The sequence below is a fragment of the Schistocerca piceifrons genome, chromosome 4, assembly GCF_021461385.2.
Source record: "Schistocerca piceifrons isolate TAMUIC-IGC-003096 chromosome 4, iqSchPice1.1, whole genome shotgun sequence".
Lineage (NCBI taxonomy): Eukaryota > Metazoa > Arthropoda > Insecta > Orthoptera > Acrididae > Schistocerca > Schistocerca piceifrons.
In genome coordinates this window covers 21,729,916-22,018,273 of record NC_060141.1, presented here as the reverse complement: position 1 = coordinate 22,018,273, position 288,358 = coordinate 21,729,916, and the positions used below count along the sequence as shown (strand labels likewise).

General features: G+C 42.2%; 1 protein-coding gene and 2 non-coding genes across 3 annotated transcripts; all 3 read right to left on the bottom strand.

The window, feature by feature from the left end:
• Nucleotides 1-57,760: 57,760 nt before the first annotated feature.
• Nucleotides 57,761-185,853, bottom strand: LOC124795397. Its single transcript, XM_047259412.1, has 13 exons — nucleotides 185,810-185,853; nucleotides 185,619-185,721; nucleotides 181,654-181,737; nucleotides 181,451-181,558; nucleotides 168,978-169,111; nucleotides 155,989-156,209; nucleotides 155,290-155,504; nucleotides 130,343-130,511; nucleotides 125,731-125,993; nucleotides 96,926-97,677; nucleotides 83,380-83,561; nucleotides 64,257-64,398; nucleotides 57,761-58,322 (listed from the first exon to the last, which is right to left on the bottom strand). The coding sequence occupies exons 4-13, from the start codon at nucleotides 181,497-181,499 to the stop codon at nucleotides 57,948-57,950; spliced, it is 2,502 nt and encodes an 833-aa protein (XP_047115368.1). The 5' UTR covers nucleotides 181,500-181,558; nucleotides 181,654-181,737; nucleotides 185,619-185,721; nucleotides 185,810-185,853; the 3' UTR covers nucleotides 57,761-57,947.
• A 613-nt stretch (nucleotides 185,854-186,466) lies between these two features.
• On the bottom strand, nucleotides 186,467-186,539 carry Trnar-acg. The gene has a single exon. It is a non-coding gene; the product is annotated as a tRNA-Arg (tRNA).
• A 169-nt stretch (nucleotides 186,540-186,708) lies between these two features.
• Nucleotides 186,709-186,781, bottom strand: Trnak-uuu. Its single transcript has one exon. It is a non-coding gene; the product is annotated as a tRNA-Lys (tRNA).
• Between the last annotated feature and the right edge of the window lie 101,577 nt (nucleotides 186,782-288,358).

Below are 288,358 nucleotides of genomic sequence, written 5' to 3'. Positions count from 1 at the left end.
TCTTCGCCACCACCTCCACAATCCATAGTGCGGATCACTGGAGAAAAGTGGTCAGGCTTTCGATGTGTTGTGGTACAGAATATTAATGGGTTGAAAATTAGAAAATTTCATCAAAACTCATTCACCTTGCTACAAGCAAAGTACAGTGATGGCAGAGGCAGAGACAGAACCCAGAAATAAGCAGTACATCGCAAGTGAGTCAGGCCTTGGCACGTTACAACAGTGAGCCGTCGAGAGAGAGAGAGAGAGAGAAAGAGAGATTACGAGCTCAGTAGAAAATAGCATGGGACAGAAAAAGAATGGAAATGTGACATGCATATTCCTTAGCTCATAAGAGATGAGGAAAGAAACTGTACCTATTTCACAAGAACCTGTGTCAGAGGACGTACACAGCAGTTAAGTACCTATTAAGCGAATATAGTAGAATAAGAAGGCACGCTAGCTCCCTTTATATGCCCGAGCACGCCAACTCTCAAGGAGTTGATCATTCGGATAAATGGCACTCTTAGTAATACCACTCGATTCCATGATTATTTTATCAACTCTCAAGGAGTTGATCATTCGGATAAATGGCACTCTTAGTAATACCACTCGATTCCATGATTATTTTATTTCGTAGATACTCGAGAACAATCTACGAACCAGCCAAAGATGCACCTGAGATGACGGTCTTCGGCTAATGAACTTCATACAGTTCACCACCTACTGTTGCTGATGGAGAAGCTGACTGTCTTCTGACAACACCACACTGCAGAGTGCTGACAGCAACAAACTTTAGCACAGAAACCAGCAGCAGGGCCTCGTCTCCAGGTGCTGAAACCTAGCTGGCCAGTAGGAAGAAGAGTCACCGACCACACAGCTTCTGACAACTCCACATCGCAGATGGGTCATCGAGGATCAACGTAGAATTCAGAGTGGGATTGAGCACACTCTGCCAGCTAGTACAAGAGCATTCTTGCTGGACCGTACCTGGGCCTGCGGACGAGCAGCTGACTTGGAAGCCGTTAGCGGGAATCAAACACATAGCTGAATGAGGCATCAGCTACAAGACCAGACTGGAACAAGACGACTGTAAACATGGTTAACAAATAATTGAACTTTGACAATGTTTTAGCAGCGTCAGAGTGGAACAAGACGACTGTAAACATGGTTAACAAATAGTTGACTTTGACAATGTTTTAGTAGCGTCAGAGACGCTTCACAGGTACCCATCTACTACCCTGGCTCCTTGCAGAAGTAAATTGATCTCAGAAGTGTGAACTCTGATGCTGTCATCAGAGGATCTGACATCGGAGGGGTTCGACTCCAGTGCCTAGAATTCGGACACAGAGGTTTGTCTCTCCAGCGTCCGTACTTCGCAGCAGTAACCACAGTGCAGTGAGCACAAAAAACGTTTTTATTTCTTTGTGATATGGCAGAATTTAGGCCTGCTGATGGGTGTGCTATGTCAAAAGTACCTTTTGTAAAACCAAGGGATCCTCTTGATTATCAGTCTTCAGAGAGAATTGTACTGACAGGTATCTGGTACCAGTGAGATGTGCTATTTGTAATTTAATCGGTCATAGTGGACCATCCACTAAGTTTGTACCGGTAACTTGTTCTGATTGTAGACGTTATGGTCGTGTAGCAGAGGAGCGTACATGGTGTCTCTGGGTGATGATCGGTCAAAAGAAGTAACTGAGTCTCGTTTTGTACAGTTTTAAGTCTAATTTTTCCTGTCCGGTGTATGTGGAAACAGATATTTTTGGTGTATATATAAGATAGTGATAAATTCCACAAATATGCTAGGTACAAGGTCAGTTACTACTAGTGGCAGTATAATAGACAAACAGGCCAGACATAATCGATGACGCCAGTATAGAGGCAGGAATTACTGCTCATGATGTCATCACAACGACTATGGTTATATAAGTGAATATATCAGTCAAGAAAGCTAGGAGAGTGTTTCTGCTAGAAAGAGCAGATGAGCAGTTGTTAGGATCTCACTTAGACAAAGAAGTGCAACCATCGAGTTCAAGTATGATGGGCATAGAGGAATTAAGGGCAAAGTTTAAACAAATTGTTAAACAGCTTTTGATGTTGCTGAGCAACAGTCATACGATAATTATTAAATGAACACACCGCCATTTGACTGTAGTGTTGTTTATTTAATTACGACCTAGGTTTCCGCCTTTTATGCTATTTTCATAAACTCATTCACTTGAAAATGGCATAAAAGGCCGAAATCTAGGTCGTAATTAAATAAACAACAATGCAGTCAAATGGCGGTGTGTTCATTTAAAAAGACTGTCAATTGTGCTGTGGAAAAGTATGACCCCAGCAAATGGATTTAGCAATGAAAAGACCCACTGTGGTTTAGCAACGAAATTTGGAAAATGCAGGGGAAGCAAAGCTGTTGCACTGTCGGTTCAAAGGAGAACGCGCAAATGACGACAATCAAAGGTTAGTAGAAATTTGTGTGTCTGTGGAAAGCTTCATGCGCGGAGCATACAGGGACTGCCACTGTCACATCATAGCAAAAGATCTACCTGAGAACCTGGTCCTATTTAAAATCGATAAGCGGGTCTGAGGCTTACATATAGTCACTCGTTGAATAATCTCTTGTGGCAGTTGACGATAGTAAACCGAAAGCCGAAGTATAAATTCCGCATTTAAGAAATCATTCATGCAGGGGAAACGTACAAAGGTACCGTCGCTTGACCATCGTCCACAGTCCCATATGTAAAACGTAGTAATAAGCAACCATGCCACAGAGTAAGTACTGAAAGAGTTGAAAACAAATAAATCGTCAAGTCCGGCTGGAATCTCAATTCGGTTTTACAATGAGTACTCTATGGCAATGGCCCCTTACCTAGCTCGCATTTATCGCGGATCTCTCGCCCAGCACAAAGTCCCAAGGGACTGGAAAAAAGCACAGGTGATTCCTGAATATAAGATGGGTAAAAGAAAGGAAAAGCAAAATTATAGACCAATATTCTTAACATCGGTTTGCTGCAGAATTCTTGAACATATTCGCAGCTCGAATAGAATATATTTTCTAAAGACTGAAAAGCTCACGTCCACGAATTAGTGCGGTTTTAGGAAGCTAAGAACCTTCAACATCGCAGCGCATCAGCAATCGTTGGTTAATATATTAAAAAACTAGAAACCCGCCTCGATTGCGAAAAAAGCATCTAGTGTTAACCTAGGTTTCGGCGTAGATAACTACACCTTCTTCAGAACAATAAAACCCACAAGTGCCTAAAAAGACCTTTGTCAATGATTGAAAGAACACCATAGCTATACTTTTATAAACGAAAAAAAGGAAAACACAATAAGTACATATGTACAAGGTCAAAACCACTACTTAACTTAATGGTTAACTAATGGTTATGGCGGGTCATGGCCCATCGAACATAGGCCGATGTGAGGTGGAGCGTACACCATTAAGTTAAGTAGTGGTTTTAACTTTGTACATATGTACTGTTTGTGTTTTCCTTCTTTTTGTTTATAAAAGTATAGCTATGGTGTTCTTTTAATCATTGACAAAGGTCTGCTTAGGCACTTGTGGGTTTTATTGTTCTGAAGAAGGTGTCGTTATCTACGCCGAAACCTAGGTTAACACTAGATGCTTTTTTCTTAATCGAAGCGGATTTCTAGTTTTTTAATATGTTTTAGGAAGCACCTCTCATGTGCAACTCTGCTTGTTCTTTTATCACATGATACACTGTGAACTATACATAAAGCGCAACAGTCAGGTTCCATACTTCTAGATTTCCGAAAAACATTTGACACAGTACCCCACCGCAGACTGTTAATAAGGGTACGAGTATACAGAATAGCATCACAGACATGTGAGTGGCTCGAGGGCTTCTTAAGTAATAGAACGCAGTATGTTGTCCTCGATGGCGAGTGTTCATCAGAGACAAGAGTACCATCAGGAGTGCCCCGGGGAAGTGTGACAGGACCGCTGTTATTTTCCATATACATAAATGATCTGGCCGACATGATTGGCACCAGTCTGTGGTTGTTTGCTGATGATACTGTTGGAGTGGCAACTTCTACCGCCGAATGTAACAGCAACACCAAATGTAGGAGGAAGAGGTAGAAGGCACCGTATTAAGACTCGTCCGAGCTTTCCAAGTGATATATTGTTTCCAACTACAGTGAACCCCATTCCTCTCGATCTGCGTCACTGGGTCCCGCAATGCTGAGGACACTACTTTACTGTCTGCGAAATGGCTTTCACAGAATGGCTGCCTCAGCGACCCATGCAGGCACTGCTGTGTGTCGGTCAACTGCACCCCGCTCAGTGTGAGCCGCAGGCGGCCAGCTGCGTGCTTCTCACCGATGTGGCTAAGATCGTGGTGACAACATGCGCCCGTGACCCGGAGTCGAATCTGCGGTCCTCGCCTCGAGATGCCTCCAGCGTGTGTTGGAAGCCAAGACGACTGCCTGCAGTAGCGAGCCATGGAGTGGCCCGCTGAGCTGGCTGGCTACGGATCCCACGTCGGCCTCGGAGGTTCGAACCAGCGACCCGCTGTGGTCTGGAACGCTGGTGCCCCATCTGCTGCTGTGTGTAGCTGGTGGTGTGACATGCCCGACCATCCAGGAGAGCTGCCACACTTGAATGAATCCCATTAGAAACCTGCACCTATTTATATGTGGTTGTGTACCTCTGTTTTGCAAAACGTGCCACTTCGCGTCACGTACTCATAACACGCTAGGTTGGCCAGTGGGCCCCTTCTGCCTGTGATTTGTGACATGCAAAACCGCTATGTATACTCTTTCAGCAATTTGACGGCCCTGTGGCCTCTAGTCTACTTGGCAGCTGTTGATATGTATAACTCACTGCAATCTGGCCTGCACCTGGCTGTAACTTGTATTCAGGATATTGCACAAAACTAACTTTCCCTATCCTAAACGGTGGTGCCGCTACATTATTCCCCTCTTCGGAAAGACCCAGTCCCTGGGTCGACCCTTAACTAGCTCTTAACTTGCTTGGATCGGCATGTATGGCATATTTCCTTACTATTAGGAAACGTAAATGTGGTCTAGTGCCCCTTAAAATCAAGACATGAAACAAAATGTAAAAATTCCTTACTGAACGACCACTGCTCGATCTCACACCCTCAGTATCCAATCCACTGGGACTTTGACTACCCTTGGCTCCCTCTTGGAATTAGCTCTTCGCCTGATCAGAAAGAAAACAACGTATAACAAAGTTAAGGCTGTGAATGACACTTGGCACAGAGGTGCTCAAAATGATTGTTATTTGCCGTTGCCTTTCCCTATCCTGACTGATATGTTGCATAAGCTGTTCGGCTGATATGCGCCCCTTTTGCTCTAAAATGAACTGGTTTATGGATCTCAACAGACCTGGCTCCAGAGTTTGATTTAACAAGGTCAGATTCTTCCTCGGCAAAAACTCTAAAGTGACATCTGGCCAGTACAGATGGGGCTGCGTAACATTCAATTGCGTGACTCCTGAAATTGACCCTGGCAGGTGGAAGGTTGCCCCTATTATGTTACACTTAGTTCCATTGATTAAAATTCCGCTCCCCTCGAGCTCTATACGTTTCGCTTCTGCAAATACTCCCCGCTCAAAACAACTTGCTACTACTGCCAAATTCTCGTAGGTGGAGAAGATCCAGTGCATCCCGACCAATTGCAAGCTCAATTTTGGTTCCACTATGTCCCTTGGACAGTCTAGTCCTTTCCTCCTGGTTAAAAATAACTGCACCGTGCATGTGTCCAGATTAGTACTTACCACCCTGGCTGGACATACCGTTACCTTCCCTCTATGGGAGCTTCGTAATTCCTCCCTTGCCATCTCGGCGTACCGGTTTCTAGTTGCCGAGATCAGCAATATCTCTTTAGTTTTCACTTCCACAAACTTGCTCAACGCTCCCCACTTCACTGGATATGGGTGGACCGTGTAACACTGAAACCTCGCGTTATTCCGCATAACTGGGAATTGGACCAAAATATACACTCGTGCGCGGTCGGTTGTTACCCTTACTGTTGCAACATGGTAGAAAAACGGCAAATTTTGCTCGCTGTGCTCCATTATTAAATATAACCCTGACGGTAGTTCCTTCTGCACGTTGCGCAACGCGCGAAAATATTGGTCCGGCTGTAACAAATCGGTACTTATCTGGCCTTGCAGTATGTGATGCAGCGCTTCTTACAGATTCGTTATTACTCCCTGCTCATCCCACACACTGTCAGCTACTCCTTGCAAAAGTCTGGTTAACACCACCCTGCTATCTAGTACTTCTAGATGTTCCTGTAGGGTTCCAAGGTTACGATTTATTACATCTTCCGAGGCCTTAGCGTATTCCACTACCTGCCTTGCTAATGCGCGGAGCAACCGTGTATTATTCAGGACTTCCCCTTCCAATGTCCCTATCAAAATTGTACGTCAAGCTTCCGTTGCCCTACTCTCCTCTGCGAGTTGCCTCACCGCTTCCACCGTGTTGTTCAGTTCTATTATATCGCTTTCGTCTGCGTTTCCAAGAACTGCCTTTAAAATTTTCCCCCCTGCGTTCAGCCATCCTCGTTTCCGTCTTACCCATAGAACCGCTTCCTCCATCCATCCCACCTGCTTCTGTAGCGTCTTATAAGCCTCATCCATTTTCTTATACTCCCCTGCAACCTCCTTCAGCATTCCCTTGCCCTCTGCACATTGCCTAAGCTCTTCGAATACTTCCTGAAGCCTTCTTACTTCAATCCGCATTTCCCATACATTCCATACCAACCTTAATGCCCGCTGGTGATTCACTGCCAACACTCCCCCTTTCAGGGACCTGGGGACAGGGATCACCATCACCCTTCCCCCGCTTCAAAAAGACTGCTGTCCACAGCAGGTTATATTCGAAAATACATAAAACATATGAAATTACAGTGTCTAATTACTCACGCAAACCCAATGATACATGACACGAAAACAAAAAAAACTACAAATGCTCTACTACTTTCTGGATCGCAAAGCATACGGTACTTCATGCTGTACTCTATCTTCCTAGTTTTCTCCATGCTTAGCCCCTGTCCTCACTCTCTCTTTCTTCCTCTTCCTTTCCTGTGACACGCCTGGAATCACATCCTGGCAACCCTTAAATGGCCGTAACCGCCCAATGTGTACTGTCGTTGTTCTAGTTGGCAGTTGAAGCTTAACATTAACGGAAGACGTGGTTTGAACAACTTGGTATGGCCCTTGACACCGCGTGAGGAACTTCTTCGTTTTCCCTTTTTGCGTATAGGGGCTGGACAGCATTACCCATTGCTCCACTCTATACTGCGGTAAACTTCCTTTCCACTTTACTGCGTCTTCCTGCCTTTCCAAAGCCTTTGTATTCGTCTTTTGTACCCGTTTCCAAACATCCAGAATTGCACTTGCGAACTGACGTACAGATTCACCGGTCTTCCTTTCTGTAGTTCACTAAATCAAAGGGTGACGGCATTTTTCGCCCGTACACTACCACATATGGAGACAAACCGGTATTTGTATGGACTTCCGCATTGTATGCACGTACAATATGCTTCAAATACTCTTTCCATTAATGGTGATGCGAATCCACATAAAAACTCAGCATCGTCCCGATTGTTCTGTGTACCCGTTCTGTCCTTCCGTTGGCGTGTGGATGCAACACACTCGTCCTCAACTTCTTTACGTTCAACAATTTACACAGTTCCTTCATTAAATCTGACATGAAGTTGGTCCCTTGGTCAGTAATTATTGTTTCTGGTAGACCAAACTCCAAAATCCAGTTGTTTACTAACGCTTGCGTGACCATTGCTGCCTGTTGATTTGGCATAGCCACCATCTCCACATACGTCGAAAAACGGTCTATTATTGTCAGAACAAATCTGTTCCCTGATGGTGTTCGCCTGAAAGGTACTAAGACATCGATCCCCAGCATAGAGAATGGACATGCCGCTTCCGGCAATCTTTGTAGTTGTATCTGTTTCCAGCTCAAATCTGCTCTCTGTGCACATAGTATACAATTCTTGACATACTGATCCACATTTACTTTCCTACCTCTCCGCCACTCTCCTATTTGTCGCTCTAATCCCTCCATGACCAGATAACACGTGATAATGTGCTTCCTTTAGAACCTCATCCCTCATCTTCGCTGGCACTACTACCCTTGGGCCTAACTTCATTTTCCTGCACAGAAGACCGCCGTACATATTAAATTGTGGTCGTGTCTGATACAATTTACAATCATTGTCCGCGTCCTGTAATTCTTGCCATACTGCTATGTCATAACCTATTACTTCTACTTTTGCCACCTTCCTACTTAGTGCATCCGCATTACTGTGCTTCTTCCCAGGCCTGTGCACCACCTCGTAGTCGTATTGACAGAGCCTCACAGCCCATCTAGCGAGTCTAGTGGACGGATCCTTCAACCCCAACAACCACTTGAACGCAGCATGATCTGTTACTACCCAAAATCTTCTCCCACATAAATAACATTTAAAACATGTGATTCCATAGATTGCGCTAAGCTTCTCCCTCTCTGTTGTTGAGTGATTCCTCTCTGCTGCATTCAACGGTTTTGACGCATAGACGACAGGATGTCCTTACCCATCAGTTTCCTGACTAGGAACACACCCTAATGCTTGATTCGATGCATCGCATACTAGTATAAATTCCTTTTCAAAATCTGGAAACACAAGAACCAGACTTGATGTTAACACTTCTTTCAGTTTGTCAAACGCTTTCTGACACTCTTCTGTCCACTCAAATTTCACACCTTTCCGTAACAATCGTGTCAATGGAAGTTCTAAAACTGCAAAATCCTTCAAGAACTTTCGATAGAAATTAACTGCACTTCCTTAACTGTTTTCGGTTCCCGAAAATCCCTTACAGCCTGTACCAACCTCGGATCTGTTCGCATTCCGGCCTTACTGATAATATGACCCAAATATTTTACTTCTTCTAATGCAAAAAGACACTTCTCCAGGCTCAACGTCAAACGAACTGCTCTTAACCTCATAAAGACTTCCCTTAACCGCTGTCTATGTTGCTCCATACCACCTGCAAACACTATAATGTCATCCAAATAGACAAGACACTACTGTGGTTTTAAATCCCTCAAGACACTGTCTAGCAACATCTGAAACGTTGCCAGAGCGTTTTTCAAACCGAATGGCATTCTAATGTACTGGTAATGGCCTCCAGGTGTAGAGAAAGCAGTTTTTGGACTATCCTCTGGAGCCACCTCTAACTGATGATAACCACTTGTCAAATCAATCGTAGAAAAGTACTGTCACTGTCCTAAGTGATCCAAAGTCTCTGATATGTTTCGAATGGGGTATGCGTCCGTTATTCTCTTATTATAACACAACCTGTATTTCTTAGTACCATCCATAGATTTTTTAAGCACAACGACAATGCCCGCTCCCCAGCAACTATTACTATGCTCTATAGTACCGTCCGCGAGCTGCTGATCAATGAAATCCTCCACAATCGGCTGCAAATACCTCGGTATTCTGTATGGTTTATGGTAAACAGGTGCTTCATTCCCTGTTGGTATTCTATGTTGAACTAATGGAGTTACTGGTAACAACCCTTGTGGAAAACACAAATCCTTAAATTCCCACAATAATTCTTCCATATGCTCTCTTTCTCCTCCTTTCAAATGCTTAATTTTGTCACGCAATGCAGTTCTGTCGGCAGTTAGTGGTTGATCGCTCCGTCTACCTCTTGAACACCAGTCTTCGTCATCTGGCACATCCAAATTTGCTATTGAAACTCCTTTCCTCAAATTCGCGTCTACAGGTCTGTAATTATCCAAGTTCACGGGGACTACTCGCCCGTCGTTCCCCTCCTGTACGCGTACAACACTACATTTCACAAAACAACCCAGTGGACTCAAAACTTCGTTATCCTCCAATGGTTCAATAACACATATACTGTACCCACAGGTAGATTTGACTCCACACTTACCCAAAGCGACTTCCCGGTGCCACTAGACACACACTCATGCGAATTAAGCCTTAATGCTAATGTACGCAGTTCAATTGGTTTGTTCATTATGTTGAACGCCCCTCAGAACAGCTGTGCATTGACAACAGTTTCCCCTAGCTGAAATAACATTCCACTAAGTTCCACAGTTCGTTGTCCAAGGTCAATTTTGGCATGATGTTGATGCAAGGAATCTACTCCTAGGATCATGTCATAGCCCTCGCTTACCCATGGTACTACCTCCATGCATCCATTAAATCGAAATTTCTCTATTCGAAAGTCAACTGTCACCGACCCCAAAGGTGTGACCTCTTTATCCTCCACTCCACGCAACCTATAACGTGGTGGATCTAGCTTCCTTCGTCCCATTATATTCTTAGTAGCCACTGATACTTGTGCCCGTGTCCAACAAAATCTTAATCTTTTTAATTCCCATGGATTCTACCACTGAACATTCCACCTCTGCATGTGTATTCGTAGCACTGAAATTAAACGGGAGCTCCCTTAGGTGGGTCTTGGGCCCCCTCTGCCATGTAACGCTTGTCCACCTCTCCTATCTCCACTTCTCCATCCTCCCCGAGGTCGATTTCCACCCCTCCCTTTATTCCTTGGTGACTGGGTACAGTGCCTCAGCACATGTCCCGTATGACCACACTTAAAACATTTCACACCTGCTGTAAACACTATTTGCCTCTCGCATACCCCTGTTGCCACATCTGTTTCTTCACACTGAATTGCCAGCTGAATGGACGAATACAAATCTTTCGGAGTCCCTTCATGCACTTTCCATGACATACGCGCCGGTAACTCTCAAAAATACATCAAGTGCCCTTTGCTTGTTTCCTGCAACAGAACACTATTCACTTCATCACTCTCACCAAACTCGTAATTACACTCATTAATTTCCCTTATCCTGTCCGCAAATTTCTCCATCTTCCCCTGTCTATTTGACATTGTACTTATACTCTCTCTAAAGTACCAAGCGCTATTATGTTTTTTCTATCTTTGTAAAAGCCCTTCCTTTAACTGCTTAAACAGTCCTGCCTTCCTTAAGGCCTCAGAACACCTTACACATGTTTTCGTTTTACCTGTTAATCTAATCTTGACTATACGTAACAACTGTTCATCAGACCAACCATTCATCACCGCTGAAGTCTCCAAGTCCTCCACAAACGAACGCACATCCTCAGATGCCTTGCCAGAAAACGTAATAATCAAACTCATGGCAGCTGGATCAATCTCCTGCACCCTAGTCAACAATGAGTGATCAGATGTGGTTTCCCACTCACTTCTAGATGTTAATTCATTTCTCAACTGTGTATTGTCTGCTGTTAATTGTGCTACTTTTTCCAACAAAATCCATACCGCTTCTGGTCCGACACACCTCACGTCCCTGACTCTGCCATTGTGTTGCTTTCGTTCCCAGTTAGTCCCAAAACAAAACATTTAAGTACGAGAATAACCCGACTTCCTGCACCTCAGTATCTTCATACTCAGTAACATCATACTCAAACCAATACAAAAGTAATTAAATGCCACGAAAAAAAATAATAAATCTTACTGCCCCAAATACACTAATACTTATTCTGAAAAAAAAATGCTATGTCCACGCAAAACGTCTACAATGGCTGCCATGAACCATACTCAAAAATACAAAAAGGCAAGAAAACGTCCAATACACAAAAGAAAACTGGTCAAAACTCACCATATCTTGTGAATGTAATGCGGGTGGCGGGCTCGAACTTCGTACTGCACAGACAACGTCCGCTATTCTAACACCAAATGTAGTGGCAACTTCTATCCCCAAATGTAACAACAACATCAAATATAGCGGGACGAGGTAGAAGGCACTGTATTTAGACTCACCCGAGCTTTCCAAGTGATTTATTGTTTCCAACTACAGTGGCCCCATTCCTCTCGATCTGTGTCACTGGGTCCCACAATGCTGAGGACACCACTTTGCTGTCTGCCGAACCGGCTTTGGCACAGAATGGCTGCCTCAGTGACCTGTGCACGTACTGCTGTGAGTTGGCCTTGTACGGTAGTGGAGTTGTGGCGTCATCAGGATGCCAGCAGTTCACTCTGCGGTCTGTGTCCCTGCCAACTCAGCACTGCTCGGTGTGAGCCGCAGGTGGCCAGCTGCGTGCTTCTCGCCGGTGTGGCTAAGATCGCGGTGACAACATGTGCCCGCAATCTGGAGTCTGAATCTGTGGCCCCGCGCCTCGAGATGCCTCCAGCATGTGTTGGAAGCCAGGACAATTTCCCACGGTCGCGAGCCGTGGAGTGGCCCACCACCGGCTGGTTACGGACCCCATGTCAGTCTCGGAGGGTCGAACCAGTGACCCGCTGTGGACTGGAACGCTGGCGCTCCATCTGCTGCTGCGTGTAGCTGGTGGTGTGACATGCCCGACCATCCAGGAGAGCTGCCACACTTGAATGAATCTCATTAGAAACCTGCACCTATTTATATGTGGTTGTGTACCTCTGTTTTGCGAAGTGTGCCACTTTGCGTCACGTAGTCATAACACGCTAGGTTGGCCAGTGGGCCCCTTCTGCCTGTGATTTGCGACATGCAAAACTGCTATGTATGCTCTTTCAACAATCTGATGGCCTTGTGGCCTCTAGTCTACTTCGCAGCTGTTGGTACGTATAACTCACTGCAATCTGGCCGGCACTTGGCTGTAACTTGTGCTCAGAATATTGCACAAAACTAACTTTCCCTATCGTAAACGGTGGTGCCGTTACACTGTGGTGTATGGCGAGGATTCGAAGTTGAGTGACTGTAGGAGGATACAAGACATCTTATACAAAATTCCTATTTGGTGTTATGAGTTGCAGCTAGGTCTAAATGCAGAAAAATGTAACTTGACGCAGATGAGTAGGGAAAAAAAATCGATAATGTTCGGATACATCATTAGTAGTGTCCTGTTCTGTTTGGCACAGTAACGTAGTTTAAACACTTGGGCGTAACCTGTAAGAACGATATGAAATGAAACGAGCGTATGAGGCTTGTGGTGGGGAAGGCGAATGGTCGACTTCAGTTTATTGGCAGAATTTTAGGAAAGTGTGGTTCATCTGCAAAGGAGACTGCATGTAGGACGCTAGTGCATTCTGTTCTTGAGTACTGCTCGACTGATTGGTTGAATTAAAGAAAGATATCAAAGAATTTGGAGGCAGGCTGCTCAGTTTGTTACCGGTAGGTTCGAACAACAGGTGTTACTGAGATGCTTCAGGAACTCAAATGGGAAATCCTGGAAGGGAGGCAATGTTCTTTCCGAGGAACACTATTGAGAAATGTTAGAGAATCGCCATTTGAAGCTAACTGCAGAACGATCCCACTGCTGCCAACATACGTTTTGCGTAAAGACCACGAAGATTAGATACAAGAAATTAGGCTCATACTGAGGCATATGCACAGTCGTTTTTCACTCGCCCTGTTTACGAGTGGAGCAGGAAAGGAAACGACTGGTAGTGGTTGAGGGTACCCTCTGCCATGCACCGTACGGTAGCTTGCGGAGCATGTATGTAGACGTAGATGTAGATTCTTACTGCGTCAACTGGTCCATCTGGTTGGACAATCTTGGACATTCCCATTCGAACTACAACTGACAGCATCTGGAAAGTGAGACCTCGTCATACATCAGTGCATATCTGTACACTTTAGTTCACACTTTAAGTTATCTCCATTCCATCCAGACCAAACAGTGATGTGGTTTGCAAGCACTAACAGAGGAATGGTCCAATAATACATGTCGAAACCTACCATGAAATTTTTATATACAGGAAGAAGACAACGAAAGAAGTGCACTGACAAAATTTTAGCTGCTAAGAGGGGAAAAAAAAAGAAAAACAAGAGCTGAAAATGCCAAATACGTAGCGCGCCAGGCAGTGGTAGAAATGTATACCCCTACTGGCGTTGTAGAAACTGCACATGCGCAACTAGACACACACACACACACACACACACACACACACACAGCCGTGGTCACCGATACATCCGTACACAGTAAACATGACAAAACCCGATCGTAATTTTTGAAAGACGTTTTAGGTCACCTTTCGTTGACAGTTTCTCTGACACCACACTGCGCAGTTACTATTCTCTCTTAGCCACTCAGGTGACATCTATTACAAATTATCAGTTGCTTTTTCCAGTATTCAAAATGGTTGAAATGGCTCTGAGCACTATGGGACTTAACTTCTGAGGTCATCAGTCCCCTAGAACTTAGAACTACTTAAACCTAACTAACCTAAGGACATCACACACATCCATGCCCGAGGCAGGATTCGAACCTGCGACCGTAGTGGTCGCGCGGTTCCAGACTGTAGCGCCTAGAACCGTTCGGCCACCCCGGCTGGCTTTCCAGTATTGCTGAATTATATTTATTGTGCTTTTGTAAGGCATGCCTGCTAATAGTAACTTTTTTTCCTTCCATTTTCATTCTCCTGAGGACGTACATATATGACATTTGTTAGTTGATTTTCTTGACAATCATTTGAATGATGACATTTCGTTTGAAATTGTAGCTAGATTAGAAGAAATAGGAAATAACTGTGACGATTACATTAACTGTGGTTTGGACAACGCTTTCATGAAGTAAGAAATATGCGTCAAACGGAAACTCGAAACCATGTGAATGAAATACTGTTCGAAAGATTTAGAACTGCTCTTGAGAGGCTATGCACCGTTCCTGATGGAGATCTACGAGACTGGACCCTCCGAATTGCATCTGACATGAACATTGCTAATTTCCAGGCTTCGTTGATCTAGATACACCGGTTCAAGAAATCCTATGGAATAGAAAGTCGCAAAATTGCCAAGTTTACATCACGTAAACGTATAGAGTACCTGCCCGTGACAGACAATCTTAACAAATATAATAAATGAATCCTTCACACCAGGGACATTTCCAGAGCAGTTAAAACAGGCAAGAGTTGTACCTTTGCTTAAGAAAGGTAATGCAGAAGACATAGAAAATTACCGGCCCATTTCCCTGCTGTCGCGAGTCTCAAAAATAATAGAAGCAATTATGAAAGACAGATTAATGAATTACCTGAATAAATACTATCTTTTAAGCGTATCACAGATTGGTTTCCGAAGTGGCAAAAATACGGAGTCAGCGATAGAAGAATTCACAAAAGTTGTACTTGATACTGTTGACAAAGATCAGTGTCACAGGCATATTTTTGGATCTTTCTAAGGCCTTTGATATAGTCGAACACAATATTCTATTAAATAAATTAGAAGCATTAGGAATAAGAGGGGTAACTAATGACTGGTTTCGATCACATCTACCAGATAGGGTACAAAGAGTAGTGGTAACACATACTTCAAACAGATCTAAACATTTAGAAAAACACTTATCAGAACAAAACTACATTAACATAGGGATTCTGCAAGGCAGCATATTAGGACCAATACTATTCCTGATGTACATCAAAGACTTTCGCAGTGAAAAAATTCTCTTTGCTAATGACAGCAATTTATAGTCACTGAGAAAACAAGAGAACTCCTTGCAGAGAAAGCAAACTAATGCCATGAATTTCAGTTTGAAGAGGGAAAATTACAACGTTAAATTAAATGTGGATGGAACCTCTATAGACTGTGCAACAAATGCAAAATTTCTAGGAATGAATAATGATTCTCAGTTGAAGTGGTAAGAACACACAAAGGTACTTGCAAACAGAATGTCATCAGGATGTTCTGCCCTTAGAATTGTATCATCAGTGTGTAACATGCAGTGTCTTTTAGTTACATACTATTCATATGCACACTCAATTCTTAGCTATGGCATTCCTTTTTGGGGAACAAATGCACAATATATGAACACAATTTTCAAACTCCAGAAAAGAGCCACAAGAATAATAATCAAAAACAGTAGTTGACCTCTGCTCAAGACACTGGGGATTTTAACTGCTCTGTGTGAATACATTTACCAGTCACTTGTACACATCAAAAATAACATTGGTAATTACTCCACAGATTTATCCATGACCATGGAACAAGAGCTAGACTCAACTTACATTTACCAAGAAAACTCAAAACAGCATTTTCTACCAAGGAATAAAATTGTACAACAAATTACCAAAAGAGATTAAAGAAATTGTAAAAATACACTTATTTAAAAAGGCAGCTAAAAAGTACCTGTTATGCAACACATTTTATACATTGAAGGGTTAATTAGATAAAACAGAGTTGGAGTTCGGTAAAAAAATGTTGTACAAATAAATAATAAAAATGATAATAAAACGTCCAACATTCCTTTTCTAGAAAAACTTACTCCCTAGCTATGCATATCGCAATACTAACACCTCTTCCTCTTTCTGAGCTCAACATCTCACTCATTATAGAGGGATGCTGACTCAGTTTTTCAGAATAGCAAATGGGATGTTGCGATACAGAAAATGGCCCAGAAATCACCAGTGTGTGTGTGTTTGTGTGTGTAGTTTATGCAGTGACAGATAGTGAGATATGAGTGAACAATGTGGCATTACATTATTTAATAAGTTATTTGCAAAAGAAGTATTGTACACCAGGCGTAAATCTAACGATTGTCTCTAACTAGAAGCCTGTAAATGTATGTGTTTACGAATTAGCTTATTTTAAATTGGTCTAAACTTGTAAATACTTTGACATGTCCTATATCCTCGTAAAAAGAGATCTATGGATGAATAAAGCTGCTACACTATGTGATCAAAAGTATCCGGATGCCTGGCTGCAAATGACTTACAAGTTCGTGGCGCCCTGCATCGGTAATGCTGGAATTCAGTATGGTGTTGGTCCACCCTTAGCCTTGATGACAGCTTTCACTCTCGCAGGCATACATTCAGTCAGGTGCTGGAAGGTTTCTTGAGAAATGGCAGCCCATACTTCATGCAGTGCTGCAATGAGGAGAGGTATGGATATCAGTCGGTGAGTCCTGGCACGAAGTTGACGTTCCAAAACATCCCAAAGGAGCATTTGTTGATATATGGATACCACACCTCGGCTGCCCGATCACTATCGCCACTGACCAGGTCGTCGGTTTGCACTGGCACTGGCACTATTTCATAAATCTGAGACAAAACTGACCGGCTGCAAACACCCTACCATGACACACTACTGTGTCAAATATTAAGGTCCATATAAAACTTTCGCCAAGATTCTTTTCAAAAGGCTGATGTTAAAGTTCCTGCATGAAGCACACATTATGCAAAGTATTTAAATTGTAGGAACAAAGTCCCCCCCCACACACACAAAATTTCATTATTCAGACCATTCAGTTTGTTGTTCTGATTGTAATGAGTTAATTAATTTTGCCAGGAATGATGGCAATCAAAATTGAATGCAATTACAAAATTTTATACATCGAGCCCTAGGCAAAATCTTACACGCTAATAGGTAAATTTAGAAGGAAAGAACACTTTCTATTTAAAGAGCTATTTCTCTGCTTTGCAGTAACATATTTACAATAGCCCAAACTTTCAAAAGACATTGGTAGTTAAATATTTCACGTGGCTCAAACTTCCAGCGCCAGTTACAACCAAATCATTGTAAATTTCTGGGATCTGTTGACATACTTTCGATGACCTGATTTTTCTGAATTCATTGACACCCATGTTAACGAGCAAAAGTCACTCCCATGGTCATAATCCCAGAATTCCCAATGCATAAACATAAATCACTGCTGCATAATTCAAGAGCAGTTACTTGTACCAAATAACATACAAATAAAATATAACGACAGACTTAATAGCCAATAAAAAATTAACTTCTTAATCTGTGGAATTTATAAACTATTAAAAATTTAAAAATTTCATCAATATCATGGAGTAGATTTCTATGAGGCCAACACTGCCATCCATTTCAGTCACTCTATACTTTGTTGGCTCTTAGTCGTAGTGCATTTTGCTCTCTGTCTCGCTTCAGTCTGCGCTCAGTATTCGTTTAGTTCCGCCTTCATCTTCGCCAGTCAGTTACGTTGGGAACTGTTTGCGTTGCCTCTCCGTTCATCCAGGCTGAGAGACCATATTTTATAGTTATGAGCAGTAGACATCAAAATGTGTGTGTTCCGGTTCAGTTGAGTAATATTTGTGACTATAGTAACAGTTGTGTGACTTTTTTTTAGTAATTGCGTGTGAAGCACGCAAGTACATCTGTAGTGTGTGTACTTTTACTTTCTGAAGAGATAAGAACTATTGAGATCCACAATGCCTGTAGAAGGGATCGGTTGGTAGGACATGTTCTGAGGCATCAAGGGATCACCAATTTAGTACTGGAGGGTAGTGTGGAGGGTAAAAATCGTAGGGGGAGACCAAGAGATGAATACACTAAGCAGATTCAGAAGGATGTAGGTTGCAGTAGGTACTGGGAGATGAAGAAGCTTGCACAGGATAGAGTAGCATGGAGAGCTGCATCAAACCAGTCTCAGGACTGAAGACCGCAACAACAATATGCCTGTAATAAATACCTGATTGTAAATATTACTAGAGACTGAAAGAGACCTGGTCATCAGCAGTAGGATCTGAAGGATGTAGTTAAAGATTAGTGAACTTCCACTTTTGAACTTAAAAACAACCTTATGGCTATTCATTTTAAGAACAGATCCTACAATAGCATATTCAGTTGGTGATTCAGTGAAACTGCCCAGCTTGTAAGATACCTACTTCGTTATTTGCATTTATCATGGCCAAGTTTCTTTTTAAAACAAGCTGTGTTGATATAAATGCGACGATCGGACTAATGTTTATGCTGCACAGTGTAGTGTTGGCATCTTATTTCAAGAAACATGTGCCTGTAGCCTAAAAATGGGACCGTGCGACTACCGAAACATGCCCTATCAAAATCATTACACTTGACATTTAAATCTTCACCCTCAGTTCTAACCGATATGAAAAGTATTCGAAAGGAGACACGGACTTCATAGAACTGATCGGTTTATTGTCTCTGGTACAAGCCACTGTACATGTTCCTAGCGTTTCTGTGCACACGTACTGACGTTCACTCTTCTTTTGGGTAATTATTAGTTTTTTGAGATAAACATTGCTTCTACCGGTCTTTGCTAACGACTCGCCCCTAATATTGATGAGTTCTCAATCTTGTCCACGAACACTGCAACAATTAATGGATTTTTAGTACTTCTCATGGCATGCAGTCATGTATCGTCCAACCCTTTCCGAAATTCAGCCACAGCTCCTAACTACTGATTGCCTTCCACGATAGCCATAACAGCTGGCGCCAAACCGAGCTTCTCAATCTCTGTGGATTCCCCTGGCGGCAGTGCTGCTGTGCTAGGCTGCTACGAGTAAAGTACAGATATCAATTCGATACTCAAGAAGTAACTCCATCTGTAACCTTGCATCCCTCAGTATAAATCTTTTCGTAATTTATTTTGAAAAAAAAAGAGAAACAATCTCCCTGAGAGAGGGGGGGGGACGAAATGGAAGAAAGCCCTCCTCCCCAAATTATAAGAATTTATTGCAATGGTATCCTCAGGATGAATAGCCTTTCAAACATTAACAAGAAAACATCATTACTCATATCTTGTAACTTTTGACGAAGGTTTTACAGTTATACATGATACATATCTGAAGGAACACACAAAAATATTTGATTGTCAATTCCAAGAAATTTGAAAATATAGCCCTTCCACATAAATCAAAACCTGAAAAAAGACACATCACAATCAACCAAAAGAACACACTGTAAAATACACACATAAAAAAAAGCTTGCATCACCTCGGTTCCGAGAGTTCCAGAACTTGTACAGAAAATGGGAATAGAGATCAACATAAAAATCATTGCTGCCCTTTTTATTGCTCATGAAATCCACACATTGCATTTGAACAGTTCTCGGGTATCAGACGTAACGCTGCCATCATCAGGTGGTTCCTCATGAATGCTGTGCTGTTCCTCTCGGTGCCGCACCAAAGACACCAGGAGAGGAACGGTGGAGGTGGGAACGGCTAGTATATATAGGGCGCCGAGAGGAACAGCATAGCATTCGTCAGGAACCACCTGAAGATGGCAGCGTGTATGTCTGCCGAAATATTGTGGAGAAATTACGACGCTACCCGGTCGGATAACCGAGAACTGTTCAAATTGGAAATACACCGGGAAAACTTCAGATACCACACATTGCATGTTGTAACACCATACAGCGACATCTTCAGAGGTGGTGGTCGAGATTGCTAACACCCAGTAGCACATGCTCTTGCATTGATGCATGCCTATATTCGTTATGGCATATTATCCACAAGTTCATAAAGGCACTGTTGGTCCAGATTGTCCCCCATCCTCAACGATGATTTGGCGTAGATCCCTCAGAGTGGTCAGTGGGTCACATCATCCATAAACAGCCCTTTTCAATCTATCCTAGGCATGTTCGATAGGGTTCATATCTGAAGAACATTCTGGCCACTCTAGTCGAACGATGTCGTTATCCTGAACGTAGTCATTCACAAGGTGTGCACGATGGGGGCGCAAATTGTCGTTCATTAAGACGAATGCCTCGCCAATATGCTGCTGATATGGTTGCACTACGGGTCGGAAGATGGAATTCACGTATTGTACAGCCATTATGGCGCCTTCTGCGACCACCAGCGGCGTATGTCGGCCCCATGTAATGCCACCCCAAAACAGCAGGGAACCTATACCTTGCTGCACTCGCTGGACAGTGTGTCTAAGGCGTGCAGCCTGACCGGGTTGCCTCCAAACACAACGAGTGTCTGGTTGAAGGCATATGCGACACTCATCAGTGAAGAGAGCATGATGCCAATCCTGAGTGGCCCATTCAGCACGCTGTTGGGCCCATCTGTACCGCGCTGCATGGTGTCGTGGTTGCAAAGATGGACCTCGCCATGGACGTCGGGAGTGAAGTTGCACATCATGCAGCTATTGTGCATAGTTTGAGTTGTACCACGATGTCCTGTGGCTACACGAAAAGCATTTTTCAACATGGTGGCGTTGCTGTCAGGGTTCCTCCGAGCCATAATCCGTAGATAGAGTCATCCACTGCAGCATTAGCCCTTGGGCAGTCTGAGCGAGTCATGTCATCGACAGTTCCTGTCTCTCTGTATCTTCTCCATGTCCGCAAAGCACCACTTTGGTTCACTCCTAGACACCTGGACACTTCCCTTGCTGAGAGCCGTTCCTGGCACAAAGTAACAATGCGGACGCGCTCAAACCGCGGTATTGACAGTCTAGGCATATTTGAACTACAGACAACACGAGCCGTGTACCTCCTTTCTGGTGGGATGACTGGAACTGATCGGCTGTCGGACCACCTCCGTCCACTAGGCGCTACTCATGCATCGTTGTTTGCATCTTTGGACGGGTTTAGTGACAACTCTGAACAGTCAAAGGGACTGTGTCTGTGATACAATATCTACAGTCAACGTCTATCTTCAGGAGTTCTGAGAGCCAGGGTGATGCAAAACTTTTTTTGATGTGTGTACATTCTGAAATACCCAAACAATATATGTGATAATTAAAATAGCAAATAAGGTAAAATTATTCAAGTATATAAATATTATTTATAAATTCAAGTGAAAGGGATGTTAGAATTATATGCATCAAAATATTTTTTTTTCTTTCAGAATTTTAAAATAATTGCCTTACTTTATTGTCATTGCTGCTAATTATTTGAAAGTTAACTAGACTTTCAAACCATACATCAATAAAAACCAGAAACAGATTATTCATAGAAATTAGAAAGAGTTTATGTCTCTAGAATTTAAATTTTTCGAAAATTTTATTTAATTTAGTATGGCAGGTACCTTTTATCTTTTATTTTATTTATTTATTTTCAATAAATTGAAGATTATTACTTTTTACTGTAGACAATTGCATTAAACAATCAAGCTAATAACTGTGTACATTTATTTGTTGCTTCCCACATTACCATATATTTTTCCTCTGTTACCATGCACTAGGGTTTAATTAACTCATGGCTCCCACACAAGCTGCATAACACGGTATCACCTGATCTGACATCATGCTCATACACATGTTTAGTGGTAGTGGCTGGGCAGTTAACATCTGCACTCCACTCAGTGGTTTTGGGTGCTGGCCATAGTCTCCCCTCCAGTCTCCAACGAACCTCGACCCTGATCTCTACCAAAGCTCATCAAACAATGGCTGCTGGGTAGTCGGGGGCCAGTTCCGCCCACTACCATTAAGTTTGTTGCATGCTGTTTGCCCTGGCAACGACTCTGCATCTAGCTGCTCTTGAGCCCTTCCGAGCACTGCCGAAGAGTTCTGAGTTCGCCGCTGCTGAGCTGATGCCATCTTGCTGTTTGTGACTGTGGGTCTCCCTAGTGGCAACTCGTGGTACTACAGCCTTGGACCTCTCCGAACATCTCTGAGTCATGCTGCATCGCTTGCTTCGCTGCCTCTCATAATTGGTTGTAATGCATCGCCGCCATCAGAGTTTTTGTGAGGTGCTGCCACCTGTGGCGACTAGGTGGACTGCTGGCTGTCCCTGGCGGCGAGTGTCTAGTAACAAGTGAGCAAGTCAAGATTTTAAACATGGCTGGAACAGCAACTGTTGAAATTCTTCACGATAAAGGATGACAGCCAAAACAGTTGCAGGATAAAAATTTATTAAAATTCTTGACCGAGGTTTTTATAATTTTAATAATTTTGATGTGCTTATGTATGTATGCACGGATTTTAATGTGCACGAGTGTCTGGCACATACCATAAGTGCCCTCTCTCGTTGAAACCATCTGGCCTAGTGCTTTCACACTCTTGTCTTGATAGTTCATAGGCGAAGTACTGGTGCTAAACTGTTCGCGTTGACCCTGTGCCTACAGTCATGTTTTACAAATGGAGATGATGTCTTAATTATTGACGACCCCTTTGGCACAATTGTTTTATTAATCTCCATTGCATGATGTAATTTTAGTAAGTAACTAAAAGATTTCGTGCCTGTATTACTTTGGTAATTTCACTGTTGCTTTAGCCCTAGTGCTTCTCATTTCCGATGCTAAGGTTTTGCTAATGAAAGTGTCTTCCTGTTCAGGATTTTTTTACTTCTGATGAAGATATATTTATACAGGGTGTTACAAAAAGGTACGGCCAAACTTTCAGGAAACATTCCTCACACACAAATAAAGAAAAGATGTTATGTGGACATGTGTCCGGAAACGCTTAATTTCCATGTTAGAGCTCATTTTAGTTTCGTCAGTATGTTCTTCCACCTAAGCTCAATGGAGCACGTTATCATGATTTCATACGGGATACTCTACCTGTGGTGCTAGAACATGTGCCTTTACAAGTACGACACAACATGTGGTTCATGCACGATGGAGCTCCTGCACATCTCAGTTGAAGTGTTCGTACGCTTCTCAACAACAGATTCGGTGACCGATGGATTGGTAGAGGCGGACCAATTCCATGGCCTCCACGCTCTCCTGACCTCAACCCTCTTGACTTTCATTTATGGGGGCATTTGAAAGCTCTTGTCTACGCAACCCCGGTACCAAATGTAAAGACTCTCCGTGCTCGTATTGTGGGCGGCTGTGATACAATACGCCATTTTCCGGGGCTGTATTAGCGCATCAGGGATTCCATGCAACGGAGGGTGGATGCATGTATCCTCGCTAATGGAGGACATTTTGAACATTTCCTGTAACAAAGTGTTTGAAGTCACGCTGATACGTTCTGTTGCTGTGTGTTTCCATTCCATGATTAATGTGATTTGAAGAGAAGTAATAAAATGAGCTCTAACATGGAAAGTAAGCGTTTCCGGACACATGTCCACATAACATATTTTCTTTCTTTGTGTGCGAGGAATGTTTCCTGAAAGTTTGGCCGTACCTTTTTGTAACACCCCGTATATACCGAAACCTCGGTCAAGAATTTTAATAAATTTTTATCCTGCAACTGTTTTGGCTGTCATCCTTTATCGTGAAGAAATGAGCAAGTCCTATGCGCCACCTCAACATTCACTTGTTTCTAAGCTGTTAGAAGTTAAATGGAGTGGCACACCATAATACGTGTCCACGAAACACTAGGCCACAACTTTAACTAATCTATCACAGTGCTATTACACACATTTAATTTTCCTAATTGCGCTGGCTATGGACGTCCAACGTAAACTATTAAAATTTTATGTGGTCAATAGTTCTTCGTGGAGTGTACCAAGAATTTCGAACAAATGTACAAATTACATCATTCCTCACAGTATCACAGTTTTTTTAATACCATCCCGCATCTTTTGTTGTGACACATAGTTTCACATGATAAGTAGAACATTTTGCCAAGGTCTGGATGAGCCAACATCAGAGCACTGGATAGCCACTGTTTGATATTCTGGAATTCTTCGGTACACACATCAGACCATGACCAGTCATTACTCTTCCTCAGCAGGTCATGCAGTACTGCACTGTTCAGTATTTGGTTACCTAGAAACCTTCTACAATATCAACATAGTCCAAGGAAACTCTTCTCTTGTTTTCTGTTCCTTGGTAATGGAAATTCCTTAATTGCTTTTATTTTGTCTGGATTAGGCTTGATCTCATTAGGTTCAATAACATGTCCTAAAAATTGCATTTCTTGTCTTCTAAACCTGATTTCTGAAAATTTAATCGAGCTCCTGCTGATGCACACCTCTCAGCTACTTCCCTTAACATTTCTAAATGTCTCTTCTAGTGCTGGCTATTAGCAAAACTTCAACATACACAGTTACTTCATCAATTAATAGTTCAACCAATACTGCGTCCAGCGTCTGTATAAGTGCCAAATCAGATATATTCAACCTGAAAGATAGCACTCAGTACTGGTAAGAACCGCCTTCGTATAAAAGTCTGTGAACAGGCTTGATTCAGGATGCAGCAATAGTTGATGATAGCCTGACGCCAAATCTAGACTTGTAATAATTCTTCTCCCTTTAAATCTTTCAAGTATCTCTACGATATTTTCGGGTAGGTCTCTTTCAGGGTTAAAGACGTTATTCGCTTGTATCACATCTAAAACCATCAAAGGGCCGTTAAATTGACTCCTGGTTCGTTTGATTACTCCAGATGACAACATCCTTTCGAGCTCCTTATCGACAGCCTCCTTCCTTGCTTGAGGTATTTTATATGTAGGCACAAAATATGGTTTGTGCGGTTTTATTTTGATCCGATAAGGTGATCCTTTCATGGCCCTTGGTTTTTGACTGAATACCTCTTTATATTTTCCAGTCAACATGAACAGTTCGTCTACTTCTCTGGGTATCAATGTCGCATTGCCACTAATTTTCGAACACATTTAATCTCAATTAAGTTTATCTTGTTCTTCTGATTCCTCTAAATTTTTAGTTGTTTTGGGCTCATAAGTCTCCGAAGCAGTATTGTAACATCCTTCAATTTCAACTATTTGGTAGATTCACGAAAATTTCCTATCGCCTGCCATTCGTTTCTTAAACTTAAATGTACATAAAATATCTTCTGCACCATTTATAATTTTTCGTCGTTTAATATCTGGTGACAAATTGTAATATACCGCTAATTCTGAATCTATATGTTTATTACAGAAACTATACTTCATATGTAATGGATGTAATTGTGTGTTTATTTATGAATGCAAATAATTGATTGTAATTATAATGTAAATATTGTAAATTGCTGGGTAATCGCCAAGGGAACTGTTTTCAAATATATCGATAGCAATGGTGAAATGGCAGTAGCTGTGCCATTGTTTATCTTTACATATGGAGAGTCTCTATCGTGATGTGAGCAGAGAGGGGACACAGCAGCTTGAGTCTTGAAAGAGTGCAGAAGCTCTCGTTGCAGTTTCCCGCAGATGCAGTGTGCAGCTATGATCATGCCAGTGTAAGTGCACCTACATTATTAATCCATGAGTATTAAGAGCACAAGCGGAGTGGACAGGTGGAGGAAGCTGCAAATGCCACTGTTGCCTGTCCCATAATTATCCATGGCTCTGGAGATGGCTCGTGGTTCTCAACCAGCAGCAGCAGCTCAGCATTGTCATCGGCTGCATTCATCATTGTCCGCACAGCTACAACATTATAAAACCGTTAACCAACAAAGTATGACTAATATTGTACAGGCGTTACCCAGTGGCATTTCATACAGAAACTTTAATAATTTTCTTGAATAATAACATGCAATAGTTAAAACTTGTATGGCACCTGTGTTGTCATTGTCCTCAGATTATTATTACCACGCAGGGTCCGTTTCCTTTCCATACAGTCACTGAGTGTCGTAAAAATATGAAAATTGATTAACTATTTACTGTCAGTTTTGTTTGTTTGCTAATGACCAGCTTCAGTCTAAATTTTGCTGCCTCAGTAACTGTTCATTCTTGTATAACAGACGCTTAACTAATTTTCAATTTTGAGTATTAACTTCACTCACTTAACGTAAAGTAAAATTTTACTGGCAAAACTAATAACTGAAGACATAGCCTGATTACCTGCAAAATGTTCTACTCCGCACGCTCTATCCCAAGTATCACATTAGTACCTACGTGCGTTACGCCACGGCCGCCTGTATTAGAGGCCGGAGGACTGAAATGTGGCAACGTTACGTTAAGGCCTACCGCATGGCTGTGGCTATAAGGCAGCGAACGGAAGCAGTTGTTTACGTACTTTCGCGGTGTCTGTTTTATCCGACATTACAGTGTAATTATGCTATACAGGACTCTGCAAAAATTATAGCAGGTAGTCGTGACTACAGTAGAAGATATAACACAATGTAAGTATACAATTCTGTGAAGTTTGTAGTGTTTTTACATGTATATGTGCAAGTGTGCTACGTGAACGACTTTCGTCTACACAATTGAAACAAAAGTTCTGCTATATTCTAGATACAATTCGAAAATAAAGTTTTGAATCCATAAGGTTAGTATCAGAATCTTCTCCTAAGTGATTTGTGTTAATATTATGAATATTTCTACACATTTGATGCTATTGTATACTTGTGTCTCGTGATGTCCAAGCAGTAGAAAAAACCAGTCCACTTAAATTCTCATTTGCTATTTTTACATAATAGTATTTTGATTTAAGATGTTAGCAATTAATGCATCATTCTATTTGCAGATGCCAGAAAAATGTTGTGTTCCTGGTTGCAACAGCAACTACAAATCCAGCAATGAAGAGGGTTACATCTCAGTGTTCAGATTCCCTACTGAAGAGGAAAACAGAAAACAATGGACAAGAAATATCCCCAGAAAGGACTCGACTCCATCAAATATAAGTGTTGTTTGCATTAAACATTTTGAAGAAAGTGACGTACCAAGAGTGGAGATTTACAAGGATTCTGATGGGAACTGTCACGAGTTTCCTCGTCAAAGACCAGCTTTTACCAGAAGCTGTGCCAAAAATATTCCCTGGGTTACCATCGTATTTAAGTAAGGTGCAGCCTCCAAGAAGGTGTTTGTCATGTTTGTCATTTATATAGGAAGGAATATGATAATACATTCCAAATAACAGACTGAAATAATTGCAAGTCTGCAAATAATGTTAGTAGGCAACTCACAAAATTGTTTGCTGAACTTGTATATCCAAATCCCGGGTAAGAAACGTCATAATATGAAGAACATGTGAGTTATTGAAAAGTTCATCGTTGCAAGGAAACGAGAATAAAATGCGTAATTCCGACATAAAGTCGGCGTAATACTGCGAGAAATTAGCTTTTCTAGGTTACTGTCTTATTTATAGGGACCAAATCTACAAAAAAAAAGTGATTGCGTATTTATATCTGACACGTCTTCTCCATTCGACGAAATCTAAGCTTTAGTCTCGGCCTAGCTGGTCACGCTAGCCGGCCTACTGACGTCACAGGCTACGTCGTTGTCAGCTTGACGACTCCGGCCTCTTATACAGGCGGCCGTGGTTACGCCCATCATCCTCCTGTCTGCGGTACCTCTGCTCCCCACGCCCCTGTATTCATAGTCACCTCGTCCTCTGCTGCGCAGTGTGCAAACTCCATTTTTCTGTTCCGTTTCGCGCCATCCTTCTGGCTGTCGCGCGATGTTGTCGAAATTTTCTCTAAACGCTTCCCCTTGTCTTTCTTCGCTCTTCAATTTGGCAAATATCGTCTTTGCTTGATCGAAGGACTCAATGATGGTTCCTAGTAAGTGGCTGTGGGCATTTCTCGGTAATCTTTGCACCATCCACATTACAACTGTTCTTTCATTGTACGGAGTACTTAAGTACTGGTTCCTTTAAAGTTCCTCTTCTAAAAAATCGGCATGTTAGCAACATCAGTGATGTCTGAAAGAATTGCATAAATTTATTATCAGAACTACAACAGCTCAACCAACGTTACCTCAACGTGAGATTAGAGATGTCATGCCTATGCAATGAAAACAGTTATGCCTATGCAATGGAAACAATATCATACGATAAATGTGGACAAACTCGGTTTACACACATCCAATTGGATAACATTACGACAGAATAACCTCAGCTTTCAGACTCGGCCTACTTCAACGAGGTAATTCATGCAGAGCTTCATCCAAAGATACCTGTGATGGCAGTACACATGTGGACACCCACAACACGTGCAACCCAGGTTAATATTTTGCATGCTGTTCATGTTCCTTCGAGACTGATGGAGTGTGTTGGTCATCTGATCGTGCATCTCTGAATGCAATTTACTCAGAGTACTACATGAAATGGTACTGTCCACAAAACTACTAGCATCCCAGCCCCTCCAGTTTAACACAAGGTGCAAAGACTAGCACCAGAAAAAACAATGCATTGCTGAAGCAACCGTTGATAAACTATTTCAAACTGAAATTACGAGACTTTCCAAGAGCCCATGTGCTTCACCTACCAAACTCGTGCCCAAGAAAGACGGTATGGTGAGACTAGGCAGAGACCAATTACATAATCTGTGTCTTCCCAGAATATGCCTGTGTCACGATTTGTAACAGACCAGTTTGTATGGCCTATGCCAAAAAATACTGCAGAGTGTGCATCCAAGTGTGTACGGCTTTGAACTCCCATACAATCCTGGATAGTTATTTGACTTCAAACACAGAAGGTTTAGCAAGCAACACAGAAGATTTAGCAAGCAACTCAGTGCTGCAGCATCTTAGATTGCAAAAAGACATATCTGTAGATCCCAATGAGTAAGGAGAACATTCAAAAGACAGCCATTATCACACCCTTGGACTACATGAATTACTGTACATGCTTTCAGTCTCATAATTTGGCCCAGACATGGCAACGTTTCATGGACCACATTCTGTTCAAATTTCTCCTCTAGTATGCATATTTAGATGGCATTCTATTTTACTCTGTTCCACGGGAAGAGCACAAAGTATACCTAAAACGAGTTCTTGACACTCTTAAGGACTCCACAGTCTTCATCTGTCGGGGGTTCGACTCCTCCCTCGGGCATGGCTGTGTGTGCTGTCCTTAGTGTATATTAGTTTAAGTTAGATAAAGTAGTGTGTAAGCCTAGGGACCGATGACCCCAGCAGTTTGGTCCCATAGTAACTTACCACCAATACTGTCTTCATCAGTGATGATAAGTGCCAGCTGTTCCAATCTGAAGTAGTCTCCCTCGGCTATTAGTTAATACTGCCAGCATTACATCTATGGCCCAACGAACCAAATTCCTTATACAACTACCTCAGCCTGAGGTCGTCCATTTTTCTCGGTACGATTAATTTCTACTGTTGACGTCTCCCTAATGCAGCTGTAATTCTGCCACCACTGACTGAAGTACTAGCAGGGACGAACGCAACTGGAAAACGCTACATCGAGTGGACTTCACGAATGCAACACGCTTTCAACAAAATCGAGGACTAAACTGCACATGCTGTGGCATCAGGACACACACCCACAGCCCAATGCACAACAGTCAGTCACATCAGTCGTCAGCAGCTATGCTATGGGAGTGGTGCTGCAGCAGGAAGTGGCCAGCATACAACAATTACTATGTTTCTTTTCTCACAAACTGATAGACTGTCTATAACGTGGGAAATGCATATCCTCCTATTTCCATCTATTGTACTATAAATTTTCTCCTTGTTTTGTTTCCTGAAGATATGACATTTCTGTGTCTTTATATATTGTAATTGTTTTACTATATATATATATATATATATATATATATATATATATATATATATATATATATATATACACACTCCTGGAAATGGAAAAAAGAACACATTGACACCGGTGTGTCAGACCCACCATACTTGCTCCGGACACTGCGAGAGGGCTGTACAAGCAATGATCACACGCACGGCACAGCGGACACACCAGGAACCGCGGTGTTGGCCGTCGAATGGCGCTAGCTGCGCAGCATTTGTGCACCGTCGCCGTCAGTGTCAGCCAGTTTGCCGTGGCATACGGAGCTCCATCGCAGTCTTTAACACTGGTAGCATGCCGCGACAGCGTGGACGTGAACCGTATGTGCAGTTGATGGACTTTGAGCGAGGGCGTATAGTGGGCATGCGGGAGGCCGGGTGGACGTACTGCCGAATTGCTCAACACATGGGGCGTGAGGTCTCCACAGTACATCGATGTTGTCGCCAGTGGTTGGTGGAAGGTGCACGTGCCCGTCGACCTGGGACCGGACCGCAGCGACGCACGGATGCACGCCAAGACCGTAGGATCCTATGCAGTGCCGTAGGGGACCGCACCGCCACTTCCCAGCAAATTAGGGACACTGTTGCTCCTGGGGTATCGGCGAGGACCATTCGCAACCGTCTCCATGAAGCTGGGCTACGGTCCCGCACACCGTTAGGCCGTCTTCCGCTCACGCCCCAACATCGTGCAGCCCGCCTGCAGTGGTGTCGCGACAGGCGTGAATGGAGGGACGAATGGAGACGTGTCGTCTTCAGCGATGAGAGTCGCTTCTGCCTTGGTGCCAATGATGGTCGTATGCGTGTTTGGCGCCGTGCAGGTGAGCGCCACAATCAGGACTGCATACGACCGAGGCACACAGGGCCAACACCCGGCATCATGATGTGGGGAGCGATCTCCTACACTGGCCGTACACCACTGGTGATCGTCGAGGGGACACTGAATAGTGCACGGTACATCCAAACCGTCATCGAACCCATCGTTCTACCATTCCTAGACCGGCAAGGGAACTTGCTGTTCCAACAGGACAATGCACGTCCGCATGTATCCTGTGCCACCCAACGTGCTCTAGAAGGTGTAAGTCAACTACCCTGGCCAGCAAGATCTCCGGATCTGTCCCCCATTGAGCATGTTTGGGACTGGATGAAGCGTCGTCTCACGCGGTCTGCACGTCCAGCACGAACGCTGGTCCAACTGAGGCGCCAGGTGGAAATGGCATGGCAAGCCGTTCCACAGGACTACATCCAGCATCTCTACGATCGTCTCCATGGGAGAATAGCAGCCTGCATTGCTGCGAAAGGTGGATATACACTGTACTAGTGCCGACATTGTGCATGCTCTGTTGCCTGTGTCTATGTGCCTGTGGTTCTGTCAGTGTGATCATGTGATGTATCTGACCCTAGGAATGTGTCAATAAAGTTTCCCCTTCCTGGGACAATGAATTCACGGTGTTCTTATTTCAATTTCCATGAGTATATATATATATATATATATATATATATATATATATATATATATATATGTGTGTGTGTGTGTGTGTGTGTGTGTGTGTGTGTGTGTGTGTGTGTGTGTGTGTATATATATATATATATATATATATATATATATATATATATATATATACATATGCATTTATGTCGATGTATAATTCGTTTGTTTTGTAAATATTATTTGTATTTTTACGCAGGGTCTGGCCTAGGGAAAACTATGCCATCGAACGATTACATCGATAGGTCATGTAGAGAACCAAAGTGTTTAGGATCTTTTGTAGTGTTAACTCTGTGGCATGGAGCGCGGGCAGAGGGAGTCTGGCTGGAGTAGGGCGGTGGAGCAGGTGTGTTGTGTGACGCTCCCACGAGTTGCCGCGCTTTCGGGGTTTGGAAGCATGTAATTGCGCTCAACTTGCTATGATAGTTTCTGACATGGTGTTGCGGACGGGAAGCATTAGCTGGCGCACATCAAGAGCCCGTTTTGCCTGGTGACCGTGTCGAGAAGAAGGCGTGCCAACATCCAGCTTCTGCAACAGCGACGGCTGACAATGAGTGACTGTTGCCACCTCCTCGATCGATGGCTTCAAACCTTCAATCAGCCAACAAGGAAGACTGGAAGCACGTAAAGTTTTAGAACTGTATGGCAGACCTCAGCTTTTCAAACTTTTGCATCACAAAAATACAGCAACCTAGCATGAACCTTTGTTGCTCATTGTCCCAAGTGCGTTACCAAACAGGGTCGCTTCCTTTTCTGGAATGAACCCGAGTGTCGTTGAAATTTGTACGCCAGCATTAAAGTAATATCATTCCATTTCACTGCTTTAATTTCAAAGTTCAGTTAAAGTATTCATAGCTGGCTACAATATTTAGATTACACAAGCAGATATTAAAGAGTGCGAGTTTTGTTACCATATTTTAGCTTACCTGTGACTGCAGCTCAGCTTGGTACATACTAAATTTGACTATTGTTAATTGTTCAGAATCATTTAATTCAAGTTCAAAGTTAAATCTCTTATTTCTAAATTGCGTAGATTCAAGTAGCTATTGAAATGATTGTTGAGGTAGCCCAAGACTAACCTTATTTTATTGAATTTCATAGTGCTTCAGAAACGAAGTTCACTATTAATTTCAGTCACTAAATTAACTTTCAATTTTCCGGTTTTATTAATTCTTTTGCTAAATTAAGTCAGAGTGTAGCGAAATTTATTACTTCTGACAAACATTCAGTTTTCACACAACACGTGTCAACCTTCAGTTGCCACGCTTTTAGTGCTAATTGTGTGTGCATTAATCTTTCATTTTCAGTTATTATTGTAGTTGTCCATAGGACTGGCGGCCGGAATTTTCCCCAAATCTCAAATACCTACTTAACGCCAATTAATTGTTAATGTAACGACCGCACATTTACTTTCTTTATTAATTTTACCTTTTTCTCAAAATTAATTTCCACCAGTTTCATTGGCATTTTTCCTTTCATTTAGATGTAGTCCTTTGCTCCCTCTTTACCGACAAATTAACTTCGGTGACAATTGCTTTTCCCAAATTTCCATTAGGTGCACACGGTTTAATTTTTCACTGTCATTAAGGTCGACAAGTGAGGGGGAGGTTACATGTCAACGAAAGGGGTCATCCTATGATAGAGTACTGTTGGCGGTATGTAAAGCAGACTTTCAGTTTAAAGATGACTGTGTGGCCAGACCTCACATCACTTACACAGACCAATGGCCTTTGGCAGACAATTCTGTCATCTGATCTATATAGCACAATTCACAGTGGTTGTCCGACACCTCCATGGAGCGTACAATGTCGCAACATACCATAAGTTGAGAATAAATAACCTACGCATGCATATCGACTATGGCAAATTAGCTGATGCCTAACTGGACGATAAGCAAATTATGGGCCTCCTCCACGATGCTACTACTTTCTTATGTACAGAACAATATTCAATCCCTGGAACTACTATGTAAGTATTGCGCTATGTTTCGCAAAACTGGATCCAACCTCTTGTGCCTACATCTATGAGAAAGACCATGTTATACCAATTACAGAATCCGTCTCATCCTTGGATGTGCCCACTGATGCAGCTTGTGACAGACCAGTTAGTACGGCCTAATATCAAAACAGACTGTCCAGTGTGAACACAGATGTGTGCACCTCTTCAGCGCCGCAAAGTTAATCAACATGCACAGCCACCACTCGGTTGCTACGAGATTCTGAAAGATCAATTTCTGCACATTCATCTCGATGGGGTGTTGCCCCTCCCTGAGGGCTTGTTGCACATACTGTCATTCAATGATAGCGCCCCTGAACTACAATGCGGCGGAAACAACCGCAAGACAGTTTGTTGATATGTGGATATCACGCTTCGACTGGCCAATCTCTATCACCACTGACAAAGAATGTCAGTTCGAATTGGCACTATTTAATGAACTGAGTAACCAGCGTGATGTATGGCGTTGTTATTCAATGGCTTCTCACCCACAAAGCAACGGATTAGTGAAGTGTTGGCACCATGGTCTTAAGGCTGTTCTCATGTGCCACGGTGGCTACTCGACTGAGCCATTACCTTATGTGCTGCTACGTGTATGCTCCACTTACAAAGAAGATCTCCGCACCTCCCTGGAAGTGGTCCGCCGCTTTGGCCGAGTGGTTCTAGGCGCATCCGTCTGGAACTGCGCTGCTGCTACGATCGCAGGTTCCAATCCTCCCTCGGGCATGGATGTGTGTGTTGTCCTTAGGTTAGTTAGCTTTAAGTAGTTCCAAGTTCTAGGGGACTGATGACCTCAGATGTTAAGTCCCATAGTGCTCAGAGCCATTTGAGCCTCCCTGGCAGTGGTTCTATACTGTGATCCACTCACTCTACCCACAGACTTTCTGATTCCTGTACAACCACAAGAGACCACAGAGATCTCCACTCTCGTGAAACGAGATAAACAACACATCGCATGGCTTAGAATGCCACCACCACAGATGCACGTCCCACTGAAAGTGCCAGCCGGAGTGGCCGTGCGGTTCTAGGCACTACAGTCTGCAGCCGAGCGACCGCTACTGTCGCAGGTTCGAATCCTACCTCGGGCATGGATATGTTTGATGTCCTTAGGTTAGTTAGGTTTAATTAGTTCTAAGTTCTAGGCGACTGATGAACTCAGAAGTTAAGTCACATAGTGCTCAGAGCCATTTGAACCATTTTTGAACCACTGAAAGTGTTTTGTTTTTTCCTAAAGCACTGGCAGCTGTGACTACATCATGTTATGGGATAACACCGTCTGACCCACACTGCAACCACCGTAGTCTGGCCCAAACAAAGTCATCAAAGGGGGTACCAGTGCTTTCGATATATTTCTACACGAAAAGCACACAACTGTGGCTCATAACTACCTTGAACCTGCATCAAACTTGACCAATGCGACCATGCACGCCATTTCAGAATCTGATGGAGATCGCCCACTCTGATACTGACAACACATTTGCCATAAAAATCGATGTACAGCAATCCATGCTGTATGATATCTAGGCCAAGCTCATAGATTACTTCCTCTAGGTTGAAGGGAAGCATGAAGAATGCGAGGTCAACAACGGATATATCACCAGAGATTTCACTCACAGCTACAAATTCCCAGTTGATGAAGATTCACTTGAGATTACATCCAGTTTTTCGACTGAGGGTTTCCTCATCATTTCGGCCGCCACAACACCATGATGGTCCTCTATCATTCCTATAGATGCTGACATCGCCACTTCCCTGGCCTTGCTGCACACACAAAACAGATTCACAACCAGTGGCACCAACTGTTGCACTTCATTTCCGCTACAGCCGACCCCTCACTGACCTCTGCCTCACCTTAGCCAGTACCAACTACATTCAATGAAGCTCTGTCTTCTTGCTCACCATAAATGGCCCAGCTGTGCCCTGCATTGCAGTCAGCCACAATGCAGTTGCTCGCACACACAGGTGCAAAGAGGTTAACAACACACATGGCTCTTGACTACTTCCTTCCCCAATGCTCCGTTCTCTGTGCTCCTGGTGGTGGTGGTGGTGGGAGGAGGGGGGGGGGCGCAGGAAGAGCTCTTTTGGGACTTCATTAGTAATATTGGCACTCGAGGAGATAAAGACTCTCCGGCCTGTGCAGCAGCAGCTGTGAGTGGTAGATCTGGTAAGAAGGACAGTGTGTCTGAGCTTTACATCTTCTGGATTCATATCAGGTTACGCTAAAGTACATAATAAACTGCATTTCATCTGCAACTGAGCCATTATTAGTCATTGATTTTATCCTTTTTTTGGAGTAAAATCTACATATTTAACAAATTTTCTTGTAAGGCACTTTCATGGTCTGCTCTGAGAACGTGATCATCAGCAAATAAAAAAGTGTTAGTAAATTTGTTTATTTTCAGGTCCAATTTCTTGCGATTTTTACACTTCCATTCTTTTAAAACTTACACAGGGTGGTCGACTGATCGTGACCGGGCCAAATATCTCACGAAATAAGCGTCAAACGAAAAAACTACAAAGAACGAAACTTGTCTAGCTTGAAGGGGGAAACTATTAACGGTAAGTCTGTTGTACTAGGCAAACCAGTTAAACCATGTCCAACTACATTAAGGAGTAATTGGAATGGAACAGCGCTACCAGACACCAGGAAGTTTTTTGGGCGAACAGGAGTATCAGAACAAGCGAGCACTTGCGGGAGAATTCAGTCTGCACCGGGAGCTACAGTGGGATAAGTGGAACTACCTGTTGAAGTGTTGCGAATGGTAGTGCCATATGTGGTTTTCTAATGAGGATAGTCTTTGGAGTAGGTTGTCTTGCGAAGCATAAGGAGAACTGCTGCTGTAGGGACAAAGTTACGAAAGTTGCTTCAAAACAACAGGTAAAAAAGGCATTGGATGGACAGTCGGAATGCCAAATGTAAGAGTTTAACGAAGTCAGTACCATGATTTGTTAAAGATTATATGTTAAGAATGATTTATTAAGAAAGAAAGACTGTTATTTTTAGTTTGTAATTGTGGAAGGAAGAGTTAAAAGTTGGGTGCGCATAAGGATAGCTAGAGGCCTAGTAGTGAAATATGTTCCATAGTATAAAGACAAGGGCAGATGTTGTAAAGATCATGTAATATAAGGAGAGTCCAAGATGACAATAACCAGAGTAAGTGTATGAGTCATATTGTAGTATATGAGAGAAAAATGAATTTGTAGAACTTAAGATAGGTGGGAAAGAGGCACAAAGTGTAATGCAGGAAGTGTACAGTGTTTGAGAATTGCCAGTCTAGTAGCATATAATTATTTTATAAATCAGTGGAGTAAGTGGTCACAGTGGTGAACCAGCCTAAGCAAGACCTGAGGGAGTAATGTAGTGTCGCTTCCCAGTTTTGGTGAGTATGAAGTGATAAGAAAGCTGTGCAAAGTATTGTAGCAGCAACCACAGGCTAGTACGTGCAACATGAGGACATGGGGGCTACAATTACACATATGCAAAAGGATTGCGTTTTAGGCTAGCCACGCTCACAGAAAACTGCACCACAGTGTGGTAATAGCCAGAGTGGGCAATACTCTTGTTAGCTAAGTGACTGGCTGCAAGGTTTTAGTGTTTTGTGAGCATCACAGGCATACAAATAGTAGCGGATTTTGAGGCAGATTCATTGCAGTCCAGCAGCCATCACGACGCCGGACGACATGATGACTGGGAAGCGCCAGCTGCAGCCATATGTTCAAGACCAGGTTGGGCTAACCACCTCCAGCACTGAGCTCCTTGCGTGACTTGGGGCCGCAACGCAGCTGATCTGCCATTCCCGCCTACCGCCGTCCAATTCCTGCCAGAAGGCAGCGGGCCGTATGCTGCACACAGCAGTGTCTGTATGTCGCCACGGCGAATGTGTGTGGGACTGAATCACTAGGAGCCACTGTCGCAGCAGAGGAATGTGCTGCTGACGTCAGAGGGCGACAGCCTACTAGCGGGCCATTGGCCATCGTTCAGCCTGTCTTCAGCATCGCAAGGCGCCATGGGGGCATCTCCTTGCCCAGACAGAAGCAGCCAGCCACGAGGCAGCACTGGCCAGTTCCACCGGAGTGAGGTGCACTTGCCTAACAGTCTAATAATGCAATGTATACTTAAAGTTAAATAAAGTATTTCTTTCGGTCAGCATTGCATCCACTTGGCTTCCAGCCTGTCAACACCACCACTCACCCTACTGGGTGCTACTGCACTTGACAGAACATATGAAGTATGCTTATATTCTCAGCCAGCTCGCTAAGGTTGCCAACATCATCACTGTGCCACCAACCACTGAGCCATACTAGTACCTCAAAAGAGAGCTCATTTGCCGCCTTCCCAGGTGAGTGCACATGTTGGCTGATGTCTGGTCTTGATATTGGCGACAGAACACTGTCACAGATATTGCCCCACCTCCACAGCATGGTTAATATCAGCATAGTTCCAGACCAGCTGCTCTGTGTGCTATGGACGAACCACTGATTAGCCAGGCATGTACCATGTTCGCAACTAAACAGTCTCTTTTATAGTAACACCTAGCAGCCCTTGCTGACACTGTAGTCGATGCTCTCACTGTAAACCTGTGTTCTGGCCCAGCTCATCTTGCTGTTACCAGACAACTATACTGCCAGCCAGTACAGTGGACCACAATGTCTCGCCACCTACCACAGCCAGCCAGGAATGCCAGCTCATATCAGTCCAGATCAAAGTCTTCATGGCGCAAATATCCGCACTTTGTGCTTGGCCAGCTGTTGTTTGCTCGCCACCATGCCTTTGCCAGCACATCCAGGACTACTGACGTGCTAGAGACCAACCAACTATTTATTGGTACCATCATACATTTGGCATGCTACGTTCCCAGTGCTACACACCCAGCAATCACCCACACACCAGCAGCATCCATGGGTGAATCCTCGTGGATACCATGCTGCCTCAAAGGGGTTGCTCATCTCAGGCAAAAGTTCTGAGCAGCTTTTCCTTATAGACATTGGTTTCGACCTGGGTGTCTGTTCAAGCATGCTGCTCCCTGGGAGCTGACCGACAACACCATTTTGGCTGTCAGCTGGCAACAACTCGTCCTTCGGCACGTATGGTGTCTACCCAATACAACTGGACTTAAGACAGCACTGCACTTTCAGCTGGCAGTTCACCATCACAGAGCCAATCATTGGTGCTGATTTCACAGCACATCTTCTCTGACATTGCCAGCTCTTGTCTCATCGCCAAAGAGTCCCGTTGCTCAGTTGTCAGATACTGCAGTGGTATGAAGCTCATCCATGTTGTTGATGCAGGGCAGTACCAGGACCTTCTTGACAGTTTCCCCGCCATCACATGCCCGCCTGGAGCACTACAAGAGGTACAGCACAGTTTACAGCAGATCATGAGGCCTCACACCAGAGCGACTTGCTGCTGCTAAAGTCTAATTCGAGGTTATGCTTTGGAATGACATCATTCGCCGTTTGGACAGCCCCTGGTCCTCTCCTTTCTACCTCATACCAAAGAAAGATGCAGCCTGGCGACCCTGAGACGACTATTGTGATCTTAATAAATGTACCATCCTGGATAGATATTCACTCCCGAACCTTCACGACTTCAATAATGGCGTCAGAGGCGCTTCAGTGTTCGGTGTCCTTGACTGCATGAAGGCATTCACGCAGAAATCAGTCGCCACAGTAGACATTCTGAAGACAGTTATCACTAAACATCTTGGCCTCTTTGAATCACTTTATATGACATTTGGTCTCAGATACGCTGCACAGACATGGCAGCAATTCATTGACAGTGTGCTATGTGACCTACCCACTTGTTTCGCCTCTCTTGACGACATATGGGTGTTTTCTTCTTCAACGATTTCTGAGTTATTAATCTGTCCAAATGCGTCTTTGGTGCCTCCCAGGTGACATTACTGGGCTATCAGATCTGTGCAGATGGTATTACTCCTCTCGCAGGAAAAGTTCAATCTGTTTAGAGTGTGGACTTCTTGAGATCTCTGCAGGTTCCTCAGGCTGCTGTCATCTTTCCAACACAGCATCCACTTTTGAGCTGCTGGTATTCTTGCTGGTCCTACTAAGGGCTAAAACACCATTCCCTGGCTGGACCGATTAAATGCCACCTTCTCCACTGCCAGGAACAACCTTGCTGATGCTGCACATCTGCATCATCCAGCACATGACGCCCAGCTGGCACTGGTGGTTGACGCCAGCCAGCATGCCTTAGGTGCAGCTTTGCAACAACATTTCAGTGGTTCCTGACAACTGCTGGCCTCATTTTCAAAGAGTGTCACACCAACAGAGCTTCACTGTAGTGCCTATGACAGGGAGCTGCTTGATACCTACGAGGTGATCGCTACTTTCCCCCATTACTGAAGGCTAGGAACTTCATGATATTTAGCAACCTCAAACCCATCATGTACACCTTTCAGCGGAACAACAATCACTGCTCATCACACCAGTTCTGCCGATTGGAAGAAAACTCTCTGTTCATCAGAGACATCTGGCATATCCCAGGAATGGACAATGTTGTTGCTGATTGTCTGTCACAAGCCATCAGGATCGCTGGTTGCATCGATATTGCCGTACTTGCTGCAGCACAAGAAGTCAGTTTGGACTCTTACTGCTGTAACCCAAACATTGGCCTCAGACTGGAGAGTGTCTCTATTCTTGACACAGACAAAAAACTGTTCTGTGCCACCTACTGGCAAGCCACAATCTTTTATACCAATTTCAAAATTGATACACATCGCTACAGATGGCCTAGTATCCACTCGCAGAGGGGGAGGTTACACACTGACTGGTCATCTCCTCATTTCTGGTGGCCAGTGGTATGTTTTAACAATCATCAATCGTTTCACACGCTGGCCAGAGGCGACACCAATTCCTGACGACTCAGCTGAAACTGTGACACAAGCATCTGTGAGTATGTGGATAGCTCGTTTTGGTTCTCTATTCCTCACCATAACAGATCACAGAAGGCAATTTGAGCTTCTGCTGTTCAGCGAGTTTTTCTAACTCTGTGGTCCTCATCATCACTGCACCACAGCATACCACCCAGCCACCAATGGCGTGGTAGAGCGATAGCTTTACACTCTTAAGGCTACTATACTTTTCCATGACACAGCATGTACTACTGCATTCCTCATCGTCCTCCGCACCAGTTTTGTGATAGATCTCAATGCGTCAGTGGCAGAGCTGTCTATGGAGAGCCTCTTCAGATGCCTAGGTAATTCGTCAAGCTGTCTGCAATCATTTCTGCCTCCAACATACTGTGCTTTCTGGATGGTCTGCCCTTCCACACTGCATGCATCCTTCCTCAAGCTGGCTCTTGGAATGGCACCCCACCTTCATTCTTTCATACAGGCTTATTTGGTCACTGCCACTCACATAAAGTCCAGATTGAAGGGGTCAGGCCTGGTGCCCAAACTTCACACTACGATCCTCACAAGATTGTTGGTAGGTGTCAACACGTGCTGCAAGTAAAGGGAATACACAGACAGTGTCATTGGACCACATTAAGTCAGCCTGTGCCTTCCCATCTGAACCTGCCTTTACACACACCTCTTAGAACACCCCACAACCACCACCAATCCCACCAGCACAGCTCCAGTCATAACAGCCACCTAGTGAAGACTGTCAGTCCCGCTCCAGGTGACAAGTGTGTTTCCCAGCTTGATTTGCCTCCACACACTGCTGCTTCCAGAGGGGTGCGTGACAACTACTATCCACGGTTGCCAAGCACAAGCAACATCAGTACCGCCATCTGCCAGCCAAGGTGCAAATTTAAAGCGCAGATCACTGACAGCAGCCTTAGCCAATCTGTGACCTTATAGTGTCGACCATAGTGTGGCGCTGCTAGTACGTGGACGGGCCAGTGGTTGTAAGCACAGAAATACAGGATGCTCATGATGTGAGTGTGGCATCCAGCTCCTTGTAAGCTTTAAGGATTATATGTTCTCTCTGCTGCCAGCCGCGGTGGCCAAGCGGTTCTACGCACGTCAGTCCGGAACCGCGTGACTGCTACGTTCGAATCCTGGCTCGGGCATGGATGTGTGCGATGTCCTTAGGTTAGTTAGGTTTCAGTAGTTCTAGGTTCTCGGGGACTGATGATCTCAGATGTTAAGTCCCATACTGCTCAGAGCCATTTTGTTCCCTCTTCCGCAATTCACTGATTCTGTATATACACGTCAGCATGTGCTGTGATTTTATTGTATGTACTGTCGGGGTGCTGCAGTTTCTGTGGTCACCTGAGTGACAGATTGGGTAGTTTTATCAGTGGTCACTTGTGCAACTGAATATGTTGTGGTTTCACTGGTTGCCTGATTGTGTAGTGCCTTCAGCGGTCGCTTGTGTAACGGAATACATCAGTGATTGCAGTGATCGCCTGAATGACGAATTGTGAACACTGTTTTCAGTGGCCACTCCAGCAACGGGCCTTCCTCAATGACTGAGTGGTCGGCCCTGTGATGGGGATATTTTGTGACTGTTTGTCACCCAATCTCAGTTATTGGCACATAAAATAGGCAGTTCTCACAAGAAAAAAGTAAATAATGTATGTATCATCTCAGCAACAGAGACTGGGAGCTGTAAATTGGTGATGTGTACGTGGATGCAAATTTGTGGTAGCCAGACTACATTAATTTTGTATTTAAAACAGTTAACAGAGTCTTATATTTACTTAGCCAGCTCTCAAAAATAGTTCCTAGCCAAACATTGAAAATACACACATCAAGAAAAATTTTGCATCACCCCGGTTCCCAGAACTCCTGAAGATAGATGTTGTATCACAGACACAGTCCCTTTGACTGTTCAGAGATGTCACTAAACCCACCCAAAATGGCTCTCAGCACTATGGGACTTAACTTCTGAGGTCATCAGTCCCCTAGAACTACTTAAACCTAACTAACCTAAGGACATCACAAACATCCATGCCCGAGGCAGGATTCGAACCTGTGGCTGTAGCGGCCGTGTGGTTCCAGACTGAAGCACCTAGAACTGCTCGGCCACACCGGCCGGCAAACTGGCCCAAAAATGTAAGGAACCATGCATGTATGAGCAGTGACTGTTAGACGGATGGGGTCCAACAGCCGATCAGTTCGTCATTCCACCAGGAAGGAGATACATGGCTAATGTTCTCTGTAGTTCAACCATGGCTAGACGGTCAATACCGCAGTTCGATTGCGTCCACTTATACTTTTATGCATTTCCAATTAATTAAAAATTCCTTACAAAAATTAAAAAAAGAAGTTGTGTGTGTACACCAAAACTACGAATAATAAGCTTTTCATGACCTTTTCAAACTGTATAAAAATTTAATAAGGTTACTTGTGAAACCAAGAAATTGTATAATTGACTGTTCATACTCTACTCCACGAATAAATATAAAGCCTTGTGTGGAGTTACAATGATCAAACACAGTGTGCTGTCAGTCTATAATTTACCGAAGAATGGCGTTTTTTAAAATTTAAGACATAAACAATACAAATTAAGATGTAACATCAAGCCTAGAGGAGGTACCAGACAAGTGTTGAAATGTGTTTTGTGATCAAAAAAAACATTGTTTCACAGAAGGCAGAGATGTAAAATTCCATTAAAGCTTTTCAGGATGGCTTTCACAAAGCCAATTTTCTTGGAGTACGACTATTGTACTATTTCATGTTTGGTTTGTTACATGGCATAATGCCGTATTTACCAGAAGATGAAAACTTGCACTTGAAATTCAGTGAACAGTTCAAACTAGCTAATAGTTTGGAATGAGACTTTTGTTTCAAATAAACTGACTGCCTCTGCAGAAAAGATTAATAAAGGACAAATTTCTTTAGCAAACTGACAAAACTAAACTCATTGTTCTTTAAAGTGATTAATGTCCAATAGCAAATAATGAGGAAATAACATCAGAAAACTGTAACTAATACCATATTAAAAGTTTTCCCTAATTATATGAATGTACTTTAATTCTTGTGATAGTTCCCAGTCACAGAAATCCATTTTCATTTGATGTGAGAGCTGTAAACAAAGAGAGAACAGCAAAATCATGAAATGTAAATGTGGGTCACGTCTAGATTACTTCCCACAACTATAACTGCTCTGCAAATATGCGAATCTGGCAGCTTGGGCGCACCAGAAAATTTTTTCTGGGTAGCATCTGCCTGCTTGCAGCTACTACTTATACACCTAACAGCAACACTTCAAGTAGTTAGAAGTGGGAGAAGGCACTGTTCATACGTGACATCAGCTCTACGCATGCTCACGAGCCCAGTGGCAACTGCTCAAACGTATCTAATTTGAACTCTGCATGCAGGAACAGGGTAGGTTTGCTGTGTGGAGTCAGGAGGGCTGAGGGGAACACAAAAGGAGAGAAATACAGGAGGGGAAAAAGACGGGTGTCTGTGATGGCGTAATAGAAAGCTGTGTAGTGCTGGAGTGGGAGCAGGGATGGGGATAGGTAGGTGAAGGACAGGGGATAGCGAAGGTTGAGGCCACTGGTTTACAGCAACATAGGATATGTTATGGGGAGAGTTCCCATCTGCACAATTCAGAAAAGCTGTTAGCAGAAAAGATCCAAATGGTGTAGGCTGTTAAGTTGTCACTGAAGTGAAGCGTATTGTGTTGGGCTGCATGTTGAGCAACTGGGTTGTCTCTTGGCCACAGTTTGTCAGTTGCATTTAATATGGACAGACAGCCTGCTGGTGGAGAATGTGATTGAATTGGTCCAGTTCTGTGTGGTACTGAGTCACAAGGGGAGTGCTCCTTTTTGACTGGATGTTGGGCATACGGAAGGAGGAATGTAACTGGAAAGACAACACATGCCAATATCTGTTTCTGCACAATTATCCCTCTTCCAGGTAATACCTGCAGTTCAAAACCACTGGTTGAGCCTTTGTCAACAGGTGGGGTTATAAGTTTGCAATCAGTTTCTAGGTGGTGGATTGTGGTTCTTTCCACCAATGTAAGGTTGGTTTCCATGTTGAGGGAATTGGGGAATGATGAAAAGGTAAGATCTGAGTTTAAGAAATTCTGGAAAGTTAATAGGGTGTAATCTGTGCGCGGTGGGGGGGGGGATCAAAACTGGATAGAGAAGTGTACCAAGTCAGGCAGCATTGAACATTTAATTGGCTTTGTATTGGGTGTGATTGGTAGAGTTGGTGGCGAAGAAGTGTTTCCACTATAGGGATTGTTCAGAGCATCAAAATTATTTTCGCACCCTGTATTTATAAAAAAAATCTGTAGATATCCTACATGGTTCAATGGCTCACTATAAAATGACTAGTTCCTTTTCTATTTGGTAATCACTTACCTTTACATACACAATTTTGGCATGACAGAGAACTGAGGTGTAATCTCCTTCATTAAAACATTCAACAGACACGTCAAAAGTACGGTTGAAAGTTTATTACACATAATATGAAAATAAATAAGCAGATTTACAATAATGTGACAATATCTTCGTCTTGCAACACTGAACTTATATTTTCTTTTTTCCAATTTTGTATGACACTTGGACTACATTGATGAAACAGATATCTATTTTACAACTAATTTATTATACTGGTAACACAAAAAGCAAACTGCACAAGTCTGTTTGACTTCAGATACTATTAAGATTTAGCCTTTTGCAATGTTATATGCAATTGTTACAAAAACAGCTGCCTGTTAAATATCATAAAATATAAGTACATGCATCGTCTGTAAATATGCTGTTTTACAATTTTGTATGGGCAGATATACTGCTGATTCCACTGGAAGATCAAGACCGAGGCTTCACGTTACATTACAAAGAAAATACCACAGCAGTTTCAGACGACACAAGTTGTAAATTGAAAAATGACATACGATAACACCAGTTTTGTATTTTAACTGCAAATTGCTAAAGAAATAAGCATACAGTCAGTTTTCAAGTTCAAATGGTGAGAAAAAATACAATAAGTGAATATGAAAAATACATTTTTGTGATATAGAATATAATCTGTTACCTTAACATTCTGTAACTGCAGGCACTGTAAATATACTATTAAAAAGTATGTCACACATGATGTACTATATACAAAAGGTACATTTCAGTCTCAATTAATGCATATAATACTTTTCTAAAATAGTGGATGTTGCAGAACATAACATTTTACAATTCAATCCCATGAAATACTGAGAGCAAACCAAAGCTATACTACTGGAGCAATGTTTACATGTTGTACAATTAAGGTACAAGGTTTACAAGTAAGCGAAACTGCAAGGAAAATTTCTGATTTCATTATGACTGCTTCCAAGTACATATACTGTAAAAAGTGTATCATAAAAATTGTAGACTTAAGAAAGTAATATACGAACAGCATCTTGTTATACAGTTTTTGCACCTGCAATCTCCGTGTAAGATTTAATTTTTATCCCTTATCACATTGTACCACCTCAACTACAAGTTGTTTAGTGGCCAAAACAGGATAAATTGCAGATAATGAGAAAGCAAAGGCCATTAAACAGTGAAAAACATCCTTTAACATACATAAACAAAACCGAGTTAAAGAATTATAAAATCTAATGAGGAAGATCTGTAAGTATGGCAAGGAATTTGTTTATTATCACACATATGCTATACAGTTTTTTTAATATTATTTCAACTAAAACTACTAAATCTGATCAAGGGTGGAGATGTTGGCTGTGATACCAACACACATACTGTAGGTGTCACTCACTTGATACAACAATGAAGCATATTATGCACTTTGATCAAGGATATACAGATTTACAAATCACTTCACCTTTGAGTCTTGTATCCAGATATGTACTCAAATCACATAATCTGAACAATGACGTTTTAGCTTGATGGAACCTTCTTGAACTTCAGCTGGTCTCACACTGAAGCAAATTTTCGTAACTTTGAAGGAACAGAACTCAGTTTTCTAATGGCCTTAATATACTGCATAAATTTATATCAAGAATGAGAACATGAAGAAATCAAAACAGCAAACTGCAGAAAGCATATGAATTCTTACTACAGAAACAAACAAATTTTGCACATGATTCACGAAAAGGTAGAGGCTTCAAATGCAAATGGTACAGACCAAGTGAAATTTGGAAACTATGAATAGGAAAATTCCATAAAGCAATGTGATGAACATCACAAAATGGGTAAAGAGTAACAAAATAGAAAATCAGGATGTAACAGCACATTAGGATGTAACAGCACATTAAAGGCTGATCTTAAATGAGTTTCTTATTTCCATCCTTGCCTTTCCAACCCTTCACAAATCTAAAAATAGTGTGTCAGTTCTGGCAGCTTTAAAAATCATGCAGTTTTCTTCAGTCAGAAACACTGGTAACATTCATTTTACACATTTATATTGATTAAATTAGAATTATAGTTCACTGGTTGGATCTGTAAAACTAGGGTACAATTTAACCAAGTGTTTGTAATAACTGACAACTGATTTCTTGAGTCCAAGGATCTTTTAAAATGACTTTTGTTAGAAATAGAAGCTTAGCCATCACTTGCCAATATAAAATATCTGCTAGACTCTGTGTGTATAAAAGAAAATGCATTCTTCAGCTCAAAGCATATATACTTACACACACAACAAAAAAATTGTAATACAGGAAATTATTTATGGCATAACTGTAACAACTCAAGTTTATAATCAAACACCACGGGTTTCAGCTATTTAACTATAAAAAGAATTACAAAGTTGAGTAGCTGCACCTATTTAATTGCAGTGTGGTATTCAGAAAAAGTCCATGGTACAGTAGTGTAAACAAAACATTTGTCTTGCTAATGTCAATGGAACGTCCTTGTTGGGTGAAGAAAAGTGAAAGTATAACACTTAAATATAAATATGTCTATATATTGCCTGCCAGTCTAACATTCAGTAGTGTGAACAATTAGCTGTATTCATAACCAAACACTACATTCACAATTTTTTAAAGGAAACACCTCATTTTTAGCTGCCAACTGAAAAAAAACTGTAGCATAAAAATACTTCAGGCTATATATATATAAACTACAGCACTGACACATACACAGACTTAAAACAAGATAACATGAGAGCTTTTGGTAAAATACATTATTAGGAACATTTGCTTCTGATGATATTATTTTGGAAAACTGATCCAACAGTGTGTATAAATCTGTTCAAGATAGTAGCATCCTACTACAAAAACTAGAACTGTCCTCTCATTCACTGCCATAGTGCTGTTAATTTACCTTATTTTAAACTGTAATAAAAATTAGACTCAACGGACATCGAATGACTTAATTTTGGACAATATGTCATATAAATTAACAGAACTATTACTTAATGCAATGAAACAACGCAAATAATACCGTCAGTGTGTGAGAACACACAAACACACATGCCCACACGTGTACGTGTCCCATGAATATGTCTTTGTATAAACTGACTCATGAGTCTTTACAGCCAAGCAATGAGTGTGCTAGTATCGGGTGATAATTATTGTCACTGGCTAAAACATCAGTGTACATATTACAATGGGGGGTTCAAATATAAATGGGATTTTTGTTCCTGAACATCAACAGTTGGTAGGACTGGCCCTGCACTTCTGCTATGCTTAGGCGGACCATTAGAAGTGAGGAGAGCGTGCTGTTAGATATTTCCCATCGTTTCGTCAGTAATGCTCACAATGTCTGAGCAACAGGTGCACCCCTCCATTGCACAACGCATAATTATCAAATTTCTTGCCTGTGAAGGAGTTACAGCACCAGAAACTTGCCAAAGATTGACTGCACAGTTGGGTGATAAAACATTATCAAGGACACGTGTGTTTGCTGGCATAAAAAGTTCAAGGAAGGACAAGAACGTATGGAAAATCAGCAACATGATCACTGTCCTCAGACCAGCATTACAAATGAAAACATTCGTGTGGTTAAAGATATTGTTGGTGACGATCGACAGGCGAGAGTATCAGAAATTGCACAAAAAGTCAGAATCAGTTATCGGAGCTGTCGAGCAACCATCACAAATGACTTACAGTTCCGTAAAGTGTGTTCCAGATGGGTCCCTAAACTTTTCACTGAAAATCTGAAGTTGAGAAATTTGTAAGGCCTGTCAGAGGCTTACAGCAAGGTTTGCAGAAGAAGGTGATGTATTTTTGAGTTGGATCGTCACCTGCGATGAAACATGGGTTCACCACTACACTACAGAATAACAAACCAGTAAGGAAACGGGAGGCAGCACCAGTGAAAGCCAAGACTCGACTGTCAGCTAGCAAGGTTCATTCAACCATTTTTTTTCCCAACCATTTTTTTTTTTATCAGCAAGGCATTTTGCCAACTGATTTTTTGCATGAGCGATACACAATCAATGCTGATTACTACTGTAAACTATTGAACAAGGTGAGAGTTGCATATCGCCACAAAAGACAAGAGCAATCGATTCGACAGGTCATCCTCCTCCACGACAATGCGCGACCCCATACTGCACCTCTAACTGTTTCCAAGCTACAGGAAATGCATTGAACTACACTTAATCATCCTCCTCACAGCCCAGACTTATCGCCCTGATTTCCATTTATTTGGATCGCTTAAAGAAGACCTAGGAGGGCAATGATTTGAAGATGACGAGAGTGTGGAAGATTTCGTGCACAACTGGCTGGTGACACAACCAAGTTCTTTTTATGATGAGGGCATCAAAAAGCTGCCAATACACTGGGACAAATGCATTTCCAAAGCGAGACTATGTGGAAATATAAATTATAATTGCCTTCAGTTTTTCAATACATGAATTTAAATTTAAAAAAAAAAAAAAAAAATCCCATTTATATTTGATCTGCCCTCGTAGTTGTTTCTTTTTAAAAAAAGCAGTTTTAAATTTTTGATAATATTATTTAATTGGATATGTAAAAAATCTAGTCGCCAAGCAGTGGTAGAAGGAAATGCCTATATGAAGATTTTCTTAATCTTTGTATATTATTTGTTTGGTAATAGTTATCCATTATCTTTCTAACTGGACCCTATACATACATTTTATTCTACAGTAAACAGTGTTTAATGAGTGTAGCATTCTAAGGACTGCACTGCACTATGTAAAGATTTTAACTCCCCCCAACTCCTGTTCGTAGCTTCTGTGGTTATCTCGCATTGCTACCATTGGCAAAGATCCATCACACGAGTTACAATATTAATGCAGAATTGAATAAGCAATACAAACAAATACATCCACCAAATAATACATGTCATTTCAAGAGCCATTGTGCAGTATATCACACTAGACTGCAACAACTGCCAAAACATATGAAGACATTTGAGAGCAGATACTACTGTCTACTACTTATTTTCAATCATATTAGCTATGGTCCATTAAATAGTGAAACAAAATTCTATTTTGTTAATATGACATATCTTCTGAATACTATGGATCATAAACACATAAGATGTGCATTTTAATTTTAAAAAAGTATGTTTCTTGAACTAAAACACATGAGTATCAATGAAAACTGTTACTTTTTTGTTGCCCTGCACTCTACAACACAAAATTGGTCCCAAATTTTTTAAAAGTATTATTGATGTTTACTATCTTTCTTCTGAATACTAGGATCACACAGATTGCCTGTGATGTGTGTAAGCTTATGACAATAAAACTAAATGCCATTGCTACATGATTTATGTATGAGACGGTGAAAGCAATGTACAGAACACACAATTTGTGAGACCTCATATTTGCCAGGTTTTATTTTCTTTTTTTTTTAAAAAAGGGCAATGGCTCCAAATGAGGAAAAAATGTGTAATACCCTCTCAAGATGACTGACCACCATCCTATGTGTGTCAAAAACCACATACTTCTAATGTTGAACTGCATCTGTATTTTGTATATTATTATATAGTTAATTCAGACAATACTATTTTTAAAAAAATATTGATAAATTTGAAGTAAGGCACTATATAAGTTCTATTTACTCAGAATGAACCTGTGATCTTAGGGTAGCATCTTTGATTAGTAATCAAAACATTCTAATTCCAGGTTCAAACCTAGCTACTGGTAAATTCTGAACAAAAATCATCAGCAATGGTGGCCAAAGACATCCAGCATATAAAGTCACGCTTGTTCTGTCACAGGCCATGTCACAAGGGGCAGAGTAGTGGACAGTGGTCAGGGCACTTTCCCACTCTTGGAGTGGGAAACTGTCCCTAAAAGGTGGAAGAATCAGCAATGATCAACGGCATGACGATACAGAAGGCAATGGAAACTACTGCACTGTAGACACATTTGGTGTACCTGACTACAGGACATATGGCCTGTAATTGAAAAAGTGTCATGTTGACCTCTCCATTGGCAAAAGATTCCAGATCAGTCCCCCCATTTGGATCTCTGGGATACGACTGCCACAAGGGGGAGATGACCATGAAAGAAAGATGTAATGACCAATGAAAGGGTAACACTCTAAGAGTCAAGCATGGAATGTCAGAAGTTTGAATGTAGTAGAAAAAGCTAGAGAACCTGGAAGTGGCAATACAAAGGCTCATTCTAGATATAATGGGGTTCAGTTAAGCGAAATGGACAGAAGACATGGATTGTTGGGAGAAGATTAGAGGGTAATACCAACAGCAATAGAAAATGGTGCAATGGGATTAGGATTCGTTACGAATTGGTAGGTATGATAGCGATGAGCTACTGTGAACAGTTCAGTGATAGTGTTGCTCTCACCAGATTCTACAGGAAACCAACAGTTCCAATATACATACCAATGCTGCAAGCAGAAGATGAAGAAAGAGAGAGAAAGAGAGAGAGAGAGAGAGAGAGAGAGAGAGAGAGAGAGAGAGAGAGAGTATATGAAGATATAGAATGGGTAATTCAGTGCGTGAAGGGAGATGATAATCCAATAGCCATGGGGCACAGGAATGCAATTGCAGGGGAAACAGTTATAGGAATGAGAGGGGAGGAAGACTAATTGAGTTCTGTAATAAATTTTAACTCATAATAGCGAATACCATGTACACGAATGATGAGAAGGGGTGGTATACTTGGAAATGGCCTGATACATGGGAAGATTCCACCTGGATTACATCATGGCCAGACAGAGATTCTGAAATGGGATATTGGTTTGCAACATGATCCCAATAACAGATATAGAATCGAATAACAATTTAGTAATGATGAAGAATAAACTGAAGTTTATGACAATTATATGGAAAAATCTATGTGGAAGGAATGATGTGTTTGAAGTTTCCTAAGGATGTGGATATTGTGATAAGGAAGCTCAGCTAAAAAGAGCAATCACAGATTCTGGACAGAGAAACAAAGGTATAAGGGGCGTTCCAAAAGAAATGAGCCAGAGGCATAATTACAGAGGCCAGTACCTGTATGTTAGAAGTATAGACCCTGGATGTTGAGACACTTGTCCCACTGTGACAAGTCAGTGAATGGCTGTCTCAAAAAATTCCCGGGACTGCGATGTTAACCAGTTCCGCACAAACAGCTGGATGTCGTCGTCCAAGGTGAATTGTTTGCCCCTATCCTGACGTTCTTCCTTGACCAAGATGGCCCCCTTATGATTCACTTCCTGCAGCACGAGACAACAGTGAATGCCCAGCGTTACTCACAAACTTTGTCCACCTTTCGCCAAGTGATCAAATCAAAATGACCAGGAAATCTCACCCGTGGGGTCACACTGCTCCATGATACTACAAAGCCTCATACAGCCAACACAGTCACGGCACTCCTTCAGAAATTCAAATGGGAGGTTCTAAGCCACCCTCCATACAGTACGGACCTCTCTCCATGTGATTATGCCATTTTTGGTCCCCTTAAAAAGCCTCTGAGGGACAAACGATTCACCTCGGATGATGACTTCCAGCTAAACATGCAGAACTGGTTAACATCGCAGCCCCATGAATTTTATGAGACGGCCATTCATCACCTTGTGTCACAGTGGGACAACTGTCTTAACAGCCAGGGTCAATAGTTCTAACATACAGATACTGGTTTCTGTAGTTATGGCTCTGGTCATTTCTTTTCGAACACCCCTTATACAAGGAGGGTAACTGCAGAGAAATCTTGGGTAAAACAGGGTAAAAACTTCAACTGACTGACAAAAGAAGGACATACAAAAATGTTCATGGAAAAACAGGAACACAGAAATAAAAAATCACTTAGGAGTGAAATAACTAGGAAGTGCAGGGAATGTCAGGTGAAATAGCTGCAGGAAAACTGTGAAGAAATTGAAAAAGAAATGACTGTCAGAAGGACTGATTCAGCACATATAAAAGTCACAACAACCTTTAGTGAAATGAAAAGCAAGTGTGGCAACATTAAGAGTGCAATGGGAATCCCAATGTTAAAAGCAAAAGAGTGTAGCTAGGTGGAAAGAGTATACTGATAGATGGGGAGGGACTACCTGACGGCGTGGCAGAAGAAGAACTTGGAGTCGATATGGAAGAGATTGGGGGTCAAGTATTAGAGTCAGAATCGAAAAGAGCTACATAAAACTTGAGATCAGATAAGACAAATGGGAAAGGCAATAATTCATCAGAATTTCCAAAATCACTGAGGGAGTTATCATCCAAATGATTATTCCAGTTGGCAGAGTAGAACTATTGCACAATCAATGCATCCACATTTCTGACACGAACATTATACAGAAGAATGGAAAAGAAAATTGAGGCTATGTTGGATGACAATCAGTTTGGCATTACAAAAGGTAAAGACACCAAAGAGGCAATTCTGATGAAGTGCTTGATAATGTAAGCAAGACTGGAGAAATATCCAGGCACATTCATAGGATTTGTAGACCTGGAAAAAGCATTCAACAATGTAAAATGACGCAAGATGTTCGAAATTCTGAGAAAAATAGGAGTAAGCTACAGGAAACAATGGGTAATCTGTTATATACCATAAAGCAGAGCATATGTTTGTATATCCAGGTTTTCCTTCCAAATCCCTGGATCAATTTCAAGCAAATTTGGCACACAAACAGCAAGAATCACAAGTATAAGTACGTAGGGTTTGTAATCTCCTAGCTGCAAGAGGAGTGCAGATAAGGGCAAAACAGTGTTTTTGCAAGCCCTGGGGTGTAGCTGCCCTGCACAACAGCCTGCCAAATCAACCTGCTTTTTTGGGCAGCCTACATGTCAGGGGCGCAAAACCTTTTTCAAGCTCTGACATGCAGGCTGCCCTGCATGGCAGGCAGGTTTGTGTTGGTGTAGTATCGGCCTGCTTTGCATGTCAGCCTTTATGTCATGGGCAAATAAATGACAGGCATGCTGTGACAGCAGTGCTTTACAGGGTCTAAAAGTACCGACGAGTGTAGCTGGAGATGGGCTGAGATGGGTAGAGGGGGGGGGGGGGGGGGGGGGAGGGAGGGATAGGGGAGTGAGGAGAAGGAGGAAATGGGTAGAGGGGGGAGGGGGGGGATAGGGGATTGAGGAGGAGGAGGAAAATGACAGAGACGGGAGGAGGGGGAGGTGCATGAGGTAGGTGGAAGGTGTAGAGGAATAGTGTACAGGTGGAATAGGAAGAGGCAGAGGCAGAGATGGAAAGAGAGCGGGGGTCAAGGATATGGTCAGAGAGGGGGGGAGGGGGAAGGATTATGGTCAGGAGGGGGGGAGGAAGATAAGGTCGGAGAGAATGGGTGGAGGAAATGGACAAAGCGAATGGGGATGAGATGTACACACACACTGGGGAGGAGGAATATACAGACAGAGGAGGAAGGGTGAGGTAGGCAGCCAGAGGGAAGAAGAGGTCGACGCAGAGAGTGGGAGGATGAGCTGTGTTCATAAATGTATGTACCGTATTTACTCGAATCTAAGCCACACTTTTTTTTCCGGTTTTTGTAATTCAAAAAACCGCCTGCGGCTTAGAATCGAGTGCAAAGTAAGTGGAAATTCTGAAAAATGTTGGTAGGTGCCGCCACAACTAACTTCTGTGGTCGAATATATGTAGTGTTACACAGGCATGCTTTGCAAGCACAAAGATAAATACTGGCGCCAAAACCTTTGCTTCAGTAAATAAATTAAAAAAAAAAAAAAGGTGGAAGACGAGCTTTTTTTTCTCCGCCCCGAGTTTCAACCACACTGCATTTTCATACATTATCCAACGAAGTAAATACAAATTCCGTATTGTTCACCTTCGAATGTAGCAGCATTTCAATGTACGACTGGCAAGACTATTTGGGATGTTTGTACATATGGCCAACTCTACGTTCTAAATTTTTTCCTATCTGTGAGAAGAGATGGTTGCTAATAGGAACTTTTATAAATTGTGAATCACATGCAGTATTCTATTCACCATAAGAATAATACGGATATAAACATTTTGCCATGTATTCTTTCGGGTTTGCTGCTATCTCATTTAAATCCTGTCTGCCTAATAAACTACGAAACTAGAGTGAGGCAACAGCAAACGCGGAAGAATATACATATCATGTCATGTTTATATTCGTATTATTCTTATGCCGAATAGTGATACAGTCAGAAATGAAGCATGGCAATTGACAAGATTTTTAAATCTAAGATGACTCTAGTTTCTGTGCAGAATGTAATGTACCAAAGAGGCGTCTGCAAAGATCTTCAAACGCAGAAAAATTTTCGCTAAACTCTCGTTCAGAACTTCTATCAGATGCAGTTTATTATTGGTTCTTGTTGATCATTACCAAAGAAAGCTGCAGTGTAAGTAACAACAAAATGCAGTCTCTTGCCATTGTTTCGCATATAAGACAATTCCTCTCTTTTTTTTAATAGTAAGTGGCGGTAGCGTGCACAAAAGCAAGCCATGCCGCGAGCGGCGACAGGCCGTGAACACTCATTATCAGAATGCGACAAACAATGCATGACACAGTACAGTAATGCATTTTCAGCTTAGAGTGACGTAAACACCTATAACAAAGAGAACGTCACTCATCAGATTTTTTTTTAAAAAAAAAGCAATCAATTCAAACCAAACGAAGCACGTGAAAAAGGAAGGCTACATGGACGGAGCGCCTGATGCATAGCAATTGCTACCTGGAAAAGCTTAACTGCTAGGCTTACGACTGGAACCAAACTACTGTAGCTGTATCGTCATTCATTCGACCTAAATTGTGCCTCATATTACAATGGACCAACTTTCTTTCGATTTGGAGGTGCAGCCTAAAACTTTTCTCTCCCCTTGAATTTCGAGTCTCAAATTTCAGGTGCGGCTTAGATTCGGGAATTATTTTTTTTTTTTCTTGATTTCGAGTCTCATTTTTCAGGTGCGGCTTAGATTCGAGTGCGGCTTAGATTCGAGTGCGGCTTAGATTCGAGTAAATACGGTATGTATGTATGTCCTGGATCTCCTTCTGGATCAATTTCAACCAAATATGGCACATGAATAGCAAACCTCACAAGCATCAGTACTGTGGGGTTTATAGCCTCCAAGCTACAACAGAGACAGTGTCGTGGGTGAGAACATGTTTTTCTCAGCAACTGCTGTACAGGATGTCCTGCGCAACAGTTGTGTTGTGTAGGAACAATATTGGGCTGCCTTACTGATCAGGACATCACGGCAAGAAACAGTTTTCCAGTCACTGATATGTGGGCTGCATTGCATGATGGGACTACATGGGCCAATGAGTACAGCTGGCGGAAGATCAAGATGGATATAGAAAGGGATGGACATAGACAGCACGTAGGAGGAGGCAGAAAGACAGATGGGGCAGGAGGAGATGAGCAGAGAAAGAGAGAGAGAGGGGGGGGGTGACGGGGGGGGGGGGGGGATGGGCACTGAGAAAAGGAGGATATGGGATGAGAAGATGGGGGAGAAGGGTAGGGGCAAGAAGACAGGAGAAGATGGTCAGAAAGAGGGGGAGAAAGAAATGGGCAGAGGGGAGAGGAGCAAATGGGCAGAGGAGGGAGAAGGGGATGGACTAAGAGGGAGTGGAGAATGAGATTCGTGAATTGTCTGTATCCGTACCCAATGTGTACAAGAAATCCTCCAACCCGGGCAATAAGATTCGAAGACTGAGAACGAAGGGCTCAAGTTAAAAAGGGTGTAATACAGGGATGCAGTCTTTGGCCACTATTGTTCAGTCTGTACACAGAAGAAACAATGATGGGAATAAAGAAAAGTTCAAGAGTGGGATTAAAATTCAGGGTGAAAGGTTATCAATGATAAGATTTGCTGATGACATTGGTATCTTCAGTGAATATGAAGAAGAATTACAGGATCCGTTCAATGGAATGAACAGTATAATGAACACACAATATGGACACAGAGTAAACAAAGGACAGACAAAAGTAATTAGAAGCAGCAGAAATATGAGTAGTGAGAAGCGTAACATCAAAATTTGTGATCATGAAGTAGGCGAGTTAAGGAATTCTGCAACACTGGAAGTAAAGTAACCAAAGACAGAATAAGCAATGAGGACATAAAAAGCAGACTGGCACACACAATGAGGACATTACTGGCCAAAAGATATCTATTAGTATCAAACATAGGCCTTAACTTGAAGGAGAAATTTCTGAGCATGTACATTTGGAGCAGAGCATTGTATGGCAATGAACCACAGGCTGTGGGAAAACCAGAAACAAGAGAATCAAAGCATTTGAAATGTGGTCCTACAGAAGAATGTTGAAAATTAGTGGACTGATAAAAGGAAGGAATGAGAAGGTTCTCCACAGTATCAGCAAAGAAAGGAACATACGGAAAACACTGACAAGAAGGGACAGGATGATAGGACATGTATTAAGACATCAAAGAATAACTTCCACAGTACTAGAGGCAGCTGCAGAGACAGTAAAAACTGTACAGGAAAGACAGAGATTAGAATAAAGCCAACAAATAATTGAGGATGTTGAGTGCAAGAGCTACTCAAAGATGAAGACGTTGGCACAGTAGAGGAATTCATGGTGGGCCGCATCAAACCAGTCAGAAGACTGATGTCTCAAAAAATTAAGTTACGAAGAAAAAACAAATTTACTTCCTCAGCTCTAAAGTGCATTGTTAACCTGTTATTCTTACCATTGTAATTTTAGTGCACACATACAAGGAAGCTATTACTCACTAATCACTTCAAATTAATTTGGTATAGCTGGAAGGGGAAAACAAGACGACGAGTTTAAAAATACTGTATCACAGTTGTTATGATTTTCTAATATATTATATTAATGATTTAAATTCAGTTGTCGCAAATACTTATCTCTTAATACCAGTAAGCAGCAGCATAATTTGTAAGTGTTATGATATTTTCATAACAAATGTAAGCTAAAGTCTATTATAGCAATTACGTATCACAGTATGCTTATTCTGAAGGCACCAGACACCTCACTGGAAGACAAAACTTTTAAAAAATGATATTTACTCTATAATATATATCTATGATAAAATGAAGAATAGGAATGTAAAATAAGTCTAAATGAATGATGTACTGGGTAGATATCTTGGATGGCATGGACCCAAGCTATCTGTGGAAAGGTGTGTGAAGAAAAGGCAGGGCAAAGAGAACTACTGTCAGTAAATATGGATGTGAAGAAAGGTAGAGGGCTGTGGACAGGACATGTGATGTTTAAGGAAAATAAATCACTTCCACTATTGCACAATATAATCCTTATAACCTCTGATGGCTTTCAGCTGCTTCTTAAGCTGCCTCACAAAGTCAGAAGGCTGTACTAAGACAGAAACCTCTTTGCCGACAGCATTCAGACGGTCACGAACTTCTCCGTCCTTGAAGAATAGGTTTAAGGGTCGACCATTTATCTCCGTGAGAGTCCACGTGGTGAGTGACAGTCCATCACACGTTGGTGCTCGAGGAGCCAAACCGGCCCGAGCTGCTGGAGAGTTAGCTACAACATCACGTACTTCAGCTGTATTGCCTTCCTGCACCACACCTAAGCTCTGTCCATCTGCCTCTCGATGAATGGCAAACACACGTCCAAATGGTACACGACGAATAACGAGCTCCACCTATGGTTAAAAAACAAAATTACATCAAATGTAAAGGAGATACCAATTTTCTTTAATGACATGACTAAAAAAGAGCATCTGAAGCTCAAATCTTTACAGAGGCTACTTTTTAGAATGCAACACTTCATACGTACAATTTATTTTATGCTCAACCTCTTCTGCTGGATCAAAACTGGGTCACCAATACAAAATTGAACAATAGTGCAATAATGACGTTACCTTTTTGATACACCTTTCTTACATCGTAGAAAAATGACAGATGTAGCAATGCGAGAAAGTCAATAGATTTTATCAAAAGTAAGATTGATTTCTCCTACTGACAAGGCAGAATCAACAACACTTTAATTCCTAAAGTAAAGATATAATGAGTTTAGCTCAAGTTGACAACAAATTATTATAGAATGAAATACGAACTCAAGTTAAGGATGGGTGGGGACAGAAATTAATATTTTCTTTTCAAAGGAAAAATCCTGGCATTTGCCTTATGTGATTTAGGGAAATCATGAAAAACTAGATCTGAATGGCCGGAAGGAGATTTAAACCCTCTTTCTACTGAATGCTAGTTCCGTATTCTGTGGTCAACATACCGAGTAAGGGATGGCAACAGAAAATATGCCTGTATTTTGAACTATAGGAGCAAACTGGACATTAAATTAAACATGATAAAAATGAGGTAAAGTTGTCTCCTGAGACTTCTATTTAGTTAAACTAAAACGGAGAGCTACATGAACTTCACCAATTCTGTAGGAATAACCCACTATGCAAAATATCACAGAATGAGTGGGTATGACATTAAATGTATTTTCTGTCAGTGCTTGACAGCACAAGGCAAATCTATTAAATGGGGAACACTTTCCTGCTGTACTGCAAATAACATTTATTTGATCTCGAATTGGCTTTCGGCTTATTGGTTCGTTGTCAGATAACAACTGAATGTAACAACCACAGACAAAATGATGTGTGACTTATTTAGACAGGTGTCAATCCACAAGGTCTTAACATGTGCTATAATACTGTTCCTTCTTCTAGTTAGCGGTTTTCAACATATTCCTTTTCTCAATGATTTTGCAGAGAAGCACCAAATTTCCTATCTAATTCTCAGCGTTCATCTATAATATCATATTTGGAGCACGTTCTTTAGTTTTCCTTAACCCACCATTCACTTCTTCCCAAGAACATTCTCCAAGTGGTACAGTCTCAGAACACCCTGTATCAAATTAAAACCTATGTTTGATACTTATCAGATTCTTTTGGGAAGGAATGCTCTAGTTAACTGAACTAGTTTGCTTTCTATTTCTTTCTTGCTTTGCCAGTCATAGATTATTTTGCTTTTGAGGTAGTAGAAGCCCTTAATTTCATTTAATTCACAGTCCCCAGTTTTGATGTTTCGTTTGTCATTAATCTCATTTCTGCAACACCTCATTACTTTCATCATTGTTTGGATTACTCTCAATCAAAATTCTGTGTTCAGAAGAGAGTTCATTCCCTTCAATAGGTCCTCCAGTTCTTATCAGTCACTGATAGCCTCTCAGCTTGAATTTTATTCCCACTTCTGAATGCCTCACCACCTCTCTCTGACATTTAGGTTAAAATAATAGAGAACAAAAAATGCATCCCTGTCTCATGCTCTTTTTAATCCCAGTGCTTCTATCTTAGTCTTTCATTCTTCTATAAGAATGAAAGACTGAGATAGAAAATTTGGTGTAGGTATTAAAATCCATGGAGAAGAAATAAAAACTTTGAGGTTCGCCGATGACATTGTAATTCTGTCAGAGACAGCAAAGGACTTGGAAGAGCAGTTGAACGGAATGGACAGTGTCTTGAAAGGAGGATATAAGATTAACATCAACAAAAGCAAAACGAAGATAATGGAATGTAGTCGAATTTAGTTGGGTGATGCTGAGGAAATTAGATTAGGAAATAAGACACTTAAAGTAGTAAAGGAGTTTTGCTATTAGTGGAGCAAAATAACTGATGATGGTCGAAGGAGTATGGAGTGTAGCCATGTATGGAAATGAAACATGAACGATAACTAGTTTGGACAAGAAGAGAATAGAAGCTTTCGAAATGTGCTACAGAAGAATGCTGAAGATTAGATGGGTAGATCACATAACTAATGAGGAGGTACTGAATAGGATTGGGAAGGAGTTTGTGGCACAACTTGACTAGAAGAAGGGATCGGTTAGTAGGACATGTTCTGAGGCATCAAGGGATCACCAATTTAGTATTGGAGGGCAGCGTGGAGGGTAAAAATCGTAGAGGGAGGCCAAGAGATGAATACACTAAGCAGATTCAGAGGGATGGAGGCTGCAGTACGTACTGGGAGATGAAGAAGCTTGCACAGGATAGAATAGCGTGGAGAGCTGCATCAAACCAGTCTCAGGACTGAAGACCACAACAACAACATACCTATATACGTCTTCAATTTTATTATTACTGTTTTTCAAGATGCCAATTTCTTCAGAACTGAACTACCACAATATCTAAAGCATCAGAAAACTGTAAACACACATCAAGATTCTTCAACATTTCAGTATTACACTTTCTTGTGTACTGATTCTTCCACGTGATTTTCTTCGACTTCCCAAATCTTTATCATCATTAAACTTTGATCTGAGTCAATATCTGCTCTTGGGTATGTCTTACAATCAAATCCATGATTTCAAAATTTCATCTTGCTATTACGTAATTCAGTTGATAACATCCAGTGTCTCCTGGCCTTTTCCAAGTAAACATTATTCTCTTGTGATTCTTGAACAAGGTACTTGCTATTACTGGTTAAAATTCATGCAGAACTCATGAAGTCTTCTCTCTCTCCCTCTCTCTCTTTCGTCACGAATAGAGACGTACAAAAGTTGTCTGTTCATGAAGCAATTCCAACAAACGTTTCTAGTTTCTTCAGTTACACTGCACATCACTACCACTGCTTTACGGGACTGCAGAACAGTAATTGGTCTTGAACAGTGTGCAGGAAACACAAAAACTTAAAATCTCTTCATGTGAGTTCAGATTTATTTTATTACAATTACCATTTCTCCCTAACTAGGTGAGAGTCAACAAAATACTTTTGTATTCAGAGAAGAAAGTTGGTGCTTCAAATTTCGTGAAAAGATCCCACCACAACAAAAAACACCTTTGATTTAATGACTGCTACCCCAGCTCATGTATCACATCCGTGACACTCTCTCCCATTTCACGATAGTACGAGAGTGGTTTGAAAAGTTGCTGGAATGGAATAGAAAAAAAGTACTTACATCACTGAAACTTTTTTTATTTTTCAATGTAGTCTCCTTGCAGATTAATGCACTTTGCCCAACGACTGACGCAGGCCACGCATCACATACTGCCCCAGTTGGCTGACTGATGGAGCTGATTCGGCCATGATAAATACTGCTTCTCCTGATGTTTATATTGGTTAGTTTGTCGTGCCGAATTATCTGGAATGTGTTGGTGACCCCCTGGTTGTCGTATTTGGGCTACAATACTCCTGTGGGCTGTGAGACCTGTTTGCAGGAAGTATGGTCTGTCATCACAGAGGGGTTGTGAAACTGCTGTCAATGCAGTCCCCTTGCCAGCTGTGGCTGACTGGGTGGTGGCCCGGTTTTGTCACAGTACTCCTCTGATGGCTTCAAATCCCATTCATAGCTTTATCCTTTACAAATCCTACTGCAAATCACAGTCAATGATAGGAGTCTGTATTCGAGCAGATTAATTCCGCTTCTTTTCTTGTGCATTGGTGTGACTTGTAACTTTCGAATTCTTATGTACAGATAGAGTGAGCAGTTGTACATGATTGCTAAATATGGAATTACTGCATCAGCGTACTCCCAAATGAACCTAACTGTATCCAATCTGGACCAGAATTTCACACTCTTTATGTACAGATTTGTAGTGTAGCAAGTGGTTACATATGATTGCTAAAAATGGAGCTATTTCAGCAGCATACTCCCAAAAGACCCTAACTGGTATAGAACCTGGACCAGAAGACTTGTCTTTGGCTTCAAGCTCCTCTGGCACATAGAGGATATCTACTTCCAAATTAGTCAGTTTGACAACTGTTATTAAATCGAATTCTGGAATATTTACAGCATCATTTTGTGTGAAAGAGTTTTAGAAAACCATATTTAGTAACCCTGTTTTAATGACACTTTCGTCAGTAACATGTCACTGCAATCACACAGTGACAGAAAGATTGTCTTGCTGCTGGTATACTTCACACATGGATTTTCGAGGCAGAGTTCCATTGTAGAAAGTATTAAAAGCATCCACATTGAAGCATGCACTAGGTTTTGAGCATCTAAAATCCACTGCCAATCTTGGAGGTCTTGCATTCTTTTACATCTAGCGTGGTTTTTTGTTGCTTCGGCAACTATATTCTGACCTGTTTTGTGTACTGTTGTGACTCTGTCCCGTCTCTTATTAATTTGACATTCTTGGGTTGTCAGGTGTACAGCTGAACATAGGCACGACAAATAAACTCTCACAATTAAAGCTTTTAGCCATTCATTCAAGCCTTCACACTCAAACACAACTGCAGTCTCAGGCAACTGAAACGAAGGCCTTGATGGCCAAAATCTTTAATTGAGGGTGTCTTTTTGTTGTGCCTATCTGTGACTCAGCATCTCCGCTATATGATGAGTAGCAACTTTCCTTTTCATAATATTGTTACATTCCATCCCACATTTTCCATTGTTTGAAAGTATATATGTACTTAGATGTATGTGGTGGTGGTGGTGGTTAGTGTTTAACGTCCCGTCAAGAACGAGGTCATTAGAGACGGAGCGCAAGCTCGGGTTAGGGAAGGATTGGGAAGGAAATCGGCCGTGCCCTTTCAAAGGAACCATCCCGGCATTTGCCTGAAACGATTTAGGGAAATCACGGAAAATCTAAATCAGGATGGCCGGAGACGGGATTGAACCGTCGTCCTCCCAAATGCGAGTCCAGTGTGCTAACCACTGCGCCACCTCGCTCGGTTTAGATGTATGTCTCAACCTGCTTAATGAAGAAATATATATCAGCATAAGAAACTGAGTAGCTGCTATTATGCTGGCCTTTTGACACTTGTGCTCATAACATATGTGACACTTAAATTTGCAACTGCAATTCTGTAGGACATGGAAGACAGCTACAATTAGCTATAACCAAGTAGTCAATATGCAACATATCTACTAACATTCATTTCCAGAGTATCTGAATTTGGGTGACCAAAAATATTTCTGCTTTCAATGAAAAAGAAAAACACTCATTAATCTTGAACATTTTCTGTCATCAGTTTATGGAATCTCTATGGATTCTTCTTTTGGAAAACAAAAACTGAATCTTGATTTTTGTTTCCAGATAATGTTACAAAATTTGTTGTTTTGTCATTTACAATATCACTTAAAAATTCACGTTTGTGTATCTGAAACATTCCACTGGTTCTACTAGCATTTGAACATCACCACTTGAAAAGAAATAAAGTGGAAGAGTGTCTCTGTGGTCTTCATGTGAACAAGGGGAGAAAGTAATGCACCCAATCTATCTTGACCCTTATTCCAAGCATAAGGCAGTGAACTGGTGAAGCTGAGTAGAATAAGTAGTGCTTACTGTTTTCACCACAAAAACACGCAGATAATGACGGACACAACATTTTATTATGCCTAGAAATAATTGTACAAGAATCAATGCGGGTCACTACACTTACTCAGTTTGTCAGTCAAGAAAGGGAATAACTTATCGATCCTCACCATGCAACAGGGAAAACTCACAAGAACTGCATACAATGCTCAAATATTCCTTATCTTGCGACTGCCAGAACTTGTTCCTGTCTTTCAAAATTTGTTTAAAAAAAAAATTATGTCCTACTCTTTGTTTTCTGGTAACTGTGCAATTAATAAAGGCTGACAACAACACATATTTTATTTCTTCAATTATGGTTATAAAAGATTGACTTACATAGAGTCCCATGGCTCCTCTAATAAGCCTGTTGGCATCTGTTGCACTCTGAACAGGAACTCCTACAACTGTTAAAAGCTGATCACCAATATGCAGGGCATTGTACAACATTGGATGTTCACGCTGCTTCCAGCCAGCTATCCTGAAATATCAAGAAAATGGTATTACTTTTTTATTTACAAGAAGTAACTCCACGTCAGTTGCACTGCAACAAAGGTAATATTTAGCCTTCACAATCAAAACTGAGCTACAAGAAACAAATCTTATATGTCAACGGCAGAACTACTAAGAATTTCAATAAACATGAAATGGCTCAAGAGAAGTTACATCACCTGCATATACACATTTCATAATGAAATTTCGCTAGTGCAAATTATTGACTATGTCTGTCTGTATTCAACCAGCTCTCGTAATCCCTCCTCCCCTGCCAATTCAAAAAAAAAGGGTGAGACTGAGGAAGTAAAACAAAAAAGTGAAATTTCCAAAGCAATCCGAATCTCTTGTAAATAAAATGTCCTATTCCCGACTGGCTGAAGTAGATTTCTAACAGTGTGGCTGGTAAGACGCATTTAGAGTTGTTGTTGTGATTTGTTGCATTTCATGAAGTTTAAGAATTTTTTATCAAAAAGTAACAGCAATATTTATGCGTGTTGCAGACTTTTTGCACATTTACTGATAATTTGTGTGGTGTTATTGAATTACTGTCACCCAACAAAGAAACCTGCATTAATGAGTAGGGCGTGTTGTTTTGTTCCTGGGTGTCAATCAGGGTACGACATATTATCTGCAACAGGTGGGCACTTTTTTTGACACCCAAAAAACACCAGTGATTTTGCTAAATGGGCTAAATCTATTCTGAGGATGGATATTCAACTAACAAGTAAATCATGTGTACGTGAGAAACATTTCACTGATGATTTGCTTTTTAAAATGGACTCATTCATTATAGAAGGAAACAGTGTGGAAATACCGAGAACCAGACGCAATTTAAACCAATGGTCACTGCCTCACGTTTCCAAACTTCTCAAGCTAATTAACAACTCACTTGAAAACATGGAAATCTGTTCCAAAGAAAATAATGAAAAAAGCAGTCCCATTATGTATCAAAATTATTCAGCAATTTGCACTCCACTTGTAGTACCTAGCGTTTCCAATGTAGCAGACAGTGAAGCTGATGGCAGAAAAATTATCAACAGTCTGAGACATACAGTCAAAAATCTTAAAATAATGCTAGTGAGAACACTAATCAGCTGCTGAAAGAGAGAGAGAGAGAGAGAGAGAGAGAGAGAGAGAGAGAGAGAGTAATTTTGTTAGAAAAGAAAGTTTCTACTGTAACACAGTCCATGTCCTGTGAATGTATTACTTTGAATTTCCTGAGTAGGAAACAGAAATTAGTCATAGACAGTATACTTAAGAAGTGCCAAACAAGCCCAACAGGTATTTGATACAGTGATGGGTTTATTCTGGAAAGCTTGCTTCAGAAAATTAAATCTCCTAAGGACTATAGGCATTGTTGAAGGCATGACTTACTTCCTCTGCCTTCCGAACATCATTTAAGAAATCTCTGCAAGGGATTTCGATGCTCATATGGTTTCAACATAAATACCATGCTATCAGAGAAGTGTTTAAAAATGAAAAGGGCGAAAATAAACATTTACACATTGTAAATTTCAATGGCGTTTAACTAAGGGAAGACATTTGGTCTAATTCCTCTTCACTCAAAGACGGTGGTTTTGTAGACTTAGGTGATTTAACTCCAGAGAGGGGGGGGCGGGGGGGGGGAGGGGGGGGGGGGGGAAACTTTGGCAAACCACAAACCACACTTTGGTATTCATGTTTATTATTCCTCCCCTTTATAGCTTGATTCAAATAGCTGCAGTTTATGTGAGCAAAAATGCAATGTGTTGTGATATCCTAGCTAAAACACTGATACTGATAATCGTACAGTTGGAACAAGAGAGATGTGTTCCATAAAATTTCGAGTGTGCAGCCACCTAAATTCGACTTCTTCTTCTAATATTTCGGCTGAATACCGTCCAGTCATCTTCAGAGTGAGCCGAGGTGACTTGACGCTCCAGTACTTGCTCCATCCTTTTAAACCTGCGGACCAGATCACTGCGCCTGCGGCCACAGATATACAAGGCGCCAGAGACTTTGATCCGTGGCAAAGAGGTATAACATATGCATGGAATTAGATCTATGGCTGCACGGTCAATCCGCACGGTGATATCGATGTGTCACTGCGAACTGCACTGTCGCTACATCTACATGAGTTTATTACACAGATTGCTGGATTCCAAGATTTGTCCAAGCTGAAATCACTATCTCTATTAATTAAATTTGTCGCCAACTGAATTTCAATTGCTTCTTTCACTACTGAGTCCCAGAAAGATGAAGTCAAGGCTAAAATTTTGATGTTATCGTACACTATAGAGTGCCCAGTGTCAATACAGTACTCTGCCACCGCAGATTTTGTTCTAACAGGAGGGTGTGCCTGCGGTGCTCTGTGCATCTCTCCTGGACCGTACGTGTCATCTGTTCGATATATGAATGCCCACACTCACAAGGGATCTTGTAAACCCCAGGCTTACAAAGCATCTGATCATCTTTAACGGAATCCTAGAGTGTTGCTGTCTTTGGTGGAGGGCAAAAAGTACCTATAACTTTGCGTTTACTGAGGATCCGTCCCATATTTGATGATAGGCTTCCCATATATGGCAGAAAAGCCATGGATTTAAAATTTTCCATGTCTTCTGCTGCATTTCTTATACCCACTATTGGCTTCATTTGTAGTGCCTTCCATATCTGCTGTGGAGAGTACCCATTGGCTTCAAAAACTCTACTCAGTTGTAAAAGCTCGTCCTCCAGACTACCCTCGTCAGCAATGACGTGTGCTCTATGTAGCAGGGTTCTGAGGCACTGGAAGCCGCTACCTTGAAGCCCACAGTGTTTTGGAGGTATGTTGATGAAACGTTTGAAGTGTGGCTCCAAGGTGAAGACAAATTAAAAGAATTTTTCAACCATCTGAATTCCATCCACAGACAAATTCAGTTCACGATGGAAATCGAAAAAGATGGATGCCTTCCATTTTTGGATGTGTTGGTAGAGCGCAAAGATGATGGCAGTTTGGGACATTCAATATATCAAAAACCGACCCATACGGATTTCTATTTACTCGCAAATAGCTGCCACCAACCCTCGCGGACGATGAGTGTACTCAGAACCCTGGTACATAGAGCACACGTCATTGCTGATGAGGGCAGTCTGGAGGACGTGCTTTTACACATGAGTAAGAGTTTTTGAAGCCAATGGGTACTCTCCACAGCAGATACGTACGGCACTACAAATGAAGCCAACAGTGGGTATAGGAAATGCAGAAGAAGACACGGGAAGTTTTAAATCCATGGCTTTTCTGCCATACATGGGAAGCCTATCATCAAAAATAGGATGGATTCTCAGTAAACCACAAAGTGAAAGTGATTTTCCGCCCGCCACCAAAGACAGCAGCAATCCTTGGTTCCATTAAAGATGATCAGATGCTTCATAAAGCTCGGGTTTACAAGATCCCTTGTGAGTGTGGGCATTCATACATCAGTCACATGACATGTACAGTCCAGGAGCGATGCACAGAGCAATGCAGGTACACCCGGCTGTTACAACAAATAAATATGCAGTGGCAGAGCACTGTAATGACACTGGGCACTCTATAGTGTACGATAACATCAAAATTTTAGCCCTGACTTAAACTTTCTGGGACTCAATAGTGAAAGAAGCAATTTCAATCTGGTTGGTGACGAATTTAATTAACAGAGATAGTGGCTTCCGCTTGGACAAATCTTGGAATCCAGCAATCTGTGTAATAAACTCGCGAAGACGTCGCAACAGTGCAGCTCGCAGCGACAAATTGATATCACCGTGTGGATTGACCGTGCAGCCATAGATCTAATTCCATGCATATGTTATACCTCTTTGCCGTCAATCAACGTCTCTGGTGCCTTGTGTATCACATGCACAGTGGTCTGGACCACAGGTTTAAAAGGACGGAGCAGTGCTGGAGCTTCAGTTACCTCGGCTCTCTCTGAAGATTGCTTGATGGTATTCTGCCAAAATATTAGAAGAAGAAGAAGTCGAATTTATGCGGCTGCACGCCCGAAATTTTATGGAACAACCTTTGCACTGTGATAATATGAAGCTACACAACAAGAGTGATATGTTTCACAAGTGATGGAAGTCAACCAAATAAGACGCCTTGGATTAATCTAAGAATAACCGGCAAACCAGGAAATGTTTGATGTAGCACACAAAATCCAGTTAATTAGGACAGAAAATTTCGGGCATTTTCAGACTATGTACACCCATTAAAATGTATAAGGAACTATTTTCACACTAGAAGTAGGTTGCTATATAAAAATCAAGAAATATGTTTTAATTTCTATTGACAAGTTTATCTTTGGACTCATCCGATGATTTTGCAGACCTTAGAGCTTGCCCAAAATGACTTCTCCCCATATAGGCCCTGTGTCTTTCCAAAGATTGAATGAACAGCTGGCTTTTTAGTTATTCACCAATTCAACTGCACATGCAATTGAAATTTCCCGCAAAACTAATGCTGAAAATTTTAGTGGCAGTGAAAACACAAAACTATTCATGAGAGATACGAATAACGTATCAGATGTGCTGAACTCTAAAATACCAAATAACTCACTCTACAAAGATTCCCCTTCACAGAAAATATTAGTTGACTTTTACAAAACCATGTGCTTAGAAAATAATATATTTTCCTCCAACAGAGCAATAGAATCTCTCAGAGTCACAGTAAAGAGTACATTGGAAGTTTCACAGTATTTATGGCCCAGAGGTTTTAAGTACATAATGACAGGAAAATTCATGCAAGATCCTCTGGAAAGTCATTTTGGGATTTTGAGGTCTATAAGTAGCGATGACCACCCATCAACTGCAGATTTTCTGGAATTCAACAGGTTGTAGAGCACGTATGTCCCTGTTAAGATGGCTGTATCTGCATATGGGAACTGTGAACTGAATTCAGAGCTATCTGCTATGTCACTTGTTAATTAGATGTGCATACGTCCTAAAGAAATGGAAAAAAAAGGAGAAAGACTTTTTCACGGATAGTGGCCAATTCTGCTTGTACTGAGATCCATAGATTTCAAGCTAGTCTCTTCATTCACCCTCATCATCAGAGTAGGTTTTGCAAATTTGCTTAGCTGGCACCTTCGGCCCATTTATTCGTGTATCTTGGTCAAACAATGTTTCACTGCCCATACTAAACAATCATCACATATTATGTGTCAGTGGCATTAAGAAACAACAGAAATCATTAAAAACTGAATGAAGCTCCAGGGCCTGAAGGAATCCCTATCAGATTCTATATTGAGTTTGCAACTGAGTTAGCCCCTCTTCTAACTATGATCTATCTTGGATCTCTCAAACAAAGAACCAAGCCCAGTAGTTAGAAGAAAGCACAAGTCACACCCGTCAACAAGAAGGGTAGAGGTGATCCAATATCCTTGACACTGATTTGTTGTAGAATCTTAGAACATATTCTGAGCTCAAACATAATGAAGTACCTTAAACCGAATGACCTCCTCTATGCCAACCAGCATGGATTCTGAAAACATTGATTACGTGAAGCTCAAGTTACACTTTTCTTATATGATATACTGAAAGCTTTGGATCAAGGCTGTCAGGTAGATCCAGTATTCCTTGATTTCTGAAAAGCATTTGACTCAGTACCACACTTATGCCTATTGTCAAAACTTTGTTCATAGGGTGTATCAAATGAAATTTATGACTAGATTAAGGACTTTTTGATAGGGAAGACACAGCATGTTATCTTGGATGAGGTCATCATCAGATGTAGAAATAACTTGAGTGTGCACCAGGGAAGTCTGTTGGGGCACTTGATGTTCATGTTGTATATTAATGTCCTTGTGGACAATATCAATAGAAACCTCAGACTTTTTGCTGATGATGTAATTAACAATAACAAAGTACTGTCTGAAAGAAGATGCACATATATTCAGTCCAATATTGATAAGATTTCAAAGTGGTGCACAGATTAGCAACTTGCTTTAAATAGTGCTCAGAAATGTAAAATTGTGCATTTCACACAGCAAAAAAAACATAGTATCCTACGATAAATGGGTCGCAGTTATAATCGACCAACCAATACAATACTTGGGACTAACACTGTTAAGGGATATGAAATGGAATGATCATAAAGGTTCAGTTGTGGGTAAAGCAAGAGGTAGATTTCATTGTATTGGTAGACTACTGCAGCAATGTCATCAGTCTACAAAGGAGGTTGCTTACAAATCATCCATGCAACCCATTGTTGAATATTGTTCAAGTGTGTGAGACCTGTACCAAATAGGACTAACAGGGGATATTTAATGGAAGCAGAGAAAGGCAGCACCAATGGTCACAGGTTTGTCTGATCTGACGGAGTGTTACCTAGATGCTGAAGAGACTGAATTGGCAAAGTCTTGAAGACAGACGTAAACTATCCCGAGAAAGTCTACTAGCAAAGTTTCAAGAACCAGCTTTAAATGACGACTCTACGAATATACTACCACCCCCTATGTATCACTCCCATAGGTATCGTGAGAGCAAGATTAGATTAATTACAGCATGCACAGAGGCATTCAAGCAATCATTCTTCCTGTGCTCCATATGTGAATGGAATGGGAATAAGCCCTAACCAGTGGGACAATAGAAAGTACCTTCTGCCACGCACTTCACATTGGTTACCAGAGTATTGTATATGCAGGTATCACCATAAGAGTTACAAATAATGTGATGGGGTCTATAGATACTGCAATCAATTACACTCTGTTTCTACATTTTTATTACAGGTTATGCACATTGAGAGTATACAGGGTGATTCAAAAAGAATACCACAACTTTAAAAATGTGTATTTAATGAAAAAAACATAATATAACCTTCTGTTATACATCATTACAAAGAGTATTTAAAAAGGTTTTTTTTCACTCAAAAACAAGTTCAGAGATGTTCAATATGGCCCCCTCCAGACACGAGCAATATCAACCCGATACTCCAACTCGTTCCACACTCTCTGTAGCATATCAGGCGTAACAGTTTGGATAGCTGCTGTTATTTCTCGTTTCAAATCATCAATGGTGGCTGGGAGAGGTGGCCGAAACACCATATCCTTAACATACCCCCATAAGAAAAAATCGCAGGGGGTAAGATCAGGGCTTCTTGGAGGCCAGTGATGAAGTGCTCTGTCACGGGCTGCCTGGCGGCCGATCCATCGCCTCGGGTAGTTGACGTTCAGGTAGTTATGGACAGATAAGTGCCAATGTGGTGGCGCTCCATCCTGCTGAAATATGAATTGTTGTGCTTCTTGCTCGAGCTGAGGGAACAGCCAATTCTCTAACATCTCCATATACTGTAGTCCAGTTACAGTAGCACCTTCGAAGAAAAAGGGACCAAAAACTTTATTGGCTGAAATGGCACAGAAAACGTTCACCTTAGGCGAGTCACGTTCATACTGAGTTGTTTCCCGCGGATTCTCAGTGCCCCATATACAGACATTGTGACGGTTGACTTTCCCATTAGTGTGGAAAGTTGCTTCATCACTAAACACAATCTTTGAAACGAAAGATTCATCTGTTTCCATTTGAGCAAGGATAAAATCACAGAAATCGATTCTTTTAATCTTATCAGCTGCAGACAGTGCTTGAACCAATTTCAGACGATAAGGTTTCATAACTAACCTTTTTCGTAGGACTCTCCATACAGTTGATTGTGGAATTTGCAGCTCTCTGCTAGCTCTGCGAGTCAATTTTCCTGGGCTGCGAACAAATGCTTGCTGGATGCGTGCTACATTTTCATCACTCGTTCTCGGCCGTCCACAGCTTTTCCCTTTGCACAAACACCCATTCTCTGTAAACTGTTTATACCAACGTTTAATACACCACCTATCAGGAGGTTTAACACCATACTTCGTTCGAAATGCACGCTGAACAACTGTCGTCGATTCACTTCTGCCGTACTCAATAACACAAAAAGCTTTCTGTTGAGCGGTCGCCATCTTAGCATCAACTGACGCTGACGCCTAGTCAACAGCGCCTCAAGCGAACAAATGTACAACTAAATGAAACTTTATAGCTCCCTTAATTCGCCGACAGATAGTGCTTAGCTCTGCCTTTTGTCATTGCAGAGTTTTAAATTCCTAAAGTTGTGGTATTCTTTTTGAATCACCCTGTATAATAAAAAGGCTGTCACAAACTTGAAACCTCCCGACAGATTTAAATTGCGTGTGAGTCTGGGATGAGTTATCCAGGAAACCATCCTCACAGTTTCAGGCCTGCCGGTACACTCCTCATCTACTTTCCAAACTCAACAACAGATGCCCCACATACCACATTGAACTAACACTAGTGGAAGAAGGGATAACACACAGCAATGGAACAGCTAAAGACTACTTCCACAATTAAGCTTTCACCTCCCAGCAGAGTGTTTAATCTGCCAGGAGGTTTCACACAGCATACTGGTGCTCCTCACTGTATAATGAAACATTCATTCTGGTTTACTGTCCAAGTCATTCTACATTTTTTCACAATCAACCTGTATACTGAGAACACTAGCCATCCCATTATGTTTCCTTGGGGCACAACTGATATTACTTTCACTTCTGCTGTACATTTACCATCTGGTATATTGTACTGGGTTTTATCAGTATTAGAACATTTTTGAGTGAATCATGTATCTTCTTGGAGTCTTTCGTGGTGGCATGCTTCAATCAAATCTTCTCAGTTTACAAGCCGTGTCTTTTGAATGAAACACTTGTGCTTTCGAAAGCTGTCTCTGCCATCATCAGGAGCTGCAATCACTGACAGCCACAGCTGGTGCTGTTTTCTGCTTATACATATGTACTAGCAGCGTCTGGAACCTCCAGTGAGAGCCGGAGTGGAGCATATTCGCGGGACACGGATTGGGCAGCTCCTAGCGGCCCCATACTGCCATGGGACCAAGTGATGACACGTGGTGCGAGCAACCGACAACACATTTGAAACTGCTGCTTCCACCTTCCTACAAGTGTCAAGCCTACGTCTTTGCTTTCACTCAGTGTCCAAAGCCTGTCCACATGACTTACTAATGTGTACCCCTGTTTTCTGTTAAAATTGTACCACTTATTCTAATTTTGGCCATTTCTTTGATAACAGAATCCCAGTATGATTATGTTTGTGCCAGAACTCTCATTTTTTCATATCGTATTATGTACTTGTTTTCTAGGTAATGTTCAGCCGTAGTGAACTTCTCAAGTTCCCTTTGTTTGATATGTCATGCATGCACTGCACAATGATTGGCAATGGTGCAAATGATCTTACCTGTGTAAATATGACCACATTCACAGAGGAAACTATACATGCCAGGAACTCAAAGACCTATGTTGTCTTTAACAGGGCATAATGTATTTCTTATCTTGCAGGCAGGCTGGAACACTGGGCACAGTCCGTGTTCTCTTCAGTGCATGTCCTATTTTGCTAGCAGCTCCACGGTATGGAAGGAATGCATCTGGCTTGGCCTCTTCCACTAATTCATGAGGTGTCTTTAATTGGTGGCACTTGAAGGCTTTAGCAATTTCTCCCTTGCTGGAACCATTTTCTCTGAACACATGCTTCAAATGCTGAAATTCAGACTCTAAATCACTGTCATCATCAGAAATAGTCTTTGCCCTGTGCACTAACGTGATTAGTACCGCTTTCTTGGGTACAGGATGGTGAAAACTATTGGCATTTAAGTACCAGTCAATGTGCATATATTCAAAATGATGCGGTTTGTAAATCAAGACTTTGCAGCATGCCACCGTCTAAGACTCTGAGCACCAGGCGCGGCTCATAATTAAAGGCTCTGAGGCCCAGCCGCCCCAAAATATATGTTAAAGTAAATTTCGCAAGAATATATTACATAATTTAAATTATCAGGACGAATTTTGCATATTTCAACGGTCAACGTTTTTGGAATTGTTTTAATCGATAGATGTTTTCCGAACGGTTAGTAGTGTTTAGGCTGCGCCTTGGAACGTCCGTAAGCTGCATGTAGTAGTGGTTTGGGGGCGTGGCTTCTACATAGTATTGCTCTTTATGGGTGACCCGAAGGCTCAGAGCTTGCAGCCTAAGGGTGTCATACCAACCACCACACTTTTTCACGTTCCACTATCTATGTAATAAAGGAATGTAGAGTGGGCGAAACTTCGCTATTCAATCTCTGTCTTTGCACGTCTCTGCTACACTTCGATGCGTCATTAATCAACGATTAGTATTATTGTTTTGATGATGTTTTACATAGTTGTTTTGTTTCTGCCATTGGCTATTTTATCCACACTTAGAATAAGTTTGCAAACATCCCGCCAGAGTGCACTAGACTACAGTAACATAACAGTACTGCCATCTAGTGAGAGTTTCATACATGATTAGAGGACAAAGCACGCAAAATTTGTCCCATTGTTTTACTTTCCTTGCTTGCTGATGCTGACTGCTTTTGTTGATACCGTGTGATATTAGCAAGTTTCTTTTTCGGAGTGTATTTTGCAAGATTTTAGTGAGTTTTACTTGCTTGTGAATATCTGCGACGTACCACGAGTGTGAAACCAGCGCAATATGAATTCAGTGTGCAATTTAATATGTAAAAACTTGGAACACGGCCATAGGATGAAAGTGAAAGAACTTGGTGCACCCAGACCTGATCTAACGATCAATCAAGAACAGAAACAGTGCAAATCTAGGCAAGGATACGAACTCAGTTTTAATAGAGCAATGTACGGTGATGCTGAGTGGTTGTGAAGTGAAAAATGCATTTTTCTGTTTCACCTGTCTTCTTACAAATAGTACTGATAGTGCCTGGACTGAAACTGGTATCACTGACTTAAAGAATTTTCACGCAAAGGTGAAAAAACATAATTCCAGCGAAAAACATTTAAATGGTTTCATTGAGTTTTCAATGCTAGGGAAAGTGGACATTATGTGCCAATTAGACAGGGCTTACCGCCGTAATATAAAGATATATAATGAAAATGTATCAAAAAATCAGTATATTCTGGGTAAACTGATTGCCGTAAGGGCCCACAACGAAACAGAAGATTCCAAAAACCCAGGAATTTTTCGAGGATTAGTCAGTCTTATGGCAGAACTGGACTGCGTCTTGAAGCAGCACACTGAGAAATCAGAAAACTGTGTCTTCTTAGGCCTATCAAAGACAATTCAAAATGAACTCCTGGAATCAATTTATGAGGTATGCCTCAATCTCATCAGGAGTGAACTGTCGAAGGCAAACTTTCTTGCAACAGAAGTTGATGAAACTACTCACTGTGCAAATTTGTCACAATTGGTCCTAATAATTCGCTATGAGGTACTGGGACAAATAAATGAAAGATTTATTTCTTTTGTACGCCCAAAAAGCCACATTGCAGATGATGTAACTGCAGCTGTTCTCTGCGAGCTAGAGAAAATGAATGTACATGAAACACCTGAAAAACTGATAGTTCAGTGTTACGACGGTGCTCCTGTTATGAGTGGCCATAAAAGTGGAGTTCAAACTAGAATTTGAGAAATGTACAGGATTGCTCACTTTATTCACTGTTACGCCCATCAGTTAAATATAATTGTTGAATGTTGTGTGACGGGCAATAAACAAGTGCGGATCTTCTTTAGCAACTTGGAAGGAATTTCCACCTTTTTTTCCCAGTCTTCTAGCCGTACGCTATGTACAAATACCAAAAGGAAATTGTTGAGTGAGGCCACGGGACTGAAGGGTTTCCCACGAGACGAAGATTTCCTATTCTGGTTAAATTTTTTTAATACAGTCATGCCTCATTGTGACATTCTCTTTAATCAACTGCAGCAGAGGAATATTGATGCAGTGAAAACTGTTGAACATGTATCGCACTTTGCATATTCTGTCCAGCAAATTAGGGTCTCACTTGAAACTGACGTCACTGGGAACAGGTAGAACCAACTGCAAAATGGGGACGTTTCACAGAATCAAGAATAGTGTGTGCACGAAACGCTTGCGACCTCATCATAACTCAGATCAGAGAACGATTCAGTTTCAATGATCACTTATCGATCGCACAGCTGTTTGATCCTTCGTTGTTTGCAAAACATCAAACTATTTTTCCAGAAAAAGAGCTTAAAATAGCTGTTAATTCGTTCAATTTACAGTCTTCAGATCTACGTCATGAGCTGAACGTGTTGTACAGCTGAAAAGATTTTATGAAGGCATCAGGTGCTTTGACTTTGTTGAACTTTCTTTACGATAACAATCTGGCTAAAGCTTTTCCTGAAAGTGTAAAACTTCTGCAAATGATAGTAACCTTCCCTATGACGACTGGAGAGGCAGAACGCTGCTTCTCTATGTTAAAGCAAGTGAAAACATTTATGCGGAACACTATGAGTGAGGACAGACTTCATGCCTTTGCAATTTGTTCCCTAGAAAAAGAATTACTGAATCGGCCAAATTTCATTTTGCTGCGCAGAAGGGGAGATGAGCTGACTGCGTCTATAAACAAATGAATTGAGGTAAGCAAAAGTGCATTCATAATTGATAAGAGTAATTTCTTTATATTAAGTCCTACTTAGTCTATTAAGTGAAGTGAGTAAAAAAAGGGTAGTGTCATGTTTAGCCAGTCATAAACGTGATGACATTTTCCGAAACGAATCACTTTTGGTATCGGTACAGTGTGTTGAGCTCCAGTGTCACATTTTGTGTACTTTAGCACAACAAACCGTACTACAAATGACGTATTTTGGAGAGATCTTTAGTGCGCTATTTCACATAAATGCATATTTTCATAATACACAATAAATACGAACTGTTTGCTTCTCAAACATGTGAATTAATATGGCAGTTGCACGGATTGCTCATGCCACCCAATCACAGCACAAGACCTGTGACGTCACCAAAACATCACAGTATCGTCATGCGAACTCGTAAACTTCGAGATTTGGAGGTAAATCACAATAAACGCCTTAAGTTTAGAACTGAAAACACCAAAAATATTAAGCAGCCACAAAGTTAACATTCATCGCATTAAAGATCTCTCGGAAACGTGTCTTTTCATATGATTTGCTGCAAAGTTTCAGAAAATGTAATGATGACGTATAAAAACACTAACCAAAGATTTTAACTCAAAGTTAGCTTCTAATGATATTTAATACCTGATTATAGAAGATACAGTACGTAAAATTATGGGTAGAGAGTGATCTGCCCACCTCCCTCCCCCTGAATTCTTAGTTGTTCATGTCAGACTAATCTGTAGCGTAACCCAAGGTCTATGTTGGCTCCGGTCGATAAATGCCGCAGCCTTCCCCAGTATAGAAACCACGAGCCACGCCTGCTGAGGACGTATATCATTCCTCTATAGTGAGGACATAATGCACAGTGTGCAACTGTTAGAGAAACTGTGAAAGAAGAAATCACATCTCCTGAGTTCCTTAGCAGTTTTACAACGCTGCTGGGACAAGGAGGTAATTCCTCACTTTGCTGTAACCAAGCACCAGACTCGAATAGTTGCATTGGACAGAATTTTGAAGAAAACTAGTCATGCCATAGCGAGACAATGAATACAACAGACAAGGTATGAACTTGATATTAATGCCAGAAACCCACTTGATTGTTGTATACTTCTAGAATCAACCTTGTCGCTCTTTGATTGGGAGTGGGTAGATGTACCCATGGCACTACAACAGCATGCGAGCTAGTGCAAGATGACATCCAAGCAATGTTCCAAGTTTGACCACTTAACTTGCGGAGGTGCTGATTGAAGTCCAATAAAACCCACAGAACTGTCGTTAATCTTTCCAACCAAGAACCGGATGATGGCAATGTTGCAGCACTGAGTGAAGGCCTTAATTTTTCTCCAGCACCGCAATTCTGCCAATACTGGATACTGTCAGTGGAATAGAGCAGTACATTAGGTATCTCTCACACGATGTGGGTGATGACGTCTGAGTATCTACTCGCCTTATCCTGTTGAAAGCTAAGCCACTGTTAGCTGGAAGGAACAACATGGCTTATGCTTATTTCATGAGAATGAGAACTCAGTTGTCCTCCCAGCCGATAAAGGAAATGACAGTCATCCTGCATGCCTAAGAGTACCATCTGGAGGTGCTGCATTTATTAGAAGATGATACGTATCAGAAGCTTAGTTGCAATTCAATGCAGACCATTGTCAGAAAGAAAATGAAGTTAATAAAGGACTCCAGTATGCCGAAAAAGTGGTGAAGAAATTAGTGCCATGTGTTGCCAGACCTCTCAGACTTTATGGATGGCCGAAGATACACAAGGAAAATATTTCTCTGGGGCCTATAGTTAGTGCAATCAATTTACCCACCTACAGATGGGCAAAACATCTGGCAGGGTCATTAGTACCCAAACTGATACACTGAGAAACTCACATTGTTAACTTGCAGTCATTCACTGTGACATTTAAGAAAGTAATAATAGGCAAAAAGACATAATGGTTAGTCTGGGCATTGTGTAGCATTTTGCAAGAATGCCAGTACAAGGCATCCTGGATCTTTTGGCCCAACAGTTTCCACCTGAGATCATCATGCATTAACAACAACGTTCTTTATGTATCACAACACATATTGTGAGATAATGGATGGCACAGCCTTGGCTCTCCACTGTCCCCAGCTGTCACAAACTTTTTCATGGAGCACTTTGAGGAGCAAGCTTTGAACTCTGCAAGATTGCGACCATCTTGCTTCTTATGGTACATCGATCACACCGTCTTGATATGGCCTCATGGTGAAAATGCACTGCAAAAGTTCATCAACCACCTGTTCGATGTCCATCTCAACGTTAAATTTACAGTCAAGTTGGGGGAAGGATGGCAAGCTTCCGTTCTCAGATATTTTAGTTGAATGGATGGCAGGTGGCTGGCTAGGTCATTCAGAGTATAGGAAATGTATACACACTGACCAGTCCTTAAATATCAACAGTTTTGACCACCCTGTACATAAGAAAGTTGTGCTGAACACATTAGTACACAGGTCAAAGATTATTTCTGTTGATGACCATCTAGACTCTGAATTTCAGCATTTGATGCACGTGTTCAGAGAAATGGCTCCAGCAAGAGAGAAACAGGTAAGGCTTTCCAGTGCTATTGGCGAAAGATGCCTTGTGAATCGGCGGAAGAGGCCAAGCCAGCTGCACTCGTTTCACAATGTGGAGCTATTAGCAAGATAGGGCGCGCGCTGCGACATGGGCTGGACCAATGTTCAGGACTGCCTCCAAGATAAGAAATATGCTACACGTTGTTAAAGACGACATAGGTCTTCAAGTTCCTGGCATCTATCTTGTCCGCTGTGAATGTGATAGTATTTACACAGGTCAAATCATTCACACTGTTGCAGAGCACTGTGCACAGCAATCACAATATGTAAAATAATGGGAACTCAAGAAGATGGCCATGGCTGCACATTGCCCAGAAAATGAGCTTATATTGCAATTTGAAAAAATGAGAGTTTTGGTACAGACATCATCATACTGGGAGTCTGTTATCAAAGAAATGGCCGGAATTAGAATAAACAGCAACAATTGTAACAGAGACCAGGCTGCACACTTAGTAGGGCATGGGGGCGGGCTTCGGACACTAAGTGAAAGCAAAGACATAGGTGACGCCGGCCGCTCGCCCATGTGACAACACTTGGCCCCACGGTGGCACAGAGCCACTAGGAGCTGTCCAACATTCCTGCATGCATCACTCCAGCTCTCTCTGGAAGGTTCCTGATGCTACCATTACATCTATATAAGCAGAACACCGTGTCAGCCACGTCAGTCATTGACTCCTAATCCTGATGACGATAGCAGAGGCAGCTATCAAAAGCTCGAGTGTTTTATTTGAAATGACACGGCTTGTAAACCGAGATTTTATTGAATCACATACGTTGGAACTTCCCCTGCTGATTACATACTGGTTATCAGTCGACAGAGCGGTATAGTCTTGAATGTATTTCTGAAACCTAAAGACATGAGCTATAAGCTCACCAGCACACAAGATAACGTGTATGCTAAAACTGAGTCAATTTGGTGGAAAATAAGTGAAGGAATGAGACACAAATAAAATGAATTTGTCATTCAAACTGTGCAAGCTTAAATCTTCTTACCAACCACAAAATAAGAGACTAATAGATTGGGATTACACTGAAGCCTAACTACAGCTGAATGTTAAGTTCAAAAAAAGGGTGATTAGTTAAAAACATATAACTAATGCTGAGAGAAATTACAAGTAAAGCATAAAAGATCCTGTATGTCATTAAGAAGAGATGCACCAAGTACTTTGGATTGAGAAGCATATGAATCAAGAAACTTGAGTTTCGACTCAAATAACAAAAGTTTTTGAAGATGGAATTCAAGATATGAGCACTGTGGAAAGAGAAGAATGTAAAGTAAGGCAACGTTAGAGCTCTGTATATCAGCAAGCAATATGAGGTACTGCAAAGGTGCTGGACCAGGAAAAAAAAGAGTCGATTCCAATTAAAATAGACAGCAGGTTCAGTTACCATTTTTTAATTTTTTTTATTTTCTGATGTTCTTAGATACAAGGGACACTAAGTTACAATGAGTAAGACTGAGATTACATCCGCTGACATTCTTGCAAATAAAAGAAGAAAAAACAGATATCCAAGAAAATGTCTGGTTTGATACATTACTGCAAATTTCAACCCTTATGCAACTGTTTTGAAAACGTCTCCACGACCACCTGTGTGTGTTGATCTTTTTAAAAATGCAGTCCCATTGAGGCATTGAGTGCAGATCAGCATTTTGAATGATTACTTTTGATAGTTCAGAAATCATCTCCTTCCATGACTCAAAGAGCAGTAACTCTCAAAGAAAATGTGTCATGAATTCAAAGGATCTGCCAGTACTGGTCACAAGACTCTCTGAATCAGGATAGTTTAGCTATTAGTAGATATCATACCATCTAAAACAGGAAATCAAGGAACAGTGTTTCACATATTTTGATCCGTGCAGAAGGTGAAATCAGTATTCAATATGAGAGGTAATTCAGCTTGTTGTCTAGGTGGCTGCCCCATGACAGTGTAGCTAGTGCACACGTTGGAATGCGAGCACAAATGTATCACTGAGAGATAACTCAAAGCTATTTTATTTGATCCATGTCTAGGTCCTGTACTGAAATTGTCGAGAATAATCCCCAAACAAATTATATGTGATTTACATCCAGCTTTGTTACACATAGCCATTCATTCAAGAAAATGTACATTATCACTTACAAGCTGGCATAGTGTTCTGTTCAGTGACTAATAACATTTCATTGGAAAAAGCAAACTGATCAACAAAAATATGCAGCATGGTGTTCCAGAAACGCATTATGTTGTACAATGGCTTGCTGCAGAGATGCATGGCCTTGTGATGTTTGCACTACACTCTGAATCTTCCATCGACTTATACCAAGTGAAATTCTTATCTGTCAAAAGAAGCTCTATCTCTTCGGTCATCTTTGGTTCTTGAATGCATTTACATGGTTAACAGAAATTTATGATGATAGTGAAAGTTACCTCGTTATGTGTCACACACCAACAGCGTGGAATTAATTTATTGATATGTCTCTCTCTGTTTCCCACTGAATGTAGATGCTGTCTCACACTCTGTCCCAGGCCTCTCAGCACATGTGAGCAGATGTCAGTAATTAAAGTCAATACTCTGACATAGCTGGCTACTCCCGTGTTGACAGTGAAGGCCTTGAACAATTTATCTTTCCTTTTCCAAATCTGAGTACAGTTTCAGTATCAGCAAGATGGCAAGCAACCTATACTAGAGCTCTGAACATGCCATTCTGTCAAACACTGTTTTACAGAGCTCAGAATTTCTGCCTCAGTTCAGTGTACACATTTGCTTACACACTTGCGATCAACTGAATTTGAGACACTCACCAATAAGCTGTATGGTGAAAGAAGATCCCTGACAGTTAAAGTAGGCTTTACGTGGATGCTTTGCGATTTTGCTTGTTTGTGTTTCTATGGTACTGCCTGTGTTGTCACAGCTCTTGGTGACTGTGGTTTTCAGGCAGTACTGATAGCAATTTGCACTTGAAAGCCTACATTAGCACTGCACTGCCAATTGTTACAGATCATCTTTCTCCACAAACAGTATAGAAATGTGTAGTATTCCCTGTTGCTTTGATGATAGCATGATGCAATTTGGCATGGATTCCCCAAAACACGAAAAAATGTTAGAGACCTATCATGATCCAAGACTACTCAACTGCCACCAAAAACTCACAGAGATTGGTCAAAGTTGAGAACACCACCGTCAATGTACTCCTCGGGAGTGAAGTCTGATGACCTGAGTAGCCTGGTGACCTGGAGAGCCACACTTACAACCCCATGTGTTCATAAAGAATTCCTCAAATCATTGTTAGATAATTGAGGTGCAATATTCCTGAAAGTACAGGTTGCACATGCAATGTACTGTAGGCAAAAAACAGATGCATACGAGTAGACATTGTGCTAATGTATCATTTGCTGACAATGACAGAAGTATCATGGGCCCCATTACAATCTTCGTGGGCACATCCAAAACGAGAGTACCCGCATCACCTGCCTGAACAGAGACCTGTTGGCAAGTGTGATGCACCTTTTCAAGTAGTTTTTGATGGAGCCCTGTGAGTGCCCATGGCTGTATTGGTGAACTGTTTGTATAATACCTTCCCCTGAAAGGAGAAGTAGTTGTGGGTGAGAATGTATTTATCATCTGTACAAAGAAAAGACAAAAGGTGTTTTTGAAACAAGATTACAAGGTCAGGGAGGTAGCTGGCCTCTATAATGACAAGTAGAGAATTTTAAATTCAGTAGAAATCAGTATAATGTATCCTGATAAATACAGTTAGTCAAGATGATTATACAAAAAATATGTTAAATTTAATAATTATTTGCAATTTCACTGATTGTCTTTGATGAGTTCCACTGGGAATGGTAAATTTTTAAAACAATATCTTATTATTATTTTAATGTGTTATGGCGGAGTGGACCATCAAAGAAATGAAAGTAAAAGATTTGTTCATATGGAAAAAAGAATATTCTTTTCTTTAAACAACATATAACTCACCACACAGAACCAAATATATCAACAAGTGCAACAGATCCCACACAGTCCTTACGACGTAACTGCAATCTAACTCCACCAGGATGTGCCATTTCACGGCGTAACTGAAAGACTTGTTGCTCCCTTAGCGTCATTCGACTAACAGCAACACCACTATTGCCACTTGTTACACTTTCTAATGAAACCTAAAACAGGAACAAAATTATATGTTACTGACAAAGCAATTTTACACTGAAAATATACAAATATAAAACAGAAGTATACATTTTTCTTGATCACTATAGATACGTACAGTGGAAAATGTTTAACATGAAAAATCAGTTAGTAAGAAAAAATACAGTTTTCTGACAAAATACTAAGCAATTTCATACATTTATTTTCTTCTAAAGGAAAACAAAAATCGTTTAACATGAAAAGTTTTGCGTCTCGGCCGAACAAACATATAATCTTTCTGTAGCTGCAATGTCACTCAAATTTATTGAATTTCTTGTTCTGTTATTGTTACTATGTCTCCGCTTGTTTTTGGGTACTGCCAGTGTCAAACCACTTCCATCAGTTTTCAAATTTAATGATGTTGGTGCGAAGTCAGTAAACTTTGAATCATAACCATTTTGTTTTCTTTGTTTTTAAATTGCGCATTTATTTTCTTACATACAATGGCAGAGTAATCAGATCATTTTTACATTATTAGATTATTATCCTACAGTACCAATGGATGGATTTGTTCTGGTCAATGTTGATGTATGTACAGTGCCAATTATGACACAGACACATTTTGGAGACCATTCAGAAATCAAAAGATTAGTTAGTTAGTTGACTCATGCACACAACAACTAATGTGACAACGGAAATTACTGTTCCTGTCCCCATTACAACAGAAATAGGGGACATTAAGAAATGTATTCACAGCTACTAGACGTACATTTGAATGATGAAATGAATAAAATGATGGACGCTATCAAACATTTGATGCTGCGAATGACACTACTAACAACAATAGCCAATTTCTTTTTTTCTTTCTTTCTTTTTTAACCCGTATAAACTCTGAATGTACAGTATGTACCTGTAAGAGAAAAATTTTAGAGGTTAATGCAACCAATTTGTGATAAATATATCTAAAAACAAAGATGATGTGACTTACCAAACGAAAGTGCTGGCAGGCCGATAGACACACAAACAAACACAAACATACACACAAAATTCTAGCTTTCGCAACCAACGGTTGCTTCATCAGGAAAGAGGGAAGGAGAGGGAAAGACGAAAGGATATGGGTTTTAAGGGAGAGGGTAAGGAGTCATTCCAATCCCGGGAGCGGAAAGACTTACCTTAAGGGGAAAAAAGGACAGGTCACGTGGAATGTTTCCCTCTATTATATTCATATCATCAATTTGTGATAAAGTTTGATGAGACTGAAAATACAATTTTTTACCCACATGTATTATTTAACACAAAATCCCTTCCATATGAAAAAAGTATTTTGATGCCTCATGTTCAAGTCATTGTACAGTTTCAATATGAATATTTCAATACAATGTTACTTCTCAAAGCTATAAAAGTCTTCAATTTTATGAACTTTTCAATTCTGCAAACACTGCAAAGGAACAGTTGCAAATAAATGTCACATTGTGAGTGAAGAAATCGTATGAAACAGTTGTATCTTTACCTTCAGGAAGCAAGCTCGATAATCTAAGAGCCCGTCTGCCACAGACTGAACCAACCACTGTGGTATGTCGTATTGCGTCCTGCTAAGGACAACAATGTCGAACCATACTGTGTTTAGCTTATGACTCTTTGATACTGAGCTTAATTCTATATGGCTGTGATTGAGGACTTGGTCTAATACTTAATGGCTGCTTAGCCTCTGGTGCGGCTATGGACGTATCTGGTGTATTTTTAGGTCAGTTATCTATTACATTTAAGAAGTTAAGGCACGAAATATTTTGGCAGCTATCAGTGTATTTTGTGTTTTGTAAAAGAGTAGTGAAATAAATCACTTTTTGTTACGCGGACTCGGTGTTATGTTGACATGAGGTTTTGAACTTCGTGTTTGTGTTAGGGAGGCAGACAAAGTTCTTGTATTCGGAACTTTGTTCCTTCATCAGGGAGGAGAGAGGGGAAAAAAGGGGGGAAGAAGGGAAAGTGGATTCAGTTACTCACAACCCAGGTTATGAAGCAACAGGGAAAGGTAAACAGGGAGGGTAGCAAGGATGGAGGCATGATTGTCAGTGGGAAGCCAAAGATATTCTACTGTAAGTACTGTGCCAGCTTCAAACCAAAGAGGATGCATACAGAAGTAAAGAGGTATATAGTATAAAGATAAACACAACTATGTAGGATGAAAAGATGCGTGAATGGCTAAAGAGGAAAGGGTAAGAGGAGAAGACTGAAGAGTGAATGGGAGTGAGGTTGTTTAACGTAGGTTCAGTCCAGGGGGATGGCGGGATGAAAGGATGTGTTGGAGTGCAAGTTCCCATCTCCGCAGTTCAGAGGGACTGGTGTTGGGTGGGAGAAGCCAAATGGCACATACGGTGTAGCAGGTTCCTAGGTCCCTAGAATTATGCTGGAGGGCATGCTCCGCTACTGGGTATTGGGCATCTCCTAGGCGGACAGTTCGTCTGTGTCCGTTCATGCGCTCAGCCAGTTTGGTTGTTGTCATGCCGATGTAAAAGGCTGTGCAGTGCAGGCATGTCAGTTGATAAATGACATGTGTAGTTTCACATGTAGCCCTGCCTTGAATTGTGTATGTTTTACCAGTAGCGGGGCTGGAGTAGGTGGTTGTGGGGGGATGCATGGGGCAGGTTTTGCAGCGGGGTCGGTTACAGGGGTAGGAACCGTTGGGTAGAGAAGGTTGACTACCTTCTCTACCCAACGGTTCCTACCCCTGTAACCGACCCCGCTGCAAAACCTGCCCCATGCATCCCCCCACAACCACCTACTCCAGCCCCGCTACTGGTAAAACATACACAATTCAAGGCAGGGCTACATGTGAAACTACACATGTCATTTATCAACTGACATGCCTGCACTGCACAGCCTTTTACATCGGCATGACAACAACCAAACTGGCTGAGCGCATGAACGGACACAGACGAACTGTCCGCCTAGGAGATGCCCAATACCCAGTAGCGGAGCATGCCCTCCAGCATAATTCTAGGGACCTAGGAACCTGCTACACCGTATGTGCCATTTGGCTTCTCCCACCCAACACCAGTCCCTCTGAACTGCGGAGATGGGAACTTGCACTCCAACACATCCTTTCATCCCGCCATCCCCCTGGACTGAACCTACGTTAAACAACCTCACTCCCATTCACTCTTCAGTCTTCTCCTCTTTCCCTTTCCTCTTTAGCCATTCACGCATCTTTTCATCCTACATAGTTGTGTTTATCTTTATACTATATACCTCTTTACTTCTGTATGCATCCTCTTTGGTTTGAAGCTGGCACAGTACTTACAGTAGAATATCTTTGGCTTCCCACTGACAATCATGCCTCCATCCTTGCTACCCTCCCTGTTTACCTTTCCCTGTTGCTTCATAACCTGGGTTGTGAGTAACTGAATCCACTTTCCCTTCTTCCCCCCTTTTTTCCCCTCTCTCCTCCCTGATGAAGGAACAAAGTTCCGAAAGCTAGGAATGTAAATTTTCAGTTCTGTTTTATGTGTATCTATCGGCTGTACTGAGCTGAGGTAAGTACTGGCCAGCCCCTCTATCTCTTTGTTAGTATTTGTTTCACATCTTATATGAGTTTTTCCATTAATCATTTAAAGTTCTTGTATCATAGATCCAGTATTCATGACGCTGTGGCAGCAATAGCTGCAAATTCACATCAACAAGTGCAACAGCACACATGCAAACAGTGATAAATTCTGCGACAACTGAAGCGCAAGAATGCATTAAACCTTATAAAAATATATAAAACGGTTGACGAACACTGTAAACCATGGACCAAGTGTTATGCAGACACAGAAAAATAATATTATTACTATGTAAAGGGATAAACATAGGAAGGTACACCGTTCGGATTTTATTATTTTATGGTGAAGTTGTGGGTCACTATAACAGCAGCGGTACATGGAACTGTTCAGTATCCTGGAGATAAGGCCATACGCTGGACATTCATTAGGAGGAAACACAAGCAAGTGAGCTGCAGTTCTGCTTCGATAGTAGGAAGTAGATGTCACTGAGCCGAAGGCGTACAAGGGGCTCCAGCACGTGTTTACAAGTTGACTTGCTGTGTGGAAAAGTGCCTGTACCGTACGTAAATGTTAAGTAAAACTTGGGGTGTGTGAGTTAATAAACCACAGAAGTTGTTTAAAAAGTTAAACAGGTGACAGTTACACATTAAAAATAAGTAGTAGTTCATTGTTGTATAAAGATGACCTTATCAGAACGTAAAAATCTATCTTACATAAACGTCAATAGTACATATTACACAGAACAGACAAAATAAAATTGCTATTAAACCTGTGAGCAAGGCAGCTTAGACTTCTGAATGAGATACAACGCAAGGTGAACATCAGAAAGTAGGTCACTGTAAATCATTTAACAGAGACGCTCGACAATCATAAAACAACGTCTTTCAATGCAAGTTGATCATCCATCAAATCCTTAGCATTAAGGTTTATATGTTCATAAATTTCAACTTCTTCTAAAAGATTCATTTTGCACCCATTGTCAACGGTATGGGGCAACATCAAGTAAAGGTCACCGGGGGGTTTAAGTGTGTTTCAAGATGTTCTGCAAAAGTTGATTTCTAAGAATTCTCACCATCTTTGTTGAGTAAGTGCTCCCAAAAACGAATTTTAAAAGCCCCCCACCCCCCTCCAGTTGTCTAACATAAAATCTAGGCCACAAGTTGCAATGAATTTTGTATAGCCCAGATTTGAGATATTTGTCAGTGTAGATCTCCCATTATGCATAAACACCAACTTAGTGACATTATTAGTGGAAAACGCCACATTGAGGTCATGTTTTCTTAACAACTTCGCAATTTGATACAGGTTCCCTAGGAAGGGACTTGTAAAATATTTTTTCCCAGTGACACCATCTTCATTAAGTATAGGATGGTCTTGCTTACTAGTTTTAAACTTCTATAGTTTTTGCACAAGATTAGCCAGATACCTGTTGTTGAAAGCAATGTTCTTAGGGTTGTTACGCTCTGTGGCAATAGCAGAGGGACTAAGAACTACCTCAAATATGTGTTCAATCACAGCATGAAGAAATGACATATGGTGCCTCAAGGATGACAGGAAGAACAATGGATGATGTTCTCTGTCAAAGCAAATTTCCTGTGGATGTCAGAACTAATTTTTCTGTCTACCAGCCGCAATTTCAAGTCCCAGAAACTAAGTTCATGGAACTGATTTTCTATTTGTATGTAAATTTGATTTACGCGTGGAAGTAGTTCAGAGAGTCACTAAGAGATATGAAATCACTCACATTGCCATTGAATATGGCAACAGTATCATCCACATACCGTCCGTTAAATGAAATGTTACTGGCCAAAACAGGGTAAGATTTGAAAAAGCTAAGTTCAAAATGATGGCAGTTCCCCATAACCAGGCATCCATCTTGTTGAAATGTTGATTACTGAAGCTGAAATAATTATATCTGAGAATAATACCCAAAAGTGTTACCATTTCGTTACTTTCATCAGTATTCAATGTCTTGTACTTTGTGAGGTTTTCGCTAATAAAGAGGATCGTTTCATTTATCAGAATATTGGTGTAGAGGTTTGTGATATCAAGTGATGCGAGAAGATGACCAGAGGGAAAGGTAGCATCTTTTAAAGAGATCTTTCCCATTTTTCACTGTGAAAGGAGTACCATACATTTAATATTTCTTGAGTAGAAACAGTAGCTTTCTGGATAAGAAATACCCAACTACCAATTCTATTAACAATCAAACGTACAGGCCAATTATTTTTATGTATCTTCACTAGTGATTGCAAAGTTGGCATATTGGGAGTCGTCGTCAACAATCTGTCATGATCTTTGGGAGAGTAAAGGGAATTACAAGAGTCGAAGGCTACTTTCAGCTGTTTAATGAAATTAGCAATTGGGGTCCTATAGATGGTGTGAATACTATTTTCAGGAAAGGCCTCTCATGTTTGGTTTACATGGTCGTCTGTATAAGATGACAGAGGAGTTGCATTTGTCTGCCTTGACGATGAGTGAATTTTCTTCCCTGAGCTTGTTACTGACGCACCTAACTGAGGCAAGACAATCATCTTTCCTTTTGTGACAAGTGTTACTATTTCTTTAGTGATTATCTGATTAACCTTCGAGCCTATATTGGCTTGTTTATATCTGTCAAGTTTAACAGAGTCCTTAGCAAGTTTCACATCAACAAGTTTAATAGCTGTAGACTGATCTAGGGGCATGTCAACATTATGCTTCTGAGCCTTGTTTAACAGGTTAAGTTCAGTTTTTTAAATGATATTCCGACAATGGTTTTGTTTCTAATATATTCAAGAACTTTTTACAGTGTTGCTGAATGATCAAATCTCGCTCCACAATTGGCCCACTCATGAATTGAATTCACAATACTTTCAAATTACAAGGCATGCAACAGTCTCCTGAGTCCTAAATCCAAAAGATAAGCTTTATAGTTGAGAAAGTCTTTCCTGCCATAAAGCATACTTATCTCATTGTTAATTAAGTAGGAGACACATTTTCTCATAATGGTGAAAGGAGCACAATTTCTGGGAATTTTCACATAAGCTGATACATATTTAGGAATCAGATTTCGTAGAAGACAGTGCTTATTAAACAAAACGTGTTGGCTACATTTAAGGATTTTAAGCTTTATGTTCTTGTAGGTGGCAACAGATTGTTTTACCACACTAGGCAGTGAGTTTATGGTTTTGATCATAGTTGTAGTTCAGCAGTTGCAGAATACTTCAATAAAGATAAAAAGTCAATCATCAGTTGCACAAGAAAGCCTCTACTGGGTTCACTTTACCAGTTTTGACAGTTTAACCTGTCATCTTTGGAAGTGAAATAGGTACAAATCATTAGTAAGCTGATGTCAAAATAAGAATTGGATGAAATAGAAAATCAATATCATGAACTTAGTTCCCTCAACTTGAAATTGCAACTGGTAGATGGAAAAATTGGTTTTGACATCCATATGAAATCTACTATGACAGATATCATCATCCCCGCTTTTTCCTGTCACCCTTTTTGTCACAAAATGTCATTTTTTCATGCTATGATTGATCACATATTTGATGTTCCTCTTGTCTCTGTCAACAACCTTGCTGTCAACAACGTGTATCTGGCTAGTCCCGCCCAAAAACTATATAAAAATAAAACTAGTAAGCAAGCCTATTCTTCTTTACTTAATAATCATGGTGTCACTGGGGAAAAATGTTTTTACAATTCTTTTCCTAGGAAACATGTCATATCGAATTGCCAAGCTGTTAAGAAAATGTGACTTCAATGTAGCGTTTTCCACTAATAATGTCACTAAGTCGCTGTTAACGCATAACGAGAGATCTACACTCAACAAATATCTCAAATTTGGGATACACAAAATTCAATGCAATGTGTGCCCGAGCTCTTTTATATAGAACAAACAGGGAGGGCTTTCAAAATCCGTTTTTGCGAGCTCATACTCAACAAAGACGGTGAGAATTCTTAGAAATCAACTTTAGCAGAACATCTTAAAACTGAGAAACAAACTTACACCTCCCCCCTCCCATCTTTTAAGGATTTGCTGAATGATCAGCTTGAATTGAAAAACAGATTGTTTTTTGATTGTGCATCTTCTCTGTTAAATGATTTAAAGTGACCTATTTTATGTCCAACTCGTGTTATATCTGATTACACAGTCAAAGCTGCCTTGCTCACAGATTTTAATAGTAATTTTACTTTGTCTTTACCATTTAATATGCACTAATGGCATTTCTGTAACACAGATTTTTAGTTCTTACAATGTCGTCTTGGTATAACCACAAATGACAACTTATTATTTATGTGTAACTGTCACACACTTAATTGTTTAAATGCCTACCAAGGTTTATTTGCTCCCACACACCAAGTTTTACTTAGCTTCGACATATGCTACAGACACATTTATACACAGCAAGTCAACTTGTAAACATGTGCTAGGGGCCCTCACATGTCTTGGACTTGGCAATGTCCACTTTCTGCTATTGAAGCAGGACTGCAGCTCACTTACTTGTGTTTCCTGCTAACGAGTGTCCAGCGGCCGGCCTCGTCTCCAGTATATTGAACAGTTCCACATCCTGTCGCTGTTCCTGTGGCCCATGGCGCCACTATAAAGTAATAAAATATGAACAGTTTACCTTTCCTTGGGCGTTCCTTTGCAGAGTAATAATGTTATTTTTATATGTCTGTTGCTTAACACTTGGTTCATGGTTTATGGTCTGTTGTTGACTGTTTTATATGGTTTTATAAGGCTTAATGCATACTTGCGCTTCAATTGTCACAGAATTTATTAGAATTTGCATATACACTAGTGCTCCCACTTTGTAAATAGGCATGTTAAATGCACTTGATATCATCAGTTTGGTGGTTGGCTTTTGTTACACACAGTATATATGACGCGGATTTGATAATTGTTTGTCACTCATTGCACATAACATCTATTTTTAGTGATGTCACTCTGTTTTACTGATTCTGTCACAAAAGTATGTCGTGGCTTTTGAGCTGAACTATTTTACATCTGTTTAAGAGACCTGTTTTACTTCTGCTCTTTAATCTTTATAATTTTATTTTTAAAATACCTGCTTGATATATGTATTTTTAGCCAATCCTTTGTTACACGTCACCATCTGATTCTTATTTTGACATTTGCTTACTAATGATCTGAGCCTATTTCTCTTCTGAAAATGACGGGTTAAACTGTTGAAGCAGGTAAAGTGAACCAAACAAAAGTTTTCTTGTGCAGCTCACAATTGACTTTTTATCTTCATTGATAATTAGGTGCCTGATTTATTACAGTCTAGTAACATGCCCCAGCTTAATATGGGTAACATCAGGTATCTATGGCTAAACAACATGGGTGGCATAGTGGTAATTTTATTATGGAACACTGCGCAGAGTTACGGTTAAAGTTCGGAGAACAACAATAGGCTGCTGAATAATGTCACTTTCATATAACTTAAACAAAGTAAGCAGCATGCACCAGTAAAGTTCTAAGAAAGCACCAATGTTGTGTGTTCGATGTTCAACCGGTGTTCAGAGTGACGTTTGATGGCGATAATAGAAACGGTGAGGTACCGAACCTCTCAGTCCACCTGAATGAGCACATATATTAGTCAAAACTGTATCAAAATCCCTACAGACAAAAAAAAAAAAAAAAAAAAAAAAACACAGCAGGAGGGTTTGATTTTATAAAATGTATAGAAGAGGGTACTTATAAAAGTACAGATTCTGTAAATAATCATTTCACATGGCTCAAATGGCTAGAGGATAAATTTAAGGATGTAGAGGCTTATCTCACTAGGGGTAAGATAGATACTGCCTACAGGAAAATTAAAGAGACCTTTGGAGAAAAGAGAACCACTTGTATGAATATCAAGAGCTCAGATGGAAACCCAGTTCAAAGCAAAGAAGGGAAAGCAGAAAGGTGGAAGGAGTATATAGAGGGTCTATACAAGGGCGACGTACTTGAGGGCAATATTCTGGAAATGGAAGAGGATGTAGATGAAGATGAAATGGGAGATATGATACTGCGTGAAGAGTTTGACAGAGCACTGAAAGACCTGAGTCGAAACAAGGCCCCGGGAGTAGACAACATTCCATTAGAATTACTGACGGCCTTGGGAGAGCCAGTCCTGACAAAACTCTACCATCAGGTGAGCAAGATGTATGAGACAGGCGAAATACCCTCAGACTTCAAGAAGAATATAATAATTCCAATCCCAAAGAAAGCAGGTGTTGACAGATGTGAAAATTACCAAACTATCAGTTTAATAAGTCACAGCTGCAAAATACTAACGCGAATTCTTTACAGACGAATGGAAAAACTAGTAGAAGCCTACCTTGGGGAAGATCAGTTTGGATTCTGTAGAAATATTGGAACACGTGAGGCAATACTGACCCTACAGCTTATCTTAGAAGCTAGATTAAGGAAAGGCAAACGTATGTTTCCAGCATTTGTACTCAGAGAAAGCTTTTGACAATGTTGACTGGAATACTCTCTTTCAAATTCTGAAGGTGGCAGGGGTAAAATATAGGGAGCGAAAGGCTATTTACAATTTGTATAGAACCCAAATGGCAGTTATAAGAGTTGAGGGGCATGAAAGGGAAGCAGTGGCTGGGAAGGGAGTGAGACAGGGTTGTAGCCTCTCCCCGATTTTATTCAATCTGTATATTGAGCAAGCAGTGAAGGAAACAAAAGAAAAATTCGGAGTAGGTATTAAAATCCATGGAGAAGAAATAAAAACTTTGAGGTTGGCCAATGGCATTGTAATTCTGTCAGAGACAGCAAAGGTCTTGGAAGAGCAGTTGAACAGAATGGATAGTGTCTTGAAGGGAGGATATAAGATGAACATCAACAAAAGCAAAACGAGGATAATGGAATGTAGTCGAATTAAGTCGGGTGATGTTGAGGGTATTAGATTAGGAAATGAGACACTTAAAGTAGTAAAGGAGTTTTGCTATTTGGGGAGAAAAATAACTGATGATGGTCGAAGTAGAGAGGATATAAAATGTAGACTGGCAATGGCAAGGAAAGCGTTCCTGAAGAAGAGAAATTTTTTAACATTGAGTATAGATTTAAGTGTCAGGAAGTCATTTCTGAAAGTATTTGTATGGAGTGTAGCCATGTATGGAAGTGAAAAATGGACGATAAATATTTTAGACAAGAAGAGAATAGAAGCTATCGAAATGTGGTGCTACAGAAGAATGTTGAGGATTAGATGGGTAGATCACACAACTAATGAGGAGGTACTGAACAGATTTGGGGAGAAGAGAAGTTTGTGGCACAACTTGACTAAAAGAAGGGATCGGTTGGTAAGACATGTTCTGAGGCATCAAGGGATCACCAATTTAGTATTGAAGGGCAGCGTGGAGGGTAAAAATCGTAGAGGGAAACCAAGAGATGAATACACCAAGCAGATTCAGAAGGATGTAGGTTGCAGTAGGTGCTGGGAGATGAAGAAGCTTGCACAGGATAGAGTAGCATGGAGAGCTGCATCAAACCAGTCTTAGTACTGAGGACCACATCATCATCATCATCATCATCATCATTATCATCATGGCTCAATGGCCAAGTGCAAGTCTTTTAATTAGAAGTCACTTCATGTCCGTACTGGACACCATTGACTTGGTCAGTGAAGATGCACAGGCAATGAAAAAAATGCAAACCACAGAGTGGAAAATGACATTATCTGACACAACCACGATGATGTTGTCTCGTGGTGAATGGAGAACTGTTACCGCTGCAGGTGAAGATGAAACAGATCCTCTCAATTGCACAGCAATTGCTCATGTTGTGAGTTCTTCCCGTAGCTAGATAGCAATGGCATCATTTTCATAGTGCCCGCTGTCTTTAATTCATCATAGTTTGGCCAATTTGCACGAAATATTTATAAATTACCATATTTATCCGAGTACAAGGCGAGTTCATTCCCCAGATTCTTTATTCAAGAAATGCAGGGTAATCTTATTTTCACAGATTAAACTATTGCTGCAAAGGTTAGCACTTTTATGTTGTTTAACAAAGTATATAGGGGTTGTCACACTCACAGATGAAGCTTTAGATATTGATGTCACATGCAAATTTGTTTTGAGAATTAAGAAGGACAGGGCTGTGCAAATGATACTCATGTTCTAACAGGCTCAAGATTCCCTGAAATGCCGAAGTGCTTGTAACGGTATTGACATTGTTTGAACAATCATGTTACATTTGACTCACGCACCGTTACAGCAAGGGATACAGGAGAAACTATGAACTAGCCACTAAACACTCTATTGCTCTAACTAAAATTTGACAATTTCTGTGAAACACAGAGGGAAATAGTACTAATAGTACTATCACATGAAAACTGTTGTTGTATTTGAACAGGTCTGTGATAAAAGTTGTCATACCTGTACAGGTACTGTTTACAAATATTAATTCTGCATTTTAAATAAAAGTAACATTAAAAAAAATTACTTGATTCTGAACCCTGATCAATACTTTATTTGACCATGAGAGACTGTGATGGTTTATTAAGTGGGTTGCAACAATGAATTCGGTCGCAGTTCACACATCGGATAAAAATATTATCAGCTTTACAACATGATGATGACCTTAAGATGAAACAAGAAGAAAAACTGACCCAGAATGAAATTTCTAAGAAATGAAATAAATCATATTAAACTGACTGTAACTGTTGTCTCGAAAATAAATTACAACGGCAAGACCAGTCATGGAAATAGTAGCAACAGACGTCAGTAGATCATGTGATGAGCGAAACTTAAAAAACTGGACTGAATCGTGATTGTGATCTTTTATTTACCTATCACTTCTTGTTGTTGCTGTCATCTATGACAAGCACGCCAGAAGATACTGCAGTCCATGCTTCGCATCTGCTCGAGCTCAGCACTATGGAATGGTTGGATGGGGGAGCAGTGGTACCAGCTTGACTGGGAATTAGATGAGTGCAGGGTGAGGAGTAGTGAGCAGGCAGAAAATTACATCATGTTGCCAACTATGGGAATCTATAACACGTACTATGGCTTTTTAGGAACGTCTGCAATGTTTAAAATACGTCTGCCTAAATCCATTTGTAGTCAAAATTGAATTTCTGCAGGAGACTGTAAGAGTCTAGACAGGGGCCAGTGCTGTATTTAGGTATTTTGTGCTGCAATTTTGTTGAGGCTCACCGTGACGGGAACGGCGGGGGGGAGGGGGGGGGGGGTAGCTGCTGGTCCTATATAGCCAATCAGGGAGCAGAGGGCAGACGATAAGTTTGAAAGCAAGAGACATTGTAACAGCCTCACATCAGCACAGAAGCAAAATCTGATATGTATTCAAATAAAAATATCTGTGGTCTAATGGTAAACACAGCCTCACAAATCACAACATATTTGGAAGAAACAGCCAAATATGCATAAATGTCACAGTTATGCTATTAGGATGATAAAAAATAGTGACACTACAGATGACATGGTTAGAAAGTGAAAAATGTAGAAAGGTAAATTGTTCCACAAATTAATGTACTCAATTTTTATTTATTTATTTTATTTCTCCTTGTAATATCAAAATGTACACAATCAATAAATGGCATAAATTTAGAATGGATATAATATTAACTTCTTGGCAAGAGCTTTGCTTAGTCAGAATAGTTAAAAATAAATTCTTCTCAAGAAGCCTGTTGGGTGAGGGGAGTTATCTCATACTCTGAGTAAAGCTACCTACTAGTAACTAATGTATCAAAATTTCAACGGCAGTTCCTGAGATTTGCATGAATATAGTGAGCAGGGAACTTTAATTTATATATGTAAAGATATAAATCATTATACCTCAGTTAAGTCTACCATGAAATTTACACTAAACCTCAAGGTAAAAAATTCTGATTTATAAAATTTACCTGTCTGTGATAAGGATGCGGTGCAGGCTGTAGTTGCCTCTCAACATTGGCTCCTCTCGTGGCAGAAGCAGAAATGTGATCTGACCTCTCTGGGATTCTACCAGTCGAAGTGATTACAGCTCTTTGTGATGCTAATGATGCGCCTTGCAGAGATGTTTCACATCTTTCTGTCAGTCGACCTGCTGTCAGTCCAGATCCTCCAACTCTCGATGTGCTACCTGCCAACGTTTCCTGTCTTTCACTTTGATTAGTAGAATAACCGCCAGGTCTCCTCACAACATCTGCTCTTGGAGAGGTTGCAGGCACGATGTCTTGCCTATCAGTTGGTCTTGGAGGCAAATAGGTGGTACTCTGCCTCTCAGAATCTGAAGCCCTGTGCAAATTTGCAGCCTCCATAGCAGGTGGATTTAATACAGATCTTAAAACCTGTGTCTCTGACCCTGAAACAGCTCTGAATCTGCCATTTCTCTGATATCCATCTGTAGGAACTACTGTATCTTGCAATGTACTAGCTAGAAGAGGACTATCCACCAACAGAGTTGGACTCTCATCTTCCGATTTTAGGGTTGTAGCTGTTTCTGCAGGTGTGCGAGCCAAAAATACACATTCGTAATGACTGTCACTGGAATCTGAGGCATCTGGTGCCACATTATTTGAGTGTACTACTTCTGTCTGTACATCTGATGGATTCTGTCTAGCATCTGTCAAATTTCTAAGTGAGGTATCACTTACTTCATTCTGTTCAACTGGTCCTGTAATATAATGAAAAGCAATATCCCTTGATTAGTGATGCAAATCAATTTGTGGCCACGACCACATTATAAATCAGCCAAGGCCACATTATAAACAGAAAAGGATATATAGTGTGATCCTTTTGAGATGTCACAAAAGTATTATGTTACATTTATTAAGCTAATGTATATATCTCTCAGCAATTTTCTACAATGTACGTGCAAACGATGGGAGTTAACTGAGTGACCATGCTCTGGGAGGGAAGCCAACAGTGTGTGTAGTTCACAGCACAAACACCAGATGTCAGAAACATATCGTACAGAGGTGGCACCAAGTTAGCACACTCAATGAGTGTCGACTGTTGAGTAAAAAGCTCACTGTGTCGCAACAACATGCTCAATGTGTCACATGGTATGTGAAATTTTCGCGCGTCATAGAGACCCAGTGACCTTTCATATGTTGGTTCAATGTTATTGGTCCATTCTTTTTCTGCAGAGGGGACTGTTCCTGCACTCAATTACCTTGAAATAATTGAGCAGTATGTGGTCTCTCAATTACAGCAAGATAGGGTACTGGGCACCATTGTCTATCAACAGGGCAACACGACGCTACTCCATAAGAACTGGACTCTCTCAGTACAGCAACAATTAAACCAGATATTCAACAATCGCTGGTGCTGCTGTGGTGGACCTAGCCCATGGTCTCCTAACAGTCCCAGCCTAAGACCTACAGACTTTTTTGCACGGGGCTGGCTCAAGTTAACATTGTATGCAAGAAGCCTACAGAATCTGACTGACCTACACAGGTGACTACAATGGTCTTCCAGCAAATCACTCCAGAAATGCCACAACACAGGTACGCGGTATTATACGCTGCATTCACAGTGGCAGACAAGTTGAGTGCAAATGTGCTGTGACACAAACTTCAAACACAATCTCCATACTCTCCTATGCATGTATGTAATGTTAACAAGTAATCAGTTTGCACAGTTTCTTGTACATAATGTTTTACTTCAGTGTCATCTCAAATGGATCATGGATATAATGGGAAGTATACAGCCAATCAGTTGCACATAAAAAGTTTATTCTAACCTTTACCTCGGTTCCGATTAGTATAAACTGATCTTCCTCAGGAGCAGAAACAACTAGTACATAGGAGAGAAGGAAAGTTGCTACTCACCATATAGCAGAGATGCTGAGCCGCGATAGGCACAATAAAAATATTCACACAATCATAGCTTTCGGCCATTAAGGCCTTTGTCAGCAGTGCACGCGCGCGCGCACGCGCCCACACACACACACACACACACACACACACACACACACACACACACACACACAAGTGCAACTTGCACACACATCTGCAGTCTCAGAGAGTGTAGTTTCAGCTCTCTGAGACTGCAGATGTGTGTGCAAGTTGCTGAAACTACACTCTCTGAGACTGCAGATGTGTGTGCAAGTTGCACTTGTGTGTGTGTGTGTGTGTGTGTGTGTGTGTGTGTGTGGTGGGTGCGTGCGTGCGTGTACTGCTGACAAAGGCCTTAATGGCCGTAAGCTATGATTGTGTGAATCTTTTTATGGTGCCTATCGCGGCTCAGCACCTCCGCTATATGGTGAGTAGCAACTTTCCTTCTCTCATATTGCAACTAGTACATAGGAATCATATGTTCAGCAAAAAGAAACATAAAAAATTATATACAGTGGAAATATAAAATAAGCTTATGTGTCACATATTTATTCCTCATCATCATAACCAACAAATCTCACAAGGTAAGATGTAAGTGTAGTGGATGATACTCATATGAAATTAAAAGCCTGATCTGTATACAATACTCACAAGGAGACTGCTACTAGCAACCAAGGTTTGGAAAATGTGGTTGTACACAGATGGTACACTCTCACCAAAATATTTCTGTAGGCATAGTTTGCATCCTTAGAGAGTTAACAAAGCCCATCAGCATATTTGCCTTAGCCTGGTGTAGCTTTAACTGTTATGCTACACTTAAAAGATTGTTCATTCCGTTCCACAGCTGTATGTCCCCCTTGCTTTCAACCAGGAGTACAATTTTATGTGCAAAATTTTAGCATAAATAACCAACTACAGTAGCTAAAATTACAAAAACCATCAAGATCAAACAATGGAAATTCCATGATGAAATAACAACAATACGAAAAGAATAGACTGCTTCCTACCACATAAAGGAGACACTGAGTTGCAGACAGGCACAATTCAAAGACTGCTAAACTTTTTGCTTTTGGACAAAAAAAGTCTTACAGTTTGCGACTTAATGCCTCCTCTACATGGTGAGCAACAAACTATCCTTTCCATATTGTTGGAACTTGATAGGTACTTCCTGGGATAAGAACATTACTTTCAAATAGAGGACGAAAGCTATGCAGCATAACATATATCGTCAACAAGAAGATCAGAAAAAAGAGACTAATTAAGATGGACGAAGTGAATAAATGCATTATTAAATATTCTCAGCAAGTCGCCAATACTGTTTCCAGACACAGCAAGCAATGTGTCGCAGTGGTTAGCACACTGAACTTGCATTCGTGAGGACAGCAGTTCAAATCAGCATCTGGCCATCCAGACTTAGCATTTCTGTGATTTCTCTAAATTGCTCCAGTCAAATGTGAGATGATTCCTCTGACAAGTCATGGTCAATTTCCTTCCCCATCCTTGAAACATTCTGAGCTTGTGCTGTTCCTCTAATGATGTCGATGTTGACAAACACTAAATCCTAATATTCCTTCCCTTTGTTTCCAGACAATGCTGTCATTTAGAGAGACGTATTCTCCATGAGAACTGTTGTGGCATTTAAGACAGCCTTAGCAAAATCAGCACTTGGCACAAAGAACAGTTTCCATTTAACAACCGATTGGTGTCAGTCTCATTAGGCGTGGGCTACTAAATCAAGTGGGCAAGGATGGGGGAAGATGATAAGTGTTAGCCATTTTTATGGAAATCTCTCTGTAATTTTCTGGTGTGATTTAGGGAAAAATTGAATAATCCAATTCAGGATGATTGAAAGGGCAATGGGATGCCATATCTTCTGAAAATAGGTCTGCTGTACTAACAGCTTCTACACCACACTCAGAGACTGGTGATCAGTCTGCACTCAATAACAATTCAACTTGTACAGGAGGTTCATGTACAGGTTGTGTTGTGGGAACGACAACATATGGAAGTTTGGGTCTGGCCATGAATCGTGCATGGGTAGCCAAGAAGACGGCTCTCATAAAGAGGGAAATCCGGGTTAAGTCCCGGTCCAGCACAAATTTTCATTGTCGTCATTCCCTTATGTAGCTGATAGTTGTTTATATTCGCAACTGCGAATACATTTGAAGTTATTCACAAGGTTGCCACAGGTTTCCCAAAGTGAAATTCCCTGATTTCCAGACAAGTTTTAGCAGTTTCCCTGATGAATTTTGATATCTCAAGAGTAAGTAAAGACATAAATTGACAAAAAAATGTAAGAACTTCTGTATTTCTCCCTCATGTGAGCAATAATCTTAAGTAGTAACATCAACATCTCTTGTAATAAACTGTTTTTAGATGGAGAAAGCAAACCACATTGTAGGCCTATATGCATTTCATTAAGACCACTGTTGTTATTTTCATTCAATAAAGCAAAACATATCTGGTGACAAAAATAAGCATTCCTTGGAGTCACAAGACAGATTTAAAATACCTTCACTGATTTCAGAAATAACCTCATAAAACTGTACGCCTCTTGAAAGAAGTGTATAAGTGGGGAAGAATAGGGTAAACCAACACTGTCAGTTATTACCCACTGTGGTACATCTATTATTTTACAGGTATTTTGTGATTTTCCTTTCAAGAAATATATGGTGTACAACCGCCAGTGACTGCCACAATTTTCTTCTTCTTATCGTCTATACTTTCTAGTTCATAAACTATTTTCAAATTACCAAAATATACTACAATAATAGGGTGTATATGCAGACAAGAAAAAAAAAATCCCAGATTAAAAATACACTTTCTCCTGGATGAAAACACACTTTTTCTGTGTTAAGTGACAGTATATTTTCCCTTGGCACTGTAAAACTTATCAATCCTTTGCATAGTTATGGTTTTATACAAAGGCGGAGAATTTTCCGGCACTTTAGAAAACGAAACTCAGGGGAAAAAAACACATTTTGGAAAGATCTTGGATGTGTAACAGAATGTATGCTGCATATTTTCGTATTACGAAAGTATAAATTTGAATTCCACCAAACACCGCATGTTGCTTTCCGAAGCACTGAAATCGAGACTGCGATGCACTTTTGTAAGCCAGTCATCGCTCATGTCACGTGATCTCACCAGCCGATGACAGCGGATATTCAGAGCATAGGACACGCGATGTAGTCAGCCAATAGCAACCTCACTTAAGTAGTGCAAACACACAAACAGCAAAAGTTAATGGTTTAAATTAATATACGAATACATAGTGTCGCTACAAGAAAAGCAAAGCTTTCATGTATAATATTCGTCCCTAAGGTTCATAACCTGCAAGAGAAGTTGAGCTTTCACATATAATGTTGATTTTTGCATGTCTTACACTTTAAGATATATCACACAAATACACTAGTAAAATTTTTAATAACAACATAAATGTCTGATCTTCTGGGCTCAAAATTCTTCTAAATGGCTTGTCATCAAAGAGTTGATTTTTAAATGAGAGTCAATCGCTATGTGATTTTAGAAATTCATCATACATTCTCACACATAGTTCAACCTGTGTAAAAAGAAATTTAATTTGAAAATAATGCTTTTCAAACCACCATTTGCAATATTTTCCAATGATCTGTTAGAAATAGGTTCGTTTCAGCAGTTGCCAGAGAGCACCAGGTAACAGGTGCCACCGTGCTTGCGCAGCTACGATGACGTTGGAAGCGCATATGTTCATACATGTAAAACATTAAAAGATCTTACATTATGTCATAAAAGAAACAAGACATCAGAGGATACTCCAAGAGCATCAGAATTTCATGACCCATACTAAAATGTGCACATTTAGAGTGCATACTTAAAAGTGTAAATTCGTAGGTAAAGATTCCCAATGAAGTAGGCCTCGACCTGATATTAAGCTTTTCATTGTGGTTTTCAGGATGTAAATTTTCTTGGTGTACCGGTACTGTATTATCTCATGTTTGGTTCTTTAGTATGGCATAATGCCATACGTGCTAGAAGATGAGAACATGTACTCAAAATGTGGCGGACAGTTGAAACTAGCCAGTAGTGTGGAATTAAACACTTTGTTTCAAACACATTAACTGCCCCCGTGGAAGAGATTAATAAAAGCCAAATTTCTTTAGCAAACCAACAAAAATAACTTCATAGTTCTCCAAGGCGATTAATGCTTGACTGTCAAAAAGGTGGAAATAAAATACAATCTGAAACCAATAACATATTTTAGCCTTCCATAATTATGTAAATGTATTTTAATTCACTTGACAACTCCCAGCCACTGAAATCCGTTTTGTTTTCATTTGATGCATGAGCAGTAAACGAAAAGGAAACAGCAAAATCACTAAATGTAAACACAGGTCACGTGGACACTACCCACTTCCCCATTATAACTCAAGACGGCTCTGCAAATCAGCCCCGGATCTATGATATTTCCAAACCGGGGCAATACTAGATAGTGCCCCCCCCCCCACCTCCTCCACCAAGTGTTTGAGTTATGATGTCAAAAATTAAAAAATCGAATTTTCAAAAACGTGTTCATTTTGTAGTGCACATTTTTCTGAAGAGTCTGATACATAAAACACATGTGTTCAACAAAATGTAAGACATGTTATTTGGTTTTTAGTGTGCTGGAGTGCAGTGCCACACCTCCTCACATAGCATTCTTCTCTCGTATGTCACTGTATTTTGCTCTCCGGAATTGGAACATGTATACTTTGTAATGGATGCCATCAAACTATATTCAGGACAGTGGAAATTAAAATGTCCTGTGATGCCTCTCCTGCTCCCAGTTGGCTCGTTGGCATCCTGACCCCCCCCCCCCCTTTTCTTTCTTTCTTAAAAAAAAAAGGGGGGGGGGACTCCTAATTAATACTGGATGGGATTATTTGTAATCGAGAGAACAAGAACTCTTCAGAAAATTTGCACTCTTTATTTCCTACTAGCTAATAACTTGCTGTTTTGTGTGACATAAAATTAAATATGGGATACATAAAACCAGTAAAGGCAAGAAACAAGCAAGACAGTACACATTTATTCAATTCTTAGATCCTAGCATATTTTTCTCTCTAATGTTGCTACAGCTTTACATGGCGTGCTTTCCTTTCAGCAAAAGAATCTATTACCTCATCAAAGTTCGTCAAACGTTTTGCTACATGAAAAATCAAAATATCATTGTCTAATACTGAGAAACCTGTTAATATATGTAAATAGTATAAGGTTTTTTTCCTCAAGAATATGAATTAGCCCCCACCCCCCTCCCCACGAAATTGACACCTGGGTCAGACACCTCAGTTTGCCCCCCCCCCACCCCCCCCCCCACCCCCCCCTCCCTCCTAGATCCGGGCCTGCTGCGCATGTATGAATCTGGCAGCTTGGGCGTGCCAGTAAGATTTTTCCTGGTAGCGTCTAGCTGCATGCTGTGACTGCTTACACAGCCAACAGCCACATTTCTGTAGCCAGAAGCAGGAGAAGGTACAACTCATATGTGACTCAACTGTGCATGCATGAGCCTGCTCATAACTGCTAAAATGAATCTAATGTTAACAGTTGTGACGTCACACTCATTGGAGGCAATTTGTTGTTATGAAGCATTGCGTAGTCTTCCAAAAGCCTTTGACACATTTTGCTATTGGCAGACAGGTGTACGAGCACTGATTTTTGTTGTTGTATATTCCACATTTCCTTTGCAATTTAAGTTTTATTTTCCTTTATTTCTCTTGTTCATGTTTGATTGCTGCAGTCTTATTCTGCAGTAGCAGGATACAGTAATATCCTTTGTTACAGTATCAGTTCTTACCAGACATAGTTACAAAAATTTAACTGAAAAGTAAAACAATTAAAAATTCCTGGAATTCTAAAAGATTTCCGGGCTTTTCCTGGTTTTCTCCTGGATGAAAAAAAATCCTGGTTTTCTACCAGATCCCCCGGTTGTCATGGGTCGTACACACCCTGAATAAATAAAATGTCTATAAAACACCGCACTGTACAATGTACTTGTGGTGAGGCAGTCACATTTCCAATGGCCTGCCGAGGAGCACCTCGGGTCCTGGGTCCATGGATAAACCACGATAATCCACCACATTATGCCACACACCAACAGACCTGGCCTGCGGGCAGATCAGTGGGACTAGATCCGAGGGCATAGGCTGCACATTAGTGGGAAACGATGGGCTTTAAATCAGTAGGCTCGTTCCATTAGAGATACCCGCAGAAATGGCCTGCAATTCTGGCCTGTTGTAGGAATCCACTCATGTGGCCTGTTAGTCATGTGTCACAGACAGCATGTTGATGAAAAGAGACTGTGGTGATTAATCCATGCAAAAGATAACTTGTGCAATTCCTCTGAGAATCAATACTAATGAGGATAGGGAGCAACTCTCCAGAAAGATGACTGCTGAGCTGCCCAAAGGCACATAGAAATGACAATCACACTCTCGCAACTAAATTTTCGGCCACAGCCTTTGTCAGAAAACGAGAGCACACACCTATTCACACAATCACTCAGACAAAATTTATGCACACATGACTGCCATCTCTGACCTCTGCGTCACCAATCTCTGAGAATCAGATCCAAACAGATCACTCCTCATGCCTCCCTGCCTCTAGTCAGCAGCTGCTAGGCTAGCAGCAAGAAGTGGTGGCAGCAGTGACTGCAAGCTGAGGGGAGTGGTAGGAAGGGGAGAAGCAGTAAGAATGAGGGAGTAGGAAGTGGCACATGTTCTCAGCTGTGCCCAGTCAGTGATGATGCACAACATCTTGGTAAACAAACCATTTCATATTTCACCTACTGAGACGAAAATGAAATTTTTCCAGTGGTTTTTCTTTTCTTTCTTTCTTTCTTTTTTTTCCAAATTTCCCCGATACATTTGAAACTCCTTGATATTCCCTCATTTCAAGAACTTGTGGCAACCAGGTATACAGGATTTTCTGTACCACAGTCTAAGAGTGTGTGTGTGTGTGTGTGTGTGTGTGTGGTAACAAAACTTCCCAAAAAAATTAAAACTGTTTTGGCATGCTGAGACTAAACCACAAAATCCTGAATTCCCTGGACAATGCTGTTACTAACTGAGCTATATGAGTTGTCTAGAGTTACCCCACAGGTTCTATATGGCAGTATCTGTCTCCTACTATCCAAACTACTCAAAGGACCTCATGATTGAGAACCCTAGGCAAAAGTAGGAAGGAAGGGACGAACATTCTTCTTTAACAACCCACTGAAAATGAGGCCTTTATAGATACAGCACAAATTCAGAATGGGAGAGGACGTGGAAGGAAATGAGCTGTTCTTCTTAAAGGAATCATCCTGTCATCCTGGCATTTGCCTTAAGAAATTTAGGGAAACCAGAAAAAAAACTTAAATCTGAATAACCAAACCGGAAATGAAGCCTTGCTCCTTCTGAATGTGAGTCCTATGTCTCTCAACGACTGCGCCAGTAGTATAAACAGCTTATTAACATCTGCCAGTAGCTCGTCTCCTGCCTTCCAAACTTACAGGAGCTCTCCTACGAAACTTGCAGAACTAGCACTCCTGAAAGAAATGATATTCCAGAGACATGGCTTTGTCACAGCCTGGGGGTTTTTTCCAGAATGAAATTTTCACTCTGCAGCAGAGTGTGTGCTGATATGAAACTTCCTGGCATATTAAAACTGTGTGCTAGACTGAGACTAGAACTGGGGACCTTTGCCTTTCTCGGGCAAGTACTCTACCGGGTGAGCAACCCAAGCATGGCTCACAACCCATCCTCACAGCTTTACTTCCACCAGTACTTCGTCTCCTACCTTCCAAACTTCACAGGAGCTCTCCTGTGAAACTAGCACTCCTGGAAGAAAGGATATTGCAGAGACATGGCTTTACCCCAGCCTGGGGGATGTTTAGGAATGAAATTTTCACTCTGCAGCAGTATGTGTGCGGATACGAAACTTCTGGCAGATTAAAATTGAGTGCCAGGCTGAGACTCGAACTCTGTTTCATTCTGATCTTTCCAATTCTTTGATGCGGTTTCTTTCCAATTCTTTTCTCATTTCAAACAATATTATGAAAAGGAAATTTGACACTCACCATATAGTGGACATGCTGAGTTGCAGATACGAAACACAAAAAAACTGTCACAAATAAATAGCTTTTGGCCAGTAAGGCCTTCATCAAAAATAAACACACACACACACACACACACACACACACATGTAACTCACACACATGACTATAGTCTCAGGCAACTGAAACCACACTGCGAGCAGCAGCACCAGTACATGATGGGAATGGTGATGGGGTGGGGGAGGAACAGAGAGATTATGGTATGGGTGGCGGTTGGCGGACAGTGTAGTGCTCCAGATAGGAGGAGGACAGGGGAGAGTTGTGGAGGAGGTAACGAAAAAGGAGAGAAATAAAAAGACTGTGTGTGATGGTGGACTGACGGTTGTGTAGTACTGGAATGAGAACAGGGAAGTGGCTTGATGGGTGAGGGCAGTGGCAAATGAAGGTTGAGGCTACGAGGGTTATGGGAACGTAGGATGTATTGCAGGGAAAGTTCCCACCTGTGCAATTCAGAAAAGCTGGGGTTACTGGGAAGGATCTATATGGCACAGACCGCGAAGCAGTCACTGAAAGGAAGGATATCTTGTTTGGCAGCGTGCTCAGCAAGAGGGTGGTCCACTTGTTTTTTGGCCACAGTTTGTCGGTGGCCATTCATGTGGACAAACACCTTGTTGATTGTCATACGCATATAGAATGCAGCACAGTGGTTTGAGCTTAGCTTGTAGATCGCATGACTGGTTTCACAGGTAGCCCTGCCTTTGATGGGATAGGTGATGTTTGAGACCAGACTGGAGTAGGTGGTGATGGCGGTGGGAGGATGTATGGGACAGGTCTTGCATCTAGGTCTATTACAGAGGAAAGAGGTAAGAGGTTGGGAGCAGGGGTTGTGTAAGGATGGACGAGTATATTGGGTAGGTTCGGTGCACAGTAGACTACCACTATGAGAGGGGTGGGAAGGATGGTGGGCAGGACATTTCTCATTTCAGGGCACGGCGAGAGGTAGTTGAAACCCTAGCGGAGAATGTAATTCAGTTGCACCAGTCCTGGGTGGTACTGAGTTACGAGGGGAATGTTCCTCTGTGGCTGGATGGTGGGACTTTGGGAGGTGGTGGGAGAGTGGAAAGATAAGGCATGCTAGATTTGTTTTTGTACAAGGTTGGAAGGACAATTATGGTCTGTGAAGGCTTCAGTGAGACCCTCGGTATATTTCGAGAGAGACTACTCATCACTGCAAATGCAACAACTACAGGTGGCTAGGCTGTATGGAAGGGAACTCTTGGTGTGGAATGGGTGGCAGCTGTCAAAATGGAGGTACTGCTGGTGATTAGTAGGTATGATACGGATGGAGGTACTGATGCAGCCATCTTTGAGGTGAAGGTCAACATCTAGGGAGGTGGCTTCTTGGCTTGAGTACGTGAAGCAAATGGGGGAGAAGTTGCAGAGGTTCTGAAGGAATGTGGATAGGGTGTCCTCACCCCTCGATCTGGTTTGCAAAGATGTCATCAATGAATCTGAACCAGGTGAGGGGTTTAGGATTTTAGGAAGGATTCCCCTAGATGGACCATGAGAAGGTTGGCACAGGATGGTGCCATGCGGGTGCCCATAGCCATACCCTGGATTTGTTTGTAAGTGATGCCTTGAAGGAAGAAGTAACTGTGGGTGAGCATACATTTGGCCATGGTGACTAAACAAGAGGTGGTTGGTTTGGAATCTGCCGAGCATTGGGAAAAGTAGAGTTCAATAGCAGTAAGGCCATAGGCATTAGGAATGTTAGTATAAAGGGAGGTGGCATCAATAGTGATGAGCAGGACACCATGTGGTAAAGGGAGAATTGTGGAGAGTCAGTGGAGGAAATGGTTGGTACCATTTATATAGGAGGGTAGGTTCCAGGTAGCAGGTTGAAGGTGTTGGTCTATGAGAGCAGAGATTCTCTCAGTGGGGGCACAGTAACCGGCCACACTGGGGTGTCCTGGGTGTTTAGGTTTATGGACTTTAGGAAGCACGTAGAAGGTAGGAGTGCGGGGGATTTGAGGAGTGACTGGAGGTCCCGCTGGATTACTGGAATGGGGTCACTGTGGCAAGGTTTGTTGGTGGAAGTGATTGACAGCTAGCGGAGTTCTTCCACCAGGTAATCATTGAGGTTCAAAACAACAGTGGTGGAGTTTTTGTCAGCAGATAGGATTATAAGGTGAGGATCAGTTTTTACATGGTAGACTGTGGTTCTTTATGTGGGTGTAAGATCAGTTTGCATGTTGAGGGATTTGGGGAATGATAGTGAAGCAAGGTTCGAGGTTAAGAAATTCTGTGAAGTTAACAGGGGATGATATGGGGGTAATGGGGGTGGATCAGCGTTGGATGGAGGAGGGAACTGAATTAGGCAAGGTCAATCTTGGTCTGTGGTTGAGACTGACTGGTAGGTTGGTGGCAAAAAAGTGTTTCCACTATAAGGACTGGGAGAAGGAGAGAAGGCCTTTAGCACATCCTGCTTGATTGAATTTGGGAGTGAGGCAAAAGGTGAGGCCTCTGGAAATGACTGCTATTTCTGTGGGGCTGAGGCTTCTGGATGAAAGGTTCGTTACTGTGTTTCCAGTCTGTTTACGTTCTGGATTCTGTGTGGTGGTGGGAGGGAGTTTTAGAAGGTGGGTTAAATGTAGTAGGTCTGCAAGACAGGGTATGTCAGCTATGGGGGAGGTTTGGAGGTTGTTGTAGAGGTGGTGGACAGTGGTACTCCAAGGCGGGAGTAGGAAGTGAGCAGGATGGAGAGCTGCTTGAAGTGGCATTGTGCATGTTGCTCAAGTTCCTGCAGGGCAAGAGTTTCAATGTGTGTTACGAGTTCCAGGAATTTGGGATTGCGCAGAGGAGAGTTTTGCAGGTGAAAAGAAGGTACTGCAAGAAGGTTTGAGCTTGGTTGATCAATTTGGAGGTATAGGATTAATTATATCAGCACGAGTAATGTGGGACATAAGATGATGCACCAACAATCACCGTGGTCTTGTAGCTGTCTGCTGTGCGTGGCCAAGATGACTGATACAGTGTGGCTCATAATTAGTGTGTGCAGCGTGGTTTGTAAGGCAACAAGAGAAACACAGAAAATAAGAGAAAGAATGATGGACATTGAGTATAGTGATGCATTAGGAAATAGTAACAAAGGAAACCAGCACTGGGTTAGGATCGAAGAAAAGCCATCAGGCAAAAATCAAACAATGGAAAATCCAGGATGGAATGTGGCAATATTATGAAAAGGGAAGTTGCCACATGGTGCCCTGCTTGTCACTGTTGATGCCACCTCCCCGCACACTAACATTCCTAATGCCCAACGCCTTACCACTATTGAACACTACTTTTCCCAACGCATGACGGATTCCAAATGAAAAATCTCCTTTTTAGTCGCCATGACCAACTATATCCTCACCCAAAGGTACTTCACCTTTCAAGGCATCACCTACAAACAAATCTGGGGTATGACTAGGGGAACCCGCATGACACCATCCTATGCCAACCTTCGCGTGGGCCATCTAGAAAAAATCCTTCCTAAACCCCTCACCTAGTTCAGATTCATTGATGACATCTTTGCGATCTGGATCGAGGGTGAGGGCACCCTATCCAGATTCCTCCAGAATCTCAACTTCTCCCCCATTTGCTTCACCTGGTCCTACTCAACCCAACAAACCACCTTCCTAAATGTTGACCTCCACCTCAAATATGGCTACATCAGCACCTCCAACCATATCAAGCCTACTAACCACCAGCAGTACCTCCATTTTGACAGCTGCCACCAGTTCATACTAAGAAGTCCCTTCCATACATCCTAGCCACCTGTGGTTGTCACATCTGCAGTGATGAGCGACCCCTCTCGAAATATACCAACAGGTCTCACTGAAGCCTTCACAGACTGTAAATCTCCTTCCAACCTTGTACAAAAACAAATGTTTTTTGAACACATCCTGCTAATTGTGGAACCGTACATAGCAACTGGAGTAGTATACATTGGCTGCAGTCAGTAGAGGCACAATATATTCCAGATTCTGCCGACAGGCTCCAAGCAGAACTACTGCAAGTAAAATTAATGCACGCTAGTGAAGGGTGTGCAAGGTATTATTATATAAATTAAACCTAAGTGGAAGCCGCGGTCACTACATTTGCTATACACCGATAACATCAGCCATACTTTGGAACAAGCTGCCAAATAAGCTTGCTGTTTATCACTGTGTATGCTGCAAGCTATTGCATTAGCGTGACATCACCATGCTGTACAGTTATTGGCTGCAGGTGGAAAACAAACATCCGAGATGTTGCAATGCAACAGTTTTTAACATGTTTCACGATTTTCAGTTTATTGCACCATGTTGTTGTTGTTGTTGTTGTTGTTGTGGTCTTCAATCCTGAGACTGGTTTGATGCAGCTCTCCATGCTACTCTATCCTGTGCAAGCCTCCTCATCTCCCAGTACCTACTGCAGCCTACATCCTTCTGGATCTGCTTAGTGTATTCATCTCTTGGTCTCCCTCTTCAATTTTTACCCTCCACACTGCCCTCCAATACTACATTGGTGATCCCTCAATGTCTCAGAACATGTCCTACCAACCGATCCCTTCTTCTAGTCAAGTTGTGCCACAAACTTCTCTTCTCCCCAATACTCTTCAATACCTCCTCATTCGTTATATGATCTACCCATCTAATCTTCAGCATTCTTCTGTAGCACCACATTTCGAAAGCTTCTATTCTCTTCTTGTCTAAGCTATTTATTGTCCATGTTTCAGTTTCATACATGGCTACACTCCATACAAATACTTTTAGAAACGACTTCCTGACATTTAAATCTATACTAGATGTTAACAAATTTTTCTTCTTCAGAAACGCTTTCCTTGCCATTGCCAGTCTACATTTTATATCCTCTCTACTTCGACCATCATCAGTTATTTTGCTCCCCAAATAGCAAAACTCCTTTACTACTTTAAGTGTCTCATTTCCTAATCTAATTCCCTCAGCATCACCCGACTTAATTCGACTACATTCCATTATCCTCATTTTGCTTTTGTTGATGTTCATCTTATATCCTCCTTTCAAGACATTATCCATTCCGTTCAACTGCTCTTCCAAGTCCTTTGCTGTCTCTGACAGAATTACAATGTCATCGGCGAACTTCAAAGTTTTTATTTCTTCTCCATGGATTTTAAATCCTACTCAGAACTTTTCTTTTGTTTCCTTCACTGCTTGCTCAATATACAGATTGAATAACATCGGGGAGAGGCTACAACCCTGTCTCACTCCCTTCCCAACCACTGCTTCCCTTTCATGTCCCTCGACTCTTATAACTGCCATGCACCATGTAGGCTATAAATTTTTGCTATTTTTGAGGTAAACATAAAATGAAAGAACCCTCAAAACTGCATGTTTTCAGGTATAATTTGTGGCAGGAGTCTGTTGGGAAATGGCTTAATTATCTCTTACATCATTAGCAAAAGTGATAGTCTTTTCAGTTACGTACCCTACAGAATTACTAGTGGCAAAGCCCACTTTTTTTAATAGGTTTCTTATATTATGTGACATTTTGAAATTTCTGTCTTGTTTGTTTATGGAGTTGCAATTTGGTTATGACAGTTGATGTTATAAGTATTGGTAAAATTGCTACGTAAGAGGAGAAGAATGAAATTCTTACACTTTGATTGGTTGAGTGATTGATGGGGTTTATGGGACTAAACAACTTTGATTTATAGCTTCTGTGCCTGTTTATACTTTACAATCCAGTACTTAAGCAATTCCAAATGTTTTGTAGGCGAAGGTCTGTAAACTTCTTACTTGTGTTAGTGTGGTGTGGTTACTGCACTGGCTGTTGGGTAACGTAACAAGTCGCCAGCCAATAAAAGCTCACTAGCCAGAGATGACCGACATTTCCTTGATTCTGACCAAGCATATTCTTCCAGACTCTGTGTTTGAATTTAAAAGGTTGGTGATTGATATTGTTGCTGAATACAGTACATCGGAAATACATGGAAAGACATGAGACCGAGTTACAAGTGGCACAAGAGAAGCTGTCAACTGTGGGCCCCTTTGTCATGCATTGTCTCGGTTCAAAATGCTTCACGTTGACTGTGTGATGAACGTAAACTTTGCTAGCAATGTTGGCAGTGCCGATTGTGGATTATGTCAACATTTCCTCTCTCACAACTCCCCTCTCCGCAATGGCATAAATTATTACCTTAACACCGCCACCATCCGGGGTGCAAACCGTCTGTCTTTTGTGCCACTTATAACTTGTATAGTCACATCAAAAGTCAATTGGAAGAAAATGGGACAAAGTAAAGTGAGATGTCAAGTAAGAACGTAGAATCGAGGTAAACCTTACTAGGAAGAAACATAGAATTGGGGAATTTTTTAGCATTGATATTCCAGATTTTTTTACAGGGGCTATGTATTTATAGTGTAGAATCGCAAAAAACATAAAATTGATGTACCGCTGTACATACATTTGAAACTAGGATACCGTTGTGCAGTGGTAAAACCGAAAAATTTATAAAAGCTTGTGAATGTTAAACATTGAAATATAAACTGAACAGAATAGAGATAATGTATGTTTCCAGATGTTCAGCATAGTTGTTGCCATTTTACGGACAATATTTTAATGATCAACCAAGTCGTCTTCTTCAGGTGCTGTAAGTTGGACTGTTGTGTGTACTTGCTGCCTGGACTCTAATCAACTGTGAACGACTGTTGGTTTCGAACTGCTATTTACAGATTAGTTTGATTCTCAATACCTGCTATGCTATTTAATGCTGTTTTGCCTTTCAGAACTTGCACTGATATTTATTTAATGAAATGTATATTCTCTCAGCATTATACAACTCTGGCAGATGTATGGCCAGCAGGATCTATTAGTTGAGTTACAGTTGTCAAGCCTAGTTTAAATGAAAAGATCTGCCACTGTTTATAACATATTCCAACATCTCTTTTTCAATAGACTGCATAATTAAGCTGTCCCAGAAACTTGACATTTGGAATACATTATTGGTCTCTTTAAATTTAATTTCGTGACTATACAGGGTGTATACAACCCGGGACAACCGGGAGATCTGGGAATTTTTTCATCTGGGAAAAAAAACGGGGAAAAACCTGGGAATTTTTTTAGAATTCTGGGAATGTTTCAGTGTTTTAGTTTTCAGTTAAATTTTTGTGATTTTGACTGGTAAGAACCAATACTCCAACAAAGGATATTACTGTATCCCGCATCTGCAGGATAATACTGGAGCAACAAAATATTAACAAGAGGAAGAAAAAACGAAAATAAAACTTAAGTCGCAAAGGAAATCCGCCACATACAACAACAAAACATAGGCTCATACAAGCGTCTGCCAACAGCAAAGTGTGTCAAAGGCTTTAGAAAGACCATGCAATGATTCATAACTACAAATTGCCTCCGATGAGCGTGACATGACAGCTGTTGACATTAGATTCGTTTGAGCAGTTGCGGGCGGGCTCTTGTGCATGCGCAGTTGAGTCGCATATGTGTAATTCCTTCTCCCCTTCTGGCTACGGATGTGTGGCTGGGAGCCACTATCTAGTATTGCCCCGGTTCAGAAATATCGTAGATCTGGGGCTGTTGCACAGAGCAGCCTGAGTTGTGGTGTGGAGGTGGGTAGTCTTCAGGTGACCTGTGTTTACATTTAGTGATTTTGCTGTTTCCTCTTCATTTGTTACTCTCACATCAAATGAAAACAAAACGGATTTCTGTGGCCAGGAGATATCAAATGAATTAAAATACGTTCGCATAGTTACGGAAGGCTGAAATATATTATTATATTCAGGTTTTATTTCCAGCTTTCTAACAGTCAAGCATTAACCACCTTGCAGAACAATGAAGTTATTTTTGTCGCTTTGCTAAAGAGATTTGGCTTTTATTAATCTTTTGCGCTGAGGCAGTCAATTTATTTGAAACAAAGTGTTTAATCTCACATTGTTGGCTAGTTTCAACTGTTCGCTGCGTTTCATGTGCACGTTTTCCATCTTCTAGCTCGCATGGCATTATGCCATAATAAAGAACCAAACATGAGATAATACAGTACTGGTACTCAAGAAAATTTACATCCAAATAGTAGCGGAAAAGGAGAGAAGTAAAAAGACAGAGTGTGATGGTGGAATGACGGCTGTGTAGTGCTGGAATGGGAACAGGGAAGGGACTGGATAGGTGAGAACAGTGACTAATGAAGGTTGAGGCCATGAGGTTTACAGGAACATACGATATATTGCAGGGAAAGTTCCCACCTGCACAATTCAGAAGAGTTGGTGTTGGTGGGAAGGATCCGTATGGCACAGACTGTGAAGCAGTCATGGAAATGAAGGATGTCATGTTTGACAGCGTGCTCGGCAATAGGGTGGTCCACTTGTTGGCCACAGTTTGTCAGTGGCCATTCATGTGGACAGACTGCTTGTTTGTTGTCATGCCCACGTAGAATGCGGCACAGTGATTCCATCTTAGTTTGTAGATCACATGACTGATGATGTTTGTGACCGGATTGGAGTAGGTGGTGGTGGGAGGATGTATGGGATAGGTCTTGGATCTAGGTCTATTACAGCAGTATGAGCCATGAAGTAAGGGGTTGGAAGCAGGGGTTGTGTAAGGATGGACGAGCATATTGGGTTGTTCGGTGGACAGCGAAATACCACTATAGGAAGGGTGAGAAGGATAGTGGGCAGGTCATTTCTCATTTCATGTCACGACGAGATGTAGTTGAAACCCTGCCAGACAAAGTAATTTGGTTGCTCCAGTCCTGGGTGGTACTGAGTTACAAGAGGAATGCTCCTCTGTGGCCAGACAGTGGGTCTTCGGGAGGCGGTGGGAGAGTGGAAAGATACAGCATGCTAGATTTGTTTTTGCACAAGGTTGGAAGGAGAATTACAGTCTGTGAAGGCTTCAGTGAGACCCCTTGGTATATTTCGAGAGGGGTCGCTCATCACTGCAGATGTGACAACCACGGGTGGTTAGGATGTATGGAAGGGACTTCTTAGTATGAACTGGTGGCAGCTGGCTTGTGCCTCTATGTTACAGTCCTCAATGGTGTTTAATGTTTTGTGATGGCGGACAGACTGTAATGGATTGCTGGGGCAGAGAAACACTAAACCACTGCAAGCTTAACTTTATTTCATATTTATTGGTATAAATAAGTACCACACGTGAAGAGAAACTTGTGTGTACATACATGCTTTCACGAAAACTGTTGTGTTTACACGACAGCAAGCTACGAGTTCGAAGTGCAAACAGCACTTGTTGTCAATACTGCAGACCGCTCCACTTTGACTACTCAGCACAGTTTGTTGCCCGACCATCTGTAGTGCTAGTTGACACATCTGTTCACTTCGCACAGCTCAAATGCATCCGATTTAAATAATAAAACAGCATACTCGGTATGTATTTTTTTCATGCTTAGCACTATGCGTTTCGAAAATTTATTCTTATCAAGTGCAAATATTTATGTAAGTATTTTGAGAGCTGTTTGTATGTGTGTTGTGCCTCTGCTGTACTGTGTTGTCTTTCTGAGGTTAAGGTGTTGTGCTGTGCCTCCTACATTACGCAGAAAAAAGTGCTCTCTCTCTCTCTCTCTCTCTCTCTCTCTCTCTCTCTCTCTCTCTCTCTGCGTGTGTGTGTGTGTGTGTGTGTGTGTGTGTGTGTGTGTGTGTGGGTGGGTGGGTGGGTGAAATTTCACAAACAGTGTGAGTGATAGTTTGCTTGTATGTGTGTGTTTTTCTGGATAACGGAAAAGGCACAGTACCTTATAATATCAAAAACACAACTAGAGTGTAAGACAAGAAGCACAACACAAAAATACTAATGTAAATATTTGACCACGACAACTTGAAATTCTTGAAATGTGGTGGGTTAAGCATGAAAAATACATAAGTGGTGCAGTTTCCATTATGTAAAGAAAGAATGACAGCTGCAGGCTTACCAAAAACATCAATTATGATGAATGAAATTGAGTCAAACATTTCTGCTTCCCACTTGAGGTTGGCACTTCTTGGAGAAGCAGTGATACAAATGTTAACTGAAGACTTTCTTAATTGTTCCTAAGACCACTTTTCTCATCAACACCCTCTGTTGATTTTACATACTTTGATTATGTGCGTATAGTGAAAAAAGTGAACATACTTATCTCATTGATTTTGGTAACACAAATTTTGTTGCTCATTCACAATACATTCCAGATAATTAGTACCAATGTTAATAAACTACATGTAGTATTTGCCGAGACATTAAAAATGCCATAAATTTTCTAATTTGAAGAAAAACTATCATCAGCTTAGTTGGTAGGGAGTGGTAGCAATGTGTCCACTGGCTATGAATCTGGCAAGCAGCCTAATTTCACTAATATATATGTAACACCACAGTACGCGTATTTCTACCCATGCCAACTCCCCTCTACAGTGAGCCAACTTAATGTGCGCATGTCATTTATAGCAATGAGTATAGCAGGGCTTAACAACTGGCCGGTTTTGAGCGCAAGTACTCGCGTCTGCTCACGCACGTGCTCGCGAGCAGGTGCAAGGTCGCGGAGTATGGAGGGAGGGGAAATGCGCGCGCACGTTTGAATAGGGCCGCAGCGTGCCTATTGAATTCGCGCCGACTGTGTAACGTTAAAAGTACTACGATCAGCTCTAACAGTCACTTCACTGGTTATGAATCATGTCAAGTCGCCGTTGTGTAACCCCAACCATGCTTTCGCAGTTCAACCCCCATTGGGAGGAACTGTATCTGTTTACAGAAAAAGATGGTGTTGCAAAATGTTTAGTATGTCACAAAACGCTGAATTCTTTTAGGAAATTTAATTTGCAGCGATATTATATGTCGTACCACGCGAAAGACTACGGAAGTGGAAAATGTGATAGACCAGATCGTGCACAGGAAGTTATTAAACTTAAAAGGAAGCTATCCGAAGAAGATCTGGACGACGAAGAAAAATCAACTGAGGCAGCTCTCAGAGTGAGTTACAAAATTGCTTTGCTTTTAGCAGAATCCCTGCGCCCCTTCACTGATGGCGTTTTAATAAAAGAATGTTTGGTAGTTGCAGCGGAACATTTGTGTCCATCTCAAGTTGAACAGTTTCTGATTGTGCCATTATCTAACATGACCATTATGCGTCGCATACAGGACATGGCAGACGACGTCCAGAGCCAGCTTGCAAATATCTGTAAAGATTTTATGGCATATTCTCTAGCTCTGGACGAAAGTGTTGATATCACTGGAACAGTGCAGCTTATCATATTGATTAGAGGTGAGGGAGGAGCTCCTCGATGTAGTAGCCATGAAGAACACTACAACCGGAGGTGATATTTTAAGTAGTGTTGAAGAAAGTGTTGAAAATATAGGATCGTCGTGGAATTCTTTAGTTTCAGTGTCTACAGACGGTTCACCAGCGATGACAGGGAACGCGCTGTTGAAGGAGAAAATGCAAAACCTGACCGTGCCGAATGAAATAAGGGGCGTTCACTGTGTGATCCACCAGGAAAACTTATGTGCAAAGAGTATCACTCTAAAAAATGTGATGAGTGTTGTTGTTCGTACAACCAATTATATAAGGAAGCATGGGCTACAACACAGGCAATTTAAAAGCTTTCTTGAGGATGTAGAAAGCCAGTATGGTAGCGAGATCCGCTGGCTTAGTCGTGGCGAATTATTAAATCGATTTTTTTGCCTATTAGATGAGATAAATATGTTCATGGAAATAAATACCGTGTGTTCCTGAATTGAAAGAGCCCTCATGGAAATGTGGCCTCGTGTTCTTAGCAGATTTAACTAGCCATCTGAATGTTTTGAACACTTCACTACAAGGTAAAGATCTGCTAATTACTCATTTCATAGATCGAATACGAGCTTTTAAAATGAAATTGACACTTTGGGTGAGTCAGCTGGAAACAGGAAATCTAGCTCATTTTCCTAAATTATCATCCATGCAAGATGTTCACAAAGACTGTGAACGTTATTCACATAGTTTAGTTGCCCTTAAGGAAGAATTTGATCAACGCTTTCAAGATCTGAAAGCACTAGACAGTGATTTTGATCTGTTCTCCTCTCCATATTCAGCAAATGTTGAAGGGATTCGTCCTGAGCTGCAACTAGAAATTATTGACCTGCAGTGTGACAGAGAATACAGAAACAAATTTCAGAACAAGAACAACATTTTGGAATTCTACAGACACTTCCCTCAGGATAGATTTCCTCGTTTGCACAAACTGGCGGCTACAATAATATCAATGTTCGGTTCCACGTATGTTTGTGAACAACTGTTCTCTGCAATGAAATGTAACAAGAAGCGCCTGAGAAATGCATTGTCCGATCGAAATTTAAAGTGCACGCTGCGCCTACAACGCACAGGAACAATTACTCTGAATATAGACGCAATTGTAAAGGGCAAAAAGTACAAGATAACCGAGAATCCCACACTTCAGTGACACCTATTATTGTGTAACAGTTCACAAATTAATACGAATGTAGAGGCATACACTAAGCTAATAAAATTATGTGGCACGTGTACATTCTCCTTTATTTGTTTCATTTGTCGCAGTAATAATTCGTGAGTGATATCCCTGCAGGTGGCCGCGGATTTACATTGACTGGCGGCAGCTGTTGTGTGCCCCACGTGACTCTCCCCACTCTCCGCTCTGGTCCGGTAGTGGGGGTAGCGTGCTCGCGCTGCTCCGTGCTCGCGCCTTGCTGCTCACAGCTTGCTCCGCAAGCACTTATGTTGTGAAGCCCTGGAGTATAGTATGTGACCCCAATTATCAGCTCTTGTGATCACACCCTTGTACGGAAGTGAGAAAATTTATTCATTTTGAAAGTGACACTAAAAGAGTAAAGTGAGAGGATTTTGCTTTTGATGCCCCAGGCTTTACATTTGCAACACACTTCTACAGAAAAATCCACATCAAGTGAATAAAATTACACTAGGCTGTATTAAATTTTCACAAGGTTGAAATACTCAGTTGCTTTAAGAGGCTAGTAGGAATCTAGTACTTATTTTCTTCAACAAGAGTGCTACAAAACTGAACACCAAAGCTATGCAAACACATGCAGTGATTTCTTTAAAGCAGGCTTATTGAAGGCTTTGGAGTCACTCAGAAGAATTTCCTCTGATCGATTGAAACTAGTTGCAACTGTCCACTGCCTGCAACTCAAAACAGCTTTCAAACAGTCACAAACCATGGGAACTGGGAGAATGATTGCGTCGAATGCATTCACACGATTCGAGTGGTTGGAACTATATCTCGAACAAACCTACTAGAGATCACTTTGCTCACGTCACCACAGTAAGCTCTACTGCTATTGGCCACTGAGGGAAAACACACACATCCACATTACATTCTGACACTTTTCACTGTTCTTCACAGTTTTCAGTTTCATTCACCATGTTCACCAACTCGGTGAGCACACTGGAAAGATCTCTCAAAAATGCGTGTTATGACATACAATTTGTGGTTGAAGCATGTTGGAAAATAGTAATTTTAGTCAGCACTACAAGAAATCCAGTTAACACAAAATAAAAATTTTTACCAATTAACTATTTTACCTAGAATGCTATAAGTATTCCAACAAATGTGTGTAATATATTATTTTGATAACTGTTCTACATCTACATCTACATTTATACTCCGCAAGCCACCCAACGGTGTGTGGCGGAGGGCACTTCACGTGCCACTATCATTACCTTTCCTGTTCCAGTCGCGTATGGTTCGCGGGAAGAACGACTGCCAGAAAGCCTCCATGCACGCTCGAATCTCTCTAACTTTACATTCGTGACCTCCTCGGGAGGTATAAGTAGGAGGAAGCAATATATTCGATAGCTCATCCAGAAACCCACCCTCTCGAAACCTGGACAGCAAGCTACACCGCGATGCAGAGCACCTCTCTTGCAGAGTCTGCCACTTGAGTTTGCTAAACATCTTCGTAACGCTATCATGCTTACCAAATAACCCTGTGATGAAATGCGCCGCTCTTCTTTGGATCTTCTCTACCTCCTCTGTCAACCCGACCTGGTACAGATCCCACACTGATGAGCAATACTCAAGTACAGGTCAAACGAGTGTTTTGTAAGCCACCTCCTTTGTTGATGGACTACATTTTCTAAGGAATCTCCCAATGAATCTCAACCTGGCATCCGCCTTACCAACAATTAATTTTATATGATCATTCCACTTCAAATCATTCCGTACGCATACTCCCAGATATTTTACAGAAGTAACTGTTACCAGTGTTTGTTCCGCTATCATATAATCATACAATAAAGGATCCTTCTTTCTATGTATTCGCAATATATTACATTTGTCTATATTAAGGGTCAGTTGTCACTCCCTGCACCAAGTGCCTATCCGCTGCAGATCTTCCTGCATTTCGCTGCAATTTTCTAATGCTGCAACTTCTCTGTATACTACAGCATCATCCATGAAAAGCCGCATGGAACTTCCAACACTATCTACTAGGTCATTCTGTGTCAAAATGATACATATTTCATAAATGTTTCTGACTTTAGTCAAAATAAATATAACATTTGCACACTTTGTGGTCCATAAGTTCCCATACCGTAACAATGACATTAACTCAAAGGTGTAATAGTTTCGACTGTTTATTTGCTCAAAATAGGATATATTTGGCACTATAAATTGCTCAGCATAAGTTTTCAATCACCTGAAGGCCTAAGGGAAAGCATTTTTCTGATTTGCAGATCAGGAAAGCATTTTTCTGATTTGCAGATCACTGTCTTCTGGTGATATCTTAAGTTGAGTCACATTCTGAACACTTCAGGTGTATTTTAAGTTTTGGCAAGAAAAAATAATCCAAGTGTGTGTGTGTGTGTGTGTGTGTGTGTGTGTGTGTGTGTGTGTGTGTGTGTGTCTGTCTAAATCTCAGCAAACACATATCTACTTACAAATCTGAATGGGCCACATACTATTAGACCAACTAGCATTCCTGTATATAACACAGTTTGGTTGACAAGTTGTTGGTGTAACGACACTGCATTTAAATGTATGTCATTGTGAACTTGTAATATGGGTTTTGAATACATAATATTTTATCTCAGTGGCATATGCCATTATTTTATCGAGATCAATCTCTTACACGACAGATCACTGTGACGCCTCTTAATCTCATTTTATGAGCAAACACTATACGTTTTTTAACCAATTTGAAGGTGGCTGTATAAGCAACAGAAACTAGTCACAACATAATGTTATTTACTTGTGACCTTGGCTATTAATTTTTTTAATTAATGCAAAATTTTTACATCACTTGTCTCCATCCTGTGTATGTAAGGAATTAACATAGGATTTTTCACTACTTGCTTACTTGACTGTGAGTGGCACGGGGAAACTGGGACCAGGGAGAACCAACAAATCAGAGGTGTTGTCAACTGCTGAAACTGAGCCACTGAGACTCACTTCACTTGTTGGGAAACTTACTATGTCGCATGTTATGGAGAGGCAATGGAAAAGGGTAGGGGTCTATTAATTGTTGGCAATTCAAACATATGGCGAATAATAATACCCCTTAGGGAAATGGCAGCATGGGATATGGGATGAAATGCCGTGTATACTCAGTGTGTATGCCTGTGGGCCTCATTCGACATTATCAGCAGTCACTGATGGAACAGGGTCCACAAAAACTACAAATTTTGTGAACTTCCAGCATGCCGGAGTAGCTTGGGTCAGCATCTTCTGTTAATCAGTAGAATAAAAAACCAGTCCAAGTTGCAAATTTTTACTTCCTATTCATTTGATGACTAGTTTCAGGCCGAGATCCATTTTCAAATCATCGCCTAGTCATCAAATGAATAAAAAGTAAAAATTTGCAACTTGAACTGGTTTTCTGTTCTACTGAACAACATATTGTGGCGCACGTTGGGACAAATAGTGCCTGTTATCTGGGCTCAGAAGTCAATACTGGATCATTCCAGTGACTGGCAGAGAAAGTTGAGAATATCAACCTTGCCTATGGAATTCCAACAAAGTTCACAATCAACAGCATTCTCCCCAGAACAGACCATGGCCCATATGTCTGAGTTGAGTAAGAGGATTGAACCAGAGACAGCAAACATTCTGTGAGAAGCTAGACTGCAACTTTCTAGACTTGTGCAACTGGGTTGAGAACTGTAGGGTCCCCTTAAACAGGTCAGGTGTGCACCACACATCAGAGACTGCTACCAAGGCAGCTGAATGTGTGTGAGGTGCACAAATAGGTTTTTTTTTAGATCAGGCAACTGTCCTGTCAACCCAGATTATAACAGATGTGCGATCTCTGGAAGTATCCGTGTAAGATTCAAAGAAATGCTTCCCTCCTTCAAGGTGAGAGTATTAAAATATTAGTGATTAACTGCCACAGCATTTGCATGAAGCATCCATAAAACACAGTGAAATTCACATAATACTAGGCACAGAAAACTGGTTTAAACCTGAAACTGACACCAGTGAGATTTTGTTGGGGAAATTTACGAGGATGGTCTGATATGTCTCGTAAAAAAGCAAGGAAAAATGCTTCAATATAACCTCCTTTGACAGAGATACACTGGGTCCAATGATCCTCCAGCTTTTTCACCCCATCGTAAAAGTAGATTCTGTCAAACTCTGCAAACTAGCAAGCCAAAGTTAGGGAACAGAAACAGGAAAAAACACTTGGGGCCAAGTCTGGTGAATAGGCTGAATGAGAAACCAATTCAAAAGTCAATTCAAGCACTTTCATCATTGTTATCAATGATGTGTGGGATGGCGCATATTCCTGATAAAGGAGCACATTTTTGTGTGTGAACATTGGTCTTTTTAAGTTTCGAATGATACAACAATGAAGCACAATACGGTCCCAGTCATGGTTCTGCCTTTTTCCAAGTAATCTATGATCCCAAAAAACACTGGCCATTGCCTTAGCAGCTGACAAAATTATCTCTGTCTTCTTCGATGCCTTTGTCTATTGCTTTGACTGCCTTTCTGACTGCTGTGCAATGATGAATCCAGGTTTTGTCATCAGTTGCAAATCAGTGCAGAAGTCTTGCAGATTGTGATTAAAAATCACCAGAAATTGTCTTGCAACATTGTGCCAGATGCAGTTTTGGTCGATTGTGAACAATCATGGCACCTGCTGTGCTCACAACTTCTTCATAAACAGGATATTATCCACTCGCAGAGTTTAGATGTGTACAGTCTCAGCAATGCTTGTAAAGCGGATGCGTGATAAAGCATGCCACCATTGCATATCATCATTGTGACAGTTAAAAATTGGGGACATCTTTCATAGTGACTGATACGACTGTATAATTATGTACAGTACACACTCAAGGACAAAGTTTTCTTTGAAAATTAATGTATTTTTGGATTTAATAAAGTTTATCCTTTATGTTTTAAAATTGCATCCTTCGGTTTGATGAAGTACAGTACACTATATCCCCTATGTTTTCAAAATAAACGAATAAAATAAATTTCAGACACTCAATAATCCAGCACTTCTGCTAATCCGGCACCCATATGTTCCAGGAATGGCCGGGTTAGTGAGAGTCTAGTGTAATTACAATACCAGAAGAAAAAATTACATTCATTACACCACATTAAAGTTGTACTTACCACAACGCTACAACAAAAGTTTTTGATCACTTGTGCAGTGATATAAAATGTCTGACAGACGGCAAAGTAAAATTTGAAAATTGGTCAGCTCATACAAATACTATATTACTTCGACATTGCATCAGTGGTTGGAAGCAATCTGAAAGTTATATTATTCTTGAAGAACCAAGTTTGCGAAGATCATTAGCAATTCTTTTCATTTCTATGACCTATGCTGTCATAATCGGATCTTGCAATGCTATCAGATATACATGCTTCTTAGAACACTGAAAGTCACATAGTGACGTTGTATCAAATTGTAATAAAAAGTGGCTGGGAACATCAGTATGTGATAAATAAAATAACACACAATTAAAACATACAATATGCTTTGCTGATGCTCCAGCATACAATGATCGCCATTGTGGTGTAAGCGATTAGATAATGTTGGGACACCAGCACATCTTGTATGTTTTAATTGTGTGTTATTTTATTTGTGACATGCTGATGATCCCTGTCATTTTTTATTACAATTTGACGCAACATCACTATGTGGCTTTCAGTGTTCTAATGAGCATGTACATCTAATAATGTTACAAGATCCAATGATGACAGTGCAGACCAGTCAAAACTGGCCGTAGTAATAAAAGGAATTGCTAACAATCTTGGCAAACTTGATTCTTCTATGATATATAATACAAATACCTGGGGATACCAATTTGTAAGGACGTGAAATGGAATGACTGCAAATTTTCAGTTGCATGCTGGTAGATGCTTGAATACAGAAGTATACTATGCTGTGGAAGCCTACTTGCAAAGTTTTCAGAACAACTTCAAGTTAATCTAGGAATATATTACAGCTTCCTATGCATTGCTGTCATGGAGATTGTGAGGACGAGATTAGATTAACTACAGCGCATACTCAGGTGTATAAGCAATCCCTCTTCCCGTGCACTATGATGAAGGGGACAGGAAAAAGCCATAACAAATGGCACAATGGGATATACCCTTTGCCGTGCACTACACAGTGGTTTGCAGAGCATAGAAGTAGACATAAATGGTATTTCACTACATTGACTATGAATAGGTGTGGGGGGTCCAATGTGTTGAAGTCATTAAATGTTTCTCCGTGTTGTATTTTGGAAGGCAGATGGGTTGATGGAGGTAAAGAGAAGACTGGAGAAATGTCATCTATGAACTTATGACCCACACTGTAATTCCAGACATGCACGTAATACAATATTGTTTTACATCTAAGAAAAGCTCACCAGCAGCATTGTCACATTCAGTCTGATTGACACTCATCTGTGTTGCAGCTGTGCTAAAGTCAAAGATGGCCACTGGGTGGTAACCTGCCGACAGTGGAACTTGGTCAGAGTTGACACGAACAACTGTCACATTATCATCTGTATCTGTGACAGAATTATGAGCATCTCTTGCTGGACTTCGTAGAGCTACTGGAGAATGAGCTAATGCATTCAAAGAACTTGAATCAGGAACAGATGATGTACGACAAAGAACATGACGAGACCTGAAACAATCAAGAACAGAAAAGAACAAAAGACAATAAAAAATATTGTATGCTTAGAATGAAAATCTTGCATTTCAAAAATAAAACAAAAATATTTTTATTGCATTATTAGATAAAAACCTCGTATTTCAACTACTAGTAAGCCGGTGAAAGGTAATGACTTATGCATTTCGCTCTAGTAAGGAAACAAAAAGGAAACTACGTATGTTGTTAAACAACCACATTACATGAAAAAAAGCAGTTACCATTAATGCTAAATTACTACAACTGTTAACAGTATAATGAATCTCTTCATAGTAGATAAAAACATAGGCAAGGAAAATTAAGTGGACTGAGCAAGTTTTGTCCAACATACGGACTGCCTGTGAGAAAGGAACATTACGGGAGAACCAGCTCTGCCTTGCTCACACCACTGGCACTATAATTGTGCTCCTTGTTTCATTCCAAGTATGTATGATAGTAAAAGTGGCATACATTACTCAAAATATTATAAACCTTCAGCTCCATAGAGTTTTCAGTAGCGTGCAATACAGGCCAGGAATTGCATCACTCCTCATTTAGTAACAAGCAAAGTAAGAAGTCGGCAGTATAACACGTTAATTTACTACATGTATTCAGTAGCCAGAACCGCAAAGAGCACTGTTAAAACACCAGCACTGTGATGAGGCACAAAACACTAGCAAACTTACAGCTTTCTATTTCAACCGATAGAGAGCAAGAGAACTATGAAGTAAGTTGTTCAGTTAGAATGTACAGCTCATTAACTCCCACAGAATGTGAGAACCTACAACTGTAATCTGAACAAACAATGAAATATAAACATCATACAATGCTCAGTTTTTGGGACCAAAAATTATTTACAATCTGAATAGGCAAACACACACCCTAGACTTAATGAAGTGGCTATTTCAGTTAAAGCAAGTCAGACTCATAATCAATGTTTACTAAACGGCAAATCAATTTCTTGCACCAAAGCAGACAAAGAAGAGACCACAAAACAACATGGTCAAGTGAAGTAGATTTTTTCCAAGTATTTGAAATTAAATGAATTACACTTCTATCTGGAGAAATAATATATAGTTAATACAGCTGGTCTTGAGCACTTGTGAAATGCCAAAATCAAACTTTCTGTCCCATCAGAGAGACCTTGTCACTACAGTTGTTGAATAACTCTGTCCAAGCAAGCAAGAAAGCAAAATATGGAAAAGAGATAAGGTTATAGCCACATTCAAACCTGGAAAATAGCCAAGCAATCCAAAACCCTGTTTGCTGATTTTCTTGTTTCAACACTTTTACTGATATTGAAGAGAATAATTTTGCACAGGCTAGCCCATTCCTGACCCCAGAACATGCATGTTTTAAAATAGGAAAGAGCTGTGGATCTTAAATGATTAATCTGAAGTAACTAATACAAGGATGGGTATGAACATAATCAAATTAAAGGAGGTATATTCACAGACCTTACAACAACTTAGAATACTTTCACTTTTCATAATAACAAATCTCTACAGTACAATGTAGTATTTCTTAATCTGAACTATCAGAAAGCTCCTACAGAACCAATCTTCTCTGTGGAGTTCCAAGACCAGAGAAGCATATGCAGGAAACGGAAAATGGCTTTTCATACTTCATTTAACAACTATACAATCTAAAGGAAACACACACCAACATCCATTCACACCACCACCTGTTTCATCTATTCCTAAAGGAAACACACATCAACATCCGTACACAACAAAACCCACTACTTGTACTGTGAGGTCATGGCACTAGGATTTATTATATCTTTGTTGTTCTTTATCAGGTCCTTAATTTCTCAGTCAGAATCCAGCAATTACATTCTCCTTATGTATAGCAAATAGTCTGGTATTCTGTTAGAAATGACGATTAACCAATCTGGATTTGAATCATTCGTAATTCATTCATTTTCTTACAGAAAAAAATTTAACACTCTACACCAACTGCCTTGAAAGTCACAGGGGCTTCTGGGCACCCCTTGGATTTCCAGGCTCCCCAGCTGCACATATTCTGCATATGTGACACAGCTGGCCACCCTTGCACACATCTTCAGCCTCTGCAGTACAATCACAAAGACCTGGCTGCCTGACTACTCCTGTCTCTGCTGTTGGTCAGCCTTGCTCACCCATGCCTGCGGGCATGCGACTACCCACTAACAGGCATGTTATCTGGAACAGCCTGTCCTACGCATTCGCAGCAACATTTGACGGCATACTAAAATAAACAGGGGTCTGACTGGCATTGTCCAAAGTGCTTATCAAACAGTCATGCTGTTTTAATACACTAATTGTACACTGATGTGCAAAAACATTATCATCACTGCCCACTGCAAGGCTAAATGCAACCTGGGGGCATTGGAGGCACTTAACACAGTAAAGGAACTTAACACAGTAAAGGAACTGTATAAGCAGAGCGGAGATGAACAGGGAACCATTCTAGGAACAAAACACGCTGCAAGTGGGGAAATCCATCAACATTAAGTGACTTTGCCAAAGGGAAGACTATTATGGCCCATCACAAGGGAACGAGCATCTCAGAAACGGCAAAGCTGATAGGCTGTTCATGTGCTATTGTCAAGAGCATCTTTAGAAAGTGGCTGAAAGGTGGTGAAACCATGAGTAGGCACCAAAGTGTCAGACATTCGCACATCATCAGGCCCGCCCTCTCTGTTATGCACGATATGCAGCAATCTGCAGTGAATCTGATGACAGGGTAAAATACTGGTGAAGACAGAAATGTTCCAGAGCACATCATCGGTGCACACTGATTGACATGGGGCTCTGCAGCATACGACTCCTGTGTGTCCATGTTGATCTAACGGCATCTACAATTACGACTGCAGTGGGCATGGGATCATCAATGAAATGTGTCACTTGGTCACATGAATCAAGTATCTTATTACACCAGATTGATGGTCCTGCCTGGATACCCTGCCATCCAAGTGAAATGCACTGCACTACAGAACAGTGAGGGAGAGAGGGGGTTGAATGCTATGGTAAGGTGGACATCCTCCTGGGCTTTCATAGGATCTGTGATAGTAATCACAGGTGCCACAATAACTACAGGTTACATGAACATTTTTACGTTATCAGGACTCCGTGCTTCCATGCTTGATGTCTTCCCCAACAACATAATCTTCCAGCACGATGATTGTCTATGTCACAAGGCCAAAACTGTTCTACAATAGTTTGAGATTCATGATAATGAGCTCACACTGATATCTTGGCTACCAAATTAGTCTGATCTTTAACTGACAGACTACATCTGAGACACTATTGGGTGCCAGATCAGCATCCACAACCCACCTTCCCTGTATCTCTTTCTCACATACTGAACAATGTGCCGCTCCAATTCATGAAACCTTCCCATTTCATGCTAACAGTGTGTTTGATTCACCATTTATTAATAACCTTGAATAGCAACAGTGCTGTGGAGCAACTTTAGTTCAACTATTCAACTGTTTTTATTTATTGTGTAACATTTCGAGTCATTTGAAGAAATTCATGAGCAGCGGGCACACACGTAAAAAAGTGTTGGCCACTATGGAAAAACTGGAATTCTTTTTGGAAGAAGGGAGGGAAAGGAAGGGAGAAGCAAAAAGGCAGCTTGCCTATACAGAAACTTGTGCAGAAATTTTGAAGTTATCTATGCTTTGAGCATAGAAGGTATTTTCCTTAGATCACTATATTCACCATAATCAAGAAAGATTTGTTTGGTTCAAACAATGGCCTATGACTTACTTGGCGAGCTTTTGCAATATGCTTAAATAAAGTGAATAGTGATTAAAAAGCTGCAGTTGTCTCACACCCAAATTTGCTACATTTTATAGAACAAAGATGACTGCTGGTGCAATTACTGTAGCTTTGTCAATTATGAATAGCACCGTGTCTAAAACAGATATAAGGGGCAGATGGTGCTGTATGACGCAGCCAAGAGACCACTCTGTTCACTGTATAGCTCTGAAGTTATTAGATAAGTATAACAGGAAGAACAATTTCATTGAGCAGCGGTCACAAAATAATTCTGAGAATGTGCCTTCATTCACTGTAAGTGAAGTCATTACTCAGGCTAATCTGTGTTATATGTAATTACCTAATAACACAAAAGTTCTAAATTATGACATCTAAAATAACTATCCCTTATCTAAAAACACCATGGCTTACATGTGTTTCTCTCTTTCAAGTACTATCTATCAATGAAAGTATATTTCCATAGTCAGTGTCTGAATAATGTCTGAATAGTTAGCTGACATTCCAAATTAAAGTTTTATATGAAATAGTAGAGCTCAGGTTTCAACAAACAACATATTTTTTTCAGGAAATGAAACAAACCTTGAGTAAACTGGTGGCTCTGACTGAGTGATGTATAGCGATGTAGTGCATGCCCTCTGTTGCACAGTAACATCATCATAATTCAGTTGCTGCACAGAAGAAGTTGTGTCTTCCGAAGATGAAGCAGAACTATTTGGAAAATCATGCGACTGCTCTGTACTTGAACTTTCTGGGGGAAAGAAAAAGACATGACATGGCTATATTCTCCTTTTGGTAACTGGGGAGGAAAAAAAAAACTTACAAAAGTATATTTTCTAAAATTAATTATCTTAATTACACAGTTTTTAATGAAAAATATATGGTTCTGTGACTAATTTAACTGTAAGCTCAGGTAACTTCACTGTGCTTTACAAAATTACAAGCAGTAATATATACCGGGTGGTTATAATCAAATTTTCCCTATTTAACATGCTATAACATGGAAACTAATTACCATACAAGTACCAAACTTGGTAGCATTAATGTCAAGGACACGGGGAAGAGAAATAACACAGAATTAATTCAATTGAAACACTTTTAATGTACTTCTCGGTACATCATACCATTATCTACCTGTACCATTACTGCTGCGCCCATCAGTATCCAGAAGTCTGAAAGCGCAGAACTGCATTCTGCACAGCAGAACAAAGCATGTCTATAGGTATGCTGGCTACCTCTCTTGGTACGACGCACTTCAGATCGGCACATGTGTGAATGTTCCCCGGGTGAACCCTCTCCTTCAGGTAGACTCTAACCAAAAATCACAGGGAGTGAGGTCAGGTGATTGTGCCAGCCAAGCATATGGAAATGGTTGGCTGATAACTCGATCGTTTCCAAATGTGTTTCGGAGAAGCAGGTGACACGAGTGATGTGCGGTGGGACCCCATCCTGAGTGAAAACTGATAAGTTCAATGCGTTTCTCTTCTACAGGGCGGGTACGACATGCTGGTGAAGCATATTGCAGTAATGCTGGCCAGTCAACTTCACTTCTTTGGTTTTTTAGTGCCAACCTGTACAAAAAAGAATAAGCCAATGATGAACATTGCCGTGAAGCCACACCATACGGTGACATGTTCACCATGCAGAGGAACTTCATGCACAGTGACTGAAGGTGAAGATCCCCACACTCGGCAATTCTGTGTGTTCACTTCACCTGTCAGAGAAAAATGAACTTCGTCTGTCCATAGGATGGTCCAGGGCCAGCCCTCGTGAACTTCAATCCTTGTGAGAAAGTGGAGGGCGAAGTCAATACATCTTTGTGTGTCCTGTAGTGGAAGCTGCCGTGTGATATGGATCTTGTACGATACCATTTGAGAATGGTTCCAAGCACCTTCCATCCAGTAGACCACAGGATGTTCAACTGTCATGATACAGCAAGTGCACTGCCTGATAATAGGGAATTGCGTGCAGTGCTGTCTGCCATAGCAACAACGGTTTCATCAACCACCTGTGGAGCAACCAGTCAATGGCCTCTCCTCATTAATTCATGAATAATCCATTGAGAATTTATATTTCCTTATGAATCCAAATGTGACCGATGCCCCAAAGATGTTACTAAAACATGAATGACTATGTATACAGGAATGGCTACGTTCATTAAAAACTTTCAAAAGGACATGCTTTTCGTATGTGCTTTAATCTGTAGTTCCTTTTTTGATTTTCCGTACCCTGACCTCTTCTCTTTTCTTCACACACATACAGACTTTTGCACATAAGCATGTGACAATGTGTGATAATGTTAAGTCAGTTTGGATACACGACAGCACAGTCTGTAGCTTCTAGACTAAAATTCAATGGGATAGATGTGGATCAAGATCACAACATTAGTAAAATGTGAACTGCACAGAAACCATAAAGAATACCCTGGGGCACACCCCCCCCCCCCCCCCCCCCACACACACACACACTCAAAACAACATTGTACGATCTAAAAATCTAAAACTTGCAGTAAAAAGGGAAGTGTAAAGATTAAAATAATACAGCAGATAGCTGTGGCTCGCTGATTGCTAAATAAAAGAGGTGAGCAAGCCACTCTGCAATGTACTAAAATCTTCAACCTAAAAACTACCACCAGAGTCCACACATCTCACACAACTTTAATGGCTTGATCACATTTGTCTCATCATTAGCTAAAACAGAGGGCAGATATCTTAAGAGTATGCCACACAAGTGATTTTCAAGCCACAGATATCATAGTCTGGGGGGTCCTCTCACAGGAGATGAGAGCCGTGCATTAGGAAATATTGCCCAATTTGGAGGCAGGTCAGGGCCCATTCATTCCACTAGAGCAACCAGTATGACGAATGTCTCAGCCAGACAGTTGGCTTCACCAACTGCAGTTTGTTCTCTATCACTGCCAGCCACTCCTACAATTGCATGCATCTCCAACTCACCTGGGAAATGACATTCTGCAGGGGCACAGCACATTGTGTATTATCACATTCCCTTGTAGGCCTCCTTAGTAACCCTGCTTCTTCATTTTCCCAAATTCACATAGGCCCTGATACCAAAGAGGATAACACCTACTTCCCCTACCGCTGCAGTAACTGGACCACTTTCTCTGCTGCGTACATGTGATGCAACAACTGTTGAGTACTAATGGAATTGGAGCAGACGAGAAACTGTTGACTCTGAGGATGCCTGATCTGGTAAAGTGCCTTCAGAATCGCATGGAGCTCTGCGATAAATACAGTATATTCATGGGTGAGGTGAATCCTGACGTCAGGGAACACTAAGGAACAACCATGGGAATCCTTTTTGTTTGGATTAATCAGTGTACACAACTTTAAAACTACGACACCCATCTTAAATGTTGAAAAACACGACTGAAATGTAATATTCAGACAGGAACAATTCTTATAATTTAATTTAATTTAATTTAATTGGATAGATGAAAAATCTAATCACCAAGTGGCAGAAGGAGATCACACATATACAAAATGGTTTTACTTATGCAAGCTTTCGGAGCCAGTGCCTGCTTCTTCCAGCAGAAGGATTGAAGGGGAAGGAAGAGGGGGGAAGGAAGAGGGGTGAAGGAAGAGAAACTGGAGAGCTTTAGGAAAAGGAGTAGAGTTCGGAAAAGTCACCCAGAACCCAAGATCAGATGAGACTTACCGGACGGGATGAGATGGACAGCATACCTTTCAACTATCTTGAAGAATTCAGAATGGATGCTTCTTCAGCAATGTGGTGGATAACTTGGGTAATATGATCCACACATTCCCAGATCCTGTCTGGGATCGAAACATTATAAACTGGCTGTAAAGTACCCAGGCTGCCCCACTGAACAACCATCACAACGGCTTTCTATCAGGCAACATTCTGTCAGGCAGGTGAATCCAGATGAGGAAGTGATCACCTGAATACAAGTCATTTACCACTTCCCACACTGAGTGGCATTTGCAAGGGCCAGATAACATACTGAGAGACTGAAAGCAGTCTCAATTGCTCTACTGTTGGAGCAAGTGGTTGCAGAGCCCTGAAGCACATTGTGTGCATTACAATCACCACAGAGGACGGAGAGATGGGGGTGCGAGCTGAGTAAAGAGTCACAGAGAGCCTCTTCATCTATCATCTCACGGAGGGGTAAGTAGACTGAATATATTGTCAACAAGTGATACACATGCCCTGATACAGCGATTGTTTGTAGACCATTTGTGAGGGAGAGATGTGAGGAGTAATATGCACTGTTTACGAACACTGCCACTACTCCTTCAGCTTTCTCTCCATTAAGGTCGTCCTTTTTATGGAAAATGTACCCATGTAGCTCAGGAGCATAAGAGAATTTAAAATGTGGCTCCTGAAGATAGAGACACATTAGTCTACCCAGAGCTAATAGATGTAGTGCTTTCACGTGTCACGAACCCATTTAAATTTCACTGAATTAGGGAATCCATCTTAATAATGTGGTTTTCTTCTGTCTTTCTCCAGTTGTTCCATTGTGGTGGAGAGAGAGACTGCAGCAGGGGAGAGAGGTAGTTACTTGAGGGACTTATCAGTTTCTTCAAGCAGACATCAAAGTCCATAATATCTATAAAATGGTCAAAATCTGGTCCATCAGACAGGACCAAGGTCGCACTGCCTGATGGTTTTGGACCTGATCATTTTGGCCTGTTGGTTTTTCTTATAAACTAGGATTTTGGGGATGATGACAAGGTCATTTTAACAGAAATATTTTACTGGATTTCTTCTACTGTCTGCTATGGGGGCCATTCTCCTTTCTGACATCAGTTTTGGCAACCACTACTTTAGACACATGAAGGCTTGGTTGTTGGACTAACGGTGCGGGCTTGCAGCTGTATGTGAAAATGTAGTTTGATGTGTTCTGCTCAGCTGTCCAAGTCTGGTTATCAACACTAGTCTTCTGTACAGGCTGCTTCAATGCCGAAGCAAACAACTTCATGAAAGAGCCTGGCTGTGTGATCTTATACACCTTCTTTGCGTCAGAATAGGAGATGCGATGGATGACTTAAATCCCCTGTACTTCCTTATCTTCTGCAAAGATAAGGATTCCCTCCTTCAAACTGGATGTGCTTGGTAGCAATTGGCATACATGGATGGGGCAGCACATTGAATACCTGCTTTGCAGGCAGCGGAGCTGTACCTTCCACATGTAGCCTGACTGTTACAGCCCATGGCAGTGTGATCAAAGAATTGAAACATAAAGCAGTACATTGGATTAGGTACATAGGGTCTAACTTTCAGATGGAGAAAGCCTGCTGCAATAGACTCAGGCAACTTCACTGAAATCTGATTTCTGTAGCTCACCATCAACTCTTTTCATGAAATTCTGTACTTCAGTGACACATTCACTTTCCCATTCCTGATGGAGTTCTGTGGTATCTCTATCCATAACATCCCAACACATCACAGCTTCTTTACAACTTAGCCCAGTGTGACACTCACTGGAGATAGCATATTCACCAATTAGTTTGGTATTTACAATTTGTTCACTTAGGTTGCCCTCAGCGTAGCAGTGCACGACATTTTTCAAGGGAACCTGCTATATGTTTAACAACAATAAATGCATTATCTACTGCATAATGTGGTTTGGTACTATTACTGTTCTCTGTTACATCCACAGACATTGCAGTCACAATAGCCGCATGAGGTCTCTTTGGAATTTGTGTATGAATACTACCCAACGGACTACCTGAAACACTGCGAGTACAAGAAGGTGATTTAGGCTTCATGGGATCTGGCTAGTTAAGGCAAGATTCCCATTCTGTGTGACATGACATTCCACTGCCATATCACAACGTGGTTGCTAGAGTGTGACCCGAGCTTAAGGTTACAGAGGACTGGCAGTGTACGCCAGAACCCAGTTACAGAAACCCGGGTACGCCAAGCCCATACCCAGCAAAGGAATGCTGGGCTCCCTTTTATAATGATCTGACCCTGTGTGTGTGTGTGTGTGTGTGTGTGTGTGTGTGTGTGTATGCAATCAAAAATACAACACCTGTGGCAAACATTACGCACCAGCAAGTGATGAGCAGATCACAACTTTAACATCATATACAACTTTATTCCTCCCCTGATCAACCATGGATCTTGCTGCCGGTGCAGAGGCTTGCGTGCCTCAGTGATACAGATAGCTGTACTGTAGGTGCAAACGCAATGGAGGGGTATCTTTTGAGAGGCCAGACAAACATTCCTGAGGAGTGACAGCTGCCTTTTCAATAGTTGCATGGGCAACAGTCTGGATGAATGACTGATCTTGCATTGTTAACATCAACCAAAATGTCCTTGCTGTGCTGGTGCTGTGAACGGCTGAAAACAAGGGGAAACTACGACCGTACTTCTCCTGGGGGCATGCAGAGTTATTGTATGGTTAGATGATGATGGCATCCTCTTGCATAAAATATTCCAGAAGTAAAAGTGTCCCCTATTCAGATCTCTGGGCAGGGACTACACAGGAAGATGTTGTCATAAGTATAAACAAAACAAGTGTTTTACACATCAGAATGTGGACTGTTAGAGTCCTTAATTGAGCAAGTAGGTTAGAAAATTTAAAGATGGAAATGAATACGTTAAATTAGATATAGTGATAATTAGTGAAGTTCAGTGGCAGAAGTAACACGATTACTGGCCAGGTGAATAGAGAGTTATAAATTTGTATTTATAACTAACAAATAGGGGTAATTCAGGAGTTGGTTTCATTATGAAAAAGAAAATAGGAATGCGGGCTAGCTACTGTGAATAGCATAGTAAACACACTGTTATAGCCTAGACAGAAAAGAAGCCTACCTCACCACAGCAGTACAAGTTTATATGCCAAATACCTTCGCATATGAAGAAGAGATTGAAGAAATGTATCATGAGATAAAAGTAATTATTCCCATAGTTAAGGGACACAAAAATTTAGTAGTGATGAGGGACTGCAATTCAATAGTAGGAAAAGGAAGAGAAGGAAAAGTATCAGGTGAATATGGACTGGGGGAAAGGAATTAAAGAGGAAGCCACCTTGTGTAAGTTTGCACACAGCATAATCCAAGAGTCATGAAATAAGGTTGTCCATGTGGAAGAGACCTGGTGACACCAGGAGGATTCACACTGATTATATAACAAAGGCAGGGATTTCAGAAGAAGATTTTAAATTGTAAGACATTTCCAGGTGTAGATGTGAACTCTGACAACAATGTATTGGTTACAAACTACAGATTAAAACAGGAGAAATTGTAAAAAGGTTGGAAATTAAGAAGATGGAACCATGGATAAGTTGAAAGAACCAGAGATTGTTGAGAGTTTCAAAGGGAGCATTAGGTGACGGTTGACAACAAGAAGGGGAAAGGAATACAGTAGAGGGCAAATGAGTAGTTTTCGAAATGAAATAGTGAATGCAGCAGATGATCAAATAAGTAAAAAGACAAGGCCCAGTAGAAATCCTCGGATACACAGACGGTTTGAATCTGACCGATGAAAGATGAAAGTATAAAAATGCAGTACATCAAGCAGGCAAAAGGGTATATAAACGTCTAAAAAATGAGATTGGCAGGAAGTGCAAAATGGCTAAGCAGGGATGGCTAGAGGACAAATGTAAGTGCTCAAATGCATACATCACTAGGAGAAAGATAGATATCGCTTACAGGAAAATTAAAGAGGGCTGCAGAGAAAAGAGAGGCAGTTCTATGATATTAAGAGCTCATATGGAAAATCAGTCCTAAGCAAAGAAGGGAAAGCTGAAAGGAGTATATGGAGAGTCTACACAAGGGAGATGTATTTGATGGCACTGTAATAGAAATGGAAGAGAACATAGATGGAAGATTAAGGAAGACATGATCTCCTAGAAGAATTTTCAAGAACAATGAAAGACCTAAGTCAAAAGATAGCCCAGGAGTAGACGACATTCCATCTGAACTACTGACAATCTTGGGAGAGCCAGCCATGACGAAATATTTCCATCTGGCGTGCAAGATGTGCGTGAAAGGTGAAACACCCTCAGATTTCAAGAACAAGATGATAATTGCAATTCCACAGACAGCAGGTGCAGTAAAGTGCGAATATAACTGAACTATTAGTTTAATAAGTCACAGTTGTGAAATACTAATACAGATTCTTTGAAGGAGAATGAAAAAACTGGTAGAAGCTAACCTTGGGGAAGAACAGTATGGATTCTGGAGAAATGTAAGAACATGTGAGGCAATACTGACCCTAAAACTTATCTTGGAAGGAGAAAGCTTTTGACAATGTTGACTGAAATATTCTCTTTGGAAATCTGAAGGTAGTAGGGGTAAAATACAGGGCGCGAAAGGCTATTTACAAGTTTTACAGAAACCAGACAGTAGCTATAATGGTCGAAGGGCATGAAAGGGAAGCAGTGGTTGAGAAGGGAGTGAGACAGAGTTGTAGCCTATTCCCAATTTTATTCAATCTGTACACTGATGAAGCCGTAAAGGAAACCAAAGAAAAATTTAGAGCAGGAATTAAAGCCCAGAGAGAAGAAATAAACACTTTAAGGTTTGTTATGACATTGTAATTCTGTCATATGACATTGTAATTCTGTCATACGACATCGTAATTCTGTCATAGACAGAGAAGGACTTAAAGAGCAGTTGAACGGAATAGACACTTGTCTTGAAAGGAAGATAAAGAAGACACTTAAAAGTACTAGATGAGTTTTGCTATTTGGGCAGCAAAAGAACTGACAAACATTGAACTAAAGAGGATATAAAATGTAGACTGGCAATGGCAAGAAACATGTTTCTCAAGAAGAGAAATTTGACAACATTGAATACAGATTTAAGTGTTATGAAGTATTTTCTGAAAGTCTGTATGGAGTGTAGCCATGTATGCAAGTAAAACATGGACGGTAAACAGTTTAGACAAGAACAGAATAGAAGCTTTTGAAATGTGGTGCTACAGAAGAAGGCTGAAGATTAGATAGGTAGATCACATAACTAATTGGGGAGGTACTGAGCAGAATTGGGAAGAAAAGAAATTTATGACACAACCTGACTAGAAAAAGGGATCGGTTGGTAGGACATGTTCTGAGACATCAAGGAATCAACAGTTTGGTTGGGTTACGTTGTTTTGGGGGAAGAGATCAAATAGCGAGGTCATCGGTCTCATCGGGTTAGGGAAGGACGGGGAAGTCGGCCGTGCCCTTTCAAAGGAACCATCCTGGCATTTGCCTCGAGCAATTTAGGGAAATAACGGAAAGCCTAATTCAGGATGGCCGGACGTGTGACTGAACTGTCGTCCTCCCGAATGCGAGTCCAGTGTGCTAACCACTGCACTACAACAGTTTAGTTTTCAAGGGCAGCGTGGAGGGTAAAAATTGTAGAGGGAGACAAAGAGATGAATACACTAAGCAGATTCAGAAGGACACAGCTTGCAGTACTTATTCGGGGATTAAGATGCTTGCACAAGATAGAGTAGCATGGGGAGCTGCATAAAACCAGTCTTTGGACTGAAGACCACCAACAACAACAAAAACAACAACAACAACAACATCATACAACTCTGTGTGATTTTGCAAGAGTCGGCAACAAAATCTATTAATACACTGTTCTCATGTAAATTATGTAATTTATCAGTATGCATGATAATATCAAATTGGCTGTATTATTTCTACTTCTCTTCTCAATTTTCAGTTTATCTGTGTTTCTTTTTAAACTGTAGATTTTCTCAATATTTTGTAACTGGCTTAGTGTTCACTGCTTTGATCACGTAAGACTGAATGGCCTGCTGAGATTTTTTGTTTTTGTTTCGTTTTTAGTCAAATTTTTTGTGTTGTTCATAAATTGCAACACCTTCTAAGCTTTTCACATTAATTAAGGCCATATAAGCTTGGTCTTTTCTAAAGGCACTTCTGAACAAAAAGCAGTTGTGGTAGCAGGAATCCAAAGACTTTGTTGATCATGCCTTTTGTGTTCTTGTGGAGATACTTCCATAGCAACTTCCATAAATTTAGTTTTAAAATTTTTTAATGTAACAGATTTTTTTGTTTTAAATTTTCATCCCCTATTGCACTACCTTAGGGGTCGAATTTCCAGAAACATGTATTTTCTTATTTCTAGCCAAGATATCAATTACCAATTGTCACAGACATAACCTTACACTATTTTCCCCCTTAGTGGTTGAATTTCCAAAAATGCTGAAGCACATATTTCTTATTTCCTGGCTGAGAAACCAAATACCAGTTTTTGTAGTTCTAGCTTCAAAATTCCCTTAATAGTGACACACTTTCAAACAACTTCCATTCCCTTAGGAGTGGACTTTCAGAAAATCCCCTCTTAAACAATGCATGCAATATAAGACTCACACCCTCTTCAGATTTAAAGTTTCTATCCTTAGTGGTGTGGGCTGGTGATTATAAGTCAGTGAATCAGTCTGACCCCATTTCACCCCCTTAGGGGTTGAATTTATAAAAACAATGGAATACCTATTTTTTGCCTCTGTCTGAGAAGTCGAACACCAATTTTCAAAGGCTTAGCTTTAAAAATGCTTTCGCAATGAAATATTTTCATAAAACATTTCATCCCCTATTTCACCCCCTTACGGATTGAATTTCCAATAACAGGGATATTATGTTTTATTCCTAACAGAGAAGCCAAATACAAATTTTCATAGATCTAGCTTCAAAAATGCTTGTACAATAAAATATTTCCATAAATATTTTCATCCCCCCCCCCCTTTCAGCCCCCATAGAGGTTGAATTTCCAAAAACAGTGAAACATGTATTTTTTATTTCTAACTGAAAAGTCAAATTTAAATTTTCATATATTTAGCTTTAATAATATATTCATAACAGAATATTTTCATAAAAAATCTCATCCCCTATTTCACCCCCTTGGGGGTTCAATTTCCAAAAGCACTGACTCTTTTTTTTTTATTTGTAAATGAAGTCAAATGCCAATGTCCACAGAGCAGCTTTAAAAATACTTTAGCTGTTCTTTACTGTAATAATGATACATTTTAAAAAAACTTTTACTCACTATTTCACCAGCATAATGTTAAATTTCCAAAAATGTTCAAACATGTATTTCTTTATTTCTGACCGAGAAACTAAATACCAACTTTCATAGATCTGGCTTCAAAATTACACACCTTCATCTCCATTTCACCCCCTTAGGGTCAGAATTCCAAAAAAATCCCTTCCTAAATGATGTCTACAGTGTAAGATCTATACCTTCTCCAAATCTCAAGTTTCTACCCTTACTGGTTTGGGCTGGGCGATTATGAGTCAGTCAGTCAGGACACTGTCTTTTATATACAGAGATTTATATTATTTTTGGTACTAACTTTTCATGTTATTTTTATTTTATCTTTCAAATGTTCCAGTTCCGTCACTTACCAGATCAAATATTTGTTAAGTTTTACTTTCATTAAATTCAGTGGTGGGCACTTCATCTTTCAATTAGCACTTGTAAATGATAATGACATATACTATTTGGATACAACATTGCATGTCTATTATCCTGTGCAGTGAGGTCATGGATCTGTTTCTCATAGACAGTTTTCTGTTTTCATTGCAGGTTTTGCTCTTGTCAAAATGAGTGACTTCTATATGGTGAATAATAAATTGTGATCTAGTTCTGCAAACAGTAAGACATGTGTGCAATACTAAAAGATCATGGTTGTAGCCAAATATAAGGTGTTCCCTGTCTAGTCAGTTGCTTTGAATAAGATTACTCTCTCAACTTTCATAAAAGAGTTGACTGTTTCATGGACGCATTAAAAATAAGTTACCTTTTAATAGCATTAAACATTTGTACTAACTTAACAAATGTTTAAAAAAGAAAAGGCCAAAGCATGACTATAGAAACTATGCTAATTTTACAGATACAGAAGAGGGAGTGGGGGTTGATGTTACAACCTAAAACATCATATATCGCGTGTTTATCTGCCAGAAATTGCCCACAAAAAGCGAGTGAGTATTTGTTGTTGTTATAACATAACTGTCAATAGTTGGGGTAGAAATGGAATGGCCTGTACTATTGGCTGTGGAGCATGTAAATCAGTACTGAAATTACATGTTTACAGGCAACTATAATCTGAGAATCAAAGCATTTGAGATGTGGTGCTCTAGGAAGCTGGTGAAAATTAGGTAGACTGATAAAATAAGGAGTGGGGAGGTTCCCCACAGAATAGGTGAAGGAAAAAACATAAGGAAAGAACTGAAAATATGAAGCGACAGGATGACAGGACATTTTTTGAGACATCATTGTATAACTTCCATGGTACCAGAAAGAGCTGTAGACGGGAAAAACTGTACGGGATGACAGATATTGGGGTACATCCAACAAATAATTAAGGACACAGGGTGCAAGTGCTATTCTGAAATGAATATATTGGCACAAGGAAAAAAATCTGTTGGGGTACCACAGCAAACCAATCAGAAGAGTGATATTTTCCTCCTCCTTTTTAAAAAGGAAGTGTCAGTTACTCGCCAGTTGACCCTTCACACCTTGTAACCGAGTTCTAGCCAGAGCTCTTAGTGTTAGAGCAATCTGTCTGCCATTGCCAATGTGTCACAACACAAAGTGTCACTTCAACAGATATATATACAATATACCACATGTTCGAAACCGAAAGATCACGGCTGCAGCAAATGTAAGATGTATCCCAATCTTCTCAGTTGCTTTTAATAAGATTATGGTCTTGAATTTTATTTAAAAAAGATCGCCAGTACCATTAATACCTAAAAAGTAAGTCAACTTGAGGCATGGCAATGTGATGAGCATGAATTCCCACACTCTAGCTTAGTAATATTTTTAATCTGTGACGTGTAAATTAGAATATTCACTTTTTGGTAAGCAAATGGGATTGCTGTATGAGCAACAGAACGAAGTTACAGTGATTTTAATTAAATCCATGAATCAGAATTCAGTTCAATATCAGGTGTATGGTGAGCCAGTGCAGTTCATGAGGCTGGCAGTGTCAAACAATTATGGAGAGAGCTGAGTTGTGGGCTGGCACAAGGGGATACTCACTTGCATGAGCAAGGAGGCAGAGGATCACAACCATAGAAGAGGCAGACAAAAACCAAAACGCAGTATCCATAAGCGGACACCCTTCCACATCTGGAAAGGAGGGCTGGTCCAACCAAAGCACTCTGGCAAAGACAAAATAGTTCTGTCAGTAAGTAACTAAGGTAAAGCAGGAAGCAGTCATGGTGAAAATTATACACACATCAAAAAAAAGTTTTAAATCACCCCGGTTCCCAGAAATCCTGAAGATAGGCATTGACTGTGGATATTATACCACAGATACAGTCCCTCTGACTATTCAGGGATGTCACTAAACCCGCCCAAAGATGTAAACAACCATGCACGAGCAGCGCCTATTAGATGGAGGGGGTCCGACAGCCGACCAGTTCCAGTCATTCCACTAGGAAGGAGGTACATGGCTCATGTTGTCTGTAGTTCAACCACGCCTAGACGGTCAATACCACTGTTCGATCACATCTGCAGTCTTACTTTGTGCCAGGAAGGGCTCTCAACAAGGGAAGTGTCCAGCCATCTCGGAGTGAACCACAGCGATGTTGTTCGGACATGGAGGAGATAGAGAGAGACAGGAACTGTCGATGACATGCCTCGCTCAGGCCACCCAAGGGCTACTACTGCAGTGGATGACTGGCTCAGAGGAACCCTGACAGCAATGCCACTATGTTGAATGAACGACTCAAACTATGCACAATAGGCTGCATGATGCGCAACTTCACTCCCAACGTCCATCTTTGCAACCACGACACCATGCAGCGCAGTACAGATGGGCCCAACAACATGCCAAATGGACCGCTCCGGATTAGCATCACGTTCTCTTCACCGATGAGTGTCGCATATGCCTTCAACCAGATAATAGTCGGAGACGTGTTTGGAGGCAACCCGGTCAGGCTGAATGCCTTAGACACACTGTCCAGCGAGTGCAGCAAGGTGTAGGATCCCTGCTCTTTTGGGGTGGCATTATGTGGAGCCGACGTATGCCGCTGGTGGTCATAGAAGGCGCTGTAACGGCCGTACGATAAGTAAATGCCGTCCTCCAACCGATAGGGCAACCATATCGGCAGCATACTGGCGAGGCACTTGTCTTCGTGGACGACAATTCGCACCCTCATTGTGCACATCTTGTGTATGACTTCCTTCAGGATAGTGACATCGCTTGACTAGAGAAGCCAGCATATTCTCCAGATATGAGCCCTATCGAACACGCCTGGGATAGGCTGAAAAGGACTGTTTATGGATGACGTGACCCACCAACCACTCTGAGGGATCTACGCCGAATCACCATTGAGGACTGGGACAATCTGGATCAACAGTGTCTTCATGAACTTGTGGATAGTATGCCACGACGAATACAGGCATGCATCAAAGCAAGAGGACATGCTACTGGGTATTAGAGGTACTGGTGTATTCAGCAGTCTGGACCACCACCTCTGAAGGTCTCGTTGTATGGTGGTACAACATGCAATGTGTGGTTTTCATGTGCAATAAAAAAGGGGGAAATGATGTTTATGTTAATCTCTATTCCAATTTTATGTACAGGTTCCGGAACTCGCAGAACCGATGTGATGCAAAAATTTTTTGATGTGTGTACATAGCTCTGTAATTCAAGTGCTAGGGAGTTATTAAGAACAAATTAAGCACAAGCATGTTTATTTTCATGATAAAGATATTGGCTTATGTCACAGCAACACTGCGAGAGGGAAGGGTGACAGAAACACCACTGGTAAGCACCTGAGAGTTCTGGAGGTGAATGGGGCAGATGGGCTTCGGCGTTGCTCTCTCAAATGTAAGAAATAAGCACTGCGTTTTTCTCAAACAGAGCCAGAGTGTATGAAGTAACTGGTGAATAGGATTTGCGATTTTATAACCCCAAATTAAAGTTTGATTTGGACTGTGATACTGACAGAGGCCTAGAGGAACGAAGTTCACTCGAAAAAGCTTATTGTGTGCAACCATAGGGATGCTGTCAGACATCAGCCAGCTGCTGTGCTTTTTCCTGCTGCTTTAACTCTCATGTGTGGTCACGCAGCAGTCAATTACAAGCTGTTGCTTATGGTCACTACTATTCTGTGTTGTTACTTTGGAAAAGATCCTGGCCTTGGGTACGGAAGACCTGCATGGCAAAAGACCATTATCCTTGTAAAAGTGCAATTGGGATTAGTCTAATTGCGATAAAATTCATTACAAATTTGTACCTGATGGGCAATTGTACCAGTGGCATAAGCATCACACAGAGGGGCATAACCGCACGTCTGCCATCATAGTAGACTCTGAATTGTACAGGAGTTGTGGTGTTTGTAAGAAGATTTTATAGAGGCCAATTTTCCTCTAGAATACACTTCATTTTTTCTGTGTACTTCATTTCTATCAGAACTTTTGTTACTTTCTTTAGAAGTGCTAAACCTTCACTTTCATGCATTAGTCTTACGCTCTTGTAGAGAGATAAAATTCACATGGTGATGAACAACCCACAAGTGACTTGTTTTTAAACAAGGAGGAGTAGGCAATTTCCATCATAGAGCAGAGCGAGATCCAAAGTTACAAACTGACTGAACAAATGTCATTTAACTACTGGAATGCAGATCCCTGTCTTGCTATCACTGACTGCATTCTACCTGGGCTGAAGGCACACTATCCCTTTGACTGAGCCTTAACCAAGGGGAAGCCAACAGTCCCTCCGGCAGCACTGTAGTGTCATGTGAGTGACATTAACTAATAAGTAATATTAATCAGATTATGTCATTTGAAAAATTAGTATTCAAACCAAGACAGATAACATTAAACCAAGACAGATAACATTATGTTCTAGTAAATTAAGTTTACAGAATTGTTACACAGTTATAAAAGCAAGCATTTTGTTCCAATTTAAAAATTTGTAATATGGTGCAAAGCAACAGTGCTTGCACTGTGTGTTCCTTGAGGGTAAGCAGATAACATAAAAGCTCAACTGAATTAACACGATCACTGACAATTGGCAATGCATGGGGATGGGCTGTGGAGACAATATTGCAAGAAAATTTGTGACCAACAGTTGGTAGTGGTGATGGCACACAGCACATCACATGGTTGTGCACTCAGTAGTTGCACTTACATAGTAAACGAAGAAGTGCATTAACACAGTGTTGTTGTTGCTGTATCCACTGGCAGTGCATACGGTAATACTGGAGACAGCACTGGCAGTGATAAGAGTTGGGTATGTATTCTGATATTGAAATTAAATGGTTGACGACTCAATAACAGACAATGTATAAGTGTTTAGTCAAATCAGGCATGTAATGAAGCATAAAATTAATTTTCTCTACTTAATATATGACGAATATAGTAATGGAAGGACCTTAAGGGAATACAAATAACTCAAGGAACAAAGGTTACAATTAACTGAAAAGCTGAGGCACTGAGCTGCCAATATGCATATTAATGATGGTTTTATTTAAAAAGACTGAGAACGTTGTTAGGTTTTGAGCATATTCATCTACGGAGCCACAGACTGCATATACAGCAGTCACACTAATCCAAATGTTCTATTAATCCGAACATGAAAAATGTTAGTCTAAGTATGGATAACTGTGCAGTAAACTGCTGTACACACACACTATTTTAATTTACATAGTACAGTAAACAAGTATTAGAAAACTTGGCAAGAAAATATTAGGTTTAAACAATGCATAACAATGAAAGAAAAGCTAGCAAACTTACTAAAATACAGCGGACATTTTATCCCTACTTTTTAGATGACAAAATCTCAGCCATTGTTTTTTGGCGTAATGAAGACAGTCTGTTGTATGACGCATAGTTGTGCCATCGCTCATAAACATCAAATTAGTAGGTGTAGCAGTGGGCTGTTGCTCCAAATAACGTAGCACAAGATCAAGGGCTTCTGCTGCATCACTGTGTGGCACCAGCTCTCCTTTGTCACTTTCAGGCTCATTGTCACTTCCGTCACAGCTGTCCCCTTCTTCCTGGTCTTGAGTCACAGCAGCAACTAAATCAGTGTCAGTGAGGTTCTCCACGCATGGCCCATCTGTTGCCATCCACTGCCATCCACTCATCTACGTCTCCTTCGCTAGCTTCTTCACATCCAGGGATTGTCTGTATCATCTGTAGTAGATCTTTCTCTTCATTTTCAACTAGGTTGTCCTGAAATTCAAGAGACGTCCACAGTTTTCTCCACATTTCTCCCAGAGTATTTTCTGAAATATTCTGCCATGCCTAAGTGGCCCAATAAACAGCATCCTTCACATTGGTCTTTTTTTTATTTTGTCCACTAAAGGAATGCTATCATTGTAGTAACACTGTTCACGTTTACGTCGCACTTCACTTAGCGTAGACCGGGACGGTGTCCTAGGCATGCCCAATGTTAACTCACTGGGAACGGCCCGTGCTGCCTGAGTTGTTGTTGTTGTTGTTGTTGTTGTTGTTACGCCAGCAGAGGTCGCGTCCGAATTCTCGCGTGCCCTCTGGTGGACGGGACTCTACTTGCGACAACTACCGTCCGTGACGCGCCGTGCCGATGTACGCCTCCCGCGATCTTTCTGGTGGCTACAGCACTACTCTTCCTTCGGGGGGTGAAGCCACTGTGATCCACTGCGTCGGAAGGTGGAGCGGCGCGCAGGAGCGATGACCTCCACATCCATTGGATGGCCGGAGTCGAGGGGATCTGCCAACCCTCGAGCCGGAACCTTCGAATACGGCTGGAAATGACCCACACGAAGAGGCCCCCGTCGTCCCACCACCAGAGCCCGGGACAGAATGGGCGACAAGCTGTCGAACTCCGGATCCTGTTCCACCTCGGGAGGGGCAAGACCCAGTGGCGGGGACGATGGGGAAGGGACAACCACAGGTGAACCAGCCTCCTGAGAAACCGGGCCTGTGAGGGGGGCTGGCTCTCGCTGGGGCATCTCGAACGATGGCGATGCCGGTGCTGGAGCTACTGGAGGCTGCCAAGACTGAGAACCATCGCAGTGCGGCTGAGTCACAGCGGGAAGAGGCGGTAATGTCCCCTGAGAAACCAACACGGGTGCCGGCAATGGGAAAGCCGGTGCCCGAGAGGTCGGAGGGTGGGTGCCCAAACGTGGACGTAGCTGATTTTGGTGACGACGTACCACCCGGTCCCCCACCTGCAAGGTATAGAGCCGGCGGCCACTTTGGCACAGGATCACCGCCGGTATCCAACGTGGATTGCGACCAAACCCACATGCCCAGACCGACATACCCAGTGGAAAGCCAGGTACTCCGTTTTGCGAAGACTGGTGAGGACCAGGCTGGAGGAGGTGCAGCAGAGTCCTAGGTTGGCGCCCATGGAGGAGCTCTGCGGGGCTGCATTCTCCCATTGGTGTGGTCCGGTATGCCGTCAGGAAAAACGTCTACGCCTCCTACGCAGGAAATTCGTGCACATACTTTTTCATCTGCGTCTTAAATGTGCGCACCATGAGCTCGGCTTCCCCATTCGATTGTGGAAAGAAGGGGGGAGAGCAAACGTGCCGAATACCGAAGCGCCTACAAAAACCCTGGAAGGTCTGCGAAATAAACTGCGGTCCATTGTCCGAGACCAGGGTGATTGGCAGACCTTCCACAGAAAAGATTTTTGCTAGTGCTGGATTGCAATTTCTGAAGTGGTTGAGGAGCAGCGAACCACATATGGGAATTGGGAATAAGCATCAATGACAATGAGGCAAAAGCCATTGAGAAACGGGCCCGCAAAATCGATGTGAACACATTCCCATGCTTGGGTTGCCGGCGGCCATGAAGAGAACGCTGCCCTGAGAGATGCCTGTTGGCTCGCACACTGGGAACAGGCGGCCACCAAGTGCTCAATTTCTCTGTCAATACTGGGCCAGTACACATGTCTGCGAGCCAAGGTTTTAGTATGGGAAACACCCCAGTGCCCCACATGTAATAACGTGAGGACCTCCCTTCGTAAACTTGCAGGAACAACCACGCGAGGAGCTGTATCATCAGTAGCCAGAAGGAGAACTCCTTCCAAGACCAAGAGGCAGTCTCGTAAAATAAAATAATTATGAAGAGGGTCCGAGGCCCGGCCTGGAGGGCGGGATGACCACCCTGCTGAATGACGCGAACTACTTGCCGGAGAACCGAGTCAGCTGCCGTTTCCCTGGTGACTCGAGAACTAGTGATCAGGAAGCCATCAACCGCTTGGCAGGACGCCACATCCAAATGAAAACACATAATCTCCTCTCGATCGAACGTAGGATCCGGGCCCACCGGAAAAGGGGAAAGAGTGTCAGGTTGGCATGCTGTCCGGTAGGGCGAAAATGAATGTCATAATGGTACTTAGAGAGGAACAAGGCCCAGCACTGTAGTCTGTGGGCCGCCCTATCCGGAATCTGAGAGGCGGGGCCAAATTACGATATCAACGGCTTATGGTCAGTGATTAACTGAACCTTCGTGCCATACAAGAAAGGGTGAAACTTGGTAACAGCGTAGACAATGGCCAAAGCCTCTTTTTCCACCTGGGAATAATGGGCCTGCGCGGGACTAAGCGTTTTAGACGCAAACGCCAGTGGTTGCTCGGAACCATCTGCATTGCGATGGGCCAGGACCGCCCCCACCCCATACTGCGAAGCATCTGTAGCCAGGACCAACGGCTTATGGGGGTCAGAAGTAGCCAAACAAGGGGCTGACGTGAGGAGGCCCTTCAACGAGGTGAACACTCGCTCGTATGCAGGCGACCAATCAAAAGGAACACCCTTGCACAGAAGGCAGTACAGGGGGCGGGCTATGGTGGAAGCCCTGGGAATGAACCAGTGGTAATAGGCTATCTTGCGTAAAAAAGCTTGTAACTCTTTCAGCGAAGTGGGCCGAGGAAGGTCGACGATACCTTGGACCAAACTTCCTAGTGGCTGGACGCCGTGCCGAGAGATGGTGTAGCCCACATACTCAATGGACGGTTGGAAGAAGTTTGACTTATGCAGGTTGCAACGCAAGCCCACAGACCTGAATTTAAGAAAGAGGGTGCGAAGGTTGTGCAAGTGTTCCTTCGTGCTGCGGCCTGTGACAATTATGTCATCAAGGTAATTAATACAATGAGGGATTGTCGATGTGACGTGCTCAAGATAACGCTGGAATATCGCCGGGGCACTGGATATTCCGAAGGCCAACCGCTGGTATTGGTAAAGATCAAACGGGGTGTTGACAACCGCCAGCCGTTTGGAGTCCTCATCAAGTGGTATCTGATGATAAGCCTCTGAAAGATCAATTTTTGAAAAATATTGGCCTCCCGCCATAGCGGAGAACAATTCATCAGCATGACGCAAAGGATAGGTGTCCACCACCAATTGGGAATTAATGGTGGCCTTGAAATCGCCACAAAGACGTAATTTTCCCGAGGGCTTCCTTACAATAACGAGGGGCGAAGCCCACTCACTAGAAGAAATGGGAAGAACGACCCCTAGGGCTGTCAGCCGGTCTAGCTCTTCCTTTACCCGAGGGCGGAGAGCCAAGGGGATATGCCTCGCGCGTAGAAGACGCGGGCGAGCCGACGCCTTCAACGTTAAGTGAGCTTCAAAATCTGAAACACGCCCCAGGCCCTCCTCAAAGATATCTGGAAAGTCGGAGATCAAAGATTCCAATGATTGATAGGGAATGTCTTCGGAGACCAACTGTATGGTGTCAGCGATAGAAAAACCAAAAGCTTGAAAGGCATGCAGGCCAAAAAGGTTAGCGGAGCTCGCATCACTGACAAAAATAAAAGTAATAGGCCGAGTAACTGATTTGTAAGTCAAGTCGGTAGTGAATTGACCCAGTAGGGGAATGAACTGTTTACCATAACCGCGTAGACGCCGGTAAACTGGCGCCAACGGGGGCGATCCAAGGTCGGAATAAGTTTGTGCATTCAACAACGAAACTGCTGCGCCCGTATCTACTTGCAGGTGTAACCGGCGCGACCGAACCGACACCTCAATAAAGAGTTTGCATGCTGATGCGTCGGGAGCCTGGCCCGATGAAACTTCCTGAATGTCAACGTCCATGTCCTCTGTACCTGCTTCCTTCGATTCTTTTGAGGCTGAGTGGCAAACTTTAGCAATGTGACCTTTTTTATTACATTTGCGACAAACGGCCCAATGCTGTGGGCACTCTGACCGATCATGATGTATATAGCACAACGCACAGGATGGCAACAGGTGCCGGCGGCCGGACTTCTGTTTACGCGTCGTGCAGGAGTGGCCGTAACGGCCGGATTGTACCGCTCGCACGTCATCCACCCCTGACACAGTGGACGCGGCCACACCGCCCTGAACTGCCGCGCCGCCCTGAACCGCCGCGACGTCGCACCACGCTTCCAGCTGTTGACCTGCTGCGTGAGAGACTTCATACGATTGAGCAATGGGCAGGACTTCCTCAAGGGAAGGGTCTTCCAACTGCAGGGCCCGTTGCCGGACCTCCCTATCAGGGGCCGAACGAACAATGACGTCGCGTACCATAACGTCGGCATACGACTCTCACGACCGCTCCGTGACAAAATGACACTTGCGACAAAGACCGTGCAGGGTAGCGGCCCACGCCCGACAAGACTGCTGGGGCTGTTTCTTGCATTGATAGAACTCGACCCTAGCCGCCACAACATGCGTGCAGCGGCGATAATATGAAGACAGCAATGAACACAATGCGTCAAAAGACAAGGATGAGGGTCCCTGCAACGGCGCTAGCTGCCGCAAAACTTGATACAGCGAGGGAGATATCCAAGACAAGAAGAGAGCACGACATACCTCCGCATCGGCAACATGAAACGCCTGGAAATGCTGCCGAAGGCGATGTTCATATGCATCCCAATCCTCCGCCGTCTCGTCATACGGGGGAAAGGGAGGAGGGAACGGCGCTGGAGCAGATTGCGTGGAGAGCAACGCCGGAAGCACTTGTTTCATGGTGGCCATGAGCTCCGTCTGCTGCTCAACCAAAACCCGCATTAAATCCTCCATGCCATGGATAAGCTGCGAAACCTGAACAATGACGCAACACGTGAAAGAACGACCCTACTCGTCGCCAATTGTGTACTAACACTGTTCACGTTTACGTCGCACTTCACTTAGCGTAGACAGGGACAGTGTCCTAGGCATGCCGATGTTAACTCACTGGGCACGGCCGGTGCTGCCTGAGTTGTTGTTGTTGTTGTTGTTACGCCGGCAGAGGTCGCGTCCGAATTCTCGCGTGCCCTCTGGAGGACAGGACTCTACTTGCAGCAACTACCATCCGTGACGCGCCGTGCCGATGTGCGCCTCCTGCGATCTTTCTGGTGGCTACTGCAATCATCTTGGATTAGCATTCTTAAAAATTATTTTCTGTAAATCAGTTTTAATGTTTGCAGTACGTCCTGGTCCATCGGCTGTAGAGGTGGTGTACTATTCAGTGGCAAAAACTTTGCCACAATTTCTTCATCACATAATTCCTCGGTGCTGGGGTGAGATGGTGCATTATCAAGCAAAAGGATTGCATGGAGAGACAAATGATTTCCCTTAGAAAACCGCCGAACAGAGGGAACAAATTGGCCATGAAACCATTCTTTGAACAGCTTACCATTCATCCATGCTTTTTTCTTGTTGTGATAATATACAGGGAGGGGCTTCATGTTGCAGTTTTGAAAAGCTATGGGCCTAGCAGATTTGCCGATCTGCATTTAAGGCAGCTTGTGATCACCAGCAGCATTGCTGCATGCTAATAAAGTCACACGGTCTTTGCACATTTTAAAACCAGGGGCATGGTTTTCTGCTTTTGATGCCAGGCTTTTTGTTGGCAATGCCTTAAAATTAAGGCCAGTCTCGTCAGCATTATAAATTCTTTGGGGAAAATACTTTACCGCTCTTATCATTTTTTTCACGCTCACCCAAGTATTCCTTCACTGCATTACGGTCAGAAGAAAGCTTCTCTCCAGTAACTGTTAGCTGACGGATCCCATGGCGTTTTTCGAATCTGTCCAACCAACTCATACTCATCACCATTCATTAACTTTTTCCGGTAAACAGCCTTCTCCTGAACCAGTGCTCCACTCAAAGGATTTCCCCTTTCTCTTTCCTGCTTAAACCAAAGGAAAAAGAGCTTCATCCACTTTATTGTACTGGGCCTGTTTCAAAGTCTGCCGAATTTCGAGTGTTTTTCCTGAAGGCATTGCACAGGATTGATCCAAGCTTCACTCAGAGTTCTTCTTCCAATCACAAATGGTTGCTTTACCAACACCCAGTTCTGTTGCCAGTTTATATACATTCTCACCAATTGTCTATCTGCTTCAAAGCATTCAGTTTTTCTTTGAGAGTTAACGTTGTACATTTCTGTTTGACAAAAATACGTACACCACTAGAACTGAACAAATACAATGCAAGTCTTACGCCTGCCAGTGATTGATAACTAACAAAACCAAGTGCTTTGCGAGCCAACTTGCAGTGCACTGACCTCAGATACTACAAGGGTCTCAACAATACACAACTACAAGGGCAGGGAGTGAGAGTGAGCCATTGTTCCCATTTGTTACCATGGTGTACCTATTTATCCACTTGGCATACGTCATTTTAGAAACTCGTAACCATAATTCTGGCTAATCCGAACAAATCGGTAATCCGAACAAGGTCCGGTCCCAATTAGTTTGGATTAACGGGACTCTTACAATCTGTATGGCTGAATTGTACTGGCTGAGTGTAATACGAAAGCACTGCAGTTGACTGAGGAGAGAGGTTATGCAAGGTGGAGTTGGTGAGGTGAGAAAGGAGGTGGGGATTGGGAGTGAGGGTTCAGTGAGGGCAGCCGCCACCTGGGAGGGAGAGAGAGCCGGCACGTGGGATTTGAATGTGGTGGTGATAGTGGTGACAGAATGTGGTCAACAAGCAAAATGCACCATACAGGTGTTTTTGTGTGTATGTGTGCTCCTATACCTCTAAATAAGGATCTGCCCAAAAGCTAGTGACATTCTCAGTCTTGTACATGTGCCAACAGACAACACAGAGCCTCAGCTATTCAACGAGTTGTTACCTTTAATCCTTAAATTATTTATAATTAAAACTCAGCCAATAGGTGTCACCAGATGCGAATATGGAGGGGCATATGGTCAGCATACCACTCTCCCGGCTGTCCTCTGGTTTTGTGACCGGAGCCACCAATTCTCAGTAAAATAGCTCCTCAATTGGCCTCACAAGGACTAAATGCACCACGCTTGCCAACGACATTCAGCAGACCTGGATGGCCATCCATCCAAGTGCTAGCCAAGCCCAACAGCACTTAACTTCGGTGATCTGATGGGAACTGGTGTTACCACAATGGCAAGGCATTTGGCAAATTATTTATAATTAATCTGAGAAAATTTTATATGCCATGAACACAGATTACATCACCAACAGGCACATATAAGTAATATTAGACTGTGAATATGTTAACACATTATCAGCAGTAACACTAACTGGATATTATTACGTAAGTAAAACTTCTATATTTCAGACAAATGGAAGGCAGCCAACAGGCAAACATGACAGTGGATTTGTCACATCCTGTGCGCAGCTGAATCCTAAGGAAAATTAAAACAAACAGTAATGAAATGTTAACCTCGACTAAGATGTATACAAAAAAACAATTTTTATCTTTTTGCCATATTTTATACAGAGCAACGTATGGCCCACATTGCACCAAAATTAACATATCCAGTATACACAGTTTCCATTCCAAACTCTTTAAGGAAAATGTGATGGGTTACTTAATTTCAAAGCACTTTAATAATTATGATCAGTAACAAAAATATAACCACTTTGTAACAAGCTGTAATGTACGATCACAACATGTGGAAGTATCAACTTTTTCTAAACTCAATAATTTTGTTAACCTCACTTGGTAAGACCAGATAGCAAAGGAAAACGGCGGATCTCTCGCATTGGTTACAAACTTTTAACATACCTCCAAAACTTTTTAACTTCTGAAATGGACATAATATTGCTATTCTTTTAAGGAGGTCCAGCATATAACATGAAAGACCTCACTATGTGATTCCCCACTTCCTTTCTTCAAAACCTACGTATGGCTACCTGCATCTCCGCACCAGACAGACAAATAGTTTCTGTTTCACTGATATTTCACCCAGGCGATCCTGGCCTTCAATGTAACACAGGGCAAATTGTTTCTCTCCCTGCACAATCTATCCCACATTATCGGACTGTGAATATATCTGAAAGACAGGCAACACAACATCCATGTGAATCCCAAATAAAAGCTATAATCGAGATACAGCTGGACCTTACCACTCAAATCACTAAAATGTAAATCATAAAATTATTTCAAACATATGCACATTACTCGAGCACATCTGTGTCACTGGCATACAATCAATATGACTCACGCAGGAATATCCTCGCAATTTCTTTACGAAATGTTGTATCAAAGGAAATAGTAATTCTGGCTTCACAACTGTTTATCACAACAACACTAAATTCTCGATTCTTTTCATTACAATAACACAAGTAATTACTAACATCACTTGTTACTCAAGGATTACTCACTATTTCATGTTCATATTATACATACAACGCTCATTACCTCCTCCGGTACTGGCAACTTGTTCAATACCAGGTACAGCTGTGGCAGGGCCTGCAGGTGGTGGTGGAAGTGGCGAGTTGGGATCACGTGTAGGTGCTAATGGAAGTCGAGGCCCTGTCTCTGGGTTTTTGCTGTATACATTTTCACGTGGAGACAGTATGTGCATTTCCCGTAGTTTTGAGCTTATGCATTCCACCCATTCCATCATTAAGTCCCTACATTCAATCACAAGAAAATAAAAGAACCAGTTATACAAAAATTACATGGATCCATTCTTTTACACTACTTAACTATTAACAACAAAGTGACATGAAAAATTCTTTTTAGTATTAACAACACAGTGACATGAAAAATTCTTCTTAGTTAATGTAAACTTTTCGTAATGAGGAGCCCTGGTACCGAATCACAGACAGCAAATTAAAAAATAAACAAAAACAACTGATAAGCAAACATTTTGATTACAGGTGTATACATGCTGTAAACAGTTGCAAGCAGTCTGATTATTTTATAGGACTGAAAGCAATATTTCTCCAAATTTATAACAGGGAAACTATTTCTCATTACTGATGACTGAAGTGAGTGTAATTTTCGCCAAACTGTGGGCATGAAAATGAAGTACAGTTCCTAAATGAAATAATATTAGCAGCAGTTCATCATTACATTTATCACATAACAGAAGAAACTGGAAGGAAGACTTACCAGGAAGGTGCTGTAAGACGGACAACATCAGAACTCAAGGTAATTACAAACTCATATTCATCTTCTTGGGGACAGATCGTAGGTGAAACATGCAAGCAGTTGCTGAGAGAGACAAACCAGTCTGGCTTATGAGTAACAGCTTTGTTCTTACAGTTATAAATTTCAAGTAGTGGCTCCGAATCATCGTGTACACAAAAAACAACCCAGACGCGTTCACCTTTCTGTTGAAAGAATAAATATGCCATGATAAAATGTTTGCAACAATAAGGAGTACAAGAGTCACCTTTTCAAGCTTTAACAAACAACCATTAGTTAGTGTGACAGAGATGGGACATTACTGTTTTAAAATTTGTCATTTATTACTGTCAAAATAATGATAGCTCATAAAGTTGCTGAGTAGTTTGTTTACAGTGAGAGCTTAAAGGAAACGAAGATTTCATGAGATCATAAGATTTTTGTAAAGGTTCAACTCAACAACAATACCTCAATTTGCTGTATTCAACTAGTGTTATCAACCAACTTCAGAAAAGATTGTTTGCAATTGGTTCGCAAAATTTCATTACCATGGTTGTGCTTTGGTCAACACTGAATTTCATGGAGGCCGAACAAAACTGGTTTTTGTTCAATGCTATGCACAACACAACTCAAAACAAACGGTACCTGACCTACCACGAGACAGGCATCCTCAAGCCCACTGAAAACTACATAACATCTGATTTTGCACAAGCATTCCACAGTGAAGCTGGAACTGACAGAGAATGATCGCTTGTTTCTTAAGTTAATCTGGATGTGCTGTGATAATCATTTTAAAGTATCAAAGAATAGTTAATTCTAAATGATATAAAACAATTTGTTTGTCACAAATCTTCAATGAATTCAGTAATGACAATCAAAAAATGTCACATCATGCTTCATCAAGACAATTCTAGTGGTCACACAGCACGTCAAATAATTCATAATTTGACGAAGAAAACATGGAATTAATGCCTCACTGCCCAGATTCACCCGATTTATCACCTAACAACTTATTTTTGTTCCAGCGTGTCACTGAATAAAGGGTAGACAGCAATTTTCATCACCTCAAGGACTCCTTCCAAAATCATGTTTTTGAGGTAATGACATCTGTGGGAAAAAGGTTTCCGGAATCGGTTCAAACACATGCTAAAGTGTAAAAATTTTATAGACATACATTTTGAGAAACAATAAAATATTTGTACAAAAAAGAATGTTTTTGTAAAAACTTCAAAAGGTGACCCTTGTACTAATGTTTTTGTAGTTATTTTCTTAAAAACTGATTTTTTCCAACACATTATGTACAAGCAGTTTATAACTGACAGGCTCAATTTTAATTATCCAGATTCAAATGAAGTTATCTGCAGGGTGAATTCTAATTCTGACAAACTAATTTGTAATAGCCCAGTTAAGTGATGTACAAAGAACACAACAAATATTATGCCAATTTAAAATCATTTAGAGTTGGTTTCTTGCCAGGTCTACATTCGTATTAAAGAACCTACAGGGGAGAGGGGGCAGAAGGAACATCTGATCTCAACCCAATGCTTGGGTTGAACAACACTGAGCCAGGATTGGTTCCACATTTTTACATATACAAATCATTTGAGATAAAACTACTCAGTCAATGACCCGCATCTGCTGAAAGCTTTTGTCCACTAACACATATTAATGCTTAAAAAGATTTACCTATTTAGCCAATGAAGTAATGACGTCTTCAATTTCCTCTGTTTCATACAACATACATTAGCTGATCAAAATTATCTGGACACCCCTATGTAATGAGGAATTGATCAGCACATGTCACAAGACGCAGACCCGCCACTACAACAGGAGGCAGGGAGTACTGCATTTACATACCTGCAGAACGTGTGTACAGGGTTGGTCTTAAATTAAGGTCTCCAATGTCTTTTCACGTAGTAAACATAATTTTATTGCAAAACCAATTACAGATTCTGAAAGAGATTTTCACTCTGCAGCGGAGTGTGCGCTGATGTGAAACTTCCTGGCAGATTAAAACTGTGTGGTAGAGCACTTGCCCGCGAAAGGCAAAGGTCCCGAGTTCGAGTCTCGGTCGGGCACACAGTTTTAATCTGCCAGGAAGTTTCATATCAGCGCACACTCCGCTGCAGAGTGAAAATCTCATTCTGGAAACATCCCCCAGGCTGTGGCTAAGCCATGTCTCCGCAATATCCTTTCTTTCAGGAGTGCTAGTTCTGCAAGGTTCGCAGGAGAGCTTCTGTAAAGTTTGGAAGGTAGGAGACGAGGTACTGGCAGAAGTAAAGCTGTGAGTACCGGGCGTGAGTCGTGCTTCGGTAGCTCAGTTGGTAGAGCACTTGCCCGCGAAAGGCAAAGGTCCCGAGTTCGAGTCTCGGTCGGGCACACAGTTTTAATCTGCCAGGAAGTTTCATTGGAAGGGTTGTTGTAAAATCACATGAACTCAATACAAGGAATCATTTGTGAGTTCCACAGTGCTTCCAACACTCCACCTACAACAAGGACAGTGCATTAAGAAGCTAAAAATAAAGGGATACAATGGTCAAGCAGCCCCTCGTAAGCCACACATTACTGCAGTCAATGCTAAGCGATACTCGAGTTGGTGTTAACCGTGATGCCACAGGACTGTGGATGCGTGATTTGGTGTGATGAAACAGTGGCAATCTAATGGAATGGTTTCGGTTTGGTGAATGCTTGGAGAACATTACCTGCCCATCGAGTATAGAGCCAATAGTGAAGTGTGGAGAAGGTGGTGTCATGGTATTAAGGTGTTTTTCAAGATTAGGGTCTGGTCCCCTACTACGCTTGAGAAAATGCCAAAGTGGTTCTGTGGACAGTAACACTCTAGAAATAGACTGGCCTGCCCAGAGTTCCGACCTGAACCCAATGAAACACCTTTGGGATGAGTTAGAATGTCAAAATCACTTCAGTCCCCAGCATCCAACATCACAACTTTCCTGGTTTCGGCTGTTGAAGAATGGGCTGACATCCCTCCCGACATCTCACCAAAAATGTCCCTAACAGCAGAGTTTAAGCAGTCATAAAGGCAAACATGAATCCATTATTAATGTCTACTGATAGGCACCTGTATACTTTTGATCAGATAGAGAACATCAATACAAATTATGTTTAGTTGCAAAGTGTGTTGAATTTCGTATGTGGACTGCAGAGAAGAGAGAGAGAGAGAGCGCACAAGCGCACGCGCACACACACACACACGGAGGGAGGGAGGGAGGGAGAGAACAGGGAGGGGGGCACATCTAGGTACAGGGGATGGAAATACCCTGCAGTTTTCTGAATGTGTGGTGTTCTTCCTTCAGAAAAAAATAATGTTTTAAGAATTCTACTTCCTCCATTATTTCAGTTTTGTAAATGACTTTAATCTATAATAATTTATTTGCAAAATTTAAAATTTATACCATCTGTTAACATTTTTTAAATGTACACTTAATAGTAATGAGGCAATATGGCGTACCTTGCACAAGTTCCTCTGATATAATTCAACATTAATGTAGTGCTAACAAAATTGATTACTGGGTTCAGAGATTTACACTTTTATTTTATTTTATTTCATTTATTTATTGGGATCATAAAACCTGCCTCCTTGTGTGTCTCAAGCAGGTCATACAATACATTCAGTACACTGATAATTCTCTGCACAAGTGCATACATTTTTTCTCTTAACTCTCATAATGCAGTATGAAAGTACTAATTTTACAATGTAACTTAATCTTCTCTACTTAATAAAACTGTCATGTCTGTCTGTTTGTCTTTGTGCACTAGTGCACTGCACCAACACTGCATTTTTGAAAGCAGGTGGTTTGCATTTTCTTCAAGCTTCCATATGGAATCTCCATAGACTGTCACCAAAATAGCATCGGCATAAGGCACAACTCCGTTCATTTCATCAATCCCATACAGCATTTCCACCAGGAGCTCAACTGTCAGGTCCCAAAATATTGGTCTAGGTATCAAGTCATGTGCACAGCCCTTAGTGGTATTTTTTCTTTCATTGTTTACACCTGGCAAGCCATTTGCCCATGTGGCTCTTGCAGAGACTTCTTAGGTGATTGAACATCGCAGGTTTCCACAGAGTATCGAATATGGCTGCAATATCAATCATAATTACTTCACAATATTTATTGTTTCCCCTGTTTACAATCTAGAGAGTCTCATTACTGGTGTAATCTGACAATTTACCTTTGTGGAAGACCCTGGAGCGCTCTGTGTTCTTCAAAATACTCACAGAGTGGCCACTACTGAACTTTCCCTAATGTGTTTATTAAACATATATGTCTACTGCTCTTTGGGTACATGGGATCTTTATCAAGGCCTTTCTTTATGATAACTGCACATGCAGATTTCCACGTCTCTGGTACCCAGCCCTGTCTTGATGCCTCATTCAATAGACACCCTAAGAATGGCACTACGACTGGACTTACTTTCTGTATCGCCTCTGAATGGATACCCATCTAGACCCAGCGCTCTATCACATTTTTAGTGTGACTATCATTACTATTGCTTCTTTCTCAACAAACAGGAGTGGGGCATTGTCATTAGTACAGAGCACTGACTGACGGTTACTTTCTTTATTTGCATGGGCATCTGGCAAAAGAATGTTTAGTAAATATTCAGTGGAATTTCTCCAGCTATTTGTAGTTAGTTCATCATACTTGGAAGGATGGACAGGCTGGTGAGAGACTTAATTTTGTTAGTAAGAAACTTGTACAGATGACACCACAGGTCTTTTTTCAGATATTCACTCAAACTCAACTCCCAGTACTCCCTCTTAGTGTCTCAGACCTTATTTCTATACGTTTGTTTACAATGCCAAAATATATTTAACCTTTTATCTCTCTTGTCCCTCCTTCTTGAGCAGTGGTAATTCCTCCTTGCATTAAGGACTTTTGCACACAGCTCTGCCAGCTACCTATTCCAAAATATTTTAGGGACAGCCGTATTTTGCCTCTTCGGCATGTGACAAGCACGTGGCCGCTGAAGGAGCTCTGTAAGAGCACATGCCCGGAGGTCTACGTTTTCTCGTAAATTATCTAATTCGAAGGAAGCTAGTTTAGCAATAAGTGCATTACAACTTGCTCTCTTCAAATCATAGCCATCCAGTTCACTACTGCCTTCGCTATATGAAGAATTTACATTTACTGTTCTGATATCAAAGATTATGATACTACTGTCACAGGTGGTCAGGTGTTGTTTAACCTCTCGAGATAATTATTAGCTGCTACCCAATTTGCCAAGAATGTCTATATTGGTCTCTGCACTTGGTACTATTTACAAATGAGCTTGGCTGTCCTTTATTGATCAGTCAGGTCCAATTCTCAGATCAAGTCTTGCAACATTACAGCCTGTCCATCTGACATGCTGCTACGATAAAGCACCAATTTGATATTCACATTAACTACCATTATGTGATATGTGTCATGACTGTACACTGCTACAGCTCTTAATTTACTAAGGTAAGGATCAATCATGTGGGAGTACTGCATGTATATGCAGGTGATAATGCACTTGCAATGAGCTTTACACCACTCCATTGTTACAGGATGCTCATCGCATAACTGTAAGAATGATGATCACTGTCTTGGCATCCTGGTGCCCAACAGTGTGGTCATGTGTGGAAGTCCCTTACATGTGGTTCCTGGACTAGCATGACACTGTGATGTGCAGTGCATAGTGTTAATTCGCAGGACTAATTCTGCTCTACACCCTGCTCTCTTCTTGCCTACTTTATAATTTGGTGGCATATGGCTCTCACTACTTGAAAGGCTGCAAGGCCAGAGATGAATTGCCCAAACCGCATACCTGCTCGTGACTTCTGAGTAATCCCATGTACTCCATCATTGGTTACAAAGTCTTTGTAGAAGAGCTGAACTTTAGAACGGGTGCATCTTGTTTGTGCTGTGATTCATTAGTTCCCAGATGCTGTCCCAATGTTCAAACTCATCCAACTGGTTGTACAGCTTTCTGTTAATTGTTAGTGCACATCGCTTTCAGTGGCTTCTTTTGAGGCATTGTGAAATTAGTAAGCAATTCTAGATATGGACATGGCCAATAAATTGCAAATTGTTCACCATTTCCCAGTCAACAGTGTGTGCAATAGTGGGAGAACATATCAAGAGAGAGGTCAAGCCCATAGCAGTGTAAATGTTCCACTCAATGCTCAAGAAGAATAGCATTTCTAAACAAACAGGGCTCTCAAACATACATTAAATCCTGTCAAAGGACTCAAGGGGACTGATTAGTTCCTTCTGGCGCACACTTTTTAGTCCATCAGATCTGCTAAGGTTCCTCTTTGAATCTGACAGGCAATATTAATTGAAATACTGTCTGACTGCTTTAGACAAACTTTATGATTATTCATTCATACATTTTCTTATAGTAGTGACTATGATGATGCTGAAATCTTGACTCATTACTAGCTGGAATTCCATCTAATTCAGCTGTGATTCTATTAGTCGCCATCCCCCTTTACAGTGCTTGCTACAGGTGATCTGATGGTTACTTTAATGAAAGCAATAACTTAACAACAACAAGTGAACTAGCTGCAACATATATTTGTGCACACAGGAAGGTGCCTGTTGTTGACTCATTTTCTCATGGCCTATTTTCTTTCTCGAGATCTATAATACTCATATTACAACTATCTCTGACATATTAAGGCAGCCAGCTTCACTAGCATTGATTCTAATTGTTTGTAAGCTCTTTGCTGAACCACTGCACAGGAAACCTTGTTTTTAGAAAGCAGTTGGCGTTCAGTTAATCATGTACCTTGGCGGCAGATACTGCCATGTGGCTTCCTTGTTCAAAAATAAAGTCAGCCTGGAGAGAATAGTATTGCCTTCACAGGAGAACTGTTTTCTGTGTTTTCTAGCATTGGGACATGCTTTGTACTGGAGCCATATCTAAAGAAACACACCGATCTGGCGAAATTATTTGTTCATGTGGAGAGCTATGACACATTAGATTCCAAGTTAATTTATTGTGGTGAATTCTGTGTCACCGTGTAAGGTAAATGACAGGCTGAGACTTTTTATCTTTCGGCATGCCAATTTTCATGAAAGGCTACGAGAGAGCATGAATTATCAGGGACTGAGAAGCTGGTTACTGCACAATTTTTCAAGTTTATTTCATTCGATTTTGTTTCCAATTCTTCCATCCTAAATTGAACGAGAATGTTGGCTTTGTACATGACATTGGATTGTGCTTCTGGTTTGTAAGGTTGCTTTGCAAAGTTCAATATAAACATGATCATAACTGTGAAGTGTAATCTTGTGCTTTCATTTTCTTGAAAATCTATATATTCATTTTAATTACACATATTGAACAGTCATGTCTAGTTAGATCATTTGCTGTATTCATGTTCTACTTAAATACACGACGCAAAGAGCATCGCCATCTTATCGATCTACAGTTGAGCAAATAGTGTCCAAACAGAAAAGTCCAGTACAGGAGTGGAGAATGTGGTGTAAGAATAACTTTCACCAGCACATTTCAGAAAAGCTTGTGGTGGAGGAGAGGGGCCATTGAAACCAACCAAGTTACATTCAGCTGCATGTTCTGCCATAGGGTGGTCTACTTTGCTCTTGGCCAAAGTTTTCTAGGTGGTTGTTCACCCTGGTCGACAGCTGGTTGGTAGTCATACCAATATAAACAGCTGTGCAATGACTGTAGCATTTTTATTTGAATCTCCTCATTGGTTACTTGATCTAACTATATAATTTTCAGCACTCTTCTGTAGCACCACATTCATAATGATACTCTTCTCTTTCTGTCTGTACTGTCATCACTTACGTTTCACTTCCGTACACTTCCTAATATTTATTTTTCATTTTTAAAAGGAGTTGTTACTACAGTCCTATATGCAGAAATTCACACTTGGTCACTAGTTTCAATCACCTTCAGATCTGAAATCAAAATGGAATGAAACATTAATACATAAGGTGATGCAGTTTCCAACAAAAGGCATCTGATGTGTGTTGTGCAAATGCACATTTGGCTCAGTTTGCTTGCAGCCACACTGCCTCGCAGCCACAATGGCAGCAAGTGCTGCGAGCTGCTAATGCCTTGTTCCACTGATTGGGGCTGTAGAGAAGGTGGTGAGCTGCTGCTTCTTCCAGTATTACCTCTTTCAGACAGTTTTTGTTATATTTTAATGTCACACATATCAGTACTTTCTCTCCCCTCCCACCTTCCTCCCTCCCCTAACCATCATTCACGATTATGGATTCATTCTGAATAGTGGGTTCAGTGAATGCTTGATGCCATGGAATCTGCTCACAAGTATACCTTTATTGTGCAACTTTGATTACGTTCTCCTTTTTGAAGAACTGTGACTTTTCACTCTTGTGATTTATCATATATTGTTTCATGTATTTTATATCTAGACATGCAATTTCAATATTCAGGTATAATTTTAATGTCTTTAATTTTAAATATTTTTCTATGCCATCTAACAAAATAGTTAGACAATGGAAACCCTGGGTAGGAATATCAACAAAGTGAGAAAAGAGAGACTGCTACTTACTGTAAAGATGAAACTTTAAAAGTTGCAGATTGGCACAATTAAAAGATACTTACACATAAGCTTTCAGCCATAGCTTTTGTCAGAAAAACGGAAACACACACCATTCACTCACACAAGTAAGCACACCTCACACGCACATGGCCACTAACTCCAGCAAATTGGGCCAGAACATTGTGGCCTGATCTGCTGGAGTTCACAGTTGTGTGTGTGAGATGTGCTTGTTTGTGTGAATGAATGGTGTGTGTTTCTCTTTTTCTGATGATGGGTATGGGCAAAAGCTTATGTGCAAATGTCTTATAACTGTTCCTGACTGCATCTTAATATGTCACCATTACTGTTATTTTTAGGCTTGAAGATGATCATTAGTAATCGAGTGTGGATTTGTGCAACTGACATTGTAATAATAAAACTTTTTAAAAATATCTCAACAGTTGTGGAATCTCCTAGAAAATATGTCATCCATTACTTACACTTACATTCAATATTAACATATTTCTCCTTTTCGTAAAGGCTATTACAATTGTAAGTCTTCATTTTACATCCTCTTCACCTCTGCTGTGTATGGTTATCTTGCTGCCCAAAAAGCAAAACTCATCTATTGCTTATAGTGTCTCATTTCCTAATCTAATTCCCTCAGTATCACCTGATTTAATTTGACAACACTAAATTAATCATGTTTTACTACCATTGTTATTAGCCTTCTTTTTAAGACTATTCATTCTGTTCAACTGATCTTCCAAGCCCTTTGCCATGTCTGGCAGAATTACAAAGTCATCAACAACTCTCAAAGTTTTTATTAAAATCTACAAATGCTATAAATGTGGACCTGCCTTTCTTCAACCTTACTCCTAAGGTAAGTTGTAGGATCAGTATAGCATTTTTCTGAGATCCACACTGATACACTATGCGATCAAAAGTATCCGGACACCAGGTTGAAAATGAAATACAAGTTCGTGGCACCCTCCATCGGTAATGCTTTAATCCAATATGGTGTTGGCCCACCCTTAGCCTTGATGACACCTTCCACTCTTGCAGGAATATGTTCAATCAGGTGCTGGAAGGTTTCTTGGGGAATGGCAGCCCATTCTTCGCGGAGTGCTGCACTGCGGAGAGGTATCGATGTCGGTCAGTGATGCCTGGCACGAAGTCGGCATTCCAAAACATTCCAAAGGTGTTCTATGGGATTCAGGTCAGAACTCTGTGCAAGCCCGTCCATTATAGAGATTTATCGTCATGTAACCACTCCAGTGCTGCACTGCGGAGAGGTATCGATGTCGGTCGGTGATGCCTGGCACGAAGTCGGCATTCCAAAACATTCCAAAGGTGTTCTATAGGATTCAGGTCAGAATTCTGTGCAAGCCCGTCGATTATAGAGATTTATTGTCATGTAACCACTCCGCCACAAGCCGTGCATTACGAACAGGTGCTCGGTTGCGTTGAAAAATGCAGTCACCATCCCCGAATTGCTCTTCAACAGTGGGAAGCAAGGAGGTGCTCAAAACATCGATGCAGGCCTGTGCTTTGATAGTGCCATGCAAAACAACAAGGGGTCCAAGCCCCCTCCATGAAAAACGTGACCACACCATAACACCACCGCCTCCGAATTTTACTGCTGGCATTACACACGCTGGCAGATGACGTTCACCGGGCATTCGCCATACCCATCTCCTGCCATTGGATTGCCACATTGTGTACCGTGATTCGTCACTCCACACAACATTCTTCCACTGTTCAATCGTCCAATGTTTATGCTCCTTACACCAAGCGAGGTGTCATTTGGCATTTACCGGCGTGATGCGTGGCTTATGAGCAGCCACTCGACCGTGAAATCCAAGTTTTGTCACCTCCCACCTAACTGCTATAGTACTTGCAGTGGATCCTGACACAGTTTGGAATTCCTGTGTGATGGTCTGGATAGATATCTGCCTATAATGCATTATGACCTCCTTCAACTGTCGGCGGTCTCTTGTCAGTCAACAGATGAGGTCAGCCTGTACGCTTTTGTGCTGTATGTGTCCCTTCAGTTTCCAATTCACTATCACATCGGAAACAGTGGACCTAGGGATGTTTAAGAGTGTGGAAGTCTTGCATACAGACGTATGACACAAGTGCTACCCTATCACCTGACCAAGTTCGAAGTCTGTGAGTTCCGAGGAGTGCCCCATTCTGCTCTCTCACGACGCCTAATGGCTACTGAGGTCACTGCTATGGAGTACCTGGCAGTAGGTGGCAGCACAATGCACTTAATATGAAAATCTTATGTATTTATGGGTGTCCAGATACTTTTGATCACACAGTGTATTACCTCAGATTAGCTTCTATCACTCATTCCATCATTCTTGTAGACGACTGCTGGAATTTACAACAATGAATTATTAAACTATTATATCAGTAATACTCACAACAACTGTCAGCTCATGTCTTCTTTGATGTTGTAATTACTACACTCTTCAAGTTTGGAGCTACTTCAACCATGTCTTATATCCTGCGTACCACACAGAATAATTTTGTCATGGTTTATTCTAACAAGTATCTTCATAATTCTGGAGGAATGTTGTCTCCCCCAGATGCCTAATTTTGACTCAGATCTTTCAGTGTTCTGTCAAATTCTTTGCACAATGTTGCATCCTGCATCTCATCTCATATTCTATCTGCTTTATACGACTCTTCTACATATTCCCTCCAACTTTCTGTCTTCCTTTCTTTGCTTTATACTGGCTAGCCATCAAAGCGCTCAATGTTCACAGCCATCTGAGCTCTCTAAGTTCATACAGCTTCCTCTCTTATCTCCAACAGTTCCCTTAACTTTCCAATACACAACTTTTACATTTTCTATAGCACAGCATGCTCCTAAAGTTTTGAACTGCTCTAGCCATTTCTGCTTTGCAGCTTTCTTGCAGTCAGTCTTATATTTTAGATAAATATGTCCTTTTGCCTGCTTCATTTTTCCATACATTCGTATTTTCTCCTTTTAGCAATTAAATTTATTGTGTGTTTATTCAAAGATTCCAAGTGTTTGAATATCCCTCAGCTGGTTTTACCGGTTTATTTCTCAAAGCTGTCCATTAATCTTCTATTATACCTACTTATTTTGGACATCCCAGTCAGTTTTTGCCTAATGCTCCCTTTGAAATCCTCACCAAACTCTGGATATTTAAACTTATCCAGGCTACTAACTCCTTACACTGTTTCTTCAGTTTTTATCTGCATTCCACAACTAAGAAATTGTGATCAGCGTCCATGTCTGCTATACATCTTGACATGCTTCCAGGTCTCTTCCACAACTACAATTTTCTTTTGTGATTTTCACAGTAAGTGTTAGCAATAAAATAAATTGTCCTCTGTGCCAAATACTACCAGGTGGCTTCCCCTTTAATTTGTTCCCCTGGGTCCATATTCTCCTACCATTTTTCCTTCTCTTCCTTTTCCTACTAACAAATTCCAGTGCTCCATCATAGTTAACACTGCCTGCCGATCCTGTAAACCTTGACCTTAATTTTTATAGCTGTTTTAGAAACTAGATGTCTCTAGCAACACAATGAAGACCAATCAAGCCCATCAACATATGTGATTTCACACTTAAAAGTGAGAAATATCATACCCTGTCAAATGAAGGGATCAGCAGTCTACAGAAATTTGTGTGTCCTGTCTAACAGGATGGGCAATCAAAGTGTTAAATTTCTGTGTCCTTGATATACTAAATAATTTCTTTTATCTCACCACAGACATCTTGAATCCCTTCAGGAGCTACAGAGCTTGCACTCCTGAGTTGGGGAGAGACTTAGACCCTATTCTGACTCTGGTGAGCCATTCAGTTTTCTGTACGTAGTAGTATACCCTTAGTCCCATTTTCTTATCCATAATTAGACAAGAGTATGACATTATGTAACATTAATCTCAACTGTTGCACAAATTTTTCGTCAAATTACTCAGTACTTACTAGAATTTAGAAACTAAGTATTTGTTGAAACTTCCTGGCAAATTACAGCTGTGTGGCAGACAATACTCGAAACCTGGAAGGTACCACAAAGTTCTGTATCAGTGCACAGTTAGCTGCAGAATGAAAATTTCCCACCAGAAACATCTCCCAGGCTGTGGACAAGCCATACCTCTACATCAACCTTTCTTGCAGGAGTGCTTGCCCCACAAGTCTTGCAGAAGAACTGTGAAGTTTGGAACGCAGGAGTTGAGGTACTGGCAGAAGTAAAGCTGCGAAGTTGGAACATGAGTCATGCCTGTGTAGTCCAGTCAATAGAGCACTTGCTTGCGTGAGGCAAAGGTCACGAGTTCGAGTTTCCATCCACGCACAATTTTAATGTGCCAGAAAGTTTCATATCAGCTCACACTCCACTACAGAATGAAAATTTCACTCTACATGTTTGTTATTTGTATTTTTATCTTTCACCTGGCATTTGTAAACTAATAGCAACTAGATTACCTTAGGAAATGCTCCCATTCTCTTCTCCACTGTCAGTTTTCTCAGCAAAGCATTCTTGTGAATTTCACGGAAGAGTACATTTGCAAAGGGTCCAGTTTGTGACTCATCTTGCCTTACACTGCCAGCTGTATCATCTAAAAATAATAATAATAATATAATACATGAAGTCTCTTTATATTATCTGTGTGTGGGGGGGGGGGGGGGAGGGGGAGGGGGGATGAAGGACCCATTCTACATAAATATGCTGTAACTGCAATATAGCAACTGGCTCAAAGGCACAGGTATTTTTATATTAAGGTACAGGTACTAATGGATACTCTATAAGAAAAAATGTGCTATGTGATTTGCACAACAATTTGTACTAGGAGGACTTAACATTCTGAACAACCAGATAAAGTTAACCTCGAACAGGCGCATCTGTGTGCAAAGTGCGTCAATCATAAGTAACATTGTTTTGTACATCCCGTTGTTGTTTTACACACACAAACCCATAACTATTCCTTCATTACTGCTTCAGTTAACACACTAGTAAGTTGTATTGTCATATTTCCAAGTGAGCAGCAATAATATAAAACAAATAGCAAGTGAGGTGAGAAAAAAATTTAAGATCCATGCAAGAAAATGACTCAGATTCTGAGCTAGCAGCACAATCTGACAATGAGATAGTCACCTATGACATCATTGATTATCAAGTAAGCGGTTGGCTGGGATCTGGTGCAACTGCACTGTTTAATGTTTTGAATGGGTCATTACTGTGGGGTAACACTTGTTTGCGGCAACAGAGTGATAAAATGGAAGGTTTACTTCACTATTATTTAATTAAACAGTAATTCAGCTCATACAATGTTACTGTTGTTTAATTAAACTAAGATTAAACTGTAATTTTGGTAATATATGTTTACCTTGGTAATACAAAGACAGCTATTCCTTCACGTTTACAAAGTGCGTTGCATGCCTGCTTGTGTCACGAAAAACGCTCAAAGATTAATATAGGTAATTTTCATGGGAGAAAGTGCTTTTATAACAACTGGTTACAATGTAACCAGTGTACTTTGGAAACATTTATGTTGTCTACCACAGAGATATGAAGAGTCAAGGAAAAAAAAGAGCTATGCCCAGTTTTATACATTTTTACAAAACAATATTTCTATTTAAATCTTTTTTCAATCTTACAATTCTGTAACATTTACACTTATTTTGCAAAATTACAAACTTTACATATTATTCTGTAAATACCGAGTGATCAAAAAGTCAGTATAAATTTGAAAACTGAATAAATCACGGAATAATGTAGATAGAGAGGTACAGATTGACACACATGCTTGGAATGACATGGGGTTTTATTAGAACCAAAAAGATACAAAAGTTCAAAAAATGTCCAACAGATGGCACTTCATCTGACCAGAATAGCAATAATTAGCATAACAAAGTAAGACAAAGCAAAGATGATGTTCTTCACAGGAAATGCTCAATATGTCCACCATCATTCCTCAACAATAGCTGTAGTCAAGGAATAATGTTGTGAACAGCACTGCAAAGCATGTCCAGAGTTATGGTGAGGCATTGGCATCGGATGTTGTCTTTCAGCATCCCTAGAGATGTCGGTCGATCACGATACACTTGCAACTTCAGGTAACCCCAAAGCCAATAATTGCATGGACCTGGGAGGCCAAGCATGACGAAAGTGGTGGCTGAGGACACGAGCATCACCAAACGACGCGTGCAAGAGATCTTTCGCGCGTCTAGCAATATGGGGTGGAGCGCCACTCTGCATAAACATCGTACGTTCCAGCGGGTGTTTATCAGCCAGTCTGGGTATGATGCGATTCTGTAACATATCGGCGTACCTCTCACCCATCGCGGTAGCAGTCACTGACGTTTTGCTGTCCAGCGCCATCTGTCGGACATTTTGTGATTTTTTTTTATATTAATTTTCATTTTTGTTCTAATAAAACCCCATGTCATTCCAAGCATGTGTGTCAATTTTTACCTTTCTATCTACAATATTCTGTGGTTTATTACATTTTCAAATTTATACTGACTTTTTGATCACCCGGTATATAACAATATTATTGAATATTTATTCAGACTCTTGATGCTACATGTTAAAAAGTTAGTAGGAATAACTTATTCCATTAAAGAAGAGGCTCAGTCCATAAATTCAAAGTATCATTTCATTTTCCTTCATTACTTGAAGTAAGAATCAAATTATACTTAAAAAACAGCACAAGATTGCCTATTCTGTGAACTTCACCCAATAGAAAGACAGTCATAATATTTTTGTGCTTCTATCAAAAATGTTTCAAAATAAGCAGATCCTGGTATTTGTCATGAGAGATGGGCAGTAGGACCGAAAATATAATGTATAACAATCTAGAATTTAAAACTATATTGTAACAAAAAGGAAGTAGGGTTTGGAGATATCACACGATCTTACCGGTACAAAGAAACTCAGGCAAGACAAACTCTAGTCCACTCGGTCCTTCAGCTGGATGAGCCAATTTAAAAGCAGCAGTCTCCCAAGCTCCATCGTAAGTCATTCTGAACTTGACAAGTCTTGGGTGATATCTGTCTATGATGAGCTCTCCAACTATACATGCAGAAAAGGGACCCTTCTGCTTTTAAAAAGGGCTTCAGGAATGCAGTCAACTGGCAAAAAGTTCCATATATAGCTTCAACAAAATCTGACCAATCTGTTACAAACACTTTATCCAATCTTTGGAGGCTTCTGTGTGAGTTTTCTGGTTTGTAAGTGCCATGTTTTATTACATTCCAAAGAAGAATGTCCTCTTATTGCTAACGTTACTCTGATATTGTTAAATCTTCTCCCTAGTATAAGCAAGCTGAGCAAAAATCAAATGTGGGTGTAGTTCTTGTTTTGGCTGGAATGTGACTCAAAATATATCAAGATTTTTTGTGGGCATGTGAAGGTAATTGTAACAAAATGTATGGATCATTGAACAAATGTCATCACTACTTTTTCTGACAACACATTCAGGATAAAGGAAAAAATGCACAGTGCATTTGATGAACAATGGATGTTTAAAGCTTACATAAATAATTGACGTTTATAACACACAATTTTAGTTATGATGTCAGGCACAGGCATATTCTTCCCAAAATCCATACATATGGCTTCCTTTTCAAAGTTCTCTTAGCTTTCCTTCTTAGCTTTTTTTCCTTCCTCTAATAAAACACGGTGGCTTGCAAATCTGTGAAAATCATTTGAAGTTTTCAAATTTTTCAACCAAGACTCAATATTTCTTATTTCTGCTACTTCAACACACTGTTGTTTATCGAATTCTAGGTATTTCACTTTGCCTGCATATTTGTCACAGGTGCTACATGCATCTGTATAAGGATACCAAAAGGAAATACTGAAGTTCATATGAAATACGTCTCTCTACGTTTCATAAGATGTCTTACGAGTTAAGTATTGAATAAATTGAACATAGTATTTACATCCAGTTCCTCAGAAAGTATACTTAAGTTGTATCTTTTAACCCATAATAACTGTGTATTCCATAAAGGAGGCAATATGTTGCTTAATTTCCAGGACCTGTGCCCATATTTCCCTCTCTTATCAATAGGGTCATTCCTGGTAGCTCGAAGACTAGGCACTAAATACTGAATTTTTCTTTTTGATATGCCATGCATTGCGACAAATGCCTTATGAAGAACTACAATTTCTTTCATTCCATCCCATAATTGTGCTCGAACTCTGTACATCTACATCTACATGATTACTCTCCAATTCACATATAAGTGCTTGGCAGAGGGTTCATTGAACCACAATCATACTATATCTCTACCATTCCACTCCCGAACAGCGCGCGGGAAAAACGAACACCTAAACCTTTCTGTTCGAGCTCTGATTTCTCTTATTTTATTTTGATGTTCATTCCCACCTATGTAGGTTGAGCTCAACAAAATATTTTCACATTCAGAAGAACAAGTTGGTGACTGAAATTTCGTAAATAGATCTCGCAGCGACGAAAAATGTCTTTGCTTTAATGACTTCCATCCCAACTCGCGTATCATATCTGCCACACTCCCTCCCCTATTACATGATAATACAAAACGAGCTGCCCTTTTTTGCATCCTTTCGATGTCCTCCTTCAATCCCACCTGGTAAGGATCCCACACCGCGCAGCAATATTCTAACAGAGGACGAAAGAGTATAGTGTAAGCTGTCTCTTTCGTGGACTTGTTGCATCTTCTAAGTGTCCTGCCAATGAAACGCAACCTTTGGCTCGCCTTCCCCACAATATTATCTATGTGGTCTTTCCAACTGAAGTTGTTCGTGATTTTGACACCCAGGTACTTAGTTGAATGACAGCCTTGAGAATTGTACTATTTATCGAGTAATTGAATTCCAACGGATTTCTTTTGGAACTCATGCGGATCACCTCACACTTTTCGTTATTTAGCGTCAACTGCCACCTGCCACACCATACAGCAATCTTTTCTGAATTGCTTTGCAACTGATACTGGTCTTCGGATGACCTTACTAGACGGTAAATTACAGCATCATCTGCGAACAACCTAAGAGAACTGTTCAGATTGTGCTCAGATTGTCACCCAGGTCATTTATATAGATCAGGAACAGCAGAGGTCCAAGGACGCTTCCCTGGTGAACACCTAATATCACTTCAGTTTTACTCGATGATTTGCCGTCTATTACTATGAACTGCAACCTTCCTGACAGGAAATCACGAATCCAGTCGCACAACTGAGACGATACCCCATAGGCCCGCAGCTTGATTAGAAGTTGCTTGTGAGGAACGGCGTCAAAAGCTTTCCGGAAATCTAGAAATACGGAATCAACTTGAGATCCCCTGTCGATAGCGGCCATTACTTCGTGCGAATAAATAGCTAGCTGCGTTGCACAAGAATGATGTTTTCTGAAACCATGCTGATTACGTGTCAATAGATCATTCCCTTCGAGGTGATTCATAATGTCTGAATACAGTATATGCTCCAAAACCCTACTGAAAACCGACGTCAATTATATAGTTCTGTAGTTCGATGGATTACTCCCACTACCCTTCTTAAACACTGGTGCGACCTGGGCAATTTTCCAATCTGTAGGTACAGATCTATCGGTGAGCGAGCGGTTATATATGATTGCTAAGTAGGGAGCTATTGAATCAGCATAATCTGAAAGGAACCTAATCGGTATACAATCTGGACCTGAAGACTTGCCTGTATCAAGCGATTTGAGTTGCTTCGCAACCCCTGAGGTATCTACTTCTAAGAAAGTCATACTAGCAGCTGTTTCAAATTCTGTAATATTCCATTCTTGTGGACTGCATTGTTAAATCTTGCTTCACATTCATCTGCCCTATGCCTTCTACACTGTACTGTAAGTACAGAAATGAAACTATATAAATAAGCATTCTGCAAAACTACAGATTCCATTAAGTTCAGCACTTTATGTACTAACCCTCTTTCCAGTTTCATGTGGACTGAGCTCTTTCTTTCCCTGTACAGCTTCTTTTCAAAGCTCATTTACAGTATGGCAGCTAATTTATTCCCATTTATTATAGCAGGAAATATAGGATCTGTTACTGTACTTTCATATATTGGTAAAAACTCAAAAAATTAAAAAGAGATGGACTTAGCTCTTTTATTCCTGGTCTCTTCATATACAGTAATTACTTAATGGCATTATAACATAACAAGCATTTCACTGGAAGAAATAAAAAGGGAAATAGACTGTTTTTAGTTTTCTAGTTTTTTGTCTACCATGACCTTTGATTCACAGCACACCCTTCAGCAAAGAATAATTATGAATTTTTAATTTCCTACACAGAAAATGAAACCAAAATAATACTGTTAATATATGCAGCCAGTTCTTCTTCAGTTGCTACTTCAATTATGTTTATCATTTAGATAAGAAAACACTAAATTTTACAATTTAATGCTTATTTCGTTCCTAATCAAAGATGTTTCGCCTATTCGTGTCAGGCATCATCAGTAGTTTTAATTTCTCTACCCTTTTCATGCATTCTACTGTAGGCACTAAAGTCTTGTTTACAAAGAGGTGAACAAATGCTCCCTACTTCTAGATCGGCAGGAGTCAGTCCACTTTGACCCATTCACGTTTTGTGACTGGTTGCTGCCAACCTGAGTTACCTAATGTAGAACACTGCGTATTTAGCCACAGCAAAGTGATGTGTTGGCAAATGTGCCAACACCTTGTAGATAGAGGAGGCCGAAATGCACGCTATCTAACGCAGACGGGCGTGAATTCTGGAACAGGATAAGTGCTGAATGCTAATAAGAAAAGTATGCAGCTCCTCGAATACTTAACCTTTATTTATCCTTGTTGTGAATACAGCATTCTTGATGAGACAATTCATACGATAACTATCGAACTATGTAAGGCTAATGGCGCCTTGCTAGGTCGTAGCCATGGACTTAGCTGAAGGCTATTCTAACTGTCTCTCGGCAAATGAGAGAAAGGCTTCGTCAGTGTAGTCGCTAGCAAAGTCGTCGTACAACTGGGGCGAGTGCTATTCCGTATCTCGAGACCTGCCTTGTGGTGGCGCTCGGTCTGCGATCACACAGTGGCGACACGCGGGTCCGACATGTACTAAACGGACCGCGGCCGATTTAAGCTACCACCTAGCAAGTGTGGTGTCTGGCTGTGACACCACACAAAGTAACTGTTGTCGTGTGTTGTGCTGCATCACAATTTAACACGTCTCTTTATGAGTGATGAAGCAGTTTCTGATTGGTCACGGGCAATGCTAGATACTCTTCCCACTCCTCGGAGAAGGGCAAGAGGTAGTATTTTACAGAGTGGAGCTACAACAATAATTAACAATGCCACTGAGTATTGCAAGCACGAGAGCAAAAATAAAGAGCTGCACCACTTCCTCTCTTAGATTATCAGACAAACGATGATGTACGCATGAGAAAACTCCAGCTCCGTGAAAAGAATTCAGAATTTCTGCAAAGATAATCCTGGGAAACCACCAGAGACTCCTGGCAAAAAGAGTTGACTTTCAATTCAATTTTTTTCTATCTGACAGTGCTTTGAAACTGCTTTCCCCTTTTCCAGATTTACTTTGAAATAGTAATCCCGACTGTTACTTACTGTAGGAACTTCAGGTACTATTCCCCTTACAAGGAGGGGTCGCCAGGATCAGGACTGACTTTTTGAAACCACATATGTGGTTGTGTATGTTAGGGTTCCAGGTATTACATCATACCCAGCAATCATTTACTCTGATGGAACCTCGTTTGCAAACAATCAACATAAAAGAAATTCCTGTGATCCACTAGATGACGAAAGCGGCAGTAACAATGTAGATTTTTTAAACCAACAATGTAGATTTTCAAACCACACCATAATGGTCAAGTTCTTAGGCTGGAACGCAGAAGGTACTGGGTACAAGTCCTGCCGCAAGCCAATTTTTTTATATCTTTATAGAAATGAATGTTATTACTTTTTATTCACTTAACTACAGCAATGACAATAAGTTTGAATTCTCAATGAGAACTGATATGGAACTGGTAGGAACAAGCACCATTATTAGACATGAAAATATCAATTTCAATTTCACAAATCCTGTAAGCTTTCGGTCTGTTTTGGACACACAGTACATGGCAGTTGATAGCTTGTACAGTGGCCAGTAGGCATCACTGCTTGCAGCATAAACTGACATCTGAGCACAAATGTAGTGCCAGTACTGCATGATGTAAGTGCTGCTAGCCACTGTACGTGGTTTGGCATGGATACACAGGTCGAACCATTGACCGCTAACTGCATGGCACGTGCTGCACATCAATCCGCTCCTCTGCAGTGATTCTCTTGACTGCCAAGACAGTGCTGTCCTCATCAACGACTACATGATGATATTGCTGGACCTTAGTAGAATTGTTGTTGGCCAGTCGTTATTGATGCATCCAGCAAAATTCCTTTTGTGGTTTCCATGCAGTCCAACATGACCACCAGTACTGTGATGGCCCTTACCTCAGAGGTCGTAATATCAGACAATGGTCCCCAATTTACTTCATTAAACTTTCAGCATTTCTGTGAAGTTAAGAGTATTCAGAAAGTTGCTACTGCTCCATTATATCTGCAGTACTATGGGGAGGCTGAATGTTTCATACAAAACTTAAAGGCTCACTGGGACAAGCTGTGTTCCTTCCACTTCAATGTTTCTGTCATTGTACACCGGTAGAACTTCGTGGATGTCAGAACTGCACTCCACTGGATCTCATGCGCCCTCCACCAATGTCCTACACTGTGCTACAGCCTCAAGACAAAGTGTTGTTCCGATTTCCAGTAAGGATCATTGTTGGGAACAGAGTGCCGTAACAACTGTTTTCGAAAGATCCTCTTACGCTGTCAAGGACTGACTGGGCTGCACTGGGGGCATCAGAATCTGACGTGTTTCCCTCAGCTGTGTGATTCTGTGACACCAGCCATCCTTGTCTTCCTCAAACTTGTCACAACCTCCACTTTACGATGAGGCACCCAGGATATTGATGTGGAGCCTCCAACATCGCCACTGCAGCCATTCACATCCCTGGACAATCTGGAGGGTCTGTCACCAGTCGCAGATGCTTCAGTGGCAGCTTCGCAGTCCTTGTGCGCAGTTGTGCATGCTGTGTCCGATTTTTCGGCTGATTCTCGCAGTCCCTCGCAAGGTGCATGCTGAGGAGTGGGGTGCAGATGGGGCTCTGCCATCAACCGCTATAACAGCTTCTGTCTTAATCGGTGCCTGTGTCCAACACTAACCTCCCCCCCCCCCCCCCCCCCGCGTCTCCCCACCATTGGTAAATGCCATCAATGTGCACAGCAAGAGTGCAGAGGTTTTGGGTGGAGGGTGGAGGGGGGGGGAAGAATGTGGTGTACACCATGCCAGGTACTCCAGCTTCCAATGGAAGGCAGAGGAGCGCAGTTTCATCTAGTTCATGTGCTACTCACGTACTGTTGTCACTGACATAAGTTTCAACAGTAGTAAATATCCATATGCATTCCCTCCATGGTGTCCTGTTTGCTTGAAGGTCCCTTTCCCACTGCACTCAATTTCAGGCCATAATACTTCACAACTAATTCAATCTACAAGCTGCAATTCTGTCTCTCATATTTCGCAATGCAAACTTGCCTCTGTTAACCTTCCACTTTTATTACTGCCACTAGTTTAGATGATTTGATTGATTTATTTATTTATTTTCTTATTTGCTTCAAATTACTAAGCAGAATATCACAATGGTTCTGTAGTATGTTTTCCTTTCTTGAAATCAATTTGATCTGAATCCAATATGCCTACAATTTTACTACATATCAATTCTTTTGTACATTATTTTGGTTAGTTGTTTACAGGCATGGCTAGTTAGATGTTTTCATACTGAACAACAACAACTTCTTTCTTCACTATTGTGATGACAATGTTTTTCTGGAAATCTGGTGATAAGTCACCTGTCTCACAGATTTTTGGCATTGACTCAATACTTTCAAATTACACACATCAAAAAAAGATTTTCATCACCTCGGTTCCAAGAGTTCTGGAACCTGTACAGAAAATTGGAATAGAGATCAACATAAACATCATTTCTGCCCTTTTTACTGTTCATGAAAACCACACACTGCGTGTTGTACCACCATACAGCGAGACCTTAAGAGGTGGTGGTCCAGATTGCTGTACACACCGGTACCTCTAATACCCAATAGCACATCAACTTGCATTGATGCATGCCTGTATGCACCGTGGCATACTATCCACAAGTTCATCGAGGCACTGTTGGTCTACATTGTCCTACTCCTCAACAGCTATTTGGCGTAGATCCCTCAGAGTAGTAGGTGGGTCATGTTGTACATAAACAGCCCTTGTCAATCTATCCCAGGCATGTTCATTAGGGTTCATGTCTGGAGAACATGCTGGCCACTCAAGTCAACGATGCCGTTATCCTGAACGAAGTCCTTCACAAGATGTGCACAATAGGGTGCAAATTGTCATTCACGAAGACGAACGCCTCGCCAATATGCTGCTGATAAGGTTGCACTATCAGTCAGAGGATGGCATTCACATACTGTACAGCTGTTACGGTGCCATCCATGACCACCAGTGACGTATGTCGGCCCCGCATAATGCCACCCCAGAACAGCAGGGAACCTCAATCTTGCTGCACTCGCTGGACAGTGTGTCTAAGGCATTCAGCCTGTCCGGGTTGCCTCCAAACACGTCTCCGACAATTGTCTGGTTGAAGGCATATGCGACACTCAAAATCGGTAAAGAGAACATTATGCCAATCCTGAGTGGTCCATTCGGCACGTTGTTGAGCCCACCTGTATCACACTGTGTGGTGTCTTGGTTGCAAAGATGGACCTCACCATGGATGTCGGGAGTGAAGTTGCGCATCATGCAGCCTATTGCGCACAGTTTGAGTCTTAACCGAATGTCCTGTGGCTGCATGAAAATCATTATTCAACATGGCGGCGTTGCTGTCAGGGTTCCTCCGAGCCATAATCCATAGGTAGCGGTCATCCACTGCAATAGTAGCCCTTGGGCGGCCTGAGCAAGGCACGTCATCGACAGTTCCTGTCTCTCTGTATCTCCTCCATGTCCGAACAACATCAATTTGGTTCACTCCGAGACTCCTGGACACTTCCCCTGTTGAGAGCCCTTCCTGGCACAAAGAAAGAATGGGGACGCAATCGAACCATGGTATTGACAGTCTAGGCATGGTTTAACTACAGGCAACACGAGCTGTGTACTCCTTTCTGGTGGAATGACTGGAACCAATCGGCCGTTGGATGCCCCCCCCCCTCCCTCCATCTAACAGGTGCTGCTCATGCATGGTTGTTTACATCTTTGGGCGGGTTTAGTGGGGACTGTGTCTATGATACAATACCCACAGTCAATGATTATCTTCAGAAGTTCTGGGAACCGGGGGGATGCAAAACCTTTTTTGATGTATGTACTACAAGATACATAGGGACTTCACAAAGCAAGTTATGCATGTCGTCCCATGCTAAGACTACTGCACAACAGTGGTGCATTGTCAGAATAGAGCATGTGTTCCCTTACACGCAGTTCTGCTGCAGTGTGGATACCAACTGCATCTCTGGGAGTGAATGAAATGGCATGGCAATTGAAAGTGTACTCCAAAGCTGAAGTATGCAGGACAGAACAAAACAGCTAAATTGCACAGAGATTCACTATGAAATTCTGGTAGTATATGGACCAAATGCAATGTCATGTCCAGCCATAGAGAACTGGTGTCAACAATTTGACCAATGCTGCACAGCCATGAGTGACGCTGCTCTGTGACCAAGAAGTGGATTTCTCCAGCCAAGGAATTGAATGATTGGTTAAATGTTCCAACCACTGCTTCCAGAGACTTTACGGCTATGACAAAAAATAATGTCACATATCTGTGTCACTTTGATGTGTAGAGCAGCTTTCAATACAAGTTATTTGGTGTGCTATAATAATATGTAACTTACTTTTTGAAGTACCCTCATATATCACTAACTCCTGCTGACTTGCTTGACATCAGGTGCTTTATCACTTCACAAATGAAATGCATGAAAATTGTTCTTCAATAGCCATGCAGCAAAAATAACTGTTGTTCTCAAAAAATTGACATAAAAGTTATTAGGCAATTGAGTACAATGCACTTTGGGTCACAAGCCATAGTCCATATTATCACTCTAAACTTAGGTCCATTTCCTCTGGAAACAACCTGTACACAGTTCGGAAGATATAAAAGTAAATACAGCCTACATAAAAGGCTAAAGTGCAATTGCTGTGTCGATGGCTCTAGGATTGTGTGCCAATGTTGACAATTTGCTGAAAATTGTCATAGCCAATCGGATGATAGTATATAGTAGCTAAGGAGAATTACTGAATCTATTGACTTCTTTTGGCAGAAGATATGAATTCATTACATTACATGCTGAGAGCCAGAATAACTTTTGCATATCTAGTTATCTGATCTTCGTACTAATTTGTTGGGGGAAAAATAAATAAATAAATAAATAAAAATGGGGTGACAAGACCAACCTGTAGCAGGTAGAGGACTAGGTTAATTTCAAATGTGCCAGTGTGCTTGCAAGCTGGCACAGCCAATGAAACTCAACATGGTAATACGATTGCCAAAATAGATCGATGTACAGTGTGGCTCGAGCTGTATTTTCATCATTACTATGACCTAATAGTATTTTTTTATTTCCAATTTTGCTAAAAACTGTGACAATATATTCAAATTGTAACCTCATAGAACAAAATACCTGTTAATTTTATTTATGAACCACAGAAAATTACAAATGAGCATTCTCATTCACCACCAACAACCAAGTAAGAATCTGTCATACTCAGTTAACATCATTCATCACATGAGTCGTTAGCTTTGGCAGGCTGTAAGCGCTCTTTCATCCATATAAAATGAATTTTAGACCTATTGATTATGGAAGTCAAAACTGAATATTTAATAAAGGTAGAAACCATTACCCTGTTGTGTTCTTCCAGTTTGTGGTGGAGCACTTCTTGCCAGATCCATCTCTTACTCAAACAATGTGTCAGCCTACAGATGTAAGGCCCAGCAGACACGGCAACTGCCTGCAAATAGTGAACAATTCACCATATATAATATGACATGAGTGTCAACATTCAGCAATATTTTGCTTTGTAACAACATAATATTACAAACTAACCTTTGTCATGAGTTAGCCTGATGAAGAATTCAAAATGTTTTGCATAAACTGTTAACAGATCTCAGCACCTTTACCATAAGGCATCTGTAAAAAGAGATGTCAATGTTTATTAAAAAAGAAAAACTATGTAACTTATTCTGTTTTAAATGTCTGAGATTATTTGGATCCTAGAACAGCATCTGCTGAAATGTAACAGTGTTTTGTTAGAAATTACAAGAATAATATTACACACACCCATATTAACTTACATCAAATCTTTACACCATAATTTTCTCTACATGATGCGGTTTTATGATTATACTGACAAATAGATTTCATTAATATTTACAATAGTGCAATTTCAAGTACAAAGAAAAAACAAAAGAGGATAGGCAACCACTCATCTAGAGATGAACGATTAGTACACATATGCAAATTCAAAAGACAGAAAACTGCAGAACGTTACTCATCTTTCCTAATATTAATTTCCCTCATTCAAGGCTCCATCCAATACTGATACACACAATCCCTCCCTGTCTCCAGAGTTATGACAATGCAATTATATTTGTATTTGTGTGTGATGATTTAAATGTAATGTCACATTAAATGAGCATAGAATTTGGAGGGGAGGGGGGGGGGGGGCGTTTGGATGGGGTGGAGTGGGGCTGGTCCATACTATGGCCTTAATCCATCAATGTATGATTTCCATGGAGTAATCTACGAAAAATTCAGACAACATAGAGAAGAAACAGGAGGAAAGGAAAAATTATTCATTGAATCTTCTGTACTCTGAGTCCACAGATGTCACATGACGTATTACACACATTTTTCATCCACATGTTAATGTTCAGAATATTTTAAATCATTTAAGGAGCAGTTAAATGAAAACAAGAAAGATGGGAAAAAGTACGTAATCTTATTACATTCCATGATGGGCATATTAGTACAGTACCAGTTTTCACACTTATATAATGAGACAGTCTCAGCTGCAAAGTTGTTTTATTACAAATAATGTATTTTGGGTTTTTCTAAAAGAAAACAAAAATCAAATATGTAATTATCTAAAATAACAAATTAAGGGGCATCAGTGTAAGCCGTGCTAAATTTAGAAAACATACAAAAACAAATTAACACTCATGAAAGATTATCAAAAGAATGTATATCACAGGCTGGTAGGGCGGTTAGTCAGAACAATTGTAACTTTCAAGCAAGATACACTGGAACAAAACTAAATTTATTAACTTAAAAGGATAAAAACCAGGGTTAATGTATGAAGGCAAATGTAAAGGGGAGGCAGGGACACAGACAAAGTTAAGAAAAGTACCTAAAAATAGAATCAGTGGGTGAAGTACAGCATGGAGTGTCACTTAGAGAGAATGAACCTGGAGAGCAAGTGAGTGAAAAGTCTAATAAATGGCTACATCGAAACTACAGTGCAGACGAAAAACGTGTTTCCTGTACTAGTAGGCCGGTACGTCAACAGAAGGCACTAGTGCTAGTGCTTTTCCTTTCCTTTTAGAAAAAAACTGAACCCTTAACATGGTGAAACACATTATTCGTGATAAAAATAATTTTACAATCAATACTGTCTCACCATACAAGTAAGTAAACTATATATTATTTTAAAAGTAACCACCATAACTGTTAATACATTTAACCCACTGTGAGACAAGCCAGACAATACCTTCATCTGGAAATGTTTTTTGTTGCCTATGAAACCATGACTGTTAGGTTAGGTTAGGTAAGGTTAGGTTCACTAGTCTATCACTTCTTCAAATGAAGGTAATCGAAGGCCACAAATGTCTTTCCTCAGGGCTTCAAAAATATGGCAAGCACCTGGGGAGAGTCTGGGACTGTATGAAGCATATGTAACGCCTTCCCAATGAAACTTCTGCAGCGATGCTGAAACACCTGCCAACAAAATGCGACCCCCCCCCCCCCTCCCCCGATATTGCCAAGGTTGTTTCAACTATGCCGTAGAGTTTAGCTTGGAAGCCCTTACACAACCTCGATAAAAATCTGACCCCTCCCCATGCAATCTCCACATTTCTGGAACACTGAAGAAAGACATTCAAAGTCGTCAATTTGCATTGGATGAAGGGATGCACAGCTATATACTAATGTGGTTTTGTGGCAACTGCAAACATTCTTCCATGAAGGCATTCACCACCTCACTTCAGTTACTGTAATTACTTATGAAATAATAAACAGTTTCTTATGCTTTTACGTCTGGCTAATTTTCATTTGACTGCACCTTACACAAATAAAATATAGCTACATAGACTTTGTGGTGGAGGAAATATCACGTGTGTGATGTGCTCAAATTTATTACTGTGCTCCACTTTTTCTTGAATTAGACTGACAAAGATACAGTTACACTGTTACTTTTATTGTATGGAAATGTTGTATGCAACAATTGATTAAGTCAATTCAAATAACCATGTGACAACTTAGTAAGTGTAGAACCATCCAATCACTGCTATTTTCTGTAAGGATAATATAAAGTGCTTGCCCATGATAGCCTTGTAGACATCTATTTAAGGAGTCAGACATTGTGACTACTGGTCCACAAGTATATTTATTCCCTCATGAACTTTCTTGTAAATAGTCTTCTGCAGTTCAATAGTATATAATTACAATACAAGAAGAAAAAAATAACATTCATTATGCCACATTAAGGCTATCTTCAGTGCAAAAATGAGTGTGCAGAGCTACAACCAAAATATTTGATCACTTACCCAGTGAAATAAAACATACAACGGACGGTAAAATAAAATTTGAGAACAAACAGAAAAAGTTTCATTTCTGGCACTTTCTTCTATTCCCTAGAAGAATGTCTATAACCGTAAAGTGTAAAAGGTGGTAGGTAGCTCACATAATAAGGGGAGATAATATACTACAGCATGTAAGGTAATATTGGCTATATTTATAGTGACAATATGACTTTGAGAAACATATTTTGTACCATGCAGCTACACTATTGCCCTGATCTTTAAGTAACCATTCATAAAATTGGTGTAAATTATAATGTGAAATATTCTTGAACAGAAAATAATAAATTCTCACAACAAATGTTTTCAATGCCAAATTCAGTATCAAAGAGTGACCTCTAATCTTTATGCCAAAACTACTGAAGATATATGGTACCGAGTACTACTTGCTCCTAAGCCAAGAAGAAAAGCAAGAATCTGGCAACATATTTTTTAAAAACTTAACATTGTTTCCTTCCCAAACACAACATACCTCTCTCTCCAGATGTTCTCAAATCGCACAGAAAAAGACACTGACACTATATGTAATAAGAAAATTATCTCAAGTAATTATTATATGAAATCTTTTGAAAAAATATTTAGGTAGCCTACATATAAGTAATTTATTTCTAAAACATAATAAATTGATGAATTCTGCTAACTTTAATGATATAAATGTTCCCTTCATTTTCACACAAGTCCTGTGTTCCAAAGAAATTCTCATTACTGTGTTTCTTTCTGTCACATAATAATTTCTGGAACTGCTAAATTGTTGATAATAAAAGAAAGTTAGTGAATTAATTTTCACAACTGGAACAGAGTTTTAAATCATAACTACTTCTTTATCTATAAAAATCAGCATCTGTCTTATTTACTCTCTACATATAACTGCACTTATTCATCCTGAAATAATAATAAACAGAGCTGTCATATAACTAACTATATCACACAATTTTTTGTTGCCTAAATATGCTATCTGTTTACATCAATGGATCTGACAGTCCTATTTATGATGACAATAACACACAAGTAACTTATTGTGAACATTAAATAACTAATCTGCTTTAAAAGTAGTACACAAATGTGAGCAATTCATACAGAGGCAGAATTCTCTCTCTCTCTCTTCAAACTCCGAAATGCAATTAAAATTACTTATGTTAGCAAATTTTCAATAAGCACAACGTTCGAAAATGCACAACTGCTTACTTTCAAGAATAATAAGAAGGGATGCTTTACCAGCTAATAAAGTACACGTGGCTTTCTTTACAGCAGGTGGTGGCACGTATTTAGTCAGGCCCTGTAAATCTTAAAACCGAATCTCCCACACAAACAGAGCTATCTGTGAATCAATAGATATGTTTACTATTAAGCACAACGTCGCTTTGTAACGGTAAAAGGTGAAGCCGGCATTACAGATTATTCCTTACGCTAGGGATAGGTGCTTCTAATTTTGCAAAACTTCACTCCGTTAAAAGCTACTGCATTCTCTTTAGTACACATGCAAACATATGAACATATCTCATTCTGATCGGTATTCTCTGAAACGTCACGTTTTCCATGTGGACTGTTTTTCTGTTGACATCTTGGACATGCTGACACCGCAATATTGTGTTTTTGTTAGGTTGTTGGTTTTTTTGCTATTTGTTTTCTTTCACCTGGACAAAACTGCCGATATGCCAACAACTAACACGGACGACGATCACTCTATATATTCAGCTCCTCTCGTCGAATACTGTCAGTATCTGCTCTAGGCTATAAAATACCGAGTGAAAACATTATCACACAAAGGCGAAGAAAGTCGGCAACTGTAAAAAATTATAGGATGCTTTAGCAGCATTGGCTTCTTACACGGTCCATGTAGGAGGGTCCTGACGGTTTAATTGGTGATTCTGTGGCTACAGCATCAGCTTCCAGTAACACCACGCAGCCATATTGAATGACTACTGACTACAGCGCGCCATACGGTTTCAGGAATTTTAGAAACAACAGATGCTACATGAAAACAACAAAATACTCAAGCATAGAATAGTACAATCTGACTGATCACACATCGTTTCGAGTAACCCGATAAAATAAAAAATGTACGACCCTGCCAGGATTCGAACCTGGAATCTTCTGATCCGTAGTCAGACGCGTTATCCATTGCGCCACAGGGCCCTACGCTCTTGCTCCACATTTTGAAATCTAATAGTCACTCTCGCATACGCTCTACATGGGCTATTTAACAAAATTTCTATGTATAATAATACATTTACAATCTACAGTTGTCATACTAATGTCCAATTTAGTGCTTACAGAGAGCATTGCTGCACCCAGACAAAAATAGCGCCCGAACAGGGACTCGAACCCTGGACCCTTAGGTTAAAAGCCTAATGCTCTACCGACTGAGCTATCCGGGCTCATGAAGCTCCCGGCCTCACGTACAGATTACATCTATATATTCCGGTAATATTTAGGCCTGTGTCATCTTGTACACAGTTTCATTCTGTTTAAATGGTTGAAATCGTTATAACGTTACAGTAAAACAGTTGAACTGTTTCAAACAGATTTAGTTAAAGTTTATAGACGACAACACTGAGTTCTTGGCGAACTGTGTTGAGAAACGATGTGTCACTTAGTTGACGGGACTGACTACTGACTGAGAACTTCATGTTATGGTACTTGTATGTTTCTATGCGTTCAAGTATTTTCAGTTTGCTTTACCAGCAAATGAAATGTCATGTAATTGTTGCAACCCGTGATTCAGTTCAATGCAGTTTTCTTGCCACCGGTTTTGATTTATGAGTGCCAATTTTTGGTGACAAAGGAGATTAAGGTTCATCATCCTGCCGACGGCGAGTTCATTACGAGACGGAGAACAGGCACGGACAGCGGAAGGGAATCGGCAGTATCTTTCTTCAACGGATCTATTGCGGCAAATATTAGGCGATTTCAGGAAATGTTACCTTTCATGGGAATATTGCTACGCATACGGCTGAATGTGTGTTGCCATTTTTTTTGCGATTCAGCAGTACGAGGGCCTGCCAGTGCCACGTACTATATAGCCAAGTATCTTTCTTCAATGCAATACGCCATTGGCAGGCTCAGGTTACAGCAAGTAAATTATTTGGTGCATACGATTTGCCGAATTCATTTACCAGCACATGCTTTCGTGGTCTGAATGACATTTTTATTTGACATTTCAGGGGCCTTGCAGTTAATAACAATGAATAAAAACGTGTGTTGTCTCTACAACGTAAAAGAATCGCGTCAAAAATAACTCGGGGGAACATTCGCTTCTTCTTTCTCCAAACTGACAATGGTAACCGAAGGAATTTTGAGGGCTGAGTGAGGTTTTAACATTCCATGGACGGTGAGATCTGCGTGGGCCAAACGGGACGTAAAGCTTGTTCATCTTAACTAGTACAAAAACTAACATACCTTCTCTAAAGTGTACTAGTAATCTTTGAATGAATTGACATTATGTAGTCTTAGGCCAGTACCGCCAACAGCAACAACCTCGATCTAAAGCTGAACATTAACTGACGAAGAAACAATGGTGACCAGTATGCAGGAAGACGATTAAACAAGGTACTTTTAACAACTTCAAAGTAATTACGGACACTGTGGCCAGAAAAATAACGAATTTAGAAACTATAATAATACCGTACCTTTTCACTGACGAATCTTGGTAAAACATTGTAATGACTACACTAGAAAAAATTTTTTTCTTTATGTTCCAAACATTTCATTTCAAATCACATGGATTTTCTCCTGTATAGGCGTTACCGTTTGACTCGATATTAGGCTGGGAACACAAACCATACGCCGTGTAAATTAACATTCAAGAAAGTAGTACCTACCTAACAAGAGTCGACATAACATACCCAGAAACCAAACTTGGGCATCATGCTGGGAACTACAGGCCATTGGTTACACGACGAATGGAGAAAAGAAATGAAAAATTTAGGGTATATTGTTTCCTTCGCTGATCGATAACGACACTGAAATAAACAATGTCACACAACAAAACACGTAATGTGTTTTAACAACAAAAAAATGTAATGTTTAAAGTACAGGTATGTCGCAACAGAAATGAAAATGGTCACATACGATACAAAAGCAACGGTGAGTCTTCGGACGGCCGATGCAGGCAGGTTACCGATCGTCTACCATTTTACTGGATGTTGCTGGTACTCTGCTTCTACATAAATCTACGGCCAATTTCGTTCGACATTAATCTGTTTTTATAGGTTACTAAACCCTCGCAAAATCTATGATTGCTGATGGTAGGCCTATCGTACAATTCGCAGCTCCCCACAATCTAGAACCGTATTGTTAGTAGCGGGTGAAAAACAGGGCGTTGTGTACTTATTTTGTATATGACGTACCAATGGAGACCTATAACTATACTTAAAAATATGGAATAGTAAAATTTACTATGGTTTAGTAATTTAACATTTTCTCCCCTTCACTGTTTTAGGGTTGAGATTTCGCACACCTCGTTTTTCGTACATGTTGTTCTTACGCAGAAAAAAAAATAAATAAAAATAATCCACCCTTCCCCAAAGGGAATGAAGTCAGCTATGTATACAAGACTTTTTTACTGTGTGCTTGCTTGACTTCTCATTTCTGCAGTAAACCGTCATACAGCCTCAGAAAGTCCAAGCGTTGTTTATGTTTATCTCACCTAAGGGTAGGATGGCTTCACTCTGATAGATTTTCCCATTATTTCAGCGACTGGCGGAATGAAAATACCTTTCCTTGGCCAATGTTAAAACATACCTTCTCCCTTTGCACTAAAGGTTTAGTCCAGTCGCCTGTTTCGTCTTCACACGTCGCCATTAAAACTTGAATAACTAAAATGTCACACTATATTACATGTTACTATTTTATCGTACTTCCATTCTGTCGATTTTTCCCCCGTCATCATATGATAAATAGTTCTGGCGATTTTATTTTCTTCCTTGTGTACCGGTGTGTGACGTATTCTATAAGATGATAATACTGATGAACATGCCCAACTGAATTACAAAATAAATAACTAAATACAACCAACACAAATAACCCTTCGCATATAGAACTGGGAAATGAATATACTTAGTATTTTTAGTTCATGGTAAGGTACGATAATGCCCAAGAACGACCTTCCTAGAGTCGCAATTATTATGTAAAGTCTGGGATTAATGTTCCTACAGAAATTACCAAATTTTTATTGTTCTATGATAGTATAATTCCAGAACAGCCACTCTAAGGAACACAGACAAAGTTGTTATACAATGTGGTTTTAATCCCATACTCACAGTTGTTACTCCCTAATCCAGCGCCAACAATTAATATAATGCACTTGGTAACACATTTAAACGAAAACTCCAGGTAATTACTTCAAGCATTAGTATAAAATGTATCTTGAAGTGCATGTAACTCATCACAGATCCTCCATGTACTTTCACTACAAAAGAAATAGCAACAATTCCAACACACATTCACATAACAGCACTGTACACCATTTTGTCTTCGTTCGCTCAGGGATGCCAACATGAAAGACCATTATATCATCTCTTCAAAGCGATATTACCGCATTGAATATTGCCTTTTCTTGTATACCCACTTCCATTTGTAGAAACACCTCGTTTGTTCAGAAAAACCTAATAAGGTTCTAAAACTTTCTTTTGCCATTGTAAAAAGTATGAAGTAAAATGCATAAGATGTGTAGACTTCCGATTATTCCGCCCTACTGGCCTCTTTCCTTATTGATATACACTTGTCTGTACATCTAACATTCTGCAAACATTAAAACAAGCGTAACATTAAAACAAGCGTGGGGTCGCACCTGTAGGTAAGGTAAGCCGAAAGTTTTCTTCCTTCTAATGTGTCTGTTGGCACCCTTGCTGGTTGTGACCTCTTACCCTCAATTACCGGTAAATAAAGTAACTGATTAGCAGTGAGTAGCGCTAAAGTAACTCACAGATACTGAGAAATTTATCGGACGACCGACCAACAATCTTAAGTGTGTAGCCTTATAGGGTCGCCGAACACTGATTTTGCTATTTGAGCGCTCGGCTGGGTCTGACCAACGGACACACTATGCCACCAGCAATGTCATCTAAGACCCTTGCACCTGAAGTGCCCCATACGCGGCCAATAATATTGTACATAAATATTATTGACCGTCTAGGGGGTGCTAAGTGTGTACGCCTACGCGGCAGCGCCCCAAGCGTACACATGTTCGGAACTGCAGAGTGGTAGGCGTCGTCCGATGCAATGCACGATGCACGCGAGATGGTCCTGACAAGAATCCACGCATGCGCACACGCCGGTAATACAGCGCCCAGGAGACTGACTGCTTGTAAAGTCGTTCATTCAGACTAACAATATCTGAGAGCTCAAGATTCCTGTTTATTAACTAATTGTTCTATTTTTGTTAATATTATTTATTAAACAACTGTTGTCCTCTTATGTAACTCTTACGAAATTATCTTATTACTCTTCTGAATTACGGGGTGAACTCTTCATCATTTATTAAGAAACTTGGTAGACCAAGAATAAATCTATCTAAATTTACGTTTGTACAGCGTCTTGCAGTTCGTTTTTTGAACTATTACCCAGACAGTGTCTGCAACGCTTAACATTACAGCACGACACCGACGACGAAAAGCTAGACATAGTTGGGTTCCCTCCTGGCTGGACAGAAGGCAGGAAGGCAATGGCATATATTCCCTATTATTGAAGGAACTGAAGCCCGAAGATCCGCAGGAATTTCGGAACTACATGATAACGGAAATGGCTGCTGTCGACAATGAAGGAATTCGCTCAAGTAACCGAGTAATGTAGGAGGCAGTTTCGTCTAGTCAGAAGCAAGAATTACACCATTTGTTTGTTCATTTTGTGATCAGACTCTCTCGCCGACCATTGCCAGTTTCTCCTTCCTAGCATGGTGAAATGAAGCAAAAGATGAATCAAATCAAATGTGACCTTCCGTCAATTACGGCACTACATATACAAATCGAAAATCGCGCATTTAAGGTTCAAATGGCTCTAAGCATCTGAGGTCATCAGTCCCCTAGACTAAGAACTACTTAAACCTAACTAACCTAAAGACATCACATACATTCGACGAATTCTATTATGGTACAGAGAGTTCTGATGATCATACAGACACCTTTCCTCACTATACGCCTAAATTAGAATGCTAAATGCTCGTTTGGTCCATTCCATTTCTAGAATATGAAACAATCAGTACAAAGAACGTTTTTCGCAAACAGCTTGTATAATAAAAAGTTGGTTTTGTTTGATTATTGCATTCATGAAAATATAATCATTGAAAATTCGCAAAATCTCCAATATGAAAACCTGAAGTTAGCCGCTGGCTGTAGGAGTCAACAACTACAGGAAACAATACACAATAAAACGTAGAAAGCATACGGGATGTAACCTCTTTTGCGCACACGTGAGTTATCTCCGTTTGAAGTGCATGGCCATATCACAGTTTCAGAGCTACCTCTGGATTCTTTTAACACCATTTAGCTGGCCTGCTATCCGAAAGTATGGCTTTTCCACAGTCATTTGTTTTTTCTTGACTATAGGAAAGCATTGAAATCCATGCTGATGAAAGGAAAATGATCTGCACTGAACAAAGATTTCAAAACACGGTTTAATATCCCATGAAAATATATTATTAGATTGAGTTAGAAGGCAAGAAAAAGCAAACTATAACTGTTTTGGTGTGTGTTCTGGGCTCGTTAGCACATACATAACACAAGACCAAAAGCGTAACTACGAAATATAAACAGTTGTAGCATTACTGGAAACACTGTTGCAGAATAGCTGACATCTGCTAAGTATCTCAACACCATAGTAATGAAGGAAGTTGTTGTGGGATCTCGTTTAATATTTTATTATTCTCTCTACTCGAAAGGGGCTGACGCTACAGGTTAATGAAATTACGAATACTAAATGAAACGAGAGTTATAATAACTTTGATGTACTACGGTGAAATGAATATTAAATAGTGGCAACCTGTGGGGCTATTAACAAGATAAAATCGTAGACAACTAAACAATTGAATGGCAACCTGTGGCAAATTTACTCTAATATCCTTGGCGTATCTGACATAGGGATCAGGGGAAATGCTAATAATCTCCAAAGAAATTTACTTGTGATCGTGGAATGCCAGGTATTTGTTGTAAGGTTAGTGGAAGTAACTCAAACTACAGAAAGGAAGAGCGTCACAGTTGTAGGTGAAGTTGAAAGCAAACTATTCATTTCTGACAAAATGCAAGTCTTCAGAGTGAAACAAAATTATTAAGGCTTTCGTGGCCACTTGTTGACAAAGTGCCTATTGGCTGCTGTCTCGAGGTCTTTGGCCGACGTAATTCCGATGATTTTACTGACGTTTCGCCAGCGCGAGAGACTGTCATTGTCAAAGCTTTATCCCCCATTGCTGATGGTGAACTGGAGCCTGGCGCGCCAACGTCCGAGGGCTTGGTTTAAGAATCATGAATGTAGGTTGTGTACGTGGAAGAGGCCTGGAGACGTCCGAAGGCTTCAGACAGATTATATAATGGTAAGACAGAGATTTAGAAACCAAGTTTTAAATTGTGTGACGTTTCCAGGAGCAATGTGGACTCTGACCACAATTTACTCGTTATGAGCTGTAGATTAAAACTGCAGAAATTGTAAAAAGGTAGGAATTTAAGGAGATGTGATCTGGATAAAATACTATCACGAATCCATTACAAACGAATGGAAACACTGGTAAAAGCCAACTTCGGGGTAGATCAGTTTGGGTTCCATAGAAGTGTAGGAACACACGAGGCAATACTGACCCTACGACTTATCTTAGGAGATAGGTCACGGAAAGGCAAACCTGCGCTCATAGTGTTAGTAGATTTGGATAAAGCTTTTGATAATGTTGACTGAAATACTCTCTTTCAAATTCTGAAGGTGACAGGGGTAACATACAGGGAGCAAAAGGCTATTTACAATTTATACAGAAAGCAGATGGCAGTTATAAGAGTCGAGGGGCACGAAAGGAAAGCAGTGGTTCAGAAGGGAGTGAGACAGGGTTTTTTTTTTGTTTTTTTTTGTGGTTTTAGGGCGCAAAACTTCTATGGTCATTAGCGCCCAGCCCGTGACTTAGGAAACAGGAAAAAACCGAAATTTAAAACCAGCAACAATGGGAACAAAGTCATAAAATTTGAGAAACTAAAAGCAGAAGGAATGCTTAAAAATCCACTACAGAAAGGGGGTGGTTGTCCCCAAAAAAAGCTTCAAATGACTGAAGTCATTTCACTGTCACTAATAAACTGGAGAACGCGGTCGGCTGAGCGCGTGTCATCTGCTAAAATCGACGATAGATCAGGCGATAGCAGTAGACGGGAGCGTAACGGATTAAAATAGGGGCATTCAATTAAAAGGTGTCTGACCGTCCACAGCTGAGAGCAGTGGAGACAGAGTGGGGGAGGATCGCCGCTTAAAAGATGTCGATGGCTAAAAAGACAGTGCCCTATCCGGAGTCTAGCTAAAATTACCTCCTCCCGACGACGCGTTCGGGAGGAAGAGGTCCAAGCGCAAGGAAGGGCTTTCACTTCCCGCAATTTATTATGGGAAAGTGTTGACCAATGCGCATGCCATTAATGAGCAACTTGGCGACATAAATCGCTCCGTAGATCGGTGAAGGGAAGCGACTGAATAGCTGGCCGAAGAAGAGAGACTGCAGCCTTGGCCGCTATATCGGCCGCCTCATTCCCACAGATACCAGCGTGTCCCGGGAGCCAGCGGAACGCCACCGAGACGCCCCCCCAGGTGGAGCAAGCGCAGACAGTCCTGAATCCGGTGGACCAGAGGGTGCACAGGGTAAAGAGCTTGGAGACTGAGGAGAGAGCTGAGAGAATCTGAGCAGATTACGTACTGTATCCGCTGATGGCGGCGGATGTAGTGGACAGTCTGGAGAACAGCGTAAAGCTCCGCAGTATAAACCGAACACTGGTCGGGAAACCGAAAGTGATTTGGGGTGTCGCCAACAATATAGGCACTCCCTACGCCTAACGATGTTTTCGAGCCGTCGGTGTAAATAAATGTGGCGTCAGTCATTTGTGCACATAGAGCAGCAAATGCCCGACGGTAAACAAGTGTAGGGGTACCATCCTTGGGAAATTGACATAGGTCACGAAGCAAGTAGATCCGGGGACGGAGCCAAGGCGGTGCTGTACCCCAAGTTGTCAAGAAGGTTTTAGGGAAGCGGAAGGAAAGAGAATGGAGCAGTTGACGGAAGCGGACTCCCGGGGGTAGTAGGGAGGAGGAGTGGCCTGCATACCCGACATCAAAGGAGGCGTCGAAAAAAAGGTCATGGGCTGGATTAGCAGGTATGGAAGACAGATGGCTAGCATAACGACTCAGAAGGACTGCCCGCCGATTGGACAGCGGAGGTTCAGCAGTCTCAGCATAAAGGCTTTCCACAGGGCTGGTGTAAAAAGCTCCAGACACTAAACGTAATCCACGGTGGTGGATAGAGTCGAGACGCCGAAGAATAGACGGCCGAGCAGAGGAGTAGACTATGCTTCCATAATCCAATTTCGAGCGCACTAAGGCGCGATAGAGGCGGAGAAGGACCACTCGGTCCGCTCCCCAGGAGGTACCATTCAGGACACGGAGGGTGTTAAGGGAACGCAGACAGTGAGCCGAAAGATAGGAAACGTGGGAGGACCAGCACAGTTTTCTGTCAAACATAAGACCCAAGAATTTAGCGACGTCGGAAAACGGAAGGTTGACAGGACCTAGATGTAAGGAGGGCGAAAGAAACTCCTTACGTCGCCAAAAATTAACACAAACGGTCTTACTGGGTGAGAAACGGAAGCCGGTTTCGATGCTCCACGAGTGGAGGCGATCGAGACATCCTTGAAGACGTCGTTCAATAAGGCTTGTCCGTTGAGAGCTGTAGTAGATCGCAAAATCGTCCACAAAGAGGGAGCCCGAGACATCAGGAAGGAGACAATCCATAATTGGATTTATGGCGATGGCAAAAAGTACAACACTTAGCACGGAGCCCTGGGGTACCCCGTTTTCTTGGGAGAAAGTACGGGAGAGAATAGTGTTCACCCGCACCCTAAATGTGCGCTCTGCCATAAATTCGCGAAGAAAAAGGGGCAGCCGGCCTCGAAAGCCCCAAGAGAACAGTGTGCGGAGGATGCCTGTCCTCCAACAGGTATCGTATGCTCTCTCCAGATCAAAAAATATTGCTACCGTTTGGCGTTTCCGGAGAAAATTGTTCATGATATAAGTGGAGAGAGCAACAAGATGGTCAACTGCAGAACGATGCTTTCGGAATCCGCATTGGGCAGGTGTTAAAAGACTGCGGGATTCCAGCCACCAAGCTAAACGGTAATTCACCATACGCTCTAAAACCTTACAGACACTACTCGTGAGAGAAATGGGGCGATAGCTAGAGGGGAGATGTTTGTCATTTCCAGGTTTCGGAACGGGAACGACGATAGCTTCCCGCCATTGTCTGGGAAAAGTACTGTCGGTCCAAATTCGATTATAAAGGCGAAGGAGGAAACGCAGACTATGGGTGGATAAATGCAGCAACATTTGGACATGGATACCATCCGGTCCTGGGGCGGAGGAGCGAGAAGAAGAGAGGGCATGTTGGAGTTCCCGCATGGAGAAAACAGTATTGTAGCTTTCGTGATTTTGAGAGGAGAAAGCAAGATGTCGCACTTCCGCTGCACGTTTCTTCGAGAGAAATGCTGGCGGGTAATTGGAAGAGCTCGAAATCTCAGCAAAGTGCTGACCCAATGAGTTAGAAATTGCGACGGGGTCAACTAAGGTATCATGCGCGACAGTGAGCCCAGAGACCGGGGAGAAACTAGGCGCGCCTAAGAACCGTCGAAGCCGACTCCAAACTTCCGAAGAGGGAGTGAAGGTGTTAAATGAGCTAATAAAGAATTTCCAGCTTGCCTTCTTGCTATCGCGGATGACGCGACGGCATCGCGCACGGAGCTGCTTATAGCGGATACAGTTGGCCAAAGTAGGATGGTGACGGAAAATACGAAGAGCACGTCGCCGCTCACGTATTGCGTCACGACATGCCTCGTTCCACCAAGGAACTGGGGGGCGCCGGGGCAATTCGGAGGTGCGTGGTATTGAACGTTCCGCAACTGTAAGAATAACAGCGGTAATGTGTGTGACCTCATCGTCGACGCTGGGAAAGCGACGGTCATCGAATGTCGCTAGAGACGAAAAATGTGTCCAATCGGCTTGGGCAAACTTCCAGCGTCGCGGGCGCATAGATGGCAGTTGAGGCTGCAGTCTAAGGACACATGGAAAGTGGTCACTCGAGTGTGTATCATCAAGGGCGAACCATTCGAAGCGCCGAGCTAGCGGAACAGTACCGACCGCAAGGTCCAAATGAGATAAATGTGTCGTGGAGGCAGACAAAAATGTGGGGATCCCAGTGTTGAGGCAAACTAGATCCGCTTGGTGGAAGACGTCTAGCAATAGGGAGCCACGTGGACAAGGATGTGGAGATCCCCAAGCGGGTGGTGGGCATTGAAGTCCCCAACCAGCAAATAGGGGGGGTGGAAGCTGACCAAGAAGATGAAGGAGATCAGCTCGTGCCATTGGTGTGGACGATGGAATGTATACAGTACAAAGAGAGAACGTGTATCCAGAAAGAGAAAGACGGACGGCGACAGCTTGGAAGGAACTGTTTAAGGGGATTGGGTGATAATGGAGAGTTTCATGGAGAAGAATCATGAGTCCTCCATGTGCTGGGGTGCCTTCAACAGAGGGGAGGTCATATCGGACGGACTGAAAATGAGGGAGAACAAAGCGGTCATGGGGACGCAGCTTTGTTTCCTGAAGACAGAAGATGACCGGCGAGTAGGATCGTAAGAGGATCGACAATTCATCCCGATTGGCTCGAATGCCGTGGATATTCCAGTGGATAATGGACATAGGGTGAACAGAAAATTGAGGACTGTGACCAAGATCGCTGTCAACTCAACGACTGCTCAGAGCTTGCGACCGACAGCATGGAATGGCATTCAGCCGAAGGCAGAAGATCCTGATCCATAGGTTGGTCAGGAGCAGCTCCTGCCACCAGCGATCGGACGGTTGACCGGCCACCAGCAGTGCGCCTCGGCGACACAGAGGACGGCCGAGGGCGATTGCCGCCAGGTGGTGCTGTAGATGGGACACGCCTTGGCGGAGAAGGAGAGGAACTGGGTTTCTTTGTAGCCTTCTTTGAAACATGATGTTTAGATGAAGGAGGAACCGATGGTTGTGAAGTTGCGGTACGTAAAAACTCTTCACGAGTATGCTCTGTTTTCGAAGACTTCGTGTCTGACTTGTGGGCTCGAGATTTAGCAGAACCCGATGAAGGGGGAGCCATTGAGTGGGCAGGCGAAAGCGGGGAGGTTGAACGGGCGATCTTTGCGCTGGCCGATCTGACGACCGTGGCACTAAAAGTGAGGTCCCAAGTCTGCGTGGCCGCCTCCTTTGTTGGCCGAGGAGAAGCAAGGACAGTGCTGTATTTTCCTTTCTGAGGCACGGTGGGCTGTCGACTGGCGAATAATTTTCGAGCAGCAAAGGTCGACAGCTTTTCCTTTACTCTGATTTCCTGGATGAGCTTTTCGTCCTTAAAAACGGGACAATCTCGAGAGGAAGCAGCGTGGTCACCCATACAGTTGATGCAGTGAGGGGATGGAGGTGGACAAGCACCCTCATGGGCATCCTTGCCACACGTAACACATTTGGCCGGATTGGAACAGGACTGGCTGGTGTGATTGAACCGCTGACACCGATAGCAACGCGTAGGGTTTGGAACGTAAGGGCGAACGGAAATTATCTCATAGCCTGCTTTGATTTTTGATGGGAGTTGAACTTTGTCAAATGTCAAGAAGACAGTGCGGGTTGGAATGATGTTTGTGTCAACCCTCTTCATAACCCTACGAACAGCCGTTACGCCCTGGTCAGACAGGTAGTGCTGAATTTCTTCGTCAGACAAGCCATCGAGGGAGCGTGTATAAACGACTCCACGCGAGGAATTTAAAGTACGGTGCGGTTCCACCCGGACAGGGAAGGTGTGTAGTAGTGAGGTACGCAGCAATTTTTGTGCCTGGAGGGCACTGACTGTTTCTAACAACAGGGTGCCATTCCGTAATCTGGAACAAGACTTTACAGGACCTGCAATTGCGTCGACACCTTTCTGAATAATGAAAGGGTTGACCGTGGAGAAGTCGTGACCTTCGTCAGACCGAGAAACAACAAGGAACTGTGGCAACGATGGAAGAACTGTCTGTGGCTGAGACTCAGTGAACTTACGCTTGTGAGCAGACATAGTGGAAGGTGAGGAAACCATTGCGGAAGAATCCCCCATGATTACCGGCGTCTCCAATGGCGCGCTCCTCCCTTGTGGGGGCCCTCTCTGAGGGCACTCCCGCCTTAGGTGATTGTTCACACCTCAGGTCACACCTCCCGACAAACGGACGGAGGGACCAATCGGCACTTTCGGAAGGTATCAGCTCGGGTAATCACCCCTCCCTGGGCCTGGCCGTTACCAAGGGGTATGTACGTGTCCTACCTGTCTACCCGGGGCGGGGAATTACGCGTTACCCCGTCACCGGCTACGCATGGAAGTGTGTGGGTCGGCCTTCAGACACGCACAGGGAGGAAGAAAGAGAAAGGGAAAGGAAAGAAGAGGGGGTCTCAAACGCCGCAGCGGAGAAAAGGGTAAAGAGAAGAGGTAAGGAAAAGAGAAGGACAAAGGAAGGAAGAAGACAAGCAAGGAAGGCGAAGAATGCAGTACATTTACAAGCGTCCGTATCCGGACGTAGGCACAAACCATACTCCCAGAGGGGGAGAAAGGGAAGGAAAGAGCCAGAGGTGAGGGGGGGGGGGGCGAAGACAGGGGATGGGGAAGGATGCGGAAAGGGAAGGTATGCAGCCCGGAAAGGAAGGAAGGCCACATTAGCTCGGGGCCCCGTGCTCGCTACGCACGTATCCACAAAAGAGTTGTGGATCCCCTGGGGGGTGAGACGGGGTTGTAGCCCCTCTCCGATGTTATTCAAGCTGTATATTGAGCAAGCAGTAAAGGAAACAGAAGAAAAATTTGAAGTAGGAATTAAAGTTCAGGGAGTAGAAATAGAACTTTGAGGATTGCCGATGACTTTGTAATTGTGTCAGTGACAGCAAAGGACTTGGAAGAACTGTTGAAAGCGCTGGCCGTGGTGGCCAAGCGGTTAAAGGCGCTACAGTCTGGAACCACGTGGCCGCTACGGTCGCAGGTTCGAATCCTGCCTCGGGCATGAATGTGTGTGATGTCCTTAGGTTAGTTAGGTTTAAGTAGTTCTAAGTTCTAGGGGACTGATGACCTTAGAAGTTAAGTCCCATAGTGCTCAGAGCCATTTTTGAACTGTTGAAAGCAATGGACTGTGTCTTGAAAGGAGGATATAAAATGAACATCAACAAAAGCAAAACGAGGATAATGGAATGTAGTCGAGTTTAATCAGGTGATGCTGAGGGAATTAGATTAGGAAATGAGACATTTATAGTAGTAGACGAGTTTTGCTATTTGGGAAGCAAACTAACCGATGATGTTCGAAGTAGGGAGGATATAAAATGTAGACTGGCAATGGCAAGGAAAGCGTTTCTGAAGAAGAGAAATTTGTTAACATCGAGTATATATTTTTAAGTGTCTGGAAGACCTTTCTGAAAGTATTTGTACAGAGTGTAGCGATGTATGGAAGCGAAACATGGACGATAAACAGTTTATACAAGGAGAGAATAGAAGTTTTTGAAATGTGCTGCAGAAGAATGCTGAAGATCAGATGGGTAGATCACGTAACTAATGAGGAGGTACTGAACTGAACTGGGGAGAAAAGGAGTTTGTGGCACAGCTTGACTAGGAAAAGGGATCGATTAGTAGAACACATTCTGAAGCATCAAGGGATCGCCAATTTAGTACAGGAGGAAAGCGTGGTGGGTAAAAATCGTAGAAGGAGACTAAGAGAGGAATACACTAAGCGACTACTGCGACTGCTACGGTCGCAGGTTCGAATCCTGCCTCGCGCATGTATGTGTGTCATGTCCTTAGGTTAGTTAGATTTAAGTAGTTCTAAGTTCTAGTGGACTCATGACCTCAGATGTTAAGTCCAATAGTGCTCAGAGCCATTTGAACCAATACACTAAGCAGATGAAGGTTGCAGTAGTTACTCGGAGATAGAGAGGTTTGCGTAGGACAGAGTAGCATGGAGTGCTGCATCAAACCGGTCCTTGGACTGAAGACCACAACAACAAGCACAACAATGTAAATGATAGGACTTTCAGTTTGCTTGCTGACGTGTCAGCAAGTAGTAGTGTAAACAAATATTTCGGGGCAGTTACTCAGTGCTACATTGTGAATTATGGAAAGAAAATGGCTTCTTAGATGATGAATGATGTTCTTAAAGTACGAGCAGAGCTTCGACCTCACAAGAACTTTTGTAAGGATTACATTCCTCCACCTAGCATTGTAAACCAACTTGGACCAGTGTAGTCTTATGTAGGTGAGTCAGTCTCACTACAATACACAGACGATTTGGATGAAACAGTACTAAACGTAAATTTCAAGAAGCAAATTTATGTTTAAATTAACATGTATATGATGCATATCATTCGTTTTGAACTTTTCAAAATGCAAGTTTACTACACTCCTGGAAATGGAAAAAAGAACACATTGACACCGGTGTGTCAGACCCACCATACTTGCTCCGGACACTGCGAGAGGGCTGTACAAGCAATGATCACACGCACGGCACAGCGGACACACCAGGAACCGCGGTGTTGGCCGTCGAATGGCGCTAGCTGCGCAGCATTTGTGCACCGCCGCCGTCAGTGTCAGCCAGTTTGCCGTGGCATACGGAGCTCCATCGCAGTCTTTAACACTGGTAGCATGCCGCGACAGCGTGGACGTGAACCGTATGTGCAGTTGACGGACTTTGAGCTAGGGCGTATAGTGGGCATGCGGGAGGCCGGGTGGACGTACCGCCGAATTGCTCAACACGTGGGGCGTGAGGTCTCCACAGTACATCGATGTTGTCGCCAGTGGTCGGCGGAAGATGCACGTGCCCGTCGACCTGGGACCGGACCGCAGCGACGCACGGATGCACGCCAAGACCGTAGGATCCTACGCAGTGCCGTAGGGGACCGCACCGCCACTTCCCAGCAAATTAGGGACACTGTTGCTCCTGGGGTATCGGCGAGGACCATTCGCAACCGTCTCCATGAAGCTGGGCTACGGTCCCGCACACCGTTAGGCCGTCTTCCGCTCACTCCCCAACATCGTGCAGCCCGCCTCCAGTGGTGTCGCGACAGGCGTGAATGGAGGGACGAATGGAGACGTGTCGTCTTCAGCGATGAGAGTCGCTTCTGCCTTGGTGCCAATGATGGTCGTATGCGTGTTTGGCGCCGTGCAGGTGAGCGCCACAATCAGGACTGCATACGACCGAGGCACACAGGGCCAACACCCGGCATCATGGTGTGGGGAGCGATCTCCTACACTGGCCGTACATACACCACTGGTGATCGTCGAGGGGACACTGAATAGTGCACGGTACATCCAAACCGTCATCGAACCCATCGTTCTACCATTCCTAGACCGGCAAGGGAACTTGCTGTTCCAACAGGACAATGCACGTCCGCATGTATCCCGTGCCACCCAACGTGCTCTAGAAGGTATAAGTCAACTACCCTGGCCAGCAAGATCTCCGGATCTGTCCCCCATTGAGCATGTTTGGGACTGGATGAAGCGTCGTCTCACGCGGTCTGCACGTCCAGCACGAACGCTGGTCCAACTGAGGCGCCAGGTGGAAATGGCATGGCAAGCCGTTCCACAGGACTACATCCAGCATCTCTACGATCGTCTCCATGGGAGAATAGCAGCCTGCATTGCTGCGAAAGGTGGATATACACTGTACTAGTGCCGACATTGTGCATGCTCTGTTGCCTGTGTCTATGTGCCTGTGGTTCTGTCAGTGTGATCATGTGATGTATCTGACCCCAGGAATGTGTCAATAAAGTTTCCCCTTCCTGGGACAATGAATTCACGGTGTTCTTATTTCAATTTCCAGGAGTGTATTTCCATATTATGACGCACATACAGGGTGGTTAGAAAATGTGGAAATGCTTGTAGGGATGTTACAGGGCAGGTTGTACTGAGACATAAATGTTAAGAAAGAAATTCGATACGTTGCTCCGTTTCCGAGTTATTTAGCACAGAATTTAGCCAATCGGGGCGTCGCGCGCGCACAGTCAAGCAGCCTGCCAGGGGCGGTGTTGCCCAACGAGTGCTTTGTCCCGTTAGCTGAAACTTGAATTTACGTGCGCGACGATCTGATTGGCTAACTTCAATGCTAAATAACTCGGAAAAGGCGCAACGTATCAATTTTTTTTGTAACATTGATATCTCAGTACAACCTGCCCTGCAACATACCTACAAGCGTTTCAGACATTTTCTGACCACACTGTATAATTCAATTAAGGCTACACACAGACAGTTAATCGTTTGCCTTATTGCGATATTCAGCAGATTCCAAATTACGAAAATAAATACTGTATAAAGTCATGTAAAAGTATAATCATTGTTGGAAAATAAAATTGCACAATAGTACGCATTGTTTTATATCAATTTTTCCGGCTTTTTAATAGAAAGTCAGCATATTTCGTTTTGGCGAGTTGGCGACGCTGATTCACTGGAGTTTAGAACTGCTTATGATATCCGAGCCCGGGTAATGTGTCTGGTAATTCACTTAGATCCTCGCGTTCCACCGCCATCTGGCTGTCGGGCTAGAGCTCTACAGTTCGTGGCGGATTGTCGTTTAATACCCCCTCAACTAACTAATAGGAACAGATATGTGGGAAATATCGATCCACATCGAGTACAGAAGGTGCTTATTAGTATTGAGCCAACACTCTTTATTACAACTCACTTGCTGGTACATGACACACGAGACAATACAGTAGATAGAGGAGTTCTTGAGGCGCACATTCCTACCAACCCAAATACTTGGGCGGCGCTTGGAGATCTGGCCGGAAAACAGAAGCAGACGGGCGCGTTTAACACATTCTGGGGACGCCATTGTGGGTTTGCCATTCAGTAGCATCTTCAAAAACCGGCACCTCCAAGGGATTTTTTTTTTAGCTCATGGGACAAGTAAAAAGTGCCCACGGCCTTGGCGCAGTGGTAACACCGGTCACCAAATAGCGCCTCCGGTCTCGTTAACTGACATACGACGGGGAGAGCAGTGCGCTGAGTACATGCCCCTCCATATCCACATCCAATGACAAATTTGGGCTGAGGATGACTCGGCGGCCGGTCGGTACCGTTGGGCCTTCACGGCCTGTTCGGGCGGAGTTCAGTTTTTGGAACAAGTACAATAGTTCACATACATCACATCGCAACGTAACTATAGTTTGCCACTGTGCCGGCACCAGTGAACGTGACAAGAGTGCCCAAGGTAATGAGATGTGTGGGGCAAGGTACTGTGTGTATGTGTGTGTGTGTGTGTGTGTGTGTGTGTGTGTGTGCCGGCCGCGGTGGCCGAGCGGTACATACCGCCTTTTGTTTACGTTTGCAGGCAAACTCAGTGATCTAGCATGGCGGCGACTCTTGTTATGTGTGTCAACGAGAAATAAACAACAGGGGCTTTCAGATAGTCGTTCTTCCCGCGAACCATACGCGACTGGAACAGAAAAGGGAGGTAATGACAGTGGCACGTAAAGTGCCCTCCGCCACACACCGTTGGGTGGCTTGCGGAGTATAAATGTAGATGTAGATGTAGTGTTTGAACACAAGCGTCTGTATATACCAACTTGTGCCGATATGTGTCGGGCAGAACTACAAAGCAAAGTTATTTTAAGACAATGGGTTTAAAAAACGAGAATTCTGTCATCCGGAGAAGTGGGAGTATTAGACTCCTGCCTTGTGCTCTTGTCTCCTGTCCTAGAGGTGGAAGAAGTCTGCTCCCTTCAATCTGAGACAATCTTTTTTTGCGGTCTTAAGTTGAAAACCTTTTAGTTTCTTCCATTTTTGTTTAGGAAGCAGTTCTTTACCTTCCTTTTCTTTCTATTCTTTGAGAAGTTTTCTCCTCTGTGTCCCAGATAAGGGCTTAATCTTAACCTGGTGAGTTTCTCCGAGACAATTTTCACATCTTGGATTGGTCTGTCACCCGCTCCAATTGCGGAAACAGCTTCTATCGGTTGGGGTCTCTTCATGTCCGTCAGTTTTTGTTTTCTCTTGTTCCGTATTCTCCATTTTGGTCCTACGAGAATTGGGGATACATTCAGTTGACACCACGGAACGCAGTGTATGGCTAATTACTCAGGGGGTCGCCCGCTGTGCTTGAGGCTCCAGTAATGATACGTCTTCCGCTCTGCCACGCACGCATTGGCACGGATCGCATCACACCTTGGATGGGTATTTGGGATAGGACTAGGGGGTTAGATATAGGGGAGATGGAGATTTGTGGGTCCGTCCGCTGAAGCCAGTCCGGCATGGGAGACCCTTCTAGTAACTGTGCTACTGCCGGCACAGCCCTCAACTTCTTGCGAACATGCAAGCCTCTCCGTCTGCACGGACAGTGCTTCTACAAGATGGATGTGTAGTATTTTTAGTAAACGTTTTTTATTGTAATTGTGAAAACTGTGCATTGTTTCGGCCCTGGATCATTCCTCATAGCGCACAGTCACAAATACTTATCCTTTAGGCTATCAAAATGTGAGCATCCTACAACCTTCCACGTCGATATACGAGGATTGTCCAGAAAGTAGTGCACCGCATATTTTTCATCAACAGTTCTCTATTGAACATAATGAGGATTCCACACACGAAAGGATGGCTTTAGTCTGCACACCCTATTTTTCCACGTTATCTCCGTCCCGTTCTATGGCCTTCCTCCAGTGCGAAACAAGGGCGTGTATGCCCTGTCGGTACCAATCCTTGTCTTGGTCGTGGAGCCACTGCTTCAGCGTGTGAATCACCTCCTGATCGTCCTCAAAATGTCTTTCTCGAATGGCTTCCTTTTGATGGCGGTTGACAATATCAGCTCGCTGCAACAGGTCAGGTGTGACGGCTGTATATGGTCTCCCCGACCGCTGCAAATCGTGGAGCTCCACCGAATCGCATTCTGATGATCTCACCCTCCGTGTCCAGCGACTAACTGAACTTCTGTCGACAGCAGACTTTGCACAAGCGTTTGTGAATATTCCCCACAGTTTCTTTCTCTGCAGTGAGAAATTCAATGAGGGCACGTTGCTTGTAACGTACATCACCTACAGACGCCATTTTGAAACTGTCCTGCAGCTACGCTATCTGTTGGAAGTGACGGAAACTTGGCGCGCCGACTTACGAGACTTCAAGTAAGACGTACGTAACGTTCGCGTTCTTAGTGGTATCGTGATGGCTGCTGCTTTGGGCATGCGCTCGGCGCTGCACAGCCGACGCTGATAGGACTCCGGCGTGAAACTTGCGTCTCTGGAAGTCACGGGTTCAGTAGCATCACCGGCGCCGCGGTTCTCGTCATTGAGTTCAGTACGAGTGCTGCAAGTTGCAGTATGGAACAGGCTGGAGTCCGTCGTTAACCTGCCGCGCTCGCGGTCTCATTTTTCCCGCCACATTTGAGGTTAACGATGTATTGTGGCATATGTGAATTTGCTAAAACTGAGCGTAGCTGAACTGTTTCGATAATGAACACAGTTCGCGGACAACTGTTTTCTATCGGCTACTGTTTCTGTCTCACTCGACGACTCAGGCTAACTTACGACTCGCAACTGACAACTTGTGATCGTGCACGGTCATCTCACCCCTCTTCCTGGCAGTGCTGCAGCCCCAGTGGCCATCTTCTAGCGGGCAGAGTGATTTGCTGCGAACGGACGTCCACGGTACTTCCGGTACCGACTGTCGCAAACTATTCTTGTATGGTACCTCATTACACCTCAGTTACCAGCAATAGCAAATTTATCACTACTGCCTGGAAGCAGAGAGAGGTAGCAGGCCGGCCGGTGTGGCCGAGCGGTTCTAGGCGCTAGTCTGGAACCGCGCGACCGCTACGGTCGCAGGTTCGAATCCTGCCTCGGGCATGGATGTGCTTGATGTCCTTAGGATAGTTAGGTCAACATCTACATCTACATACATATTCAGCAATCCACCATACGGTGCGTGGCGGAGGGTACCTCGTACCACAACTAGCACTCCTCTCCCTGTTCCACTCTCAAACAAAACGAGGGAAAAAAAACTGCCTATATGCCTCTGTACGAGCCCTAATCTCTCTCATCTTATCTTTGTGGTCTTTACGCGAAATGTAAGTTGGCGGCAGTAAAACTGTACTGCAGTCAGCCTCAAATGCTGGTTCTCTAAATTTCCTCAGTAGCGATTCACGAAAAGAACGGCTCCTTTCCTCTAGAGACTCCTACCCGAGTTCCTGAAGCATTTCCGTAACACTCGCGTGATGATCAAACCTACCAGTAACAAATCTAGCAGCCCGCCTCTGAGTTGCTTTTATGTCCTCCCTCAATCCGACCTGAATCGGATCCCAAACGCTCGAGCAATACTCAAGAATAGGTCGTATTAGTGTTTTATAAGCGGTCTCCTTTGCAGATGAACCACATCTTCCCAAAATTCTACCAATGAACCGAAGACGACTATCCACCTTCCCCACAACTGCCATTACATGCGTGTCCCACTTCATATCGCTCTGCAATGTTACGCCCAAATATTTAATCGACGTGACTGTGTCAAGCGCTACACTACTAATGGAGTATTCAAACATTACGGGATTTTTTCTCCTATTCGTCTGCATTTATTTACATTTATCTATATTTAGAGTTAGCTGCCATTCTTTACACCAATCGCAAATCCTGTCCAAGTCATCTTGTATCCTCCTACAGTCACTCAACGACGACACCCTCCCGTACACCACAGCATCATCAGCAAACAGCCGCACATTGCTATCCACCGTATCCAAAAGATCGTTTATGTAGATAGAAAACAACAGCGGACCTACCACACTTCCCTGGGGCACTCCAGATGATACCCTCACCTCCGATGAACACTCACCATCGAGGAGAACGTACTGGGTTCTATTACTTAAGAAGTCTTCGAGCCACCCACATTTTTGGGAACCAATCTAATATGCTCGTAACTTAGTTTGGAGTCTGCAGTGGGACACCGAGTCAAACGCTTTCCAGAAGTCAAGGAATATGGCATCTGCTTAAGTAGTTCTGAGTTCTAGGGGACTGATAACCTCAGATGTTAAGTCCCATAGTGCTCAGAGCCATTTGAACCATTTTTTAGGTAGCAGCAACGTTTAATAAAGCAACATCAGCCGGTCGTTATACGCGGTAGTCACATTAATGTGGCCACCACCTATGTTCGACGTCAACCTGCAATAACCACTCACAGATGGCAGGTGGCAGTACTAGCAGTGTGAGTGAGCGGCGTGTGACCAGGGTCTTTCGTGGGGTAGACCGCTCGCCTGGTGCAAGTCTTTCGATTTGACGCCACTTTGGCGTCTTGCGCGTCGATGGTGATGAAAAAATGATGGTTAGGACAACACAACAGCCAGTCCCTGAGCGGAGAAAATCTCCGACCCAGCCGGGAATCGAACCCGGGCCCTTAGGATCGCCAGTCTGCCGCGCTGACCACTCAGCTACCGGTGGCGGACAGTACTAGCACTGGAGGGTATATAAATCGTGATGGGGAGACGCCGAACACAGTGCAGTCGTTGTCGTTATGTGGAAAAGGAGCGGATTATTAGACGTCTAAGAGGACACGATCATTGCCCATCGGACACACGCTAAGTGTGTAAACTGTTCACGTGGCGCCATGGCTAAAGTGGTAAAATGGCGCTATCCAAAACTCGCACTGAGGCAACGTGGTGCACGACGGGCCATAGATAACAGGGATGAACGAGGGCTGCGAAGATGTGTGCGGGTGAGCAGACGTGCAACTACTGACCAGCTGATGGCCCAGATGAACTAAGGAGTTACCAGCAAACAGTGTGCCCACAACGAATGCTCAGAAAAGTGATGGGGCCTCGCAGCGAGTGCCTAGTTCGTGCACCCTTGCTGAACACTGGCTGGAGTTTACACGCCACACCGCACCTGGGCGTCCAGTGACTGGCTGCATGTGACCTTTTTAGACGAATCACGTTTTACGCTTCATCAGACAGTTTGCTATTGGCGTGTACGGCCCTGCAACAATCGTCGAAACAGTCCAGACCAGAGGAGGAACTGTTGAGGTCTGGGAAATGTTATCGTGACACTCTCTGGATGGTATCATCATTCTGGGAGTAACAGTGGATCAACACAAGTAAGCATCTATCCCTGGGGTCCGTGTCCATCCTTACGCGCAGGTTGCTTTTCCTCGGCACGATTGCATCTACCAGCAACGTGCCGCACAACTTGCAGTGGGCGTGAGTGTTCGAAGAGCACCAGGATGCGTTTACCGTACTCCCCAGGCCACCAAAGTCATCATATTTAAACCAAAGCGACAATCTGTGGGACCATCTCTGTCGGGCTTTTCGCGCCACAGATGCTAAACCGTGAAACCTAGAGCAGTGGCCACGGAACTGTAGACAGCGTGTCTCCACATCCCCACTGGTACCTTCCAGAACGTCATTGACTCTCTTCTTGCAAGTCCGCGCTGCAATAGGTTGTTAGTCAGGCTTTTGGCAGGTGGTGACACTAACGTGACTGGACCCTGTAAAACCCCATTGAGGAACTTGAATTGTTAGCTCTTGGCAGGATCATGTAGAGGAACTCTGGTGCAAATTTAGCAAAATAGTTGATAGGGATTCTGGCCAGGCGGATAACGGGGTCAGTGTGATCTGGATGGTCTGGCACCGCCGTAACATTTCCGCTGCTGTTCCGGTGCGGCGGGCTTTTTGCATGTCTGGTATGACCGGTCACAGAACACAGCGGGCGGCGATTGTTCCGAATGCTGTGGCAGGTGCTGTGCAAGCTGTACAGTGAATGATTCGCTGTCACCCTGATCGTGATACACCCGTCTGCGACCACTGGGGCCTCCACTTGTCTTGTGATTCCCAGATTTTCACAGAGAGATGGTGCGCCACTCCGTCATTCAGATTTGTTTGACCACGCTGGATGCGTCTCCACCATCTAACCACTGCGTCATTTTATGGTGCATTGTCGCCGTAATTGTTCACGAATTCGGCATGTACTGTTGCAGCATTAGTCCCCCTTCAAATGCTAAGCCGGCCGGAGTGGCCGTGCAGTTCTAGGCGCTACAGTCTGGAACCGGGCGACCGCTATGGTCGCAGGTTCGAATCCTGCCTCGGGCTTGGATGTGTGTGATGTCCTTAGGTTAGTTAGGTTTAATTAGTTCTAAGTTCTAGGTAACTGATGACCTCAGAAGCTAAGTCGCATAGTGCTCAGAGCCATTTGAACCATTTTTCAAATGCTAAAAGCGATTTACCCCTCAGTACTCTACTTGGTGAGTAGGCTGCGCCGTTCTGTTTTGGCTCGTTTTACCAGCGTGCTTAAGAGGATTTCAGCGTGTACGAAGACAGCGCACTTATAAATGCGAACAAACAAAAAATTAACTTTGTATTTTCCAGGCCATACAACTTTGTGACCACCCTCGCATACAGCATATCGTTTTTAGGATGTCAGATTTTGTGTTCATTGTTTTAATCTTTTGACGTTTCGGTGAGTAGCCGGATTAACCCTTACTGAAGAATGGGCCAGTTTTGCCACAAGAGATGCACCAGACTTGCTGTGCCATAACTGAGAACAATAATTTTCTCAGCACTGAAGAATAAACTGGTAAGCCAAAACATGACCACTGTCCACAGCGACGTTCGATACCGCCTGCAGGTGTTCAGCGCGCGTGCGCGATAGCAAAAGTATGTAAGCGAAGCAGACACGGACGGAGGATCACCCTAGCGAAGATATGGTCTGCAGTTTGGGAAATCCATTGAGCTAAGCGACTTTGTATCAGGAAATAGTATTATTATGCAGAACCCATGAACGTGTATCTCGAAAACGGCGACGCTGGTCGATTGTTCACGTGCTATTCTCGTGAGCATCTACGGGAACAGGTAGAAGGACAGCGAAACCACCACTGCACGCTAAATGGTTGGACGTCCACGACTCTTCACAGAATGTGTGTTTTGGAGGCTTGTCTGCTCTGTACAGTAGGATAGATGGTGATCTGTGGCATCTCAGCAGAAAGAGCACTATGCTGGTGCAAGCACAAGTGTTTCGGAGCACACCGTTAATCGTACATTGTTAAACATGGAGCTCCGCAGCAGACCACCCCTACGTGTTCGTATGTTGACTCAATGACATCGTCAGTTACAATTTTAGTTAGCAGGGGACCATCAGGATTCGACCGTCGATCGATGGAAACGTGTCGGCTCTTCTGGCGAATCATATTTCTGCTAAACTACGTCGACGGTCGTCCCCACAACCGCCGTCATCGAGGTGGACGGCGACTGGAAACGTGCAGCGCGCCACGGGCGCAGGCCGATGGGACCATCGAAGACACGCTGACAGCTGCTAACCACCTGCACCCCCTTTAATATTTGATGTCTTCCCCGACGGCGACGCCATCTTTCAGCAGTATAACAGTCCGTTTCTCGGAGCCAGAACCGTACTGCAGCGGTTTGAGAAGTGTTATGGTAAACTCATATGGGTTGCTATACAGCCCCATCACCGCGTACTCGAATCAGCGACCCGTCATTTACGCGAATTACGTGACGTGTGCGTTGACAACTAATGCCACATACCTGCACAAAACTACCACAAAGTGCCGGATTCCCGATGTGCAGAATCAGTGATCTATTAGGTTCCAAAGACGGACCAAGAAGTTGTTAAGCAGATGGTCACAACGTTCCGGCTCATCAGCGTACAGCATGCCATACATATACATCTATATCTACATCTACATGACTACTTTGCAATTCACATTTAAGTGCTTGGCAGAGGGTTCATCGAACCACAATCATACTATCTCCCTACCATTCCACTCCCGAACAGCGCGTGGGAAAAACGAACACCTAAACCTCTCTGTTCGAGCTCTGATTTCTCTTATTTTATTTTGATGATCATTCCTACCTATGTAGGTTGGGCTCAACAAAATTTTTCGCATTCGGAAGAGCAAGTTGGTGACTGAAATTTCGTAAATAGATCTCGCCGCGACGAAAAACGTTTTTGCTTTAATGACTTCCATCTCAACTCGCGTATCATATCTGCCACACTCTCTCCCCTATTACGTGATAATACAAAACGAGCTGCCATTTTTTGCACCCTTTCGATGTCCTCCGTCAGTCCCACCTGGTAAGGATCCCACACCGCACAGCAGTATTCTAACAGCGGACGAACGAGTGTAGTGTAAGCTGTCTCTTTAGTGGACTTGTTGCATCTTCTAAGTGTCCTGTCAATGAAATTGCAACCTTTGGCTCGCCTTCCCCACAATATTATCTATGTGGTCTTTCCAACTGAAGTTGTTCGTGATTTTGACACCCAGGTACTTAGTTGAATGACAGCCTTGAGAATTGTACTATTTATCGAGTAATCGAATTCCAACGGATTTCTTTTGGAACTCATGTGAATCACCTCACACTTTTCGTTAATTAGCGTCAACTGCCACCTGCCACACCATACAGCAATCTTTTCTGAATCGCTTTGCAACTGATACTGGTCTTCGGATGACCTTACTAGACGGTAAATTACAGCATCATCTGCGAACAACCTAAGAGAACTGCTCAGATTGTCACCCAGGTCATTTATATAGATCAGGAACAGCAGAGGTCCCTGGACGCTTCCCTGGGGAACACCTGATATCACTTCAGTTTTACCCGATGACTTGCTCTCTACTACTACGAACTGCGACCTTCCTGACAGGAAATCACGAATCCAGTCGCACAACTGAGACGATACCCCATACAGTTCGTTTAATTCTGTTACCCATGAAATTCCTGTTTGTGAGTCACCGGCAGGAGTCAAAGTATGAGTGGAAGATTGTAGGGAGACAGTAGTAAAAAAATAACAGCTCATAACGGAACTCACGTAATGCTTAGCCGTACGAGTGATCCGGTGGTAGTGGCCGAGCATCTAAAGAAAATATCTGTATCGTAGCGTGGTACGGGACAAATCTAGTTCTTAATTTGTTGATTTTTGTTTTGTTTCGCATGGTGGCTTCTTTGAACGCAGAGATATTAAAGTACACGTTCGATACTCGGTTAAGCTGAACGAGGATTGAAGACCTGCGAAAGAATTAGATTTTAGAGCCGTACAGTGTAGTTGACACCTACAACTGGCAGCAGCGAATTAAACGTTTGTGTGACTTCGCTATACGCGAGGACTTGTTTCTGTTGTCTCAGAAACTGCAAGCATTTGCGTGATGCAGTTTCTGTCCAAATCGCCGACAGCTTCTGCAGGTGCAGCTTTCGCCGTACAACCGAAGCGATGGCGTGTTGTTGGCGGCTCGCAGCGCCGCACTTAACGCGTGTGAGTCACCGACTGTCAACTTTCATTGCGTCATTTGCGGGAATTCTCCGCATCGCCTGTCTCCCAGTGAGGAAACATTCGTTACCGAAGGCGTTCTCATCCTTTACCGTCGTTATCTCGACCTTGTCGAAATACGTGCGATCATTGTGGGTGCGTTGTTATATCAGTTACAGGCTATCTATCTTCTTCGACGTCAGCAACTGAGGAGGGAAACATTTAGAAGTGATTGAGCATTCCAGTTCCCTTGAACGTCGAGACTTGGAGGTGGCTGTGATCGTATTACAGTGGAACCTCACTTGACGAGCACCTTCATAAAGCGCAATTCCCATAGCCAGCAAAACAAATCGTAAATGACTCGCTTAACGAGCGATGTTTCACATAACGAGTGACGACGATATAGTGTGACGTCATCTGCCGTTCGCGTGCGGCTGGGAAACGTTCAACAATATGAATACCTTTCATTGTCGGCAGCCTCGTGTGAACAATGTCTTTGGTACGTACTGCAGTTTGAGTTTAGCGCTCTTTCTGCTACAATCTTTATGTAGCTTGCGATCATACATTTAAACTTCTATTCACACATTGTTCTTTTCTCTGCAAATTTTAATTACCTTCACAGAAATGTCCCCGAAGATAAAGTAGCAAGAAGACGACCATAAGAAAAAGATAATAACCTTAGAAATGAAACTTAAAATCATTGAAAAACGCGAACGTATTGTAAGCGTTGCTGATTTAGCGCGCGCATACAATCGGTCTATGTCAACCATTTGCACTATCCTCACGAACTTGGAGGTAGATGCCTCTAAAGGAATGACAAGAGTACCTAAATAACTGTTTCGTATTCTGGACGATGTCGAAAGCAATTGCAAGGCGACACTATTAACGAGAACATCATGTGTGAGAAGGCGAGAATGATTTCCGTCGGCCTCATTAAGAAGAAGCCAGGATCATTAGCGGCCGAAGAAGTGTTTCAGAGAAGCCGTGTGTGGTTCGAGAGTCTTAAGAGAAGTATCGGCAGCCACAGCGTCGTGAGGAACGGCAAAGCAGCCAGCTCCGACACAAACACAGCAGAGAACTCATCAGCAATTTAAATAAGCTCGTAGATTCTGAGTGTTATCTGCCACAATAGGTTTTTAATTGTGACGAGACCGGTCTGTTCTGGAAACAGATGCCGAAGTGTACCTTTATAACAGCAGAGGAGAAGGCATTACTAGTTCACAAGTCAATGGAAGACCGTCTCACATTGCTATTCTGTGTCAATGCAAGCGACGATTTGAAAATTAAATCGCCGCTTGTTTACCATTCAGAAACTCCACCAGCCTTCAACAAGTGTAACGTCCAGAAGAGAGGTTAAATGTGATGTGGAGGTCCAACAACAAGGCTTGCGTGACATGTGGTCTTTTTTGCGATTGGATCAATGAAGTGTTTATTGATTGAGATGATTCTGCTACTCCATGTCTCCCGTCCATTATCCGGCCGACACGACCACCTCCTTGAAGAATTTCAATGCATCAAGATCCAATTTCTGCCTCCCTAAAGCACTTTCTTAGTCCAGCCTATGGACCAGCAGATTATTTCTAACATTAAGAAGCTCTCCACTGAAGCATTCTTCGAGCATTGCTTTGAGCTGACTGAAGCTACCAACCCCATTCTCTGGGAGTTTTGGAAATATCAGTTCAACATTGTTGCCTGCGTAAAGATGATCGAAAAGGCGTGGCAAGGAGTTACCGAGAGAGCTCTCACTTCTGCTTGGAAGAAGCTTTGGCCTGAGTGCGTTGACGAATGCGACTCTGGGGCATTTGAGTCAGTACCTGTGGAGCCTGTAGTCAACGAGATTGTGTCTTTGATCAAGAGCATGGGACTAGAAGTGACTAACAATGATTTAGATGAGCTTGTGGAAGATCACAGCCGAGAAAAGACCACCGGAGAGCTTGTGGAGTTGCAGTGCGTTTCACAGCAGGAAGTTGTGGAGAGGAGTTCTTCAGAGGAGGAGGAAGAGGAGGCGGTACCAACAAAGCAGCGATCTTCTGGCATAATAGGAAAAATGCTGAAAGCATGGGAATCGGTGCTTCGCACACTGAAAATCACTACCCTGATAAAGCGGTGGCTACGCGCCCTACAAATTTGATGATAATGATGTGTCACATTTTCTGAAGCATCAGCAGAAGCAAATGACTATAAAAAAGAACAGTAAAGTACATAATACTGTATGTATAATTTTCTTTGAGAAAATGGGGTGAATAACATAAAACTTTTAGTACCCTTTCTGTATGGAGCGCATTATCGTCTTTTATATTAATTTATATGAGATAAATTGTTTCCCTCAATGAGTGTTTTGCACTACGAATAACGCTCTGGAACGAATTATGCTCGCTATACGAGGTTTCACTGTATTATGGGGATTATTATACTATCCGTCATGCTGACACAGTATTAATACTATGTGGTCCGAAAATGTCACGCACAATGGTCGTATTTCTTCGTCGAGTTACTTTAAAGCATTTTACGAATTGCAGAGAAGATATAGTACTTTGTGCAGTTTGCGTCGTCTTCTTTTTCTTGTGCCATTCATTGCGCACCAGCGGCATGTGGTCGACATGGTTAGAAACGGATTTGACATGGTTCATTTTAGGGGTGGCCGGATGACCGACCAGCCAGTTCTCCCCCCCCCCCCCCCCCCTCTTTCCGCTCCCCTCCAGAACAAAATATGCATTCCACAACTGCCTGAGTGTAGTGCTATCTATGTGACAGTGTGCAGAAGTTTTCTAATGGTTTGTGAAACGTGTAATTGAGATGGAACTTGGATGCCAGCCTGGTATTCATCTAGTGATATGTGAGAAACCGCCAAAAAATCACATCTGTCGTTAATTCGCCGGGCGGATTTGATTCGAGGCCGGCGCTTTAACACACGCACCGCTGTCCTGGCGGGTGCTTACTGTGCAATTTAGATAGCATCGAAAAAGGAAGATGAAGCTTTGACGTCCCTTCGACGACAAGGTCATTTGAGTCGGAGGATAAGCTGGGATCGAGGAAGGACAGAGAAGGAGGTAGGCAGTGTCCTTTTCGAACTATTCAGGAAAGCCATAGGAAACCTGAAACTGCAGCGCCATTCCGCCGAATGCGAGGTCATTCCATTATCATTGCACCTCCTTGCTTAATGAGTAATGTCGAATTCATCTATCGCAGGGCTCATATCGACTTTGTGAAATGCGGGTTAAAATCTACGACCTGCAATGATGGTCTATCACTTCAAAGATATGTTTAGACATTTTAATTCCGTAGTAGCAAATGCGAAGTACGGGGTGACAATTGCTGAACTATATGAAGAAAAACAAATTAGTTACAGATTAAGGTATGCACACACTTTATTCAACATGTAAACGTCACTACAGATATTCGGTTATATTAGGTTACGACATGTTCCATATGCCTGCTATCACTGGCGATGGTGTGGCGCAGACGAATAGCGAAATTTTACAAGCCCGCTGAACTGTCGGAACATGTCGATGACCTCCAGAATGGCTGTTTTCAGCACAGCAATCGTTTTATTGCTGTACACATTGTCTTTAATACAGCCCCACAAAAAGGAGTCGCACGCGTTCAGACCTGGAGAATATGGCGCCAATCGAGGCCTATGCCAGTGGCCTCTGCGTAACCCAGAGCTAGAATGCGGTCCTCAAAATGCTCCTCCACGACATCAAACACTCTCCTGCTTCGATGGGGTCGAGCTCCGTCTTCCATGAACCACATCGTGTCGAAATCAGTGTCACTTTAAATATTGGAGACGAAATCATCTTGCAAAACCTTCACGTACCGTTCGGTAGTCACCGTACCATCAAGAAACATCGCACCGATTATTCCGTTACTGGACACTGCTCACCACACAGTCACTCGTTGAGGGTGAAGAGACTTCTCGATCGCAAACTGTGGATTCTCAGTCCCCCAGATGCGCCAATGTTGCTTATTAACGAACCCATGCAAATGAAAGTGGGCTTCGTATGTATGCACATACTAATTCCCATCATGCCCCGCAGCCAATAGTGCAGTCTGAAAATCCTAACGCAAACTGTTCAGAAGTTATGACGATTTTATTTCATGTAGTTCAATAAGTGTCACCCTGAATATTGACAGCTTGAGCAGTAAAAGCGAGACGAGTCTTTATTCTGCTCCCGGCGTTGTCATCGTACGTACAATGAAACTTGGGTAGCTACTAAAAACTGACAACTGTTGACTGTCGAAAACACACTGCATTGTGTGGCGCAGGGTTAAAGACTTCGAACTTGACTGAGAATCAAACCTCTGTCCACACATTCCGATTTCGATTATTCGTAGTGTTTCTTGGTTACTTCAAGTGATTTCTGCGTCATCTGATCAACAACGAACTAAAATCCGTTCCATAGGTCACAAGAATCTTCGCTCTCATTGTAAGTTTATGGTACTAGAAATGCGTTGTTGGAACACATTTTAAAAAACAACCAAGCTGATGAAGGGCAACTATGAACTAGCTAGTGAACTGCCATCCTACTCACATAAACGAACTTGTAAATCTAAGACGAACTAAAGCCAGACTGCAGCAAACGCGGGCACGCTTCTCACTGGGGCGATAGAATTTGCGATTTAAGCGCTGCGACTCGTGATACGACAAGCAACAAGACGGCAAGATCACGTTTCTGTTTCATTTTCAATTCCAATAATGAGCTCTTCTGAAGAGGACGATATCATCATAGCTGGGCAAAAAGACCGTTTATCCGTTAATCGTTTATTAATGAAAGTAACTTTTCGAGTATCAGATTACCTTTCTTTGAGTCCGTTAATCGTTAATTAGTTACCTAATCTTTAGGACAAAAATGACGCCGCGCCGCCCACGGAAATCATGTTCTGACAAGTTCGGATCACGTAGGTGTGTGGTTACGCCAGCTGCGCGGGATTGATGAAAACACTCGAGTGCGAGCGAGAAAAACAAGTGTTCGCAGTCGAAAATGTATGGCAACAGTCGAGTGAAAATACAGTGTCCGCCAGAAAAATGTACACTACTGGCCATTGAAATTGCTACATCAAGAAGAAATGCAGATGATAAACGGATATTCATTGGACAAATATATTATACTACAACTGACACGTGATTACATTTTCACGCAATTTGGGTGCATAGATCCTGAGAAATCAGTACCCAGAACAACCACCTCTGGCCGTAATAACGGCCTTGACACGCCTGGGCATTGAGTGAAACAGAGCTTGGATGGCGTGTACAGGTACAGCTGCCCATGCAGCTTCAACACGATACCACAGTTCATCAAGAGTATTGGCTGGCGTATTGTGACGAGCCAGTTGCTCGGCCACCATTGACCAGACGTTTTCAGTTGGTGAGAGATCTGGAGTTGCCAGGGCAGCAGTCGAACATTTTCTATATCCAGAAAGGCCCGTACAGGACCTGCAACATGCGGTCGTGCATTATCCTGCTGACATGTAGGGTTTTGCAGGGATCGAATGAAGGGTAAGCCAGGGGTGGTAACACATCTGAAATGTAACGGCCATTGTTCAAAGTGCCGTCAATGCGAACAAGAGGTGACCGAGACGTGTAAAAATGGCACCCCGTACCATCACGCCGGGTTCAAAAAATGGCTCAGAGCACTATGGGACTTAACCTCTAAGGTCATCAGTCCGCTAGAACTTAGAACTACTTAAACCTAACTAACCTGAGGACATCACACACATCCATGACCGAGGCAGGATTCGAATCTGCGACCGTAGCGGTCGCGCGGTTCCAGTGTGTAGCGCCTAGAACCGCTCGGCCACCTCGGCCGGCTCACGCCAGGTGATACGCCAGTATGGCGATGACGAATACACGCTTCCAATGTGCGTTCACCGCGATGTCGCCACACACGGATGCGTCCATCATGATGCTGTAAACAGAACCCGGATTCATCCGAAAAAATGAATTTTTGCCATTCGTGCACCCAGGTTCGTCGTTGAGTGCACTATCGCAGGCGCTCCTGTCTGTGATGCAGCGTCAAGGGTAACCGCAGCCATGGTCTCCGAGCTGATAGTCCATGCTGCTGCAAACGACGTCGAACTGTTCGTGCAGATGGTTGTTGTCTTGCAAACGTCCCTATCTGTTGACTCAGGGATCGAGACGTGGCTGAACGATCCGTTACAGCCATGCGGATAAGATGCCTGTCATCTCGACTGCTAGTGATACCAGGCCGTTGGGATCGAGCACGGCGTTCCGTATTACCCTCCTGATCCCACCGATTCCATATTCGGCTAACACTCATTGGATCTCGACCAACGAGAGCAGCAATGCCGCGATACGATAAACCACAATCGCCATAGGCTACAATCCGACCTTTATCAAAGTCGGAAACGTGATGGTACGCATTTCTCCTCCTTATACGAGGCATCACAACAATGTTTCACCAGGCAACGCCGGTCAACTGCTGTTTGTGTATGGGAAATCGTCAGCATGTTGTAAGTGTCGCCACCGGCGCCAACCTTGTGTGAATGCTCTGAAAAGCTAATCATTTGCATGTCACAGCATCTTCTTCCTGTCGGTTAAATTTCGCGTCTGTAACACGTCATCTTCGTGGTGTAGCAATTTTAATTTCCAATAGTGTACATACACTTTAAGGAACGAAAAGTATTACTTATGTGTTTATTTTATATTTAAAAATTGATAACACATGTTGTACAACCTTCAGTTTAGCGCATGGTTACTTTAAATGTTGAAAATGTTCACCGTTGGCGGCTATCACGTAACAGAATGACGAGCGGCCGCCGCAACTACATCAGTCAAAGTCACAGTGGAGATCGCTGCATATTTCACTGTAATCTCATGGCGAAGTTCCTCCAGCATGCGTAGCTTACGTCGATAGATGTTGCCTTTCACAGTTCCCCACAAGTGAAAGTCCATAGATGTTAGATCTGGCGACCGTGGAGGGAACTCAATGGGCCCTCTTCGTCCAGTCCAACGCCCCGGAAAATCGTCATCCACGAAAGCTCGTACAGCTAGGTGGTAGTGTGGTGGCGCCCTGTCGGTAGAAGACCTCTTCATCAGCTTCATAAAGCACACGTATACCTGGCAAAATTGATGTATGTAACATTTCCAGGTAAACTTTCAAAGAAAAAGGGTCCTACTAAGGCCCTAGATGATAGTCCACACCACACATGAACTCCTGATAGATTGACCGCTTTATCCATATAAACAACGGGTTTTCCGGCGCCCAGTACACACTGCCGTTATGCCCATTCTCGGTTCCATTAAGTTTAAATTGTGCCTCGTCACTCCACACTACCTTCGACACGAATTGTTCGTCATCAGTTACCATTTGCTGGTACCATTCTCAAAATTGCATTTGGCTATCAGGATCGTCATCATTAATCGCGTGCAGTAATCGTGGAATGTAAACTTCCCACTTTGCAGCTTTCAGAATTCTTCGTACACTTGCATTGCTAATCCCCACTTCACATGCACATTGCGTAGCAGACTTCTATAGAGAATTAACAAACGTTTCCAACACGAGAGCTGACGAATCAGGACTTGTAGCTGTACGCTGTCTTCCTGATCTTCCTTTGTGATTATCACAAATCGTTCAATGCAATTCAAACTTGTCAGTGATGTGTTTAATTGTCAGGCGGGGGTGCGGTTCTGTTTCAAACTTCCGCCTCCACTGACCTTGCACTTCAACTGCATTATCAAACTTGAAAAACCACTTCACAATACATTTTCGTTGCTTGAATGTCAAGCGTGCTGCAGTCATCTTGTTTTCTCAATACCTCCACTGACCTTGCACTTCAACTGCATTATCAAACTTGAAAAACCACTTCACAATACATTTTCGTTGCTCGAATGTCAAGCGTGCTGCAGTCATCTTGTTTTCTTCATACCGTGATGAGAGTACTAAGATCTGTTGAGCCAAAGACCATACTACAACACACTCTTAACTCAAATCGAGCGACAATTCGATATATCGAAAGAGCCTGACAAAGAGTGTATACATTTTCTGGCGGACCCTGTAGCAGGAAAACCAATGGAAAACGTTGTAGAATACACAAAGCCGTCGAAAGTTCAAAAGACAGAGATACTTTAAGTGGCGGTGGCGGAAGCTCGACAATGAAGGTGAAGGGAAAATTTTTTTGGTCTGACCACTCAATCTAAAGAGTAGCCTAGTAGTAGTATGTCTGTGAAAAGTCCAGGGTGCAGTAAAAATGTGGCTGGACGTGTAGTCAAAAGGCTCGTTCAACGATGCAGTATTTCTTGGGGAACAGGTTTCAGGAAATTTACCCTCGAGTGCTGCAGTCGAACGACGTTTTTCCGTAGGTAAAAAATTTTGTCTGCTGAACGAGCCTCGCCCTCGGATGAAAACTTTAACGTGTTGATATTCATAAAGGAAAACATACACCATATGTAAGATTACCATCTAATTCTGTTGTACTTTGATTCTCCCGTGATTTAACATTGATAACTGAATAATCATTAAACTAAACAATTAAACGATTAAACTGTATTGTTTCATTTATCTTTGATGTCCTACTTAAACTTCCCCAACCAAAAGAATTCTACACTGAAGCGCCAAAGTAATTGGTGTAGGCATGCGTATGCAGATACAGAGATATGCAAACAGGCAGAACACGGCCCAGCAGTCGGCAACGCCCATCTAACAAATGTCTGGCGCAGCTGTTAGATCGGTTACTGCTGCTACAGCGGCAAGTTATCACGATTTAAGTGAGTTTGAACGTGGTGTTGTAGTCGGCGTACGAGCGTTGGGACACAGCATCTCCGAGGTAGCGATGAACTAGGGAGTTTCCCGTACGACCATTTCACGAGTGTACCGTGACTATCAGGAATCCGCTAAAACATCAATTCTCCGACATCGCAGCGACCGGCAAAAGATCCTGCAAGAACGGGACCAACGACGACTTAAGAAAATCGTTCAACGTGACAGAAGTGCAACCCTTCCTCAAATTGCTGCAGACTTCAATGCTGGGCCATCAACAAGTGTCAGCGTGCGAACCATTCAATGAAACATGATCGATATGGGCTTTTGGAGCCAAAGGTCCACGCGTGTACCCTTGATCACTGCACGAAACAAAGCTTTATGCCTCGTCTGAGCCCGTCAACACCGACACTGCACTGTTGATGACTGGAAACATGTTGCCTGGTCGGACGAGTCTCGTTTCAAATTGTATCGAACGGATGGACGTGTACGGGTACAGAGACAACCTCATGAATCCGTGGACTCCCCATGTCAGGAGGGTCTGTTCAAGTTGGTGGAGGCTCTGTAATGGTGTAAGGCGTGTGCAGTTGGAGTGATATGGGACTCCTGATTCATCTAGATACGACAGGTGACACGTACGTAAGCATCATGTCCATTGTGCATTTCGACGGACTCGGGCAATTCCAACAGGACAATGCGAGACCCCACACGTCCAGAATTTCTACAGAGTGGCTCCAGGTACACTCCTCTGAGTTTAAACACTTCTGCTGGCCACCAAACTCCGCAGACATGGACATTATTGAGCATATCTGGGATGTCTTGAAGCGTACTGTTCAGAAGAGATCTGAAGCTCCTCGTTCTCTTACGGATTTTTGGACAGTCCTGAAGGATTCATGGAGTGAGTTCCCTCCATTACTACTTCAGACATTAGTCGAGTCCATGCCACGTCGCGTTGCGGCACTTCGTGAGGGTCCTATATGGTATTAGGTAGGTGTACCAGTTTGTTTGGCTCTTCAGTTTATTTAAGCAACGACAATATGTTTGATTCACTTGATCATCTCACTAAACCCACGACATAAAGTCTTTTATTACCAGTTAACGATCAGCGATAAACTTCAACTCCCGATAAATCTCCCGTAAAGTAACGCTTTAAGGTTTAACGAAGTTAACATTGTTAGTAAGAGTTTAACGATTAGCTGGGTTCAGTAATGTATGCAACACATTGTTTTTTCTGAAAGCAGTTTTGTTTTATTCAGAATTCCAATTCACTACATTATTTCCCGCTCTTTTGGTTGCAAAATCTTGTCTTTCAATATGATCTCCATTCAGTGCGACGGCGTTACACCACCCTAGCGGGAGGGCCTATAACCTACCCGTCATTCACATCCTGCTTCCCTGCGGAGTACGACCTTCATTGGGCCACACAGATGGAGGTCGGAGGGAGTGAGATCCGGGCTGTAGGTTGGATAAGGAAGAACAGTTTTGCCAGTTCCACTCGGCTGTCTCTGTGACGCCTTGCATTGTCGTGGAGAAGGAGAAGTTCGTTTGCATTTTTATGGGAACATGCTGATGTCGTTTCTTCAGTTTCCTGAGGGTAGCACAATACACTTCAGAGTTGATCGTTCCACCATTAGAGAGAATATCAAATAGAATAACCTCTTCAGAGTGCCAGAGGACCGTTGCCATGACTTTACCGGCTGAGTGTGCGGTTTTGAGCTTTTCCTTCGGACGAGAGATGGTGTGGCGCCACTCCATGCATTGCCGTTGTCTTTCAGGATCGAAGTGCTGAAACCATATTTCGTCGCCTGTGTTGGTGTTCCATAAAAAATTGACACGATCAGCCTCGTAAGGCGCAAGCAATTCCGCACAGATGCTCGTTCGTTGCTCTTTACAGTCTTCTGTGAGGCGACGAGGAACCGAAGGAGCAAACTCGTTCGAGTACCCCGACTGGAGGACGAGATTGTCAGCACTACCAACAGAGAGGTCCAGTCGAGCAGCGAGGATTTTTATTGTGATCCGTCGTCACCTCGAATGAGAGTATCCGCACGTCCAAACATTACGGGAGTGACAGCTGCGTGGCTGGCCGGCACCTGGGAGATCGGACAGGTTCGCGCGATCTTGTTGCGATGACGACGAACGCCTCACCCAACGACTCGCGGTGTTGTTACTGAGTGACAGGTCTGCGTAGACAAGCTGCAAGGGCCTATGAATATCTGCGACGCTCTGGTTTTCCGTCAAAAGAAAATCGATGACAGCTCTTTGGTGGGATCGCACCTCCGGTACAGACGCCATTTTCAAGCCTACGTATAGAAACTTCATGAAACTACAGGGGCAGAAACGGGAATATTTTACCATGTGCCACAATAAATTCCGCATTTTTTCAACAGAAGCTGGCCGAGAAAAAGATGTATTACTGACTGAAAACACCTCGTATTTATGAATGTTATTTTAAATTGCGCATGAAAGAAAGTAATTTTTTCTACATTCCACCAACAATGAAGAGCCAAAGAAACTGGTACACCTGCCTAATAGCGTGCAGAGCCCCCGCGAGTTCGCAGAAGTACCGCTACACGACGTGGCATGGACTCGACTAATGTCTGAAGTACTGCTGGAGGGAACTGGCACCATGAATCTACTACGAGAGATACCCATTAACTTCCTCTGACTTACGTATTGACTCTGATCACCAGCTCTGTCGGAATTTTTAACGAAACTCTGAAATACGCTCTTTGTGCAGTCTGGCACCACGGACAAAGGAATGCAGAGGCGAAAGTTGAGTTAAGCACTGAGAAAAAATTTAGATATCATCGTGGAGCAGAACACTATACATTTGAGATTACAGGTTAGCGCTGATTCACTGCACATTCAAGAAAATGAATGCGTTTTCAGCTATATTTGGAATTAAACGTCTTAATACTTACCGATCTCTGATCAGACATGACAAATTTTCTTGACTAAAAATACGTAGATGATCGATTAACGTGACATAAAATTCACTGATACACGATACTGTCTTTTACGCAGTGTAATAAGTATTTTAAATGTGCTCTTTGCGTTATTTAGCATTAACATTGTAGTTTGTTCTGTAAAAAGTCGAAATTCTGTAAGAGTTAACGCAGTATCGTAATTTAAGAAGCAGAGAGCGGGTTAAATTGGTCATAGGGGCCGATGGCCAATTGGAATTGTTTTTTTAAAACTGCTGTTAGAATAAGCTAATGACTAAGAAGGTTGGTGGCAACAATGCTGTCGTCTTTATACAGATGAGTCAGTGCAGTTATACTGTCGAGCACTTAAGTATGGTCCCACATGGCCGACCTGCCCCGCTCTCTTTTTGTAAGTAAGCACTCTTATTAACGTTGATAACAGGTCCAACGTAGTCAAAGTCTAAATCGTATCCAACGCAGGAAAACATACGTGAAGGGCACCTTACTAAATCTGCTGAGATATACTTTCGGCCTTACACCACAAGAAGTCAGGCGGTTTGCCTATACCTATGCAGTTGCTTGTCGAAACGTAGGATACCCAAAAATTGGAACAACTTTGGAAAGGCGGGACATGACTAGTTTTCCGGATTTCTGAAAAGACACCCGACACTCTCCATGTCACCTCCTCAGGCAACTAGTTTGGTACGATGACTAGCTTCAACAAGCACAAGACAGCCTTGTTTTTCGAAAACATGACCAATGTTTCGGCAAGACTGAAACTGATACCTGGTGACATCTGGTATGTAGATAAAGCTGGAATCACTTCATGCCAACAGAGTAGTCGCTCCAAGGGGATTACGTCAAATAGGTCGGCTAGCACCTGCTGAAGGAGTACCATCACTATGGCTTTAGCTGTTAGTGCAACTGACAACAGAGTGCTTTTATTATTCATGTTCCTTAGGGTTATCTTCAAGCCCCATTTTATCAGAAACAATCCTGTTGCGAACAAAGATGGCACCCATCCGTGAGGCTAGACGACAGAAACTAGTTCTTGAAATGCATGCACTATTTTGTGCCACATGTTCGATGTTCCAAAGACTATTCGCTGCTTGGTACCTATTGACAACCATTGTTCCCATTTATCCGCCGAAGACTTCGATTTTTGCTTGAAGAGTAGCGTCACACCTTTGTCTTTTCCACCTAGCTGTAGCCGCAAACTGCAGTCCTTGGACAGAAGAAGTTTTTAAACTCAGAGTACGATGCGTGGATGACAGCAAACGAAAGACCGACCGCAATACAAGACATTCCAGCCGTTGTGAAAACCGAACAACCAAATGCAATTACGCGCAGAAACAGACTGATTGGATTCAAAGAGACAGGCATGTGCCCATTAAAAAGGGACTTTTTCACCGCTGCTGACTACCTGCCTCCATATGTAAGAGAGGCAGATTTGATTGTACGCTGCTAATCGTGGTTCACTGATGAAGATGGCCCTTCACCTAAGCGGTGTGCTCATCTGTCATGTGTTAAAGTGTCAAGAAAGGACTTTTTTAAATAAATATTTGATCTATGAAGACCCTATCAAAGCACTCAGACGAAGACGGATGAAAATTTTGGACATACTTTTCTATGAAACTGTTATTGTAATAATGATAACACAAATTACGATTTTGATTTTTTTAGTATTAAATCGTTGTACTTTTCAATAAATAATCAGTGTCGTAATTAAATTAAATGATGAAATCACACCTACGGGCCGTCTTGCCCCCACTGATGGGCCAGCTTGTCCCTTGGGGGGGAGGGGTGGGAGTAGGTTGGCCCAGGCGGTATTACTGGAAGTATCTTTTTATGAATAGCCAAGGAGTGAGCAGCCTTTGATTGTCGCAGCATACACAATCATTAACCCGTCTCCAGGGAGGTAGGGTCCCCTTTCCTGTTCTTCCACTGGGGTAATTCCTGTCTGGCGCTTCCACGTCGCGGGCGTGGGCATCCTTCACTTCAATAGGCCGGAGTGATAGGATGGCTGAGTTCAGGCAGGGACCCAATCCTGTGGGGTATAACACGGAACCCATGCCCAGGGTTACGGGTGAAGACCTCAATGGCAGCGACGGCGGAGAAGAACGGAACGGCGAACCCGGCAGATGAGGCAACTTTCCTCTCTGGGGATTAAATGAGGAGGGAAACGCCATGTAGCTGCAGCGTTTGTACTCCAGAGGGGCGTCTGCAAAAGGCGTCTGTTCTCCAGGTTAGGGACGGCCTAATCACATGCTGGCAGTTTCTATAAAATGCCCTCAGCGTCAGATGAAGCGACCTGCCGGTTGAGGCATCTTTTGTTGCATCTATGGCAACGTCTCTTCTAAATTCGGAGCATGATAGGGCGTCTCCCCCAAAGCGACGTGCGCCACTTGCGTCCGCGTGATGTGAGAAATGGGCGAGGGTTACCTACTCATGGACGGGTAGGTTAAAGAGTTAGTTCAACCTAAACAAGTACTGAGATTTGCTGCCCTCAATATTGGTTCATTGACCGGCCGACATCGTGAACTAGCAGGAAACAGATGTGTCAACGTAGCCTGCATCCAAGAGACCAAGTGGAAATGTTCATAGGCAAAAGAAATAGGAGATGGCTACAAACACATCTAACATGGTACCAGTTCACGAAACGGCGTAGGAATAGTCGTCGACCAGGACTTCCGTAACAATGTCACCAGTGTCAACAGGGTGTCAGAAAGGCTTATATCTATCACGATTGATTCAATAGCTGTCACTGCCCACATTGTATCTTGCTATACACCTCTAACTGGATGCACTGAGAAAGAGAAGCACCAGTTTTGGAACAGTCTGGACGCCCTCCTTCGAGCAATTCCCCAGGATGAGTCCATCATTGTTGGAGATTTAAATGGACATGTCGAGGATCAAAGAAGGATATATGCGATGTCATGGAGAACATGGGTTCGGCGTGCGGAACGATGATAGATGTCGGATACTTAATTTTGCAGAAGCTCATGATCTCACTGTGACCAACACAGACTTCAAAAAGAGGCCAACACATCTGGCTACTTATACAAATGGAGGTCATGCTACTCAGATCGATTATTGGCTAGTTCGTCAACAAGACATGAAGCTGGTAACGAACACCAAAGTATTTCCGTATGACTGCATCGCCTCTCAACACCGATCTTTTGTCCTCGATATTCGTAAGTGTGTTATACAACCCAAACCTAAACCTAAGGCTGGGCCTGAGCGAATTAAGTGGTGGCGAACGAATACCCAGCGAAACGAGTTGATGGCAGCCTTGGCAAACTTCTCCGTGAAGACCGATCAGTCTGTTGAAGATATGTGAAAAGATGCTGTGGAACAAATACATCAGGCAGCGACAAAAACGCTGGGAAAAAACCATACCTGTAAGAAAATAATCTGATAAACAAACCCAATGAAGTCAAGCAAGCAATCAAGGAGAAAACGATGGCGTACAAGACTTAGTGGAACTCACGAATTGACACTGATCTCCAGAAATATCGCAACCTGAAATCAGCAGCAAAAAGAGCAGTAGCTGCAGCAAAAGACCAATATTACCAGACACTGTATGACCAACTTGAAACACCATCGGGAGAAAACATCTACCATCTTGCTAATTCACGTCACCGTTCAACTCAGGACATTGGACTTGTCATGCACATCAAAGGAGCCGACGCCAAACTGCTAAGAGATAAGCAATCTATTCTCCAGCATTGGACAGGCTACTTTCATAACAACAGCAACAAAGAGGTTACGCATCCGCCACTTACTAGTCCTGATCCTACCTCAGGATCCGTCTTCTCATTTATACCTGAGGAAGTAATGCTTGCGGCCGGCCGGTGTGGCCGTGCGGTTCTAGGCGCCTCAGTCTAGAACCGCGTGACCGTTACGGTCGCAGGTTCGAGTCCTGCCTCGGGCATGGATGTGTGTGATGTCGTTAGGTTGGTTAGGTTTAAGTAGTTGTAAGTTCTAGGGGACTGATGACCACCGATGTTAAGTCCCATAGTGCTCAGAGCCATTTGAAGTAATGCTTGCCATCAGCAAGATGAAAAATGGAAAAGCAACTGGCCCAGATGACCTACCAGCGGAAATCTGGAAAATGCTCGGAAAGCCTGCTTCAGAATTCCTTGCCTCACTCTTCAACCGAATCATCGCCGAAAAACAACTTTCACAAGCATGGACAACTAGCATAACAGTTCCAGTCTGGAAGGGAAAAGGAGACGCGAACGATTGCGCGACTTATCGCCCTATTCGACTCCTCTGTCATACTTTAAAGATCTTTGAACGGTTACTTGATATCAGACTCAGAAGTATTGTCTCTTTAACACCAAACCAGTTTGGATTTGTTAAGGGATGCAGCACCATCGATGCTATCCATGCCACGCACCTTTTGATGGAAAAACACAGAGAGAGACAGAAGAGTGTACACATGGCATTCCTAGACTTAGAAAAGGCTTTCGATCGTATCCCACACGATCTTATTTGACGACCTCTTCGCTGCCATGGCGTACCTGAAGGGCATGTAAGCTGGGTGCAACTTTTGTACCGTAATTCCATTAGTGTTGTTCGGAGTCCTGCTGGAATTTCTCCGCCCTTCGATAACACTGTGAGTATTCATCAGGGTTCTGCCCTTTCACCATTGCTATTCATTGTTTGCAACAGCTGACATACAGACTTCACATCCCTGGACCCTTCTTTATGCAGATGGCGTGGTACTTACTGACAAAGCCCGCCCTGAACTCCAGCAGCAGGGTCAAACATGGAAGGACAGACTGGCTGAAAATGGACTGCACCTCAGCGTTCAGAAGATGGAGTACCTACAATGCGGCTCCCAAACCCAAGGCACCATAAGTATCGGCGAAGAAGACCATGGATTTTAAGTACCTAGGTTCTGTCGTCACCTCAGGCTGCGACACAACTCTTGATACTCGGACGAGCATGAATGCAGCTTGGCTCAAGTGGAGACACGTCACTGGAGTCCTCTGCGATAAAAAGATGCCTCAGTAACTAAAGGCAAAAGTATATAAGACCACGGTACGACCAGCAGCAATGTATGGGACTGAGTATCGCTCTATGACGAAGCAACAGGGGTAAGTGTTACACACCATGGAGATGAAGATGCTTCGATGGTCCATGGGGCTGACACGATGTGACCACGTAGAAAATGCAGACGTCCGGCAAAGGTTTGGTGTCGCGCCGATCACCGACAAAGTGAGGGAAGCCTGTCTCCGCTGGTACGGTCGCGTCATGAGAAACCAAGACAATTCAGTTGCAAAAACAGCACTCCACATCAACCCAAGAGGAACAAGACCACCAGGAAGACTAGCAAAGAGACATGCACGTTGTTCGCTTAAGACCAGAAGATGTTGACGACAGGGAGAAAAGGAGGAGATGTAGCAAAACAGCAAACCCCGAAAGTCGGGATTAATGCTTGGAAAGAGAGGGAGCCAAGGAGTGAGAAAGTGCAACTGCTTAGCTGTAAAGGTGCTGAAACAGTGCATCAGTGTTACCATATAAAAACTAACGGAAAAGAATTAACATACATGTTGTAAGCTGTCAGGCAAATCGAACACCTTCCATGAAAACCCTGACATGATAAGCAAATCCAGTAGAATATCACATAGCTCCGATTAAATCGTGACATTAAATTAACCAAAGTAATACGAGTAACGAGTGAGCAAATGGAATACCACAGACTAACACAAGAATGCCTAAATGCATGTCATACCTTCCCACCGTGAGACAGACAAAGTTCCGAGGGGAGAAACGAGAACAGAAGCCGAGAGCAGAACCGTGTTAAGCTAGAAGGCCCTATGATAAGGGACGGACACCCACGTCGCCAGCTAACCACCACAACCACCCCCCAGCCCATGTTAAAAGCTAGAGACCTCCAGAAGAACAGTTGCCCCACCACGAAAAGTATAACGTTTCTCATTGGATAGACAGAACTTTTGTAGGCGGAGCTTAAGGTTAACATTGAGACCCTGATTGGTCAGATGAAAACACAGTCAGATAGTTTTTTTTAAACCAACTTCGGTAAATGGTAGTAGGGAGAAGTTAGAAAGGAGTTGCTTGGGAGATGGCGAGCTGTATGGAGCTGCGCCGGCCGCCGCCCCCCTGACGAACACCGACAAGGTAATGAACGCATGCGATGCCACATTTTTGAGCGCATAAGGCTTCACTCAGAACTGCAGAAGTCTCATCTGTTACATCCCCTTTTTGTGTAATACTAGTGTCGACCGTCAATTGAAGCTCATGGTATTCACATTTGCTACGTAAGTTAAAATCTGAAAAGTGATGATTTTTCTGTTATATAATTATTGAGAAGCCATCAGCCACTGTAATTTATGACAAGTTAGATAAGTAATTAAAGATAATTGAGGGTCACTGTAGACCATTTTGATAGTTTTCTGTTTTGTGAAACTTAATTTAAACCTAGATTATAGATGTGATATGGCATAGGTCATCCTTCGATCCATTGTATAACTTGGAAACCCACTCAGGGAATATTCGTACACATTTTTGTTGAACGCAGTTGGTTTTTATCATCCTGTATTAAAATATTTCCTTTTATCAATAGTGCAATTTATAAACAATGTATTGTGAGTAGAATAAAATTTCCAATGGTAAACATAACTGCTTTTTCGACGTTATTTTACCAGCTAACTAAAAATAGGAAAGCCTTGAACCCCTTCCACTAAATTTAGTTAGTATTAAGATTCTTTTACAGGGAGTGCAGTGGAGCTGACGCTGAAATCATTAAGTATTTGGTTATATCATGGCTGGTCTCACTGAACTCTTCTGAACTGTACATGTCATGTGTGGTCTGGCGTCTCCTTACCAGCAACAGGTCCTAGGTTCAAACTAGTCAATTCCCTAAAAAAAACACGCTCAGAGCATCGTTGCGCGAAAGTGGTAGGGAGACACGACTTAGAACAAACAGAAACCACGCAGAATGTTAGATAATGGCGACCCTGCTAGGATGATAAAATACCATGATTGAAGGTCGACCACATGCCTAACTAGGTCAGAAAAATATCCTGTTAAAAATTTTCGTAATAATTTTTTTTTTTTTTTGAAAGGCATAAATAGTTGAAAACAGTAGCTGCAGCGATAGATAGTAAGAAAGTATTCAATAGAAAGTGAGACATTGTAGCAGAGACAATAGCATAATTAAGTTATGAATTTTAATATTGTTAGAATTAAGTTTTCTCTCCAATGTAAGCGCACAGGTGGCGGATACATCGTTGACAAGTTGGTTCTGACCCAACAAGTAAGTGAATTGATTGTCAAGTCGTGTGTGCAAAAAGTTTATGAAACGTGTGAGATCGTATGAGCGCATGTTGACGCGAAGTAGGGCGCGTGAATTGCTTTTAAAACAGAAAATAAGGGACTCGGAAAGATTAGCAATGGCAGATCGAGACCTTGACCGAATTGAGGTAGATACCCAACATGAAAATGGACAGAGAATGCAGGACAGTACAACAGACGATGCAGTATCGCGAGAAATAGGACAGATAACGCACCATAACGAGGATAATGTACGCCAAGGCACAGAAAACCTAGGTCAGCATACGACAGAGGAGCAGGAAAGTAGAGACACAGCCGATGAGGATTCTAACTTGCGTCTTGAATACGTAGAACCCATAGTACAAGTAATCAGAGCTCCCTCACCACAGAGTACAAGGAATTCGAGCAGAAACGTGTCACCGCACAGTTCAATGCAATCGGTTGCAAACCAACACTTGGGCGAAAACACAGAGCGTAGGACGTCGGAAGAAAACGCAATAGGACCCACCAATCTGGCAGAATTATTACAATTAATGACGGAAACCATGACAAGACAAAATAAAGAAATTGCGAACCAAATTAAAGTTCAGAATACAGAAACGACGAAACAAATTGCAGAAGCCACGAGACAAATGCGTGAGATTAAAGAACAAAACAAAAAAATTCAGTTACACCTAAGTCATATTGAAGAGACTTAGTAACAGGTCACAATCAATTGAGAACAGACATTCACAAGGTACAAGCGGACGTACAAACATTGCGCAATGACACTCAGGACGAATCCAAACATTACGTAACAACACCCAGGGAGAAGTCAAGAAACTAGAGAAACAGATAAACGTAATTACTAGACAAGCAGCAGGTACAGCGCGTGAAATGGTTGAAAACAGTGTGTTACACAAACGTATCACAAAAGGAGCGCTGAAAAGATATGATAACCGCATAGTCAAAATAGAAGCGCAAACGAAGCGACAATTTCAGAAATTGCGAACAGAGTTGTTGAAAACCATTGAAGAGCGTAGTGAACAGGATCGAACAAGCACTGAGTCTGCAACCACATCCGTATCTGTATCAGCACCGGAAAAACAAGCAATTAACGAAGATATCATGCATTTTCGATTCCAATCACAGGCGGAAAATAACATACGTGAAATCAGACAGCCTGCACCGCAGCAAACACGTTTCGAAATTCTTGATGAACAAACGGCACTACAAACACATGCAGAACAACAAATGTATGTTTCAAGACAGTTTGGATCGTGCAATGAAGCGGCAAGGTTAGCCAAACAAGATTCCGAACCAATACGTGACAATGGAAAGCCAGGTCGCGAAGAGTACAGTGCAATGCATTCAGCTACACGTTCACAACCGATGGAAGAAAATTATTGCGTACCACTCCAACGATACTACGCAAGGTTACGCGAAAGTTACAGTGGACGATAATCAATGGGTCTACCACAACCGGAAAGAACGACGGGAGAGATGATCAGAAACAAAAGTGGCGAAGAATCGCGAATTTCATATGGAACTATGACGAAGTACGACAACGATCATTTCCTCACAGTCAGAAAATTTCAACACTTTCGAGAAGGAAACTCATTACATCCACGAACTTTTATTGATCAATTCCGAGTAGGATTACAAGAACACTGGACGCTAGCACACAAATTAGACTTTATATGTGCACACATGTCAGGAACAGTCGCAGAAACCATGCCTTATGTTGCAGCGACATGCCGATCGTACCAAGATTTCAGAGAGAAGTTTCTCTCACGATATTGGTCCAGCGAAGCACAGAACAGAGTGAAGTACGAATTATTACAGAACCCATATTTTGAAAATTCAGGAGAGAAGAGTCCCGTGAAATTTTTCGAATTAATGGCAAAAAAAAAAAAAATCAATGCTTAGATGTACCATAGAGTGACGGAGAGTTGATTAAATTATGCGCGATGAAGTTACCATTGAAATACCAGCAATCATTAGTAGGTCGCGGAGGCAATGACGTCGAAGCATTTAAAGGTATTCTAAGGAAACTAGAGTTCATATTTTCGGAAGATGACGCAAGAAAAAGACGAAGCGCACGTGAAAACGAAAGCAAAAAGCAGTGGAATCCACAAGACATAGTACGAAGAAACAATAATTACGAACCACGTGATAACTTTGCACCAAGAAATGACAATAGATTTCAAAAAAGAATCGGTTATGAGTTTAGAAGAGAATATGGCAATAACTATAATTCACCCAGGAACGGCAACAACTATTACAGAGGGAATAACGACATCCGGAACGGGTACTGGAGAACCAATAGACCGACAAATTATCAACAAAGAAACCACTATCAACAAGCTGAACAAGAAAAGAGAATACAGATAGAAGAGGTGGAGGTAAGACCACCAAACCCTGATAAACGTTCGAATTGACAGCTAAGCGCCCATGCCAAAGAGAATGACGCACCGACCCAGGACAATTGCAGCATCTTGAACAGAGAAGTAAATACCTTATCACGAGAAGAGAAGAAGGAAGAAACAAATCCGCAGGGACCAGATGAAAACGAAGACAAGAAAAGAACAATATCTTGTTGGGATGAAATTAATTGGGAGAATACCGACGAGGAAGATGAATTAGCAGAGGCAAGCACAACGAATGTAGGAGGAAAGGACGAAATAATGAGTATTGCAGAGCTATTTGAGATGGAAACCAGGGAAAGCGAATTCAATGAGGCTAAAGCGCAGTCGACAGAAGTTGAAAATAAGTTACTAGTGGGCACACAACCCAACGTATATAATGAAGGAAGTTATGAAGCGATAATTAGAGCATTTAGATGCGATTATGTGGAAGTAGCGACGAAGAAGGAGAAGATAGACGAGGATGAGGAAAAAGTAGAGGATGTTGAAGAAAGCGTAAATGAAGGAAGAAATAGAGAAGAGGAAATAAAAGAGAGAGAAGTAGCAGTCGATGTTTATCCTACAGAAAGTTCGAATTCACAAGGGAAATTCCTAAAAAGACTCATGTATGATTCAGTGGAGGATTCATTGATGCAACAAGAAGAAGAACAGAACCAACCCTTTCAAATTCAACCAATTGTGAAGGCCATGGTAATGCATATCCCAGTCAATATTGTAATTGATAGCGGAAGTGAACTGACTGCGATCTCAGAAAATTTATTCATGCAGTGTAATGCTAATGAGGAATTTCCAGTTCTGAAAACACGTAAGATTAAAGTAAGAGGTCCTATTAGAAACAATGCTACGGAAGTTACGAGACAAACAAGGTTAACTCTTACGTGCCAAGGTCAAAAGATCGAAGCCAACTTCGTGATTATAACTAAACTAACTGTAGATTTGATTATAGGTGCAGATTTTTTAAATGAGAGACGAGCGATAATAGATATGGGGAAAGGTAGCGTAACATTCGGGAATGTCATACTTCTCTTTGAGCAAAAGCTAAAATTAGAAGAAATACCGGTTATAAACAAACAATTAAGAATGACTAGAGATAAAGAGGACGAAGAATTCGAATGGTATGCGCAAAAGGGGGAATCGCCTCAACTCATGTTAGAAGTCCATAAAGAAATCGACGAAAAATTGCAAGAGGTTCAAGGTATTTCGGAACACAGTAAAAGAGAATTAGAGGGTATTTTACGAGATAAAGCAGAGGTATTTTTACCTAAGACTGGCAGTATTAAACACTTTCAGTACAAGTTTGAAGATTAATTTTATTACTGGTAAATAATCAGCAAAATATTTCAAGATTATGTTGCAGAAAAGATTGTCAGGAGAAATAAGAATGAAGAGAGAGGAAGGTGGGAAAAAGAAAGTAGTTTCAATAATAACACCAATAGAACCATAGATTAAGGTGAAGGGATAAAGCATAGATGGTCTAACAGCATGAAATACTAAAATGCTGTACACCATGACACTACACAAAAATAAAAAACGAATTTGAGGTTTCTTGTATAAGTTAAGACTCAAAATATCTTAGAATTGTAACATGGAAAGGGCGCCGAAATTTGTAAAGCTTTTTAAGAAGGTGTAAAACAATGTAGGTACTAGACATATGTTAGATGATTATAAGTAAAACTTTTTGTAAGAACCATTGTAAAAACTCCAGCAAAGACCAGATGCAACGACCCACAAGTTGCAACGCGAGAAGTATCAAGAAAGAAACGGACGTAATTAGCAAGACATGATTCCTACAAGGCAGAAGCGTCGAGAAAAGGGAAAGGACAGCGAGACCAACAGAGGTTAGCCCAAGTGGGCAGTAAATCTGCTGAACCACAGGGTGGCGGAACCCTGCTGGGACAGAACACGGAACCACAGAGTGGTGGAGCATGGAAGGACGAGACGGTCTTGGAACGCCCCGACTCAGTGGAGCGAGCAAAAAATGGCCCGATGAGAAGACCACTTGGGCAAGCCACCACTGGCAAAAAAAATGTGTAAAAGTCACAATACTGCTATTAAACAGCATGCTGATGTACAAAACTGAAGAAAACTTCCACAAAGTAAAAATGACATGCCTAAGCAATTTATCAAACTAAGAGGAGAACTTCAAAGCGACTAGTTATCAATAAATATTTCCGTATCCTGCCCAGAGAAGAACCAAGAATCAAGTAAGAAGCAGAGAAAAAGCAGGAGGAACAGAAGTTGAAGATTCGCAAGATTGAGACCAAGAAAGAAGATGGGTGAAGAATAGACGACATACCTTCCCAAATCCCTATCCTATTGCAAACCGGTCGTCTGCGAAGTATTACTACAAAAAACGACCGCTTTCAGCGACACATAACGATGACTTTCACGGATACAAAGCCAGTAAACCACGAGATTCTGCACTCACAGCTCCATTCCATTATGGGACCTCCACAACAGCAACACACACTTGCAAAGCCAACAAGGAACGATGAACGAAGCTGTACATCAAATACTTGTCCACATCCATCTCGCTCAAGTGCATCACCTTCGTGCAAAAACATTCGCCAACCTCATGCTTAAATATTCATAGGATTGTGTGAATGTGTGAAATCAAATTATGTGATGTAGGAATTGTGCAAAAGAAACGTGTGAAAAACTAAATAAGTTAAGCACACCAGACAGCTAATAAACTACAAAATAACAGTCATTGACTATGGACTTTAGTAAAAAATAGACTATCGATAAAAATAAGTCATTAGTTCTGAAATGGACAGTATATAAAGAACAAAAGTAAGGCATAATAAACACTAAAACTATATGCCACTTATTTTCTCCTCATAAAAATAAAAGAATAACTATATTTTACTTATTTTCTCCTTATAAAAACAAAGAATAAAAAATTGTCTTGGATGTTTTCCCCTTTTTTTAACATTTGTAGCATTTTTTAGAATAATATCTCAATACTTGTGCATGTATATTTCTTTGTCAAAGCAATTCTTGGAAACAATTCTTATTTGTTAGTGGAACAATGTTGAAATGAGAGTCTAGAAACAAAAACATTTTACTTGTACATGATATTTAGAAAATGTGTAAGGAATAGATCTTACTTAATTACTACATTTATAAAAACAATATTTCTAAGAAAATCGATGTGAAAGACTCCTCACTTTCGATAACAAACTTCTTAAAAAACAAACTTCACACTTAAATAAAGAAAGAAAATAATTAAAAATAAATAATAATAATAATAACAGCATAAAAATATTCTTCTCTTGTCAATATAAACATAATTTTGAGAATAATGTGGAAGAATATAAAAATATAAGTTAGTAATACAAACTAGCATAGAACCAGAATAACGTGGCTGAACAGTAGGCAACAAAATTTAGATAAAGAAATAATTTTTGACTGACTTAGACAATGATTCAATCATTCCCTAACTTCAGTGCAAAAATTAAGTTCGAAGGGTGGTGATATGTAAGGTGTCAGGCAAATCCAACACCTTCCATAAAAACCGTGACATGACAAGCAAATCCAGTAGTATGTCACATAGCTCCGAATAAATCGTGACATTAAATTAACCAAAGTAATATGAGTAACGAGTGAGCAAATGGAATACCACAGACTAACACAAGAATACCTAAATGCATGTCATACCTTCCAACCGTGAGACAGGCGCAGTTCCGAGGGGAGAAACGAGAACAGAAGACGAGAGCAGAACCGTGTTAAGCTAGAAGGCCCTATGATAAGGGACGGACACCCACGTCGCCAGCTAATCATCAGGACCACCCCCCAATCCATGTTAAAAGCTAGAGCCCTCCAGAAGAACAGTATAGATCTTACGATAACACTAAAAGAGCCAAATCAGCCGCAAGTTTTAGCGTGAGACTTTTTTGCGTCTCTGTTACGTTGCAAACCTAAAAAAAACATTGCCCCACCACGAAAAGTAACCGCTAAGACCACCCCGCAGCCCATGTTAAAAGCTAGAGCCCTCCAGAAGAACAGTATAGATCTTATGATAATACAAAAAGGGCCACACCAGCCGCAAGTTTTAGCGTGAGACTTTTTCATGTCTCTGTTATGTTGCAAACTTTAAAAACATTGCCCCACCACGAAAAGTAGAACGTTTCTCATTGGATAGACAGAACTTTTGTAGGCAGAGCTTAAGGTTAACATTGAGACCCTGATTGGTCAGATGAAAATACAGCCAGATAGCTTTTTTTTTAAACCAACTTCGGTATATGGTAGTAAGGAGAAGTTAGAAAGGTGTTGCTTGGGAGACGGCGAGCTGTATGGAGCGGCGCCGGCCGCCGCCCCCTGACGAACACCGACAAGGTAATGAACGCATGCGATGCCGCATTTTTGAGCATGTAAGGCTTCACTCAGAACTGCAGAAGTCTCATCTGTTACATCCCCTTTTTACGTAATACTAGTGTCGATCGTCAATTGAAGCTCATGGTATTCACATTTGCTACGTAAGTTAAAATCTGAAAAGTGATGATTTTTCTGTTATATAATTATTGAGAAGCCACATCAGCCACTTTAATTTATGACAAGTTAGATAAGTAATTAAAGATAATTGAGGGTCACTGTAGACCACTTTGATAGTTTTCTCTTTTGTGAAACTTAATTTAAACTTGGATTATAGATGTGATATGGCATAGGTCATCCTTCGATCCATTGTAGAACTTGGAAACCCACTCAGGGAATATTCGTTCACATTTTTGTTGAATGCAGTTGGTTTTTATCATCCTGTATTAAAATATTTCCTTTTATCAATAGTGCAATTTATAAACAATGTATTGTGAGTAGAATAAAGTTTCCAATGGTAAACTTAACTGCTTTTTCGACATTATTTTACCAGCTAACTAAAAATAGGAAAGCCTTGAACCCCCTCCACTAAATTTAGTTAGTATTAAGATTCTTTTACAGGGAGTGCAGTGGAGCTGACGCTGAAATCATTAAGTATTTGGTTATATCATGGCTGGTCTCACTGAACTCTTCTGAACTCTACATGTCATGTGTGGTCTGGCGTCTCCTTACCAGCAACAGGTCCCAGGTTCAAACTAGTAAATTCCCTAAAAAATACGCTCAGAGCGTCGTTGCGCGAAAGTGGTAGGGAGACACGACTTAGAACAAACAGACACCACGCAGAATGTTAGAAAGTTAGAAAAACCAAGAAAATAAAGTGGTCCTACCTACCCAGAAAACTCTAACCTTCCACATAATAACTTCTTTTCTAATGTAAGCGATCTTCTCTTTTGCATAGTATACGATCTTGTAACTGGATTTCAGTATTCCAGCGTTTTGTGGCGAATTTTCTTGACTGCTCTTGAAATTTACGTTGTGCATTAGCGCGCTAATACTTAGACGATAATGTAACTCTCTCACTCCTGTTAGCTAGTGCTACAGAGCGCTCAACACATGCCTAAAAAATTCGTCGATCGTTTGTGAAATATGAAACCGTCTCACTTGGGATTGTGTACAATTATCAACATTCACAACTTTTGCCCCACTCAGAAGTAAAGATGTAATCCTTACATATCATAAAAATGGATGTTCGTATATGTGTGTGGATGTTCCACATCTTGTAAACCACTGGACCGATTTCATCCAAACTTGGTACAGATCTCACTTACTGTCTGGAAAGAATCGCTAGGGGGGTAAGAGCCAGCAACATGTTAGAGGGGTGAGGTGACGGTGAAACACCAATGTAGCACACGATGCGCGAATAGCCTCAATTTATTCATCTATTATTTAAGAATGAGAGCACTTAGTGGCTTACAACAAACTCTACACATAATTTCAAACCCTTACCAATTTTTTTTCTCGGTGACAACCCCCAAAAAATGATGAAAGGAAAAAAGTTTATCGATTACTGCATTTTCACTGTTCATGCGATAAAGCTGTCATATCAGGCACGACGTTTTAATTTATTACTTCTTGGTACAAACTGTATTCACGACATATGTTGCAGATAGAATTGACATGAAATCATTGAATGTACTAGCAAAGTTATGTCACTGTATGACACATTGTTCAGGAGATATGACGTCATAAACAGTGATATCCGCGCAAACTGCCGCATCATGCTGACGTTTAAATTTATTACTTCTTTGCTACCCACTTTATTCGCAATACATTTCGAAGACAATATCCACATATTGCACTCAACGTACATACAAAAATATATCATAGTACGTCAAATAGTGACGTCCGCGAAAAACTGCCGTATCCTGGAAGACGCTTAAATTTATTACTCCTTTACTGCTAACTCTGTTCACAAAACGTTTCGCAGATAGTAGCCACATATACCTGCAAAATTATATCTTTGTACAATACATGCTTCTGGAGCTAACGACTTTGTAAACATTGACCTGCGTGAAAATGAAACTGCATGGCGAAATTCGCTAGAGGTACTGGTCAAACATGTGTAAGAATGGGTTTGAAATATATTAAATGTGTATGAAATATATTTGACAAGTGCGTGCGCTGGCAAATCCACTGGCAAAAAGCTCATCCTAAACCCCTGGAACGATTTCAGCCGAATTTGGTACACATATTGGTCACGATCTAAAAAGAAATGCACTATGTGATCAAAAATATCCAGACACCTGGCTGAAAATGACTTACAAGTTCGTGGCGCCCTCCATCGGTGATGCTGGAACTCAGTATGGTGTTGGCCCACCCTTAGCTTGATGACATCTTCCACTCTCTCAGGTATACGTTCAGTCAGGTGCTGGAAAATTTCATGGGGAATGGCAGCCCATTCATCACAGAGTGCTGCACTCAGGAGAGGTATCGACGTTGGTCGGTGAGCCCTGGCGCGAAGTCGACGTTCGAAAACATCCCAAAGGCGTTCCATAGGATTCAGGTCAGGATTCTGTGCAGGCCAGTCCATTACGGGGATGTTACTGTCGTGTAGCCACTCCGCTACAGGCCGTGCATTATGAACAGGTGCTCGATCGTGTTGAAAGATGCAATTACCATTCTCGAATTGTTGTTCAACAGCGGGAAGCAAGAAGGTGCTTAAAACATCAACGTAGGCCTGTGCTGTGACAGCGTCACACAAAACAACAAGGAGTGCAAGCCCTCTCCATACGACCACACCATGACACCATCGCCTCCGAATTTTAGTGTTGGCATTAAACTCGCCGGCAGATGACGTTCACCGGGCATTCGCCATACCCACACCCTGCCATCGGATCGCCACATTGTGTACTGTGATTCGTCACTCCACACAACGTTTTTCCACTGTTCAATCGTCCAATGTTTAAGCTCCTTACACCTCGCGAGGCGTTGCTTGGCATTTACCGGCGTGATATGTGGCTTATGATCAGCCGCTTGACCATGAAATCCAAGTTTTCTTACCTTCGGCCTAATTGTCATAGTACTTGTAGTGGATCCTGATGCTGTTTGGAATTCTTGTGTGATGGTCTTGATAGTTACGACTCTCTTCGGTGGTTTCAGTCAGTCAACAGACGAGGTCGGCCTGTACGCCTTTATGCTGTACGTGTCCCTTCACGTTTCCACTTCACTATCACATCGGAAACAGTGGACCTAGGGATGTTTAGGAGTATGGACATCTCGCGTACAGACGTATGACACAAGTGACACCCAGTCACGTGACCACGTTCGACGTCCGTGAGTTCTGTGGAGAGCCCCATTCTGCTCTCTCACGATGCCTAACGACTACTGAGGTCGCTGATATGGAGTACCTGGCATTAAGTAGCAGCACAATGCGCCTAATATGAAAACGTATATTTTTGGGGGTATCCGGATACTTTTAATCACATAGTGTAACTAGCTCTGTGCGATGGTGATGTGGTGTTGAGAGTGAGGGCGTGTGTTCAAGAACGCCTGCCATTCGTCGTTTCGGATTGCAGCTAGACGTCTCTGTTGTCTGTGGCATCGATGCGCGTTGCAGACTTTGGTGAATCACAGCGATCTTTGAACTGTACCGCAGTGGGGACAGTATTGCACTAGAAGTGGCCGTGCAGTTAAAGGCGCTGCAGACTGGAACCGCAAGACCGCTACGGTCGCAGGTTCGAATCCTGCCTCGGGCATGGATGTTTGTTATGTCCTTAGGTTAGTTAGGTTTAACTAGTTCTAAGTTCTAGGGGACTAATGACCTCAGCAGTTGAGTCCCATACTGCTCAGAGCCAGTATTGCACTATGGAGGACCTCCACCAGGACTTCTGCGGGACCTGTGGTAATAATCGAAAGCACCACGACAGAAGTGGGCTGTGTGGACATTACTGTAGAGCACGTGCACTCTTCATTCTTGATGTCTCCCCCGACTGCTTTGGTTCAAATGGCTGGCGCGCAGTTGTCAGGTGTGAAATCTTATGGGACTTAACTTCTAAGGTCATCAGTCCCTAAGCTTACACATTACTTAACCTAAATTATCCTAAGCACAAACCCACACACCCCTGCCCGAGGGAGGACTCGAACCTCCCCCGGGACCAGCCGCACAGTCCATGACTGCAGCGCCTAAGACCGCTCGGCTAATCCCGCGCTCCCCCGACTGCTATCGCACCTTCTGGCACAGTGGTTCCGAACCTGGGTGTAATCACTAGGGCCCGGCTATTAATGTCATATTTTTTTCTGAACTATAGGGTGAATTTTAGGACAATTTATACACAAATCTAGGCATCTTAGTGTCGAAAAATGTATTTTGATTGTGCATATAAAGTCATTTTTCAACAGATTTTAGTAATAGGTCATAATGCGGCTAACTTTTAATATAATAGGTCATATTTCCGTCAACACTTGCCAAAAATGCATATACCGTTTTTCTCGTATCTTACGGGACACACGAATAAGAAAATGAATATGTTGCTCACGAGACAATATTTAACGTGCTATTATGAAAGATAAACAGATAAATTAGTACACAGCTTTATTTCTCAGGACTGTAGCAGAAAATCGGTGTGCCACAACAGTCGTTTCGCGAACATAAAGCATTGTTCCGCAGAGTCGACAATACGCTCTCAGAGCCAACAAAGGCCGCTTCTGCCGTAATAATCATAGCAGTCGCACAGGTGTTCCCAGTAACCAGTTTGAATACAGCCTTTGCCTTGTTCAACATGCCTAAAGCAAAATGCTCCGACAGCGTGAAGTTGCGAGGATATGTTCGAGAATTTGGAGAGAAGTTCTTTAGTACTGATGGGAAAATATTATTTTGTAAACTGTGTGAAGTTAAAGTTAGTGCAGAAAAGCGCTTTAATGTGCAACAACACTGTAATACCGCTAAACACAGCAGCTGTGTGAAACGAAGTGTTGAAAATAACAACAGGCAAACGCTGTTATTTGAACAGACAGGTCAATCGTCAACCGTGCAATCATTCTGCAAGGATTTGTATGAGATGATGGTGTCCTGCAACATCCCATTGGAAAAGCTGTAGAATTCACGCTTCAGACGGTGCTTGGAGAAGTACACAACACATCCAGTTCCAGATGAATCTACACTGAGAAAGAACTATTTATCCGTATGCTATAATGATGTGCTCAACAAAATACGAATTACTATTGCTGTGAAAAAGATCTGGCTGTCAGATAGATGAAACTACAGATATTAGTGGGCGATGTATTGCAAATGTTGTTGTTGGTGTTCTAAAAGTTGATGGCCCTGGAGATATGTTCCCACTAACGCGTGAAGCTGTCGATAGAGTAAACAATTCGACGATTGCTATTTTGTTTGACAACTCTCTGAAGCTACTGTGGCCGGATGGTGCTGCTTGTAACAGATGGTGCTTCATATATGGCTAAAGCAGCCGAAAGGCTTAGGATTCTCTACCGCAGTATGGTGTACGCCACTTGCCTTGCACATGTGTTGCACGGAGTTGCCGAAGAGGTGCGATCATATTACCCTGACGTGGACAAACTAATTTCCTGTGGCAAGAAAATCTATGTGAAGTCTCCTCTACGGGTGCAGAAATTCAAGGAACAAGCACCTTCAACGCCCCTCCCACCTAAACCTGTTCTAACACGATGGGGTTCTTGGCTTAATGCTGCTGAGTATTACTGTACCAACTACACCAAAATAAAGACAATCTTCTGTGAGCTTGATAGCGATGAATCAAGTGCTATCAAAATTGTGATTTTCAGTGATATCAAAAGCCATCAAACGAATGGAAGCTGTTGGCACTCAGCTATGTGAGGCCCTGAGTATTGTGCAATATGTGCAGAGTGAGTTGGGTCGAGCTCATGGTTATGTGGCTGACAAAGTGAAAACCAAATTGCAAAGTGTTCTCCAACGGAATCCTGGATATTCTACACTGTGCAAAATTAGTGACAATCTTTCAGGGAATGCCGCAACATTTGAGGATACTGAAACAAAGCTGAACTCCAGTGACCTGGCTGCCTTAAAATACGCTCCAGTGACGACTTGTGAAGTTGAGAGGAGCTTTTCCAGTTGCAAAACTATCCTCAGTGACAGCCGTAGATCTTTGACAATGGAAAACCAGAAAATGCACCTTGTGATCCAGTGCAACTTTGCAGATACTGAAGATTGACATACAGTATTAAATAATGTGAAACGCTTTAAATACTATGTAGAAATAAAACATTGTTTTACTGTTTCGATAGATGATCTTTTCGCTGTATTTTGTGTTTAGAAAACAAAACATTCAGGCATTCAAAAAATTGGTGCAAATTAGCCACAAACCCTACAGAAATAAAGAACTATACTTTCAATATTTTGAGAAGTGAATTTTGTATTACTTTATGGTGCATAAAAAATTAAATAAACAAACAAGAATGCTTTAAATAAACTTCTATTAAGTCATATTTTATTTTTAAGGTCATATTTATGTAAGTTTTAGGTCATAAATGCTTGCATATTTCACTGTTTTTTGGGTAATTAAAATCCGGGCCCTAGTAATCACCACCGGAAGGGTAAAATGAAACTTTCTGAGGGGTAAAAACGAAAAGGGTTTGACTGTTTCAGTCATGAAGCCAAATTATTTTTAAAAGATCCTTAGGTCTACTATTACATAATTTTCTAAGACTGCAATATTGATCATGTATGTTATCAACAATTTCTTTTTTCTCAGTTACTCAATGAGTGACACAGTAGCTAATATTTGATTACTATCAGGGGTAACGAACTAAGAAAAGTTGGGAACCACTCTTCTAGCAGACTAACTGTCCTTGCCACAGGGTCAGAACTGTGTGACTGTGTTTTGAAGAACGTGATACTGAACTCACGATGAGGTCTTGGCAACGAAATTCGGCTGATCTAAACCCGATCCGAGACGTCATCGGGATCAAGCTCCGCGTGAACAAGCTATCGGCCTGCAATTTATTGCTTCACCTGCACTTAGACACCTAGTGGCACATATTCCCAGAAACCTAGTACCCTACCAAGGACTTCTCTTTTATTGCGTACCTGCTATTAAGCAGATGATCGTACTATTTGTCTCATCAGCGTATGTCGGTGTATTTCATGGTGTCATCCAGCAAGTGAGGCCATAGTGTGGAATTATGAGCACGTGTTAAGCTTATTGCCCTATTGTCAGTATTCCAGAGGGATGATAGATACTGTGTCTAGGAGGAATCGTTGTCACACACACAGTTCTCTCTTATAGAGAGAACTATCTGCGGAATGAGTCTGCGGAATGAGTCTGCGGAATGATTGTTCGTAAGCATAATCAATATTGCAGACTTAGAAAATTATGTAATAGTAGACCTAAGGATCTTTTAAAAATAATTTGGCTAACCTATCTACTATACGTTATTTCCTTTGTACCATTTGAAACACAGACGTTCTTCTTAGAATCCACCACAGGTTTTTACGTTTTTAATTTGTGAAGTGAGGTAACTTTACTTTGAGCTTTGTCCAACTATAGGCCTGATTCAGAAGCACTGCTTCCTCCGTTGACGGACTGAATAGACTATTAATAAAATTTCTTTCACCAACCAGTCGCGCCAGGTGGGTAAATATCCGCGGTTGACTGGAAAAAAATGGTTCAAATGGCTCTGAGCACTATGGGACTCAACTGCTGAGGTCATTAGTCCCCTAGAACTTAGAACTAGGTAAACCTAACTAACCTAAGGACATCACAAACATCCATGCCCGAGGCAGGATTCGAACCTGCGACCGTAGCGGTCTTGCGGTTCCAGACTGCAGCGCCTTTGCGGTTGACTGGACAATTACGAACAAAATGTGTGAAATCTTATGGGACTTAACTGCTAAGGTCATCAGTCCCTAAGCTTACACACTACTTAACCCAAATTATCCTAAGGACAAACACACACAACCATGCCCGAAGGAGGACTCGAACCTCCGCCGGGACCAGCCGCACAGTCCATGACTGCAGCGCCAAAGATCGCTGGGCCAATCCCTCGCGGCTACGAACAATATCGATGGTAAACGATTACAACAACCGACAAATTTCGCATACCATTTCACCCAAGACAGACAAGCAAAAGGCTGCCGGGGAAGACAAGAAGAAGTTTGCGTTTTGCCATTCTGTGTCTCAGTGACAAGAAAGATTAGCCCTGCACCTAAAGAGGCATAATCCGTAAAAAAATTGACAACTCGTGACGTCTTTGAATCATGATGCGTCCCTCAGAACTCCCAGCATAAGCAAAATACCGAGAGGATGTGGTCAGTTTTACGTCGGACAGACAAGAGTTGTTTGCGCCTACGATATCCAGAGAAATCAACGGTAGTAAAACTTGCTCTAAAAAAACGATCACCGATTTGTAAGGCCTTTATTATTAAACGCACAATTGTTTCTGGGATAGCGTAATCAAAGCGGTGATCGAGATAAAAATGTTTGAGAACAACCTTAATAAAGACGATGGCGTGCACCTCAGTACAGCTTACGACCCAGAAATCGAAATATTGAAGCGGGTGCGGCGGGCGCGCAACGAAGAAATTACTGTAGTCTGGATGTTGCTGGTCTGGGCACCAGTGACGTCACTGGCGGCAGTGCGACTGCTTAAGAGTGGCAGCAGCAGTCACTTGACAAGGGACGAGGAATATTCGAGCGAAGGCTCGTGGATTTTCAGCCACACGACGCGGCAGGAAGCTCGAGAAAATTTTATTAGTTTATGTCGCCGTTAGAGCAATCAGAGACATAGAGAGAGAGAGAGAGAGAGAGAGAGAGAGAGAGAGACAGCGATATTAGGTATGATTGTTCGCATTTTAGTCTACATATGCAGCGTGAATTTTCATAGATTTGCCGAATTTAATTTTTGTTTCATAACCTTTGGTACAATACTTCAATATTTCGCTGTACTGCCAAGACTGTGACTGCACAAGGCACACGGAAAAAGGAAGCTTTTAAACAATAACGTGTTACAAATAGCTGCTGCTTGTTTTTCTCTTTTGCTATTATTTTGCTGAACTTTAAACACTCAGTTGTTTCTTGATCGCCCTTTACCCTATTTGAGACGCAAGCCTTTATCGAGCCCAACAAAAAGGTATACCAGGGGCAATGAATTATAAATCGAAGGTAAGTCGACTAGAACATTGGACTGGTAAAAGCTGGAAAGTTCGGGAAACGTTCATGCTGAAGGTATGCAATTTTCTGAGTGCAGCATACCTCGTCTGTTCTTAGAATTGGTCAGTGTGTAACCTCCCCCTCACTTATCGACCTTAATGACGGTGAAAAATTAAACCGCGTGTACCTAATGGAAATTTGGGAAAAGCAATCGTCACCGAAGTTAATCTGTTGGTAAAGAGGGAGGAAACGGTTACATCTAAATGAAAGGAATAATGCTAATGAAACTGGTGGAAATTAATTTTGAAAAGGGGTAAAGTTAATAAAGAAAGTAAATGTGCGGCCGTTACGTTAACAATTAACTAGCGGTAATTAGATATTTGAGATTTGGGGGAAATTACGGTCCCCAGTCCTATGAACAATTACTATAGTAACTGAGAAAGAAAGGTTATTACACATATAATTAGCACTAGAAGCGTGGCAACTGAAGGTTGACACGTGTAGTGTGAGAACTGAAAGTTTGTCAGAAATAATAAATTTCGCTACACTCTGACTTAATTTAGCAAAAGAAGTAATAAAACCGGAAAATTGAAATTTAATTTAATGACTGAAATTAATAGTGAGCTTTGTTTCTGAAGCACATCGAAATTCAGTAAAATAAGGTTAGTCTTGGGCTACCTCAACAATCATTTCAAAAGCTACTTGAATCTACGCAATTTTGAAATAAGAGATTTAACTTTGAACTTGAATTGAATGATTCTGGACAATTAACAATAGTAACATTTAGTACGTACCAAGCTGAGCTGCAGTCACAGGTAAGCTGAAATATACTAGCAAAACTCGCACTCTTAATTTGTGCTTGTGTAATCTAAATATTGTAGCCAGCTGTAAATACTTTAACTGAACTTTGAAATTAAAGCAGTGAAATCGAATGATATTACTTTAATGCTGGCGTCTGAATTTCAACGACACTCGGGTTCATTTCGGAAAAGGAAGGGACCCTGCTTGGTAATGCAATTGGGACAATGAGCAACAAATGTTCATGCTAAGTTGCTGTAATTATAGTTACGAAAATGGAACAGATTGAAAAGCTGAGGTATGCCATACAGTTCTAAAACTTTGCGTGCTTCCAGTCTTCCTTGTTGGTTGATTGAAGGTTTGAAACCGTCGATCGAGGAGGTGGCGACAGTCACTCATTTTCGGCCGTCGCTGTTGCAGAAGCTGGGTGTTGGCGCGCCTTCTTCTCGACACGGTCACCAGGCGAAACGGGCTCTTGATGTGCGCCAGCTAACGCTTCCCGTCCGCGACACCACGTCAGAAACTAACATAGCAAGTCGAGCGCAATTACATGCTGCCAAACCCTGAAAGCGCGGCAACTGGCGGGAGCGTCACACAACAGAACTGCTCCACCGCCCTACCCCAGCCAGACTCTGCTCTGCCCGCGCTCCACGCGGCAGAGTTAACACTACCAAAGATCCTAAACACTCTGGTTCTCCACACGACCTATCGATGTATACGTTCGATAGCATAGTTTTCCCTAGGCAAGACCCAGCGTAAAAATACCAATAATATTTACAAAACAACCAATTATACATCGAGATAAATGGATATATATATAGTAAAACTATTACAATATATAAAGACACAGAAATGTCATATCTTGAGGTAACAAAACAAGGAAAAAAAATTATAGTACAATAGATGAAAATAGGAGGAGATGCATTTTCGGCGTTACAAGTGTTCCACAATATGAAAGAACGCATGAATCACTTTGTGCTATTAAGTGCCATATGGTATGTCGTTTGTCTCTGATAGGAACTGAATGTCTGCAAAAGAACTGGAAACTACTAACATTAACGTTGAAGGAACAGCACTCTGTTGGACGTTAAAGCACTAAACTGTGGAATGAACGAACGATCAATGTCTCAGAATTCGTTGAGGTTCGGAGTCGCAAGTATTATGCCAAAATATATAGACCAATTCCGTTACTCGCTTATGCGAACCTAGCTGAATGCCATTTGAGTTATGCAACTTTCCAGGTATACTAATCGGTGGTGCTCGGCGGTGTCCCTCATTGCATATGGAAAGATGTGCCACATTTCATTCGACAGTCGGACTGGTACTTTCGATTCCTTCCAGTAGTCCATCATCTGGCCACGAATCTGATGGCCGTATAAGACACGTACCCGGCTTTCACCGGCCAAGGTAACGATTACTATGAATCCTTATGTAATGTGCGACGCTTAGTCGCCGCGTTTGGAATTTCAGACACAGGTCGCAAACGGCGGCGACTTCTCGGGAGGCGGCTGTGATTCAAAAAGAGGTCGATGTTTTCACTGTGTTGTGCAACCAACAAGATTAAAAGTGAACTGTTTTGTAGGTGTCAGCGGGTAGGCACTCTGCACGCTAAATACGGGTCCTGTGTCTCTGTTTCTCGAGCGATGTTGTACCTACGGAGACATCGTTTCAGTTTGTGCTGTGGAAACAGATTAGATAGAAAGGATAACAAGAAATATAGCCGAACTGTTGAAGAGGTATCAACTGAATGTGCAAAAATCCAGGGTAACTACAGACCAACTGTTTAGCACGGTTTTCAAGGCAGAGGGGCGCAGCGTTGTTTTCACACCGATACACCAGACTGCGGACTTCACGACTCATGTTTCGTGTGCCTGAAGATAGTTGGACGTGTGGATGTAGATTCACAACCTGCGCTGTCGTCAACCCTGGGGGGCCGTTTTTCCAGCTATCGGTAGACATCGGCCTACAATCGTAGCCGAGGCATCCTAAATGCTATCTCTCCAATGTGTCGGGGGAGGGGGGGGGGTACCTCCAATCCAATATCGGAATGTACGGCATTTTCTCCTCAAACAAGCTGTCTGTATAAGCTCGAGTTTCAACGAATTTCTAGAAACCAAAAACTGCGGGTGTCGCAAAGAAGTGAAATACCCTTGCGTTTTGTCGTCAAAGCTTTAAACCAAGTTCATTTAAGATATCGAATTGAAATTTTGAGATGTCTTTAAATCGCTTGTACGAAATCGATGCTATCTTTGCACGGGAACTGTCTGTAGTAGCGATGTAATTATATTCGAAACCTACAAGGCACTAACTAGAGCGACGTACACCGTCCGGCAATGTTTGTTGGCAACAAAATCCTGTTGTGCTTATCTGAATGATCGCTCTATAGGTAAACCAATCTCACTCCATGGTTACACCTGTAGATTTGTTAGAATCATTAGAGATTTATTGACACCACTAAAAAAGCCAAAAAAGCAGTCAACTCAATCGAAATTTGCAAAAGGATAAGTAATATTAAGTTTATCAGTTACGGATATTTTAGAACCCGTGACTGTTAATTGAATGTAAATACATAAAACTGCGACCAGTTACTTTTTTAAATAGCTATTTGTTATTACATGAACCAGTTTTGGAACCTTTTCAGATACATCTTCACATGGTTTTTTGTACGTTACATCACTATGTCTAGCATAATGTTGGGTCCTGGACAGACACTATTGCCGGCTTTTTTCAGTTAGTGTCCAACTGTCTGCTTCCATTTTGATGGCCAGTTGGTACATCATTTCACAAATTTTTACACACTCTGTATGCATTTACACTGTGATAGCGAAACTTTGCCAGCATACAGCATGTGCCGTAGCAGAGAAAAGCCGCCCATATTGTCGCAAGCCAGCACCCACCATTATGCTAGAACTATTGATGCAACTTACAGAAAACTATCTGAAGATGAACCTGAAAAGGTTCAAAAACCCGTTCCTGGAATAATACACTCCTGGAAATGGAAAAAAGAACACATTGACACCGGTGTGTCAGACCCACCATACTTGCTCCGGACACTGCGAGAGGGCTGTACAAGCAATGATCACACGCACGGCACAGCGGACACACCAGGAACCGCGGTGTTGGCCGTCGAATGGCGCTAGCTGCGCAACATTTGTGCACCGCCGCCGTCAGTGTCAGCCAGTTTGCCGTGGCATACGGAGCTCCATCGCAGTCTTTAACACTGGTAGCATGCCGCGACAGCGTGGACGTGAACCGTATGTGCAGTTGACGGACTTTGAGCGAGGGCGTATAGTGGGCATGCGGGAGGCCGGGTGGACGTACCGCCGAATTGCTCAACACGTGGGGCGTGAGGTCTCCACAGTACATCGATGTTGTCGCCAGTGGTCGGCGGAAGGTGCACGTGCCCGTCGACCTGGGACCGGACCGCAGCGACGCACGGATGCACGCCAAGACCGTAGGATCCTACGCAGTGCCGTAGGGGACCGCACCGCCACTTCCCAGCAAATTAGGGACACTGTTGCTCCTGGGGTATCGGCGAGGACCATTCGCAACCGTCTCCATGAAGCTGGGCTACGGTCCCGCACACCGTTAGGCCGTCTTCCGCTCACGTCCCAACATCGTGCAGCCCGCCTCCAGTGGTGTCGCGACAGGCGTGAATGGAGGGACGAATGGAGACGTGTCGTCTTCAGCGATGAGAGTCGCTTCTGCCTTGGTGCCAATGATGGTCGTATGCGTGTTTGGCGCCGTGCAGGTGAGCGCCACAATCAGGACTGCATACGACCGAGGCACACAGGGCCAAAACCCGGCATCATGGTGTGCGGAGCGATCTCCTACACTGGCCGTACACCACTGGTGATCGTCGAGGGGACACTTAATAGTGCACGGTACATCCAAACCGTCATCGAACCCATCGTTCTACCATTCCTAGACCGGCAAGGGAACTTGCTGTTCCAACAGAACAATGCACGTCCGCATGTATCCCGTGCCACCCAACGTGCTCTAGAAGGTGTAAGTCAACTACCTTGGCCAGCAAGATCTCCGGATCTGTCCTCCATTGAGCATGTTTGGGACTGGATGAAGCGTCGTCTCACGCGGTCGGCACGTCCAGCACGAACGCTGGTCCAACTGAGGCGCCAGGTGGAAATGGCATGGCAAGCCGTTCCACAGGACTACATCCAGCATCTCTACGATCGTCTCCATGGGAGAATAGCAGCCTGCATTGCTGCGAAAGGTGGATATACACTGTACTAGTGCCGACATTGTGCATGCTCTGTTGCCTGTGTCTATGTGCCTGTGGTTCTGTCAGTGTGATCATGTGATGTATCTGACCCCAGGAATGTGTCAATAAAGTTTCCCCTTCCTGGGACAATGAATTCACGGTGTTCTTATTTCAATTTCCAGGAGTGTAAATAACTATTCAAAAAAGTGACTGGCTGGAGTTTTATGTATTTACATAAGTAGTATCTCCTCACACGCATTTTTTCGCCTTAATCAATCAATCTTGCCATATATACTGCAACTATATGGCGTGCACGCGCGCGCGCGCGCGCGCGCGCGTGTGTGTGTGTGTGTGTGTGTGTGTGTGTGTGTGTGTGTGTGTGTGTGTGTGTGTGCGTGTGTGTAAAAGAAAGAGAGACGGAGACAGAGAGAGAGAGAGCGAGAGAAAGAGAGAGAGAGAGAGAGAGAGAGAGAGAGAGAGAGATACGGATTTTTGTGTAGAAATGTGTTATTTTCGATGTTTGTTTTCAGTATAGTTTATGTTCCATAACGACACAGTCCACAGGTGATTTCACGCGGCGTCAGTATTCACATCCTGTAAGTAAATAAGTCACCTTCATAACTGTAGGCTTAGAAGTGATCTGACTTAGAATTATCCTCGCTTTACGGAGCTCAATTTAACACAGAAACAGTGCGGATCGCACTTGACAATGAAAATTAAATCCTCGAAAGAAACGACATTAGTACAACTAACCAAATCTAATAGTAATAGTTAAGAGAAAAACGTTCACGTAAACATACAATCTTGAACGAACAATGTTGCAGCCTCTGATTGAGTTAAACGAAATAGTGTAGTTCAAGGATTCAAAACTTCACTGGTAGTGGACCTTTTAACGAAGCTTTGCAGATGGAAAACTAGGTCTTCTGAAATATTTCACAGCGCGTCGCTCATCGGTTTTAACACTACAACGATTCTTCCTTCAAAGCTGTTCGATCGAAGGGCGCATTGGCTACATAAAACTACTTATCCAAGTTTAGGGCTATTGCCTGCTTGGTTCCATCGAAAAGGGCACGGTTGATTTCTCTCGTCAACCTTCCTCTAATCCGAGTAAGTTGTCGACGGGGTATAATAATCTAACCATCCTTCATGACTGCACGGTTGAGTAATTTTCACAGATTGGAACGAAGCAAGTCAACGGCACTACTGTAATGTTGAATCCTACCTTTGGATTGATGATATCTTATTTATGCTTATAGTGATTACTTTTCAATGTTACACCGATACTTCGTTACATTCTACTGCCATGGCGATTCATTGAATGCACGTCACTAAGTACCTCTTTACACATTTTTCTGTTATTGTTATGTCGAGGCCGAACAATCCCAGATGGTGTCGACCAGCAAAAAATCCCATACGATCATTTCACATTTTTATCGACATGCAGATTCTTTTTTTAACGAGAGGCAGATTCTTTCGCGGTGTTAATCATCTGTTCTTTTGTCTTTTTCAAACCCATTTTACAGTTACCTTGAACCCGAGCAAATACTTCATTTCTTACTGGATTATCGTATGTTGAACACGTATCGTTGTGCGCACATGGGCAGTTAACAATACTGCCTTCAGGTGGCGTTGTGACGTCGTTAGGTGTTTGGCAGTGGCAGTATTGCTTGGCTAATGCTTGCTGTCTCAGAACATTATGAATTATGTGCCGTGGCTATGAGCCTGGCCATTGGACAATTGACACTTACTTTCCGACCTGGCACAATTTAGTGTTTGCTCTTTTAAGAGAAATACAGCAAATACAGTACAGCCAAGCACTTGAGTGATTCCGGAAACTTTGATTCCCTTCAGACGGTGAGCTTACTCGCTGCTTTATACAGCAGCGTGTACTCGTATGCCTGTGTCGTTTAATTCTAATTGTACCGGTTAGCATCTACCCGCCTGTGTAGTATTCAAAACCTCACACCAGTTTTTCAACTTGACAGTCACAGTGACTAAAAGCATCACAGCCGCAATTTCGCGCGCTGTTTGTCCAGAAATCTCGAATTTGGATGTCGAAATGAAAGTAAGATCCATGAGCTGTTGAACTATACTTTTGTGTGCTTTACGTCAATTTACAGGAACTATAGACTGGTTTTCATTTAAGGGGGGTAGGACGTCAAACGGGCCGACTTGGAGCAAGAGTGGCACCACAGGAGTTCTTATTTTCTACTGTCTGTACTTTTACAAATAAATTCATAAAACTTTGTCAGCATGACCAGGAAGGATTCAGGATTCACACTCATAGCAGTGGAAGTGCAAAAACATAACGAATAATTTTTTTTAGATATGAAATTTCATCATTTTTTCAGTGGGTTTGTTGTTATCGGTACATTTTTCTTCACAAGTAAGAGAGATTCTTTGATGAATTTTGCGCAGCATACAAACCATACTTACAGGTGTATGAAACTCTAGAATTTTCCAAATCTATTAAAAACTGTGGTAAAAATTGAGATAATTAACTACAAAATTTAATTTCTTTCTAAACATAAGTTTAAAACGTAACAGCTCATTCATTTTTTCATAAATTAAATAGATTCTAGAGTTTCAGACACCTGTAAGTATGGTTTGTATGCTGTGCAAAATTCATCGAACAGTCTCTCTTACTTACGAAGAAAAGTGTACCTATAGCAACAAATGCAGCCAATAGTAAGTGAAAAAATGATGAAATTTCATATCTAAAAAAATTATTTTGTTATGTTTTTAAGCTTCCGCTGCTACGAGTGTGAATCCTGAATCCTTCCTGGTCATGCTGACAAAGTTTTATGAATTTACTTGTAAAAGTATAGACAGTGGAAATTAAAATGTCCTGTGGTGCCGCTCCTGCTCCAAGTCGGCCCGTTTGACGTCATACCCCCCTTAATAAACTCAACCAATATATTACTAACTCTAGCATTTTTGGGCTGTACTCAGTTTTACGACAACTCACCAGTGTGATTTGACTCTCAACGTGGATAACTTCCCGAAAGCTGGGGCCGGCCGCGGTGGTCTCGCTGTTCTAGGCGCTCAGTCCGGAACCACGCGACTGCTACGGTCGCAGGTTCGAATCCTGCCTCGGGCATGGATGTGTGTGATGTCCTTCGGTTAGTTAGGTTTAAGCAGTTCTAAGTTCTAGGGGACTGATGACCATAGCTGTTAAGTCCCATAGTGTTCAGAGCCATTTGAACCATTTGAACCGAAAGCTGGGACTCCATAACTGTCCATCGATATTATCGAAATTTAACCATTATAAACCTGAAGATGCGGCTATACTGATGTGGAACCGGTAGCTGCGAATAAAACACCTTCATACAGCCATGCGGCTTTTGGAAACACCTCATCACTCTTGACTTTTTAATTGTTGTAATTTTTATGATAATTTGAATGATTATTGGGTGTTGAGTGTTGCAAAACGTTAACAAAGAACATTTGGGGACACCACGTTGTGTAACATAGCTGGCAATCGTCCTCGCTTCGCAGCGGACTATATTTGGGGTTGATACGTGCAGTCAATAAGCTCCGAGGTTTTACTCGCGCGAACTTGCCTTGTTATTGTGTAGCATTCGAGCAAAATAATGATGTTATTCCGTACCGTATCGAGTTGTATGTATTTCGTAACGTAGCCCACAGTACAGATCTACACTGGTGATGACCGCGAATTACGGTAAATAAACACCGAACCGGATACTACGCATCGACAATGCAGATATTGTGCAATCGTTGTGCATCACAATTCGCGAATTACGCAAACGAGTGCTGTGCCGCAGTATAAAGTGCTTCGCAACCGACTCTCCATCAGAGTGTATTCTCAAGAAGTGGAGTGACACTCGCCATGGCAGTGCGTCGACAACTGCCGCTAGTGCCGAACGGTGGCAACCTACAACAAACTTACAGTGTGACTACGTCGCCACCCCCCGTTCCGTAAACCGCCCATGCCGAACTACAAGTATCCAACCGATCGTATTCGCGGTAGTCCGCTCTGGACGTTGTTTCTTCCACGCCGCGAGAGGTAATTTTCGACCTGGTGTTGACGCAGCCGTCAATGCAGAGCCAGTCTTCCCGCGCTACAAACCGCGCCGCGATCAGAAATGGACGTTCGTCTACGTTACCGTTACCAGTTGTTACGTGGCAATCGACACGGACACCCACACATGTCGCTTCTAACCGATTTGGTGTTCATCCCAAGCTGCCGCCGTTTCGTTCCGATCAGCTCTCTGTATGGCTCGCTATGGCGGACAGCATTCTCGCTAGACATATACTGGACCGACAGGAACAAAATAACGGCCAATGCAGAGAAAACCAAAGTTATTGTCTTCACACGTCGGAGACCCCACTCTCCTGGGCAACAACTGTAAAATACCTTGGAGTGCATCTGGACGCCAAACTGCTGTGTAGTCATCACATTATGGAGAAGAAGACGTCTGGCCTCAAAATGCTGGGAGCTCTCCTCCCATTTCTGAAGAGCTCGTACCTCAGCCAACGCACGAAAGTCCAGTTGTACCACGCCACAGTCGAACCATCTATTTTGTATGGATCGACCTCTTGGGGTACTACGTGTGCCACTAACTACAAGAAGTTACAGGTTGTACAAAGCAGATGCCTACGATGGATCACAGGAGCCCAATGGTGGATCCGAAATCATGATATTCATCGAGCCTTAAGCGAAACTTACCTCTCCGACAAGGCAAGGAGAAGGCTGAACCTTACTTCGGAAGTTGGACATGATACGCGACAGTACACCACAACTCACCACAGTAGGTACGGTAGAACCCTTCAAATATAAAGTACCGAAGGCGATAGTATTTGAGCCTCCGTAAATGTTATCCCTACGTAATTCACCATAATTTAAGGACATAAAGTCCTTTAGCACTTCTACACACATGTTTTCAAACACACACCAAAAGCAGCGAGTTAAAGGACCCTTCTGTGTGCCCAGACTAAAGCTGAAAGAAGAATAAATAAATAAACCGAAAATTTTTACCCTTTCCATTCCCTACAGAAGTAAAAATCAACGAAGTTGATCAGACTTCAGCACCACCACCACACACACATCAGAAAAAAAGCAAAAAAAAAGGCTAGGCATATGATCATCAGTGACGTTACGCTGCTCAGCCACTTGGGTGAGTGCGCAGACGTGAGAAGGACATCACGCTTGCACCACCGGTAGACAACAAAAAATATTTTACAGCCAACTCAGTTCTTCTACAACGCCTCTCCAGAACACCGGAGGAGCAGCAGCAACAAGTCATCTGTAACGAACAATTAATAGACAGAACCTCATTACAACTATGACGCTCGTTACGAACATTAGTCGATTTTCAATTGATGCACTATCACACGCTGTGGACAATGTGTATAGCTAAGCTTCCGTCTCAACTGCAACACGCAATGATCGCCAACGAGTGAACGATTGGACTAGAAACATAAATTAGCAGATAGAATTTTCACCGTAATCAACACCGACAATGCATCAGTTTAGTTGACAACACTACCACCATGTGGACAGCAGCACCATTCTCGGCATGCTTTGCTTCCTGCGACAGCCATATTGGACCGACCGCAGCCGACTGCGATGTAAGGGAGGCGTGCGCCACAGACAATGACCTTCGTGCAGCTGCCTCAACAAAACTAACTACATCTACATACATACTCCGCAATCCACCATACGGTGCATGGCGGAGGGTACCTCGTACCACAACTAGCATCTTCTCTCCCTGTTCCACTCCCAAACAGAACGAGGGAAAAATGACTGCCTATATGCCTCTGTACCAGCCCTCATCTCTCTTATCTTATCTTTGTGGTCTTTCCGCGAAATGTAAGTTGGAGGCAGTAAAATTATACTGCAGTCAGTCTCAAATGCTGGTTCTCTATATTTCCTCAGTAGCGATTCACGAAAAGAACGCCTACTTTCCTCTAGAGACTCCCACCCGAGTTCCTGAAGCATTTCCGTAACACTCGTGTGATGGTCAAACCTGCCAGTAACAAATCCCGCCTCTGAATTGCTTCTATGTCCTCCCTTAAACCGACCTGATAGGGATCCCAAACGCTCGAGCAGTACTCAGAATAGGTCGTATTAGTGTTTTATTAGCGGTCTCCTTTACAGATGAACCACATCTTCCCAAAATTCTACCAATGAACCGAAGACGGCTATCCGCCTTCCCCACAACTGCCATTACATGCTTGTTCCACTTCATATCGCTCTGCAATGTTACGCCCAAATATTTAATCGACGTGACTGTGTCAAGCGCTACACTACTAATGGAGTATTCAAACATTACAGGATTCTGTTTCCTATTCATCTGAATTAGTTTACATTTATCTATATTTAGAGTTAGCTACCATTCTTTACACCAATCACAAATCCTGTCCAAGTCATCTTGTATCCTCCTACAGTCACTCAACGACGACACCTTCCCGTACACCACAGCATCATCAGCAAACAGCCGCACATTACTATCCACCCTATCCAAAAGATCATTTATGTAGATAGAAAACAACAGCGGACCAACCACACTTCCCTGGGGCACTCCAGATGATACCCTCACCTCCGATGAACACTCACCATCGAGGACAACGTACTGGGTTCTGTTACTTAAGAAGTCTTCGAGCCACTCACATACTTGGGAACCAATCCGATACGCTCGTACCTTAGTTAGGAGTCTGCAATGGGGCACCGAGTCAAACGCTTTCCGGAAGTCAAGGAATATGGCATCCGTCTGATACCCTTCATCCATGGTTCGCAAAATATCATGTGAAAAAAGGGCGAGTTGCGTTTCGCAGGAGCGAAGCTTTCTAAAGCCGTGCTGATGCATGGACAGCAACTTCTCTGTCTCAAGGAAATTCATTATATTCGAACTGAGAATATGTTCGAGAATTCTGCAACAAACCGATGTTAAGGATATTGGTCTGAAATTTTGAGGATCCGTCCTTCTACCCTTCTTATATACAGGCGTCACCTGCGCTTTTTTCCAGTCGCTCGGGACTTTACGTTGGGCAAGAGATTCGCGATAAATGCAAGCTAAGTAAGGAGCCAATGCAGTAGAGTAGTCTCTGTAAAACCGAATTGGAATCCCATCAGGACCTGGCGATTTATTTATTTTCAACCCATTCAGCTGCTTCACAACCCCAGGGATGTCTATCACTATGCCCTCCATACGGGAATCTGTCCGAGACTCAAACGGCGGTATGTTTGTACGATCCTCCTGCGTGAAAGATTTCTCAAATGCTAAATTTAAAATTTCAGCTTTCGTTTTGCTGTCTTCCGTTGCCAGGCCAGACTGATCAGTGAGTGACTGGATGGAAGCCTTCGACCCGCTTATCGATTTTACGTAAGACCAGAATTTCCTTGGGTTTTCAGCAAGATCTTTTGCTAAGGTATGACGGTGGTAGTGGTTGAATGCTTCGCGCATCGCTCTTTTTACAGCAGCACGAATCTCTACTAACTTTTGCCTGTCCTCGTTCTCCCGATCTTTCTTGTACCGCGAGTGCAACTGCCTTTGCTTCCTGAGCATTCTCCGAATTGCGCTGTTAAACCACGGTGGGTCTCTTCCGTCCGTAACCCACTTTTTCGGCACATACTTGTCCAATGCGTGATTTACAGTGTGTTTATAATTTGCCCATAATTCTTCCACGCCCATAAGTACATGAAGTCGATTCATTTACTAAGTGGGATGCTAACAACTGCTAATCTGCCCTTTCTAGTAAGAAAGCTCTCCTAGCCTTCTTGACCGACTTTTTAACTTTCGTAACCGTAGTCATAATGACAACATCACGATCACTAATCCCGGTCTCGACACTGACGCCGGCGATGAGGTCTGGTCTGCTCGTCGTCTCATCACAACTATGACGCTCGTTACGAACGTCAGTCGATTTTCAATTGATGCACTATCACACGCTGTGAACGATGTGTATAGCTAAACTTCCGTCTCAAGTGCAACACGCAATGCTCGGCAACGAGTGAACGGTTGGACTAGAAACATAAATTAGCAGATAGAATTTTCGCCGCTATCAACACCGACAATGCATCAGTTCAGTTGACAACAATACCACCATGTGGACAGCAGCACCGTTCTCGGCTTGCTTTGCTTCCTGCGACAGCCACACTGGCCCGACCGCATCCGACTGCGATGTAGGGAGGTCTGCGCCACAGATGCCACGTGCTGCAACTGCTGTTCTAGCGATCACCCAAAACAGCAGCGCGGCCCGTGATAGATTATCATTCAAGCCGCCTCATGTCACGAAGCAAAGGACTGGCTCACGTTTCACCGACAACGGAAGGCTGTATATTCAGGACCGTATCGGAGAACAATCCTATTTAGTCGATTCCAGTGCGACGCATTCGATCTTTCCCGCCACAGTACTCAGCAGCACCGTTGTCCGTACAGCTGTGTGCAGTGAACGACGCAGCAGTCACCATTTATGCGTCGGAGCCTCGCAAATTGGACCTAGGGTTCGAAACGTCAGTCTTTCGATTTCAGTGCCGATTTCCTCCACCTTTCCTGGCTTCTACTAGACTTATCCAACAGCACATTGATTCAATGTGATACTGGCCCTGAAGTCGCCGACGTCACAGCCACGCCCTCACGGAATAACGACACATCCTTGCTACATCTTCTTCAGTCGAATCACAGCAGCGTACCGCAACGAATGACAATTACCGTCGACTGCTCAACTCACCCATTAAAACCCAACAAAACCAGTCTCTTTCCTTCCGACTGGAGGCCTTCCGCCTCACGCAGAAGAATGAAACGATGCGATTGGCAATTCAAAAAAGTCTTACAAGCCCACTGCAGCATGACACAACCTACTGAACTCTCGACTAACTTCGTCCGTCAAGAACGATTCCGTCGCGCCAGCACAACACACTCCTGATGCGTCTACACCAGCCTCTGAGGAAGCACTTCCACCCACGCAGCCTTCAAAGATCAATAAGGTCAGTAATGCACCTCCGACGCTCCCTGCTGTCGACCCACCCACCCTTCTACCTACAGGTTCTCTGAGAGTGTAATTTACCCAGTGCACCATACGTATCAAACGGTACACAATATCCCCACCACGCCACACCCCCAAGTTCAACACAGACCACGCCGGCCCTGCCAGACAATCTTCGTTGACCAAGATGGCTGTCGAACTTTTGAAGACCGGCATAGTCAGACCTTCATAGAGTTTATAGGCTTCACCCACTAAACTAGCGCCAAAGGAAGAGAGTGCTTTACATTTAATGTGGTGACTACTGAACTCTTAATGCATGTGCCATAATTGACAGTTACCCAGTGCCAAATACCCTAGATTTTACCCACTACCTTTCAAGAGCTTCTGTCTTCAGCGTGCTGAACTGAAAACGAGCTAATCACCCAATACCGATGAGCGAAGTAGATGTGCAAAAGACAACAATCATCACACATTTAGGCCTATTTAAGTACCTTTTAATGCCATATAGCCTCAGAAACGCAGCCCAAACATGGCGACGGGTTTTAAATGGTATTCTATGCAAGATACTTTTCTGCAGCACTTGTCTTGATGACATCCTCATTTTTTCCTAGCACATTGGCAGGCATAACTCTCACCTCAAACTAGTTTTCGATATACTGACAGCAAACGGTGTCATAATTAATGATGAACAAAGCCATCTCCAGCTCCAACAACTCTCCGTCACGTTATCATCGCTGTGGACATCCACCCTACACCACAGTGAACGGAAATCCTCTGCCAACTACCGGCTGCATAAGACTACCAAAAATTACATCGATTTATAGCGATGATCAAATTCTATAGGTGCCACTCCCTGCAGACAACCACTATTGCCATTACTCACAGAGGCCCTCAAAGGTAGAAACACTAATGGTAAACGGGAGCCGTGGTGGACCACCGTCACACAGAATGCCTTTGACCAGCTCACTCAGGCGATGACTCTGACACACCCACTTCCTAACACACTATTAAAGATAACATCAAATACGAGTGATTTTTCGATCGGTCTGGTCCTCCAACAGGAAGCAGCAGGTGTACAGCAACCACTCACACTTTTTTCGAAAAGTTGACTCCTTCACAGTGCAAATGGCCCACCTATGACTGCCAACTTCTCATGGTCTGCGAGGCGATTCTGCAGTTCAAGGACAGCATAGAAGGCAGGCCACTAGTGATCTATACTGATCGCCGACCACTAGCAGACTCAGTCAGTAGCCCATTGGAAGACTTGTGCCAAAGACACATCCACCACCTAGATTGCACCACGTAATTTACAACTAACTTTATTCATCTGGAAGGTTTAGACAATGTCGTCGCCGATTACCTGTCACAGTTCAACGCCGTGTCTGCACCAACTGACTATGATAAATTTACGAAGGCTCAACAGCAGGCGAAATACCTCCTAGACCTCCTCAGTGGTACAGCTACTAATCTTAAAATTCGAACGTCGTCTGAAGCCGGGCATAACAAGACAGACCTTGTGTGACATGTCACAAAACAGAGCTTGTCCTCTTGTACTTTAACGTTTCCAGAAAATCATCTTCGACCAGCTGCACAACTTCTCACATCTCAGCATGTGACCGATGACATGTCTCATTACAGATCGTTTCCTATCGCCAAACGTCAAGAAAGACTGCAAGAAGTGGACACCGTAATCTGCCCACTCCTTCCTAATTCCAGTTATTTTCCACAATAAGCAGAGTCTTCTATGAAAAAAATGAGAGGAGTGAAGATTACAATAAACTTTCTAGTTTACTTAGCTTTTCGTGTAGAGACGGCTCCAGTTCTTCTTGTCTAGGGGTCTGATTCTTGAAGCTGAAATTCGCTCATTTTAGGTCCTCATGGTTGAATTCATCTAAATAATTTTGAAGATTCTTGTTGCAGAATTTTTGTTGTTATGTTAATATATATTGTCACATTCTGGTCTATCATACAGTCTTTTGAATTTTCACATTAACAAATGCGAAGTTACATTGTTCACCCAAAATTCGAAAATACGTCCGATCACATCAGAGACATGGTTACTACTACTTCACTCTGCGGTAATAACAGTATTCCAAAGGATTACAATTTTTCTTGACAAATGAATTTCCATTATTTTCGATTATTATTTCATAAATGAATCCAGAAATAAACATAATAAACAGTACTAGATTGCGTGATTAATAATAGAAATTTTAAATGTGCCAAGTAATTCGTGATTTCAAATGTTTATAAAAATTTTTAACTGTACACTCAGAACTAGTATTTGTCGATTATAACCACTCCCATGAACCATGGATCTTGCCGTTGGTGGGGAGGCTTGCGTGCCTCAGCGATACAGATAGCCGTACCGTAGGTGCAACCACAACGGAGGGGGTGTCTGTTGGGAGGCCAGACAAACGTGTGGTTCCTGAAAAGGGGCAGCAGCCTTTTCAGCAGTTGCAGGGGCAACAGTCTTAATGATTGACTGATCTGGCCGTGTAACACTAACCAAAACGGCCTTGCTGTGCTGGTACTGCGAACGGCTGAAAGCAAGGGAAAACTACAGCCGTAATTTTTCCCGAGGGTATGCAGCTTTATTCTGAGGCATCAAGGGATCACCAATGTAGTACTGGAGGGTAAAAATCGTAGAGGGAGACCAAGAGATGAATACACTAAACAGATTCAGAAGGACGTAGGTTGCAGTAGGTACTGGGAGATGAAGAAGCTTGCACAGGATGGAGTAGCATGGAGAGCTGCATCAAACCAGTCTCTGGATTGAAGACCACAACAACAACAACTTCCAAAATAACGTAATTCGTTTTCATAAATGTTAGCTTGAAATATAACACATTGTGTATAAAATTATATGAATGTTTTCAGAAAAGCAGCTGAGATAATACTTACCTGTCCAAAATTCTAAAAATAATACTGGTATCGACAGCCACTGTTGGGGAAAAGTAATGCTAGAGGAGGATGTCCCGTTACAACACGCATGTGCATACCTTACCGAAAAAGCAAAATAGGACGCCATGCGCTGACACCCTCGCACAGTTTACTATGCTGAAAAAGTGGTTCCAGCAAGTTCAAGTTGACCTGGTGGGACTCATCCCTGCATCTGAATATTACCAATGCATCCTTTCAACCAGTCACCGCGTAATGTGGTGTTTTGAACCCATTCCTCTTTAACATATGTCAGCAGAGTTAGCAGGCAGAGCCTTCACTGACACTTGGATTCCCTGACAAGTATGTCTGGTGTCCACGACCGCCAACCAAGGCCAAGAATTTGCATCTGCCCTGTTCAGTGAACTATGTAACTTCCGTAGAACTCATCGTCTTAGATCTACCGCTTATCACACTCAATGGTCTCGTGGAACGATGATATCGCATACTAAAAGCTATGGCAGTCTCTGGACTGAAACTTTACCATGGGTGCTATTCGGTGTATGTATCACCCACGAAACGATCTCCACGTCTCCCTCGCTGAAGTACTGTACTGCGAGCCACTCGCCCTTCCTGCTGACTTTGTGCTACAGGTGCCGCTAGTGGAAACCACCGAACTTACTGTTCTCGCCATTAGGGTAAAAGAATACATTGCACAGCTCAAGATACCACCTCATAGCCTCACAGCACCCCTAAAATTTTAATGACTTAGAACCTCGTAGATAGCAAGCACGTCATGCTTCGTGATGACAGGGTTTGGCCTGTTTCACAGCCTCATTATACAGGTCCGCACGAGGCTCTAAAACTCGGCACACACATGTTCAAAATTATGCTGAATAGAAGACCGAATTGGGTATCTATTCGGTATCTATCGACTGTCTAAAACCCATGTGGATACTTCAGGACAACCCATCCACCGATGGCACATTAATCTCCACCACACAACAAGCTGACTTAACCAGACACTCTGTGGCCATCAGCAATTTTTTAGTGTACCTCGACGCCAAAGACTTTCTACCCGACGACATTAACGTCAAGTTGATCATAATTTCCTGGTCTTCAAAAGTCAACATCCCAAACGTGATGCTGGGAATGGCGTTTCACACATTCCTACGAACTGTCCAATGACTGGGACATGGCTGACAGCGCATTACGAGGGCCTACAGATGTTTTCCTCACAATTGCCACCCCCAGGACATCGTACCCCTACGCTGCCCCAATCGAGGACCACGAAGATTACTTCCCGCAAGCTGAACCCTTTTAAACGCCTTGACAAGTGACGTTCTACAAAAGTCCCGCTATTGCCGGACTCGGCGCTCACCCGCATACGCGCCCACCCGCATACTTTCAAGATGCCACATAGGTGCTGTGCAACGGGTGCGAGACCACCATACCTCTGACACATCTAACTTGTACACTGTCCTGCATGACGACCACGACACATCGCCCACTAGCACACCGTCGCATGGATGTCATATTTTTGCACCATCGTGCGACCACGACAGTCACCTTTCCAAAGTGATCCACACATGGGGGAACCACGTTGTATAACCCTGCTGACTATCGACCTTGCCTGACAACAGGCTGCCTTTGGAGTTGATTGCGTTTAGTCAGTATGCTCTATGATTTTGATTCGTGTGGATGTGCCTTGTCATGGTGTACCATTTTAGCACAATAAAGTCGTTATTCTGTATCATACTGCGTTGTATGAATTTCGAACAGTACTCTATCCCCAACCTCAAACACCAAACGTCATATGTAATCCAAGTTTTATGTTAGTAACAGTGACAGTACCATGGAGGTACATTATACCTCTACACATATTATACTCACTCCACAGATATTCCTAGCCTGTGGGTGGAACCAGGTGTACGGACGCGCAATATTTGAAATGACAATTTGTCTTCAACAGTATTACTACGTTCTGCAAAAAAGGCTTGTATGAGCGAATTCCATCATGGTCGAAGTATAATGTTCATTAAGTAACTACGTCACATTTGTAACTACGAACACTGATAGGTTTTGACAATTATATGTAGCATCTTTGTTCGTTTACAGTGAAGCGAAGCACAACATACATAACCTACTCGCGAGTAAGCAAATGTCGACGTCTTAATGTAGAAATGTAAAGATGTTTGATTTTTAAAATGACAAATATTTCTCTAAATATATCGCGCCTAGAACAATAAACGCAATATAAGAGGTTAAGGAATATTTTATCTTAGAATGAACAAAATAAAGTATAATACTAACAACGAACCAAACGTCTCAAGATCTAGCTTACTAAAATAAAACATTATCTGGGGTAGCAATGATACCCTCGTCAATCATATCTGAAAAATGGACTCGGAGAGATTCTCTGGTATGCTGTAGAATATCCTGACGATGGCGGTGTCTTGTAGTATGGGCTAAGACACAGTAAGCTTTTTATTGACGTACTCATCATTTACGAGAGTCCGAACTGTTTTCTGATTAACGTAACTGCAAGCATTACAGCAAAACGCAGCATATATGGCGTGTCTACGAAATGGAAAACAACGGGATGTGTGTTCATATACGGAATATATACTGTGCTTAGAAACATTGTAGGTTGACCTCAGTATTTAAGTGAAGACTGGCGTGACAAAATCCTCATGACATGTAACCAGCAAAATGGTGTGAAACACACATAATATGCGTTGAAATATAAGAGTTGAAGTTTCTGAACTTTAAACCTTTCTGTTTAACTCCGGATTAGCGTCTGAAGAAAACTACCTAGAGGCAGTGACGTACCAACTATTTCTTTAGAGGCGGGTGGGGTGCTAGCAAACCCTTTTACTGACTATGTCTTTCAGCAAAACCGTTAAGAATACATGCATCCCGATAGTGTGGGAAGGTGTGTTAGGTAATCAGCGCTGTGTTGTTCTACAGAGAGAAACAACTCATCAATACTAATATGGACCCAATTTTATAGGACATTCTCTGAAAGCAATATCGTTGCTTTAATTTATCTACGAAGGCATTGGTCCTACTTTGTTTTGAGACCATTTACGAAAAGGAGTTCATATTTATTGTAGACTGCAATATCAGTCGACCAGAGAGAAACCTTTTGTTATTATTACTGTTTTACAAACACTGTGCATCACATTTTAGTGAAAAATAGAAAAACATAATTTGTTTGAAAAAGAAGAAGGCACTTGTTTTCATTTAGATTCAAAATTATACGTACAGTTTCAAAATGTAGGTTTCCTTTCGAAACTTCGGGAAACAAATTCTTTCATGACATCCATGATATTCATTTCTGGAGCCCTGTCTTGATGAACATGGAGAAGGAGTAGATGGGTGAGTCTCGACTGAGTCCTTGTTGATCTGAGGCATCTTTTAAGTCGTCTCAAGGCGCTGAATGACCTCTCAGAGGGTGCTGATGATACTGGGACTGTCAGAACCACTCTGATGAGGCGAAAAACTTTCTGAAAGAGTTCTTTAACCCTACCAGGTTCAGCAGTAAGTTTTCTTCCAATAGGGGATACATTACATGGTTTTATACCAGTCATAATGGTACGCAGCATTTCCAGCTGTGCATGAAGCCCATCCAGGTTTGAGTCTGTTGCATGTACTCCAAACAATTCTTCCAAACGTCGTGTAGATGGAGGATGTGTTTGGGAGAACGCAATAAGTACCTCTTCAAGAGGGGAGAGTCGCTTTAGATCCTCTTGGTTGAACCTTCGACCAATCTCATTCAGAAGGAGATGAATTTCAAAGAAATCTTTTCTAAATTTTCGTTCTTTAGACAATTCTTTGGGAACAGGCGGTGTTTCTGCGTGCTGCAATTCGCTAGTATTTTTATTGGCCTCGAGATATTTGGGTCTTTCATATTTAGATTTACAAAATAATCTTTTGATTTCTCTACCAGCATATCAAATGCTTCTGTAGTCTTAAGATTTGCAAGAGCTACTTTTAGAACCCCTACAGAATTTTACACTTTGGCTGCACTAAAATTTGGATTCTACAGAATCTGGCCAGTTACTCACACAGTCCGAACACTTCACTTGCTAATGTTAAAAAAAAATAGTTTCAAACTTTTCGAGCCGCTTCGCATGGCCCCGCAGGACTGACCTTCTTTCGTCTCTAACTGAGCTTAGTACATTCAATATTTTGGTCACCGTTTTCTGGATCCGCTCATAGTTTTCTCTGAAACGTGTCAAAGGTCTTACTCATCCAGCCCACCGGGTAGGAAACATTGATATCAGTCGAGATTTTGGGTTTGGATTTGTCTCATCGACACCAGACGGTAGCACAACATCTACATACACATATTTCCTTCTTGCAGATTCTAGAACTATATTTGAGACGTCTTTCACAGCTACGAGCACATCGCTCGATGGATCACAGCTTCTTGAAACTTCCTGTAGAGCTACATCCAAACAATGATTGCTGCAGTGGGTGTAACAACTCTTTGGCAGGTCTTGAAGAAAAAATTCCTTTACCCCTTTGTTCCGCCCGGACGTATCAGCTGGACCATCGGAAAAGTGGGTGTGTAGAAACTCAATTTCGAATGACAATCTTATTGGTAGCGCCTTGGAGTCCGGCGGACTATATAAACCCAGAAAAATTTCTTTTATTTTGAGCGTCTAACGTAGACAAAGAGTGAACTGCTCCTGGCCAGCCACGTCTGTCGTCGAATGTGCCATAAGTCCGTAAAATGAGGAATCTTTTATTTGCTGCACCATTTCTCGCTGGATCATGTGAGCCATAATTTCCAGTACTTCGTTTTGTATCGCTGGTGCCAACCAAGTGTCATGGCGTTTTAGCCATATCTTTGTAACCTCCCCCTCACTTATCGACCTTAATGACAGTGAAAAATTAAACCGCGTGTACCTAATGGAAATTTGGGAAAAGCAATCGTCGCCGAAGTTAATCTGTCGGTAAAGAGGGAGGAAAGGGTTACATCTAAATGAAAGGAAACATGCAAATAAAATTGGTGGAAATTAATTTTGAGAGAAGGGTAAAATTAATAAAGAAAGTAAATGTGCGGTCGTCACGATAACAATTAATTGGCGTTAATTAGACATTTGAGTTTTGAGGAAAATTACGGTCGCCAGTCCTATGGACAACTACTATAATAACTGAAAATGAAAGATTAATGCACATATTATTAGCACTGAAAGCATGGCAACTGAAGGTTGACACGTGCTGTGTGAAAACTGAATGTTTGTCAGAAGTAATAAATTTCGCTACACTCTGACTTAATTTAGCAAAAGCATTAATAAAATCGGAAAACTGAAAGTTAATTTAGTGACTGAAATTAATAGTGAATTTTGTTTCTGAAGCACTACGAAATTCAATAAAATAAGGTTAGTCTTGGGCTACCTCAACAATCATTTCAAAACCTACTTGAATCTACGCAATTTAGAAATAAGAGATTTAACTTTGAACTTGAATTAAATGATTCTGAACAATTAACAATAGTAAAATTTAGTACGTACCAAGCTGAGCTGCAGTCACAGGTAAGCTAAAATATGGTAACAAAACTTGCACTCTTAATTTGTGCTTGTGTAATCTAAATATTGTAGCCAGTTATAAATACTTTAACTGAACTTTTAAATTAAAGCAGTGAAATGGAATGATATTACTTTAATGCTGGCGTTTGAATTTCAACGACACTCGGGTTCATTCCAGAAAAGGAAGGGACCCTGCTTGGTAATGCAATTGGGACAATGAACAACAAATGTTCATGCTAAGTTGCTGTATTTTGTGATGCAACAGTTTTAAAAGCTGAGGTCTGCCACACAGTTCTAAAATTTTACGTGCTTCCAGTCTTCCTTGTTGGTTGATTGAAGGTTTGAAGCCGTCGATCGAGGAGGTGGCGACAGTCACTCATTGTCGGCCGTCGCTGTTGCAGAAGCTCGATGTTGGAGCGCCTCCTTCTCGACACGGTCACCAGGCGAAACGGGCTCTTGGTGTGTGCCAGCTAATGCGTCCCGTCCGCGACACCGCGTCAGAAACTATCATAGCAAGTCGAGCGCAATTACATGCTGCCAAACACCGAAAGCGCGGCAACTGGCGGAAGCGTCACACAACACACCTGCTCCACTGCACCACCCCAGCCAGACTCTTGTCTGCTCGCGCTCCACGCGGCCGAGTTAACACTACCAAAGGTCCTAAACACTTTGGTTCTCCACACGACCTATCGATGTATTCGTTCGATAGCATAGTTTTCCCTAGGCTAGACACAGCGTAAAAATACAAATAATATTTACAAAACAAACCAATTATACATCGACGTAAATGCATATATATATATATATATATATATATATTTATATATATATATATATACAAATAGTAAAACAATTACAATATATAAAGACACAGAAATGTCATATCTTCAGGTAACAAAATAAGGAAAAAAATTTGCAGTACAATAGAAGGAAATAGGAGGATATGCATTTCCGGCGTTACATCTCCAGTTCTGACACATCATTCTTTCATCGACAAATGTCATGAGGTTCCCAGAAACCGTCTCATGACTTCTCAGTGCGTTTCCTGTTCGACCCAGGAATCTGAATGAACTGATAATTACTAGTGAGCGGTTCAGCGGATGTCGCTCGACTTCGGCAATCACAGGTGTGCAATTTTCAAGTTGCTGGATAATTGCGAGAGACTCTCGACGAAAAAGACCTTTCTCTTATGTCTTGAACTTTTACGTAGCTTTTTTTCCAGTTACAGAAACCTTCTTTAGGAAAACCTGTCTCCTTCTGTAGTCTATTATTATTCACCAGGTGGATAGACCAAATGCAGTCATAGCAGAAAACACTGCCACTATTTTCTTCCTAATGTAGACACGGATAAGCCACAAAACATTCCGATTTACAAGGTCTTCCATTCTTTCGTGGAAACTCATGCTTCTTTAATGGATGAAATTTTGTTTCAGAAGCAGGTGTACTTGAAATTGAGCCCATTGTGTTTTCATGTGAGAATAGGATGTCTCCATACTTTGACAGTCCTATGCCACGACTTTTACGTCCGTCGCCTGTACCTGAAGTCGTTAAGGATAAAAACGTATTTCGCACACATCACAATAAATCCCGCGTCACATAGGATGGCGCTTCCGCGCATGGAGGCGGAGCAGAAAGTTCGATTTTAGACAGAGTACGCGAAGGAACTTGCCCCCCTTCTTGCAGCGGTGTACCGTAGGTCTCTAGAAGAGCGTAGCGTTCCAAAGGATTGGAAAAGGGCACAGGTCATCCCCGTTTTCAAGAAGGGACGTCGAACAGATGTGCAGAACTATAGACCTATATCTCTAACGTCGATCAGTTGTAGAATTTTGGAACACATATTATGTTCGAGTATAATGACTTTTCTGGAGACTAGAAATTGTAGGAACCAGCATGGGTTTCGAAAAAGACGATAGTGTGAAACCCAGCTCGCGCTATTTGTTCACGAGACTCAGAGGACCATAGGCACGGGTTCCCAGGTAGATGCCGTGTTTCTTGACTTCCGCAAGGCGTTCGATACAGTTCCCCACAGTCGTTTAATGAACAAAGTAAAAGCATATGGACTATCAGACCAATTGTGTGATTGGATTGAGGAGTTCCTAGATAACAGAACGCAGCATGTCATTCTCAATGGAAAGAAGTCTTCCGAAGTAAGAGTGATTTCAGGTGTGCCGCAGGACCGTTGCTTTTCACAATATACATAAATACCTTATCATTTAGCTACAATACAGCAGGTCAGCAACTGGAAGCAGTTAATTCCATAAATTATCTGGGAGTACGCATTAGGAGTGATTTAAAATGGAATGATCATTTAAAGTTGATCGTCGGTAAAGCAGATGCCAGACTGAGATTCATTGGAAGAATCCTAAGGAAATGCAATCCGAAAACAAAGGAAGTAGGTTACAGTACGCTTGTTCGCCCACTGCTTGAATACTGCTCAGCAGTGTGGGATCCGTACCAGATAGAGTTGATAGAAGAGATAGAGAAGATCCAACGGAGAGCAGCGCGCTTCGTTACAGGAGCATTTAGTAATCGCGAAAGCGTTACACAGATGATAGATAAACTCCAGTGGAAGACTCTGCAGGAGAGACGCTCAGTAGCTCGGTACGGGCTTTTGTTGAAATTTCGAGAACATGCCTTCACCGAAGAGTCAAGCAGTATATTGCTCCCTCCTACGTATATCTCGCGAAGAGACCATGAGGATAAAATCAGAGAGATTAGAGCCCACACAGAAGCATACCGACAATCCTTCTTTCCACGAACAATACGAGACTGGAATAGAAGGGAGAACCGACAGAGGTACTCAAGGTACCCTCCGCCACACACCGTCAGGTGGCTTGCGGAGTATGGATGTAGATGTAGATGTAGATGTAGAAGCTTGGGGGGATGAGAACCGCACATGCGCAGCAGCAGAGAGCGGGCAGAGTCCACGTTGCCGAACTGCGTTGCTGCGGGCAACAGTCTGGCTCGTATGCCTGCGGTACATTGTATTACGCGTTCAAATATATGAGGGGAATAATAAAAGTTAAAACCAATTTCGATCAATCGACATGAGAGAAATATTAAGTCACGTCTTGACGACGTTGCGTCCACTGTTCCACAGATTTACTCTGCATGACGTCAGGAGGCGGGAACAGCTGACACAGCTTTGTGAAGACGTGGAGTACAATTTTTCTCAACATCACAATTGTCTAACGATAAGGTCATTGAAACTGCTTGCAATAATTACCGTTTATTGCTATTTGAACTGCGTTATAAATAAAAATTTAATACACAACAAAGTTAACTTCAAGCACAAACCGAAATGGTTATATTTGCTTGACATTTGACTAAAATTAAGTGCAATCGCTGCGTGCAGAAATGAATTAGTGGTAGAAACGACTAATGTAAAAGACTATCGTAAAAATTGTCAGTAAGTTGTCATACTTTTCACTGTTAACGGGCAGTATGAGTGTAAACCAACACGTTCGATATTACAGTGAGAGACCGCATTTAAAATCCATTGAACAAGCAAACAGTTAACCACCATCTGCGAATAACTCCAGGGAGTGCTCACTGATAATATCGAAATCCACCGATATCTCGACAAGTAAGAGTTACTGTCATTTTAGGACCTTATCCAGTTCGTGCCTTGAAAATGACAGACGTTTACATGTGCAAATATCGGACTTCTGACGAATGTATCCAGGTACATTCTCGCATGTTATTATAGTAAACAACATGACGGGAGAAGCTTAACTTCTCCTTGGGCAATATTTTGAACGTTATAGTCTGCATAACTAAGAGGATACGAAGTGCTAATCAAAAAGTCTAGGAAGTTCTCATTGTTACGTATGCAACTGATATGTTGACAAAACATTTTTTTAACCGTGAGTCTTCAAAACGAAGAAATATTATTTGTTTGTTCCAAAGTCGATATCGTAATACCATCGTCACTTCTATTTGAGTCTGTTTCTGAACAATCTGATTGTAAATTTACGATGATAGGTTCCAGGCTTATATCCATCATTACTTCCCTGTCAAATTCTTCTTCCTGAAGCTTTTCAGCATGCCACGCAGACTGTGCCCACACTACAGGGGAGGGGGGGATGTTGTCTGTTATTTCATTGTGTATTGCGTCATGCACAAGCGATTCACTGTATATTATCTTGAATGTTTTGTTTTTTTCTCCTGCCTAGCCGTAAAACCCTTTGCCCAAATTAATTCTATGGGGCTGCACTGACAGTGACACGGGCATAAACGCAAAACTGTGTGACCCCAATTCACGTGCAAGGAAGTCAAGTTTGTACTTTCTGTCACGTGACTTGTATAAATTAACGAGCTGCACGAGATCCGCACGAGTCTGGTTTATGCGGTGCTTAATATTGTTATTTTTAAGCCAGGGAAAAATATCCGTTTTTCTGGTACTTGTACTTGATGTTTTCTCTAAAACAGTTGAATTGTAATTGGCAATGACTAACTTCGAAGCAAGGAATGACAAGAGTTGTGAATCACGTAACGAAAATGACAACGTTCATTTCCGAATGGTAATCACTGCAGTTTTTCTTACACGTAAATACAAGTTTATTCTCAGAAACAAAACCGAAAGAAGAGTCAGCATACAAAATAATTATCCGAGAACCTGTCCCTATGAGAACTTTTAAACTGAGAGTACCATCACTCATTTCCCAGCAGATCTTCTTGGAATGATTCTAATTGACCCATGTTTCATTAAGGTAACACAATGTTGGACAACCTCCTCCCTTGTATCGTGAACCTTTCGTGGGATACAGTTCGTGCTGCATCTATGTCACTTCTTTGAACTAAAAACTCTCTTCTTAACGTATCTGGAACCAACGTCTTTTAAAATTTTTTACATTGACGAAGCTGCATAACTGAAACGCTTTTTTGTGATATTGGGCATTCATCATTCACATGAAACACTTTAAAACATCGTTGTTAAAACCATCCATTCGTGTTACAGGTTTTTAGCGATTTCGATGCTTTCCAGGCGACACGAGACCAACTGTTTCTATCGTTCCTACAGCTCTGACACTTCCGTTTACAATTCTTTTTACAGTTCTCTTGCCGACACCACATCGTTCTGCAGTCTGTTATTGTGTTTTCAAATGTCAACAGTAGGAGACCTGATTTTAAATTCACTTTTGAAAAAGTTATAAATGCGGTAAATAATCCGCTTCGTCTGCCTGTGAAGCACTTCATGTTTATTGTCGCCACCTGACATTTTTTTAATCGCACTTAAACATTTCCAAATGCAAATTCACAGCTATATTGCTGCAAGAAAAAAAGAAAAAAAAAGAAATTGACAGTTGAATGAATAAATCGGTTGTGGCGAAGTACGGCAATAGTGCAGCACGTAGGAGCGAGATTCTCGGCTTCTAGCTATAACTCTGTGCTAGCCGCTCGGAGTCAGAATAAATCTTATTGGCTGCCAGGGACTAGTGGAGGGGATAAATATTATTGGCTGCCATGGGCTAGTGGAGGGGATGCGCAGAACGGCTGAAAATTTGGCCACGTTCTTACATGACGCGAACAATAATATAAAAATAGCTTTCAACAATCAAAGAATGATAATAGTGAGTGCATAGTACAACAGCACAAGCTTAGAAAGAAACACTCATAGTTGACCATAAAATACTTAGCTTACCAGTATCAATGCTTGTGCTTTCTTGTATCTTCGATTAGTACCAGTACTACCAGCCTGAGACTGGCCACTGGCATGGGCAACGCTGATACAGACGGTCTGAGATTTTTTAGTGCTACTGCCATCTCCAAAAAATTCCATGATAGATTTTTGTGTCATTGTGCATTACGACACCTAAAATAACAAAACAGTAATAATCGTATATAAATATCAGCCATGACCCATTGATCGATGTACAAATAAAAAGGGATCGAAAAGTTAGATACTGAAATTTAAAAATGACATTATAACTCTAATTGAATGTATTGCAAGTGAGAGGAATCACTGTAAACATTATTGAACATCTATATAGTGAACTGCAAAGGAGGGTGCAAATTACACCTTAAAGCAATATTGCAGTGTAAATGGTAGAACATCAACATTAGACATGACAAAAAACTTGCACAATTAATACCAAATCGATAGTGACTGATGATTTATTAAAAGGAAACTCACATGGTAAATAAAATATTTTGAGCTGTAAAGATAATGTTTACTACTATATTCGTTCAATGATGGACTGCCTTGTGAAGCACTGCCTTTTTGTGTTTATTTGACATTCTACTTTAAGTTGTTAAATCAATTTAAGTACACTGAACAAAGTTTGTGCAGTTACATATAACATTTGTAATGAAACTGGTATGAAATACAGAGAATTCTAATCTCGTATTCTGTGTACGAGTGCTCTTCTCGGTGGCTGTGTAACAGGCAAGAATGAAGCTGTACTTGCAGTATATTAAAACTTCTTGGCAGAAGAGACTGTATATTATTACTTGCTGCTGTTTTTGCGACAAGTTTTATTGTAAGTATTGACTTGCGTTCTAGCATTGTATTTTTCCTTCCATAAGCTAACGAATATCATTAATATACTTCCACATTGTGATAGATTAAAACATCTCAGTGTTTATTGTACAGGTAACTGCTCATCTCTTTGTGTACTATTATTTGCTTAGAACCTTGTTTCAATATCTTGAACTGTTCCTGTGTAATGACTTTCACGCTGAACTATGCATGGCGTGCAGAAGTTTGTCATGTGTGGCGTATCACCAACGCATACAATTCCTATTCGGTACTCGTTTCTGGTAAGATACATTTTTATTACCACTACAAAAAATTACTTCGGTATGTTAGCTTCAGTTCGATCGCTGCAATACATGACCTAATCTGTACAAAACGTGAAATATCCAGTGAGGTAATTCTTTACTGCAAATTCTTCAAATTATGTTCAACGAGTTATGATACTTCATTTATAAACATCGTAAAAACTATGACTAATACCGAATGCGTAGCCACTTCACTGCCAAGCACGAATGTTCGACTATAATATACCATTTTTTGTGAAATCATACGAGGAACGTCGCATAGCGGAAAGAAAACCCAGGCGCAAACCAAAACAGTATTTTCTCAATTTTTGTTTGTGAATAGTGAAACGTTTTCCGAACAAACTAATTTCAGAAAATGATGTAGCTCTGCCTCAAAATTCGGTTTCCGTTTCGATTCTTTTATGTTGCAGGGCGAGAAAAAGTTTTCCATACACAGGCTGCAACAATAATAACACAGTGCTTAACTACTATCGCGTGGTTGACTATGAGAAATGTGGCCCCTAAACAAAGCTGCGTGTGTAAAATCATGAATTTATTATGTATTCCTGTGAGACGTAGATGAGGAATATTTGTAACTAGTCAAATTAATTAAAATTTTCATACTGAAATGTGACTGTAGTGCATGTCATGAACTTCGTAACAACATGCTATATAGTAATGTTTCGGAACACACGTCTTACTTTTCTGATCCTGCAACAGCAGTGGACTTCCTCTTGCTGTGGAATAAAAGCATGATCTGAGTACTTTGTTTTGGGAAAAGCTGCAGCGGGCTATGGAGGCATTTTCTTGCAATGCTACACCTAGCTCAAACGCATGTGTCAAAATACTAGTTTTCTTGCAACTTACGAGAATTATTCCATCTTAGTTTTTTTTTCTTGTGATTTCATTCCCCTGGCCCAAATGGGCAGGAGAGGGCTATCAGTGGCACAATCCGCCACTCTTCAGCTGAATGACATGACAGCTAATAAAAGAAGAAAATTATACATTTAAAGGAGATAAAAGGGGGACATAAAAACAGAGTGAGAGGAGACAATGGAGGTAAAAATACACTGACATGGAGACGTTGATGGGGCGACAATTAAAAAAGTCGACAAAGAGTTAGAAAAGCAGCGTTGGTGATTTGGAGAGCACAAAAAGTGCTCTGAAGTCACATGCACAGGTTAAAAGTTGGCCACTGTATTAAAAACACTCCAGAGCAAGACACTTTAAAACCACTTGAGGAGATGAAGTGCATACGACAAACAATAAAACTGCCAAGAGGGACCTGTTGAGGGAGAGGCCTGAGAGAATGGAAAAGGAGGGGAGAGCAGCGTGCAGCAGGGGAGGGGAGGGGATGAAAAGAGTAGGAGTATCAGGGGGTGCACCAAGAGGCAGGAGACAGGTGGGGCAGGAGATGAAGAGGGAAGACAAGGCAGGAGGGAGTGCGGAGACACTGAAGGGGAGCACAGGAGAGGGAGGGGACGTAGGAGGGGAAGCCACTCAGGACAAGGGAGGGGGAGGAGGGGGAGCCCTGAGGAGAAGGCAGGAGGAAGGTGGGGTTAGAGTTGGCAGGGAGGTTAGGCGTCAGGGCAAAGCTCATCATACGGGAGGGGTAGGTGCTGGAAGCTGCATTGGGAAAGGAGGTGGAGGGTGTGTAGATGGAGAGAGAGTGGGACACAATGGTAAAGGTGCGGCAACAGGCTGGGGGTGGAGAGGAATGGAGACTCCAGGGGGTGAGGGGGTTGAGGCGGTGGACAATATACAGGGCGTGGGTATGTTCAAGGAAAAGGAGATGGTGGGGGAAGGGGATGGGGTCGTAGAGGATGTGCGTGGGGGACAGAAGGTGGATGTGGAAGGCGAGGTGGAGTGCATGGTGTTTGAGGATTTGGAGGGCTTTACAGAACCTGGGAGGGACGGAAATCCAAGCAATGCTGGGATAACAAAGGATGGGGCAGATCAAGGATGGTGGAAGGATGCAGACTCCATGTCCAGTCAGAAAGGAGTTTCAGGAGACAGAATCCGTTGGATGGTAAGGAGGGGGGGGGGGAATCCAGGTGAGGTGGCGGTCGAGGGTGAGGCCAAGGCATTTGAGGGTAGGAGTGGGGTAGATAGGACAGCCATAAATGGTGAGGTAGAAATCACAGAGACAAAAGGAGTAGGTGGTACGGTCTATGATGATCGCCTGGGTATTAGATGGGTTGATATGGAGGAACCACTGGTTGCACCAAGCGGTGAACTGGTCAGGGTGGGTTTGGAGGGTATGTTGGGACCGTTGAAGGGTAGGATAAAGGGCTAGGAAAGCAGTGTCATCAGCAAATAGGAGGAGATGAATTCCATCTTAGTTCTCGATATGATATTATATGCAGGAAGTTTGTATGAGTGTAACTTGCATTGTTACATAGTGAATATCGACTTCTTTTCTTGATTAAACCTCTACTTGTTGTGTTGTGGTGGTAGGGAATGCTTATTCACCAACCATTGTTAATTAATTCTGGAACATTTCTTTGATTTTTCCTGCTTGAATCCTTCGAGCTGACCTGTTTGCCACTGATATGGATAGTCAAGCGAGTTCTGAACATTCCACTGTAGATACAGGCACTGTTTTGTCGCTTTTACATTAATATTTCATAGCCCTTTTAACTCAAAAACGTTTCCACTGTATCGGAAATAACTGACATCCTTCCTTTTGCCTATACTTACGGATACTCCCCCTGCCCATTCCCATAAAAGTTTCACTGAGAAGTGTGGAAATATAATTAGATTAACGTTATTCAGTGAACTACTGAGAACAATCAACAATGAACTAGGAGATTTATGGCAAATAAATGGCAAAATAATTACATACCTTTCACCACAAAGGTTCACTCACATCATCTCGAAACTGCAAATCAAATGTGTGTGTCTTTATCTCTGTGTAGAAAACTGAAGAAAAATCACTGGCTATTGTATACCTTTGTTACCAGAGCAACAATGCATAGCGATGTTGCTACGAAGTGAAGGCATGGTGGTCGTGAAGGAAGGGAAAAAGGGGGCAGTGTTAGAATACTACTCTCCTCACTCTTAGAATGTCAAGCTGTTTTTATTTTCTTAAATGTTGGACTGTTCGCAGGGTGCGGCGGACATTGTCGTAGCGGCGAGCCAGGTCAGGCATACCGACTGCTGCTTGGGCATTGTTGGCCGGTGTTTGTCATTTTCGATAGGATCGCACGTGGCTTGCGCCTGCATGACCGCGAGACTAAACTGATCAGAATAGAAGTTTTGCACCACCTGCAGATCTGCGAACGTGCGTGGACTTAGATTCAAGAGGAACCGAACAGTCGTGTGACTAGGGCCTCCCGTCGGGTAGACCATTCGCCTGCTGCAAGTCTTTCGATTTGACGCTACTTCGGCGACTTGCGCGTCGATGGGGATGAGATGATGATGTTTAAGACAACACAAACCCAGTCCCTGAGCGGCGGATATCTCCGACCCGGCCGGGAATCGAACCCGGGCCCTTAGGAGTGGTCGTGCTGACCACTCAGCTACCGGAGGCGGACAACTGAACAATAAGTATTGAGAGTGGTGGCAGTACCTATTTTGAGCAGTATATTATTACGCACTTGCAGAGGATAACAGTTGACAACGTAAGGGGACAGAAAAAGCAGTTTTTTACAGTCAAGATTTCTTGTAAGTCCGGGGCTCCTCCCCCAAATTAGACGTCCTGGCCACTCTGTAGTTCGCCTACACAACACAGCCGGTCCTGAGGGCCCGATCAGTCTCAACTACTGTTCGAAAGTGCTATGCAGAAATTTGTTACAAATGCATAAAGAGGCTGTCCCCCATTAGTAGCCACAGACAGAAAAATGGGACAAAGGGAGAGGACGGAATGTAGCAGGTTTTATGAGATGCTTCAGTGATAAGCGAAAATCGCTACCAACAAAAATACTTATCCCATATTCCCATATTTCTTGAGAGCGGCATAATTTTTTCACTGGCTCTACCTGTAGATCAAATAAAACTCCAAGTGAATTCTGAGGGGAAGGGGCAGAAAATGTATCTCGCCCCCCCCCCTCCTCCCCAGAGTTTCAAGAGGTGGTCGTGAAGGAAGGGAAAAAGGGGGCAGTGTTAGAATACTACTCTCCTCACTCTTAGAATGTCAAGCTGTTTTTATTTTCTTAAATGGTGGACTGTTCGCAGGGTGCGGCTATCGCCCCTGTTACCACTCCTCCCCCTATCCCCCCCCCCCCCCCTAGTTGATACGCTGTTGCAAAGAGGTCACATGTAAACTGATACTGGTGGGTTCTCTGCATCAAGGCAATTTACGTAAACAATCACTCTCTATTTAATGAGGGACTTCTACATGTCTGGCCCTGCCAAGAAACAAAACATAATATGTTTAAAGTTCTGCAAGTGACTGTTATTTGTGGTACTTCTTGGAAGAGCGTTTTTTCCACCAGCCTGCTATAGTGTAATACGTGAAATGGAGATTAGCAATCAGAGTTCAACCGCTTTGCGTCATGTATTTATAGTAACAGTTCGAAGAGAAAAAACTGTACTAGTGCATATTATGTGAAATGTACAACTGCAAATGGTAAATAATATTTAATGTACCTACGCGTCATGTAAGAAGGCGGCCCTTTTTTTCAACCTTCCTGCGCATCCCCCTCCACTAGCCGCTGGCGGCCAATAATATTCATTCTCTGTCAGAGCGGCTAACAGAGTGCTGTCATTGGATATGAGGCTGACGAGAAGGGTATTAGGTGTTCTTTTATTGGTCTTTGCATTACGTGTTGCCATTGGCAGAAATAGGCGTTTTCCATTGGAGTTTCCTTACTGCTTGCCATTGGTGGAAATCGGCGAATAGGAAAATGGGCTGCTATTCGCCGATTTCCACCAATGGCAATCAATAAAGGAAACTCCAATGGAAAACGCCTATTTCCGGCAATGCAGAGACCAATAAAAGGACACCTTATACCCTTCCTCCTCACCCTCATAACCAATGACAGCACTCCTCCATAGAACATAAGTAATCAAACTACTGCCTTTCAGCAGTTAGCGATGCACCTTGAGGAAGGCGTCTTGAAGTAGCCGCCGAAACGTCAGAATTTTATAGTTGACAATGCGGTCCCAAACCCAGAACAATTTTTTTGATTTAGATGGATTGTATGTCCACAGGATACCCATTTTCGTTGTTCGAGGCGTATGTATGAATACATTTGGTCAGGGCTGAGTAAGTAAGAGCGCGACTTCCAGCTAGCCACTTTCTGACAATCGAATGTTCACGCTAAAATACAGAGTTTTTTTTTTTTGTTTTGTTTAGGTTACGTCATCCGTACAAGCAGCATTAAACACAGGTGAACAAGTTAAACTGAGGTGTACAAACATCACAACTGGCTACAGCTTTATGTACAATGTTATGTACTAGGAAAGCTTTATAAATTGAATGGTTACATCACATACATAACAGTTATTGAAGAAGTTTCACACAGAATATCAAACTGGACATAGTTTGAGTTTCCATATACATACTAGGGGTAGTCAGAAAGCGTTATCACTTCGGAAAAAAAGAGAAAATGAAATCTCGACTATGGACCTTGGTGTTAGCTTTTCTCTATAAATTCACACTCCAAACGATGGCTCACTTAGCGGAGGTCTTTGCTTTAGAAATCTGAATTTGGCTCATCTGAAAACATTTCATCTTGAAAAGCACCTCATGTCGCGATTCTGGAAATGCCTGCCGCGCAGTGGTGTCTTCATCAGAGGAAAGAGGAAGAAGTCACTGGGTGCCACGTGAGGAGAATACGAGGGATGGGGCCGCAGGAGGCGACGTGTGACAGCCCAGAGACACAGCGCGTGTGACTAGCCTGTGCAGGATGGGGTGTGGCGTTGTAGTGGTGCAAAAAACACCGCCACGGACAACTTCCCGTGGCGCTTTGTCTTGTGAGCTTCCCGTAACCCCATCAGGACATTTCGGCAATATTATGCTCCTGTGGCAGCTTGTCCCTTACGAGCTCAATCTGTTAGCATCACACCGTGGCAGTCGCAAAAAGCTTCCGGTATCAGCTTGCCCGATGGTGGTTGGGTCTAGGTATTTTTCGGCGTTTTTCCACTGTGCGACTTCACCTAAGAGATATTCTGCTGAGTAGCTTCCCTAACCAGCATTCCATACGAGCAAAGCGATTGCGACTTAACGTAATGTTGCTCGCACCTTAGGTAATTGGTCTATGCGAGGCTCAGTTTAGAACGAATACTTCGGAAATGTCGCAGCGGCGAGCCACACACGTCTCCTTTCATGCCCAGCATCTAACTCGCTGCAGATAATAAACCGTCGCCGTGCTCCCTCAATCAAATAGTCTATGCATTGGCTAGAATTGCCAGTTAACAAAATAAACAGAAATATTAAATAAAAGGCACCTGAGGAATTAATAAAAAGGGTTCTGTTCTAACGTCGTCAATGGCCTCGACACAGTGGTAACACCGGATGACATCAGGTCACCGAAGCTGTGAAGCCAACTGAGGAGCTACTTGATTGAGAGGTAGCTGCTTCGGTCACGAAAACTGACAACGGCTGAGCGGATCGTCTGCTTTCCACATGCCTCTCCATACCGCCATCCAGGAACACCTATCGCCTGATTATGATATGGCGGTTGGTCGGCACCACTCGGCCTTCCAAGGATTGCTCAGACGGAGTCTGTGTATTATAATACACTCCTGGAAATTGAAATAAGAACACCGTGAATTCATTGTCCCAGGAAGGGGAAACTTTATTGACACATTCCTGGGGTCAGATACATCACATGATCACACTGACAGAACCACAGGCACATAGACACAGGCAACAGAGCATGCACAATGTCGGCACTAGTACAGTGTATATCCACCTTTCGCAGCAATGCAGGCTGCTATTCTCCCATGGAGACGATCGTAGAGATGCTGGATGTAGTCCTGTGGAACGGCTTGCCATGCCATTTCCACCTGGCGCCTCAGTTGGACCAGCGTTCGTGCTGGACGTGCAGACCGCGTGAGACGACGCTTCATCCAGTCCCAAACATGCTCAGTGGGGGACAGATCCGGAGATCTTGCTGGCCAGTGTAGTTGACTTACACCTTCTAGAGCACGTTGGGTGGCACGGGATACATGCGGACGTGCATTGTCCTGTTGGAACAGCAAGTTCCCTTGCCGGTCTAGGAATGGTAGAACGATGGGTTCGATGACGGTTTGGATGTACCGTGCACTATTCAGTGTCCCCTCAACGATCACCAGTGGTGTACGGCCAGTGTAGGAGATCGCTCCCCACACCATGATGCTGGGAGGTGGCCCTGTGTGCCTCGGTCGTATGCAGTCCTGATTGTGGCGCTCACCTGCACGGCGCCAAACACGCATACGACCATCATTGGCACCAAGGCAGAAGCGACTCTCATCGCTGAAGACGACACGTCTCCATTCGTCCCTCCATTCACGCCTGTCGCGACACCACTGGAGGCGGGCTGCACGATGTTGGGGCGTGAGCGGAAGACGGCCTAACGGTGTGCGGGACCGTAGCCCAGCTTCATGGAGACGGTTGCGAATGGTCCTCGCCGATACCCCAGGAGCAACAGTGTCCCTAATTTGCTGGGAAGTGGCGGTGCGGTCCCCTACGGCACTGCGTAGGATCCTACGGTCTTGGCGTGCATCCGTGCGTCGCTGCGGTCCGGTCCCAGGTCGACGGGCACGTGCACCTTCCGCCGACCACTGGCGACAACATCGATGTACTGTGGAGACCTCACGCCCCACGTGTTGAGCAATTCGGCGGTACGTCCACCCGGCCTCCCGCATGCCCACTATACGCCCTCGCTCAAAGTCCATCAACTGCACATACGGTTCACGTCCACGCTGTCGCGGCATGCTACCAGTGTTAAAGACTGCGATGGAGCTCCGTATGCCACGGCAAACTGGCTGACACTGACGGCGGCGGTGCACAAATGCTGCGCAGATAGCGCCATTCGACGGCCAACACCGCGGTTCCTGGTGTGTCCGCTGTGCCGTGCGTGTGATCATTGCTTGTACAGCCCTGCCCTCTCGCAGTGTCCGGAGCAAGTATGGTGGGTCTGACACACCGGTGTCAATGCGTTCTTTTTTCCATTTCCAGGAGTGTATCAGTAACAGATGTAGACGACATCAGAGCATTCTGTTGAATAACGGTTATTCAAGGAAGTATATCTCAAGTAAGTGGAAAGTGGTTCTAGGATTAACAGTTATTATAGTGAGAAAGATAACTTTATTAAATCAATAAAACTGATTTGAGAGCGTTACGAGAATGGTAGCAAAATCCCCAAACTAAACAGTCATTAAAGGCACGTGAAAAATGAAGTCCATTGCGTGATCACAATGCACGAAATATTTAGCAGCTCAAAATAATTCAGTGGATAAGTTACAGTTCTGCACTGGAGCACATTCAGACCTTGTGAGGGTTAGAGTCTCTTCAAAAGTTAAAGTACGGTAGAGGCTGTATGCTGCCCAGAATCTATCATCGTCACGGCCAAATAACACACACTGCCACAGGCAGGTCTGCCTTCCACTAGTTCTCTATGTAAAGCGTCTTCTCCAGCATTTCAATGTAAAGTGTCTGGCTTCTTCAAGATCTAACATAAAAAAGTGTATCTATCTCTCCTTTGCTCACACCTCTAGAAAAGTATCTCTTTCCAATTGACTCCAGCAGTGTTCCACCACTGTTTAATTCTCATTGGCTGAAGGCCATTCCCACCAAAACTACGTCATTCCTAAACTCTACAGACATGATTTTGACTCTGCTTGACCACTTAGCCCACTAAAATAACTAATCACAGCAATATTTAAATAAAGGAAACCTATAAACTTTGGTCATACTTATACCTTTTACAAAAAATATAAATAAGAATTTGTTCGTATATAAGTAGGCTGTATTATTGTGTAAGTACAATCGCGTTAAATGACAACAGATTGTCGTTATACATGTGAACTTGATAGTAGCGTCTTTCGTCACTCTTCTCAATATTTGTGTCAGCTAACACACGGAGTTGGCCACTTCTTAAATTACCGTAGTTTTGTGTTATCGACTGTAGTTATGTTTAAACAAAAGTTATTGGCAAAATAGTGATATATTCCTTAAACAACTTCACAAGGATGACAAGATATGAGGTATTCATGATGCATTCAGGTGCTGTGTTATTGTGGAGGATATGACTTTCTGACAATCGTTTGCATAATGAAAATAATATGAAAACATAATAAATCAATAAATAAATAGATAAAGATACATACCTCTCAGGGACGATAGTTACAATGCATTCCTATATCTGATCTGAGATATCGCTTAGTAAAATCGCATGAAGCGTCTAAAAGATGTTAATTCTAAGGTTCATTGTGAAATATTTAATCGTTGTAAATTATCAACTTCTGTAGTTTTTAAGATATTGGAAATGTTATTGTTTCACTGGATGCGCCCCATTTTTCTGAGATCACTGACGCATGCAGATTTGCTTTACTAGGTAACAGTGGTTCATTATAGAATTTGGAAGAGTTGAAAGTAGCCGTATCTCAGACTGACATTCCGGCATTCCTGGTGCATTGTCTGTTCTTCAGCTAAGCGAGAAACTGCCGTCCAAATTCCCTGCATGAGGACTTTCCCATTTCGAGCCACAGTGGCCGCCTTCGTACCTGGACAGGGCAGTACTCGCCACCTTTCTGGACCGGCTGCGGCACGTCCTGAGCCATTGGGGCCTCTTGCTAGCTTTCAGCTGCACAAACAAATTCATCTCACCTCGTTCCAGTTTTAGGCGGCCAAACAGTTCGCCTGCGTACGCATAATGTTAAAACACCTTATTCTGCTTCTTCGTTTCGGTATCACAGTGACACGCTCGGCACTGGCCCGTTGTGATCAGGTGACTACAGAAGTCATCCCAACTGGCCTGACACTGCTGCAACTTTTCTACTGCTTCCTTGGTTCGGCTGACATTTTGACTGGTTGTGAGCAGATGCAGAACCCAGCAGGCTGCAAGCTTCGTCAAGTTCAAAATGTGGTGGAAGGTGTTGGAAATCATTCCATGACTGATTTTCAGTTGTGATATGATGGTCTTCAAGCACCAGGGCGTCCTCTTCGCTTGCGATTCTTGGTTCTTACAGAGAGACGGTGTGCTGCTTCATTTTTCGTCATTGACACATGTCTGACCTGTCAAAGCGTCTGCACAATTAAGTACTGTATTGTATGATGGGGCGTTATTGCTGTACTCTTCAAATAACTCAGTTTGGATTATTGCGTTGTTCCCTTTCAAATGCTAAAAACGTTACTAACACTGATGATAATAACTGACATACCAAAGATATTACAAAACATTCCCAGAAATAATAATAATAACAACTGACACTAATAATAATAATAAAAATAATAACACTGATAATAATAACAAATCACACTAATAATAATAATAATAACAACAATAATAATAACTGACACTAACAACAATATTAATTATTATTATAGTGATACTCATTTCGAATGATATAGACTAGCTTAGCACATTTGAAGTTATGTTTAGTGGTGTCAAAGCAGACTGGATAAAGAAAGAGGAGAAGACTGAAATGACAATGACAGTGGTTGTTAGGAAAGAACAGAATAAAAACAGAGAACTCTGCCGACAAGGGACAGGTAAGGAAGGTGGACAGAGGGGAGTGAGCTGTACAGAATGTGAGAGAGATGGCTGTTGTGACAGAAGGTGGACCATTAGCTGTCTTTTGAAGTTTTGAAGGAATTTAATTTCTCTGGAATTTTGGAAAGATTGTTCCAAAGTCGGGTTCCTGATACAGAAATGATTTAGAGAACCTGACAGTGTTATGTATGGTACACAGAAAATTTCACTGTGTTGGGAACAGCAGTGTGCTGTTCACGTAGTAGTATAAGAGTTCAAGATAAATAAGAGCGAGTGCAGTGATTGAAAAGACCATGCAGCAAACATACAATACGATAGTCTCTACGCTTATCGGCACGTAGCCATAGCCATGATAATTGTTTTTTGTAGGCTTGTGTGATATGGTCGAAAAAGCGTACGCCACAAACGTATCGTACACCAGCATTCATCATCAGTTCCTGCCTGTGTGAACATTCGTACTAAAGTCTTACTAGAACAGCGTCACCATAATGAAGGATGGGGAGTAATAATGACTATACGAACTTCTTTTTAAGCGCGAAAGAAAATACTTTTTTATATTTCAGTAGTTAGTGAAGTGACGGTGACGCCTTCTTACAGTCTGCACTTGTCTGTTCAGTCCTGTCCAAGTGGTGGTCCAGAATTATCCCCAAATTCTTTGCAGACGAAGGAAAGGCTATTTCTCTTCTGTTTAGGATTAATGAAGGAACAGAGGCATAGTAAGCCTTTTGTGGGCGACTACGACTGCTTGCGACTTAGGTGCGTTCAATTTCAAACCTATGCTCTGCGCCCAATCTGATAGGGCAAGTAAATCGACATTTACATGTTGTATGGCTGTGCACACGTTTTCTGGACTTGCAGTTAGATATAAGTGAATGTCGTCAGCATATAGGTT

Coding starts and splice junctions, on each gene's coding strand:
- LOC124795397 (XM_047259412.1), bottom strand. CDS start 181,499: ATGGATCTGGCAAGAAGTGCTCCACCACAAACTGGAAGAACACAACAG. Junction 125,994..130,342: donor GAGCCACCAGTTTACTCAAG/GTTTGTTTCATT, acceptor TGATTGTTTCAG/GTCTCGTCATGTTCTTTGTC. Junction 97,678..125,730: donor TGAATGTGACAATGCTGCTG/GTGAGCTTTTCT, acceptor ATTATATTACAG/GACCAGTTGAACAGAATGAA.